Source organism: Temnothorax nylanderi, unplaced genomic scaffold (assembly GCF_030848795.1).
Source record: "Temnothorax nylanderi isolate EJ_2023f unplaced genomic scaffold, tnyl_v1.0 TNYL_tig0014_pilon, whole genome shotgun sequence".
In the NCBI taxonomy this organism is placed as follows: domain Eukaryota; kingdom Metazoa; phylum Arthropoda; class Insecta; order Hymenoptera; family Formicidae; genus Temnothorax; species Temnothorax nylanderi.
In genome coordinates this window covers 96986-385343 of record NW_027249076.1, presented here as the reverse complement: position 1 = coordinate 385343, position 288358 = coordinate 96986, and the positions used below count along the sequence as shown (strand labels likewise).

General features: G+C 41.3%; 9 protein-coding genes and 1 long non-coding RNA gene across 21 annotated transcripts; 5 read left to right on the top strand and 5 right to left on the bottom strand.

The window, feature by feature from the left end:
• Positions 1 to 63306: 63306 nt before the first annotated feature.
• Positions 63307 to 70341, bottom strand: LOC139768076 (homeobox protein engrailed-2-A). Its single transcript, XM_071697908.1, has 2 exons — positions 69167 to 70341; positions 63307 to 65522 (listed from the first exon to the last, which is right to left on the bottom strand). The coding sequence occupies exons 1-2, from the start codon at positions 69783 to 69785 to the stop codon at positions 65176 to 65178; spliced, it is 966 nt and encodes a 321-aa protein (XP_071554009.1). The 5' UTR covers positions 69786 to 70341; the 3' UTR covers positions 63307 to 65175.
• A 44591-nt stretch (positions 70342 to 114932) lies between these two features.
• LOC139768104 (uncharacterized) lies at positions 114933 to 117004 on the top strand. The gene is made up of 3 exons (XR_011717277.1): positions 114933 to 115246; positions 115657 to 115754; positions 116374 to 117004. It is a non-coding gene; the product is annotated as an uncharacterized lncRNA (long non-coding RNA).
• A 2790-nt stretch (positions 117005 to 119794) lies between these two features.
• LOC139768102 (agrin-like) lies at positions 119795 to 161275 on the top strand. 2 transcript variants are annotated; one of them, XM_071697945.1, is made up of 23 exons: positions 119795 to 120077; positions 127914 to 128129; positions 128579 to 128820; positions 130145 to 130331; positions 134740 to 134837; positions 139246 to 139375; positions 139846 to 140079; positions 140711 to 141007; positions 141221 to 141370; positions 141644 to 141904; positions 142435 to 142581; positions 142951 to 143187; positions 148781 to 148975; positions 149652 to 149825; positions 150152 to 150491; positions 150783 to 151010; positions 151289 to 151896; positions 152102 to 152513; positions 152755 to 153008; positions 153309 to 153405; positions 153602 to 153709; positions 154236 to 154413; positions 154779 to 161275. In XM_071697945.1, the coding sequence occupies exons 1-23, from the start codon at positions 119825 to 119827 to the stop codon at positions 155034 to 155036; spliced, it is 5304 nt and encodes a 1767-aa protein (XP_071554046.1). In that variant the 5' UTR covers positions 119795 to 119824; the 3' UTR covers positions 155037 to 161275. The 2 variants fall into 2 exon arrangements, with proteins under 2 accessions (XP_071554046.1, XP_071554047.1); XM_071697946.1 differs by lacking the exon at positions 153602 to 153709.
• Positions 161276 to 161635: 360 nt separating this feature from the next.
• On the bottom strand, positions 161636 to 170136 carry LOC139768103 (actin-binding Rho-activating protein). 3 transcript variants are annotated; one of them, XM_071697947.1, is made up of 4 exons: positions 169970 to 170136; positions 162651 to 162781; positions 162267 to 162516; positions 161636 to 162104 (listed from the first exon to the last, which is right to left on the bottom strand). In XM_071697947.1, exons 1-4 carry the CDS (start codon positions 169994 to 169996, stop codon positions 161997 to 161999), a joined length of 516 nt encoding a protein of 171 aa, XP_071554048.1. In that variant the 5' UTR covers positions 169997 to 170136; the 3' UTR covers positions 161636 to 161996. The 3 variants fall into 3 exon arrangements, with proteins under 3 accessions (XP_071554048.1, XP_071554049.1, XP_071554050.1); XM_071697948.1 differs by lacking the exon at positions 169970 to 170136 and adding an exon at positions 164082 to 164275; XM_071697949.1 differs by lacking the exon at positions 169970 to 170136 and adding an exon at positions 163024 to 163250.
• Positions 170137 to 171762: 1626 nt separating this feature from the next.
• Ef-1a-f1 (translation elongation factor eEF-1 alpha chain) lies at positions 171763 to 178760 on the top strand. 5 transcript variants are annotated; one of them, XM_071697938.1, is made up of 4 exons: positions 171763 to 171921; positions 175089 to 175931; positions 176261 to 176754; positions 177688 to 178760. In XM_071697938.1, the coding sequence occupies exons 2-4, from the start codon at positions 175109 to 175111 to the stop codon at positions 177754 to 177756; spliced, it is 1386 nt and encodes a 461-aa protein (XP_071554039.1). In that variant the 5' UTR covers positions 171763 to 171921; positions 175089 to 175108; the 3' UTR covers positions 177757 to 178760. The 5 variants fall into 5 exon arrangements, with proteins under 5 accessions (XP_071554039.1, XP_071554042.1, XP_071554038.1 ...); XM_071697941.1 differs by having other exon boundaries at positions 171772 to 171921; positions 175093 to 175931; XM_071697937.1 differs by lacking the exon at positions 171763 to 171921 and adding an exon at positions 171952 to 172431.
• Positions 178761 to 178974: 214 nt separating this feature from the next.
• On the bottom strand, positions 178975 to 221102 carry Cwo (hairy/enhancer-of-split related with YRPW motif protein 2). 3 transcript variants are annotated; one of them, XM_071697943.1, is made up of 5 exons: positions 220495 to 221102; positions 201250 to 201379; positions 182354 to 182537; positions 181863 to 182099; positions 178975 to 181404 (listed from the first exon to the last, which is right to left on the bottom strand). In XM_071697943.1, exons 1-5 carry the CDS (start codon positions 220557 to 220559, stop codon positions 180797 to 180799), a joined length of 1224 nt encoding a protein of 407 aa, XP_071554044.1. In that variant the 5' UTR covers positions 220560 to 221102; the 3' UTR covers positions 178975 to 180796. The 3 variants fall into 3 exon arrangements, with proteins under 3 accessions (XP_071554044.1, XP_071554043.1, XP_071554045.1); XM_071697942.1 differs by lacking the exon at positions 220495 to 221102 and adding an exon at positions 205670 to 205764; XM_071697944.1 differs by lacking the exons at positions 201250 to 201379; positions 220495 to 221102 and adding an exon at positions 184521 to 185455.
• A 17471-nt stretch (positions 221103 to 238573) lies between these two features.
• Positions 238574 to 244565, bottom strand: Scaf6 (SR-related CTD associated factor 6). Of its 2 annotated transcripts, none has more exons than XM_071697935.1 (8): positions 244322 to 244565; positions 243228 to 243398; positions 241970 to 242630; positions 241812 to 241883; positions 241145 to 241547; positions 240669 to 241072; positions 240165 to 240530; positions 238574 to 239866 (listed from the first exon to the last, which is right to left on the bottom strand). In XM_071697935.1, exons 1-8 carry the CDS (start codon positions 244338 to 244340, stop codon positions 239572 to 239574), a joined length of 2391 nt encoding a protein of 796 aa, XP_071554036.1. In that variant the 5' UTR covers positions 244341 to 244565; the 3' UTR covers positions 238574 to 239571. The 2 variants fall into 2 exon arrangements, with proteins under 2 accessions (XP_071554036.1, XP_071554037.1); XM_071697936.1 differs by lacking the exon at positions 244322 to 244565 and adding an exon at positions 244030 to 244287.
• Positions 244566 to 245340: 775 nt separating this feature from the next.
• Positions 245341 to 248417, top strand: Eif3g1 (eukaryotic translation initiation factor 3 subunit g1). Of its 2 annotated transcripts, XM_071697931.1 has the most exons (4): positions 245341 to 245498; positions 246024 to 246098; positions 246624 to 247076; positions 247377 to 248417. In XM_071697931.1, exons 2-4 carry the CDS (start codon positions 246077 to 246079, stop codon positions 247787 to 247789), a joined length of 888 nt encoding a protein of 295 aa, XP_071554032.1. In that variant the 5' UTR covers positions 245341 to 245498; positions 246024 to 246076; the 3' UTR covers positions 247790 to 248417. The 2 variants fall into 2 exon arrangements, with proteins under 2 accessions (XP_071554032.1, XP_071554034.1); XM_071697933.1 differs by lacking the exon at positions 246024 to 246098 and having other exon boundaries at positions 245349 to 245498.
• Positions 248418 to 248572: 155 nt separating this feature from the next.
• On the bottom strand, positions 248573 to 286708 carry Dbx (homeobox protein Dbx). The gene is made up of 4 exons (XM_071697927.1): positions 285004 to 286708; positions 278340 to 278549; positions 275956 to 276236; positions 248573 to 249690 (listed from the first exon to the last, which is right to left on the bottom strand). Exons 1-4 carry the CDS (start codon positions 285896 to 285898, stop codon positions 249448 to 249450), a joined length of 1629 nt encoding a protein of 542 aa, XP_071554028.1. The 5' UTR covers positions 285899 to 286708; the 3' UTR covers positions 248573 to 249447.
• LOC139768090 (leukotriene A-4 hydrolase-like) lies at positions 256150 to 261154 on the top strand. Its single transcript, XM_071697926.1, has 11 exons — positions 256150 to 256719; positions 257137 to 257249; positions 257328 to 257476; positions 257563 to 257674; positions 257747 to 257815; positions 258068 to 258356; positions 258888 to 259189; positions 259368 to 259634; positions 259723 to 260012; positions 260085 to 260349; positions 260488 to 261154. The coding sequence occupies exons 1-10, from the start codon at positions 256671 to 256673 to the stop codon at positions 260320 to 260322; spliced, it is 1878 nt and encodes a 625-aa protein (XP_071554027.1). The 5' UTR covers positions 256150 to 256670; the 3' UTR covers positions 260323 to 260349; positions 260488 to 261154.
• Positions 286709 to 288358: the final 1650 nt, after the last annotated feature.

Below are 288358 nucleotides of genomic sequence, written 5' to 3'. Positions count from 1 at the left end.
CTTGAGCAACGTGCGTCTCGAGTGTCTGCCTATTAACGAGACGCCTTCACGGGCGTCTTTCATTATCCGCCAACACTATATATGTACCGCATACGTACATGATGCATACGTCGCGCAGCATACCGTTAAATAGCTTTCATAGGACTTAATGAAAAATCCCGAAAATAGCTTGCAGCGGGAGCGAGAGCTTAGGATCGAGAATGAAAAATTGGCGTCGCCAACGGAGATGTAAAGTGCGAAACGGTAAGAATAGTTTCGCGTGCGTAGGCAGATGATGAAGAGAAACGCACGCGTGAAGAAAGGAAGAGAGAGGGCACACAGAAGGGAAAGAAACGAACGAAAGAGAGAGAAAGAGAGAGCCTGGTGGGCCGGGTTTTATTAATACGCTTGAGGACAAATTAGCCAGTTGATTGCACGATTTAATTATAACCGTCTCCCCCTCTTCCAGACCCCGCAGCCCATCTCGTTCCATCTTGCGCAAGAAAGAGAGAGAGAAAGAAGAAGAGAGAGAAAGAGACCACAATCGCCGAGACCCTGTCGTGCTGCGGTATTAAAACGTCGACTGCTTTATTAACGAAGCCTCGGACACGCTCTTTCCTCTTTCTACGTGAGCGGGTGCGTGAACGCATAGTGTTGTCCTGCCACAAAGTGACAAAGCAGTCGGCGACGCTGGCTGCTCGGACCTCCGGAGTAGATCGCCTAATTTTTAGAAGCGAACGCGCATCACGTAGCAGAGAGACAGAGAGAGAGAACAAATTACTTCGAATTGGAGCATGAAGACTCGTATTACTTTCTTTTGAAGGATATATTTTGAACGTTATGCGATTATTCTCGGGCTTGCATGATTTCAACTGCAATTTCTCTCCCTGAGTATTCAAACAATTCAGTAAATTTGACAGACTGTTGAGAATTAAACACATAGGACGTCGTTTTGGATTAATTGAGATTAAAAGCTTGCAAGAAATGTCTTAATTTCAAGTCGCAATCGAAATTACTTTCAAGCACGAGGATTTTATTTTTAACTAACCGTGTCCGTATGTTATTAATTTTGTGAAGGTGTGAAAGTTGTAATAACTTCAATGTAAGTTTAGAAACATTTGAGATTTAAATTCTAAATAGCCCTGCTAAAAAAATACAGACTTAATGCCACTACGCATGTAACGCATAAATATTGCCTTTACACATAAATACTCATATTTATGTGCAAAAGCAATATTAATAATTATTACTGTTTTATCAAACCATGAAAGTTATATAATCATTTAAGAATCTTCACAGAGATTATTCTTACCTTGAAGAACAGTCTCTGTTGAGTCGATAATCATGTTCAGGCCTGGCCACACAAGCGTGATTTCTAATACTCGATCCCCGGGCTCGATGTAATATTTACTTTAAAAGGGATACGAATTTATTTATCCCAAAGGTGACGAGTAAACCGTGTTGGAGTCGCTGTCCGCACCTCTCCGCCGTTCGTCGCGTACTTCGCGCCCGGTCCGAAATAGAATCCGTGTGTTCGGTCGTGTTTGGTCAGCCGAGAAAACATCGTGGAGGGCACTCGATGCACGAAAAGGTCCCACACAGAAATCTCTCGCGGGGAACGAGTCCGTCCGCCCTCGTCTTCATCCTTTTTCGAGACTATACATAGTCACTATTCATCGTTCGTATAACCCAGCCGACCTACCCGATGGGAAGCCGGAGCCTCCTCGGTAATGAAGACGTTTCTCTAGGTTAGGGGAAGTTTGACGTTTTTATGGGTCAGCCTTGACTCCTCTTTTTTTTCGACTCTCCTTTCTCCTCCACGGATCTCAGCCTTCCATCCGCTACGTCTTTTTCGTCTCCATTTCGCCTCTCCATTCTCGTATTCCCCGAAGGACCGGCTAAGTCGACGCGACCCGTTATTGACGGGTCTATCATCTCACTAATTCCATAATAGAAGATTTTCGGTTTTACGGCGGATGTTAACGACCGTGCGAGAGCATCGTAAGTGCGACGACCTTTCGCAGCGAATGTTCGTGAAACGCAACAGGAGCATTTGACTCTTTAATTGCTCAAACGCCATTCAGACTAATGTTAATTCATTAATAGATATAATCATCCGAGAAAAAGTTATTATACACTATATGTATAATATCACTACGAAAACCATTTTTACATTATAATTATGACGAAGAAATTTGATGTCAATCAAAAACTCATCTTCCTAATAAAGTATTTTAATGGATTTAATATAATAAAATTTAAAGTAAAATGTTAAACCATAATATAATTCAAATTTGTCAAAAATATGGAAACCCTTTGTTTATATCGGAAATTTTTGTCTTTTACTTTTAGAATACCCTTGAGATACCCACCTCTTGTGTATCTACAAGAAAAAGAGACGGTTGATACCGTTTGTTGATGGCTCTTTATGGCGATCTACAAAAAAAGAACGGCGTGTCGATCTAATGTTTCTGTGTAAGGACATCGTAACCGCGAAAATCGAGACGGCCTTCGCCCTCGAACGAAACGATCCACTTGGGTCGCTCGATGACGGTGGTCCTCGAGATACAAAGCCTCGTCGCTTAAGCGACGTGTATTTTATTGACGTGGTGGTCCCTGAAATACTTCACCTTTCGTAGACAGGAGTTCGACGTTCTTCCGCTCGCTAACGCGAATCTCATAAAGTCAAGCGAGCGAACTATTAGCCCGCGTACGAGCTTAAGTAAGCTCACGCTCTTCATATATTCGTGTAAATTATGTTTAACATAGAAAATTAACGATAAAGATGCCTGTGTTGTATATTTATCCAGTGAAGAAAAGAGGATATTCAATAAAGACATAAAATTTATGTAAACGCGTGTCATACGTAACGTAACGTTCCATGAAAAATTTATGATACGTTATAAAATTTCTCCTTATTTCATGGTTAATCTTCAGCAAGAATCTTATTTGGATGGCCTCTCAGAAGTCTGAGTTTCATTATGTGCTGTTACATTCATCTAGAACTTGAATATTTATTAACACTAATTTCTACACGGTCATCAAATCCACGAATCCGAGTAGACGTACTCACTTTCGGGCTTCCAGAAAGAAAGAAAGAGAGGGAAAAAAAGAAGGAGATAGAAATATGCTCTACGCATTCACGATCCAAGGTCCGTCGAATAGTTGCGAGCAATTAACGAGAAACAGGCGCGTTCTCCTCTGCCACGTTCGAACGGAAATCACATTTCTCGTCGCACCGCGATTACCGCGAGCCCTCGGATTGAACCGCCGCGGCCGCGGCCGCGCCGACCGAACAAAACGTTTTTTCGCGTTTGCTGGCTCGATCGTCATAAAGTCAAACGAGCGCGACCAGCAGCGCAGGGTTATCGTGCACACTCGGCAAGTATGTACACGTACGTGCTCGAGCATGAAGGCCGAAGAGGAAAGATAAATAGACAGAGGTGGGAGGACTTAACTCAAATTTTGCAAAGCCGGTTGCATACTTCGCAGCGGAAGCAGTTTTATGGAGATTGCACCGGCATTCCTCCCCGGTGGGGAGGATATTATTGAGAGGTACCGTGGACTCCTCTGAGAAAGTGCGTAGAGGTGCCTCACCTCCACCTCGTCGCGGATCGGTATTCAAGCGAGCGTCCGGGAGACGGGGAAGAAGATCCCGGGGGCCTCGCACTTCGGAGTCCCTGAACGATCCCGAAGAGTTATCCGTCTGGTGCCGCGGAGCTCACTGACCCGTCGTACTCTTTCTCTTCGACGACAGCCCGCGCTTTCGGGCTGACTTCATCCCGTCCCGCACCCGTCTCTCGTGCATTACGAGGTACTTTGGGCGTCGAAGCTTCCCTCCTCCGCGGGCAGGATCTACGGGGGCCCCCGCGACCCCAACGTGTTCAGGTCACTGTTGGACTCGCGCGTGGGGAAAAATTTATTTCGACGAGGTCACCGAAGCCTGTCGTGCAATGACCCCGAGACGTCTTAACTTCGACACATTTGCGAACAACGTCGTCCACGTATCGTTGTATCGTTCGTTCTCTTGCTTTCTCTCTCTCTCTCTCTCTCTCTCTCTCTCTCTCTCTCTTTCCTTCTTCGTTGCACGGTATATCACGATATACCACGAAACCCACTTTGAAACGAGCCCGTTAACACTTGAAAGACGGTCTAAGTCAAAATGTCTCTTTTAAAATTTATTTCAGTTGGGTCGACGAAGCCTGTCGTCTCGTGACCCCGTAATGTCTTAACCATCGTCATTTTCAAGTTACATGATATCGTTTAACTCAACTTACCACAATATGTTACTATTGAAAGAATTATATATCGATGTATAAAATGTTCTAGATACAATCATCTTTTTAAATAAAAAAATGTGCAGAAATAGAAAAATAAAAGATAAAATATGGTATCAATATGAAAAATAGCGACAGAGAAGAATAATTTCTTTGATAATGCAAGTTTAGCGATAATCAGGCATTTTAATATCTCAATGATGATAAATTCTGTAGTGAGATTTAGCTAACGAGTCGAAGAATTCTTGAGAATTATATGAACCAAATCACGAAGCTTCTAATGACTCGGCTGAGTCCCGCGATGTACCCATAAAAGTCTCGGATGCTTCACTGTAGCAAATTCTTCGAGGCGCCCTGTGCCGGCAGGAACCGTAGACCCTGAAATTCCACGAGAATTCCAAGCACGACTGGTCACATGATACTTCGCTAATCCACCTCGTATCATAGTGTCATCGATGAAAAGAGATTACAGCCGCATGATTACAGCCATCCTCTTTCGGCCCCTCGCTCTCTGTGTAAATTATTCGTCGTGCGAATCGCACGATAAAAATGAGAAGTTAATATTATCGAATATTACACGGAGAAAGAATTTTTACAACCTCTGTTAGAAGTCAAAAATACTCAAAGTGGTAATTAATACTGAATTCAATACTTTTCTAAATTGCTATTTATAGAAGCTATTATCACCTCATTATCTGAATTATCACGTATTAAACATGAAATTTTTCATGTTATATAGTATTTATTTTTTCCATTGTTAATTATTGTAAAAGTAATTTAATCGAAGTTATGGCAATCTTTTAAAGTTCAGAGAAAACGTAGCATACATGCATTTTTTATTTTTACTTAAATATAAAGGAAAAAGTGGCAGTTAAAACTAATTATAGAGAAATTTTATCAAGAAAATAAATTTAATCTCATAGGTATAAATTCTTTTGGATCGATTTAATCATTCAATTAACAATTGCAGTCATTGACGCGGTTTTCTGTAGATCTTACCGAGTAAAGATCTAGCTAATGCGGGTTTGAGAAGCCGCGAAAAGAATCGCGTTTGCCAACTAGCATGTGTGTGGCACCAAGCGACGTGTGGCGTCGCGCATTTGTGCGTTCATGCGTATCTCTGCGTAACCGAGGCTGTTTCAATTTGAGCGTTGTGCCGCATATAGTCCGGTTCCGTTGACATGTAATGCTATTTTATCGAGTAGGCAAAGTTACCGTGTCGGAAATTACCGCGTATTCTCGTATCCTTGTGTTTGCTTAATTCATTTCTCTCTCGATAGAACATGCAATTATGTCCTTTTTTTTCTTTCAGTCTATCATTACTATGTCGCGTATAGGTATATTTATTTCTATTTGCAACAAGCTGTCAGTAAGCTTTTTATGCGCATTCGACGTGATACGAGTGTACTTAGATTCGCCGCACGTCAACCACCACGACCATTTAATATTAATGTTCGTTTGTCGAACGACGGTATCCGTCACGCTTCTATCATACTACAAATACTTTAGAAATATTTGAGCGTCAGGAATTCCTCCTTTCGTATATATCGTGCCGGAACGACGGACGTTTCCCTGAACGTAAGAATTTCGCTGATATCCGCACGTTCGACGAGCGCATCCACAGCGCGCCGACAGTAAATTTGCGCGCACGCCGCATATCTGTCTTCATCCGACTTTGAACGTCCCCTGACGTTTCTCCCTAGCTGGCTTTCGTCACGTTGTTCTCTTTCTCCGTCTCCGTTTCCCTCGTCATTATCGTCAACCCGCCCGTGCGGGTTTCTACGTCGCGGAGATCCGCGTATATTAAATTCACCGTGGTCTCATATGAGCCACGAAATTAAGCGATTTCGTGAGACCACACGGGGAGGTTTCACCGTCCTGCGCGCGCGCGCGCGCGGTGTAACGTGCTTCAATTAAACGAACGCCCTGTCAGAGTTATTAATCCCGAATTAATCCAGCGCGACAATGTGGAACATTTCTGTTTGATCAGTTGGATTTGCGTCGGCAACAAATAAATCGGCCCTCGTGGCAATCTATCCCGTATGGTTCGTTGATCCGGCGACGACCTTTCTCAGATTACACTCTTGATTATCAACGCAGCAGTTGGCCGGAATAAGTGGTATTGATCATAACTTCATCGCGTCGAGTGAAGTTTAGAATCAAGCTACTTTATCATTCGTACTTTCTTTCACAGTTACATTTTAAAAAGAAATTGTTATACAGCAATCGTATTATATCAGTATATTATATCAAATAAGATGTATTGTTCTTATTTTATTTCCAATATGATATCTTGTGTAATATGACCACTGACTTTATTTAATGATGGATGGCCGAGTTGCCGTTCAGTTTTACAAGGCACTGTCAATCTAGACTTTCGATTTACGCCCGTTTTATTCGTCAGGAAACAATCTTGACGCGAGGCAGCCCAATAAAGGAAGTCGAGATGATGTAGAGGCTACCGTTTGGTTGGCTTCTTCTTATTCGGATAGCCCACAGTAGCCGGACTGTCAGATGTTGTTGTGGGCTTCGTTGCAGGGGACATCGTTTGATAGCGGTGGACCGGGCGCGGGGAAGGAAACGAGCGCTGGAACGGTGTTGGTGGTCCACAGTGGCGACTCGAAACAATGAATTTACTTCATAAATCTCAATTCAGCCGGGACCACCGCCCAATTAAACTTAATCTCACGACCACCGCAGTAGGGCCATTTGCCTAAGATGTATCTGAGTCGATGCCACAAGGACCCACATTTCGATGTGTTCATTAGAAACCTCCAGTTAAATTTAATAACCTTAGGTATGTGCCGTCAATACATCACGAGTCGTAATCGCGCGGATTTATCTTTAAACATGATATACATAAGTTTACTGTATTTTTAAATTTGTCGCAAAAACTAGAAGAATTACTGCAATAAAAAAATAATAAATTAACTAAAGTAGAAGACAATAAACTCGTCAGTAACTTTTTTACGTCAAAACGGAAGGCAAATGATGATCAAAAGTGTAATAATTGATAATCAACTCTAGTAACAGATATTTGGAAGAAGACACTAGTCTCAAAAGTTTGGTCATTTATACAAATACGACCACTCGGAAAGGAGATCGTTCCTGGAAACGAAATTCCCGGAGATGGCCTTGCGAATGCCGCCCATGTATTCACGAATCGTGGGATTTAAGTCTTGCGCACCCGTCGTCTTTTATTTGGTCCGTAAATGAGAAACATACCGATAACACATGTTCGTATATTCGCCCATCGGAACAAATTGCGATGTCTGGTCTCTCGACAAACGCGTGCCAACATCGGCGAGAATTATGCATAGATTTTGGCTCCGCGTTATTCAGAAACACATAACTTTCGCGGACAGAAAAACAAAATAAAGAAGAAAAAATTTAGAATGGAAGAATCTCTTCTTTGATGATAAATTTAAAATGTTCCCATGAATTTGTATAAAAATATTTCGATTATTTCAAGATTATTTCGATATATTGTGATATTGAAAAATATATAATGTTAAGAATGTTGCGAATTAAGAAAATTAATCGTTGTGTCCAATACGCGAATTTATGGCCGGTATTCATGGCATTCCGTATTCAGTCGGACCTTATATTTAAGACTGTCTTAAGTACGATCTTAAGATGTTATGAACCAATCACAGAGCCGTATTAGCATTTTAAGACATTACTTAAGACAGTCTTAAAATAAGATCCAACTATGAATACGGGCCATATAGTCTCACAAAATGACTATCAGTGAGACAATATTTAATTATTCTCCTTGATTCCATTTTATAATAACCTTTTATCACGAAAATAAGTTATATAAAGCTTTCATAGTCTTTCGGTTGTAAATGTCATTTACTCATGCGTGCGCGGAGCTGTCCTCGATTTCATTGAAATTAATCTACTTCCAAGAAGGACATGGCAATGTGTTCACTGCAAACTCTTGGCTTTATAAAGTGGATTATACGTAAATGAAAAACTTGACAGTAGCCCGAGGCGGATAATTAATAAATAGCTTAATTTCCATCTATCAGAAAGTCATTTCTCAAACGTTCTCCAACAACGTGTATCTTGTTAATGGCAATATAATATGCGATTCTCGATTCAAAGATAACAGAGAAAGAGAATTAACTTTAAAAATTCCTTAAAGAAACACGATAATTAGATTTTCTGGGATAAGAGCAAGAACACTTTCTCTATCAGATTCTAAAACCTTTTAAAGTCTATACATCTCACTTTATATTAGTTACACATTAATAGCAAATAGTCTGTTTAATGAAATTCTTTTATAGATCAAAGTTCGCAATTAATTGGTGTAACTTATTTTTTATTTTTACGAGAAGCTTTATTTACTTCATTACTTCCTATAATTTTTAATACTTTTTTTACTTCACGAAGAGTAAATTAATTATTAACGAGCAGCTAAAAAATTTAGTGGTTTTATTTAATCAATATGCAATATTTACTATATTTGATATCATATAAATTCAATTTCTGATGGTTAAACAATTATGTCGTACTTTTTTGCGCAATTCCTTCCTGTTAACGCGCCGAAATCTTTCGTAAATCTGGCGCTTGGCACGAGCCGGTACTTTTGGCAGGCCAGGAAATTAAGATGTATCGTCGAAATCTGGTGTGGCCAATTTGCATCCGCCGTAACGCCTACGCGCCTTTCCGCCTCCGCATCGGGGCCCGCCCGTCTGGGACCAAGCACACCCATTCGAAGTCCATTCGATTGTTCAACAAGTCCTTAAAAATCCGGACACCATCTAACGAGTCTTATAAATACCGATACATGTGTGCGTACGGTGCAAGAGAAATCACATCTTGACATCGACGAGATGTCAGCATTGTAACGATATCATCAAATTACATCGATTATTTTTATTATTCCCACAATATCCAATTTGCACATAAATTACACTTATACATTATTGCAATATTTTATTCGTAGTTTTTATTAAAGAATTCCTTGTCTCGAAAGAATTCATTGTCTCGAAATCGTTCTTTAAAATAGATTGATATATCAATTCCGAGTTGTATTTTCCTTCGACAAATTTTATTTTATTTCTTGAATAAACGCGACTCTATCGTCCTCGGACTTCGAGGATTTTATTACGTAGCAAAGAAAATCACATCTCGAGTTCGTGCCAGTTGAAAATTTCGATTCTCCTGTCTGTTTCAATATATGATCAACGCACGGCCAATTTGGAGCCATAGCTTTTTTCTTTACGTCACATCGATACAAACACGTGCGACCGGGTCGCGCGCACCAGGCCCGCCAGGCCGACGTACGCGCGTGAATATCGCGATTAATAGGACGATCAACGCGATGCGTCGTGATGGATTTAAGAGCGTCCCACGTAATAGCACGACGGGAGGGCACGATTTTATTCTCGTTCTTGCCTTCGCATCCCGTGACCGATTGTCGCGTGACCACGCGTATCGTTATTCGAGCGCGCCCAAAAAAAAATTTCACCGTACATAATGGCCGTCGATGATCGTAAAATCGGATCGTGAAAACGGATGTCACGGGACTCCATCCGCGCCAGGATAGATGCTGACGATTCATGAAACGGATATTAAGATTAAGTATGAGACAAACGGGTTTGCAAATGGCGTTTGCAAATTAGGAGTAACAGCTAAAAATGCTCACTTTCAATCAACAAATAACTGTATTATCTCCAAGTATAACAGTGTATACAACCAAGCGACATTCACTTAGAATTATTTAACTTTTGTTCACGTATGTAATGCTCACAATTAAACAGATTATTTATTTATGTTAATATAAAAATTACGATTAATAAATGATCGATATTATACCAACGTTGTTACTAGTTTTGCAATTTTTATTTTTCCGTCCCACCGTTTAATTTATCTCAAGAGATCATTAGCCAGAAACACGGCGATAATAGAACGGTACGGACGCGGACGGTGTGGAGCGAACGGACGAACGCGTCGCCACAATTACCGCGAGACGAGAGCGGCGATTAACCTTCATGAATACAATCTGGCGCAATTCGACGACGGCAGAATGGTGCCGGCGACGATCGAGTGGGTCGATTTTATGGCGCGGGCCATGCTCGCCGTGCGTACGCGTGCACGCGTGTACATGCGTGTCCTTATGTGGGCGCTGATACGCGCCGGCGAGCCCCCCCATACGTTATATTAACACATTAGCTCCGCTCGCGTGCCAAAACCCTGTAAGCTGTAAGTAATAATAAGTAAGGGTCGTGTCTCCCTTTCGACATTCGCGAAATGAGGCTCGCGCGCGCACAAGAGAAAGAGAGAGGAAGGGTTGGTACGTAGGTGGTCGAAATGGGCGGCGGGGACAACAAACAGCGACGTGTGCTTCGCCCTCTCGGTTTCATGTATTTGCCGTTCCGCGTCCTCTCATTTCAAGGAAACGACACACGTCGACGTGACGCAGCCCTTCCAGAACTATAGAAGTTCAGTTTCTCGCCCCTCTCGCCGCCGATATACGTTCACCGTCGGGCACATGTGGCGAATCGCATCGATGACTCGTTCAACGATTTCTCAAGGCTCACTTTCAGAATTCCTCGTACGCCCCAACGTCGAGAGGAGAGACGGAATCCGCGCGCACCAGACAGAATCGTTTCATCTCCCGTCATTCAATATCGCTGACGCGTGTGCAGCATGTTTCGAATCGTAGCGAAGAACTCTCGCCCGATAATCTCAAGGTTTACTCGGAAAGACGAGATCGTTTTAGAGTCGCGAAGGTGATAGAAAGGCATCGCCTATTACTGGCGAAACGGCGTGTTTCGAATTGTAGAGGCAGACCGCGGTGATATCACCGCTTATTAGGAGAACCGAACGTTCACGATTTATGCATAAATTCATCTCGTCTTTCATCGTAACTCGTCGCTCGTTGCAAACGTTTTGAATCGAAGCGAAGGCGCTTCTCGGAACTTCCTCCAAAAGTTACTCCGACAGAATCTCGCAGTGCGAAGAACGGTCGCTCGCACTTCGTCGCGCATTCGTCTCGTCTGTTGCGACTTGGTTCGTCTCTCGACGTTACTAACGACGGTGTTGTTCTTGCCGCAATCGGGACGCAAATAACAAGTATCGCGGCCACGATTATACAAAAACACTTGGATGAAACGCGTCCCTGACGTTCATCCGGGAAGGAGAGGCCAGAAATCATCAGACGGAGAGTCGAAACGCTCACAATGTTTGCACGGAACACCCGGCACCGGCACCTGCTGCGAACCTGCTCGCGAACCATCTTCTCGCTACTTTCTCGCCAGCGTTGGTACTCAAATTTTCGACCGCGATCTCTTTACAAATCGTTCTCGCGATTACGATGGGAAACGCATTCGAATCCGGGTGCGAAATCTGCACCGACGACCTAACGGGATTACCGGTGTTCTGAGATAAAGTTATCATCACGTCAAATATCAAATCATTTATTCTATAAATGGATTAAGTGTTGTAAATTAGAAATTGTATGTAAAAAAGGAACAACACATACCTATATATAGATTTATAGCTACATAAAAAATAAGAAAGATATGACATAAAACAATTTGCAAATAAAATCAATGTTATCACAGCATATTTTTTTATTAAAATAAATTTTATATATAAAACCGCGTTTTATTTATTATTTTATTGTATTAATTTGATTCACGTAGCTCAGGTGTTCTTTCAGAGAATAATCGCACGTAGCTTATCCTCCGGACATACGATTAAATATCGAAAATCGCGTTGGCTATTATCAAACGTGTCCAAAAGACTGACGTAAGACTCGCAATGTAGCGAGTTGAGAACCGCTTAGGCCACACGCACACTCTTCGGTGGCTCCAATTAAGCGGGCAACATTAATTTCAACCACCCGGTCCGACCCCGCGGTTATCTCCTTCTCTCCCGCTCCCGCCGTTTCGTCAGTCCTTTCCTTGTCCCTTCGTTCCTGTCCCTGTACTCCTCCTCTTCGTAACCCCTTCCCTTCGTCCCTTACGTCCCGACCCTTCTTCGCGTACCCTCCTCGCGTCGTATGCGTTTCCACTCGCTCTTCCGCGCGCACACGCACACGCCTTTCCGTTTCTTCGCGTTGCGCTTGCCCTTCGGTATACGTGAATTGCGCGTGTCGCGATGCGTGTGCCGCGTATATAGGTACGTAAATTACCGTTCGAGTTTGCACGCCCACACGCGCGTGTCGTCGCCGATGCACGTACAAAGCGAGCATGCAGTCGCGCGAGTTACTTATCGGCGCGGATCGCTCGCGAATCGATTTTACGCGAGCGTACAGATCGCCATGCGCGAGTAGTTTACACTCGCACACGCAGCTAAAGTCATTGACATTTTGCTTATTGTTCAGACTTGGATGTCACCCGAAAACGCGTTCGTGGATCGACATTCAACGATTTTATATTTATCTTTTAGTTGGTATTCGCTAAATTTGCCAAACATCTCTACTTGTTTTGGAACACGAGTTCATTATTATCTTATTTTAGTATTCACTCTGATAATGTTAACCGAATAGCAAGCTGAAAGGTTGCATGTAAACAGACGTGTTACGTTTTCATTTAATGCACGGCATCCCGGCGATGTTATTGGCGAATAAACATTTATTACGAAAATATACATAGCCGACACGCGGAATAGCGTGCGTTAAAATTTCGTCGGAATATATCTCTTTTAGAGCTCTCGCCCGCGCGCGCCTTCTATCTATTGATGACCGGTGAAAAGAACTGCCGCTGCAAGGTCCCATCAGCAGCAACAGTTATAAGTACATAAATATGTAAATACGCGCGGCATATCTTATATGCAGCATCATCAAGTTCCATATATATGCTAATTACTACAAATCGCCTTTCTTCCATAATTATCCTTCACCGCGCTTACGCATTCGCGGTTCCGACCGTTTGCCTCGTTCTCGCAACGTTGTTTTAAAGCTGTTCAGCCTTCACGGAATAATGGAAATGCATTTCGCTCGCGCCCGATCCTGCAACACGCGTCTCTACTTACACGCCCGTTTAACCGCGCGCTAATGCGCGGTCATCATTTATTATTCGAGTGCGTCTCCTATATTTAACCGGCCGCGAAACGGAGGCTCCGCTGTTTGTTTCCGCTCGTTCGCGTATCGTCTCGTTCCGTTCCGGTTTCCCGCTTTTTTTCCACCATCCTGCCCGCTTCCTCCACCCGCCGCGCCGTTCCCGTCGCTTCTCCATCGCGCTGATATTCCGTCATGTCTTCTCCGCGCGTCTACCTAATCATATCTCATATCAACTCTTTTACACAATGTCGAGTGCACTTGTGGCCTTGTTTCGTTCGCTCGGGCCGCTTTAGCAAATGCGATAGTTTACATCGGCGAACGGCAACTTCCTGGACACGTGGCTCGCGAAGAAGAGAGTCGGAACAGAGAGAAGACATTGATAAAGAGCCATGCCTATTCTCCGACCTCCCTCGTAGCAATCGCGCTATAAGCCTCACTAATTTTATATCAAAGAACCGTTAAGTTGCATATATCGCAGTGAAGAGATTTTTTTATAACCTACAATGGAAATTCGAGATCAATAAAATTGTTGCGTAAATTATCAGCGAATTAAATTAATCTAAAATTAATATTCTCATCACGAAAGATCGCGCATTTAATTATAATGACAATATAATTAAATTTCTATAGGAAGCTTTTCTCCTTTTCCTATTAAAGGGTTGTATATTAAAGGATTGCAGAATGCAGCCTCTTTTCGATAACGTTTTGGAACGGTAAACGGATAACCGTTTCGAGTCGACACCGACTCGGCTCGCGTCAATCACCATGTAAGAGAGGTAGAGTGGTGGTAGTTTACTTTGGTGCGTACCAAGTTCCTTGCCACATGCTTGGAGAAGCCGAGGGAACGTAATAGAGCGGAAGGGTGAGCCAGCAAGAGAAGCCGAAGAGCGGCACGAGGGAACGTCACGTTACGTTCCACGTCGGAGTGACGTTTCTAATGCGAAACTAAGGAATTAGAACAGTCGCGCTGTCTAATGAGATACTAATTGCGCCGCATTCTCGTTGTATTGACTCGACCGGGAATCAGATAAACATAACTCCCGACCGAGGGAAAGTGAAACACGCGTCCGTGAGATTTAATCAAATTGCTAAATTCACGAACCAGGAAGCAGTCTGGGTAGAGAGGAGTTTAAAGAGCTTGTTAAAATGTCTGTTAAAGTATCCGTTGAGAAGAGATCTACGAGCGATCCGGAATGGGAGCGGCAATATGATAGTCGCAGATTACTTCAAAAAGAGGAAATAATTGACATGATTTAAGTTTAGATCCAGAAAAACTACGATCATAATACTCATCGTCTGTACAATAATTTAAAGTAATTAAGTGATGGCAAACGTGCATGAGAGTAAAAGATAGTTTCTCTTTGGCAAAATACTTGAGCAGCTTACGATAATCGTGAGAAGTAAAGAGGTGTGTTACGATAGCGAAGAGTGCGGCGCGAAGATAAGGGAAGGAGAGCCGTCTTTCGGTTTAATCGTTTTCCATAAATCAATCAGCGGTGTTAATATTACCTATTTTAGAACGAATCTCGCCGGTTAAATATCAAATGTGCATTCGACGAAATCGCTAGAAGGAACGTAATCTATGGTAGCGCGAGTAATCACGGTGTTCCTTCACGCGCGCTTATCCCGTCGCGCTCAACGAGGCGAGATAATGTCGTGCATTTGAAAATAAGGTGGAACAAACGTGCAACGCGCGCGCGGATAAATAACACGGTGGAGGGTATACGCGAGAAAACGCACGGAAACGCGCGTCGCGTGTTAAACGCGCGCGACCTTTCGCGCGTCAGAAGGAAACCACGTGCGAAACGGATTACGTCTTTACTTCACCGTCCCTTTAACATCTTATCTTTGTTCTAACACGAACGTACAACAAGATAATACGCGTACGACGAAACAGCAACTCCAATAAGTTTGTGCATATCTGTCACAAAGCAATGACCTTTTAACATCCGAAATGGGCGTGATTTCGAAGCTGAGATCCTGAAAGAATAGTACCGATTATCGTGAAGTGGATCAAAGCTTAAAGTGTCTCGAAAGTACCTCGTATTATAAATTCGCTAGAGCACGTCGGCTTCTCGTCGGCTTGAGATGGGCGCCGCTGGGCTTACGTGATCGCGAGTGATCGCGAACGTTAACGCTGTATCCGATTACGAGATGTGTATCTACGGGGTGCGCGGTGGGAACCGTCCGGGGTCGTTAAATCGGAGTACGAGCGATTCTACGCGCCGGTACACGCGCTTGCGTCCGTACGTCGATGTGCAACACGTGCGTAGAGCGGGCAGTCGCGTGAAAACGTTTTAGCCCCGTCGTGGGAAAGATGTTCGAACGCCGACGTATAATAAGACGGGACAATCACACGTCGTTTTGCGGGGCGCCATAATTGCCATCCGCGATTGGTTCGGTCGAAATAGACTCCTCTCGCTTGACGCCGCGAATTCACTGATTAATGGTATTTAAGCGGCATCGATGTGCATCGGCATCGTAATTCACTCGCGTGTTGCGCCAGTCGCGAATCACTCGTGAACGAGCTCAAATCCGTGCGAATTCATGCGTCTCGCTTTTAATTCAATTAATCGCCATTACGTCAACGTCCAGAATATCTAGGAATAGAACGGCGTTATTCAGCATAAAGTTACGATATCTCGTTTATAACTCGGATGAAAACGTTAATAATTTTCTTGTAAGATGATAGCCTCATAAATCGATAATCATAAGGTGGCCTCAAACGTAAATCATGCGTATCGAAATAAATCTAGTTACTTGTCATGTTTAATAAATTCTACACGATCTTCTCTTTTCCCTCTTACTCGATTCCCCGTTTGCGTTTGCTCCGTATTTCTCAAGGATCTCGAGCGCATATCGATATAGATTCGCATTCGCTGCAACCATCAAACTTAAGAAAAATGTGATTTATATATACAAAAAAGAGAAAATTTGTTAAGATATATTATTTTAACTTCATTGTAGCGATTCTGCGATCGAGATGCAATCTTCTCTGGCAAGCATCCTCTTTATCAAATCCCAACACATTTTGCAATGAATCAAAAGTATTTATTACATATGACTGCTTGTTGACGCGAGCCAGCTACCGGAGTCTCTAATTTTCCTCCGCGATATTTTCGCCGAAAGCCAAGATAGACGCGGAACGATACGATCGATGATCCGCGCGATAACTCGGTACGCGCAACGTAATAATTAATAATGGCGCACAAACGCGCATCATGTTCTGCTACGACGCGAGAGAACAATGTATATCGCGTCGTCGTGATGGTTTGTTTCGCCGGCAACCAGCTCGTGGAGTCGTATGTCTCGCACGCTTATCCGCGCGTTAACTCGCGCCTCGATGTATATCCATCCCCCCCTTCCTAATCGGGGGGACCGATGTAATCCCGATATGTAACGTAATAATAATGACGAACCGATAAAGATCTTAACAGTGCCGGTCACGCCTACAACACATAAGACACGACGTCGATATGTAGCAATACGGCGGTCGTGACTGCGCGTTGGAGCGCAATGATCCCTGCGAAGTGACTTTCCTCCTCGAGATAACATCGAGGCTACATCGAAAACTAAATGGTAAAAGACGGGAGATTATAGTTCCTGCTTTGCGCCACATTGGCGATTGGGATCCAGCACACGGAGATCGCCGCTTTCTAAACCCTTTCATCCGCGAGCCGAAGTGTAGAGACATATCCTCTTTGCACGAAGCTAACTAATACGAATCGAGAAATTGTACAATTACACGAATGTAACGACAAAGTATACATTTTGACGTAATTTTTTTTAATATTGATACAACTAATTATAAGTTGTTTGTGAAAAGTAATGAGTAGTCGCAACTGACGACAAGCATTAAGGACTGTTTGAAAGTAAATACAAGAGAGAGAGAAAGGGATGAGAAAGGGGCGGTCTTTCGTTGGTAGAACCGGTACTTCTCTGCATCGACGACGTAGGATGCAATGAAGCTATTAATCGTCTCTTCGAGCTACGCATTACTCGCAAATGTCTTCTGCTCGTAATTTTTGATGTTTATTATCGTGAGCTGCACAGCCCTCGCGAGGGGATTAATATCTGAAAGATAAATCCATCTGTACTCAAATACTGAAGACCTGATACTTTCACAGTCCCGTGTAAAATTTAAACTTTTTAAAAATCTGTAATAAATCTTTTAAAATATACATTTTAAAAGTCGAATTTTTTAATAATTGTTTCATGATATACGATCTTGCATAAAAATCTCAATTTTTTTTAAATCTAGAATAAATATTTTAAAATGTATATTTAAAAACCGGACTTTTGAGAATAACTGCTTAATTCGTGACATTAAATTCAGCGTGAAAGAAGTACGTGATTACTAATTTACTGGACTCGTGTAACAATAACGCCAGATTGCGCCAGAAAATATTTCTTACGCATATGGAAGTTCAAATACATGACGTATTGGTGTTTTGTACTGAAGAATCGTTTAAGAAATACCGGTCGCGTTCAGAACGGCGCTTAATCGCCGTAATGTAAAGATACACATGCCGCGCGTCTAAAATCGGATGATAGTTAAGAGGTGAAGGAACGTGTGCGAGGAAAAGGGACGGAAAGAAATGGCGATAAAGGAAAAGAAGCAGACAAGACCGCGCCTTAATGGAAACGAGTTAACGACCCGTGGAAACGTAAACGCAGTCACGTACACTCGAGTAACGATCGACCAATAACGAGTGACCAATCAGTGATCATTATTTATGGTTATGGATATAGCCACGGATCCAATGGTTACTTTTCGTACAATTCTATGGGCTAACTCGGGAACACCTTAACGAAGACCTCATAAGAGAAGCTCAGCCAACCACGATGGGAAACCGCGCGTAATAAGCGATATTTATATAATAAAATCCCAAGCAAATAAAAATCCTAACGTTATAAGTACCGTTTGTCGTGCCGGTTTAACAAGATAAAAACTGAAACTTCAGTAATGACGATTTACTCCGCAATTATTTCGATCAGTAATCATTATTTATGGTTATGGAATCTTGGAGCTCGCTTAGTTGTAACAATACCAACGTCTGTGAAATCTATATTTGCGTTAATGATGTCTATCTATAAGATGTATTAATAACGGACGACATTATGTGCACAAAAATTCAAATGAATAAATGTAAAAATGTGCATTTGATGACGTTGTTCGGAAGGACACGAGTTTTAATCGGTATGTTTTTTCTTTTTTGTTCTCAGGACGAAGTAAGTAACGACCCACGGCGGTTACGAGCCGTACTCGGGCTAGACGAGACTAATGACGAAATGGCATCGGGGAACGTGAGCTTTTGTGAACGAAGCCGTTAATACGCTTATTATGTAAGCTCGATCACTGGCATGTCTGCGTTAAATCGATATCTCAATGACGCGTATGGATGTCCAGTGATTTGCAATCAGATTGATCCATCGAAATGTAAGACGACTTTCACCTCTTTGTGATTCGCACTAATTACGTAAATGAATTAATATGGATTAATTTACAGCTTTGAGAATACATTGGTAAATACCGTGATTACTTGAAGGGACTATTTTTTCTTATAAATATTTAAAGAACATCTATTGTTTGCGTATTAATTGACTTTTCAAGATTTGTTCTCTTTTTCAATATATTTTCTTTGTACGTGCGTGGAATTTTGCTCGATGTACAACTTTTTCAGTTTGAAAGAGAGAATTAGTACCCTCCGTAGAACATATTGTCATAAACTACCTTTTTCGTCGCGCTTCGCTCTATACCCCGGCCATTTATGCTTCTGAAATACCATCGGCATTGACGCAGACAGCGGAGACAGCCACAGATCGCAAAAACCTTGCGACATAAATAATTCGAAAATGTGGGTTACAGGGTATCGCTATGCCGCTCGCGATATCGTATATCTGCTCGCGGTGAGCGCGTAGGAAATACATAAAGCGCGCCTATGCGGAATCCGCGTCCTGGATAACGAGTACCGACGCGGAGTCAACGTCGGGTCTTAAAACTGTCAATCGAACGCTGCGAGCGCGCTGAAGGCTCTCGCGATTCGAGAGAGAGAGAGAGAGAGAGAGAGAGAGAGAGAGAGAGAGAGAGAGAGAGAGAGAGAGAGAGAGAGAGAGAGAGAGAGAGAGAGAGAGAGAGAGGGAGAGAGAGAGCGCACTCGTAATTCTCGAGAGTTGAGAATGACTTGGGAGAATCGAGGAGACCTGCCCGCTCTCGGCTCCGTGTCGACACGCTTAGCCTCGTTTGTCCCAAGTAATGGCCGTAGTCATAACTCAAGCGGCTCCGCTCGCGACTCGTTCCTACATATCCCGACGCACATACCCGGACAAGGACGGACCACGATCAGATTCACGGAAAGGACAGGTCGATCGGCTCTCGCAACTGTCCGCGCGCGCCGCGCAGTCGATCGTTTGATCGTTCCATTCCGATTCGCGTATGAGAAGAACGCGACGGCTTGATCGGCGCTAATCCTTGTGTTTATTTCGATGCTTCTGCCGTCATTATCCGATATGCTTCACGTTTACTACGTTGTACGCTCTCGAAGTCGCTTGCTATTACCTATAAATTATTGTGCCTTATCAGATTAAAGGACGCTTAGAAGTATTTTTAGGATGTCGTAATGGATGAACGTAAAGATAAACTGTGGATTGTAGACACGAGAAGAAGAGATTAAAATTAAAAAGTCTCTCTTGTGAAATTATTGTTCTGGAGTTAATATCACTACACAGTACACAGTCGTATTAGAGAACATTGCATTTTTATTTACATGGCCATAGGACTGTCATTGAGCTTGCGCGGCTAATTGGTGAAAATTGAATGGAGTGCGTCTCCGCCAACTGCATCGAGGCAATGGCCTTAACGACTTAACGACGGCGTCCTCTTCCTTCGTATCATTCTATTAACGTATCAACTCGCTGCCTTTTCACGAGGACATCATAATTATCGGTGATAAATTTCGCAACGCTGATTTAACGCAATGCATTCGTTACCGGACAACCTAGTAATGTGTTTGTAACGAAGGTGAATAAGATAGATTTTTTTCTTCTCTTAATTAAAACGCGTGTCTTTACATCTGCGACATTGCATGCTTCAAAACGATCAATAAATTGTCTTATTTAACATCCTGTCTACAATAATAACGAGCTGGAAATTGTCGAAAATTACATTCGCAATTGCGGGACCGCAAAAAAATCGCTTCTTCTAACAAATCTCGATTAAGCATGCTTCGTTAAAATGTAATAATCACTTATTGCTCGTCTTTTGCGCGACGGAAGCTTATCATTAAGTTGTCAATGCTAGTCTACCGGCGTAATCATCGGATGACATCGGTCGACGGAAGAAGGAAGAGGAAGGAGAAGAGAGGACCGCCTTTAGTCATGAATACCTAATACCCGAACCAACACGCGAGTTCTTATCCGGGCAACTTTGTACATCAAACGCGCCTGTGTCACTCGCATGTGTGTCTTTCGCGCGGACCGCTCCGATAAATTGCGCGGGGACAACTTTAACACACTCTCAACTTTGTTCTCGCTGTTTCCCTTCCGGCGATGTTCCGTATCTGTCGATGATGTTGGCGTAACTAGAAGAGACGCGACGATCGAGCCGGGCGGCACTTTAGCAAGCGAGGTAGATTGCTTTACGTATCGGGAACGATGCAATTCGTGGCTGTACGACTTACCTTGCCTACGGCCATTTAATCGCACATGGCCTATCTGAAAGCGAGACCGAAGCGCAACTAACCAGCACCGAGAGCCTTTCCTCTTAGCCGTCTAGGTGCATCATCCAGGATGATTGCCGACTCTCATTGTGTCGTTGACACGCTCTGTACGGGGAGCTTCGTTCATAAACGCTGTAATTATCGCGTCACGAGAGGCGTTTGAAACGTAAAGATCCACGGTAAAGGAAGAAAGGCGCGAGACTCGAGCGAAAGCTGCGCCGTTTACGATTATTATTAGTTTACGACTGAATTCTGAAATATTCCTGCCGTATTGTTTTTCGTACTTTCTAATTCTGTCAAATGAAATTGCAGTTCAGCTTTCTACATTCTCGCCTCGGGTATAATGTTCTACGAACCGGTTGAAAGATAGATGAGATCATTTATATTTATACAAAGTGTTTTGTTATTAATTTCGTAACACATTTTGTCACGTTTCGATCGTATCATTTGTTACACCAGAACCATTTTCGTTAAAATATCACTTTAAACTTAACGTGCAACATAAACTTAACGCAATTCGCTCTCCGAACACGATCGTCGGTCATTTGCTCCGCGCGGAATCCTACTAATTTACAGATCATTTTTAACGAATTCTAGACACCATTCTCCCTTTTTATTCTCCGTTGCGCCTCCTTCGCGTTTCTGCCGATACGGATGTAATTAAAAGCAACGTGACGGGCAAGTCGAGCAGCAGGCTGAAAGGGCGATTGCTAGAATAACGGCTGCTATTTGTTACGCGAGAATCGCTCGAAGGAGAAACTAGAGGCCAGTAGCTGACATCTATCTCAGGAATAGAACGAGAAAATTAGTAGTGCGGTCGATCGCCGATGGACAAGCGACCTTATAACTTTATCCCCTTGTATATCGATGTGCAGCGTGAATTTTAACGATACACTTTTTCACACTCGCGACGTCGAGAGATCCAGTCTTGCCTCATATTTTACAATAAAATTATTCATATGCAAATGACTAATCAGTAATGTTTGTTTAAATCACTCAGCGTGTTTCTCGTGTAACAACCGGACTGATTAGCAATGTAAATGTCATGTCGCTACGCAGTCGCGTCCGCTCGCGCGCGTGCACGATTGTGCAGCGAAAATAAAAATGCAATTAAACTGACAGACCGAGCTACGAGCTGACGTCTATCTCTAAGAGCGGGACAAGGAAATTAGTGTTTCTCCGAGGCCGCACGTCGCCGGATATTCCACCGACGTACTTTTGGGGTTGTGCTTAGCTGGGAGAAGGGCACCTTAGCATTATTGGTTTTACCCTCGAGTCTTTGGAGAGGGATTACCGTAAGTGGGAAGGGCGAGAATGAGAGAGAGAGAGAGAGAGAGAGAGAGAGGAGTCTGAGGATCGCGAGAAGCTCTTCTCTCGGCGAGCGCGTTCCTCGCGCTTGACTGCAAGACTGCCTCGCTTAAGTAATTAGACTGCCGACTGTTCGTTACCTTAGTCATTCCTGAGGAGGAGAAAACTGCCAAGGATGGTATACGTACGTTTAGCGCAACTAGCCAACACCTCGATATCCCGCGAGCGAGCTTATCGTTTTACTGGGGATGGCTCCGAAAAATTGTTTTTCATGTATCTTTCTTTTTTCTCTCTTTCTCTTTATACGCCAAGAATTTCATTTTTACTCTAAAAGTATAATTCAGGAATTTGGTGACCTTTCCTATAAATCTTGTTGATTAGGTAAACTCGCAAAAGAAATAATAACGTTCAACAAATAACACGCGTAACACGTGGTATCGTTATACATATCTTGATAATTATTTCTCTTTCTAAATATTGGCACGTCTGGCGAAACGCAAAAACAGCAGTGCGTCGCGAGCAGTCGCAGCCTTGTAAGACATTTTACGGGCGCCATCGGGCTCGACGAAGATGAATTTCTTAAGAGATTTTTTTATGACCACACACGTGTAGAAATCAATCGCGTCGCCAGCTGTAAGAGCCAATCGGAGACGGGAAACTAACGACTTAAGTCTCGGCGACGTGCGCCGATGCTTGATCGTGCGGAACAAACTGCTTTTCCGATAATATTACTTAAAGCATTTACTATGATCTTCGCTTTGAATGATTACGCGTTGTAAAACGATTTTCACTGCGAAAATTCATACGTGCTGGACGGCCCTCGTCGTCGACAGTAATTTACTATCGCGCAGCAACATTCGATAATTATCAATGCGACTTATATTCCACAAGCCTATAATTTCTGATCTCTCTCGAATGATCGTTAAAGCCCGGTCACAGACAAATTGTTTGACGTTTTACATAGATCACAATCAAGAAGTTTCCCTTCGGATATTATTTGTTACTCTATAACAGCACGATGTCTCCTCCCCTAAAAGTTAATATCTAATAAGACATATTACTGTTGAAAAATTCATTGCAAAAAATACGAAATATTTTAGCAATTTTCGAATACAAACTTCTATAAAGAAAAAAAACAAACTTCTTTCAAGGAAAAAAAAGAATCATTATCAAGTATAACGAATAAGTTAAATATAGTAGACATGTGTCAAGAAACGTGGCATTGAAAAAATATCTATCTTAAGAATATTTATCTTTATCCGCAATGTGTGCAAAACATCCTCGCAATCATTTTTTTGCTTTCGAGATATTCAGTTTTATTAACTTCAATAGACATCGCGCAACATGATCGATGATTCAAAGTCGCGTAATGACATCCGCGAGATTCGCGCAAAAAGCCGTCGATCTATGCGCCTTTTCCACGCGAGAAGGTATATATGATTTCTCGCTTTGGAAGCGACTGGGCGACGTGTATGGCGCAAGCCGATTATCGCGAGGCGGTCTCGAAATTTCCACGGAATATTCAGCAGATCAGACCGACCGATAACGCTGGTGTTGATCGTTATGATTTGATTTATACGCAATTATAACTGCCGGTGCTGCGCGCGTATAAACGCGGTACGTTCGTGCCGCGCCGGGCGGCGCACAGTGTTTATCCCTTGAATTATTAGCTGGAAATTACATGCGGGAATCACACGAGAGGAAGTAGTCACGCGGGGAAAAGTGAGTTGCGTCTAGGATCGCGTAATGCGGCCCTTATTTGGCGAAGCGACGTGTCTCTTACGTGCGATAAAGCGCATGAAAGCTCGATTTAAACAACAAGGTTTCACTTTTCACCAAGTAAATGTCACCGAATTCGGAATATTTCCTCATATTGAGACATTCAGATTATTTTCCGCATAAAAATAACCGAATATACTATTGCTGCATTAAATTTATATATCTTATCCCTTCTTTCTGTTAATTATCTCTTTCTCGGGAAGACTCATCTTGGGATTTCTTTGTCGAAATCTCGTGCGAAGCTGATTGGATCTCAGGCGTCTACGCTGACGCAACGTAAAGGCGCGAATAGTGACGTTGTGGCCGCGGCGGCATGAGATGCGCAACGTGGCGGCAATAATAATGCGTTTGATTTACGATAAAGCCGCCGCTTGCCAAGTCCATCCGACGGCACGGCGATTTCGCGCGAAACGCATCCGCAAGCACGATAAGACAGGTAAGATCGAGACGGAAGGATTTACTTCGTCGGCAGGACGATCCTTTCAGCCGGACGTTTATTCCGTCGACGAACTTTCCGACCTCGCGCGCGGCTCCTCCCAAGTAACTGGCTTGTTATAGAAAACACACGCGCACGTAACCGGACTTGGACTTGGCGCGCCAGAGAGAAAAACACTTGAGACAGGCCTAGACAATAAAAGTTGCCGTAAAACTTATCGACCGGTGGTTCGTTAATTTCTCAAATTTATCGGCGTGTAAACTTGCTGAATCAATGTCTACCCGTGGAGCGGTTGCAATTGCAAAGCATTGTTTAAAACCTGACATCTTGCGTATCGTCAACTATGAAATGCTCCTTCTTTACGCGATAAAAACAGCAATTGAGAAACACGCGTTGAAGAAACGAAATCTTGGATTTGTGAAAGAGAAGAATACTTTTTTTAAATCTCGTTTAATCTGGACGAAGATATTATAGTTGCTTATCTATAATAAATGTATCTCTATAATAGAAAAAAGTATTGAGTGCTTTACATATTTTTATTAAGTAAATAAGTTCATCTAAGGAATTTCAATTCTTTTATTATATTTCAATATGATGTTCTTGCAAGTATTGCAAGTATTGCAGAGATATCTTTGGACGAACTTATTGACAGATACGAGTTAACGCTAGAACCATCCCGTGTTCCAGGTCCACGCACGAGAAGAGTGAAGAGGACAGACGGACGCGGCGGCGGCACCCCCGAAGAGAAACGTCCCAGGACTGCGTTCAGTGGTGAACAGTTAGCGAGACTGAAGAGAGAATTCGCGGAGAATCGATACCTGACGGAAAGACGGAGGCAGCAGCTCTCGAGGGATTTAGGTCTGAACGAGGCACAGATCAAGATCTGGTTCCAGAACAAGCGGGCGAAAATCAAGAAGGCCAGCGGCCAGAAAAATCCCCTGGCGCTTCAACTGATGGCACAGGGGCTTTACAATCACTCGACGGTGCCGCTTACTAAAGAGGAAGAGGAACAGGCCGCGGAGCTTCAAGCGAAATGACGATTGCAAACTTAAATGAACGCTCGGCAGAATTTAGCTTGCAACTTTGATCCTTGAATTTCATATCTCTAACTCCAAAGAATATAAAAGCGAAGATCGACTCATCCTCTACTCGGTTTTTATTCTTTGCGTCAGAATTTTTCAGAAAAATTGTAAAGGATAAATAGAATCTGGAAATACCAGATTACTTAGTGTGACAAAATTTTCCAATACGATTAGAAAACATTCGATATTAGAATTCCATGAAATAGCCTTTTTTGGAATCAATAATTTTTCTTCTATAAAAAAAATAATGCGAAAATACTCGTCGAAGAATATTTTCACTCTATTTTTCTGACTTTGCAGTTTTTTGAAATCAAATTGTAAACCAACCAAAGTACGGTGTAAATTTTTATATTATATATTATTTTAAAAAAAGATAAATATATAGTATATTACTTTGAAGAGAGTCACATCATCAGGTCAAAAAGCTAGTAAAGAAAACTAGTAGACGGACCAGAGTCAACGGTCTGTCATTTCTCTTCCTTAAAATGAAAGACTGGAATATTTATTTCGCTAGACATATTAGTACAACTCGTTAGACAGAGTCAACTCGAGGAATTCTTGTCTTGTAATTAGAGCTTCCGATAGAACAACAGTTTGGCGAATGTCGTTTGCCCTTGTTCGAAATAATCGTGAACGGGAAGTTAGTTTTACCGAGATGGCTACGCGAATAAGTTACGATCGTTGTTCCTTGCCATCGCTTTGAGAAGAGACGATAAACGCTACGGCACAGGTTCCTAGACCGCAGCACACGTACAGTTGAATCAGATTTTGTAGGAGGAAAGCAATCAATAATATAAGGCATCTTAACAATTTCCTGAGATGCTTTGTATAAAGTATTGCCGTGCAAAAAAAAGAAAAATAGCTAATAATATTTCATATCGTTGGAAGAAGAGAAATAAATTTTCTTAACAAAAGGATACTGATATTATTGAATAATCTTCTCTCACAAAATTGATCGAGTTTGTCGAAGAAATAAAATATATCGTTATATATTAGCGTATCGTGCGATGGCATGCAGCGGTTAGATTGTTACGAAGGAGATTAACAAGTGCCATTTTTTGCAATTTTTCCGGCAAGATTGTTTATGCGAAAACAGGACCGTCTGATAACGAAGAAAAATCGAAATCGGGCGAGTACAGGGAGTAATCAGATTTTTCGTTAATTTATTGTAAAAATGTAAGATATTATATATCGCGAAAAACTGGAGTGTGATTGCGACGTGCAATAGAAGATTATACATAATAAAAAGAGAAATAAATAGAGACGACCTATGTATAGGTGTGTTGTATATGTAATTACGGAGCGACGTGTACATAATTTACCATTTAGCGACGGCGTTGTCCCGATAGACTGTTTAAAATGTAACTTAGCTATTTATTTACGTATGGTATATGAAGAGTAGCGAGCGCATACGAACGATCACGCGACAACTGATACTTGTAAGATTATTTAAATTCGAATTAAATATTCCCATTATCAAACCAACGAGCATGATTTATTTTGTCAACACCTATCCTCTCTCCCAGTCACGTGAATGTTTGCTCGGGTGAAGCATTATTTGTGATAGACATCGACAGCTGGGCGGTAATCGAAAATCCGATTAATGAATTACGACATGGCGACATGTCATCCGCGAGACGTGTCACGATCGACGACTATAACAGGCAAATAAGTCGTAGCGTCACTGAAGCGAAAAACAAATTACATTTGAATAATACTGAACTTAACACTTAACAAGTACCTCTCTTGAATTTTTTGAAATTCTAAAAGCTATTTGGGACATCTATAATTTAGACTCATGCAAAAAAGTGATTATTACAGGTATATAATTTAGAGTTGCAATATTAATTTCTATTGTATCTTATTTGTCCTATGAATAATTCATCGCGACATAAATAAAATAAAAGTGTCAAGCGGTTCTTTTTAAATGTTTTCAGCGCGTTGCAACGAAAAGCGAGAACGATGGTCGAGACGATCTCTATACGGATGAAAGTGGCGGGGCGGGTCGGGTCGATTCGCATTCAACATTTGGCGCATGCTTCCACCCCCGGCTCGTTTCAGGCATCGTGCAAGCCCTATGAAAAGCCCCTCCTGCAGGCGAGATATCGATTGATTTACAGTCGAAAGGTGGCCATCGTTGATATCAAGCCAGCCACGCCTACGTTATACCGTAAACGCGTTTCGTTGCGTGTGTTGCGTTACGCTGATCGCGAGTGGTGTCGGTTAACGCGCGTCATACTTCATTTAACCCCACTATCACTGTTCTATCACGTATCTCTTTATTACATCGCTTACGAGAAATATTGGATTTTTTTCGAAAACCCGTGTAATTCTTACGTAACAAGTCTTTTCCGGGACAATTTTGGAATACAAAATATGTAGTTTAAAAACAATTTTTCACCCTTTGGATGAATGTTATATATTATTTAATCGTCCCACATACAAATTGTCAAATAATAATCTGTGATAATCTCTTTAATGTACTATTACCACTATTACGATAGACACGTTTTCTAATTTTAAAACGCGAAGGAAGAGAAATTATTTTACGCAAGAAAATAAATAAATTCGAACGAACTTTAAAATTTCTCGCGGAATTGTAATTGGGTGCAAAACGTTTTTTGTCATCAAAATTCAAAGGTCGAAAACCGAAGACATCCGAGGCAACATCGAAACTCGCTGCTGTCAAAAGGGGTGCCTGGTAAGTAATAGGTAACATTAACGTACAAGCTACGGCAGAGTGGAAGGACTGACATGACGAATAATCGACGATAGTCACTTTCGACTAGACTTACGTTATACCCTCGTCCACGAGAAGAAATGGCTCTCTTTAACGCTATGACGATTAGGTGTAACGATACCGTCTTGACCCAGTAAAGTTTCCTCAACATGTAGGATACAAATGCTCAGCCATTATTAACTTCGAAATGAAGAAAATCGCAAAAACTTGTAAGTTAGTTGACTGATGATTCGCGTAGCTCCGCGCGAGCGCGAAATTGCTAAATCATAATCTTGAAAAATACATGGTAACATATACTTTTTATCATATTCAACTACGTGTGGCAGTATACCATTAATTTTGTTCATTCGCTCATGTTTGCATTAATGAAGAAAAGTGTTTCGTGCCAAGGGGTTTCCTTTTCCCTACGAGCGGTTCCATCGTTCGAGAGCTTTATAATATCGGAGAAAGACATGCATAATTTAGTCATCGCCGAATATATCATCGCATCTGATTTTCTTCGAGCAGATCTCCGACGTATATGTTCGGGATTTCATGATAAAATGCCGAAATCGACCGCGTTTCGATGCTCTGGAATGTATGGAAATCTATGCCGGTCGCGTCGGTTAGGACTAATAATAGCCGAGGTATATACGACGACCGATCGGGCCGACACGTCGGGCCCCGCCAGTGGTCAGCGGGGCCCAATACGTCCCTGTCAGATTAGAATCGCGGTACTTGACAGACTCGCGCTTCTGTCTGTCCGTACGTCCGGAGATGCCTCTTTGGGCGTCGGGGGGTCAAACGCCACGCCAGATCCATAAAGACGATCGTTCCTGCTCCTTTGTCCCGGAATCTTTATAAATGAGATACAACCAAGAGAAAAGCAGATGCATGTGAGGGGGTACGCAGACATTAACCCCGGTCGACCCGTTCGGCATTCTCGAAGAACCGCGTATATTCCACGTGAACGAGAAAGAGGAGCTCAAGTTCGTATTATGCATCCGTCTCGTTGGTCTTCGCTTCGTGATTCGTTTGACGATCTCTCGTTACTTCTCGAATACTTGATGAGGCGATATTAGTCGGAGATAAGCGTCCGTATCCACATTTACCACAATGTCGTCTCGGACTAAGAATTAGGTCATTTATCGATGAGCGATCAAAGATTTCCTTTATCAAAGAATTTCTTGAATTCGTAACAGTTTATTTGTTAAGGATTTGTTATTAACTAAAATTTATTAGATCGTGTATCGTTGCACACGGAGAATCATTGAGTTTGTTTTGCTCACTGACTATAATTTATATATTCAGTTGCATCTATGAGATGATAAACCAGTGGAATCGTTTCCGGCGAAGCCGCAGCAACGGTAGCATTTTTTAACCCGGTTGCTCGATTGATAAGAAAACGCTCATTATCTAAATACCAACGTACTTCCTGCCGCTTGTGTACGAAAGTATCTGGCCTTCTTAGAATTGATGAACGGGAAATTGAAGGCGTTAACGGGTTTATTTCTCTTACGAGAGTAGTAAACGAGTTTCATTGCTTCCCTGTTACTCAATAAGGCAACTGTGTGGAAGGTGCGATATCTTCGAGATGATGATTAAAGATTACTTAATTAATGAATTTAGCTACTTAATAGCTGGTTATCTCAAAAGAATATGACTCCGAAAATTTACGTTCACACGCGAATTTAAACGGTAGAGAGGTAAAACGATAGGGTAGTCCCTCATATTAATTATCGTAATAGCCGTTAACCCCGGTATCTATTACGCGTATATCTACTGATACGCCAATAATCGTTAACTGAACGATGGGAGCTGTATCGTAGGACGGACCGTGGCAAAATCTATGGCGGATCGACCGACCTCCGCGTACGAGCTAATGCGTAATGGTAGATACGCCGATAAGAGCGTCGCGTTATCAATCGACACGCCGCGCGCTCGCGCTCGCGCTCGCACTCGCATTTCTCTCGACGCGTTCTTAGCGCACAGCGCCGATATATCCGCGCGTCGACCGGTCACGGCAAGTCTCGAAACCGATCGTATCTCCGCGGCACGGTTCTTTTTCCCGGCGTTATGCCTCACCCGGTCGGCTTGGCGCGGCTTGGCGCGGCGCAGCGCAGCGCGGCGTTCACGCTCGGCGATGCCGGGATTAAGAGGAGGATAATAATTCGTGGCGGCCGTGAGAGATCGGAGCGACCGGAGAGATCTCTGAGGATGATTGTCGTTGGCGAACGAGGCATTAGTCGTACGGTAGCCGATGCCGATGGATACGCACTTCGCCGTCGGTGGGTGGGAAGGGAGCGGGATGAGTGAACGTGAAAAGCAACGTCGGAGGATCTGATGCTGACGGGTATTAAAATTAATGGTCAGTCGTGTACGCTGACGTGTCACCTTATACCTCCATGCGTCATTTTGATTGACCAATAAATTATCTCTCTAAAAGGGGGAGGGGGGCGGGTTTCGCGCGCGATGGCCGCCGATCTTCTCGCGCCGCTCTTTCCCTTCTACGGAAAAAATACGTCTCTCGCGATCTCTTAGTATTGATGCTCGATTGTGTAGGAAGATACAAAGTGACTATGTCAGTGATGATTATCGATACGTCCGATGTGACGAGACGAGAGGAAATTATATGACTTTATTTTTAGCAGTGCCATTATAATAACGATTACATTTCTAGATATTATTTTTAAAAAATTGGTATTATAAATAATGTAGATTACATAAAAGTGGAATAATAATTACAGAGTGCAATTTAATATAGTTAAAATTACAAAAAGCTGAAAGCATATATGTAAGATTGCGAGTATTCTTGTTATAAGAAAAAGATCGACGATGTTATATTACTATATTATAGCGTTATAAAGAACGCGTTCCCGTCATTTTAGAAATATTCCTACGATTCTTCAGCCTCGATATTTCAGTCTAGACCGTTTAACGCGCGATTCCAGACGCGCCGCGGCGATAATAACGAACTCTCTGTCTCGCGAATTTCCCCGAAAGAGGCCTCAACCAGGCTTTTATGGCTCAATCCGCATGTTCCGACAACACGATGTGTGGGCCAACGGTCTCGCGCGCGGTCCCCCTTCCGAAATTTTCTTCTGGCCCGAGTTCCCATGGAAGGCGCGTTACCCCGGCATCGACGGGGACAAAACTTGCGCGTTTGCCGTGTTTTTAGACGCACGAGTGGCCAAATGACTGGGACGCGCGGCTCTCATGCATGAATGCAACGTCAGCTGCCATCCCGGGACACGGCGAACTCTTCATTAACCGTGCAGAACATTACGGAGAACGCGCGCGCAAGGGGTGCGCGGGATATGATTCGCAAAACCGTCGACGTAAGATCCATATTTTACGTCTTTGAAGCGACGACACTCGACTCTGTGCAAGGAGGTAACGCGAGAAAACATCTTTTGAATAATTAAAAATAATAAAATTTTTTTTAAGGACATTTAATTGAAACGAGAAGCGTTTACACAGTCATTTTCGTTCGATTTGTAACAAAAATATTAGTACATATTCGAATATGTCGAATCTGTGGATAATTTCTGATAAAACCGTTATCACATTAGTACTTATACGAATCAACAGCCTGCATATTTGTGATACTGATAAGACAATACCAATTTGTGAACTATTCAATCAGCAATATTATTCGACGCTTACATATCAGATGTATTAATATTGACTTTCATTGAAGTTAATAAAAGTTTGGTAAAAGACCTATTATTTTCATCATCGCCAGGGATGGTAACACTAAGATTTTCTTATCACTTATTTACTGCAATTCATCTAGCTACAATACTATTTTGTATTTTAATGAATTGTATTTTAATGATTTTAATGAATAATTACAATTATCAATTAGGATTTTTATCATAATTCAATATTTGATTTATTTGTTACAAGAAGAACAAAAGAACTATGTATGGTGCTCCTTTTATTTGTTCCATTTTTACGTAGAAACCAATAGAAACCTACCTTATCGTGATTTAATTGCAACCTAATATGGTGTGGATAGAAAAGAAAGTAAGGTGATATTGTCTTGCTATTGATCCGACCCGTAAGATCGATCTTAACGAAAATTAAGTGAGAAGGTTCCATAACATAGGATAGTTTGTGACACTTTTCGAATCGCGGAGAATCTCGACGGGCCCGACGATCCATATTTAGTTTCATAGTGTCATGTCCAGCTTAACGCATCCGTGCATCCGGACATATCCAAACTCCAAACACACTCTCCTTGTAGACTCCTTTACACGTCACAGCTCTATCTAACGGTGGAGTCAGGTAATACCCACTTCGACGAGTCCCATAAAAAAATACTATTTTCGAATTAAAGATAAACATAATGATATATCTCTATTAACAGCAGTGATATTCTACAGCAAGGTAATGTACTTTCATGAATGTGGAAATACATTTCAGTTTATATTAGAACGTACTACGAGCTTTCAGCATTGTTCTCTTTATAAGGAGAACACGGCGAAGAATTATGAAATAACCGCGTTTTACATTAGAAAGGTAACTGTTATAAAACTTCTCTTTTGTTCGTTAAACTAAAAGTATAAATAAGTAACTTGTATCACACACCGTTCCGTTCAACGGCTCAATACTAACCATAACGTGTTGCTGCGTTTCCATCGACAAGTTCTATCGCCACTTTACTTTCAACGAGAGAGCGACTTCGTAAAGAATTTTTTTATCAAAGTTTGATGCGACGCATCGTTCTCTCTGGAAATTCAGTTATGACAGTCAAGAACGATCAAACGACGCGGAATTTCCGAACGATCGTAGTAGCCAATAGGTGGATGAGTCACCATCTTCGGGTCGAGCGTAGAACGTAAAGAGTCGCGGTGAGCAGGGTGAGCAAAGAGGAAAGAGAGCAAAAAGGAGGAAACGAGCAGCCGAAGAGAACCTCTAAGTGGTGGGGACACCGCCACGGAGTGGTGGTACTACAGTGGAAAGAGTGGAAAGAGAGAGGTGGGACCGGAGCCCTGGGACCACACACGACGCTCCACGCGTCTGCGACTCGGTTACATTGCTTAATTGTAAACGACCCAGTGGCTCTCATCCGGCGGTTGTTTGCTCTCGCCCCGATTATCCGCCTGCCACATAATACCTCCCACACGAATTGCTCAGATCAAAAAGAAAACTCTCACGGTGCGTTTAACTTAACGAAAAAATGCAATCCTTATTTTCCAAAATATACGTTATTTACGCATTGCCAATTCCATAATTAAGATTATTCGCATTAGAATAATTAACAATTAAAATATTTTGTATCGTAATGTTATTTTTAGTAAATGTACGCGATCCAAAGTATGACTGAAAATGTTTGCAGCAAAAAGTTGAATTTTTTTTATAATCGATAATTATATGCTATACATGGTTCCATTCTATGAACATACAATGTAGACATACATATTCATATACTGCAAATGGTTATTGCATATGAAGACATGATATAAGCTGACAAGGGTATTTGGAAGCAAACGAAGTTGCAGGAGAGAGGAGCACGTTCATATCTGTAACATCATCAATTCTGTCGATAGTTCGGCATGTCGGTTTCAACTAATTAAAACCAGGGTCTCATCGAGCTTCTGGCTTCCCTTCTTTGCTGTTTAGCCTCCGCCGCTGGTTGACCTCCCTGTTCTCCTCGCTTTCGGCATTCCTCAAACGTCGTACCCCTTTCACGAATATCTCGTGTCCTCCTAATAGGCTTACATAATGCCACCGAGAGAAAGAGAGAGAAGTAATAAATCTATTACTGAACTTTACTGGCGTGTGACGTTGTGCGCTTTATCATTCTTTTAAAATTTCTACATGTGAATTTTATGTTACAAATAGTAAAATTACAACGTATAGTAAAGCTTATAAGTTGCATACTTTATGACCAGTTACCAGTAAAAAATATGTTTAAAAAAAATCAAAATTTTCTAAATCCATTTGTATTGTATTAGCAGTATTAGCTACAGATAGTGCCAATTGAATGCTACGGACAGCATACACACGCAGCAACGAAGTTAAAGCGATGCGAATCTAATGGATCCTTTTCGTCAGACAAATCCCGACTCATATAAAATAAGATAAATGCCCGAATCAATCGCAGCTACACAATATTCTCCCTAATAATCTGTACTTAATAGATCGGCGTAATCGAGCGCATCGCGGTCGAACGATCTGAAAGCGAAATAGTAGGAAAGGCCAGAGTCACTCGGAAATCGTTAGCGGGTCCGTCGACTGTCGTATATAGTTCGGCGATGTCGGTCACGATAATGATGCGACAAAATCACGCCGCGGGCAGTCGGGGGAGAAGATTCCTCGATACGCGTCCTTGCTCGCCCTTCGTCCTTCTGTATCACCTCAATTCGCGGGTGGCCCGCGTGCCCCACACGTGGAACGAAACAGACAGAGTCGACGTCGGCCGGCATAAGAAAACGATCAATTACGTACATTCTATTATACGAATACATATTCTATAGAATAGATACGTCAAAAATTGCAATAGCAATTGCAATAAAATTGCGACTGTACGATGTAAATGATCCCGATGCATTAAATATGAAGTGACCGTGTCACAACCGCCGTTGTACACTTTCGAAGCACATATGTAACGTAAACGTGATAATTATACGCATCTTGTGTTTCCGGAGGCCAGTTCAGTGATTAAATGGCAATCCACGTTGCGAGAGGGGAGAAAAAGATATAACGATCGCGTGAGTGATATCGCGTAACGTTGTCGAATCGATGTTTTCACATTACGCACAAATTACTTTACCGAGGAGAACGTTCTCTTAAAAACGTACGTGACTTGTTGTTTTGCTACTGTCTCATTAACTGTACTCAATATTTACTTCAATCTGAGAAATGAGGACGGATGGGTGAGTACTGGATGATTGACAAGCAGTGAGCAGTAAATGAGGCAGTGATAATTTAAGGATGACCAGGATAAGACGTACAACCTAATATTTAAGAAAATTATTTTAAGTAGATAAAAGGTTCCGTATTAAATAGAATGGTTATTTGTAATACAAAATCTGAGAAACATTTCCTGCATTGTACGTGATTGGTTCCTATTTCTTGTTTGTTTGAGAAATAATTAATTTATCATACTATTAAAAATGTAAAAGCATCTTCATGCACGAAAAGATTTGTACGTATCGAAAGCCGATTATGCTTGCTATAATACTAATAATTTTCATACATACAATGTCTATTTAAATATACATATATGTATATTGTCATGTGAAATTCTGCGAGAATAATGAGAAGCCAAGAAAAGCGGTAGTGTGACGAAACGACAGTTTATAAATTCGTTGAAGCACGCCGCGGATGCGCGCGTGATCTTTCTCCGGTTTACAATTTTCTCCGCGGCGCACGGGGTTAAGTGTCTTCTCAAAGGAGCAATAAACGAGAGACGGTAATCGTAAACATAGCGGCTGCAGACATTTTCACGCGTTTCAAGTGCAGTTAGCGCGATACTTCGCTTTTGTGGCCGCCTCGCGAAACGTGGTCATGGTGTTTAAGGAATACCCATGGTCCCGCCGCGAATGCCGTTCTCGGATTCCCGGTATAACTGGCGGTTTTCGACCCATTAAATTTCACGCTTGGTCCCCGCGTCAACCTTGTTTTCGCTTAAACATAACAAAGATCCCTTAACGGAATTAGAAAGCCGCGAGGAAAATCACGGAGATCAGCAACTCGTTTGCGCGCGACCGCCGTTATCTCAAGACTCTTTTAAGTCAGTTTACATTGGAGAGATTTGTCGATACCTCCCGGATGTTACGTAACGTCGTGAGGCGAGGCGCCGGCGCCTTCGCGAGTGTCGAAGACAATAATCGCGATCGTCCCGACCGTTCGCCATATCGAATATAAGCGCGGCGCGCGATTTGGTATCACAGCCGCGGCGAATGTCTTCGGGGTGGCTAGTACGCCGCGTGTGACGGTGCAGGCCACCCATGTAGCCGTTGTTCGTTCGCATCTATCATGGAGCCACCTTCTTTTCCCGGCAGCTTAAGCCCCAATAAAAGCCCCCGGTTCGGCCTGTGTCTCCGGATCGAGCAAAAAAGCGGCCATTACCTCGCGAGAGCGGGCCAGAGCTCGATGAATCTAACTTCGTAACTCGAGGACCGACGAGCGTTTTCGCCCAACAGATTGTCGCCGCCGTGAAGATCTTACGATCCCCCTCCTTTGCTTCCTTTTTTCTCCCCCCCCCCCTTCCTACCCGATTACCGTTTCAATCTCAACCCCCTCGAGATCGGCCGTTGATACTTATAAGTTACTCGGTGTGTAATATCAGACACTTGATCTTCTTTCTCCAAAAAGCGTCTGTTATTGAAAGTAATTTAAAGATCGCGTTAATTCCGCCACGAATAATTACATATTAGTGGTTGCACTTAAATAACCGTAAACTGCATAGGTATAACTATGACTGAGTGCTCGTAACGTTGTGTAAAAAAAGTCGACAGAGGATTACAAATTATAAAAATACATATTTTCTAGGTTCTAGAGAGAGAGTCTATCCATTTCGAGGCAATAGATTATAGTACAATATATTAGTTTCTTTGTAATATATTTTTATATTCTTAATCTTTAATGTTTCAATTTTTTCCGTAATAATCGTAGGAATAATATATTCATAATAAAGATATTTCAATAAAGAGATTAACAAAAAGTAATACAGAATACAGTAATACAGTAACACACTTTACCGCTACATTAATTATTATTTTAAAAATTTTGATATAATGGCTGCGTTCGGAGAGCGCGCTATTAGCGCTATTGCATCATTCTATATCTTTATCACTCATCAGGTGTAAAACAAGGATAGAATAAGCAAATAGCGCTAATAGCGCGCTCCTCGAATCCAGCCTATGTCTACACAGAAAAAGAGAATGTTCTTGATTTGAAAATATCTTTAGTTTTAACGTGGAAATCTTGAAGTGAGATTATATTGCGTTAAACTTGCTTGAAGAAAACGTGCTTGAATGAAGTCATTATATAGTGCGACCAAGAAAAAAAAGTTGAAAAAAAAAGTTGAAATTCTTATAAGAAGATTATAGTGATCTTGCTTATATATAAAACAATCTATATCTTCTTATAAGAATTTTAACTTTTTATTTCAACTTTTTTTTCTCGGTTGCACCATATAATGACTTCATTCAAGCAAATTCTCTTCAAGCAAGGTTAACGCAATATAATCTCATTTCAAGATTTCCACTTTGAAACTAAAGATATTTTCAAATCAAGAATATTCTTCTTCTCTGTGTAATAATTGTCAGAAAAAGACTATTCGTGATTTTTTTATAATATCTCGCATACATTTCGCATACATACATTTTATTCGCGGTTGTAATATAATATTACAAATCTATTGCCTCGACATTTAAATAAAAAAATCACTCACCGACCGATGCGCAGCAGCGGAGTTGTAATACTGCGTTCATCTGAAACATATAAATATTTTTGTATTAAAACAATGTCCAAGATAATCAATATACTTTAAGTAAATAATTATATCGCGCCGTAAATTTTTAAAACGTAATTTTAACAAATATCTCATTTTAAAATGCAAGAAGCAATCGCGGCCGCCGCAAGCGGCTGTATATTTCCGCGTTGACTTCGCATAATTAATCCGCGAAAATCGTGCAAATAATATTACAACCGTGCGAATAAGAGAGACGTGACATTCGCGACGGAATTCTCTTCTCGCGTATGCCGGAGATCGAACTCCGAAATTCCGAAATTGCGCCGGAGTTAAACCTCGAACGAATACTGGCGAACGATTACTTTACGTAACGTACACTATAGATTTTCGATACTGACAGTGAATATCGGAACGCAGCCTGAGTATCCACGTATATGGGCGAATCAAGTGGCACTTGAGAAAGTCCGTCACAGGACAGCGAAATAACAAACAAGTAATAATTACTCACCCTACGGTTGCTCCGCGATCGCCCGATGCCTCCCAGGGCCTCCTCCTCCTCTCCTCGGCCCTCCTCCGTTGTCGCATCTCCGTTGGCGCGCTCACTCACGACGTTCACACTGAGAAAAAAAAATCGTAGATTCAAAGAAATATTATTTGATTCAACTAAATGCAGCGGTCACGGGCTGTCAAGCAAACATTTGTTAATTCAACAAATATTATATAAAATAAAATAAAATATTTCTTGATATTACTCACGTATATTTGATTTAAATATATTAATATTTACATTAAACAAATCACACCAACTAAACGAGTTTAGTCAAATTAACAACATTTTTTTCTCAGTGCACGAGCGAAAATATCGTCACTTATGATCGCGCCGATCGCGCGACACTTTCGACACTTTGCACGGCACTCCCGGGATTAATCTCGCGACGCGGCGCATACTTTTGTTACACGGCGACGAAAGAATTACGGCGGAGAAGTTACGAACGAAGCTACACGATCCGATCGACACCTGTAATGTCCCGCAGGTAGACGCTAAGATGGCGGAGAGAATTTCGTAAATTGCACAGCCAACTTTACTCGGAGCAACCGTCGCGAGGACGCTACACTTGCTGCTTGTCAGGCGATTTTGGGGTTAACTACAATTAAATCATCGATTTATGAACACTGTGTCTATCACCCACGATCGCCAGATATCGAGACACGATCAAATACGAAGTTAAACGTACGACGTTAATAGAGACTGCGATCGTTAATTAAACACGTCGCGGCGTTAATTAAACACTCGATTTAGGGTCCGCTCGTATTCTTTATCCGTGTTCCGAAAACTTCATTCCGAAGCCGCGCGACACGACGCGAGACGCGAGTCAAGATGACGGTTATGAGAAAAGCGAGACCGAAAGAATGTAATCGAAAGTTAGTATTATCAAATGCGATATACCTCGGTAGCACGGTACCCGTATAAATTCCGAACATTCGATATTATCACAGTTTTCCGTAATCTGAATCGCCGGACCCAGCGATATTTGTTACTTGTATCTTGTATTACTCCGCGATGTGCGATGTGCTCCGAGAGCAACGACGTCAGAGGGGGAGAGGGGCGCGAGTCGCGAGCCGCGAGCGCCGCGGTATGTATACATGAGTAGCGGGGATAGAGCGAGGACAAGGTGACTAGGCACGTTGCGCGCTCGGTCTGTTCCGTGTGCTTACGTCAGCCTACCCCCACTCTACCCCCGCTACTGTTGTTTACCGCGGCGCCCGCGACGCTTTAACGTCGTTGCTCGCGCCGCTCACGAATCGCATCGCGGAGTGTCGCGGAGTAATAAGGCTGATATTTCATGTGTCGTACCGTACGACTTTTTTAAGCATGTTACTTGGCTGCAGGATAGAGAAGTTCTCGAGTTTCTAGAAATCCTCTATCTTAAGCCCGGTCTACATAATTCGCAGTTCGCGAAACGCAAGACACGCACAGTCTACATGTCAATCTAACCTCTCTGTGTATAGAGGTTCTATTGACATGTAGATTGTGCGTGTATCTTGCGTTTCGCGAACTGCGAATTATGTAGACCGGGCTTTATAGCCAATCGGTACGCCTGACAGAGCTTATCGACAAATGAAATATCAGCTTTATACATCACGAATCGCCGGGTCCGACTATTCAGATTAACGAAAAACTGTGATATATATATATATATATATCGAATGTTCATTTAATATATGTGCTTCGCGGAATTTATACGGATATCGAGGTATATCGCATTCGATAATACTGACTTTCGATTACATTCTTTCGGCTAATCTCGCTTTTTTCAACCGTCATCTTGACTCGCGTCTCGCGTCGTGTCGCGCGGCTTCGGAATAAAGTTTTCGGAACACACGGATAAAGGATATTACGAGCGGACCCAAAATCGAGTGACGCCGCGATGTGGCCAATATATGTTTAATTAGCGATCACAGTCTCTATTAAGGCCATCGCACACAAAATGCATTGCTTAGCATAAGCGTAGCATAAGACCGCCAAACCAATGAGCATCCAGCATAAATTTGTTATATCGATTTACATAAGATATTCATTAAGGCCATCGCACACAAAATTGCATAGGCTACATAAGCGTAGCATAAGACCGCTGGACCAATGAGCATCTTATGTAAATTAATATACCGACTTTATGCTGGATGCTCATTGGTTTAGCGGTTTTATGTTACGCTTATGCTAAGCTATGCATTTTGTTGTGCGATGGCCTTTCGTCCAGCGGTCTTATGCTATGCTTATGCAGTCTATGCAATTTTGTGTGCGATAGCCCTTAACGTTGTACGTTTAACTTTGTATTTAGTTGTGTTTTAATATTTGGCGATATTTATTGGTGATCGTGGGGAACGTAGACACGAATGTGAATGTTCATAAATCGTCGATGATTTAATTGCTCTCACAAGCAGCAAGGCCGGTATTCATAGTCGGTTCTTATATTTAAGACCGTCTTAAGTACGATCTTAAGATGTCATTAACCAATCACAGAGCCGACGGTCTTGAAATAAGATCTGACTTATGAATACCGGTCCACAAGTGTAGCGTCCTCGCGACGGTTGCTCCTGGCGAGAGTGGCGAGTGAAGTTGGCTGCGCGATTTACGAAATTCTCTCCGCCATGTTAGCCTCTACCTGCAGGACGTTATGGGTGTCGATCGGATCGTATAGCTTTGTTCGTAGCTTCTCCGCCATAATTCTTCCGTCGCCGTGTAACAAAGTACGCGCCGCGTCGCGAGATTAATACCGGGAGTGCCGTGCAAAATGTCGCGCGATCGTAAAGTGACGATATTTTCACGCATGAACGTCGCGAGCGAGTGCGTCGACGGAGATGTGACAATGGAGAGGAGGAGGAGGTCTGGGACTCATCTGGGAGGCATCGGGCGACGGCGGAGCAACCGTGGGGTGAGTAATTCTTATTTGTTTAATATATTTTGCTGTTCTGTGCAGTGGCGGATTCCGTCATTTTCTCAAGCGCCACTTGATTCGCCTATTACGTTACGTGATACTCATTACTCGTTCGAGGTTTAACTCCGGCGCAATTGCACAATTTCGGAGTTCGATCTCCAGCATGTGCGGGAAGAAATTACGTCGTGAACATCGCGTCTCTCCTATTCGCACGGTCGTAATATTGGGAGCTTTCCAGCAAGCGACACAAGTCGATACAAGTATCGTTTTGTCTTTGTTACTCATTGCCAAAAAAGAAAGATAGGACGACGTTTGTGTCGACATGTGTCACTTGCTGGAAAGCTCCCATTACTTAGACGATTTTTCGCGGATTAATTATGTGAACGAGATAATACGGAAATATGCAGCGGCTTTACGGTGGCCGCGATTGTTTCTTAGCATTTCAAAATCAAATATATCTGTTAAAATAACATTTTAAAAATTTAACGGGCGCGATAATTATTTACTTTAAGTATTAATTATATTATCTTGGACCTTGTTTTAATGTAAAAATATTTCTATGTTACAGATCAACGCAGGGTTACAACTTACAACTCCGCTGTTGCGCATCGGCCGGTGAGTAATTTTTTTTATTTAAATGTCGAGGCAATGGATTTATAAAAATTATACCTACTACAAACATAAATGAAATGTATGTATGAGAAATGAGAAATTATAAAAGAGTTCGAACAGTCTTCTTCTAACAACTATTAGACATTATATCAAAATTTTTCTCATGATATATCTTTATTGAATATATTATTTATTCCTACGATTATTACAAAAAAAATTAAAACATTAAAGCTTAAGAATATAAAAATATATTACAAAGAAACTAATATATTATAATGTATTATAATCTATTGCCTTTGAAATGGATACATATATTTTTGATTTAAAAATATCTTTAGTTTCAATGTGGAAATCTTGAAGTGAGATTATATTGCGTTAAACGAACAACACTTGCTTGAATGAGTCATTTATATAATTCAACCGAGAAAAAAATGTAGAAATAAAAAGTTGAAATACTTATAAGATTATATATTGTTTCATAAGATCACTATAATCTTCTTATAAGAATTTCAACTTTTTATTTTAACTTTTTTTCTTGGTTGAACTATATAAATAACTTCATTCAATCAAGTTTTCTGCGTTTAACGCAATATAATCTCATTTCAAGATTTCTACGTTAAAACTAAAAATATTTTCAAATCAAGAGAACCTTCTTTTTTTCTATGTATGAGCATTCAGTGACAGTGATACCTACTGATAGTGATATACCTAAATGGGACCGCGGCTTCTCCGGTATCCTGATTGATTACTATAAAATCATAGTTTGATGTGTCCAGTCAGTCTACACAGAAAAATAATCATTTTACAGCCAAGAAAAGCACTTACTTATTTTATTTTATTTCTTTTAAGTAAGTTTTCTTACAAGATTATTTTCTTACTAATAGTTTTCAAATATCTTGACACAAGTCAAGAATATTGTTTTGAGTAAATGTAATTCTTACAATGACTTTATGGTAGATTTGCGAATGTATAAGCATACCAAATACTTAATCCGCAAATCTACCATAAAGCCATTATAAGCATTACATTTACTCAAAACAATATTCTGTTTTTCAAAGACTTGTGTCAAGATATTTGAAAACTGTTAGTAAGAAAATATTCTTTGTTGTAAGAAAATTTACTTAAAAGAAGAAAAATAAAATAAGTAAGTACTTTTCTTGGCTGTAGACTTCATCCTCACCACTCCACTCATGTTGCCGCGGCCCATTCTGACATCAGTGGTTGACGATCGATCGATGTTCAGCGAACAGCGCGCAGTAATCAGGTAGCCAATCTTCTGTTCATCGCTTAATTATTATGAGCGTACGTAGTACACGCAACGATACCATAACCGCTGATTTACAGCGACGAAATTTATCACGCCGGTAGTCGCTGATTGTTTACGCGGTGCAGTCAATCGCCCAATCCCGTGTCTAATTGTTAATTCGAGCGTCATTTACATTTTCAATTGCACCTATCCAGACGCATAATGAACGTATCACGCAAACGCGCAACACTTTCCCCGCCGCTACGTCGGTATAAGAACGGTAGAAAAAGTGAAATTCCGTGATGCAGATAGTTTTCAGACCGTGCGGCTTAAAAAAGCCTTCGTCATTACGTTCCTCGTACAATATTCTTGCATAAATTTGACGATAACTTCGTCTGATCTAGCGCAGTGCTTCTCAATTCGCGATTTTTTCTCGAAAAGCTAATTTAACCTGAATAATTCTATCAAGAGACACGGTAGTGTCTCGCGCCAAGTACACGCGGAGCGAGATCGACCGTGACTCTTTTACGCGACGCGACGATTTGCGATCGAGATGTTGAGATCTCATATAACGAGTTAATTATTACCTGATATAAATTCCATCACACATTACAATTATTATACAGCAATTATAAAATCAATATTTCTAATAATAAATGTAAAATAGGCGGTATCGTGCAACAAATATTGATCAGAAGATATGTCTTTGTGTCACAGTAAAAAAAACTTGGAACTTCGTTAAATACTGCACTATAATTATCTTTTTTCGGAAACTTTGCCACGATGATCTCTGTATCTCTGATCTCTGTTTGTGTGAAAATCTTATGAATAGATTCAACGTAATACCATTTGCGATAATCTGATTTACTTGAATCAGCGCAAAACTCTCTTTTGATCATTTAAATTTGCTAACTACAAAATAATAGCAATCAATTTCGAGTTTTGACTTAAATTATATATACATCTAATTTCGCAAATAACACTTTCTGCGCACAGTCAGTCAGGCTCGACGTTCTAGTTCGACACGTTTCCTGGAATAAAACTGCCGCCGCGGAGACGCAGGTATCCAAGTTATATATATATATATACATATATATATGTAAGTAATTTGTGGAAAAGATCACCGGGAGCGGGATAATTCATGCGCGCGATAAAAATTTAATCGCGCACACGGTTTAAAGAGTATCACCGAGAAAGAAAGTGCATCCCTCTTCCCACGGTGCATTTTACGACGGCGGATCTGACCGGCCGGCGTTCATGAGAATTTATTAACGTTTATTTTCTGTTTAATTACCGGCATGTGGCATGCGCTGCCGAGAGACGTTCCTGAGAGACCGACACGTTCCGCTCGGGGACTTTGGCATCGTTAAAGTTATCGGTCTAAAACCGCCGCGGACAGAATTCGTCTTCGACACGGTAATGTCTTACTCCGTCGCACTATCGATCCTTAATTGCGAGCGGGTGAAAGCATAACTGTACGGCGGATTTAGATTTTCAAATTCGATCGCCGCACGGCCGTAATTTTACGGGACAACCTGTTACGGGGAGAAAGAGATGAAGAGAGAAAACCGGATACCACGCGTTCTTTTAAAAGCTGCAACATGAGATGCTTAGGATAACCCGATAGATTATATATACGTGAAACTTTTACGATGTTCTATATACGCAGTGTACCGCAAGTTACGTTAAAATCGTTAGAATAAAGTGGCCGAAACGTGTAAATTGTGTTTCTATAAAAAAAGAAAGCGGAGAATGTTCGACATTTACAGGGTAATTCTCGACATTCTGAAACGAAGTTCGAAAACTTGCAAGTACTAAATTCTTTCGCCGAAATTCAAGACGGTTATTTTCTATCGTATCTCATGTCGTAACTGACTTAATACTCCTTTGTAATAAAGCTCTCGAGACATAGAATTGTTTGATAATGCAACGCATAACATTCGCATTATAAATATTCATCGATGGCTCATCGCTTATTTATCCAATAAATTAGTTGCTACGCAGTGATCACACTTCTCACGTCTAATCGCCGCGCTGCAGAGATTAAGATTGAATAAATGCATTTGCAAGTCAAATAAAGATGTCCACTTGCATTTTGCGACGCATTTATAATCATCCGCGTTAACGACCGCTATAAATGTTCCCGAAGTGGCATGTAAACGGCGAAAGCGAGCTCTCTCCAGCTCCTGTAAAATTCAATCTATCAAATTGCACGATACGAGTTAATGATCGCGCTTTAACTTACGCGGCATCAAAATACTACAAATACCTACTAATTCTTGATGTACAATATTTATATTATAGTAAGTAGTAAAATCTAAGGATTTAAATTTGTTAAAACAAGAATTTGTATGTGCACGATTGCAAATAATGGAATTTTTAATGCTTATCTACAATTATGATCGTGGTGACTACTACAATTACGGCTGTTAATAAAAGAAATAATACTAAAAAGGATGAATGCGACGAAGAACATAATGCTTCTCGCTGCGCAAATAAATTTTGGCTCATGCTCGAATTCTATATTTACCAGCAATATTTAAATTTTCCACGTTGCGCCACACGAGAGCTTCACGTTGACGCGGTTCCCGGTGCGAGCGCCGTGTAAGTTTTGCTCTACAAAACGAACGAAGGCAGAAAAAGAGAACGAAGATGGACACCTCGATAAGTCCCTTTCCGCTCAAGCCGCCCGACATTCCGGGGCCCGTAGTCAGACGCTTTCTTAATCGCTGCCCCTTTCGTTTGCATGGAAACAATTCGGCTACCGACTTAGGTGACTTCAGTGACATTCCCCAGAGCGAGGATTAGATGAAAGAGGAGGGAAAAGAGAGAGAAAGGGAGAGGGAGAGCTGGAGGACGCGAAGTGATCCATGGGACCCCATGGGTTCCACGGGTTACCGCCGACCGCGCGTGTGTACGTACGCGCACGCGTGTATGCGGGGCCTCTGGCACGGGGTCCAGTTGGGTGGTCCCATTCCGCTGACGCGTTCACAACACCCATCTCTCGCTATTATACCCCTCGGTGGCTTCCTCGCTAAGGACCTTATTAAATATTGCTACACGCGAAATCTCATTCCGTTACGTACCCGCCTCCCCCCTCCCGTATATATATCCCTCCCTCCCCCTATGCACCCACCCCTCCTGATCCCCGTTTGCCCGCCCGTCGTGCGGGATGCACCGGACGCAGGAATGCGCGATCCGTCGCGCCACCCGTTAGATCTTCGTGAGAACGCGTGGCATCCCGCACCCCCCTTTCCTCCCCCACGAAAAGCTGCCTGCGACGATATTTGTCGAGAGCGTAAGTCCTTTATCTGCGAGAAGTATCCTATGGATTGTGTGTGAGTGGACATGGGAGATGTTTCTCTTCGAGCCTCGTGGAGAGATAATAATTTGAAACAAATAAATATATAATATGTATAACAATATAAAAACTATCCTCTGTCTTTATTCTTTCAAAGATTATAGAAAGTTTCGCGCTATATATCTGGCTTCGGCCAAAAACTGCTGTCTAAAAAATATAACATAACTAACTGTTCATCAAAAAACATCAGATCAAAATCTATATAGCTCCGAAATAAAATTCAACGAGTATGTACTAAATAAATTAGTATTTTTATAATATATTGATTTTCTTGTTAACAATCGTTATCGTGCGACGACGTCATCGCGCAGCATCGCGCGGGATTAATGGTCGATGTAAGGAATGCGTCGCGGCCAGAGCGGTCGTGCTTTCCTCGCGGACACAGGCATGAATTAAGGGGGGGAGGGAGGGTTGGCATTTCTTTCAAGGCGCCGCGCGTTATCGCGCAAGTGAACGAGCCTTAAGTACTGCCGATTACGGGTAATAAAAGCGTTCGGCTGTCATCTGGGGAACGTACGGCGAATTCCGCGAGCAAGAAGCGTCCGCGAAAACCGGAGCAGGCAGCCACGAACAGGGTCTTGCGCTTCGATCGCCGGCCTGTGTGTGCGTCGCGCGTATACCGGGAGCATTATGTCCTCGTCCCCCCATCTTTTTCGGGCCCCGCGAATCGAAAGAAGCCCGTGTGCTCCGCGGTGGCCTCAATTGTTCTTCCCCGAAGCCATTTTCATGTTGGCACGGTTAACGACTTTTCGTTACTTTAAAACAAACGAGCATGACGAGATTGTTCTTCAGTACCCGGTATGTTCGATTGACGATGCGCCATTTACATTCCGCTCGAAATAACAGAACCATAGAAAGATCGTACCTTTCTTAAATTAGGAAAAAAAGTGATATGTGTATTAAACAATAATTTCTTTAAAATCTCTCTTTCCTTAACCGCTTATGATATAGTTATAAGAAAACTTCCTGTTCTTCCTGTACGTGTCTACTCTACGTCTTTTATTTTTAGCCCAAATGAACGAGGTAATACAAAAGATCGGTATGACAATTTCCAGTTGTATTTACTTCGTAAACGTAGCGTCGCGTATCTGAACATCAGCAATTTACCGATATGATTCCGTTAGTGAAATGCCTTTTGTAGAAGCGTAAAGTGCGTATACGCCCGCGTCTTACATCAAGTCTTCGTCGACGGTAGAAAGCGCGATATTCCTGCTGATTAATGACAAGGTTCCCGGTGTGTACGACTGTTCTTCCCCTGATAAGAAGCAGCCCTCGGGAGTGTGTATTTGAGATCGTGTCCCGGCATCGGTGACTCTGTAATGGGGTTAAGCGCGGCGGGTCGCGGCGGTTACGTTTTGCGCCGGGCGCGCTATCGTGGCCCGGCAACCATCGCGATAGATCATCTCGGTCGCACCCATAAACAATAACTTACACTTCGCCGACTCGTAAAGTTAGACCTCTCCTCCCTTCATCCGCTCTGCGATTTCTCAACAGCGATGCACACCACCTAACTCCTCTTTCTCTTATTCTCTCTTTTTCTCTCTCTTTCTCTCTTAGGTTCGACCGCTGCAACTTCCTCGCAATCCTATTTTTCTCTGAAAGGAAAATTCTTGTCTTCGTCTGCCTTGCTCGAGGCAAGTCGACAGCTTCCGCGGTAATTTGTCCGCGTGGAAGTACGTGCGTATTTTTTAGTAGGAACGAACGCTTTGTTGCGTAACGCTATACCTTTCTTTCGTTGAGTAATTATCTACAATTTCTCACGACACGAGCCGCGTAGTACGCAGCGTGTCTCGGGTTTCTTTCGAACTTCGTCTTCTGAGACTTCCCAATGCCTTACTCTTGATCGTAAAGCTCAATGCAGGATTTCGAGAAATACAACGAACAATTATTGATTACTTTAGTTGTTACTTTATTAATAACAAAATGATTTGTGTATATTACCCTTTGCGTATACACATATCCTTTTTCAGTGGAACAAAAGTGAAAACAAGGATTAATTTACCAGCTCAGAGAATGACAAGAATTCAAAGATCATTTCCGATAACCAACAATGAATAATTTACGTTATCTGTAATATGTATACATGTAAAGTATTGTATGATACATGCTGGACGTCACGTGCAACTAGTAATACTAGACTTACCCTTTCTTAATCTTCCAACAAGACTTCGCTCTTACCTGCGGCTACATACTTCTCGACTTCGATTTCCCACGGAAGTACCTCTCTCTCGAAAAAATAAATTCTACTAAATTTCTGCACAAGATAAAGTTCTGCATCTCTTATCCATTTCTGCTAAAAAGGCATGTCTAATTTCTGGATTCTAAAAATGTTTTCCTCGCATGTAGTAGATACTACATTATAATCGCGAAAGTGAAATATTCGGATGCATCACCGCTGGAACTATTATATTCTCTCGTAGGAATCGATGATGACATTTAAAAATGCCAAAAAAGTATGTAATTACAGAGGAAAGTACATTCTATTCTTCTCTATATAAAATTAGAAAATTGTCGAATATTTTTAATATTTTTAAAATATTTTGATTATTCTGCACAATCACTTGGGAGGGAATGAAGCTTTATTTCATCAGAGATGTCACTGGGATGTATACGTTTCTGTTCGCGTACGTCGTGCACACGAAGGGCCATGCTCACAAACGCGCGATCCGTTACTAATTATAAGCACGACAGTCAGCAATCAAGAACAAAGGGGTTCCTTGCCTCCGCCGCGGATTCTCTGTCGTCGTTTCTCCGCGGTAAAGACGCGCGCGCACACATGTACACGACATGTTCGCGTACGGTACGTCGGCATGACTTACGAGCCTCAGACTCGGTTCCTATATACTACCTTATAACTCAGAAACCGGCGATAAATCTGATTCACCCGAGGTCCTCCTCCACCCCCGCGCCGAACCATCGCGCGCGCGCGAGAGCGCATGAAAATAATAATCGCCATAAATTATCGATGGAAATCGCACTGGTTTTGCACGACCTCGTGGTACTTACGGGAATCTCGTCGCTGACCCGCGCCGAGGGCTCGCCGATGGCTTTCGACGTATACAAAGCCGAGCGGACACTGGCGCGGCGCGCTTTAATTTTGCCGCGACGTGCCCATTGAAAATGCGTCGATTATATTACACGCGACTTCGTTCGACCCTGAATATCCCCAAGTCTGCCTTAGAAGTTCTTGAAGCCGGGACTCGCGATCCGTCTTGCGATCGTGCCGACGCGCTCGTCTATTTTATCCCAAAGCCATTAATCCTTGCTCATTGTGGCTAAACGTGGCTAACGTGTGGTTACCACGTTAAACTCAATTTAATCTGAGTAAACGTGTGACGTCGTACTTTATGTTAATTATTGGAAATTTTATCGCAATCATCCTGTTATTTCGTAATAAAATGGTGGAGATACCATGTCACACTGTTCTAAGTGAGATAGGTACAAAATTTTATATATGTCTAAATCATTTTATTGATCCTGATCACATGATACATTTACTCGCAAACGGCATCCGTTCTACGAGCCTTTTACGTCTAACATACTCGAGTATTGAACGTTTCACAGCTAACAGAATCATTATCCGCGCATTGATCTTATTAAGCCGGTAATCGTTATAATTCCGGCCCGCGAGAACGAGAGCGCACGATTAATGCGATCGCTGATCACTGCAGTCCGATATTTATGTCCCGATCCGCTATGAGAAATGATCGCGCTGCTGACGGCGTCTTCTTATTGATGCCTATATACATTTATGAGCATAGCTAATGACTGGTAACGAACGATTCGACAAGTGAGGCCGACTTCCTGGTGGATTCTGACGCGAGTGCCAAGGTGGTCCGTGATCGTTAAAAGACGGCGCGAAGCACCGCGCGATCCACCTTCAAAGGCCCGTTGACAGGTACACATTAAACTCTCACCTCCGAGACACGACGCATTCCTCTGCCCGCGTTTCAAGCACGTCCGTTTCTCGCATTTGTCATATCACGACGGCGATGCGAGAGGAAACCTGCCGAAATGTCGTTATAGACGAGCTGACGTCTCGCGACTCGAGAAAATATACCACGCCGTAAAAATATACCGAGGAAACTGCGCGCGAATACGTTCCGGGATTTAAAAATAGAACGCGAGTACTTTACGAACCAGTAAAACGCGTATTTCATTGCAGCCGTTTGTTTTCAGAGATAAAATATTTAAACAATTAAAAAAAACGAATCTTAAATTCTGAAGATTTAAATTGCAAAATTGTATCTTTTTATTTCCTTACGAGTCTTAGGTTTCTAATGGTTGTTAAAAATAGAGATTGTATAACAAAGAGAATATTTATAATGAAAATAGATAACAATTAAATCTATAGGTCAAATGAAACGATTAAACTTTTATAGTTTTATGTGTAAAGAGTTATTTTTCTGGTTGACTCTTCGATTATCGTAATCCCGGTAGTCGCGGTAATGGATGCGTAAGCTGCTTTGTCATTTCGTGCGAAGAGATCGTCAGTCGAACGAGGGTTTTCACTTTGCGGCGTTGCGACGATTACAAACGATGAATACAAACAGAAGAAACAAGAGGGGACCCTCTTGCGAGTCGATTGACGGCATATTGTCTTGTGGCGTCGAGATGAATACGCGCGCGAAGCTATACCGGGAGCCCCCCCTGGAGCAAATCCCGACAAATGGTCGGAAAAGTAAGTGTTGTATCGTGATCCGACGTTATCGGGCCGTTTTACCGGGGGCCATTCTACTCGTGACGACGCGCGGGGGTGCGAAATGCCGATAGCACGAAGGTCGGATTCTGCGGACGAAATGGTTTTCGTCCCCGGCTTCGTCTCGCAGCCGCGCCGCGCCGCTCGAAAAGGGTCGCACCCTCCGACGTTTAGCACCAGCGCCGGGAGAGATGTTTGATTAAATAACCGCACCGATGAATTGAAACGGGCGATGAAGTGCATGACTTGTGTTTCGGCCGACCGGGGGTGCATCACAATGAGAAACGTCGTGAAAACATGAGATACCGGACACCCGCTTCTTTGGAATGTGATTCTCCCGGCTGGATATTTTATTGGCTCCGAATCGGATAAAGTGCGAATCGCCATATGTCAGTAAAATAATGAAATTCGGAGAGATGTACAAAAGTTTAATTTTCTTAATGACTAAATTATCAATTTACATCAAACTGAGCATCAAGATATAAAATAAAGTAATTATTACAATGTAAAATAAAGAAATTTGTAGAAAATTAATTTATTTATTTTTGAAGCTGAATTTTTGTACCAGTTATCTAATCAGGAAATTGAAACGCTTAGCTTTTATAGATAATGGGTCTTTTTACCAAAACCGTAATATAAACTTCTAATATTGCTTCGGTAATTAATGGAATTGAATTCTGCAAAGAGTCGTTTCACTCCAAGAAAATACTTCGAGCGATGATTAGTCACAATGAAGATTTTCGTATCATGCCCTTGATTACATACGAAGTTCTACCATTCCCCCGTGTGAAACTTTTCCCACTTGCTTTCGTCTCGAGGAAAATAATTCGACTTCGTTGCTTTTTAATTAACTGCTTGCGAACGTCGACCCTCGAGACGAGGCGCTCGAGGGTAGCTTATCTCCGTGTTCTCGCGAAAGACCTCTCTCTCTCTCTCTCTCTCTCTCTCTCTCTCTCTCTCTCTCTCTCTCTCTCTCTCTCTCTTTCTTTCCGCCGCCCCCACCCGTAAATTCTTATTCTCCGGTAGACTTTCACCTTTATGAGGATGACGTAGCGTATTCTCTAAACTTCATTTCAAGAAAACGTCTTCGAGAACGCGAAAGTAATTTTTCGTGTGCGTTGACTGTAAGTCATTTACACGATTCGTACGTCATTTACGAAATTACCAAGCGAGCTGGTTACTCTAAGGGAGAAAGTTTAAAGAAGCACTGCTCTCCGTAATTTTGCCACGTAATAATAGTGAGTCTGTCAGTCTAAGTTTATAGTGTTAAAAGAAGATACAGGAACGTTTACCACACCATATTAGTAAAGAAATATCTCCCCTTCCCGCCCTCTTTTCTTCAGTACACTTAGGTATGTGTACCTTTAGATGAAGCTTCACGCTTTCCATCCATGGGCTTCCTCGCATTTAACTTTACGGACTTGAGAGAGCGCTTTTTACGACTTGTACGTGTCTATTAGCCTCATTGCCGGCCGTCCTCAAAGGGGTTAGACAACACGAATATCCTTCTTGGGGTGGAGAACGACAACAGTCGGTTATATTGCCCGATGTTACGCTCCACCCTCGACACCGACAGCACGAATAAGAGCGTCGGCGAAGAAACGCAGTCTCTCTCGTCGCCCGTTTTTTCTTCCTCGCCTCTCCTTTTTCTTCGTTTCTCGTGATACCGCGAACCTGGGCAGGAACTTTATTCTCGCAGGCCATTAGCCTTTGCGATTAATTAAAGGATCCGAAGGCGCGATTGTGCCGCCCCCGAAATTTAGCTCGTGCGAGACGGCGCCTCGCTTCAAATTCTGTCCGCCTTCCGATGGCTGTTGGGCATATCTCCTTCTTGGACACCTACGAAACAATAGCATTATAAAGTACACTCGTAAGTATACAAGACATGACTACAGAAAACATTTTCTACATACACTATACATACTTATACATATGTTTTGTACAAAATACAATTTATTTGTTAAAAATTTACATTATATTATTTATACAATTGCTTTTGGCATATAAAACTAGAGGTAATAATTATTCAAAGTAGTAATTCAAGTAAAATATTATTTAATAGAATGTTAGAATATCGTGGACCCAGCGAATAAAAAATTCTTAATAGCGCAGTAAATAGTCACTCGACGTCATGCAAATTAACCACTATCGCACAATTGCGCGATGTCAAAGGAGAGATTTGTCAGACATTATCCAAAACGAACGAACGAACGCGTGGAATTCGCGCGCAAGGGAGTTGGCCATCCGCCCCTTTTCGACTTCGAAGGGAGAGATGAGAGCTAACCCGCGCCGCACGGCTGGATGTTTATTTAACTCGAAGTAATTTGATCAAAAATTTAATCAAGTCGGATTTTTGAGCGGCGCCTGAAAGCGTGCCGAATCAGCCACGCCGGGGCAATAAAACTCAGAAAGAACCTTCCGTCTCTGTTTCTCGGGCCCTCGTTTCACCGTCCCATCGTCGCGCCGTTTATAGCACCCCTCCGACATAAACGTGTCTCGCGTTTCGAATCTCACGGCTGATTTTTTTCCGATACTTGTTTGCTTGCGCGCCGCGCCGGGAAGGCCGATTTGAAATTGTAATGCGAACAACAGCGGATCGCGCGCGGCCTGCGCGCCGATGCTTAAATGACTCGTCGTCGGTTATTATACGCCTCTCGCGTGTCGGGAGTCCTATTAAAGTATTGCAATAAAGATACATTCAACGCTATAACAGAGCGCGCCTGAATCTAAAAGTTAGGCAAATCTCTCGAAGGCGCGCCGCTTCGGATTATCCCGGCGGCCTTCCGTTGTCCCTCTCTCTTCCCAAGCTGAATTTCTTCTCGCGAATGAATATCGTTATCTAGAAAAAGCCACTCTCTTATCCATAAACTCACTCGGAGAGCTCGATCAATAAAACCGAAAACCTGAAAAATTTACGACGCGCAGATCGACTCGTCGGCGTGAAAAATATTATCGGGGCTCGGCCGATCGCGCGGGAATGCGATCCTTTTTTCCACGCTCGTGCAAGAAAATGCGATCTTACACGCGGACAATGACTTTTTCTCTCGCGCCATTGGTCAGACGGAGGGGACAGGGGAGCCGCTGTGCGACGTTTGATAAGGGTGTAACGCGGACGTGGATGGGGTCGTTCCCGCGTGATAATTGCCCGGAACTATTTCAATCGGAGGGGGTGATACCAGCGCGGCGGCTGCTCATAAAAACGTCACGCCTTTTAAAGCGAGGGTGGCCGGTTAAGGATGGGGTGAAAAAGAATATTAGCATGCCGGCCGACAGTCCGCCTACGCGATCCTCTTGAAGACGCGACTCCTCGCAGTTCAAGGAGCAGGACGGGGAAGACGGTAGAAGCAGGAAGAAAAGGAGCTAGGGTGAGAAAAAGGGGAGGAGAGAGGGGAAAGGGGGAAGAGAGAGGAGACGGAGAAGGAAGGAAAAAAAGCGGCGAAGGATTCGGGCTCGATTACCGGAGCCGTATTCTTTTAATTACCGGCGTCCTTTGGGGCCACGAAACGAAACGTTTCCCTTTTAATTGCGTGCCCCGGCCTGTACATTCCGCGATCGTTCTCTCAAAGAATTTAATTACCGGCGCGTATGGCAGGTATCCCGCGTCGCTACCGACAATACCTCCCGCCATTGGCGCTGCAATTACGCACGAAATGGATACGACATAAAGCTTTATTAGGACCCGACACTAGACACGTTACTATTTTTGAGCTCTGCCACCCCTTCTCGTGTCAATTCGACTTTTTATTGTCGTTAAACTGACGTAAGTGATACGCTGTCTACAATTCTAGTCTTCGTTTAAATTTCGATACATTTCGAATAATTGACGACATTATTTTATTTATGCAACTATTATTAGTAAACACGTACATCTTTTGATTCTTCCCGAATCTTATATACGTGAATGCGTATCGTATTGTATATCATCTTATTGTTAGCTATAATGACAGAGCAATCGTCTTTCATTTCGTTAATGAACATGAACCGAAATTGTCTTTCCTATACTTGTGACAATCATCTTTTCAGCTTCTTTTAACGTAACCAGAAGTTCCAACACAACGTTTATTCCGCCATGCCAAAAAACGATTGATTTAGTCACGCGAAGACGTCCGACGGCTCTATGCTCCTTTCAACTCACGTTACAATTATCCTCGTTCTCAGAATTCATATCCACGCGTTCATCCGCTTTTGCGCGGCTCTCGCTCTCGATCCGATAAAAGTTAGCCGATCTTTTATTAGCAGGCGCGTACCGGAACGAACATCACCACCGGCATCAAACGAACTTTGTAGCCCGGGAGCATCCCGATATCATGGATACACCGACAGACCCAGCGATCCAGCCGCGGTCCACTTTGCAGTTCCGTAGGGGGGAACGGAAAGGGGGAAAGAGGAAGAGGAGGGAGAGGGACACAAGGGGGTGAGGGCAATCGGTCACTGATTTGGTCAGATCCATAAGGAGCGTGCATAGCAAGGCGCATTAATGACCCGACAAGCATTCCTTGCCCAGATGCCCGTTTCTCCTCCTCCTTCCACGGCGCTCTGTCTCTCCCGTTTCGTCCCCCGGCAATCACTCTTTCTCTCTTTCTCTCTTCCCCTTCGTTGTATTCGCTCCTGCTTCTCTCCCTTTCTCGTTCCCTTCGCTCTGGTCCTCTCTCTCGACCCTCTTACCAGAAGTCTCGCGCGATCGCGTTGGGTGGTCTCTCTACTCTTACCGACTCCTCCGGTCCCATATAGCCGAGAGACGTGTACACGTTCTACCGTGTTCGGGGCCCTCACGACGTCGACGGGCGAACCGAGAGCAAACCTTTATGCCCTTATACACCGCGCTCGCGCACGGGAAAACGCGCGCACGTGGGAGGCCGTCGGGAAACGCCGTGAGCCGTACGCGTGCTTCGCGAACCGGAAAAGGAACGAGGAAGCCAGACGGGGCCTTGCCTAGCGCTACCTTCGATTTGCTCTGTCAGGTAGCTTCGATATCGAGAGGCGCTCGGTATTGAAACGTCGTGGTAACGAGCGATACATACCTTTTGCGAACTCCAAATGGATCGACTCGCGTCATCATCAGACTTCGTCGGATAATCCGTACATGATTACATGGCAAATCGAAAAATACACCATGAATCTTTTATGCAACGTTCTGTTATGTTATCGTTGACAGATCAACTAAAGCTGATGTGCCGTAGACAAGCTCGCGATGTTGAGATATCATTTACAAACTGGCAGCGCAAATAAAGAATAATATCAAAATATCCTATCGATTAAGAATGACTCATTAAGTAATTAAATAAATTTGAGAAGATGAAAATGATGATATAATTTTGATTATATTATATTATATTTATTTGTTCATATTTCTATCACATTGCCGGTCTTCTTTATGCTCATCTGATCTTGCACTTGACGAGGCTCTGATCTAAAAGGCTCTTTCGGCACTCTGCAGTAGCTTTCTGTGTTGCCGTAATAAAGGCGCATCTACCTATCCATTGTTACCGATCTGATAACGCTCAATCATTGTAAATCTTCACGTTTCGCACGCTTTGCCCCTTTTGCATCCTTTCGATTCGCCTTCACTTCCTATGATTATCCACATACCGAATCGAATCGTTTCGACTTGCTGATCTTGAACGATACATTACGACCATTCTCGCGTACTTTCGTGCACGGCCTGCTGGTGGTCTTTTTGAGCCACGTACCTTAGGCTGCGAAGTTAAAAGATTTTTTTACTATCGAAGGTAATCGTTTGTTGCTAGAACCATTTTCATTATGATTTCAACTCTTCTTATGAAGAACTTCTTTTATTTAATCAGATATAATGAATAAAGATTACCCTTTAACGAATCGCAGTGCAAAGCTATAAAGGCTTCGATATAAGATTGTTCTGTTAACATAAAAAAATATATTATAGCCAGGGCATTTGGGACAGTTTCTATCTTCTTCACTATTATCATCATTATTATCATCATTGCCTCTTCAACACATTCATAACAATTTGTTGATGAATAGTTCGCTCTCCACGGATGGGTTCGTGGCGCGCTAACACAGTCCGCGATAAATCCAATCTCCCTAACAAATTACCCTCGAATATTTCAAAGTTGTGAAAACGTGCGCTCGTGTCGCGTTCTCGCGAAAATAGAGCAACGCACGCGTCGCATCCTTCAGGCGCTGCCTTCCCCGGAGTCACTCCGCACGAGCCACGCACGGGATTTTCATCCGATCTTTCCTCTCCGCAATCGCGCGCTCGGCGCGCTCGCTATTTCAGCTCGTTAGGATAACGAGGATCTAATGTCGCATTCGCGGCCCGGCCAATTACGCGGTTACGGGCCGAGGCACACATCTTTCGACGCGTCCGCGGTTGCGATTCGAGGGTTGCGCTTAAAAGGGCCCGCTTATTAGCCGGAATTTATATTTCGCCGAGATTTTTCTATTTTCGGCGTTTCCCGATAGCCCGAGTCGTAGTGTCCGACGTGAACATCTGTTGTCGCTCCGTTCCGAACGATTTACATCGATCAGGAAAATTGGCTAAACGCAAGCTTGGTTTTCGTCAAATCTGTATTCGTGACGTTTATAACATTTAACATATTTAATATAGAAATCTCTTGGCGGTATAGCTTAGAAAATAATCGCACGTATAAATATACTTAACGTTTTTTAACGATATGTGATCGTTGAAGAGTGTCTATTTTTTAATACAGGCACAATATAAAGATTAATACAAATTAAATTTAAATTAGTATCGACTCTACTTTCAAAATTTCTGACGAAAGATATAAATTTTATTATAAAAGAGCGATTTTATTTAAAGCATGTTTTTTTCTTCACGCATTGACTCGTGAATTAAATCGCGAGAACGAGACGTCTGCGACCGGCAAAGTGCATTTCGTCGCGCGACTAGCAAGTAGTCTCGAATTTCTTGTGGCGTCTCGAGACGCGGTCCTTTAAGACGCGCGGCTCGCTCTTCCTCGCGAGAAGTGATCTATTGGCCAACCATCTGGCCGCGCGTCGTCATAGGGACGACGCATTTACGGGCAGCTAAGTGGCCTTTACCCGACTTTGGTTCCCGAAAGCGCGACAATAAATTTCAGTTCGCCGCTCGTGCCGCGCCATCCGCCTTTAATTTGACAGGCTGGAACCTCGTTACACTCGTTAGCGACAAACGGAGAGGGAGGAACGAAAACGGCGGGGAAAAGCACGACCGATCCGCGAGTTTTTTTTTTCGTGATACCGAGAAAAGGCTTTTAAGACAGAACGATTGTTCTTAATCATGATGCGTTGCAAGAATCGACATCTAATTGTAAGCGTAATTATTGTCAGCATGTAAGCATGTGTGCGTTGAAAGAAAATTATTTTTAATATAGCAGCCTGTTTTGGTAATGTATTAATAACACCAAATGGTAATCTCTTCTTCGCAAAACAGTTCATAAAATTTTATTCCTCGATTTAAACTTCGATCAGCTTCATATTCATCTCATATTGAACTGTTAACCTATGGCCACTACCCGATTGATGGAATTATTTGATACCTTGTTGAGGGCTTGCTATTGGAACCTTCAATGATGCTTTTTGTGCAAAGAAAAACTTCCGATTTTTTAGTGCTCCGAAAAATGCTGGTGCAAAAATATATCAGTGGCTAGAAATGGGTTAAAGCGGTACAAGTCGTACGTATTATAATTGAAAATTTGGGTCACGCGATCACTATGGTGGCGTCAATTTATCTCCAATAAATAAACAAACCGTGTGTTCTGACGTTTCATAAAATATCAGCACCGTGGTTGAATTGAGCCTCCATCGTAGGAGACCGGGATCATAAACTCCGTATATTTCTGAGCATGCAATTAACGACGGACGTTTCCGGCCGTAACCGAAAACTAGTTCGTCGCGCGTTGCGTGAGTTCACGCGAAACTCGGCTTCGCCGCAGCGGCTGATATTGTAATAAACGGTGCGCGCGAAGCACCGCAGCCATTAATTCACGTGGATCGCGCAAGGCGGTGGTGGTCCGCGGGGGTATAAGAAGGCGAAATTTAGTGAGCCACTAGCGGGAACGTACAGACCTCTAATGGCCATTCCGATGACTATGGTTCTCGACCACAGTGGCAATCCCCTTTCGGCCCGTTCCCCCGAGTCCCTCTTGGCGAGCATAGCCCCTCGCACTGCGTCCCTTCTACGTTCTAACTCGTTCTCCGTCCCACCGGGACACCCCTTCACTCCTTCTCACTTCCTATCGGATCTCTCCTCCCCCCCCGCCCCGTGACCCCTCTTTCTATACCCCACCCGCGTATGCAACGGCGTTCCAGCAATTACGCATCGCCGCAGTTAAATACAATGGCCAGGACAACGACTCTGTAATTTATCCCCGGTTTGGGCCACCGCCCGTGCGTTTGTTTCCAACAACGGTGGAGGTCGTCGTTGCCCTCTCCGTGCGCGTTCCGCGACCATTCGACCCCATCCAGTGTTCGCCACGTTTAAATTAATGATAAGTAATAATGCTGGTGGCACGACGGACGTCGTTGCCTGGCCCGTGAAATACGGGTCGAGTGATTATCAGCGGATTATACAAAATTATATTATACATGACCATCAAAATGTCTCTTGTTTGAAAAGTTAACGTAGATGTACGTGTCTGATAACACGCGAATAATTATTGCCTAAAGATTAAAACGCATGCTGTGCACAGGGTGCATTTAGCAATATAAACGCGTTCAGTCAACGCGTATACCAATTGTCAATTGTGAATCGCCACCATATTACAGGCGATCATCAACGATTCCGTGAATTATTCCGTCATGGCGCGCACATGAATCTTTAATGACAAAGACCGTTGTTATTATTCATTCCTGTTTCTTCGGCATTCAAATTTATGATAATTAATATATGATACGCATAGACGACACACGTACATAGACGTGCATATATTTAAAGCACGCGTCGATAAAAGTCGAACAACGCGAATTTGCAAGTCTTACGAGCTCGCGCGAAACACATGCTTATTTCTCACTCGCCGTAATTAATTGCCGTATGGGTCGTTAAGGGATGTCGATTAGCGAATAAACGATCGATGCTCAAGGCATTAAAGTCTAAATTGCTTTAATGATAACAGAACGCGATAACAAGGCTTTGCGCAAAATAAAAATTTGTGGTACGATCTGCGGTGTTCTCAAGATCATCACAGTATAGTCACAGTACTCGGCTTTTATTGCTCGGCTAATAACAGTTTGAGTGCCTTTACGCGGGCAATTATTATCTTACGATCCAATTACTTCTATTACGCGCGCGCGACATTACGCTTACATTTTTAACGTATATTTAATACGTCACAATCTTATAACTCTAATCATGCAAAAAGTAGATATAATATAAATGTATATGAAGAGTACAGAGGAAAAACGATCAAAGTCCACTTTTTGTCGAAATTGATCTGATTATGCTATTTTGTGGCATTTTCAAAGAACTTTCACAATTCTTATCTGTCGAGAACAGTTTACAATTCATTGAAATGAGGCCGAAAGATGTACCGTGCTGGGGAAGAACGATCATAGTCCACGCTTGTGGGGAAGAACAATCAGAGTCCAACATGGACATTGATCGTTTTTCCCTTGTACTCTTCATATATAATAGCTCGAGAACAATTTCAAAAGTTTCGAAAATTTCCTACATATCTCTTTAATATACTATAAAGATTTTTTTAATCATATTTTTGCACGAATCAAATACATAATAATACAAATATTACGCTTGCGACTAAGAAGATATGGTCTTTCCGCATCATACGACATTTTTCTTTAGACCTCAAAATTGCTTTAAGTCTACATATTAAGTCTATATCCCTACGCAACAACGACTGTTACTTTCATCTGTAAAAAATACTATTGCGACCACAAATCCATTTTGATTGACAATACATATATATGGGAGTATATTATATATATTGTCATATACGTATATTTACGTTTTATTCTTAATACAACGAAATTAAGCAACGCATGTGTGCGATATTCTCTCGCATTTTTTACGATCATAATCCTTTCGCGACTAGCGACAGCTTTGCTATACACGATGCCGGAAAAAAACGCGCTCGTAAATCCGATCTCTGTGAGCACGTAAACGCATACGTGTGCACGCAATATCGTCTAACAGGTGCGCACCTATATCGCTTATCTCGCGTCGATCGCGACAAGTCCGCGTGTGAACAGGCTCGAATATTGACGTACCTATTGTCATCCTCGATCGAATTCCGTTAGTAACACTTCAAAGCCGATGTTTCCCGATTCACTGTTCTTTTAGAAAAACCAAACTAATAGAAAAAGAAATCTTTTCTAGTCAAAAGAAAAAGAAATACATGACGTAAGGTAATACGCTAACAAATAATCTATATAAAACTTTATATTATCGATTTGTTAAATATATCAAATATTAAATAGTATTATTTTATAAATTGTACCTACTAAAATTTTCCCCATATATGTACATGAAGGGTACAGAGGAAAAACGATCAAAGTCCACTTTTTGTCGAAATGATCTGATCATGCTATTTTGTGACATTTTCAAAGAACTTTCATAATTCTTATCTGTTTCGATCGAGATCAGTTACAATTCATTGAAAATAAGACCGAAAGATGTACTGTGTTCGGAGATATCTAATATCTTGGAAAACTTGAAATTGCATTTTTCTCGAAATTAGTCTTGATAGACATTGATCGTTTTTCTCCTGTACCTTTCATATGTAGGTATATTGAATTTATCATTAAAAGGCGCGCTCAATATCTGGATTTACAAATCTGGATGTATTGGGTTGATTTATAAATAAGTTTTACTATGCATAGTTACTGAATCACATCTCTTCTGAGAAATCAGTATTGCTCACGGTATTTAATTATTTTATCTGCTGTAAGTAGTTAAGAGTGTATTATTTACAAATCAGCACTTATACCGTTATAACATTTTTAAATATAAAATTAATTGATTAAGTAAAACGAAACTCACTCATCAACCCAATAAATAGCATGCCAATAAATTTCAACGCGTTACAGTAGAATAAAACTAATAGCAGTAAGGGGATCACATGTCACATTGGCCAGACTTCCACTTGAGTATCTCCACCGGCCGCGCTCGAGATACCGGACGGCTCGTTAGTTCGGGATCAATTAGTGCGTCGTGAGGCGTTACCGAAAACGGGAACTCTGAGAGTTTTCCCGGTGAAACAGAACGCCTTTCCAAAAACACGACTTTGTCGCGTTCGCGCTCACGCACGCGCGCGCGCGCGCGCACGTGAAGAGCGTGGAGAACGCCGGTATGGTAACGATGCTAATTAACGCGGGGATAATTTTAGTTGAGTGCTTATACCGCAGCAGCATGGCGGCATTTCTAAGCGCCTCTCGGCGGTGTAATTGCTACATGTTTAATTGGTGATTGAAACATTATATCGTTATTGCATTTATTTCTGTTACTTTCGCGTAAATGCAGTATTAGAGCAATAAGTTGCTTTAGAATGACCGTGCTGCATCAATTATTAACCTTATTTTTATAACTTATTACATTATTTGTAAATGTTATGCAGCTATTTTTTCTAATCTTACAATTTTTAATTTATTACTGCTTGAAACATTCTTTGCATATTAATTGATAATCACTGGTTTAATTGATAATCGTGTCATTATATTATTATATGTAAATTGATATAAATGTGAGGAATTTCACAAAGTAATATAAGTTTATATCTTATTATTTTTGCGATTGATTTTCGAATGTATTTTTGGAATGTATTTTTTATACTTATTTTTATACGTGTTTTTTATTAACTTTTCACATAAATCTATTAGGCCAAAACACAAGATGTTTGTCAGTCATCTTCATTAACTATTACTTCATTGCTGTTACTTTCAACTTTGCAGATTTATTAATATAGTTGCGTGTGCGAAATATTTTCGATCAATATTGATTAATACTTACTTCATTGGCACTTAATATTAATACGAATAAGTTCTGAGGGTCGATCATATATCTTGAAAAGAGATGAAAATTACAAAAGTGAGGAAATTCACTAGAGTATATATCTATGATTACATTGATCGAAATCTAGTAAATCTGTTCACTTTTGTAATTTTCACCTTTTTTTCAAGATACATGATACATGATACTGAACATGAACGTAGGAATATCTGGACTAAGCATGGTTTTGAGAGATGAGGAAAAGATGGAAAAGAATGCGCATGTCAAGATAAAAGATTCTTTTTATTTCGATTTAATCGGCGACAATTAAAAATCGTAAGCTGATTACATGGAATATTATGATCATTTATTGAATACAGTGGGATATATACGTTATACGTACTTTCCATCTAAGATGTACAGCTTCAATCAAAATTATTACGCACCCTAAATTAAAATAACGTTCTTTCAAAATAACAATTATTTAAAAAAAAAATGAAAAAAATATATAAATTCGTTTATAATAGATAATAGGTAATAAATACTCTAGTAAATAACTTTAAAACCATAGACATTTTTCTTGGTATTGGATTTAATACAGTGATGATTACGTGCCTAATAATTTTGGCCAAGGCTGTATAACATATGTAATAGCCGCGTGTGCTCCTACCAAGTCGGCAGCTCGGCACCACATTAACCAGCCGCACGCGGACGAACACGTTTTCTTGCAAGCGTCGTCCGGCCGCAACGACTAGGTTTATAAACAATTCCATCAACTTACTCAATCAGTTTGTCAATCAACGCTCATCAAGAGTCGAATTGGGCACATACTAGCGGAGTCACCATCCAAGTCATTGAGAGTTGTGAATGGTATTTTTGGGGATATAAACAATTCCACCAAATTACTCCTTTGTCAATCGATGCTTTCACCAAGAGTCGAATTGGGTACATACTAGTGGAATCGCTATCCAAGTCACTCAGAGTCGTGAATGGTATTTTTGGGAGTATAAACAATTCCATCAAATTGTTCATTTGTCAATCGATGCTCTCACCAAGAGTCGAATTGGGCACATACTAGTGCAGTCACCATCCAAATCACTGAGAGTCGCGAATGGTATTTTTGGGGAGAAGACGTCCAACCATACATTACACGCCACACACGCAACAACGTCAACCCCAAGCATATGTATCTAGATTTGTATACAAGAATGAGGAATATACAACGTGAGATCGTTTCATGCAGTGGTATGATAATCGCCATCTAATCCCTAGTTTATATCTTACATGTAGACAAGATCACAAGCTATCGTTATATATACATATTATGTACAAATAAATAATTTATACTTAATTTAATAGGAAACTCGTATTGCAAGCTAACTGAATTCTATTTATATCTATTTATATCTATAGCCGACAGATATAAGTCACAAACTTAGCTCGCTAAATATAATCTAAATTTCTGATTTTCATATTTCACTTTCACGCTAAGAGTAATTTTCTTTGTACGACTAAAGCAATCCCTTGATTTATGTTTAAAAATATTAAAATGTGTCATACAAATGCCTTTTCCACTCGCAATAGATGAAAACTATCATGAAACTTACTATAAAAATAAAACATATTGAGTGTTTACAAAAAATAAACACTGGTGAACTATCTTTTCTCTAAAACCTAGTTATTCACTCATTTCCTTTGAATCAGCATATATACTTTTACAAAGTACATATAATTGTATTTATTCAAAATTATTTGAACTCTGTAAATACTTATCTAGTTTAAGCACGAAAATGTTGAAGCCAAATAATTTTCTACCATACGCTATAAAAATCTCTTTGTTAAATATATCAATTTACTTATCAATAATGTATTTAATCCTCGATTGCACTAATGATAAGATTGTTAAGCGGATTCCATTCCTCGTTACGATAGTGTAACTTATTATGTGTTTCATCCTCAGTCTTTACTCACAGTCATTATGATTATTATGTACTCGGAATTTCTTCCTAAATAATATTTTAACGACTTTCTCTTTGTAGACTTTTGTAGACAGCGCTCAATGTTGATGATAACTTCTAAGCGCGCCTACAGTCACACGTCATTCTAGTCTCTAACTCTTCGTTTCGTCGCTGCCATTTGAATTTATGCGAGTCTCAATGATTTCTTCCGGTTACGATCTCTTCGCCGTCCTCGTCCACCGGCACGGTGGAATGATTATAAAGACCTTGCGCCATTAGCTGTATGGCCAACGGATTTTTCTGTCCGCTCGCCTTCTTTATTTTCGCCCGCTTGTTCTGAAACCAAATCTTGATCTGCGCCTCATTCAGGTTCAACTCCCGTGAGAGCTGCTGCCTCCTTCTCTCCGTCAAATATCGATTCTCTGTGAATTCCCGCTTCAGCCTGGCCAGTTGGTCGGCGCTGAAGGCCGTTCTGGGCCTCTTCTCTTCCGGCGTGCTGTTCTTCTCGTTCTGCGAACGTTTGACTCGTCTCGTGCGCGGTCCTGAAACGACAAAAGAAAGCCCGCATTAATCTTCACGCGCCGACTTTTGTGACTGAAGTTCGAGGCAGCGAGGCGGGCGGCATTATCGTGGGGAAAGTGGGCGTTCTCATCAATTTGTCCACACACCGCCGTGATTCAGCGTATTTCGCGACGACGAGAGATCGCGCTCGCTCGCCTCGTAGACTCGTAGAGGAAGGACACTCGGGGAATAACTATATTCTGAGCAACCGCTTTGGAATTTAGCGAAGGCGGAAATAGCTCGTCTAGCCACGGCGCGGCGTATCTGAAATTACAGTTGCGCTCTCGTATGCGAATTGCAATTTTACGCGACTGCTAATGTCTATACCGTTTATATTCTCGTAACGACTTAACGTGATACGATTACGTTATTGAAAAGTCAAGGATCGAGTCACGTGTGCGTTCTTTCTCACGTTCACGATCGGAATTTTGCGAGGCATGCTTTTAAGCGCGATAACGAGTACTCCGATCGCCCTGCGCTGCGTATCGTCGAAGGTAACGCTCATATAGCCGAGAATCCTGAGCATTAGCGTTACACGCTTTTGATTTTTATTTAACATAGATAACACAACCGTGTAGAGTTGGGATACATCCGCGTGCTTCTGCGCACGCCTGTAGTTATCGCCGATGTTATTATTATCTTCGGCGAAACCGTTAACCGATCGTTTCAGCTGTTTGTAGTTTAAAATATATATCTCCACGACGAGAGAGAGAGAGAGAGAGAGAGAGAGAGAGAGAGAGAGAGAGAGAGAGAGAGAGAGAGAGAGAGAAAGAGAAAGAGAAACGTAATCATTACCGATAGTACATAAAATACATATAATTATCCGCATTATTGTTACTTCTGAAAGAAGTCATGTATTCCGACACTTAGTAATTTAAAAAGATATCTGATCGTTTCACATACCGATCGTTAACGTTACTGCTTGGACATTATCATCGCTTTAAAAATGCGAAATATTAATTCGATTTCATCACCGCAAGAAAATATGATGTTTTTGTCACAATCATCGCTTCAGTTTTATCATAAATAATGTCTTACCGTTCAAAACGACTATATATATGATAATTTCTAATCTATCAGGTTTCAGTCTTTCGTCTCTTTGTTATATACCTAATGCCATTGCACATATTTCCAAGAAATTTTTTTCTTCAAACGAACTCCCGCTGTTCGCACCACAATGGAAGCGCAGCGGGAGATGCGAAAAGAGTCTGAGATTAAACGAACTCACCGAATTACGTGAAATAAAATATACTTACAATCTGTACAAAGTAAATTATTATAAGTACGTTCGAGAGTACGTTAAATACAAATGTGGTTTTGAATGTAAAATGCGATTGCACCGAGACAAAACAAGCAACTTTGTTAATGTTTCGAATATACTGTACAGAAAGAAAGAATATATTCTTGATTTAAAAATATCTTTAGTTTTAATGGAAATCTTGGAATTAGATTATATTGCGTTAAATGAAGAAAACTTGTTTGAATGAAGTCATTTTATGTAGTTCAACCAAGAAAAAAAGTTGAAATTCTCAACAGAGGATTATATTATAGATTGTTTTACGTATATACGAGTATATAAGTTTTGATTTGACACTTTTTTCTGTGTAGTATATATAAAATCTTTTCTAGTTAAACGAATTTGCAGAAATAATATATACATAATTGATACGTAAATTTTCTCTCTCTCTCTCTCTCTCTCTCTCTCTCTCTCTTTCTACATATCACTAAATGGTACAAAATGTTACACGAAATCCCACTTAGGGGTTAACGCTCGACGATGAAGAGGCTCGCGTAAGATAAGTGGGCGATACTCGACAATTAGTAACGAGATTATCGGGTCGAGACTCACGGACCACCCCGAGTATAAGACAGGCCGATGGGCATTCACCTGATAAAGAAAGAAAGATAAAGGTAGAGGCGTACGGAAAAAGAGAAGCCACAAAGAAGACGGAAGAATGGCAGTGTCGTATGTGGGGCAGTGATTACAGATGGTAGCTCGTAGAATGTAGGTTCTACACAATTAAGTTCTGCGAACGAGCGCAGGTGGCATTGGGTCGTACGTTAACTTCGCCTAGCTATACTTGCAATTAAATGTAGCAGTCCTTTCGAAGTTCCGTGATTCTCTGCGCGGAGTGTAATAACTTATTGCGGTAATATCGAGCGACGGGATAACATTAGGTTCGTATGTTGGCCATCACATAATTTATTTGTGGGGCGAACTGTTATCTAACGCGAACGTGTAATTAGATACTCTCGAGGCAGAGATCGCCGCAATTTGTCGACGAGGCGTCGCGGGTAATCACGACTCGCGTCCGCACGTGTTGGACGCCATTAACGTGGAGTTCGCGCGAGTGATTAATCATTTAAATAAGTTCATCGATGCGCGATCGCGACGGTTTATGATAGCGTAGAACGACGCTCTAACCAAGAGTCGAATTGGGCACATACTAGTTCAAATTACATATAAACCGGATTGTTAAAACGCGCGTCTTATCTCAAACATTAAATAATCCGATACGTATTACTAGCGTATTTCGAGAATAGTTCGGACTTTCCATATCTATATTGGATCTTCTGTTGTCATCAGAGTGATAACCCGCTGTGACACGTTACATCCACATATTTGGTGAATGTAATTATATTTATCGATACCATGCAATGTAGCATAATACCGTTAAAACACATAAGAAAACTTATTGGCAGTATCCGAGTTACTGCCCGGTAAGATGTTTAATGTGAACTAACCAAAAAAATTACTAATTAACTAATGAACTCGAACACAAAAGCAGAGGTCTTCCTATTTGCTACATAAGTCTTCCTTCTCTCGACCCTACATTGCGCCCGATTATCTCGTATATTCGGTATTTTATACCATTAGACATCGCGTTCTCCATGTGCCACGTGCACTTCTATTTTGTCTTTTCTTTCTTTTTTTCGTAAAAACGAATAGAGTCGCTAAACCGAGAAAGTATAATTCATGCGAAGGAGGGACCGCGATTATATATGTAAAAAGTAGCGATTATATACACTTAAGCTCCCGTTAATCGCGCAGTAACGCGGAGCGACTTTTTCCTCGATCCGTGACTTCGAGGTACAAAGCTCGCGATAAGCTCGGACGAAAGCCACGTGTTTTGCTCGCGAAAGGATTTTTACTTACCTTCATGCCGCACAATTTTTCAAATGCTTTGGTAGGGATTTTAATTAGCGGACAATCGTGATTTTGTAACTGGAGCGCATTATGGGACGCATAAGTGAACAAAACATCTTGATAGACATTTCCGACGTTGCGACCACGCAAGTTCTTCTTGCATGTGCAAAGCTAAACGCAAGTCACGTACCACGCGCACGGGAAATCTGATGAATTTCTAACTTGTTTGCTTTTTAACGTGCATCATTAGACGTACCAGTTCAATAACCAAGCGCGAAGTTGATACTCGCGACGAGGTAACGAGAACGTTACGAAAAATCAAAAAGTACAAGTTTTTCAACGATACGACATTTCTAATATTACTGAAATAAGATACAAGTTTGATGCATCGATTACTTACTCCGTGACAATTGCATATTAGCTTTTTATGAGCTATATATTAATATACGAGGTGAAATAAATGTCTATCGAATTTACCGGAGGACGGCCGGTCCGAGTATCTGGTGCAGTACACCCACGCGGGCCACAACTGGTTTTGGCCATTAGTGCCATTTTGCTGACTTGTCGACGTGCTACCGGAACTGCCGCCGGATGTGGCGTCGCCGTTTAGAGAATCGCCGACAATGGATGACGTAGAGCATAAGGAGGATGGACCGGTGACCGTATTACTGGCGATCGAGCTCCTGCTGGACGCGAGACTTTCGAGACTGCCGCTTCTGCTTAGTCCGTTCTGCTTAGACGGTGGTGGCGTGAGTCCATTGTGAGACGGGAAATTGTCCTTTTCTTTGTGGACCGACTGCGGTGACAGTCGGCTAGACGATAGGCTGAGATCCCTCGGAAGCAGAAGCGATGGTCTATGTAACGATACAGGTTGTTTCGTGCGAAGGGCTTTGCTACCGAAATCTGGCTTGAGAATGTTAACAACGCTGAAGCGCAACGGTGACACGTTTCGCTGGCGATCCGGCGAACGAACCACTTGATGCGGCATCACATAGCTTTCCGGCGACAACACGTGGCGATGAGGATAATGATGCTGCCTGGCGATCCCTAGTTGCAGAGCATACGTGGAATCCCTAGTCGCGAGTGCAACGCTCATTTTAAATATCAAAATACTTCATATATCAAAATACCTTTGTCCGATACAATGAAATGGAAAGTTAATAATGAAACTATATTGAGAAAGGAACACGTTTTCACTGTCCACTGCTGTCAATGGATCGCTCCGTCGCAAATCCGCCGTTGTCACGTAGTTGCAAATCTCTGGATCGTTAATTCCAACGACAGTCTCTCATGTACACTAGTCACGTGTCACCAACATCGCGCCAACCATGTCCATGCACCGCATTCCTCGAAGGCTACCGCGAATCCCTTCGTTATTGCACGTCCTTGTGATTCACTATTTAATCCTTTAAAATTGTGTCGAATCCATTATAATATTTTCGAAAGTGTCGTATTTCAAAAGAAGCCACTTCTTCTTAGAGAAGCTTTAATAGAAGCTTTTAGAAATATTCATGGGTCCGATACGGTCTAGTGAGCAGCTCGTGTTAATTATCGTCTCGTCTTTAAAGCCGGTCCAAGCCAAAGACTCCAGCTATCGGCTTTTCCCGAGGTTTCCGAGTACTCTAGCGAGTGCTGTGACGGGTCTGACTGGCTGTCCATCCGTCGCTCAGTGATGTCTAAACTAGGGGACCCGAGGTCCCTACTTACCGCCTGTCCCTCCTCGTCCCTGTCCCTCCACTCCTCCTACGCCGCAGCCCGGAGTGCAGTGCACTAGACACTCTCGATTGCATCTCTATTAACTCTTCGGCTAAAAGCTCCGCCCACTGGCATAAGGTGTATCGTACCCCCTTCCGCCCGTCGTCATCCCCACCGCCAGTGGTACAGGTAGTAGGGGGCGCTCACGAATTTCCTGCGGATCAATGTTACCGACGCCTTTCCCCAAACTCCCAGTTTCGTGACGAGATTCGTCTCTCTTTAATTCTACACTTTTGTCATAATCATTCAATTAATAGGCGAGGAATTTAGACTCGTTTATTGACACAATTCAAAAATTTCATTTATTATATCTTCGTAATATCTAATCTACATTTAAACACACAAGTCAATTATTGCGTGGCTGATCCGCATCACTTATATGATGTACTATACAGTCTAATTTTGACACTACAAAAATATATGTGTTAAAAAAAAGCGAAGGGAAAAGTACTTTGCTTTTAAAATGATACTGAAAGATATCGTTAATTTTACCATAAAGGACTTTGCCATCAACTTTGTGTTGTTACGTTGGATCGAAGCTTAATTAAGATATACCATAAATCTCATCTGTATATAAAAATATAAATATTTTAAATAAAATTATTTTTAGATTTATATCAACTTCTGTTTAAGAAACTGTTACAAAAACAGATAGCTGCTACAGTGAAATACTCTGTGCGAAATTTTGTTTACAGAGATTTACAGTCCATTTAACTTTATGCACATTTGGAATATACGAATATCCGCGCCACTGCGAACAATAACGAGAATACTCACATCTCTCCGCCCCATTGGAGGAGTTCTTCCCTCACCACGAGTCCAATTCCCAGGTCTCGCCCACGTTTTCGCCTCTCCCCTACTATACCACGCCTACCACCCCTCCCACTGTGTTCTACCCACTACTCCATACTTTTGTTCCTCCCCACCGTGGCGGTGTTGTCGACCCGTTCAGGTTGAAGTCGACTAATTCGTTTCTTCAAGCCGAAGAGAGCGCTCTCCTTCTTTCTCCCTCAACTCTTTCCTTTTCACCCCAGTAAGACATGGATTTTATCGTCACCCGTCGGAATCGCTTCATACAAAAATTTGCACAAACACCATCAGCGCCATGACCCGCTATTATTCTCCTTTTTTTCTGGCTCCGATGGCTGTGCGACGGTTAACGAACAAATGTATTACTTACCCTATGACAGATGCTGATCTTCTCTTTGTTCCTTTTCCCCCCAATGTTCTTTATCTTTCCCTTTTACTTCATATCTATGTGTACGTTGTACAGTTTTTTCATCTTTATATATATATATATATTACAGCGCGTAACTTATTCCTAGATCGCTTAATCTTACTGACGCTTCAGAGAGACAATTGGAAAGAGAGGAGCAGCGTAGTCGAGTCTTTTGTTTGGCACTTTACGTGACTTCACAATGCAGCTACCGTGTAATATACCTTCCGCAATCAGTTCTGCTTCGTAAACCTTAGCACACATCACATTTGAATATGTAAAAATTCAAAGAGCACCTTCAGAATACTTTATCAGAATGCGTGTGAGATCTTGAAGTATCTACTTGAAGTATTTGTGTAAAAGTCGGAAACCAACTGTAATACGATAAATGTAAAACAAGTGGCATTATTTACTATCTGGCACGTTTTCAAAGATCGTTGTAATTCTATTCTCTTATACATGTTCTGCGATTTATCAGAAACCAGACTAAATTAGGAAATTAAAAAACAGACTAAATCGTCAGTGTCGGTGATTTTTTGTTCGTCGGATCGTGTGTTTTTTGCTCGCAGCGCGATTATCACGTGAAACAACGATGACGATACTCTTGTCTGTTAATCAACGGAACAAAATTACGGTCATTAACTCTTTAACGTCTAATCGCGTATAGGATGCTCTTCGTTCGTTCGAAGCGTTATTCGGTCCTGACATGAAAGCAGTGAGGCTACGCATTAGAAACACGCGAGATGTATAAGGACTCGTCGTCGTTAAAACGGTTGCAATTAAAGCCCATAACGAAATCCGCCTCACGATGTAAAGGTCGCACGCGATAAGTCCGATGTTTCGCGCGGTAATTGGTGGAGACACTCGACCTGCCGTTCACACGCCTAGAAGAACACGCCTGATTGATGCGACGACGCAAAAATGAGACTTGTGCAAGCATCTAGGAGTCGCGGTTGATTTGCAAATTTAAAACCGTACATACGTTATCCAAAAAAAGGACCAATAAACGATAAACTTAGAAATATTTAGTCGCCAGAAAAATGTAGAGAAAATATAAAAATTACTTATTTTTATTAAATTAGATATAAAATAACATTTTAATTGAAAATGTTTTTGTTCGATATTATACAAGCGACGTACTGCAGCATATCAGATAAAAACTGAAAAATGTTTCCTTTTCATAGAATGCCATATCAGATGCATATTTTTACAGCTCCTTCTATTTAAAGATCGCCATCCTATGCGATCCGTGCGATGATTTATCGAATTATGCATCATTTAAGAAATTCAAGACACCTGCGAAGTAATGAACTTTAACTAACTGTTTTGCCAAGTGTGCCGAGTTAATAAGCTCATTAACGCTATTTGATATAATAATATACAGCATGGAGTAAGCGTGTAATTAACGTGATGCACTGAAGTAAGCCTTCAAATGGAAGTTATAAGTGTACTCGCATTCGACAAATCAACATTTTTATCAGCGATCAATTTTACCATCACTCGCCTGGGCTTCGCCTTACGAAGCCTTACATCATAAATTACAGAAACATCATTTTTTACGCCAATTATTGTCCATATATCGATTGTCTTCGAATAATATACCACAATTTATCAGCCACTGGTTCCACTGGTGTTAACGATGTGTTATTTATATCTTTTTCCATTAACATATCGCCCATCTCATTTACTCTTGCACATGCTACTGATCGTCCGATAGTTTTACAATAATTAGCCAGCCAACGTAACATAGCAGTAGATCATGCGACATTGTCTTAAAATAAATGTAAAATGTTATTTATCAACAGAGGAAATACAATCGCGTTTATATTTTTTGATTACGCGAACATAAAAATAGTGTTTGTTGTTGAAATAAAGTGCAAAATTAAGATACGATACATATATATTTTTTACGTATCTTTACATATTTTTCTTTTTACTTACATGCTTATTACGTCCTTACATATTTATTACTTAATTTTCTTTACATTACTTTCATGTACCCAAACTCGAATATACTCGATCATTTCCATCATATCAGACTCATTACATTACGGTACGCTTAAAGCTGAGAGAAAATTATAAATTTCTTTTTACGCAATGAACAGGATAAGAGGGAAGGTACCGCAATTCTCTGTGATTATCGTCCGTGCCGCTATAACAACTGACGTGGCTACCCCGAGGTGTACCTTTTATACCGTCTCGAGAACCGACGTCCTCAGTCGCCACAATGTAGACTATAATGTCGGTGAATTGTGCGTCCGTCCGTTTTACGTCTCTCGCCCTTTCGCGTTAAGACCCAAAATTCCAAGAAAGAAAATATACAATTCCCTGTGACGAACGCGCGACCGACTTCGGATGGCCGATACCTTTTTGACGCGCGAGCGCACGCTCCGATCCTCGTGGATGACTGTCGTAGCTCGGTTTCTGTCGGCTCGATTTCTTCAACCCGACAGGAGGCAATTTCCTTTGTTTCCCCTTGTTGCAAAGTTCACGAATACTGTAAGATCGTCGTTACGGCCGACGGGTTTATTAATAGCCACACCTATAGGGACACCAGCTGCCACGTGAGCCGCAGGGCGATCATTAACCGCAAGATCGTCTCATGTAGAGACAATAATAGAGATAGCAACCATAAATAACTACAACGTGTCCATCTATCAATAGCGTCTAGCCAAGCCAAGAAACGTTTCAAGAATTTCCATATGGAATTGATGTCGGGTTAAAATTTAAAATGAGGATCGACTGTATGTACTAGCTTACCGACGCCATTAAATTAGCTTCTCTTTCACTTTAGAGTATATCATCATTGCGTTAATTAATTAAGAAAATTCTAATGGAGTCATTAATTCAATAAATAATAAAAGAAACTTATTATTTCTTGATTTGATTAATAATATTATACTGAAAATTTCGATTTCTAAAAAAAATACAACAGAATACAATCATGTAACAATCTTTTATGATATTTTGTGTATTTAAAACTCTTTCATGATTTGATGAAAGAATTTTAAAATTATTTATATCTCATACTTTATTAAATAAATCTTAAAAATGAATATAAATGTAGCGTATATGTTGACTACTAGGAAATCTTCCAATTATCGCTATACCATATATCATTCAATCACAAGTTACAATTCACAAGACTGGTTAGCTGCGTTGTGAACGATTCAGATGTAGATTATTACAAACGGTCCTATTCGGGCTGCCGGCCCATCTCTTGTTATACACATTGAGGCAGAAGCAAATCACCGAAATGCAAACCTTAATCCCCTCGTTAGAACGCGCGAGCGGTGCCGCGAACGGGTCCGCGAAGTCTCTCGAGAGAGAAAACGCCTACGGCGAGACCAATCGCCGCTCTGGGACGTCAGGGATTGATTGGGTTTTTCGTCTCGCGAATCCTCTCTCCCCAAAAGCGAGCAACGAGACGACGCGCAGGCCTAGCGCGCGGCGATCATTATTCCCCGAGCGCGATTTGTAAACGGGTTCTATTTATGGCACTGCAAACTCTATAATCAGCCGCCGCAGGGGCGACGACTTATTTAGAATAATTAATGCGGGTACGACCTCGTGAACCGGTCCGAGGCCAATAGGCGCAACGGCTGCCCTACCACTCGTCCATTAGAGGGGAAGCGGTGGGCGGGACAGACGCCAGCACCCGCCTACAGGAGAGAGTCCCGCATGCAACTTTGCGTGCAACCGCAGCCAAGGGACTCTAGCTCTCCTCTGCAGCTCCCCTCTTCTCTTTCCGTCTTCCGACTTCGTCCACCGTGTTTTTTTCGGAGCAAACGATATTTTCTGGAGCAACGCAGAATCCTACGTGTAATCATGCGCGCGCGAGACAGAATATTGCGCAAAACTGTTTTTCATCCCTTCATCTGTGGTTCGTGAAGTTTTAGAACAATCGCTGTGGCCAACTTGAGTTGAAATATACACGTGTACTTTCTGTTGTGAAACGCTGAATAAAAATCATTTGGCTGTTAAATTTTGGTGAATTTGATAGCAAAAACCTATTTTAGTTAGTCGTGTGCTTTGTATATTGAAAAATATACACATAAGAAGCTTGTGAAATTCTATTATCTACTCTAAATTCTCTAGTGTCTAATCCAGTGCTAATAAATAACTGAAAAATGGCACACTTGTTATAAAAACCTCATACTTATTAAATACAAATCGTTGAATGTGAGAACCTAATTTTACTGATCTATGTTGTTCAATAAATGTGATGACTACTCAACAAGAACAAAATTGAGTCAAAATGATTCTAACATTTCTAACGATATCTTTCTAGCATGCACCGATTGCCCATCCCTCTCTTATACATTCTCATAGCAAACCAACACGCACAGTCTTCAATAATAGGTCCACACGCAAGTGGTATACGTTCGAGCTAAATACGCGATCAATCGGAATGATCGGCGAACGAACGAGCATCCGACGGCCAGGGTGGCGGACGAGCGTCAGTGCTGAATAAATGGCACGGCGGAACGGAACGTCGAGTTGTTGATTCCCCTTAATCCAGTTTATAAACACACCAGGACCACACCCACTCTCGCTCGTTCAACCCTCGATAATGGTTCAACGGCGTTTCGCCGGGACGGGGCGCGCTATTTGATACGACAGACGCGCGAGAGGGCCGGTTGAGATAATGTACACCCGGTACATGCGAAGATAACCGCACCCCAGGGAAGCCCCGCTGCTTATGAACCGTTCTAACACGATGGGGAACCGCAAAGCATTCCGCGCGTACTGATTTATCGGCGGGGAGGTGATAAACGAGGCGAGTTCATCTTGCCGGGCCACTCGCGCTCAGCCCGCCGCGGAAACTGTCTCGCCAACTGTTCCGTGAAAGCGTGCCCCGCAGCCTCCGGTCTGTGCTCTATCATCCTCGGATTGCGCGAGTGCCCGTTCGAGAGAGCGACGATACCCGCGATTACCAAATGCTTCTATCATTGCACGGCGAAATTAGGGGACTAGTGAAGGATTTCGCAGGCCGTTTACTCTTACTCCACGCTGTATATCATGTATCAATAAGCGAATCGCGGACGTTTCTTTACTCAATAACGTCGTACGCAAAAAAAGAAGTGTCAAAACTGTCAAATCAAAACTTATATACTCAAATTAACGCGTCATTATTTCATATATACGCAACAATCTATAATCTTCTTATAAGAACTTTTTATTTCAACTTTTTTCTCTTGGTTGAACTATATAAATGACTTCATTCAAGCAAGTTTTTTTCGTTTAATGCAATATAATTTCAATTCAAGATTTCCATGTTGAAAGATATTTTCAAATCAAGAATATTCTTTTTTTCTGTGTAGTTGATATAACTTAAATGACACAATCGTGTCATTTCTTTCACGATTCGATATACGAAAGAAATTTCGCCGAATAATAATTTGTCTCGACAGTAGTCGCTGATTTCTGCAACGAGGGAAGGGACGCATTGAAAAATTAACGTCCCATTTAATACTCGTGTACTTCTGCACGAGAGGCTTACGAATTCATTTGCTACAAGCAAATCTCACGTGTGCCGTAAACTTTCGTTTGTCCCATACACGACGAACGTTCGCGGAAAATAGATGTAAGCCGTATATCCCGACTCGCACACACGCGCGCTTCTCGCACATACATACGCGAAACAGGCTGATCGCCCCGCGTTGCCCGCCGCTCTCTCGATGGTTTTTGCCACGAACGAGAGACGCGAGCGCGGTCATCTCCTCTACTTAACTCGTTGCCAGCTTACGTGGTCGAACGATGGTCGTTACCTTCAGGTCTCGGACATTGTTCATGACCACCGGACCGGAGAAGATCCAACGTATAGCGCCATATTCGGCCACTCGGTGATGCTGAGCTTACAGAACGTCTAATGATACTGTATCGGCGTCTGATGGAGGCTTTTCAATGGCGGACCTTCCGATACACAGTAAAAAATAAAATGTTAATTGTAACATTTTTCAAATGTCCCAGAAAGTCCACTCTAAATTTTATGTTAAAATAACTCATTCATCGTGTGTTACTTGTTGACAAATTAGAAATGTTAATTTATTGACACTATATTTTACATTTATATGTGTTCTTTTAACTTTAAGTATAATGTAAAAATAACTTGTACAAAATGTCGATATAACATTTTGCTCCGTCTGATTTAATGTAACTCTTACGAAATGTATATTATACATTTTATTTTGAGTTATATTAACACATATTTTAGTAAATTTGATTATTTTATATGTCAAAGTTTACGATTATTTGAAGATTTACTTTAACTTTTGTTTATGTTAAAATAACTTTAAGACGTGTTGATTTTTTGAAATAATTATGTTAAAAGAACTCAAAATAATATTCAATTTCTAAATGACATACATAAAGTGTTAGTTATCACGTTGACATAAATATAACACATGAAAATGTTACGAAAATAATAACATAGCTGTTGTATGTTGATTTTACATTGAAATAATAGTCAAATCTTGGTAACACAAGAAAATTTTAACATTTGGACGCACGATTTTTTACTGTGTAAACCTTCTAAACGGTCATTTAGGATCCCGACTGCTAAAAGGAATCCACAACTATCTATTGAAATTTACAACATTGTATCTTACTTATGTTTCTATTATATTGCTGTAGCCTTTTGTCATTCTTGTCACACAAAGTGAAACTAGAAAAAAACTCTCTCACAGTGCCTAATTAGAGGAGCGTCATTTTAATATTATAAAATTTTTAAGAGCTATTCTACCTGACATTTCTGATGCTCTATATTTATCACTAAAGTTTTCTAGTGTATTCTCTTATGACTTTAAGTACTTCACTTATCTACGCGCTCACACATATGTCGTCAATAGCAGAAAAGACGCGTAAATTCAATTCCGTTGGACTCTGGTTCTATATATTGATTGTCTCAGCCGAGCGACGCGACCATAAATTCAATGAGGTTCTAGTATACCGCCATTAATCATGCTTTATCGTTTTATACGCCGAAGGGTAGTAATTTATAAAGGAGGTACAACATACTCTAGTCAGGCATGCGTGTTTTCAACATGCTGTTCTGCCACGCAGAAAAAAGTGCAATGCATCTTGATTGAATCTCTATGAAAATCTGTTTTAAACTAACAATTACGAATAATGCCATAAATCTTTGAAAAGAAAGTTAGTTTGATCAACACTTGGTTATATCAGAAAATATCATGAATAATTTATTACTTCTTTTAATATATTTATTATTGCAGTGCAGTACTGAAATATTATCTCTCTCTTTCTTCCTTTTCTTTTCTACCTATTTAAAAATAATTCTTCTATAAACATATTTTATATTTTTCATTATTATCTCAAATATAAGTATTTTGTAACTGCACATAATTTACATATGTAAATACTGATTTTCTGTAAGAAGTTTATTATTTATAATATAAACGTAAATAGAATTACAAGTGAATTAATTTCGGTCGATTGCGTTAAAATTTGTAAAAGAACCAAGTAGTTTTACATTATAAAATTTAGACGATTAACGTGAAAAAATCAAATTAGTTCTGAAGAAGAATAAGCAAATACCGAATTTGTCTCATAACATTATCCGTGCGATCCTGAAAAGACGTGCTTCAAAAATTCGTTTCACTTAAATTCTTTTGTCTACTTCTTCTATCACTAGAAGAATGCAAATAGGGGGTAATAGCCAGAGATTTTCAATTTTACGGCGATTCGTAAGTCAAGTAGTTGTTTTGGGACAATTCTCTGAATAGGTATCTTTTTTTCCGCGCCTCTCAGCGTATATCTTTCTCCTGCAGAGTATATTATATCTTTCACGACTTCGCACAATAAGGAAATTTTGCTACAAGAAACGCCTGTTTGTGTGTATAAAAAGAGATTTTTCTTACTTGAAGATATCCTTTTCTATAAGTATGAACATGGTCGCGAACTTCCTTATCACATATAGTTCGTCGTAATTATGCATGTACGACATGCATATACGCGACAATAAATTATACTTGCCATCAACGTGATATTACGCTGGCGGATAATGCACTTTCCCAATTAACTTTTTCTCTTCGCATGAATAAGTTATTTCCTGTCACGTCTTGACAAGGTTCCTCCAAAGTCAGTTAAAGCGTGAAACGGTGCGATAGTTCAAAAGCTGACAATGAGCGGAACATCCCTTTCGGCCTTAAGAAATATTTAGATCAGACAAAAGAGATCATAATATATATTGCAGTCATAGTTAATTTGAATTGAAGGACTTAAGAAAAATACATAAAATAATTAAAGTGCGAAGGACAGCGACGAAAGGTCACATTATTCGCTGTGTCTAATTGCGTGTCAGCAACTCTTTTCCTTAGGAAATGCATTTTTTTGTTTAAAAACTTGAATAAAGTTGCGTTATTTTACGAAAAAGCGTTAGATTCTGTCTATTCTCAAAATTACTTACTTATTATGAACCACAAACAGTTCTATTTATATGGTATGTCATTCTAATTTAATCCATTTAAAGTGTGCACGAAGTGCATTAAAAAAGACAATTAATTCTACTTTTAACTCATATTGCAGAAGAATATGCGTGTACAATAATAATTATTTTATTTTATTATAATAAAAGTCTTCAATCTGTCCTTTTCTTTTTCTTAAAATTTAACAAATGTGTAGAAAAAGATATTGTCGTATATACATATAAGTATATCGCATCCTTTTCATTTACATTTCCTATCATCATGTCTTATTCCAATAACTCATTTATTACAAAATTGCAGGGTATAAAAATTTCTTTCTGTTAATTTGATATTGACTTTCTACGTACAGAAAAGACTATTTCTCGTCCTGATGAAAAGTAACGCATTTCGTCTGAAAAGAAATACTTCCAGTGGACAAACGTCCAACACTATGCGGAATTTTGTCACTTTCTGCGAAGATAATCGGATTTTCCACATTGAATCAACTGAGACATCAAAACTGACATGCTTGACAATCCAATTTGGCAGGTACAATTTCTTCTAGCAGAAAAATGACACGATTGTTCTCATTGTCAGAATAAGAGATATTTCTTATTGTTACTCTTAAAATGAAAAGTAAATGTTATTTTTTATAAACTTTCACTATAATATGTGTTAAATTTTACACCTGCGAACAATGGATAAGTCTTGTCTGGAACTGGCATTTAGAGACCTCGAAGTGTTTTATTGTGTATGAACTTAATCCCCTCAAAAATAACAAATAATATTTTTCGTCCCAAAAAACCGATTGTAATAATGCGACAAAATTCATAGCAACATTGCTTTATAACAAAATTTATTCTTTCTGCAAAATATATTTAATAATTTATTTATAGTTGTACGAGAAATTTATAATAACAATTACAAATTAATTTGACTTCTTCAGACAGAATTTTCAAAATCAGAAAAAAGTGATTTAATTCTCTGTCTAGTTGTATTTTATTCAATTTAAATCTGTAGCAATTATAATATGTATAGATAGATATAGATAATAGACAAAAAAGGAAAGAATTTTTAAAAATTAAGAATACTGTAGTGAATATTGTTCGTTTTGCTTTTATCATCAATATTACAATTTAAAAAAAATATACTTAACTTACATTGTCCCTGAAGCAGTTAAAAATGTTTAACGCCTAGCTAAATAAATGTGTTAGAACAAAATAAAATTAAATAAAGGAAATTATTATTTGTTTAGAAGACCCGATAATAGAGCTTCAGATTTAGACAGAAAAGTTCTGCGATGTATAACAAAATTGTTTTTTTAATCTTTACAAAATCCTAAATTCTACAAAAGTTCCATTCACCTGGTCACATTTGCTGTAAGAATATCCTGTCAACCTGTTTTGACATTCGACATTTAGAAGGGTGACAGGGCGTGAAGTGAAAGACGCAAACACACGTTTATACCTGCTTGGCGAGCGCATCGAAAGCGGGCTAGCTCAACAAATAGGATTTAGAATAGCGATTAACTCGTAGGTAGGCGAATTTCGTGATCCTTTCATTTTTAAAATCGACTTGTACGATTGTAAGTCAGACAACGAATATCTTTTAATCTTTGTGTTAGATTTTAAGATTTGCATTCAAATCAGAACAAACTTTATAAAAACATTTCTAAGAATTTCTACATGAATGAGTTTCTTTTACTTTCTTGAATCGAATTCGCATGACTTTATATTCGCGTGTTTTGCTTAATTAAAAGAAATTTTACAACTAAAATGATAAAACTTTAGTTTATTGCCAAAAGTTATCTTCCGTATTTACTGAGAATTTCTCACGATACGTAGTGATGTGACTAATAACATATAAGCAACACCAACAGATTACAGAAATGTACTACGTTGTAGAACGGGATTCCTCGATGGAATGCTTTTTACTAAAATTTATCGTTTGGTATTAAACTTCGGTATTAAAATTAACTATGTTATATACTCAATTTGTTATTAAGACTCACATACTATATACATATATATATGACGAATAATGTAATGAGAATCGGGAACACCAGTTTCTCCAGGCACAAAAAATCGGTAGGGTTCGACATTATCGCTACCAGGTGAGGCTCTCCAGATTTCCATTTTCGCCGGTACCACGAGCGTGGCGAATCTGCTGGAAACGACACGCTCGAAAATCGCGATCAAACGCGCCCGTGAAGCGTTTTTGCCGCTAACACGGAATGTATTAGCGTGCGGCCGTTTTATCGAAGTATGGTGTAAAAAAGACGAAAAGAGCGAAGCCACGAACGGAAAAAATTGAAAAGGCAGAATGAAAAGTCCTCGTAACAGATGGAAGTGAGAAAAAACGATTAAAGAAAAAGAAAATGGAAAGAACTGAAGACTTATACGTCGTATTATATTCGCTATTAAGTATATAAGCTGTAGTTGAGCCGTTCTTACGTATGGCGAATTTAAATAAATATAAAATTTAATTGAAGCTCCGAAGTACCACGTGAACGCGGACAAAATATTTTGCAATATTCTCGATTTAATTAAAATATTGTAGATACGTGTAACGCGCAAGAGAAAATCAATGAGTTGCATAAAAAGACTGAAAGTTTGGGATGATAACTTGTCAATTCGCCGGGCCTTCGTCGTCCACGATTTGCAGAATATTTTTTGGTCATATCCATAATTAATCAGATTCGACTTAAGTACAAGGTTATAATTAAGGTGAGGTGTAAATCGTGTTCCGCAGTGTCCATATTGCCGAGACGAAAGTCAAAATTTCCGTTCCCAATCGAAACCAGCTTCCTTTATTGCATCGACGCGATCAAATATTTGAGAACGTTACCACTCAATGGTGATTTGCATGTGAATGTGGCAGCCAGCGCGTCGTCGACGATACTCTCAGCCTCTCGGCGTGGCTCGCGGCTGTGAAAGGGTCAAAGAAGTCGGCGGGCATTCGTTCGAAATTCGTACGCATAAAAGGAATCGGGGACCACGTTCTGGAGATCGTGCGATTGACGAAGAATCGAGAGGCCGTAAGAAACTCGAAGGTCGCAATTCGCAAAATGAGCCTCTCGCCATTCAAGGTGTTAATATTGCCGCGTCGTAGCGTGGTATTTTTTTTTCAGATGATCGTTTTGCTCGAAAATAATCAGTATATCAGTTCGGATGAACGAGCGCGGGACACTCGCGCTAATTAGCACAAGAGGAACCTCGAATTATCGTGCAAATTGTGAATATTGCACAAAATAAAATCGATACGACATACATTTCGGTAAGGATTTAAATTCTCGCATGGCACACGATGTCGTCACTGTGAGAACGATGAAAGATGCCCGAAGAAAGACGGGTAATTCGACGACATCTGTTAGATTGACCGAGATCGATGGCCATTGGCACGATTGTGCGTGTCCTCCGTGCATGCCGCTCAGCGCATACCGATGACCGCATCGGGAGAGCCGGTAATTGCGGGGATGACATTTCTCTCCGTTTTAATCAACCGGAGAAACTTTTTATATCATTGTGTTGTCGTCAGTGCAAAATCATCCACGGACTGCAGCGAGACGCACGGCGAATCGGCCGCTCGTTGAGATTTCACCCGTCATGCCACGCTTTAACGTCGTTATTCCTCGGCTCGGGTTATAATTCGCGGGCGTGCCGCTCCTAACGTACATCTCATCTCATTATTATAAAGCTCCGCGCGACACGACGTCCGCAATACTGTTTTGCTGCTTCGCAACCAACGTGCACATTTAATTGGAAATTTTAATGCGCTACGCGCGCATCGCTGCGCCGCGCCGGTGTAAACAGTGGCTGGAAATTCGTACGTTAGCGCGAAATCGAATCGATTAATATCGATGGTCACCGCGATGCGTATTACGCGTATTACGCGCTATTGATGCACGCCGGTATTCGCCTCTCCGTACCCGTGAGAAATAATTTTCGCGCCCGATTTCGCGCGCATTATCCAGATTCCGAATGCAGCCGCACAGCCCGAGGGATAGTTATTGCCTATGCAACTTTGTAATTCCGTCCGTGAGCGATCTCATCCGCACAGGCAGGGCCCCGCGAAATTGCCGTGCCAAAGCCGAGGCCGAATATCCCTTCCCGCGGAAGTAGAGCGAGAACCGCTTGTCGTGATTTCACCTGTCACGCCATCGGGATATCGCTTTCTTCTCGCAACAAGGGCCACGCAGGAACATCCTTCATATACGAAGTAACGTATCATTCTTGATACGACGGCGCGATAGCGGCTTCAAGTTCCCACGCTCAAATACGCGATTCCTCGAAGTTCGCGGTATCGGATTAATCGAGAGGCTTTTTTCAGTTTTTACGAAGTGAACCCTTAAAAGCAAACTTTCGTAATATCACGTAACATTTCTGAATGAACGAAAATCGTACCAGCTCGTTTATATTACAGTTACAAGTATATTTTTATAATAATAAATGTTATTTGATATGTAACTAGCGCCTTTATTTTATTGTAAATTATAAGCGACGTTTACTTTTAAGACTGATTTACTTTTTAACACTTGTCGATTTTCTATCCCACGTGGGAAAAGATAGAGATGAAGGGATAGAGATAACGACAGGTAAATGTGTAAGAAAAATAATCCCAAATCCCGACGAAAATCATAAATCCGGCAACCCTTTCGGACTTGCAATCCGAAGCGGATATCCTTAAGTTGAGAGCCACTCGACGACGTGTGTGGTCCGTTCTGGCGGCGAGGTGCCGACACTCGAAGCTTCCCCCTCTTCTTTAGTCGTCGTCTTCTTCTTCTTCTTCTTCTTCTTCTCCGGCTTCTTCCTCTTCTTTCTTCCTCGTCGCATCTTTTTTTCTCATTTTCTCCTCTCCTTCATTGTTAACCTCGCTCTTCCACCCTTTCTGTCCTCATCGCGTCTCGCTTCACCCCGCGGCGCGAACGACATGAGGTCCTTTTCCCTCCTTTGTACCCTGTCTTCCTATTTTTCTCCGTCGCTTCGTCTCGCGTGCGCGCGCGCGCGCGCGCGAGCAAGCGAGTGCGAGCGCGTCATTATACACCGCCGCTCGGCACGAATCTACTTTAGGAGGCCTCGCCGTGTCCTCTTCCGATTCCTCGCGGAGGACATGCTACCCTCTCTGGCCCTCCCATTGGCTCGGCTTATTACCGGCTCGTCTAATACCGTCCTCCTTCCTCTCGTTAGCCTCGCTTCGTTTGTACGCTCAGGTGCTCTCGCGTCGTCTCGTATCTGCGCCGCGCCGCCGCGCGCGTTCCGGACGAGGGAGAGACCGGCTTCTGGATCGCTAATCCAACGCACAAGCCGGCACCGATGAGCGTTTTCTGGATACTGAAATGGTGCCGAAGAAAATAATTAGCCGCTGCCCGAGCGATCGTTGCCGGCGGTGCGCCGCGTATCTCGTTTCGCCTTCTCGGAATGTTCGCTGTAAACGCGCGTCCAACTAGCATCGCGCCGATTTTATCACGTTATTACAAATCGTACGATCCAGATCGGAGAAAGACGCGTTGCAGTTTCCACGAAGGAAGTAGATATTAGGACATTGTGATGTCGCGGTACTTTTGTGAACGTGTGCTGGAATATCTGAATATATAAACAATAAAATGTGTTAACTTTTTGTGGTGCTATATTACAAAGATATATTGTATTTAGACAACGGATGTTGCGACAACAAAATATATCGGAATATTGAATATTTTTGGAATATCCGAAACACCGATAATAATCGAATAACAATAATATGCGAAAGTATTAAAGGTACCGCAATAGTAAAGCATCGGAATACTCCAATTCACTATCCTTTCCCTTTCTAACTTCTTACGAATTCCCTTGTTTGTCAACGAAGAAATCGCCCGAGCGAGATACTACGAATGCGGATAGGATCAGCGTCTCCTTTCTCTCCCTATACGAATTCGTTCGCCCGTCGTTACGTCGCGCTACCGTAACAAGGTGCAGTTTTTACGGGCTCGCAACATAATTAGCCGCTCGTTTGCATAGATCCACAACGGCGGGTACGAACGTCAAACTACGAGTGTATATCCGCTCGTTAGAGCGAATGCGCGCTCTCGCTTCTGTTATTTCTCACTTTTAAGAGACTTTTAACCTGTAAGCGCTGCACTTATATATATGTATTTTCTATCTACATAACTTAATTATTCTGCTACCTGTATGTATCAAAAAATTGAATAATTAATTATCAATAATGATCGTGTAAATAAGCGTCACAAGGTAACATTCGTGAAAATAATTTATCGCATATTTTTCCTCTTTTTCCAAAAACAACACCCGTATTATGTAAAAAATGCAACCTTGATATTTTCACGAAGAACGAAATCGAATAAATCGAACGACCGGATGACGGGGAATAACAAACAATGCGAATTGGCGGGCACGTCGATACCGGGACGTGAAATCGTGGTCGGAGCATTCGCAATCACCAGCACGAGGTGCGGATCGAGTTAATATTTTCCCGGACAGTTGCAGCGAGGGGACCGGTCGTTGTGGAAAGGGAAAACAAATCACGGCGCGTGTCTGGCATACCAGACCCTTCGTAGGTCGCACCCTTATGTAAAACGTCTGTAAGTGGCTCTCTCGTAGCGCGCCAAAACGACGAAAATATTTGTCATCGCATCACCCCAGAATCAAATTGAATTCGTGTCCCCGTGCGAATGTTCTCATCGCGTTAAAGTCATAATTAAACGGGATACATTTTATTTCTCGCGATAAATAAAGATGCGAAATACAAATTGCGTATCCTAATCGACAATGACAATTTGGATTCCTTTTTATCGCGACGTTAACGTTATTTTGCGTGACTTCTGTGTTTTAATTTAAGTACCAAGCTAATGAGTGCAACGAAATGTTAAATAAAACTCACACAAACGTATATTTTCGTGTTATTTTAGAATTCTAAAAATTTTATAAATCTGATATACTCTATAAATTATCATTTTATAATCAGTGCAACGCCAAGCTTCGCGAATTCCATTGCGGTGCTTTTCCATCGATCTTTCACCCTCAATCCTCCGAACTTATCCATCAAGCAAATTGCCAGGAGTACGCGGTTCATAAGTTCATTTCAAAATGAAAAATTCGGGGCCGCGTATCGATCGGGTTTGGCCCGGTCTGGAAGCCCGAAAAAAATGGTACCTGTCAGAGCGGGGATTTTTCGAAACTTCAGGTGGTCCCGCTCACCCTTCGCAGGGAGCAAGCTCAGGTGCTCCGTGGCTCATTATATTCGTAATAAACGCGCGGCAGGCGGCGGTGCCCGGAGCAACGGCAATTATCCGGATTGCTGTAATGTCAGTGATTAAAAGAACCTAATGAGATACCATTAGAATAGGCGGCCAGTCTTTCGCGTCTTCTTGCGCGGTTTGAAATTCCGGTAGCGAGCGCCGCTTAAAACGAAGTATGCGAACCGGAGTTCGCCCGCATAATTATGGTGGGGCACGGGGTCCGTGCGGCAGTTATACTCAACGCTGACATCGCGGAATATTTCAGAACGCGAAAGCAATGGCATCCGCGTATATCCTCCCGGACTTGCGAGAACGGCACGAGCACGCGACTCGAATTAACCAATTTCGAGTTCTCTTTTCCTCTACGACTTCTAGCCATTCTCGGCTACGGTAAGTGGATTAATATTACCCTAAATTATTTCCTTACTTTTCATGTAAGGGATTTCTATAATAGATATACCGAAAAAATATTCTGAAGATGATTCTCTCTCTTTCATTTTCAATATAAACTATAAACAGAAATTTCTGCGAATATTTGTTGCGCAAAATGAGAGATGTAAATAGGAATATATATTATTAGGCACAAAAAGATTCAGCCTGACCGTATAACACGGTTATAATATTTCTATCTATTTATGTTATTCACATATTGGTCAAATTTACTTATAAAGAATATACATATGAATAGATACTTTGAGACGAGCAAACAGCTTCAATAGTATTCCGCGCCTCCGATATCTGGGCGACGATACGATCCCGATTCGCAGTAGGCGTTTATTTATGTAAGAGGGGTTGGAAATTTGTTAGGGTGTCGCGTGACATAAGCCAGGAGACAGCTTACCGAGATAAGCCATGTCGCCGGGCCGATTATGGTTTTCATAGAGCGACCCCTTGTCGACAGCATCGCCTCGGGTTGGCAGTTCCTTAAGTACACGTGTCATGTCGGGTGCCTTACGTATATGATACAGTTATATATGATTAATATACAAGCGAACACAGGCAGCCATTGATACACTTAACAAACTGTGCGTACGCGCCTCAACTAAATAACCTAACCTGCCATTGAGCATCGGAGCGGTACGTTAATTTTTCTTTTGCAAATTTCAACAATAATTTGTTGTCAATCTTCTGATAATGTAAAAGCTATTTCAAAAATTGCAATTTTGACTTTAACGACTGCTTTAACGAGTGTTCTTTGAGCATTAAATTATCTTGTTTTGTATTTCTCTTATTTTGTAAAATTTTATTTAATAGTATAATTTTTTACAATTCCTTCTGTCTCTCTCTTTCTCTCTCACTCATTCGATCTACATATTAATATTTTTTAAAGATCCTTTTCAAATTGACACACTTGATCAGAAAGCAAAATAGTTGTGTCTGTTTCAGCTCGTATAACGTTTCTACTCACACGCACAGGTTTTCGAACGAGCCGCTTTTCGACGGCTATAATATTGAAATTTCGTTCTTCTTTCAGATAGAAAATCGCGGATTCACTGCGATATAGAAAATGCCATAAAATTATCACCCGGTTCCTTAAGCAAAACACTGGTCTCGGTTTGACAACTCGCCGGCATATGTGCTCGTCAATAATATGAATAATTAAGAGACTATGGGGCACGAAAATAGTTATTTACAAGCGTTAAAATAGGCCGCCTAATAATAAGATATTCGTGACGAGAGGCATCGAACAGATGGAGATTTTCTAACACCACACGCTTCTTTCGATTATCAAAATACTCGCAGGACGACTCGCAAAATGTCTTGTAGGTAACTTGGACAGGAGAAATTTCGCATGGAATTTAAGTAATTACATAAAGGGCAGAATTTAATCTGTTTCGTGGCGTGAAATTTTATTTTGTTCACGCCTTTGTCGTTCGCCTGGATTAGCGATTTTACCCATCGCGCGGTGGTGAGAAACAAACGCGATGGGAAGCCCTCGCTGGCACGCTCTCCTATACGCGCATGCACGCCCACACCGCGTGTGCGTGCACAAGGCCACGGGCGCCCCAGAATTCAATTTTCAGCTTGATTTGTCAGGCCGTCACTGCCAAGAAGAACTCTCGGAGCCTATTTCGCGCCGCTCGGGCTCGCACCGGCAGCTCTCGCCAACCAAGCAGATTCTTTCGTTTCGCTTTTTACGACCAACCCGTGAAAGCCCGAGGAGAGGAGAGGAGGAGATGGGACCACTGCTAAGAATGAGAAAAATCGATTGGCTCGTGAAAAATTACGACGCGACTTTTTGATATAGAATTAGAGATTTTTGAACGAATATCTTTTGTACTGTAATAAACACCTTTCATGTGAAAAGCTACGTTGCTTGCTAGCCAATAGAGTATTAAAGTAAAAATCCGTGATTTAACCTGCCACAACTTTTTAGGAAAAAACACTAAAAATAAATTGTCAGTTTGGCATTACGTCAAAAATAATTACTTACTGTGTAACCTCATAGATTTTCGCTCCCTGATAAATAATTATTTGCAAATCGTGTTAAATATTTTTTCGAAGTAATACGTTAGATGTATATTATTTTGTATGTCAAACTTCTCATTCCTAGATACTTTTTATTATTTTGTTCTACATTATATGTAGCTTTTACAGCGTCATTCGACATAATGGAACTGGAGAGATAGATGTGTATCATATACTTATTATGCATATAACGGTATCATAAATTAACAAAAAAAAATGTAGCGGTAAAGGAAGCGAAAGAATATCCGCATCGTGTGTGTCAACCACAGTGCTGGCACATATATCTCTCGCGAATTGCAAATAATGTGCGTCACACAAGGAAACAGCAGTGCTCTCTTTACGTATACAAACATGCTGCCGCGCGATAAGAAATAATTTACCGTATGGGGAATATAGTCGTTTAATACGCGCGTTGATTAAACGCGCGAGTTTCTCGAGATGTTCTTTTAATTACAATCGTAATTGAAAGCGGCATGCTATATACTTATAGATTTCCGTGACACTATTTCTGCGGGTTAATTTGCGCGATTGCGAGCACGCCGTAAATAATATCAGTTATAAGTGTAATAGTGCGTATATCCGTTCACGTGTGTGCGTAATTGCAGACCTAAACCAGTTTGCGCATAGATCCATGTAAATTCCTCACAATTACGATTCATTAGCACGTTATCTGAGAAAATACCTTTCCCATAACGACAGAAACATCTTGCCTGACAATAAGTGTCGCTAACTGATTACTGAAATAGTTGAACCGATTGATTCTTGTACCTAATTTTCATCTAAGTACTTCAATTCATTAAGATAAAATTATTGATTCACTTTAAAATAAAATAAGAGGAAAGATACGATAATGTTATTGATTTAAATTCCTTTGTGTTTCCTTTTCTAAACTGCATTTTCGTCCGTCAAAGACGCATCGTTAAATGTATCAAGAAATATATCAATCAACTGTCGCGCGTTTAATTTGCCAAATTTATCTCCAATTCTTTTAATGGAATTTTTTCTCGGAATAGATAAAATCGGATAAGAATACGTCTCTGGCTGACAATACGTTCGATAACGAGAGTGCAGAGTTTTCTGTCATAAAGACGCGTATTCTCGACGGCGTTAATACGGCTCGTCGGACGAGCGTTGCGCCTCGATCGACCGGCGTAAGTGCAGGTTCGCGCAAAGGCCAGCCGTAATACGCAATTAATTCCGCCATGTTTCCCCACCGGCGTATTTGCGCGCATTTTCGTGACGGCGTTTCCACAGTCACGGCTACGCGATCGGATACGTTACCGCGCACTTGACTACGGGGTTACGATCGGCGCGGTCGTTCGCTCGTTATTTCGATCGGCGGCGCGGGCGAACGGCGAGCGACGGAGGCAGAGGGCAATAATGAGGGTGGTAGGGCGCGAGGAAGACTGAGGAGTCACGCGAGCGATCGCACACACACGTGAGGTGAGGCGTGCAGAAAAGCGCTCGCGGAGAACTCGCGCCGCGTTAGGATGCGGCTCCGTAGGAGGGAATCGCGAGACGATCGCGTCGTTGCATCGTCGCGCTGATGCAACGATTCGGCTTGCCACACGGCAGCCGGTGAAACGAAATCCCGCGATATGATCGTACGCGAAGATTTTATCGCGATATTTTATTGCCCGCCGCGCGACGTCTCCGTAAACCGCGACAATCTCGCGAGTGGTGAACAGAACAATTTGACAATTTCCGACGTATATGTCAGAAGTCAGATATCTGGTACATGTGATTTATGAAATGATTTATTATTTTATTATTATAATTTCTTATAAGTATATTAATTTTATCAAAGATCTGTAAGCAGCATCATTGCTGAAGCCTCTCTTGAGATGCCGCTGTGTAAAATTTCCCCACTACTATATATAAAATTATTATTATATACAATATAATATAATTATTTTATTTTAATTTTATACTTATATCATATCGCATAAATTAAATCTTTAACATGCACCTTTCCGTGTCTATTCAACTTCCAACAGAGTTTCATTCGCGTCCCTGCGAGCGTAACGCACAGCTGTCGGATCCCCCAAAAAATCGTCGTAATCTCTACATCTCACGCTAGATTCACCGCGCGAATCCAAAAGACGACGTCGTCCTGACAAGACGAAGCGATAAAATATTATTCGACAATCGGAGGTGAAAATGCTGAGCGACACTCGCCTCGCACGAGTGCCGCGATGAAATCGCGTGCGCGTGCATCTGGCGGAGAGATCTCGCGCGGCGCGATTAAGAGACGTTTGGCTCTATAAACTGCGAACTTCTCTTTTCCCTCCATCTCCAAGCAAGAGAGACTCAGAGCCGCGCACTCTCGCGTCCTTTTTCTTCCGCGTCTCTCGCCCGGCGTCGCCGACGCCATTTAATTAACTTATTCATTCCAGCACGTTGCTCCTAATTAAACGTGAACCGTAACACCTCGGCGCGGCCGGGCGAAAGCGCCTTCATCGCGTTAAGAAAGATCCGATAAGCGCCGCCGCGCCTTAATGAATGGAGAACCCGGCTCGCCCCCGGCCCGGGGAATCGAGAATCGAGAACCAAACGAAAACACATTCCGCCGTATCGATTTATCCGATCGGTCTGCATCAGTGAACGTTTGCTCGATGCTTTTTCGACGAAACCCCGACGGCAGGAGAGGAAGAATAAACTCCCGCGCTTTCGCGAGAATTGAACGATCCTCGCATCGCGCTGCACCGTTGCCTCATTATGAAGGGAGAGATGAACGATAGGTTTGATCGCGTCGATCTTACTGGAACTTTGCTGTTGTGCGGAATCTTCGCGTTTTGCTTCTGCCGGCTTATCTCGCTACTCATGCTTTTGTAAATATTTAAACGTTTAACGTAGCGAGAAAGCAAGACTTTGATAAGGAACGAGATTCCTAGTGAATAAGTAAATTAAATATATAGATAAATATATCGTCAAATTGTATACCCTTTTCCTTAAAAACTGAATTGATCGATATCCTTTTTTAAGCGATTAATTTCAGAAAATAGTTTTAAAAAATAATTATTTTCTTTTTAATATTGAGACTAGAACTTTAAGGAACAATTAGAAAATAAAACAAAATTTGATTTATTTCGGCAGCCGCTCGCTCGCCGTGGACGTATCGAATCCGCAACGCGAATTCCGTCAGCGTTGCGGAATTCCTTGGGAATCGTTTTCACGGATACGCTCTTCTGTTCCCCTTCTCAAAAGTATCCGGAAAGCCGCTGTCAGCCATGGAAGTGTCGAAGGGTCGCGATGCGGATTCGCGAGGGGGTGAGAAGGGACGGGAGGGAGGGAGAAACTGATTCGACTATCGTGGGGGCGATGGGGCGGAAGGACGGCCGGGGAAAGAGGAAACGACTTGGTTTGTGAAAAGGCGCGGAAAGATGGGCGCCGCGCGTGGAGGCGCGGGGGCGACTAAGAGGGGTTAAAGGGAGGGTCAAACGGGGAGAGAGGAACCCCGAAGGGCCGAGGAGGGCGGGCGCGAGAGAGCATAGGCTTATTGATTCCGCGGGGTTAGTGTGGCCGTGGCTTACAACACGGCTCTTCCGGTTCTCTCCATGCACCCGCGCGCGCGCGCGCGCAAGGGCGCGCACCATACGTACACGTACATATACTCGTACAGCCCGAGCGTCTGCATTCGACGAACACGTGTCAGAGGTTACGTAAACAGAATGATTGATACATTAGCCTAGTGCCTGCCCTCTCACCCTTATCTTTTATTCCGAGCGTTGAATTGATTTCCTTGGAGGCGAGGCACACGAGCCGAAGGGTGCTCCACGGAAACGTAATGAATCGCGCTTTCCACCCCCTTTTATGACGATGAAATTCAAGCGTCCGGAAGGGTGGGAGCGGGGCGAAATTGTCCGCATCGCCGATGGACGTACGATCCGTCGCTGTTATCAGTGGAGCTTGCCGGTTAATTTGACGATCGTAAATTAAGGAGCTCGCCGGTAATTGGTTCGCCACGGTGCGCGCGATAACATCGCGCTACTTCACTCTCTCCCACTTTATTTGATTTGAGTATACAATTGCAGGAAGAGAGCGCAAGAGCCGCTATATACTGCCCGACACGGCTTCCTCGCTTAAATTATAACTGACATATTGCACTTCAGAAATTACACACTTGCACCTGATATCGCGTCCTACGATTCGCACGCAACCGACCACTTCGTAGCTAATCAATTGAACGTTAAATAAACAACACTCGATTGCCGATCGCGAATTACAAAATACGTAGCGACATCAAAGTCGATCAATTTTACGGACGGAAGTTTCTGCTTCGAGAATCTGCTTTATCTCGGCTCGGGGGAAAAAAATGTTCAGTACGAGTACACGTCAGCGCGTAATTGGATCGGAGTGACGTTCGGCGGATTGAATTACTTGATATTGCTGTTTTAAAGAGAGATTGAAAAATAAAAAAAAGGAAACGCGATTTCGCACCGTTCGCATTTATCGGCGCCGTTTGCCCCTCTCGACAATCGATATCGGTTCCCATGGTGATGCCCCGCTCTTCACTACTTGTTACCCACATTCACCTTAAATCACTTCCAACCACTTTGTACTGTTCAACACCCTAGACTTGTATTTGACAATGCACATTTAGCAAACAGTTTGCTTCTGCGAACGCAGATTTAAATTGACAATTAATCGTAAAATTAAAATTAAGATCCATAACGGCACTTTGTTAGCAATCTGAGAAACAGTAGATCTATTATAAATTATTCTGAATATAAATAATTCAGCAAGAAAATTAATGCTCCATTTTAGAGAATCGGTTGTCAGATATAATAATTAAAGCCTGGTTATAAAATTATGTAATTGTGTGGTATTTTTAAAAAATATACGCGCGACAGAATTTGGATTTTAGTAATTATTGCAGAAATTATTTAAAAAATAATTATATTGAAAATTATTAAAACTAAGACGTATGAATCGGCCTAACTGGCAATAATTTATCATCGTGACGATTCGACCATTGGTTTTGGTCCGATTAATCGTCAAGACGTTAATATAATCTTTGATACTTATATATATAAGCATCTCATTTTTAAATAATTTAAATTAAATTAAATTATTAAATTTATTGCGAAAAATATTACCTCAGCCAGGGTTCGAACCTGGAACCTCCCTCATTGCGTGACACCCGTGTCGTACCAATTCGACCACTGAGGTGGTGGCTTAAAATTATTAATCATTATGTTAAGAAATTATTAAGAAGATACAATCACTTAACAATTATATTATCATTTTCTTATTTTACCAGCATTGGATTGGATTCGATACGCATTCTTTCCCGGTCATGACAATAGGGGGTGCGCCTTTAAGCCTTCTGCTATAACTCCTGAGTGTAACGTTATTTTAAGCTTTAAAAAGAGTAAAATAAACTCTTAAAAAAAATTAATAAACATTTGCTAGTCAATTCGCTTAGGCCGGTTCTACAATCAGTCGTATGTCGGAGTCGGATGTCGGAACGCAGCCGATGGTCCAATGAGGAAAATTCGTTTTCGAAAAAGAAATTCTCTTTTGGACCATCGGCTGCGTTCCGACATACGACTGATTGCAGAACCGGCCTTAAGCTTAAGAGTACGGCTTAAGACACCAAAAATGCCTTTGAGCAAAAATAAATACTGCATGCAGTTTTAAGTTTAAAAGGAGCGAGAGACCAAAAACCTTGTATTATTTGTGTTTAGGCCTTTACACCTATTGTAGAGACCAAATCTGTTGCACGGTAGAATTTACATTTTTTCTTACTGTAAAACCTCAATAGACTTTCCTCCTAGCGGAAGGATCGTTTCTACGTTAACGCGTCGCATACCTCTTTCTCGAGATACGTGACAGCCGCAACGACGTGTAGCGTTTTGTTATTCAAATCAGACCAGAGCGGACCGCGCGTGATATCTTTTCCGATATCAGTTCGACCCATCTGGCGCGGCTATTTTTGCCGTGACGCGACAGTGCACGGTGTACCGGATCGAAGCGAGCCGCCGATCTTTGTAACTTGGCATTATACGTATACCTATAACGTCCGATCGATAGATCCTATCGACGTGAAATGGAAAGGAAGCCGCGATAGAGGGACAACCGGTCATTTGTTGCACATTCGCACTCGACGTTGCAGGACAATCGTTTCGCAAAGCGTGGAATAAACTGTGAATTTTCTTTATTCCTTTTTTGTTATAGTTTCTATTTTATTTTGTTAAAGCTTAAATTATTTTGAAAAGCTATCAGTTTCTTTCATGCTTATATCAACAGCTTTTTTACCTGCCCGTACAGAGAAACTTACAAACGAGATTTTGGATTGTAAAATCTGTCGTTCTCGCTATCGTTCTTGATATTATTCCAGTATCGTTTGGCACAGGTGCCAATTAACGCGTCCGTCCAACTTACTGCCCTTTCTCGAACCGCGCACCGCGATATTCGATTCACGTCGGTGCGCACGTGCGCTCGCGTTTACCTCTGTAAACACCGGGCGGGACAAGGCCGCGGAATGCGAGGCGCATCGTCTCGCGGTACCGTCTCTCGCGCCGCCTCCTCCGGTCGAGTCCTCTCGCCGTCCTCTCCTTTCTTCTTCGTCGTTTGCGGGATTTTTCTCGTCGGCGAGGGCGCGCACTGCGTGTCGTCCCGGTCGTATCCGACGACAGTGATGAACGCCCTTGCGGTTTGCTTCTCTATCACCGGCGCGGAGGGACGACGCGATGGCGGCCGAGGACGACGAGGAAGAAGAAGAAGAAGATCACGACGGCGACAGGCAGGAGACGAGGCGAGACGTGCGAGACGTGGGAGACGTTGTACCATGAGAACCAGATCGTGTGCGCGAGACATATACGTTGGACGTACTAACGACTGGCCCTTTGGCCAGCGTGGAGACGAGGAAAAAGGGGGAGAGGAGGCGACCAGAAGCATTACCGAGTGATGTTTTATTTAGTACTCGAATTCTCAAAAATACCAACGCGTCCTTCCCCTCCTTCCCCTCGGAGGATCTTCCTCGAGCCGCTCGATTCTTTCTCTCGAGCGAGACTTTCGTGGAAGAGCACGTCCGCGTCGAGCTACATTTCTTGTGCAGTACCGCGTACGTAATGGCACGCCGTTTAATTAAGTTAAATGTTGACGAATAAAAGTTTGTTAGTCGGCCGTGACGTCCGCGCGAAATTTATCGTCGCCGCGACGACGTGATCTTCGTCGGAGAACGCGACTGTATTCAGCGATTAGGGATCATTCAGCCAACAATAAGTTAAACAACAAGACTCTTGAACTGTGATATATATCGTCGTAGTGTCATATCGGAAAGATACAACAAATTATTCATGCTTGATTATACGGCTAATTACTCGTGCGATTGCGCGCACATGTCTTAGATAAATAAAGGTGTAGCGTATCTACCCTCGAGCTTAACTTCCTACCGCGGCGGTAGGTCCTTGGCACAATGTTATTCGGTAATAGAGCTCGGCGATCATCTTGGGGCTCGGAAATGCAAATTTCCAAGTCGGAGTCGCCGGTCGTGTCGCACACCGCGTCGACGAGTAGACGCCGGCGCGGCGCGGCGTGAGGCGTCGGTTGATCGAACGTGCCACGGCATTTGTTGCCCTCGCTTAAAGACGGGATAAAATCTCTTCGCCAACCCCTCCGCAACGCGGTGTCCCATAATCTCCCATAAACGATTCCCGGCGCTGCTGTGACAGGCACCCTTTACGCCCTCCTTCGTCTCCCTCCGTCTTGCGACCGGCATAAAATCGTAATGAACGCGCGCGCGCGGCAAGGGGGAGGCGGGGGAAGACCTCGCTCTCGCTCACGCGAACGACGAAGGGGTTCGAGGGGTCCCGCGGAGAAGGCTGAGACCACCCATGCCACGGTGGGTTCGGCAAAAAACGCCGATGGAAATGCCGGTCGGTGTCGATTTGTCAGCGGTGGAAAGCCGTATATGCGTCGCCGCGTGAAGTCGCGCGCACGGGACCAAAAAGGAAAAAGGGAAAAAATTTACGACGATCCCGCGACTTTACGCCGGGCGCGGCGCCATTCGCGGTGGAGGCACAGCGTGGTGCCGATTAGCGCGAGGAAAAGTAAGCCGGAAACACCGCTGAGATGATCCCACGAGCTTATGAGCTTTGCGCGAGACGCCTCGCAGATGACTCCTTTGACCTGACGGTCTTGTTGGTATCGAAGGTTTAACATGATAGGCTGGGCATTCAATTACACTGATGATAAGTAATTTGCATCATCCTTTGTATGATGATTTATTTTATCCTTTATAATATCATCCTTGAATGATATTATAACGCCAATTCTATTTAAAAGAATGATATCACGTGTTTGTAATTATATGCTTTCATAATAAACAGTCTCTTTTTTTAATTGTACCATGTTTTTAAATCAAAACGAAGAGTAATTAAACTAACGATATTAACTACTACAAATGAAACATATCCAGGAGTTTATATCCAGCATGGAAACTGCTATAATTTAAATGCCATTACGGAGAGAAGTTTATCCAAAAATAATATTAAAACGGCTGAAAAGGATGACAGTATATAAATTTTAATTAAACTCCGAAAAAATAATTTGACAAAGTTACACTTTAATTACTAAGAAGCTTGTTATCGAAACACACAGCCTTGAAATATGTCCTTCGTTCAAGAGTTGTCGCGACAATGCCCAAGGCAGAATCTTCCAATTAGCAACTCCTGCAACTTTTCCGCTTTGAATCCTGTCTCCAGGAATGTATCCGCGCATCAGCACATATGCAGGAGCGGATTTTTTGCAGTGTGAAGATAACGTCCCTCACAAATCGTTCTGGTCCATCAACAGCTCAACTTGAATTCTTGCGATACGCATAGCGTATATGGACTAAAACTTTTAATTTGAGATTTCTATCTTTATTTATAGTAACACATTTTAACAGTCTTCATAGACATTTTTATAATATTTTATTAATATTAAATTGTAATATTTTATTAATAAAAATTGTTAATAATAATTGACAGACATTAATCTTTATTTCTAAGATTAATATCTATAAATTTCTAAGATTATTTTATTAATAATAAATTATATAACGGCACGAAACATGGTTCTCTAAATTCTATTGACTGTCATTGACACAGAATTCGTACCAATCGCAATAACTTTGCCTTTCAATTTTTCTATATGGAAATATATTTTATTAATTTCCGTCTCGTCCCTATATGAATGTGCCTTCATGAAGATACCCATGACTTCGTACGGACGAGTTTTCGCTCGCGCTACCCGTTTCATCTTGTTTTTAACATGGTTGTTTAATCGCGAACGACTTCTTCCATCGTCGCGCATCCAGCCGAACGAATTACCTCGTTAATTCAGCATTCGACCGAACATCGTCGGTTTAGTTTTAACGCGTAAATTACGTAATCATTATTGCCGGTACCGTTACCGAAGCGTTTCCGCCGCGTACCGGTCCTTTTTACTTCCCCGTCGACCGAATTCTCGCCAACTGTCTCTCGTCGTCGGTAACGCGAGGTATCTCGTGTCATTTCGCGAAGTATCGCCGCTCTTAACGACAGGAAATTAGCGTCGTTCTTTTGGCCGGTCCGTTTCTTTGACGCTAATGGAATTGAATTCGCGACGCGGCAAATACGTAAGGATCTACATTATACGCATTCACAATTTCGAGCGTCATTCCGCGGATCCCCGAGACTCTGACGGGCCTCGGGGGAAAAAAGGGCAAGGAGTCGCCGATCCTTGCGTGACACCTGCCACGTTAGATTTAATCGTGCTGCGCTTAATGAGATTTCTCCTCGCCGAACCGTCGGATAAAAAGTCGTGCGGCGATGCGTTTAAAAAAAAAATTGGCACGAAAAATTGCACTTGTACAGTAGCGGCGTGTCAACGAGTTTTTGTCGTGTTTGTTACATACTTCATACGCAGATGTACCAACCGGACGGACGCTTCTCCCACGAAAGAAAACGTCTCCGTCGTCGAGGAGCACCGTCGCGGCGAACGCTACCGGCGATGAAGCCGAATTAATTAATACGCTCGTATATTAATGTCCGAATGAATGATTATGACTGGACGAAGCGCGCAGACATCGGCGTCGGCCCGATCCTGTCGTAAATGGGATAGCAACTCGGACGGATAGCAAGCACGGGCTTGCGTCTTTATTAATAACCCACGACGACGTTGACCGATTAGAAGAGCTCGAGTAATTACCATACACATTCGTACGCCCGATGGATGAGATGCATCACGCGTGAGCACCTCGCGATTTCTCCCATCACGTCATATTCTTCCTGATTCTTCGCGGAACGAGGATCTGAAATCTTAAGTGGAGCAACTCGTGATCAAGTACGCGTATGGATTTTCTTAACTATTTACAACCTGGTTATAGAAATATAGTCTTAACTGTCTGATACTTGCAATTAGAATTAGAAGATAGTGATTTTTAGAATAGTAGAATGTTTTTGTAAACCCGTATATATACAGTTCTCTTTTAAAGATATCGACTTACTTCATCTGAGAAAGGAGAAAGAGCAAACTAGTTGCGATAAAATTCCTTCCTTGAATCTTTTAAACGCCGAGCTTTGAAATGTCTTCCTTACAGCGCGAGCGTCTTGGAAGACAGTCGTGAAATGTATTGACTAACGAACCTCGCGATCGCGTAGGCGTTTTCCCTCGCGGCTCCACGCGTACACGATCATATCCTGCTAAAGCACGATGAGAAACACGAGAGCGAGTATTACGCGGCGAAAAAGTGACTGGAAATGTTTACCGTGAAAATTGCCCGCGTCTACGCACTTGGCGTAACGACGTTCCCCCTCGAGGACACGACGTGGAAACGATGTACGCGCGTGTATCTCAGAAGCGACAATTAAGTTGATAGTGCGCGCTAAGTGGAAACTATCAGTCGCGGTATTCCCGCGCGTGGATGAGTACACGTGCTATACTGCGGGTACCCTACACAGGATGCATCAGATTTCATTAATAATAGAGCCTCCGCTTAAATTAAACTTCACTTTTGCTTAAGAAAATATTGTATGTACGATTTTTTAATTAATCATAGGAATGTTTAGAATATCAAGGTAATTGCTATATGGTGAAAAGTAAAACTGAAATATTGAAATACACAGTTAAATTCGTAGTGTCAAATTACACTCAATTTGAGTCATTTTTAACCATTCTTATAGGTCATCAGTGCTCCTACTCCTCAATATGTCGTTAATTTAACTAAACCAATGAAGTTAAAATAATACTGTTTTGTATTAAAATAATAAATTTTGACACACATGGTAGTTAAAAATAACAAAATGTTATTTAACTCAAGGTATTGGTTTAAATATCATCTTTTAATATTTAACAGTGTATTTTTCGAACTTTATAAGAGCTACAAAATCGTTGAGAATTATGGTTTAAAAATATCACAATTATTCGAAAAAAAAAAAAGAATGACTTGTATAATTCATCATTAAAAAGAACCGTAATATTGATACAAACAATCAAGGTAAAAATTTTTTAAGAACAAAGAGTAACTTTCAACTAGCCAAAAAAGATCTGTGGTTATTTCCTACCTTCTTTCTAGAATACCCTGTGTAATTGTCAGTGTGCGTGATGATTTAAGTGTACGTGGCATGAGGATCCGGCGCGAACCTGTAGCGAACGAAACGATCGGCGTGTCGGCAGCGACCGACACGAACGGTAGCTTCTAATCATCGATTAGAGGCGGTCGTTACGCGATGTGCATAGTTGGACGACCGCTGCGCCCGTCGTTCGTAAATCGCTCGGCGGTTCTCTACCATACAAACCTCGCTCGCAGCAACGAGCGCCCACGGACGGCCCGCAGATCTCGCGCGATTTCTCATTTACTCGCCACACGAAATAATCGAGCCATCTGTGTTTGCGTTAGCACAACGGGAGCCAATAACGAGTCGGTCCGGCGGCGTGGTGTTGCTCGAGTAAGTTACTCGAGTGAACGTCTGCGTTCGTCGCGGACGCGATTCGATCATTCTGCGTCATCCTGAAGTGCCATTTTTGAAGATTATTTTTTATAATGATGAAAACAATGTTTCAAAGCGAAACGATCACATCATGATTGTTTGCGTTTAATTAATGAAAAGATAACCGAAAAAATTGCGTGCGAACGTGAAATCAATAAGCGTGATTATTTATCGCACGTTGTATGCGGTAGAACGACAACAACAACGGCAGTAACAACGTGAAAATACGTAGGCGGAAAGAGCGGGGGGGGGGAGGTCCAATATTTGAAAATCCACCGGAGATAGCCGTGTACAACAACGCGCGTCGATTACACGCCTCGTCGGGAATTCAAAATTCACAACCACGAGCCGTGACGACCGTTGCGGCAATAATTATGCGGGCGATGGGGGAGATACGTACGATTTGGGATGAGCTGTGCAAATACTGCGTGGGAGATAACAGGCGCGTCGGGATACTCGCCTAAATTAACCCTCTATTAATCCGACAAGTGGGGGATCGCGCGCGGGGCATCGTAAATTATCACCTACGACCCCTCGTTTGTGACGCGTATACGCGGCCGTGTGACTGGCCGACTTCCATTTTTATGCCGTTTAATTGAATCCTATTGTTCGTAGGCCCTCGGTAATCTAATTCCCCCGCAACGCTTTATTACTGAATCATTTGACTAGCGCAAATAAATCTTAGCTGCTTTCTCTCTGTCAGTATATAAAATGCAAACGATTGAAATATATCTTGTATTTCATAGAAGAAAGATTATGTTTTTAAGGCAAACAAAAATGCAGTATCTCGTTAAGTTTTACCTTACATTAGGCAATGAAATATCAAAAACAAAAAATTAGTCGCTTCATTTATCACGCGGATAAGCTGAAATTAACAATCATAGTTATAATTATTTTCGTGCGTAAACAAAATTGAATAATAAATAAACCCGCTGGATGGTTCTGTTATTATGTGTAATAAACGCTGTAAAGGATGCGCAACGTACACTTAACTTATTCGTCATTTAGATTGGTAGTTATTAGCACTTGGCGTTTTTACCGACGCGGAACCACCGTCTGATGTAAGTTAAACGATTGTATAATTTACCCAAAATTATTAATCAACTTAAATTTTCGCCAACGTAAGTATAGCGTCGATTTTCTCTACCTCGTAATGTAAAATAAAAACACGTACCCCCCCCCCCCCCCAAATCGACCCCAAGCTATCGATCAAGCCTATTTAGAACTTGATCCGTTCACTCGTTATATGAGATCTCAACATCTCGAGTACTCGCAACCCGTCGCGTCGCGTAAAAGAGTCACGATCGGTCTCGCTCCGCGTGTACTTGGCGCGAGACCCTACCGTGTCTCTTGATGTTTCATCAATCCTACGCATAAAAAATGTAAGATGCAAAAGGGCAAAGTGAACGAACCTCGAAAAACATGAATTGGATGCATACAGTTATATGTAATAAAGAATCAAACGCCATTTTGTGATTTTTAATTCTGTATTGCAAAGTGATACTTCACGTGGGCAGGAAAGTTTCTAAAAACATATATAACACACGGAATTGTATTTGAGGAGGATTATAGTTTGGTCATTATATTTGAGATGTATTGGCGCAGACTTTTATTTCTAATGTTTCGCAAAATTTTGCTCTAATGGAAAAAGTAAGTTGAAATTGGTTCCGCATTGCAGAACTGCGCCCAATTAATATAACAAACTTGATGTTGCTAATTATTAAATATCCAGAGCAAAAGGGTATAAATACGTAAAGATCACTCGAATGAAAGACGACTTTAAAGTTATTTTCTATCCTGCCTTCGTATATGGCGTTTCGCGAGAATTCGTTGTTTGTAACAGCTGTATATTTCGGCAGGCTCGCGATGAGGGAACGGCAATCGTGCGACGGATTATCTCTTTCGGTCCGCAGGAAGATCGACGAGACCGAGAGGTTTCGGCTCGACGTGCCTCCACGGAGGGGACCGGCGTTCTTCGTGGCTGGAAATAATAACACTCGCGCGCGGGGATCGTATTAGGGGGTGGCTATCTAATTACAGACATACAAATGAGCACGGCGGGCCGTCTCTCGTCCCGAGCCGCGTTCCACTCGCGGCTGGTAGCGGCTGCGATATAGCTTCAGGCCTGGCCTTTCGCCTCGCGTAGTGCCGCCGTCGTGTAGTGGGGTATACAGGATAAGGAGGACGGGGGCCCGTCGTTCGCCCGTCGGTGGTTGCAGAGGGGCCCGGGAGGAGCCCCCTCATCCGACGAGGTGGCTTGCGCGGCGCGGGGACGCGACAGGGTCCCGCTGCCGATCCTGGACCACCCAAGACGAAATTCACTATAGTTTCTTCGCAGCGCTTACGATACTCGTTTCAGACTCTCCCACTCTCCCTCTTGGTTCTCTCTCTTTCTCTTTCTCCTCGCCCTTTGCGCAGCCCTCTCATCAGCGCGCTCGTTGTCCCTGTTCCTCCCGCGTTTCTCTGATCCCGCAGTCGCGAAATTGAATACGTAGCATAGTTTCTCGAGAATTCGATCAATCAGTTTACGCTCGACCGCAGTAATTGTTTAATATAAATGTATTTGTGTATCGTACAGATCGTTTAAAATCCTAGAATGATGTTATCTTTTCGTTCAATAATCTCTTTCTCTCGTCAATCCCGTTATTTTTTATAATAAATCGGAGAAACTTATGGTGATTTAACTAAATACTGAAAATATACTTTATAGAACATCCAGCCTCGTTAGATCCAGCTTCGTTATAATGGCCAAAGCTTTGTGCAATCCTTGAACAAAAATGCACTCGAATCTATTTACCTTTTTGTTTTACAAATTGATCGAACAAAAAAAATGATAAGGCCAACGAGATCTGTCCTGACGATATGATTCGTGATGCTTGTCACGGGAGTTAGTAATCTCGAGCAACGCCTCTTAGAGGGTACTAGTCTTAAAGCAGACAGTACTCGGGGCGGGGGGGGGGGAGGGAATATGCATTAAATTAAGGTGTATTAGGATGCAATGCGTACACGGGAGACGACAATTCAACAAAAATTCGCGCACAGAAGTAATCGCCGGGACAAAAATCCCTCGAGACAGAAAGAGAGGAAGAAAGAGAGAGAAGCGGTCGCACGAAGCGCGGCTGCTAAAGCCCGACTTGAGTAAGCGACCGAGCTGAAATACGGTTATGGACGAATCGCGTGATTAATACGTACCGGCCGTCCGCGAACACAGTCGCGGACGCGCGCGTCACGCACGCTGGCACGCGCGTGTGTTACCCGACGAAACGAGAATCTTCTTCTCCTACCGGTGGGCAGCAAGAGAGATATTTCATTCCACGGTGTCTCCCTTTCGCCTGCCGTTCGCGGACCCGCTTATCGGGTCGTCGTCTCCCGAGGGTTGCCGGGCCTCCGGGGTAAAAGGGGGGAGGGAGGGTAAGGACGAGCGCCGCGGCAATCACGCAAACAGCTCTCGCGCTGGCTTTATACGAGCCAGCCCGAGCCGTGATCTGCAATTCTATGATTAAAATTTATGGGTCGAAGATTCGTCGGGAGTCGGAATCTCGGTCGGTCACCTTTGCCGAAGAAGAAACTGGTAACTGGGGATAAATTCGTACGGCTTCCTCTTGAGTTACGTAGATTTTAAATTGAAATTGGATTGAGAATTTAATGAGAGTGAATAATAACGTCAATTTCGAGTTTCTGCTAAATATAATGATGCAATCTTATATCTACAACTCACGTCTGCAACTATGTTAAGTGAGAACATGCGAAAAGTATATCAATTAAAGATCAAATCAAATCGCTATTATGAAGAAGATCAGTAGAGTTTAATTTTTCCTCGCTCATTACCTCTTACTTTTGAATATCCTCTCTTTCTCTCTGTCTCTCTGTCTCTCTGACGATCCTCATTACGAGTAATCGCGATATCAAGACACGCGTCGCTGCGAAACGGCGCGACGTTCCTCGCCGAAGGATATCGATATTCCGGCTCGATCCACAGCCCCGGGATCTCTCAGCCTAACAAGGACAAACGGGTGCGGGCAAAGCCCATAACTTTATTCGACGACCATCGAAGACGATGTCGACAACAACGCCAACAACAACAACACAGCTGCCTTTGTCCGAGGTCTGTATAGCAGGATCTCTTGATATTCCTGTCGTGAGTCGCCGCGCAGGCTGCCGGTGGTTGGCCGTTTTCATCCACTTGCCCCCTTCGTCGGCCCTTCCACTTCCCCTCCTTCCCCTTGCTCCTCTTCCATCAATGGACGGCCGAGGGGTGAGACGCGCGAGGAGGGAAAGCGGTCCGAACGAACGAGAGGAAGGAAAGGGACCGACGGGATCTAAGGTCCGGCCTCGGCGCGCCCGGTCTCAGGCTTAGATCGGACCCCGGCACATCCAAGGCGCCGCCCATTTTTTTATTCCACCCATCAAAAGAACCCGGGAGACCCCGATTCCAGTTTGCCGTTCCGCGGTCGAACGGCGGCCGCAGAATTCGCGGGCTCTCAAGAGACGCGTCCAGATTTTGTCGTCGATGCTCACTCGTAGGAATGTCAGGAAGGTCCACCGTACGAGATTCATCGTGCCTGGGATCCCAGAATCTAAACGAGATTTCGGGTGCCGAATGCGTAAAGAACTCGATTGCCGCGAATCCTTCTTTTCGACCTGCTCCTCTTCTTCTATGATAATGGAACCTTCATCGGAGCTAGAACAGTACAAGACATCCAAATTGCGCATAATAGATTAACGTAGCACATCGATTCGATCCATATCCATTGCTCTGAATTAATAATTTCGATATTTTTCTGATTTTAATATCTGCATTAACTTGTCATGAACATAATGCAATTGATATTCATAATGACATGTAATAATATTGAATTTTATAATATATGCTGTCTTTATTCGTGTTATATATTTAAAAGACTGCTTCATTGTACCAGATTAATACCGCTAGAAAATGGGATTCGCCAATATTTAATCATTAAGACAAAGTTATGACAATTCAATTTTCTATAAGTATACATCATATTAACATACAAATATACTCTATCACGTAAATCCTTATTAAATTACGTTTTGTGCAAATTTGATAATAAAATTTAGATTAATTGTTGCTATGATCAGTAAAAGTTACCTTCTACATAGTAAAATAATAAAATTAATGTAAAAAAAATCTGAAATATATTCTTTCAACATAGTAATACGTATTAAAAACTTTAGAATATCCTAGAAGCGATGATTTGATCTCGACCCTAAGATTGTTTCATCAAGGTGGATCGATTAACGTTCTTTTCGTATACCTGAGTGAACCGGTGCGCATCCTGCTGGCTAGTAATAATCTTTACCTACAAAAACGTATCTATATACACCCGCCTATCTATTCACATCGACGGGAGAGATAATTATTTTCCTTTGTACCTGTCTCTCGTAGGATAGGTATCTAACGCCATGCGGCGAGAGACCGGGCCGTTTTCATGTTCCCAAATTAGGCAAAGCAAAATGGTGTCGGGCTTTTAGCGTCAGAGCAGAAAATTTCCATTGTTCCAATTACCATTCTTTGAATTAGAACGGAAACCATTCGTTCTAAATGTTTTAGATATAAAAACGTCTCAGTTGAATGCTTTGCAAATAATCACTTTGAATTTTATATACACGTAATACTTTTTCATATTTTTTAATATTTATTTTTATGTTTTCTGTTTAAATAAAATTTTGCGTAAAAATTGGATTATATACTTTCCAATCGCGTTGCGATGAACGGGATGGACGACGCAATTTTTGCGTCGATTCTTCCGACGCCATTCAATAACGACGCGGCATTTGCGGAGACGAGCAGGCTGAGTATCGGTAATTCACCAGTGATTTATGCGATAACATGCTCCTTTATTACCGGCGATTGCCTCGCGTATTTATTGCCGGTAAAGTTTTCGGGCAATGGTAGCATTAGAAAGCCGTGGCGTAGTCGCTAAATGTCGCTTAGGTATTCGCCGATGCTTATGGCCTTATGGTAAATATACGGGACCCGAGGTCTCGGGGGCGACGAGTCCATAAAATAGAGAAAGAGTATACGCCTAACCGCGAGGGAAGGGCGGCGGACGAAGGGTCAGAGGGGAATCGGGGAGGCAAGAAAAGGGAGGAGATAGGGACGGGAACACGGGTGCACATCTGCCGCTCGCCATAAGGTGATACCAGAAAACGCTCTCGGCTCTCTCTCCCTCGTCTCGATGGCGGCCCCGTAGATCGATCCTGCCCCATACGAAACGAGAACGCCTTCCGTGGTGTATGGTGCGCCGCAATTCGTGCCAAGGAACGGCCACTGACGTACGAGGATTTTGTCCCCGCGGAGATACGTCGATATGTCGGTGCTGTCCCTCGTTAAAACGACTTCGCAAACGAAGCTTCCTTAAATTCCTGCGCCTTCATTTGACGCCTCAATACGTTCAGAAGCGCGGGAAGAATATTTCTAACACACACTCTTCGTTCGCAATATGAATTAAAAGTTCGTAAAAATACAGACTTTATAGGTAAAAGAGGCAATTGGGATTACCACTTTGGATATTCCGGCATTGATGAAGTAGATAATGTCAAGATCTCCCAACGTCCCATAACTCCTATACACATACTTTTCAGAGATGTCTCCCGAAGGATTCACCGCTCCGTTAAGTTTCGAGGTCGTCATGAGTGTCCATCGGATGATTAAAAAAAATGTTGGTCCACACAGACGATCGTTTTTAAGACGCGTCCTCTCAATCCGTGAAACGAGAAGCCTGTTTCTTCACCGGTGATCGTGAGCTCGGAATATCCACGCTACTCTCGATCCTCTCGTCTCTCGTAAACAAACCGTTTAAACGACTAACCAGGCAATTAGGGAAATGACCTGTCGGTGGTACGTGCGCGGAAACTCGAACTCGTCCCGATATTTCGCAGGTGAATAAATTACCTGTCATACGTTCTCAGACTCGACACATCGCGCCTTCGCGGCCGTAGATTGCGCGCGAGAAGCCGCGAGCGATAAATTGCGAAGTGTGCCTTCATGTATGTGCGCACGATGTGGATGTCCCAGAAGTCGGTATTATCTCGAGTTGTAAATATCAGCTGTGCTAATTGCAGGAAAAATGGAAATCTTTCCGTGTTTTAAGCACAATTTTACTTAGATCGTAAAATGGAAAGTTAAATGGTAAATTGAGAAGCTTTAAAGACACGAATAATCTTCACGATTAGAATTTTCCTAAGCAAAGTCGTTAAAAGTTAAAAGTGACGTTTCGTTGAGTCCTCGCCGAACAAAAGAAGGTAGAGGTAAACAGTACAGTTGTTGGCCACTATAGAGTGATTGACCACAATCTAAAAAATTAAAGATTATAAAGAAATACTATTAAAATGTTTAAAAGTGTTTCTTTTAAAAGTGTATTAAATATTTTTGTATAGAATAATGTTTAGAATTAAAAACATTTTAATAGTATTTCTTTATAATCTTTAATTTTTTAAGATGTGTGTAATCATTGTAGAGTGGCCAACAACTGCACTGTTTACCCCTATCGTATCCCAAATCCATTTCAAATGAATTTACAACGGAAAGCAAATGATTTTTTTAGACACGCTGTATTTGTATGTGTGCGTGCATAGGCGTACACCCGTCACCGGGATTGTGCAATCCCGGAGTGTCAGCGGGTTCGTCGAGGTTCGTTAACTCTCAATTTTGCGGCAGGCCGCACGAGTCGACCCGATCGTTTCGTTCGACTTCGCTCGTCGTTACGTACATACGAGCGGCGATATTTGCAAGCGTCTTGGCCTCGAAAAAAAAATCTACTCTCTGCACAGACGCGCCGTTAATGCCTCAGCGATAAATTACAACCACGGTTATTCCAGCGATGTTCCCTGAGCGGAAATTGATGTCAGGTTTATCGTTTGTACATTTATGTATAATCTCGTTATTAGCGAGAATCAGCTCAGGAAGTCAGGTGTGTGGAAAGAATTCACATTTTGATTGTCCAAGCATGACTTTTGGATGCTTAAAACTGCGAGATGTATTTATTTATAGAGAATATTATTCCGAAAGTATATATGTATATTTTTTTGTTTGATAGACTAACAAGATATTTAAATTAATCCATGATTTGGATAGTTTTATTTTAATATATACAGATGATATATCGATATACATAGATAAGCGAATAAAAAAATATTTATACCGAAGGGGGAATAAAGATATATAACATGCTATTAAAATATAATTATTGTCTAAAATGGCACAAATAGAATTTTAGGTAGCGAGACAATCATGACGTATGTACATATCCGTTTCCTAGCATTTCTGCATAAAAGAGTTATATTTATATATACCGTTCATAGAATGTGATATACTTGCGTGAATAATCGATGATGAAATCAGTGATATTAATGAATTTCTGGATTTATTAATATAATGTCACATACTCACACACACGCGCGGAAAGATTATTAGAATTCTCGTGGAACTTAATGAAAGCGGAAATTCAAGCAAATAGAAATTTAAAAAATTCTCGGATACGAATAATATTATCTTCCATTACTGCGAACCTTTGTCGACATTAAAACCTGTCGCTTTGCGATATTTTTTCGTTCGTGCAATATGTATGTTGTCGGCGGGCAATAAATTCCGCAGATAATGATGTCGTGTGTCACCGCGTGATAATTGTATGTCGCGAACGAATTTAGCAGTGTAACGTTTACACTTTGTGGAGTGCCTGCGGACATAAAAAGAGCTTGCATTTTAATCGAACGGCGGAGATAAAAAAAAACTGGGTCGGAAATGAAAAATCTCTGTGAAAGAAACGGCAAGCAAGTCGAACGCGCAAGCCGAATCGCGACGAGCATTCGCGGCGAGCGAAAGAGAACGAGGAAAGAAACGAAGGGCGAACGATTGGAAAGAGAGGCAAGAAGATCGTAACACGACTCGCGTGCCAAGGTCCGCCATGTTTCGCCAGGAGTCCACTACCGGCGAAATTAACCGTACGCGTTCACTCGGGGACAAAAACTAATGGCTTTCACGCTAGCCACTCAGGATTAATTAACGAAACAACTAAAAATGGCGGCCTTCGTGCACCGGCGAAAGGCGTGCGCGACCATATAGGACGAGATTCTGCGCATTCTTTCCCTGGACCGCAGAAGATATATGCGCATAAAATTTGAATGAGAAATAGGAAGGAGCACATAAAAATATATAATTAATAGAAGTGTGCAGTATACACCAAACAATAAAAATAGAAAAGAACAGAATATAGCGAGGACATTTTTAGGATAACTCAATTTTTGCATGATTATTCGTTAACCCTGTTTTTTGCATCTTTTATATAAAGATCAAGCAATGCTGGAAAATATTTCAAGTCCCGAAAATTGTATCAAAGGAAAAAAGATAAAATATGAAAATAAGTACAAGCAAAAATGTGACACAATATTTTAAATTAGAATTCATAATATCTGATAAGATTGAAAATTATTAGACTATTATTATGCCTAAGAGACATTCAATACTAAATGGCTTTATATTCAATAATCTTCAAAAAGCAAGCTGTCCGTTTGTCCCGACGCGACGTCTCGAAGTAGCGATCGTACGCGCGGATGATCCAGACAGGCCAGGTTTCGACTTTCGGAGGAAGACGTAGGCGAGTCACGCGACAGCTTGACAGACAGACATTAACGATCTACGATGGATCCGCGTGATTGCCATCGCCCGATCACGCACACCGTCGTATCGGCTTCTCGGAGTCGCGCGGGGAAAATCGAGATTCGAAACGATTCTCTCGTCATCATTTCGCGCGCTTGCGTTTTGTGGTTGTATGCAAACAAATGGGGAACATGAGGAAGGGAGAAAACTACATATATCTGAAACGGGAGAAAGCTCGTTTGTTCTCTTTCTCTTTCCGTCAAACAAGATACAAGCGAACGGAATCAGAATCAGTGAAAAAAATACGCAAAATAAAAATATTCCAGTATTTACGTCAAATTAAATTTAGTAGACATGCGGAAAGGAGGAAAGGAGAAACGTCTAAAACGATCTTTTTCTTATTGTTAGACTGTGATTCGAATCGAGTACATTACGGAGCATCGCACGTCATTATAATGAACCAGCTTTAAATGCCGATTGCCGGAATAACGCTAATACATGCGATTACGCAATGTATAATTATACACGAAGAGAATGACGCCGACAAAGAGGATATCACCTCACGTAATTGCTATTGCTATAAATTACACATATTACAATTTCAGGCTCCATTATACCTCCCATTACATACCGCAATTTTAGTCGGTTATAACTGTGCGCCGGCGTCATTAAGTATCCAAACTCATTATACTTTTATTCCGGTGAACGCTCCAAATCGCATAACCGATTTCCTTACATTGAGACTTTAAATCCATGTATCCCCATACCGACTTTTCAAATGTTTCCGGAATTCGCTTTCAAAACTGGCAGCTATTCGCGAAAATTATGAATTACGTAGAATTACTTTATTTATTTCTCCATAATTGACGCGACATTAATCAGCATTATGAGACGCATTTACGCGACATTCCCACGAAATAACGTAGCGCGCATTCGACGCATTAGTCGTGCGAATCACGGTCGCATTAACGCGCGCGGTAAGGCCCAGCTGTCAAATTATCGAAGCGCCGAGCATCCTTCTTCAAGAAATTCATCTCCATCATCCTCCCTCTTAGCGGCGCGATCCCGCGGGATAAGAACGGAACGCGCGCTCGCGATCCTCTTCGCGGGACGCGCTCGTTGTTCCGGTGTGTACCCTCCGGTGTACGTACACGCGTCTCTCGCACGCACCTACACACTCGCGCGCACAAGTGTCTCGAATGGCGCGCACCTTCGCATGGTGGTTTCCACACGCGTAATCACCTGTCTCGTCCATCATAAGGCCCCGTACCTGGCCAGATGTAATATGCCGTGGCCCACGCAAAACCCGTCCGACATCCCAACGTTTCAACACACGCCCACGAGCGGTCGGCTCGCTTTCAAAATGTCGTAAGTCAAATTGCCCCGGAGTGCACCGTTTCATCATCTGGACGCGGGGCACCGGCGCGGCGCGCGGATTGCGCGCGTTGCTTTAACGTTGCGCTGCGTTGCATTGCGCTGCACTGTGCGCGCATCGCGTTGAGGGCCCGATTCGCGCGTCCGAGCGCGTGGGCGTGCGGCGCACGTATATACGCGTGACCGACGGACAGGCATATCCGCGATCAAATGCCCGAGATCGCTGATTAGCCGCCGCGAATACCAACCGCGGTGGAACTCGCGAGCGGATATGTGTATGTATTTCTACGCGCGTATTGCAATCAGACGGCGCGTCGTCTAATTGTAAGGAGGAATCACTTGGTCTGGCGATTTTATGAAGATTTCGGATGATCGACCCCATCACGAATCAGTTAATTTATGATTGCGGTAGAATCGTTAGTTACGAATGTGTTGCAAGAAAATGCGTACACTCTTAACCATGTACCGCGTAGTACCTCCAAATTCGAGGTACTAATTTCTAAATGGAAATGACATTTCGAGTTACATGCTGCTAGGAGATACTTTTCCCGGTACAGTAGCACGAGGTACGGAATACACGAGGTACTGATAAAGGAGGAGGTACCGATTGGAGGTACCGCACTTATAAATTCACGGTACAATTTTTTAGGAGGTACAGTTTTAGGAGGTACAGTTTTTTAGGGGGCTTCCCGTATGTACCCCGTACATACGTACCTCGTACGTACATATGTACCTCGTACATACATACCTCGTACAAATGTACCTCCTACATACGTACCTCGTATACGTAGCCAACCATGATCGCGACATCTGTTGAACAAAAGACATTCGCGAATAGTAGTGGCATCGACGCGGACGTGTCTGGACGTGTCATATCGTTGCTCGAGCAAAGGATTCTTAGACCGTTTTATACGACTGTTATATTATTTACGCAACTAACATGAATATGAATATATTCACAAGCAGTGACATTCGCGGAATATTTCGCGGTGCGTACCGGGAGTTACAGTGCGAAAATTTTTGAATATTTTGGCATTTTATAATCAATTATTTTATGTTTTAAAAACATAAATAATGTGTTAAACTTTCTGTGATTTTTCAAGAAATATCAAAGCAAGGTAAAAGAAATAATCATTACTTTAATTTCGAAGTAAATGTTTGGGGAAAGATAAGATCGGATTGGAAGGAAAAAAGATATCTCCAATCATCTAGTACATTTGTACATTTTGCTTTGATATTTCTTGAAAAATCACAGAAAGTTTAACACACCATTTATGTTTTTAAAACATAATATAATTGATTATAAAATGCCAAAATATTCAAAAATTTTCGTACTGTGACTCCCGGCACGCACCGCGAAATATTCTGCGAATGTCACTGCTTGTGAATATATTCATATTCATGTTAGTTGCGTAAATAATATAACAGTCGTATAAAACGGTCTAAGAATCCTTTGCTCGAGCAACGATATGACACGTCCAGACACGTCCGCGTCGATACCGCATAACGTACTTCCTAACTTCGAGGTACCATCTTCCCTTCTATTTTTGAGGGTACTTATGTCCCTCGTAATTACGTAGGGACTTTTTTTCAACATGTACCTCCAATTTTGGCGACACATGCTTAAGAGTGTATATTTCGTATCTCTTTAAGAATGTATCTCGAAAAAAAAGTGTGATTCATCAGCGAGTCCCGGGTCTGACATTCGATCTCGGAAACGTAACTTGCCCAATTAACATAGATTAGACCATATCACAGTAGCACGGAATTGCAGGGGAGACCCGAGATGGCTCCACGCCAGAAATATGATACGTATCGTATATCTAAAAAGACACCAGCGGCGTTTCATTAAGCATACTTATAGCGCGGTACTTCAGTGGAAAAAACTAACGGCGAACACAACGTATATAACTCACGTCACGTCTATGAATTGTAACCTGACATTGTACGATCGCGTTGCACCTGGGTTGCACCCGTGGCTTATTCTATAAAAAAAATAGACACAGAAATCAAAGATAAATATATGATAATACGAAAACTATACACCGAAAAAAATTATATTCTCAAGAATCATTCTTAATAAATCTTCTTAATAAATAATCTTAATAAATAAGAATATTTTCCTCTTAACGTAAGGTTGTTTAGAATATCCTCTTACATTAAGAATATATTCTTAATCGGAGCGTGCGTTACCGACGCGAGTGGCATCGGGGCGCGCGTTACTGTTGCGCGTTACCGTCGCGCGCAGCCGGCGCAGCGGTTATGTAGCAAATTGACGATCTACCTGGTGACACGTGACACGAAGACATGATCGATCGCCATTGCGTGTGATTGCGTGCGGGCTAGGCTAAGGACTCATCAGCATTTTGTTGGTGTAAACATCCATTTTACTGTGCGGTTGTGTGCTTCGAGTAAAAATTTGATTCGCGTGTATTGGATCGTGCATTGTGTAAAGCATATCGAAGAGAGCATATTTTGAGAACGAGCACGTACAAGAACAGGTAAGCTGATACACGGATGTATGGCATTAATGCTGTAATATACTTATTGTTAATCGGTCTCCTACAAGATATTTCTTGCAATGCTTGCTTCGAAAGTATGATTTTGTATTGCCGTTTAGCGTGAAAAAAGTGGCTTATATCTTTTGATCGATGTGACAAAATTCACAAAAAACAAATTAGTTACCCATAATTCAAAAATTTACTTAATTTTTTAGTCTCAAATCGTACTTTCGCGGATCAAGCTTTGAAAAAAATATCGTGTGATAAATAGCCTCTTTAGACTCGCGTGATTGTCGCCCGAGCTAAAGGCGAGGACGACAAATTTCGCACTTTGAAGAACACTTTCTCTCTTTGTTGTACAATATATTGTTACATATTATATTTTAATATTTATTAATATAATTTTACAGAATTGTTGCAACGTCCAGTTACATCATGGAATTGGAGGAGGAACTAGTTACATGGTTGGAAGAAGAAGATCTCTTTGAGTTAAAGGACATATTTAAAAGTAAGATAAAACTTTATACTATTTTTTACTAAATATTTCTTCATTTCTTCGTTATCGCAATTCTAATAACTCCAAAAAATACTTTTGTTTGAATCAAATAGATTATTATAAATACTTGCAACTCTTTAAATATCTTGGAGTGAGAGTACTGCCACTCGTAACAAATAAAGTGAAAATTCACTCTATTTAGATTGACTTGAAGTGAAAAATCAATCTAAATACAGTGAATTTTAACTCTATTTGTAACGAGTGGCAGTATTCTCACTCTAAGATATTTAGAGATAGTATTTTATGAAGAGCACAAATAGTTGTAAATTAAATATTTGTATAACAATTTTATTATTTTTATTAAACAATATTAGGATTGCAACATACGAAATACTTTTTGTATCTTTTTTTTTTTTTTAATGTATCTTTATTATTTCATACATTTTTTAACAATGTTTTTTGTGTCAGACTTTTTAATAATATTTATAGAGTTCTTCACAAATATTAAGTCTGTTAATTTAAAACAATTCTATTTATATTACATATCTTATTTTTTATGTTTAATATTTTTATTTATAATAACATGTCCAATATTTCCAATATTAAAATTTGTCATTTTTCTATCATTTAGTTATATGATCCATTATCCAAGAATCATGAATTTAATCGGACCCCTCATTCATGTATGGTCAATGCGTATGGAAGGAAAGCATCGACCAGTAATAAAGCAAGTAGCTAAGGCTACAACTTGTCGGAAGAACCTGCCGCTAACAGTGGCTAAGACATATTCACTAAGTCTCTCAGCTCGCTTTTTGTCCAAACAAGGCTTTAAACAAGATTTAATTTTTCATTTTAACGAAATTCCTATACGTCAATGTTATAATTATAATGATTTTCAACATATTTTACCTCCTGGACTTGAGGACTCTGTAGTGGTCAAAGAAGCAACTATCTGCAATATTAAGTATAAAAAAAATATGGTACTTGTGATAAACAATGAAAATGAGATGCCTATCTTTGGATTGTTACATTGGATTGTACAGGTAAACAATCATAGAGTAGGTTTAATTCTTTCAGTTTTCGATACTGTTGGGTTTAATAGTCATTTGCATTGTTATGAAGTAACACCAACTTTGCAATGGATTTATACAGAATATGAAGATCTCATTTCATATTTTCCAACTGCGTGTAGAACAGGAGCCGATGGATATATATATCTTTTAAACATATTTTATAAGATAAATAATTATATTTAAGGCAATTTATTTCATTGTTTCTCACAAGCATATTTTTCTTATAATTTATTTTATAAGATAAATAATTATATCTTTATAAATTGTTCAAAACGATTATTTTGGTCTACATACACTTAGAAATATTAAATACGATATATGTAACGTTGAAAAACTCGTTTTATATTCCATGTAATAAATAAAATTGTAATTAATTATAATTATATATGTGTCAAATTCTTTCAAATAACCCCAATAACCTCAATAATACCACACACACACACATTCACACACCTACAAACCGTTTTAGAATATATATTCTTATTATTAAGAATATTTTTTAGAGTATATTCTATAGAGTATTTTTTAGAGGATTTCCCTCTTAAGATAAGAGGAATCCTCTCAGCGCTTATTTTAGAGTAAAATACTCTTAAAATAAGTGGGATACTCTTAAAATAAGAGTACAATTTTTTCGGTGGAATGCGCGACAAACGATCGCCCTAACGGGTCTTCGAGGTCAGCCGTTCAGTATCTTCCATTACGTTTCGATGTAAAAGGATTAAATTTGTTCTATGAAAACACGTAACATCCCGGGACACACTACAAAAGTTCTCGCGTATCCGTGTCGCGCCGTGCCAATGATTCATGCAGTATAACCGAGTGTAAACCATCACGTCCACTTTCCTCGAGAAATATATCTCGCCGGTTACGACGCCCATCTACGGAAATATTCAGTTGGGGGCCGCAAATTTCTCTCATGCACACGCGATAAAATTTTAACGGAGCACAAACAACCCTCCTTCTGTCTCTACCACATATACACACATACACACACATATACGCATACATACAGCTCTTTTCGAGTCGGCCCTTAGGGATTAATGATCCGGCACGCTGAGCCGCGTGATGCTGCTCGTCCGGGACACGCGCCCGCTTCTTTTTTCCTGCCGCACCGCCAAAAACGTGGCGCGTAAATTTCGTCGCGAATGAATCCCAGCGGGCGATAGTTTATTCATCGCGAATCGCGCGGATTTAATTTTACGGTGCGTTACAGCCCGTAACGTATGGTACGTACACGCGCGACCGGCGTGTTTACGGTCCGCAATTACATTTCGGCGGCGGCAGCGGCGGTGGTGCGGGCTCGCGATACGGAAAAAATATCATTGATTAAGCTCCGCGGGAACACATCGAATTTTTCATCGTGTGTAACACGCCGCCGCTGGAAAACGGATCGTCGCATTTGTATCGTGCATTTTAAATGGAAAAGCCAACACATCGTGCCAACACACCTGATTATCATATATAAGAGGCGGGTTGTAAATAAACGATTAAAAATAATTGGAGATCAGGTGCGAAGCACAGGACAAGTGACATAGGACACGATATATGTTGCACCACTTTTCACGTACCGCTGCAGAGAATTACGTCGGGATTATAATGTACTATAAAGCCCTCTTTTTAAGTGATCTATATAATTCGTATCTCAAAATTTAGCATAGAATTATATTTAGAATTTTATGCATCGTGAATACAAAGAAGATTCGAAGAATCAGAATACATGCATATATAAAATTCATATATATTAAAATATGTATATGCAGATGACCCTCGAATAATACAGTACTTGAATTGCACGGAGTAGAAAATTCTGACAACTCTACTTTTTAAAAGTTTTTTTTTTATAACCCCTTGGAATCAAATGCCCAATTTTAATGGATCTGGAGTCTTCAATTGCACGGTTTTCGATAGCACGGAATGTGATCTCCAAAATTGTATGAATTCTCGAATAACACGGTTTTCAATAACACGCAACCAATTAATCGCGTTACTCGAGGGTTACCTGTATATCAAAACATTCGGAAAATAAAATTATAGATAGAACTCGGTAGATAGAATTATATCCTAAAATCTGACGTGCGTGAATTATAGATCGCTTAAAGCGAACGGTAGAATGTACCAGATTCTCAAAGTAATGTATAAATAAGTAAGTGTTTTAAAGTAGAATTCGAGGATTGAAACATTTACAAGCTGCTCTGGTATGTTTTAAACTGAATCAAATTTCGAAGAGAGACACACGCAGTTTACGGATAGACATGACGCGAAACGTTCGCGCAACTCCACGAGATGCGGCATTCCGGCGGGAAGTATCGCGGGATGAAGGATTACATGCCGCTTGGCATTTCCGTCGTAAACTGGATGCGCCAATTCCAATCCGCAAATACGAGAACATTGAATTCTATACGTATCGTCGTGCGATTGTTCTTGGCAAGCATACGCCGCTCGATGACATCGATAACATCGCCGTTGATTCTACCGTCCGTCATTATAGCCTTCATCTCGTTACTTCGAAATCGAAGCTTGTTCAGCGGCAGCTTCCGTTGACCGTAACATCGAACTGCTCTCGTCAACGGATTATCACGTCATTACCAATTTGTTTCCGGTATACGCGCATTATCAAGTAGACCAGAAGAGATATACGTCTTGCACAATGCAGATCTTGCATCCGGTCCATTTTCACTTCGATGAAATGTGCAATAACTGATAATCACTGTCTGAGAGACCATTTAATGCACAGATTTATTTTTAAGAAATTGAGAAGGATATTGTAAATAATATCAGTTTTTGAGAGAAATTATATATCACGATTACAAATCATTTTAAAACTGAAAAAATATTATATGTGACATTACTTATATAAGTAATTGTATATACATTTTTAATAATAGATTATACCTTGAAATTAATTGAATTATTGATTAAGTCATTTAAAGAAAAGTTATCAGAAAATAACTGTCTTCACACGTTATTAAATAACGTAATCATGGCGACGTTAACTAATGCCAAATCTCGATGTTTTCTTTTACAGAAATCAAGGATCCCTGTGAGAAGCTGAATTGCTCGCAAGGCTCGCAATGTGTGCGAAGCAGGGACGGCAAGGAGGCGACCTGCCAATGCTTGGAATTCTGCCCAAATTTGGGGGATCACGAGGGATCGGGGCCTGTCTGCGGCACGGACGGGATCGACTATCCGACGCTGTGCGACCTAAATCGAGCCGCTTGTACGAAAGGTGCTAACATCACCGTGGCATTTCGTGGCAAATGCGGTAAGTGCTTCTATAGCGAATGTAACGAAACGAATGTTTCGAATAAGCGGTTTTGGTATTTTAAGAAATAATACAATATATAACAAAATTTATTTACATACATAAATCTTATTATTATCGCACACAATCCAATTTAAATAAAAACAGATTATTTAAATAGAGCATCTCTTTTCAAAGGTAATTTTATGAAGCGTAAATTGTTAATATATTGGTTTTATGAATTATGTACAGCTTAAAATATTAGACAGACAAATTGGCATTAAGTATGTATAAATTAAAATAAATTAATAAATTAATATGCATAATTATAGATAGCGCATACCTTGATTTAAATTGATTAGGATTAATGATTAATCGTTGTTGAACCAATTAAGCAAATTAAGATTAATGTACAATTCCATTTACAATTATCTTTTTATGACTTTTATGATATACGGCATAAAATCTTTTTTTTATGTACATAATAAAAGTTAGATATCGATGCAATTCTACTTTATTTTGTGGTAAAATTAATTTTGGATACATATATTAGAATTATGCACTGTTTCCATATTGCATTACAAACTTTGGATTCTTTTAAATGAGTTATCGTTTCCCATTCATCCGTATTTTATTATTCATTGTCAACAAGTTATCACGTCCCACAATTCGCTAGTGTGAGCCGATCTGCTTAAAACGCCGTTATTTCTACTTTCCTCCAAACAATATTTCGTTACAATTATTTGCGTTCCGGCTAAAGCGATTTGTCAAGCCGCAAAGAGACACCCTTCCGACCAACCATCCCTAACTGTTTCTTAACTACATCTACATCACTCCAGCTAACCCTCATGGGATCAGGATTTCCTATACAGGATGTCTCACGAATTCTCTGCTCTCTTATAGAATTATTTGCCAAAACCAGAATCGATCTTCTCTAATAATTTTAATAAATTTAATATTGAGTAAAAATTGAAAAGGAGAAGTTATTTTTATCTTTTTAATACTTGGCATTACGTCGATCAAGTAAAATTTCCTCATTGATAAGAAACAAAAAATTTTACTACATTAAATCACACTTACTTGAAATTTATTCCACCATGATATCAAATGTTAAGTTCTTAAATAGACGAGACTACATCGATAAGACTATCGGTGTTTCTCTTCGGAAGGGAATGGTAGTCTAACAATAAGACGTCCCATACATGTATTCACCCTTTAACGCGCTATATTCCACACAGCTGTCACCGTTCGTGTCCACAGGTAGTCGTACACATACCCACGAATGTGAGAGCTCTCCCCCTTGTCTAACCCCTCGCTCTCGAGTTTCCCTTCTCCCTACCACAGAAGCAGTACAAACTTGGCAGGCGTTTAATCAACCGAGTAGTAAAGACAAATGTTTGATCAGACAGGTAGCTACCGGGAGTAGGCCGTGTTTGCTTAGGATTAGGTAAGTCCATCCTTGCCGTTCCCCCTTCGCTCTTTCACACCGGCTCTTCTTCGTAGCACTGTGCAATTCAGCGCGCGGTAGACAGTAACGGTTACGGTAGTCGCAGCCGCCGATTAACGAGCTAGTTAAATATGTCGCCGAACGATTCTAATCTGCACTCCTTAGGAATAATCGTCGAGGACATGAGAACGTAAAGAGCTATACAAATAGCGAATTTTGGACGATTTGATAATAATGGAGATAGAAATTCAGGACAAAGCTCTAATGTGAGTTCATAACGTATAAGCTTCACTTTAAAGATAAAGTCGATTTTACAGCGGACCTCAAAAGATATAAACTTTTTTTATATATTTGTTCTAAGTATGTATCGATGTGCAATTGATCCAAACGACTCAATTTTGTCTAGGAGATCAAAAAGTAAGTCCAAATAATGGAAATAAATGGCTAGTGTAATTATTTTCTGCTTTTTTAATGTCATTAAATATATTTTTGTACAGCGTAAAATACTTTTATAATATTACTAAGTAATCTAGCTACGCTGTTTTTAAATTTTCTGATGTATGAAATAAAATCTTGGTTTTGTACAACAGTTTTTTTCGCGCGAACTTGGCTTGTTTACTCTCTTTTACGTTTTTCTAAAAGGTAATTTTTTTAAAGCTCCACATAACGGAAATAAGTGGCTACTGTAATTAACGGTTCAGCACTGCACAAGTATAAACTGCAATTTTAACGAGTGAAAATTACGGATAAACTTTGAAAGGACTCATAAAATGTATGGGGTTTTATGACGGGGGCATGAGAGCGTACAGTTGAAAGTGCATCTATCTCATGTCGAGAATCGCACGCAGTAGAGCGTCGTAAATTCTACGAGCGTGTAAAGCGAGCGATACTTGAAAATAATAATCTTCGTCTAGTCGTACGCCAGGATAAATCCGCGACGTTCGTCGTGGAGCTTAATAACGGCGCGCGTACACAGTGAAAGGAAGTGTAATAGAGACGTAAAGGCGACGAGCGATGGAGAGAAATCGAAAGGGAGCTCGGGCTGAGCGCCGGAAGTTTACAAAGATGAACGTCCTCTCCCTTCATTCCACTGTTTCTCTGCCGTTGTATTATACCAGGAACAATGAAACGCAATATCCGGCTAGGAATGGTCGAAGGCGAATGACGAGGTGGTTGGGAAAGGGGGCGAGGTAGGGAGGGAGGAGAAAACTCGGAGTTCCCTCAGTCGGTTCTCTCGTTGGGCGGAAAGCCTAGTACAACAATGGGGTTGCCCTTTTATCAATCGGCGCCAGTTGCGGCCCTTTTAAACGCCGGAATCAATAATAAATTCTCGTAAAGTATACCACCTCGCCTCGCGGAATCCCCATTCGCGAATTTCTCGCGACTCCATCTCTATCTCTCTTTCTCCTCTCGCTATCTCATCGCCCGAGATGAGGGGGTGGCTCGAGGCATGAATCTGAAGTGACGGTGTACGACGGTACGATAAATCAAATTAACTCCCAAAAGTTTCGGAAGACTTTTCGGCTTCCCTTCCTCGTTCGCCGGCGCAGCTACTATTTCGCGGTCGTGATTGGATGGTGAAACGGAACATGGAAAAAGAGTAGGCGAAGTCGAGCCGCCGCGTTTGAAACCCTGTGCGGAAGGGTGAAAATCTGCTTCAAAAGCAGCGACGTCGAGCCGGTCATAATTATCGATTCCTTATATATAAGCTACTTTTATTAGCGTCGTAAATATATTATAAGGAGAACAGCATACGGCGTTGAAGCATTTCTTGAAAGTTTTAATTTAAAAAAGAAAATAGAAAAAGGTAAAATATTAATTCTGAAAAAGAAAATTCCAGATCTGTCAGATCAGCAGCTGCGAATAAATCAAAGGTTCTTTTTACACGAGCAAAATCTACAGTTCTATTATTTCTACTATTTTCTGGTTTATTTCGATTACTCGTTTTTTTATCACCATTGGACGTACAATAACGTTTCAGTACCGTGTCTCGTATATCATATTTCCGTCATCGATAATGGTAACGTATTGATTAAATTTTTATTTCGCTTTCTCCTGGAAATATTTTCCCAACTCGCTTGTGCGCCTCCGTTCGTCTTCCGGGCGAGTTTTCCTTCAGCATATATCGCAGAAGGGAGGGGTCGCCTCTATCATCTCTATCCAGCTCGCTACGCTCTTTTCTTCCGCTTTCGTGAGACACCGCCCGCAAGTCGCTCCCGTCACGCATATCCCGCCCCGAGAAAAAGAAAAGCGCGCGCGCGCTCGCGCTATTTTCTTCACGCTCGAACGTGCCGAAATAAGGGTCGACCGGGAAAAGGTAGAGCCGGCCATGAAGGAACATCGGATTCCCGAGGCGTGGCACCTCGGAAATGGATTCAACTAAATTCTCACACTCGCCGAGCCGGGCTGAGCCGCGCCGAGGATGCGCTCGCCCTTGTACGGAGGGCGAAAAGACGACGGGAGGGAGGGAGGGAAGAGACGCGTGGTGTAAACCCGAGACAAACCAACAAGCAAATGTGTTTATCCACGGGACCTCTCGCAAACGGAAACCTAACGAGCCGGAAATTCCGGCGGTGTCAGGTTCGAGGAAACGATTCCCCAGCTGAGAAAACGGACGCGCTTATATACGTCGAGCTTTTGAGATCGGCGAAAAAAAGCAGGAGCGACCCATCTCTCGCCGGAAACGATCTCCCCGCGTCGAAGGCGAGCGCTAGTTGGCAAGAAACGAACGGACATAAGTAACGGGTGCGATCGGTTATCGATGATCGTGTAAGTGTCGATAGCGGCGAGATTGCCGCGACTGGATAGTGGCAAGAACGGACGTTACCGTCGTTAAAAAGTGGCGGTGACAAACAGACTGGTACTCGACAGGACTCGCGCGAGTTCGATTACAGGGAACGGGAGAGGAAGTGAGTATTGCGCTCATTATTCACCCGCTAACGAGCTCCGGTTACCATGCTCATCGATCTCGCAAATATCATCGCTGCGAATTAGATATTAATCATGTTGTCACATCATCGCTATCGGAGTCGTTGGAAAGCAATTCTGAAGGAATCTGCTAAGAACTATAATTTTCAATGCGAAAGCAGCTGGTTAGAAGAAACGAGAACACGATAAAAGTTATTTTACAAAATAGTTGTTTAATTCGATCTAACTGGCCAAATTAAACAACTATTTTGTTAGTTATTACTGGCGAAGCAAACGATTATTTTCTGTCAAAAGTTATTTTGATTAAAAACTTACCAATTTGATCAGTTAAGTCGAATTAAGTAACTATTTTATTAATTATTACTGGCGAAGCAAACGATTATTTTCTTTTAAAAGTTATTTTGATTAAAATCCGACGCACACTTGTAGCCGACGAAACATTAGGAAGATTGCATAAGAGGATTCAATATTCAGTGCGGATTGCAACATCATTTGAATTAATGTTATCTTCGACGACCAGTTACCATCGACTATCAATCGCAACATCATCTCGTGGACCAGGTATCGAGGCAGTCACCACTTTCTGGCCGCCTCTTGACGCGCTCGTAAAAAACTTATCTTTACACAAGCAGACAGCAATTTGTCCGGCTTGCTCCGCCGCTCGAATTCAGTCGAAATTTTACGTCGTCTGCAACCCCGTAAATTGCGTCTTGTGCTCTTACGCGCTCACATGTTTACGCGTCCGGGGCCTAAGTGGCGCGAGGAGGAAGAGAGAGAGAGAAACATTCACGGATAGGCTTACGCGAAGACGAGGAACGAACGTGGATAGGTCGAACGGAGGCAGCTGCGCGAAAGACGGAGCGTACATCAAGCCGGAAGTACCGCGGAGGAGCCGTTAACATAAACCCAGTCATTGCTCCCCAGACATAATACCCTTATACCTTGCGCCCGCGTAATGTCAATCCGCGTCTCGTCTCGTATAGCTTCCCATAGTTTCCGGATGTCGCGGGCGAAAAGAAAGACTTCCGGATGTTTTCTTCGCGGTTGAGACGCGCGCGAGAAAAACGAGAAGCGGGATTTTAGCTCCAGGGAGGTTTATAGCTTGTACGTTATAACTTACGCGCCGTTTAACATGCGTTTCATCCTGCAGGATTTTTCCCCTCTCATTTATTTAATACGTATTAAGGTTCAAGGATATAAATATAAAGGATATTTTTCTCTTGAAACCTCATCGCGACACGTCGACGTTTCCAAAGGGAAGGCAGACTTGCAAACTGGCAAAATCGTAAAGCTACAGACGAAATGGATGATGCTGACTTGCCTCTGTCCGCGGATGAAGGCGACGGGGCAATTTACAAGGCTTTTACCGAACGCCGAGCGATTTTGAGATATTCCCGCTTTGCAGTACTTGTAGAATGCCGGAGGAGAGGTATGCGCACGGTATCTGCACATGAAAGGAAGGCGTCTAAAAAGGATCGATATTTGCAGTTGCTTTAGCGGAAGTAACTAGGATGCACTCTCGCTGTGTGTACGTAAGTCGGTTGGCCCGCGAGCGTCTCTCCTATCCGAAAATCACCCCGCAGGCTGGTCCTCGATTCATCAAGAATCGATGAATCAAGGATCCTTTAAGAAGCTTGTGTTTTCTTACCGGAATAAAATTGTCTTTAAGATAAATGTGCCAATGCTTGGACACGTACCTATGTCTAGACATTTTTATCATTTTAGTCCTTAAATAAGTTACAACGCGAATTAAAATCAAAGAATCAAAGATAAAAATATTTTTCTTGTATTATATTTTTATCTTTGATTTTAATTCGCGTTTTACTTATTTAAAAACTAAAATGATAAAGGTGTCCAGACATAGGTCTTATAAATGTCCCGGCATTGGCACATTTACTTTAAACTATAATTCGCTGCACAACAACAATTATACGTGATATACATCGTTGAAATTATTTGTCCGTAAATAAATTGATATCCCGTGCATGTCGCGTCTCTTTTTTTCCATTGAATTAAATGATAATTCGCCAATAATATAAGGAATGTGCGAACAGCTCATCAGTCACCCGCGTCGCGATATACCCGCATCGCTCGTCTTTGCACACGTTCCACGGGAGATTCCAGCCGTCGAACGCAAGTCCGTCGTCCATACTGAAAAGATCTTCCGACGGCTTTCACGTCGTGACCCCGGCCCGATAATACAAAGAAATCCACATCAGGGTAATGTCGCGTGAAGTTAACGCGCCGACGTAACCTCATACTCTCTCGCTCTCCCTCTCCCCCGAGGGGAGGTCGGATCGTGGCCGGTGTTTCGATGAAGGCCGCTGCTGCAGGCGGACGGCGGGAAAGAAGCAGGGTGAGAAATCCCATTAAGGCGCGGAGATCTTGAAAGGACGCCGATGACATCGTTCTATCTCATCCGGTGCAAGCGCGATGGAAGCGATATAAGGACCTCTCCCCATCGCACGGAGATGGAATTACGAAGCGATGAAAAGGGTGGCGAGGAGTATCCCCAGTCGTCCATTAATCTCTAATCATCTCGAGGTGTCTGAATCAGACGAGATGATACGGATGAACGGCAGAGAGATGAGAATACGGGAGGTTTGCCTTAATTTTTCGGAATATCGTTTTTCGAATAGCGCGATCATATATAACGACAATATGTCGGTCGTCGTCTCGCAACTGGACGGTGCATAACGATGATACTTTTCCCGAGATCGATTAGTACCGAACTCGAAACTTAACTGATGCACCAAGCACCGATTAAGGAGGTTTTGGAAGGTTTTGAGTTACGGAAGGGTCGAGTTTAGTCGCTCCACTGGACTATAACTCGAGCTAACACCACGAGAAACACCACCGCCGCCGCCGCCGGGGGAGAACTTGCCTCGTCAGCCGCTTCGGCGTAAGGCCGAAACCTAGTCTACCCGCCTGTAGACAGGAAACGGAATCCAACTTCCTCTTCCTTCCTTGGTCGAGGGCGAAGATTAATCTCGGTGCGGCCGTATCTCCTCCAACTGGACCCGCTCGGTTCCCCGCGATCTTCCATCATTATCCGTCCACCTCGCGTTACGCGAGATTCTCCCGACTCTCGTATGCAAATGATGACTCATAAAAAGGAATCGCGAGAAGGTTATTTAAATTCATTCGATTTCGCCGGGATTAATAGTAATTCCAGAAATGAGATGGAAGAAAGCCGATCGAATGCAAATGAAACTTTTAACACGCAGGTCATTTGATCAACTCACTTACCATTACTCGAGATGAATCCTGTAATTGAGAGATAATTAAGGATCCTTTTTGCCGTGAGTAAATATAAGTATAGCAGAGCTGGGAAAGAATAATTTTCTTCTTTGAGGATAATTAAACGCTTTTTCCAATTTTTCAGGAAGCTAAGAAGAATCTTTTCACACGATTATCACATTTCTCGCACATATGATTAAATTCATGTTATTCCCGCTGTTAATTGCGAATTCATTTTCCAGACCCATGCGGAAGCATTGAGTGCGTAGAACCGGAAGTCTGTCAACTGGACGATTTGAGACAACCAGTCTGTCGCTGCGGGGAACAATGTGGCCTCGAATATTTGCCGGTTTGCGGAAGCGATGGCAAGACGTATTCGAATGAGTGCTACCTTCGACAGGAAGCTTGTCGATCGAAATTACCGCTTAAGAAAATCTACAATGGCGGCTGCAGCTCCGGTAATACAAAAAACTTTTATTTATTTTTATTTTATTTTATTTTATTTTTTTCAAGTATAAAATCGTCGTAATATAGTAATGGAATATTCGGAAAATCGTATAAATTATGTTACTACATGCGATTGTTGCATAGTAACGAATAATTTCTAACGCAAAAGCTTGCGAATTTACCCTCCTGTGCGTATTAATGTAATAAAATAATGAGGAACGAATATTTTTTATTTAAAATTAATGATTATCAAAATATGGAAGGTATTAATACAATAATAGTGATTTTATGAAAGTGGCGAATATTGCGAAATGCAATCAATATAGCTCTTTGTTGAATTAATTTTTGTGGTTTTTTTATATCTCACTAGTCGTATATTGAAAAAATACACAATTTCTCAGATATCTTATGAAAGTAAGAATAATCGTGACGGATGTTACACGGTCGTTCGATTTTCCAGGACACAATCCCTGCGAAACGGCGAAATGCAACTTGTACGAGCAGTGCGCGATCAATCGGCAGGGGATCGCTAACTGCGAATGTCGTCCCGAGTGCGAGCCGGTAATGAGGCCCGTGTGCGCCCGCGGCGGAACAACCTACACGTCTATGTGCGAGCTGAAGAGGCAGGCGTGTCTGACGAGGAGCAACATCGAGATCGCCTACGTCGGCACATGCGGCTCCAGAGGACCCTGTTCCGAGAAGGTCAGTCTCAGCTAGCAGGCTCTCACACACGGAAACGCGAGGCACGCTCGCGGTTTCCGCTTCCGGTTTCCGCGCTCGGTGCGACGCGAGCAAGATTTCTTGTCGCATCCTCGCGAGTTTCGACGACGTGAATTATCGCTCTCTTCGGGAAAGACGAGCCGCATTTCGAGTATTTTCATTAAATTCGACAAATTGATTAAATACGACATGTAGAGCGCAACCAACGTAACTGACATGTAAAATTTATAACAGGATATATATTCGTATAAAACATATCCTTGTTTATTTTTTTTCCGTTGGATACCGAGCACAGAAAAATCCGAAATAAATTCTGCAAAAGGTGGAAATGATTTTTGATGGTTAAAGATTTAGATTATCATAAATCGCGTCTGTGATTTGATGTTGACAGGAATATTATTTTCAGTTTTATGAGAAATAACGTGTCACACACATTCCAAGTGTCATAACAACTTAGCTAAATTTAAGTTATACGAACATCCAGCAATTGGTCTACAAAACTAGATTCGTAATCGACGGCGAGCTCGCTCGCGAAATGGAAATTGCTGGATGTATTCGCCGCAGAAATTGGAAGGGATCAAGAGTCCGATGGAGTGCGGAGGGAATTTCCTCTCTTCCACTATTTCTCTCTCTCGATACTTTCTCGATTCCCCGCAAAATTCGAAAGCCCCGAGGTGAGATCCTCACCATTTCGACGAGCTCCTTCGCCAAAAGCAATTGTCGCTAATTGGATGACGTTGTGCCGGATATTTCTGTGAGAAAGCTAGTAGTAGGTACTAACACAAGAAGAAACGAGGAGAGACCGAGGCTCTCGATGAATTTCAGGAAAACATTCGCGTTGAGTTTCTCGTCCATGTATTTCTCATGAACGATTTTGGACCACGATATTCTCGATATAGCCGATAGACTTTCCGCCATCTAATTCGTTCTTTATTTACATTTCCAATACATTTTCGTTTGCCTTAATTTAACCTCTAGAGGACGGGGGGCTAGTTTTTTCATGACTTTTTATGATTTTTATTTATAACTTCCATATATATGTTAAAGTGTTATACTACGAAAAATAAGCTTCCCGTATTCTACAAGTTAAGGCAGTTTGAACACGTTACTTTATAATACCAGCATTTAATCTAAGATCTATAGACAAATATAACATCCAATAGTCAGTTTATCATCGGCAAATTGGCCAAAAATCGTGATGCTTAATTGAAACGAGCAAACAAAACGAACAGTGGACAGACGTAGCTTTTCCTGCTGTGCAACGTTACCTCGTACACAACCCTATATGTGATTATTCGGTTCGCAGGTGTGTCAATGGGGCGCAATTTGCGCGGAGATCGGCGGCAGCGCTGTGTGCGAATGTCCGACTTGTCCGGCGGAATTTCAACCCGTATGCGGCGATGATGGCATCAGCTACGGCAACGAGTGCAAGCTTCGCTTGGAGGCATGTCAGCATCGACGGGAGATACGCGTTCTATATGAAGGACTGTGCAGTGAGTACCACCGAAAACAAATTTAAACAGGAGCAGATATCGTCGTATCTGCAAATATGCCGTCGTCGGTAATTACTGTAAAATAATAATGCGCATGCAGAAAATAATGGATACCGTTTTATAATCAATGTTATTCTCGAGAACGTGAATGAATAATTTCCATAAAATATAAATGGAAATCTTTTTCTTCGCTTTAAAGGGAAAGTTTCCGGCATCTTTTAATATAATATAAAGAGGCGATCTAATAACGTAAAGACAAAGCGACTGTGAAAGCGTTAAGATTGCAATGTAGCTCGTAGACTAAAAAGTCTGAACTCGGGTAATGTTAACTTTCGAGCAATTAAATTTTTCTCGTTTACCCCGAGTATATTCAAATCCCAATTTTCATTTCCTAACAGCTTCTTTTGTTTCGCTTAATAATTTCGTGTCCATTCAGTCGTTCGTCTTTTTTGTCACGGGGAAAATATATCGCTGGCAAGTTAATCTCTTAAATAGGTCCCCCCCCCCCTCCAACAGAGTCCTTGGATGGGCGTTCCAATTAATCGCATAAAATTCTGAATTTCCAATCTGTCCCGCATTAAGCGCTCTTATCGGCACTAATATCGAGCGCTGGAAAATAATTTCCAGCTCACGGCGGGGCGTTAAGAGAACAAATCTGCGATTTTAATATGCCGGAGTGGTCGGACAGCAGGGGTTAATATACGGTCGCGTAACCGCCCCGGCAGCGCGGCGGTAACTTAAAACTTGCTACGACTAATTTGAATATCCGGCCCGGGTAAATTGAATTTATAACGGATTTCTGAACGATCTTAAGTAGCGCGGCGGCATGAAACTTGATTAACGTCGATGGCCTCGCGTGTTTCCCCAGAATTAAACATCGATCGGCCGGTCCGCCCGTATACTTTTGCTTCCTCATGTTCGATACGACGCGATAAAGCGCTGCGACCGTAAAAAATCGACACTGATTTGAGAAAGGGGAATCATAATTAGCAAATTGCATTTAAAAAATTTCCTTAATATGACAATGCTTTTATAATCCATAAATAAGGTCGATTTAATTGTTTTCCAAACACTGAAATATTGTATCGTTTTATTAACGCGTCAGCGTTTCTTCCGTAGATATGTATGACATGTGCCGCGCCTGATAAAGCTGTGCTTTACGTCAGATATTTCCAACGATACCACTCGTGCAGCAGAGCGTTTCTTTTCTTCCCGTTTCCTCCCTCGCAATAGGAATTCCGGGCGATATCGTAAACAACTTCATGCATACTGCACTTGACGATGCATCATCGCGGCTGCACGCGAGCTCGCGCTATTAATCTTCATTTTATTATTTTCTACGATGCCTTTAATAACGACGCCGTGTGCCCTCCGTCGATCCCGGGAGGACGAGGGAGCGGGGAAAAAGGGGTGAGCGAGATTTCATCGACCGTGTACTTTACGACGTTGGCCCTTACCCTGCAATTTCATTCTTATTAATCCACCCCTACCCCCTCCGTCTCCCACTCTTTCCCTCTGCCCCTCTTACCACCGTCGTTATTCCAGAACGAGACCACTACCGGGACCGTGGTCTCAAAAGGACGCGAATTCCTGGGCGATTTTTCGTTCTGCGCGTCTTTTCGTAGCATTCGATGAATATCGCGCTTCAATCGCTTTTCGATCTGCGCCTTTCGTTCAGTAAATTTCGTCATAAAACATAATTCTGATTACAATCGTAACGTGATTGAACCTAGCAAGCTTACAAGACACATATAAAATATATAACTTCTTTTTCTATATCGTGGACCAAAGAACTGATATACAATTACAATTAAATTATTATAATTAGTACGCGGTAGTTAAATATTATACTGTTAAATATTTACAATTGCGTTATACGTTCTCGAGAGTATTTTGTCAACGGTCATTTTTCTTCCTGTAAAAATAGGGATATCGCCGCAATTAAACGAACGAAAAAAAAAATCATTCGTCCCACTTCATCTCCCCGGTTTCATCCCCTTCGCTTCTCTTTATGGAAATCACTCGCGAATGAAACGCTTTTCAGCGCGAAACAAACGCATGACTCGGTGTTGAAACTCAAGGAACGGTTGCACGATGTCACTCGGCGCTATTCATTTCCAACGCAAATCATCCCATACTCACACAAACGTTCCTTGATAGCCCTACGTAATCACGGACAGAACTGTGTAGAGTATTCTAAAATTACTAGCAAATATTTCAAAGATAGGCGCAAATGTTAAATATTGAATAAACTTGTAAAATTTATATATGTAAAAGTAACTTGGCTATATAATCTTCGTTTATCCATATATATTATCTTACAATTAGTATAAAATATGTATATATATGTCTGAATATGTATATAGGGAGAAGGAAAAAAAAGACCATAAGATAAATAAACGTTGTCATCATAAAGTATGCACAAAATTAACGGAGCTTGATAAGATCAATTTTTTCAAACTTTCGGACGTATTTCCTACTCGTGTTTGCGTCTTGCGGCCCGACGTAGGAATAAACCGTAACATTTCTGATTTGCATCTTTATTAAAAAGTTCCACTTGTTAACATACAACGCGGACAAGCGTATTCCGTTATCAGACGGCAGATTTATCAAAAGCCTTCGCCGGCATGGATGCGTTCAAACAGCGCGCAGCGATCCCATCAAACCGGTGAACCCTCCCGTCAGCCCCGTCGATTGACGGTTCTAAGGCTCGGAGAATATAAAATCGCGTACTCGCGAGAGTTAGTCTAAACACAAACAGTAATTTCCATCACAAAAATCTGATGAAATGGGATACCGGAACGACGGTGGGTGAAAGTGATCCTCTCTAGGAAGGAATACCTACGACGCGATGAAACCTATGCCAAGGTTTACCGAACTTTCTTCATAACACACGTGCCTTCGGCGAGTGCGCCGGAAAAGGTTACTTTGCTTTTAATATTAGGCGAACACGGCAGCATATACGTATCTAAAAACGTAGAGGAGGACGCAGGAGTAGAAAACTGTTAGAACTAATGAAGAATAATAATGAAATTTTATAAAAGTTTGCAGTATTAACATTTTATACGTATACAATATTATGGATCATATGAAGTTTCTAAGTAAACTCAATCCATGATTCTAAGAACATGAACACGTAGTGGAATTGATTATAATATGCCAAAAAGTTTAGTATAATAATATTCGGATTTTGAAAAGAATATATGTGTAAATGTGTATGTATATATGTCTTATATTTATATATATATGTACTTTTATTATATAGTATATTCACACTTCAATATATGTTATATCTATATATTTATTATTTTATATGCAATATTTATATATTTTGTATTATATTATCTTATCTTTTTTTTTTAGGATTCGAATACTGCTATACTAAACTTCTTGACTCTCTATAATCCTTTCCATCGTTTCCATATTCATAGAATATTGGATATATATAAAGATTTCACACATATAACATTCTATAATATTTATCTATGACAAATTTGCAGTGATAATAGAATTACATCCGAGGTGGCAAAAGTTTCGAGATATGCGCGATCTCCCGTGAATCGCGGGGAGCAAGAGGGCGGGACGATTTCCATTACCAATTTCGGGCTCGCATTAGGAATCGAGCCGGGAACGTGCCGTAGAATTCGGTCTCGTGCATCGCGCGCGGCCCGGTGATTTTGCAACGTCTGGTTGGCTGTTCCACGGCTGGAATCATATGAGTTGTTACCCCGCGGCATGCACGTTGCATATGCATGCGCTTCCTCGCGCGTTGCTTTCCTCCCCGTCCCCTCTCGCCGTATTTCTAGTCACGCTTCGCGCGACGATTCCGCGCCCGCGGTGTCCCGTTTTCAAGCCCATTTTCAAGAAAGCCAGAGAGAAGTCACCCTCCAAGCCGCGAGAGTATCATCGACACGTCTCGACGGGGGGTGAATCCCTCTCGTATTCTCCCCCTTGCTCGCTTCTCCTTGCCAGCCGTCCTCCCTCGCATCCGCCGTGGATTTCAATGAATTCTAAAGATAATTTCGCGACTGGCAAGCCACCGCGCCGTCGTTCTCTCTCTCTCTCTCTCTCTCCACTCTTTCCACCCACCCTCGACTTCTGTCGGCTCGCATTTCGGTACCACCCTTTGTCTCGACTACTCTTCTCTCCTCCCGGCCGCCGCCGCTGAAAATTCCATTCGAAACGGATGCCGTTATGCAAATACGCGCGAGAATCTTTATTAATGTTATCCTGAGGCGGTCAGAGGCCGGCCCGCTTCCGTCGGGATGGTCAAGGGGTGGCGCGTGATTAGTGGCCCCAGCGAGTGTCACGAAACCGAAGGAAGTGTTAGTCGAATCTGCATTTGAACCCACACAGACAACCGCCGCAGAACAACGTAGAGTTTCAATCGTCACCGATCTGTTCACAGATGGCTGCGAGAACAAGAAGTGCGAATTCTACAGCCAGTGCGAAAGCGACAAGGGCGGAGAAGCCAAATGCGTCTGTCCTTCAAAGTGCGAACCTTTGGTGAGTCTAAAGCTACATTATATTAATTTTAAAAAATCATAAAATTTTTAATACCGATAATTTAAATTTCCTCGCACGTTGTCTCCTAGATATTTCAGAATTGTCGAACATGTTACAAAGATATCTGCATTGTTATTTTTCCAAATTTCTACATAATGTTATATATTAATAACGTCATCAAACGCATTACAAATGCTCTAATGAATAACGCGACCAGAGGTAAATATATCAGGAGAGCACGTGACGCGCATTATAGAATATTAAATCAAACGTTCGGGTTGTTTGGATCATTCAGAATTGTCATTTGCATTCGCGCCATTTCAATCACTGAAATTTTATAAATGTCGCGCCTGTCTTGTTTGTGTTCCTGCGAAAATATAACGTCGAGAGAAATGGCTCTCAATCCGAGATTGACAGTCCCCTTGCAAAATTCCAAATTCACTAAATTCGCCACATACAATATATTATTATTAGCGCGTATTCGTCATACCAATATGTTGATAATTCTTTTAAATAAATATTTAGGAATTAATTCTCACAACTGCGAGAAAAAAAATCTTTTTCACAAAATATATCTGTAGTATTTTATGTTAGTATTTTATTTTAAAATCAATTAATGCAAAATTAACGAAATTTTAACAAATATGTTGTGCTCCGAAAATATTCTGCATTTGTCCGATAAAAGACAATATAAATCGTATTATCGAAAAAAATAAATACCTACATCAACAGATATATGTGTGTACGTGTGAATATTTTTAGTAACATAAAACAATATTTAAATTTACCAACGAAAAAAATATTTGTCCCCTCCTAAAATGACTTTTCATACGATTTCTCTTTTTTTTTCTCCACTGCTCGATACGATAAATAAATTAATTTTGCGATATTGATACAATTAGCCAAGGATCGGCATCAATTTTTCCTGCTGAGAAAAAATGGATACGGAATACGGTCACACGCTACAATCTCGTTGTTTCGAGATACTTGTGGCGATTCGCCACGCCGAGGCTCGCTTGTTAGCGTAACCGACGTAAAATATTCGTTCGCGATGATGAATGTCCCGCTCGCGGCACTTGCACTCGTATATATGCATTCTCGGCCAGCAGCGATATTCCGCGTTTTCCCAAGACCGTTCGATGTTACGCGCCGCAACAGAGCAGAAAGCCGCTTCGTTAAGTGGCGACGCGACGGGCGAGAGGGAGAAAAGGGGAGAAAAGAAGGGGATCGAGTGCATTTGCATGCGCTATTTTCAGGACTTTCCATTAACGGCGTTTCACGACGCCGACCGGTTTATTATAGCCTTCTCCCGCGGCATGAATGGCGTTTTCATGTTTCATTAGTCAATAGTTGATGGGTCTTTTTCGCAAAGCGTCGAAAATTTCAGCGGTGCTTCAAAGCGCCGCAACGCGACGAAGAAACAGGCGTGTGAAGAAAGAAATTTAATTAACATTTTGTCCCCATTCATCCACACAGCCTCGCCGGGTGTGGTCCGATGCATTTTCTCTCTCGACGCGCATGTGAGTTTAGCAAAGAAATTCTAAATGAATTATGACCAATTTCCATTGTTCTGACAATTATTTCCGTGACATGTATAAGACACTGATCACAACTTCTACAAAAATTTATACGATCCGTATGAAAAAAAATTCTCGCGTCCAAAGCAAAATGTATAATAAAAGATAAGCGAACTTCTCCAACAAATTGGTTTATTTTCTCGCGATTTTTGAGATGATTCTCTCTGATGCTTATATTATTTCCGCTAATAACCGCTTGATAGTAACGATTTGATGCGCGCCGATATATTAAAATCCGGTTCGTTTCCATGGGACTTCAATCTCTGCGGATTTATTTGCCTATCCCGGATCGATTTCCGATAAATAATTTTTCGTATACGGTTGCACGCGCGGATATTACAGTTTCTCTCTCCCTGTGTGTCTCTCTCTCTCTCGCGCGCGTTTTCCCGCCTGCCTCGTCATGGTGATCGTGCATTCAGAATGGAAAGCATGTTGGTTCATCAAGATAGCGACCCGCTCCGCGGAAAATTCAGCCGATCACGACGGTGATAGGTGAAGTGGCTCGGATTTCACGGATTCGCGGAGCGTCCTGCTGACGAGACGGCGAACAATTCCGAATTCCTTCGATGTCGTTCCGTGACCGTCCGTGAGGAGACGGCCCGGGAAAAGGAATAAGGGATGCATTCAACGTCGGAGGGGGAGGAAAAAGAGTTGAGAAAAGGATTAGATTGGCAGGCTTCGTGCCGAGAACCGCCGAGCCCTGCGACTCTCCCGCAAGATACTCTTCCGGGACAGAAAGTCCACTCGCCGGTCGGTCACGGATGCTTATTGGGAAGTATCAGGGAGTCGACGACGCGATTTCTCTCTCTCTCTCTCTCTCTCTCTCTCTCTGCCCGCAAGCACGAGAATCCCGAAACGTGCTTCCGTGGAAAATAACGCGAGGTCGATTACGCGACCGACTGCAAGTCGCTCAAATTACCTGAATTACGATATTAAGTCTCTACGTGATTTTCAAATCTTTTTGCGCAAAGTACAGATCTGTATCTTAAAAATAAAAGATTGCATCTCCAGTTTTTGTCAAAACGGAGTTAATGTATTAATACATTTTTTAATATAACAAAGCTTAAATTGTATAATGATAAAGCATCTTAGGTCTATTATTACTAGTTTCTAAGATACAATGTTCAGAAAAAAATCGTATTGAAAATTTGTATAGTGTCTAATTTTTAAACCAGGTACAGCATTTCATTGGCAGTTGCACTATTAAACATATCAGTTAAATTACTTTATTGAAAACTTAATAAATCAAGTTGCTACTTTTATTTTATATCTAAAAAATTATCATTTTCCTATTTAAAACTTTAAACCTTGTTTTCCCGAAATGTTCAAAAATGGATATATGATCCTTTATCTCTAAGATACAGAGATATAGTCTGATAGAGAGTAAACGAGAAATCTTAACAAGAGTCAGTATCTTCGCGATTGTATCGTATAATTGGCCAAGTTATCGCGATGCCCTTTCAGAATTAAGAGGAGGTGACGACATCCGCATGATTGATTTAAGCAAGATGGTTTTACTCCTAATTCGAAGGTAGAATAATTGTTAGAGAACAACGCGTCGGGCGCGCACAATAATCCTCTTAATGAAACACGAGCCACGGGCCCGCGTATGCACGCGGATTAACCTCAGAAAATGAGCTGACTGACGTCAATTAAACTTAACAGAGAACCAACTAAATCGCGCGGACGTTCTCTCTTTCCCCTCTCTGTCTATCTCTTTCTCTCCCTCTCGCGCGGCGGAAACTTTGCCGCAGCCCGCATACCGGATGTGGCTGTATTTTGAACAGCCGTAATAATAACCGTCGTCTTTCTCGCGAAAACGGCCAAAGCCATCCACGCGGATACTTTTCTTCCGAATTTCAATTAGATGAAATGAATACTCCTTCCCTATTTGCGCAATTATATTACTAAATATTCCAGACGAAAGACTCAAATTGCTTTATATATAAATAAATTACCAATTACTTCTGTGACAGTTACTGTCTAGTAATTAATTGCCAATTCATTGCAATTAATTATGCTTTAAATATTATTTATCATCATCCAGTTTAATAATCAATAATTAGCAATTATGTTTACATTTTATAAATAATCAGGATTGAGATTGATTACGCGCGTTAATCGCAGCAATATGCATTGTAATCATACGTTGAACTTTCGTAAAAAGAATTGAGTTTATATTTGTCAAGGAATAAATTGTTGCTGACCGAACGGTTTTCACTGGGACACCCTGTACATGCGCAACTGACCAATATAACTGTGGCAGCCGGCGAAGGGTGGCAAGTGCATGAAACGCGCGTGTATTAAGCAAACAAGAGGAGCCGCGAATATGACGGCCAGGCTAATTAAGTTTCGCTCTTTCCTGTGCTATTGCAATGCGCGACCCTTATTCCTCCCTGCCGATCTCCCGGCCTCGCCCTACTGTCCGTCAAACGCACCCCTGCATCCCTGTATCGCGCAACAAGTGAGACACGCACTCCATCTTCCTCTTTCAACTTCTGTTTTTAAATTTCCTTTGCTTTTTTTTTATTTTGTTCTCCATATTACCCTTTGCTGCTTCTTCGCCGTGCTCGCGGTCCTATTTTATCGTTTTGGACGAAAATCCCCGTTCCACGTGCAAGAAAGGAGGACACAAAGTAAATAGCATATTCCTATTACAAAGCTATATAAATATTTCTTTTTTAACGTCCATGTCGCATTTTGCGACAAATATTATAAAGCGAAGATTCTATTTTGAGATCAAATTTTTTTAATTTCACACAAATACATTTATTGCCATGAACGATCACGTTTATTATTGCAATTAAAATCAAATTTGTAATTTTGTACAGGTGAAGGAACCGCCGGGGGCGGAAAAAGTTTGCGGATCCGATGGAGTGACATACGATAATGAATGCAGCTTGAAAAAGGCGTCGTGCACGAACCAGACCCTCGTCAACATTAGCTACGTGGGTGCCTGCGGTAAGCAGCATATGTTATATACCTTGCAAATACGAGCTAATGCAATGAGTTCAGATGCATTAATACCGCGATCAAATAGAAATAGAAGAATCTTTTTTTATTTTTCCTTTTCCACTGCGAGAGATAGCTACAAAAATACTGTATACAATGTAGTAATTATGATATTATAGTAGCGTATAATGCATATAATACTACATAAATAGTGGAAATATTATTTTACGTTAATAATATTAACGAAAATTTTTGATAAAAGTAAAACACAATAATAAAATTCATTAATTTACACATTTTTTAGACAGTATTTTTTGATATCTTAAAAATTAGATTTTACTGAATATATATATACACACATAATACCTATATATGCTTTTATGAAAGCTATCCGTCCACTTGTTTTGGAAACTCAGAATTTATAGCCGTGACTCATCTACTACGAGCTAGCTAAGAAGAGAAAACTTCATGTTTTCCAGAACTGTGCGCGAGGGTGAAATGCGATCACGGGGCGCATTGCGTGGCGGGGGTGTGCGTGTGCCCGAAGGTCTGTCCGGAGAGCAGCGGCGAGCTTGTTTGCGGTAGCGACGCGAAAACTTACCAGTCCGAGTGCGAGCTGCAGCAGGCGGCCTGCGGCAGGGATCCCAAGTTGCCGGCGTTGCACGTCATATTTTATGGTGACTGCGCCGAGAGATTGGCCGCAGCGGCGTTGAGTACGTTATCGAAATTATCTACCCGTTTCTTACGTCGCGCGAATTCCACTCGCAAAGATCCCTTCGCAATTAATCCACGCGCCTGTTACCAGCGCGAACGTGATGTAAGCAAAACATGCCTAAAATTTTAATAGCAAAAATACAGCCGTAAAACTCGCGATCAAGCGTATATTTTACTTGCGTATCAACTTGAAGATACGAGATCAGGCCGCGGGGAAGCTATCACGTATAATGTTTAACACTTGGAGATACTTGGTGCGCTGAGTATCTCAGGCAATGTTGATGAAAAGTCGTTGTGGCTTGACAACGAGTTTGGGCGTCTGACGTAACATGATCCGCAACTCCTTTGAGCATAACGCTCGAGGCGCGAGACGCTTATGAACTTCCAAAGACGTTTAGACATCTCGCACATGTCTCCCCTGTAATCTTTAGAGAAGTTGCCGTTTCCCGTATACAAGGCGTCGTAATTGAAAATAGCTCGGGACGGTTCGCGATCGAGCAGCGAGACGGTTGTTTAGCTCTCTAATGCCGATCCGGGTCGCGTTAACCGCATGTCATTAACGATTCCGCCTCGCCTAACGCTCTAACGATAAATTGCTCTAACCGCCCGCTTTCTAACCGCTTCTAACAGCGACCAAGTCGACGCCCGCGGTGACACGCGTGGTCACCACCATCGCCGACATAACTAGCACGCAGGAGCGCGAGGCGTGCAAGGACATTCACTGCGACTTCGAGGCGACCTGCGAGCTCGGCCCGGACAAGTTTCCCAGGTGCAGCTGCAGGTTCGACTGCGCCTCCATCTCGCCGGAGAACATGCGGCCCGTCTGCGGCAGCGACCTCAGAATCTACTCTTCCCTCTGCGCCATGAAGATGGAGGCCTGCCAGAGGCAGCAGGAGCTCAGGCTGCGGCCCCTCGATCTCTGTCAAGGTTCGGAACTTTCAGAGAAGATCACAGTTGATCGAGACGACAGACGGACGGAGAGCTGTCTTTTAGCAATCAACTTCCTCCTACGCTTTTCTTGCGCTTCTTACTAACGAATTTCAAGTTAAATTTGGTTAATGTATAGTAGTTGCTTTGACTTTGTAAATCAATATCGCGATTCTAAAAAAGCTTTCCGCTCATACGATGACGTTCGCGCAGGCATGGAAGTCAAGCCTTGCAACGGCGATCCCCCACTGGTGGACTCCGAGGGTAAAGAGTACGACTGCGGTAGTGGACCAGAACGCAAAGACTGCCCTAGCAATACTTATTGCCATCAGACAACGCGATTCGCACGTTGCTGCAAGAAAGGTCAGCGAGAAAATGACTTTCGGTCCGATAACTACTTAATATCTGATGTGTCTAGATAGATGCCAATTCTTTATCCCCACGTATCAAAATGTATTATATATTAAAGTTTATAAAAATTACCTTCGAGAGATATATTACGGTTTGATATCTTCTAGAATATCACAAGAACGTTTCCTGACAAGACGCGACTCCCTCGGCCGCAAGAAAGTTGCGCCGCAGGATCAACGTGTCCTATAAGTTTCCGCGACGCTCACTGTTGCGTGTCTTTTTCAGTTCACGGTATCCAGGTGGTAAAGTGCGCGGACTCGTGGCATGGCTGTTGCCCAGATGGGAAAACCGCCGCGCTCGGCCCGGACGGCGCGGGCTGCCCGAGTTTATGCGGTTGCAACCGGCTCGGCAGCGTGTCCGACACCTGCAACCCGGAAACCGGTCAATGCGAGTGCAAACCGGGCGTGGGTGGTCTCAAGTGTGATAGGTGCATGCCGGGTTACTGGGGGCTGCCGAAGATAAGCGAAGGCCATCAGGGATGCATACGTAAGATTGAGATCAGTACTTCGCGTAATCGTTTGACGCGGACGTACATGATGTAATATTGACGTACAGAGAATGTCACCACAAGCGTTTGCGTAAAATATGTTATAGAATATATTCTCGCACAGATTGAAGCCTGATAAATTTATTTCTAGGCTACAGGGTTCTTTTTCATTATTGTTGATATTGATATTGTTAAATATTAAGGGACAAAATTTAAACCAATACTTTGAGTTAAATAACATTTTGCTATTTTTAACTGTCATGTGTGTCGAAATTTATTATTTCAACACAAAACAGTATTATTTTAACTCTATTAGTTTTGTTATTAAATTAACGACATATTGAGTAGGAGCAGAGGCGACCTATAGGGATAGTTGAAAAAGACTCAAATTGAGTATAATTTGACACTACGAATTTAATGGTGTATGCGTAATTAACCGATTAATGTATTTATTCCTTATACATATCACAGAAGCGTTAATTGTTTGTGGAAAATTAATGCGTGTCAATTTTTTTCTTTTTGAACGTAGCGTGCGGCTGCTCGTTATTCGGTTCCGTCAGAGAGGACTGCGAGCAAATGACAGGACGTTGCGTCTGCAAGCCTGATATCCAGGGACAGAAGTGCACAATCTGCAACGACCACAACAAGATACTCACGCGTACCGGCTGTTATTCAGGTATCACATGTGTAATAATAATGGTTTGAATTTATCATAATATAGAAAAAGCGCAGATCAACGGCTAAGATTTAAATATGTCAACACACCCTTATAAAAGTTAAAGCAGAAAATCAAAGGAAGATTTATTTTTCTAACTCGTTTCAAACTTGAATTAAGTCGAATCGCCTACTCGCGCGTCGCACTAACTTGCCTCGCGTCAAACGTTATTTCTCTCTCGACCGCCCAACGCCAAGATACATTTCAAGATCTGCGCTCGAGGTAGATCTGACGGTATCTTCCGGGTCCGACGCGGTCGTGCTCGACCGCCGTCTCGCGACGACGCCATGATTTTACTAACATCGCGCTATAATCCGCTTTGCTCCGCAGTGGACATGACACCGCCGATACCGACGAGCTGCAACGAGCTGGAGTGCTACTCGGGCGGCCACTGCACGGAGATCGGCGGCGTGCATTGCGTCTGTCCGTCCGCCTGCCCGGCGGACGTGCCGTCCGTACCGGTGTGCGGCAGCGACGGGCAGACCTACGACAACGAGTGCGAGCTACGGCTCTACGCGTGCGGCCACCAGGCCGACGTGGTCACGCAGGCCTTCGGCCACTGCAGAGGTGGGTTGACTGAACGTACTCCGCCGAACAGGTCGCATTCCGTTCTGCGCTACTGAGAGAGAAACACACATGCACACAACCCCCGAACAAGCACGTTCGAAAATCGCTAATAGCCGCGGCTTCTAACGAGATCATATATCCCTTAGAAAGGAAACTGCAAATAACGCGGTTGCTCGTAGTTAGATAGGCGAAAGCCCCGGTGCTCGTAATTCGTAGTCGAGAAGAGTATGCCTAATCGTGTGTGTTAACAGAGAAAAAACGCGTCGGTGGTAGGACAAGACTAAATTTGAAACGATAAACGTACGAGAAGAGAAGAATAGTCTAACGAATAAAACTAGTAAGACTAGTCTCCAAAGATACGAAATTGCAGCGTATTGTTGAGTTGCTCCAATCGTTCTGTAAATTAATCAGGAGAATTTAGATAACCAGAGTTAGAACCGACAGATACAATCATCGCTCAGGAGCTGTCAGAAAATGTAAAATTTGTACAATAGGGAAGAATTTAAGTATACACATGAGAATAATTGTTACTCACATTGTCAGGGAACAGAGATCCTTCGAGAACGACTTGGTAGAATCGTGGCCTAACAAAACTGTCGGACCGCCGCGCACAACTCTATGATATCGGTTTATAACAATTTAGATTGTTCAAATAGAGGACGTTGTTAATTACGAGGGAAATCGAGAGTAAAGTATAGATAAACAACGGCGTCAGTAAATTCTCTCTTCGCGGAGAAGCACGATTAAAGAAACTCCCAGCTTGCCCTACAAGAACTAACCAGTAGCCCACTTTGTATATCCAAACGTTATAATAAACTCATCAAGTTTTTACTAACATGTATATATATGTTTGTAATACCCCCGCACCCGCAACCGCACCGGAACGACCGCAGCTACTACTTTGCTTGCTTTCTTAATCAATCGCACGTGTCCTCGTCGTTTTCGTGAATAACACCTGTGATTAATCGCGACGGATACCAACGGCCAGGTTGAAAGTGAATCGAAGAAGAAAGGAAGCAAAGTAAGCAAATGGACTTGCGTTGCAAAACACTTGCAATATAATACCATATAATTACTGCAATCGCCACTCGACTCGCCGACACCAATTTTCGACTGAAAGTCCGATATGCAAAAAGGTACAAAAGTGAAATGAAGAATCTGAGAACAATGAAATTAACGGAGGAAATCGTGTACCAAATTAATTATTTTATTTAATTTCTAATTATTGTTTCAATTGATTAATTTTTTTTTAATTACACATGCATTTAAACAGCTATACGTTTATACATTTGGCTCGCGTTTTTCAAGATCTTGTCACTAGCTTCGCGCGGTGATTCATCGCGATCACTTGAAAGTGATACGGCATAGCGAGACTGTAGGTGTGCAGTTAGGGAGTCGTGTTAAAACATCCCCCGGAGGTGTACGACCACCGCGTTCGCACATAAAGAAAGTTGGCGAACGTTAACTCGCGAAACTGAGCGAGCGCCGAAGGTGGTTTTAACTAAATCACCGCGGACTTCCAGCGTGATCTCGTCTTAAGGCGCCCGTGGGACGTGTTTCCAGAAGAGAAGAACCCCAACATCCAGAAGGGTAACTGGCGGCGGTCCGACGGTCCAGCCGCGAGCATTAAACCCGCGTGACTCGCATAACTCTCTTACCTCCCCTCTCCCCCAAGCCGCAAAGAGATACGGCCGACAAAGTTTCATCCGAAATTGTTAGTCGTGAGAGTTTTACTCGATTCTCAGCATTATTTTCTTCATAGAAGTAAATTAAAAAGTCTCGGTGACAGGTATCATATCGTAGAAAAGATTCTTTTGTAATTATTAAAAGAAATGACGAGGAATGATTACATGTCTGTCGTCGGTTAGCGAGATTTATAGCAAACTGTAGCCTGCTAGATCGCAGTGGCGAGACCTTTTTCTATTTATTTGAACCTCTTTGTTCCCCGAACTGGTAGAATTATGTTGTCTCAAAACTGGAAGCTTTCCCGCGTGATTGCTTTGGGTACCACGGTAATCGATCGTCTCTTCCCACAGACTCTCAACGATAGATGTAACGAGCGTTACGCATCATTAGCGAGAGTTCCTCAACTAATTACAAACAACCCGGGAGAGGGGGGACGCTCCCCCCCCCCCCGCGATCGCGATCTAATTTCGCAGACCGTTGATTATTCCGGCATTAAATTTGGAGCCCGACTCAATCAGACCGGCGAATCTAGCCCCGCGCTCGCGATAAACCGCGCAAAAAGTACGGAAGAAAGAGAAGACCCGTCTCTTCCTCCATCGCTCTTTCGCTCTCTCTCCTCCTCCCCCTCCTCCCTCGCGCTTCTCAAGATATTCCGAACCCCTGACGAAGTTCGCGGAGCGAAACGTCGGAATCTATTAAAGTACTCTCGCTCGCCCCCGCGAACCCCGATCCCTTATTTTCGATTGCTCAGCCTCACTCTCTCCCGTCCTTCCTTCGCCCACCACCGTTTCCCCCCCCCCACCCCTTCTCACTTTCAACCGGTCTGGGTTCTCTCGCTGAAAGTCAATCTCTTAAAAAGTTCTTCTTCAGGGCTCGTCCTCCGGAGTCAAACATAAATCAGATTACGCCGTCTTCGCGGATTCCCTCTACCTTTCCTCTCTTTCACTCCCACTCCTCTATCTTCCTCTCTCAACTTCGCTCTAGCAGTTTCATCGAGTGTACGTCGACTTCGCGTGGTCACGGGGTTCCTGGTACCGTTCGATGTACTCTTCTTGTTCGTCTCACCCCGTCGACGCGCAAGATCGAAGTTGACGACGATGGCAGGTGGGGAGGGGGAGGGGGGGGAGTGAATGACAGAATGATGTGGATCCTGGACGCCAGCACTTTGGATCCTGGTAAATAATGCATGCCGTAATTTCTCGTGACGGCGAGCTCTTTTTTTTTCCTGAAAGAAGATCCACGCCGTGCCGTGGGATATCCCTCCGGAGGATCCCGTAGACGGCGGACGACGGTCGCCGGATATCCTGCGAATGTGCGATATGCTTGACGCAAGCGCGAGTTACGTTACTATCGAGGTCGCGAGGTTCAACCGAAAGGATGAAGGCGGGCAGATCACGGATGTGATCGACATTTACTTTTTCATGTGAAAATATTTATGACGTCAGAGGAACATCCTAGAATAAATTGCTACCGCGGGAGAGAAGTAATAAATCAATATAACAATATACGGGTTATTACAATCTCTCTACGTGGAAACTCGAGGTAGTCCGTGTTCAATAAATTGCATAATCAAACAATTGTAATACTGAGTATAACTTTTAATATTAAAAGTTCCGTCTGATGAGGCAATTAAAATGTACCATTCGTTTCGCGAGAGAAAATTTAGATCTAGAAAAAGTTTGCAAATTCGTGAGAAAATATTAATTCGCTGTTACATGTTTAATTAAAGAAAAAATGGAAAACCCATTAATTGAATCTTTCGGCAATCGATCGATTCCCTAGCCCTAGTGTGTAGAGCTTTAATAAAGCAACATCGATAGACACATTCTAAATTTGATAAAAATACCCATCAGCGGGAAACGGAAGAGACTCGCCGATCGTAAAACGTCGGATCATATTTCGGTGTCGTATCCTGCAGCTCTCGTAACCCGTCGGGGTTCTTGTCCCTTAAATGGACCGGAGCGATTCCAAGGAAAGAGAAAACGCAGGAATGTTTGCGCGAGAACGAGAAAAGCTCGTTCTCGTAGCGGAAGTAAATAAACGAATCGATTATACAGAGACAAATAAGCGGATTGTTGGATACGCGAGAGGGTGAGTTCGGGAAAGGGAAAATTTAGAACTCAAAGAGAGAGAGAGAGAGAAAGAGAGAAGAGGATATAACGGGCGATTGTTGAGAAAAAAATAGCGGAAGTCCTCGAGCAATAACAGGAAGCGACGCGGCAATTGGAAAGTAATTAAAATCCCATTAAGGTCGCTGCGACTCCTGTTAACAGTTTCGCGTTACGCCGTGCCGATAGAATTAGCTTTTCGATTTTCATTATTTAGAGGAACGCTACCATCGTCGTCGTCGTCGTCACGCTCATCTTCGAGCGTTCGGAATAACACGAATCCTTTCCACGCAAATAGAAACGAGATATAATGAAAACAAAATAATTTAATAGTAAATAATAAGCAGATAATTTTATAGAACGCGCTGTGAAATTCTATAAATGCCCTGTGGACATTGACGTGCTATGAAGCTATCGCGGTTGTATAACTTGATTCTAATCTAAAGATAAAGTTAATCGAAAACACAAAGTAAAAACGCGGCATTTGTTTATGGAGATGTAAACAATACGATATTCTATACTTCAGCATTAATTGAAATAGGACACTTTCATCAATCCTCCGACTAATTCGATTTATAATTTCCACGAAGTTTCGTATAACATTTCTTCCATTTCCTGTAAGAAGAAGAAAAGCGAAGACCTGCCGGATTAACGCTGGAAAATAAGGGATTGCATTTATTCGTACTTATCTTGATATAAAGAACGGTATTTTTAAAGCAAGTTATTCACGGAAATGAATAAATGAAAGAAGGAGGAAAAGAAAGAGGAGGTAGAAATACTGAGCGGTGTGTGAGTAGCGAGATTAGGATGCAGCTCCTGAAACGATTCTCAAGTTCTTAAAGCTTTCGGATGTAGGTTTCAGGATCGCAACTTAAATCATTATAGGAAACTCAACGGGCGACTCCAACAACTTCTTCCACGGAGATTTCGTTCTTTTTTTACTCTTTGTTACTACTTGTTTACTCTTTTTTAGATATTATTTTGTCTGGCCTCTATATCGCCTTTATATAGCCTCTTTTGTAATAAAACGGATGCTACAATTCTGTATCGTATACTTTCGTTTATTCACGAGAGTAAAATGAAGAAGTCAATTATTTTTGCAAATTTCTCCCTCTAAAAAAAAATCAGGGTTTTACCTCGAAATTAATTAAGAGAGATACAAACAGAAGGGAAAACTTTTCTCTGTTACAGTTTGATAATTATATATATTATATATTCATAAATGTCATCATCGTTATAACTTTTAATGAGAAAAATCGATTATTTCTTTCTTTTTTATGTCATAGAATTTCATACATCATACACAGACACACGCACATAGAACATAGCGACGAAATGCGAATCCTGTTTGATGAATAATATTGCCATGTATTATGCTGATCAAAACCAACTTTTATAAGAACATAACTGATTAGATATAACTATTATCAGGGCTTATGACTGATTTTTTTACTAATATATTCTTTATTTCATCGTATTATTTTGTATAATATCTTACATTTATAGTCTCTCAAATATTTTTTAATTTAATTTTTCTCTTCAAGTTATAATATATATACATGATGAATAAAATAATGAAAACATATATATCTAAATATATTATCTAATAATCTAAATAAGTCTTTTTTTTATTTTTAATTTATTTTCTTTATTGTAAATAAAGAAATTGCGCTTGATGAAAAGAGAACTTTATAATAAATATATTTCTGGTTACAAGCCTTGAGATGAACGAAACTTCTCGATGACAAAACGTGAGAAGAGAAAATAATGGTAGACTCGGAATTCACGAACATTTTCAGACGATCCTATGGTTAATACGGACTTCCCCGTTAAGAGATACACGGCCGTACAGTATACCCAACCAGCGGCCGCCATTTCTCCATTGTCCAAATCCACGCGGCACCTCTTGGTACCGGAACCGGACCCACGATATTATTACACCCACCGAGCTCATCAAGAAACCATCACCATCGACAGAGATAACTTAAAACATGGTAAAGAGGAAACGTCCCTTTCTAAGACCCTTTCTAAAACTCTTTATAGCTAGACCTTTTTTTCAGGAAAATAAGAAACAAGCAAAACATTTTAATTTATCTTCAAGAAAATACTGTTAACTTCCTGAGTCTATAATTTTTATCGAAATTCTAAAACATTTCAACGTATGAAATTGATCATTGAATCATTGTACTAGGACAATTGATAATTAACTGGATAAATTTATGATGTAATGTCGCGTACTACTTCATTAACCGTATTATTGATTTATTGTTAATTGTGGATTAACACGATCAAAACGTTAATGCTTCAAAATTGCTTGCAATGCTTGAAATGTGGCACGATAATACTTGACAATGCGAAAATTGCAGAAATTTATTTAATTGTACATCGACATTAAATAATTTCAAACCCACTACGCATCTGCTCGTAGAATTCAGTAAATTAGTTCAATAAACTAGCATTAGTTCAATGAACTAATACATACATTAGCTCTATTTATTGATAAAATTATATCAAAGCTATATTTACCTTTCCCAAATAATCTCAAAAAATAATTTTGTTTCAAAAAGTCTGACAATTTTAAAATTTATTTTCTCCTAAGGAAAACTCGAAATATTGTTGACTTTTAAGTATCTTAGTAATGTGAGGGTAATGAATATTTAACTTTTGCAGGAGTGGCCGCAGTATATCGACCGACCCCGGCGACGATTCGAGTGGTCACCGCTCTCCTGGGTGATCTGTGCACCGACGACAAGGATTGCACTATACCGAACAGTGAATGCTCAAACGGCGGCTGCATCTGTTCCGAGGGCTACGCGGAAACCAGCGATCGGCAGGAGTGCTTCGGTAAGACGGAAAGTCTCAATTAACCACGCCTAATTATATCTCACAACTCTTATGAATTTTTCACGTAAAATATCCTACCGACTAAATCTTTCATTAGCGATTTTTTTTATTTATTCGGTGACACATCTGTTTAAGATTAATCAAAACGAATAAATAATAATAACGAATAAAATTAATATTGAGATATTTAATTTATAAAGTTTACAATCCTGACTTTTAATTCGTCCAAACCCTTTGATGTTCAATCGCTCACAAGCTCAGCCATCCGATGATATCAACGTCGTCGTAATTAGATGAAGATTAATTTTCGCTTAATCATTCGCCAGCTAATTACGTGCCGGTGACACCGACTCAGGAATTTCGCGCGTGTCTCTCTTATCCCTGCCACATGACCTCGACCTGCATCGACTTGCCCAGCGCAACTTTCGTCTGTATCTGCCGGCCAAATTACACCGGGCTGCTATGCGACGAGGAGATCAACAAGCGGGATTACGAGATACCTTCCTTTGACGGTAAAAGCTACGTCAGGATGAGCCGGCTGAAAGCGTATCACAAATTCAGCATCGAGGTCGAGTTCAAAACATATGCGGACAATGGAATCATACTGTACAATCAGCAGAAAAACGACGGCACCGGCGACTTTGTCTCGCTGGCCATTGTCGACGGGTTGGTACCTTTTGTCACGGTTATTTCAGAAATATGTTTTCTCAAAGCAACAGACAAACATATACAATGATTTAATTCTTTTACCGTGTGTTCTAATTTCGAAATAATTTTATAACATACTTTACATACACCAAGATGATTAAGTTAGCTGTATAGAACCGGTTTTACGTAATCGTTCGTCAACGACAAAGAATAAAAAAGCGAAAAGAAAGATGTAATAACTTCGCTGTTGATCAAATTAATGACCGGTGTATCTAATTTGTAGAACTCATGACTGATTTTGTGCTTCAGATACGTGCAGTTCAGATATAACTTGGGAAACGGACCCGTAGTGCTCGCGTCACCGGAAAGGGTGACCATGAAGACCTTTCATAGAGTGGCGGCTAAAAGATATCATAAGGACGGAGTACTGATTTTCAACGACGGCGAAGACGTGGCTGGGCAAAGTCAGGGAATGCTGAAGTCTTTGGACTTGAATCAAGACACTTTCATCGGGAACATGCCGACTAATTATACCAAGTAATAATTGCAAACTATTGAATCGAAAAAGGAATTTAAGGGATTTTCTCGTGTAAAATTTCTAATTTTTCCAAATTTACACAAAAAAAACAAGAAATTTGAGAAAAATGTCTTTTTAATTTAGATTAAATTTATTAAAGCATTATAGCTCATTGGCAAAATAACGTTTCTCTCGAAATCAACTTTTCGTTCTCTTAATATATGATTTAACGCGTTAAAAATAAAAATTTAAATACTAAAAATAGAACACCTGAACAAGATCATGAATTTTTATATAGGGTTTATGACAACATCGGCACCAACCATGGACTTCTCGGCTGCATACGCAAGCTGAAAATCAATCGAAACAACATAGATCTCCACGTGGGTCGCGACAGGGACGTTCTCGAGAGTTATCGTGTGAAGGAATGTGGCGACAACGCGTGCGCCAATCTGCCCTGTCAGAACGGTGCGACGTGCCAGCCGATCTTCGAAGAGGATCTGTGTAACGGCCGGGATTGCAGGAGATTACAGAAGAGGGGTAAAAACAGGAACAACAGAGGCGGCAACGGCAAGAGTGTCGGGGTGAACATAGTCAGATGCAGGGGTTCCCACTGCACGTCGATCGACCAGAGGAGGACCAAGAAGAATGCGAGGAAAGGCGATTACGAGTCCGAGCTGCAGTACGACAAAAATTACGACCACGACAATTACGCGGTGGAGAAGTACGAGCCGCCGGACTACAGGTGCATATGCCCGCCGCAGTTCACCGGCAGAAACTGCGAGGAATCGCTGGACCCGTGCATCGGCGAGCCCTGCCAGAACGGTGCCACTTGCGACATCCTGCCGCAGGGAGGATACGTGTGCAAGTGTCCGCCCGGTAGAACCGGCGAGCACTGCGAGATCCGTAAGTACAACAGCATTTGAAAGATTTTTGGAAGAAGAGACCCTTCGTTGGCCAATCTTGTTTCTTCTTCTTGTTGAAGTAGAAACGATATTAATTTTCTAATAAACTAATAGATATTAATTTTCTAATATAGTTTTACATTTTAAAAATTAATATCTGATCTATTGATTTTCTAAGTTACTTTAAATCATGTTTATTTTTTCAGTGGACGCCGAACTGACGGAACTGTTGATTCCCGAGATGAACGGGAACGGATATCTGGAACTGCCCTGCCTAGAAGGCGTCTCGAAAGCGTTCTCCATCGAGTTGTGGTTTCTCACACACGCGAACGACGGTCTCCTACTCTACAACGGTCAGCTGAACAACGGCAGGGGCGACTTTATCAGTCTGAACCTGGTTCACGGCAGGCTGGAGTTCAGATTCAACCTCGGTAGCGGTATCGCGAACATCACGTCGCCGGATCCGGTCACTCGGGATATGTGGCACTGCGTGAGGATCAACAGACTCGGCAGAGAGGGTGTTCTTCAGCTCGACGACGGAACCGTCGCAAGGGGATTGTCCGGGAGTCCTCTCACGGAATTGAATCTGGAGATGCCGCTTTACGTTGGTGGCGTTAAGTGAGTTATTTTCATTGAATTACTATATTTACTTTTTATTATTTCATTTATTGTCTCGTAGTTTTTGCTTGTGGCTCTAAATTTTTCATATTTTTGCCATTATATTGTTGCAGTTATTACAATAAAATTACGTATAATAAAATATATATATTATAACGTCCACTCGATTGTATAAAAAATTAATTTACGTCTCCGATATACTGCCTGAACAACAAACAATCACGATTGTTTGCTTCCATAGACACTGGCGAGAAGTTCATCGTCTGTCCGGAGCTTGGACCGGATTAGTAGGTGCAGTGCAGAGGCTAATGGTAAATGGCAAAACATATCAGAACCTCGCCGTGAATGTTACTCAACACAACACGGAGATTTACGACGGTCTGCCCTGTCCCAGCAACGAAAACCCTTGCCACAACGGCGGGGTCTGCCTCCCGCTCTTGAACAGTTATCTCTGCAAATGCGCTAGTGGTTACAACGGCTTGCATTGCGAATTCTGTAAGTATTTTTCTCACAATTTCATTATTTCTTAATACATAAATTTTTCTTGGATTTCTCTGTGTTTCCCCTTACTTCTTTTTATTTATAAAATTTTTTTAATCCGTTTATGATTTAAAATCATTTAACTCCATTTATAATATTATCGGTCGTAGAAATATATAACGTAAAATAAATTTTTTAATAATCTCATGTACTTAAATATTACCTTCCTACCTTTGAAAAGTTTAAATTTATTTTACCTTGTTAATAATTAATTACATTATAGAAAAAATTGTTTTTCACAAATATTTCTTTCAGTTATGGGCTACGACGTATCAGGCACCGAGATATCGGAGCGACCTGTGCGTTTCGAGGGCGATAACTTCCTGCAGTTCAAGCATCGCTACGGAAGAAGGTGAGTAACACTCAGCTAGAATTCCGAAGAATTGACGATCGAAACTTTAGAAACTTTTCGCATCGGCACATCCTCTAGGATGTTCGATTAGGTGCACTTGAGATTAGTAACCTCGGTCGCTCGACGACTAGACTAATTAACGTTCCCGACTAACGACTACTGTCACTAACCTTCTGATTATGTAACTACCAATTAGTACTAACTCGACTAACACTACCCTCGGCGAGTACTTTGAGGAGTCCTACTCCGACTACGACTTGGAGGAGGACGTCGACTACGAGTACGACAGTTACGATTACACGGAGTAAGTTTTCTAGAGAATGGAAAATGGCTGTGGGGTGTACTCGTTTGAGGGATAGATTGTTTTTCCTGCTCGTGCATTGTAGTGTCGTATAACAGTCTTCGATATCCCTGACAATTACCGTAGACTCTGAAGCCAATTATTTTATTGCGTAGTAGGGAATGTAATCGATGTAACTATGGATACAATTAGATGAGCAGCTTCTTATAGTAGTTCTTATCAATGATATGGTTGTGTACATAATTAACAATTGGTGTTGTTTTAATAATATTGCAATCTTATTGCTTTCTTACTTTGATATATAAAATTTTAAAAGAGCCAGTGAAGAGCTGGATAAAAAACTTTAAAAGAACTTCCCTTTTATAATTTTTTTATTTTTACCGATTTTTTTTCAACTTCTCACCTAAGCGTAGAACCTTAGTGTAGAAAAGTATATTGATTCGTAGTGTGAATTATTGGCATGTGCTTAGCTTTGAAATTGAAACCTTCTCTTTAATGAATCCCTGTTATTATAAACACGTTCTTACAGGCGCAGAGGACAGCAATCAAACAAGTTTGAGCTACGGCTAAGGACGATACATCCTGAAGGTCTTATCGCGTGGATAGGAAGAGGAAAGATGGAGCACCTCTTTTTGTCCCTGCACGACGGTCACGTGGTACTCACTTATAAAAGCAAGATTGATGAAGAGATTTCCGTAAAGAGCAAAGTAAGCGCAAAATTGATTCAATAGATATCACACTCTTTATTTTTATTTTTATTTTTTCGCAGACATATATATTATACAATATTTCTTTGTCTGCTTTGTATTTAGAATTATATTTGTCAAATATATTGATAAATATGAAATAATAAAATTGGCATTTCCCACGAAATACCAATGTCTGACTATCTGTCTGATCAAACTGTCTGTTTCTACTAATATCAAACAAAGCTTGATGTTTTTCAAATTAATAATGAACTGTTAATTGTATCTTTTTACGATGCAATAAAAATCTCTAAAAAATACTTTTTTTTAATTGATATGCTTATCTAAAATTTTCACGATTCTCATTATTATTGGTGTAATTGCAGGAGAGAGTGGACGACGGAGTCTTCCATCACATCCGAGCGTCCCGACGGCGAAAGGCGTGTACGATCCAGATCGACGAGAACGTGCCCGTTAAGATCTCGCTGGAGACAACGTTGCTGACGACTAACGGCAAGATTTTCGTCGGCGGCAAGCCCGGCCATCGCGGCATCAAGGGCTGCGTGACGGACTTCATCGTCGACAAACGGCGGCTGCAGCTCGCCAGACGGAAGATCGACTTCTGCCACGACAACGATGTATGATAACGAACCCCGAGTCCGACGATCGTCAACGCGACGTCGATATCAGAAAACCTCGTCGACCCGATGACGCCGCCGTCGTCGACGACGAGTTGATCGCGCGATACGAACGCGAATCTGCACGCGATAAATCGCACGCGGCGGACCAAGATCGACGATCGCCTAAGTATCGACAGCGACAAGATACGATAACGTATTCTGATGATCGTCAACCCCACCCCCACGCCGTCGGAGAGTCGGCAGGCATCTCTGGTGTTCCTAGCAAATTAACAAACAAACTGAACGTGAAGTGCAACGAAGATCGCCGTCGAGACGAAGTGTGGAAGAATCGTGTTCAATCCGGTCGAGCGACGGTGTTGATTCCTGCCAAAAGTTGTGCGAAGAGAGATGGTCCTCGTTCACGCGAATCGCACTGGGTCCTTGACGTAGCGCGCGTCTCAGGGAGAAGCAAAGCCACTACCGACGATATCACACATTCCCGAAAAGAATAAAATTCTCGCAGGACTACAAGTGGAATCGGAAATTAAAGAGAAAAGACTTGATATCGTATTTCTTATAAGATGATTGTCTCAACAGGACCAGAGTCTCGTAGGACTGTCTGAAACTTCCATTCTCAAGGATCACTCGCGGTATTTTTGGGAGAACGGGAATTCAAACCCGATAGAGGACCAGAACCTTCGGTTTTAGACAGCGCACCCATGAAACAATAAAAATAATAAATTCACGATACTAATGGGTAATGGCGTTGTTCGTTTAAAGCTTAAACGTCCGAGTGAAGCCGGAGCCAGAACGAGAACCAAGATACTTCCACTTTAGAATGCAGGGTCGTCCGCTGAAGAAGACGGTTCCGCTGCTAAGGTCAGAACCGTGAGACTCTACCGTTATCGCGTGTGAAAGGTGCGGACACTATACACTAGGGGTTTACCGGCGCGGCGTACTGTAGAAACTTCGCGAGAGTACTGCTTTCTCATAGGGCCATCCAATAAATAAGTAATAAGGGATAAGGAGAGAAGTATTCATAGTAGCAGCATTCGATCACTCACCATTCACAAAACGACCACAGTATCGAGGTTCCAGTGTAGAAAAAGAGCTGCAACGGTCGATCGCCTCACGTTTACATTGTTCAGATACCAGAGTCCGTCATCGAGATCACCACAGCGTGGAACGGACGAAGGTGGAGGAAGAGGAGAAGCAGGAGCGAATTAAGTGCTACGTTTTCATCGAAAGACAATAATATATTTTTAAGGTGACGAGATTAATATACATATATGTACGTATGAATCTATCTGTATACGCATGCGCGCACGAGCGGCGCGGATTTAGAGAAAGAGAGCGGGGTCTGTTCGAAGCGCACCTCGTTGTAGAACCTGTATTTATAATTATATTGTACTGAAGCACCTAAACGTTTTACGATGCCAAGACTGACTAAAGCGACAGGCGCACGCGGGCGACGAGAAGCGACGACGACGACGACGACGACGACGACGACACGAAGGAGCGAGGGGGGAGAGAAAGAAAAAAAGGAAAGAAACGATAAATCGGTGTTATGTTTGAGTGTTCGGTAGAGAGATTTTAATGGATTTCCCGAAATAGAGGAAATATGTATTTTAAAGGACTTGTTGATTTATCGCCAGTATAGTAGACAAATTCACGCGACACGACACGTTGTTTTTAGGTAGGGGAGGCTTTTTACAAATGCGCAAGAGAATAAATATATATAAATATATATATTATACGTACCACTTATATACAGAAGATTCTACATTCCATTCGATGGACCGAAATCGAGGTCAAGTTTTACGTACATAGACAGCTGTCGACGATGACCGAACGTGAACGTAGTCCGTGACCATTCAGATCTCGCGAATTGTAGATCTGAAAATTTCTTTTCGTATTCGCGAAAACCCGTTTCTTACTTTATAAAAAATAAGCAGTCGTTTAAATTTGTAAAGACTGGACGCTTATTTATTTCTTTAACAACCCGCGGCTTCAGTTTTCATTATTAAACGTCTAGTATTTACATAATTATTTACATCAAGTAGTTATTATATAATATTCGAAAATATTCGACTTTAATTATCACGATTTATATATTTCCTAGTTTACGTAATTATAATTAGTCGCATATAACGACCCAATCAATTGAGCTGATAAATCAAGTATTAGTTCCAAATATAATTTCAGGATTTTATTTTAAGAAATATAAAACGCTATTTTAAGGGATTGGTCTTATCACACTAATTATTAATTTGAACGCGAACGGTCTTCTCGCGAAAGTTACGCCTATGCATGTCTGCATTACGACGGGATGCAAGAGCTAGATTTTTCCGCATAGCGGCAACAATCTGCAAGCGAGCCCGATTTAATTCGCATACGGAAATGCAACGGCGATGCGTGCACGAGCGGCGAAAGAGAACGCGACGCGCGGGAGAGTGTTTGCGCGAGTGACCTGTAAATAATTTCCGCACGCGCAGCTGAATAACGAATTTAATTATTCGTTTTAGAAGTGTACCATACTATAACCGGACCTAAAGATTATCGTAACGACCTAATTATCGTAACCAATTCACGGATTAGCCTTCGAACGATGCTCGCGATGCGCATCATTTATTTTTCGCGTGACTCAAGAGAGCGCATTATATGCACGCATATACATAAATAAATAAATATATATATATATATATATATGCATATACAATGTATGGACAACCACACGCACGCATGTCGAGCTAATGTGAACGTGTTTTTCCCTTCGGACGGAATAGCTAAGCGCCTAAGTTAATCGACGTGAATTTATTCCCCTCTCTTGTACCCGCAACCGTTGTTGATAATTTGAAGACCGTCAGACGTTTCCATCCTTATCTCTTTCCGCGAACGAAGCACTAAGATGCGCCAAACCCTATTATACAAACAATAAATTATAAAAAAAGAAGTTATAGTTAAGATAGTTGAAGAACCGCTTGAAAAAAGATGTTAATTTCGTTTCGTTCCTCGAAAAATTCATAGAAGTGTTGGTAGAATCGCGGAGCGCTCCGTTTTCCAGCGAAATCATTGATTCTCGATCTCACGAGTCTCGCGGCAACGAGGCCACGCGAACAACGGGACGGGAATCGGCTAAAGTGATGGGACAGGACGGGCTGGAAACGTTCGGCGGATGTTTACATGATTACCACCGGCGGTACGCGAGCGGCGGAAACACTTCCTTCCGGTCACGTAAACGTCGTGAAATGAGATCGTAGCAGGGCCCCTTCGAGAAAATCCCGTTGTACACCGGCACGTTTGACGACGCGCGTCTCTAAACCCCCCCGATAACGCGTGACGTTGAGAGACACCGTCGAATTTCGCCGTTTTCCTACCACCGAGAGAGACCGTAATCCACTTTAGTTGCTGCGAGCGTCGTGACGTTATTCGCTCGCCAATATTGTGCTAATCCCGCAGAAAAGACAGGTCGATTAGTACAAAGAAAGACACAGTGTTTTCCCGTGTAAAAAAAGAAAAATATACACAGCGAATTTGTTCCGATATCAAAAACGCGTTTGTCGAAAAGAATGACGTATCGATCGCGCGAGTTTGAAGTAGAAAATACAGCGTGTGATCAGACACGAACTGTATATATCTGCGAAATCAAACGTAACGCTGCGCGTTAAAAAAAGACTTTTTAAAAATAATATATAATACGTTTTGAAAAAAAAAAAACTTCGCTAAATCGCGAAGTAATCGGGACAAAATCGCACTGTTGGCAATCGAACTTAATGCAACTCGATCTAAGAAACGCTATGTAATAGTGATCGCAATGTAATTCGCGAGTACTGCTGCAATAGTTACACAGAAGGAGACAACGATTGCTCGCTTCTGTAAGGAGCAATATCACAGGGACGATCGATAAAAAACTACGCAACGTCCATGATCGCGACATATCGATCGTCGTCGTAAATCGTTCGTTGTTAACATCTCCGGAGACGATGTAAAGGCTTGATTCAAACTACGGGCTCAGTGACGCTTCGCAATAGCGCAGAATTAAGAAATTAATGGATGTCCAATTCGCAATCTCGAAAACCCAATCTGGAAGATATGACAATTTAAACATATGATTTAGATAGGAAAAAGAGATACTTTGCGTAGATAATTCGACTTTTTTATGTGTAATGTATAAAATAAGATTGATATCATAATGTAAGACTGCGTTTTTTTTTCTCAATTTTATAAGATAATTATATAGTTAAACTTATGTTTATTAAATTACACTTTACAGCATAATCATAAAATTCTGAATTTGCGTAAAAATATAAATTTTTATATACGTTGGATAATTATTGTTCATAAAATAGATAATTAATGCGTTGCTTGATTTAGAGATATTATAGAATTAATTATAATTGAGTATAAATAATATAACAATATGAGAAAGTACATATGTAATAATATATAGGATTATATATAAGTTAGCGTAAAATTATTTTTTTATGAGTATATTGAACGAAAGTAGCCTTACTTTCCGAAACTCTTTTCCACATCTCAATTCAATTAAATCCGTCCCCGATAGTGTGAATCAAGCCCCATTAATTTCGGCCCGTATTGACATCCGACGATAATTACCGCTAAACGTGTCTATCTGTTTGTAATAAGGCCGACGACAGGCCATCCCCCGTCGTAATAATATAATAGCGAGAATGAAAAACAAGATAAAACAGCGCCGTATTCGGCGCTAAATGTAGAGAGGATCGATGTGCGGCCTGGAAAATACGCTTACATGTGAAATTGCGGCGAACATCGTCGGGTTCCCTTGACCCGTATTCGAACCATTCTTTATACGTATATGTTGTAGTACTTCACGAAAGTTCTAATTGCTTCGCCGAAGAGCCGAGAATTCAACGTAAAATGCAAGAAATGTATTAAAGGATTCCTAAATATCGCCGCAAGTAAAAAGATAGTGAGGTACATCTTCGCAAAGGTGCTAAGAATTTTTCAATTACGTCACGGCTCACCGCGATGTAATTAAACTCGTGGAATATGACGCTCTTACGGCATACCGATCGATCGCGATCGCTGTCCAATTGAACCATATCCGCAAAAGCAACGCGAATATCAATCGCGCGCAATATCTCCGTACACATATCTCCCTCCCTTTTCGACACGCGACTTTTTGTCTTTTGGAAGATTTTTTACCCTCTCTCTCTCTCTCTCTCTCCGTTTATCTTATCGTCGACATATCGAACTGCACCAGCGAACGTGCCCCCGCGAACGAGAACCGAGAGAGACTCAACGGAGAAAAGCAATTGAAAAAACATCTTTATCCTATCGCAATTTTTGCTCATATTTGTAATCGGGGACGAGATGGAGAAGAGAACGAAGGAAGACTGTATGTGCGCTTCTCGAGACTCTATGCACACTTGTTGCGAATTACATATCCAGATATTTTTGATATTCTCGAGGACATTTCTCCGTTTACTTTGTATGTACTTTTTTTTTTTAGCGGATATTGATTGAGTTTTCCAAATTACGAGGAAGCGCTGAAATTATACGTGACAAATATCTACGACTGAGACTTATTTCAGTGAACGAAATTGCCGCTTCGCGAGTCGAAGAAAGGCGCGGAGAACGGGAAGAAAGAAAAGATACGTTGGCTTCCGTTGCAATATACGACTAACGCTACTGCCAATATAGAGATAGAGACCCTAACGATCGATGTTTTTTTTTCCTCGGAAGGTGTGTACATTTTGATGATCGAAGTATTCGCGCATCATCGAGCGCTGTGTCGAACTTGCTGCCTTCGAAAATGCGAGAGATTCTCGGCCTCCTATTCTCACCGCGCTCGTTTGGCGCCGAAGACGACAATTTGCCAGTATACATTGAAATATAAATGTTCGCGATTCGGCGAGCTTCGTCAGCCCGATATGAAAATCTGCGGCGAAATTCGATCAATCGTAATAGCGCTGAACACGCGGTGAAGATACGAGGCCCCCGGTCTGTCCTGCAAACACGTTGAAGAAGCTTATCGAAAGCTTCCGCTTGGACGGACATTAAATATCCCATTCAGCGTCGTCGCCCATCTTTTTCGCGCGAGAGATATACGCGGCGGGACGCCCCCTCTTATTAATTAGTTTTTCTTTTTTACTTTGATATCGTCTTTACCGAGATCACCTGGCGTTCGCTGAACCTAAAAGTAATCGAGCTACACTGTGTAACAAAGTGCGCGTTGTAAAGTGACTGTATATACAAATATAAATTATGCGATTACCTTCCTCGCGCACGTTTTTTCTTCCCCCCTCTAAAATCTGCTCTTATTTAAAGATCGAACTCCTCGAAATGACCAGGAAAGTACAGGTGACCCTCGAATAACTCGATTAATTGGTTTCGTGTTGCTAAAAACTGTGCAATTCAAAACTCCAGATCCATATAAAATCGGACATTTAGTTCCAAAAGGTTATTTAAAAAAAAATTTCTAAAAAGTAGGGTTGTCACAAAGTAGGGTTGTTACCCTGTTATTCGAGGGCCACCTGTGTGTACCAGAATATACATATAATGTTATTTAAGTATCTTACATTTAGATAAAGATGTACAGGATTATTGCAATATAAATCGCAAAATATCTTTAAACGGCATAAATTATTACTAATTATTTATTTACATAGCTGACGGACATTTACATAGGTGACAGCCTCAACGAAATATTCTATAAAAATTATGTTAATTGCCCAAATTATTTTACTGTATCGCATTAACGTATCTCACTCGCGCAACTCGCGAAAATATTTACACCGATCCGCGCTCATTCATTCTCAGTGTACAAAACCGTCGAGAGTCGAATACAATATTATATACTACACTGGTCATTCTCGTATCACTGTGAAATTATAAACGAATAAATACAGGCCGAACTGGATTGTGTGGTAACCCCGATTGTGGTAACAGCGAATGTCGTTTGATGATCGATAACATTAATAGAAACAGTGGTAATTTACATTAACTATCCAGGGCGTTGTTTTGGGTTTCCTCAAGTCGTTGATTATACTCCTTACGAATTTCTTCGATGGGTTTGAGTAAAAATATCGGTACATCATCGTCTCTTCTCTGTGGGAAAAATCAAATTGATGTCACATAACACAGAATAATAACGATATTAAAAGTAAATTCGTTATCAATTTTTGCCAAATTTAATCTCTGCTAAAATCATTTGTAACTAATTAAATAAGAAAAGCATTTAAATATTGAAAATGTTATTCGTCCAATTACCTGGAAAAGACATTCGCCTTCGAATTCTACATATTTCTGCTTTCTCGCTCTCAATAGCAGTCCTACGCATTTGTCGTTGATATTAGTATAAATATTAAAGAGATCGCCGAACGTGATGGCGATTACGTCAGGTTGATCCCGACAGGGGCTGCCTTCTTGAGCAATAATTTCGCAGAGCTCCAGGATCCCCTTCAAGACATGGGCGTTCGCTTTGCGACCGCGTAGATCAGACAAGGAGCCTGCTTCTGGTCTGAAAGAAGCGGGTTAATAGTTACCACGTTAATTACTCAATTATATATATTTACATAAAGCAGTTATATCGTTTTAAATTTGTTATAAATGTCGTTAAAGATATAAAACTTACAAACTACAAATTTCACGTACCTGCCATATTCCTCTTTCGAGAATTTCGGCTTTTCGATGTTCAAACCAGAAGTGAACGGGTTTTTGCTCTGCTTATCTTTATGTTTGTTGGCATACTGGTTGAACATGGCAACCTTGGCTCCCAAGGATTCCTTCAAAAGAGAGCAAGCACGTTAATTATTAATTCATTATTCACAGTCGATTAAGACATATAATAGGTCAAGAATTTCATTTCGTAGAATACAATTTGCTTGCACAAAGGATTCTGTAGAGTTTTATATGCAAGGAACTAATAAAGAGATAAAATACTTTTTTTTTTTTTTTTTTGAAAATTTTATATTCAAGATGTTTCGACGGAGATTGCAAGGAGTGCGAGTTGGGAGTTATTCAGTACCTAATAAGACAGGCATTTCTGGGAATCTGCCAAACTGACATAAGCCTAAGGATTGACCCTGACCATAAATGACGTTTCAATGGCACCTTGACAAATTTTCACAGTTACATGTATAGTTACATTCATATTCGTGCATTCATATTCGTGCAGCCATTCGTTTCAGAAGATAAAAGGTTTTATTTGAAAAAGAAGCTGTAAATCTGTAATTTTTTCTAAGAAAAATGTCCATTTAATAAAAAAACATAAATTAAAATATATTAACAGATTTATATTTGTTAAAAATGTCTACACTCTTGTCAAATGTTAATATTGCAAATACTATGTTTTAAATATTAAATACTTATAAATTATGTGATGTTTTACAATCATACAGAGAGATGGTTTAGTAAAAATGTCTTAAAGTATCCATGATATTCTTCTATCATCTTTAACATATCTTATCTTAATTTTCCATTATTTTCTATTATTTATAAAAAGTATATTTATATAATTAACACCGTCCAGAAATTTCTCATCAAGAAAACTTAACTAACTTTAAATAAATTCTTTACAGTGATTCAATGCTTATTAGCATCAAATTTAAATCGATTATCGATTTAAGTAAGTGGATTTAATTTCCAACAAAGAGCTATATTTTAAAGACCGATAAAAAATCGACGCGCAGTTTACTAAGTTTAGAAGAAGTATGAAAAATTCACACATTATTATTAGTCTACCAAGATTCAGTCTGGACCATAAGATAAATGTACCAATACCTAGACACGGTATGTCTGGACATTTTCATCATTTTAGTCTTTAAATAAGTTATAACGCGATCTAAAATCAAAGAATCAAAGATAAAAATATTTTTCTTGTATTATATTTTTATCTTTGATTTTAAATCGCGTTATACTTATTTAAAAACTAAAGTAATAAAGGTATCCAGACATAGGTCTCAAGTGCCTCAGCATTGGTACATTTACCTTAAATGGCATTTTCCTCTCTAGTTGGTTATTTCAAAGTGCCATCGCTAATCCATTTCCCAATGATATAATCGAAGAAGATATCTCGATACTCACATACATCGCCGAAGACATTATAGTGTCGTGATTATTTCAACAGAGTCGCAAGAGAATAATGCTCGACGTGTAATAAGGGAAGCTGGGCTTTCAAGTAGTTAGAAACTATCTTGACTATCGACTCCCACTTCCGGTACTCCGGTACTGCCAAGTTCACTCGACACTGCCGACGCGAATACGACGTCGTCGCGACGCCGCGCGTCTCTTTTTATAAGAAACCGACGGTGTTCCAAGGGGGCTCCCACCCTGCCGCGGTATTTCGGCGCTGTCCGAAATATTTGCCACGTTTCCGAGCCGATTCCCAGACTTGATTGGTTGCCAGACGGCCTTCTGCCCGCTCCGGAAATGATAATTCATCAATCGCGAGAGCATGGAATCATTCACGTTTCATTCCGCGCCTTCGGGAATCAGTTTCGCAAAACGGAACGGATCTCACCCCGCGTTTGTTTACCGGACGAACGTATCACCGGCGATATTTCGCGGGAAACAGTACACTAACATTTCCGGGAATGTCACTCTGTATTCGCCGCCATAAATTTTACTTGCTATAATAATCATAATTGGGAATCGTGATTTCAAAGTTCAATATTAAGCTGCAAGAAAAATCTATCAAATATATATCTAATTTTTTTCCTTTATAAAATAAATTCTTCTACATAAGATGCATTTTGTTTCTCTTAATATTTCATTTGAATGCTCAAATCTTTTCCGATCAAAATGACATAGTACAAAGATAGTTAATAATATAAATCTTTAACATTGAAATGTTTATTTCTAATTTCGAAAAAAAGAGATTCTGAGATTGGCCTAGCCTTTTATAAGCACAAACCTAAAATTACGATCGCGGGTAAATAATTTCACGAAAGCGTCGGCGTCGGTGTCGCAAAAGAGGCCGGGCCATAAATCGATTGGCGATGCAATTATATCGGATCGCGTGCACGTTCCCCAAAATTACCGGCCCTCACATGACGATCGCGTGGCCATTCAGGAAACCTGAGTACACATGCCTCTAGCAGTAGGCGACCGAGTACAACGTGTACTCAGCAGAGCACGACTCGAATTTAATCTCCCAAATTAATTTTTGACCGACGACAATTTGTCACTGACAGGCGGACGATGTACGAGCTGAATCGCGCGAGCTCGAAAGCTCGTAAATCGCGAAGGCACGAGGGTAGTCCGCATTAATAAAACACCTTATAAATATCCCACGTGCCCTTAATTTATCGCCTAGGAATCGGATAGATTTGTGAATAGATTCTCCGGCGTGCGTGACTGCTTTATCCATCAGTCACAAAGTTACCTCGTTATCGTGGTGAATTGTGTTTCCATTTAGCACTCAGCAATACGCATTGCAATAAAACTTTTCAATTATTTTGTTAATTAATATCAAATAGTAGAGAGAGACAGACCAGAGTTTTAAAACTGTAATTGAGTAAAACTATAATTAAACAGAATAAAACTATAAATCAAAACTGTGATTAATTTATAGTTTGAAAGCTGTAATATAAAAATGAAAATTTATGATAGCGCTATTAATGAAATATTATTACTTATATTTATTACTTTCGCGAGAATTTAACTTAGAACGCAGATCTATCTTGAATGAATATTCATTTCGCGAGAAATACCACGAAAACATCCGCACTGATGACCATCCGTAAAAGGAGCTTCAAGAAGCTGACGCTTGTGACGTCGGATTTTCATCACTCCTGAAATCGCTCCGGAATTAGATCCGTTTCTGCTCTCATAAACAAACGTACGTGCGCAAATACGTCATGATACCCTCGTTAGTTGCGATACATACAAGCCCAAGAATGCGGATACGTACGCGTAATTCACATTTATTTCTTAAGAAACATATTCTGATTTAAAAACCGCTCCCTTAAGAAAAGATTTCGGGAAAGATTTATTTTAAATAAGGATTTTTTTAATAAGGATTTTTATACGAGTATATTTTAAAGCAATTATTCTAGAATCTCATATATCTTTCCTCATGTTTGAAAAAGACACTTGTTTTTAGATTCTTGCTTTCTGTTTCGATTTTAATCTTCTTAATATCCAATAATAATATCAAACAATCTTTTTACTCAAACTGCTCGATTCTCGATTGAAACGCTTATAACTCTGTCAATTTTGTAAATATCATTTAAAAAATATTGCAGAAACATATTTTTAATATCCAAAGTTTAAAGCAAAAAGTTTTTTAATTTTAAAGTTCCTTAAACCTTCTTTTTATTCGTTTACTCGTGAATCGAGGAAAAACTCAATTGGACGGAATCAAGGAATTCAATTTTAGTACAATATCCGTAACTAAAATCTTCGGAACAAATTTAGAGATCCGGAGTTATAAATATATACTATTTAAAATCCAGAAGTCGTATAACGATCGTCGCATATGTGCGTGATGGAGGATTCTATAAATTATCTCTACCGGTGACCCTCCACGTGGCAACGACCCGTCCGTGAATTCTATCGTTCTCCTTGCCACTCGGGATGAAAAAAGCTCGCGTCAGGAATGCAATAAATCACAATCAGCAGAAGTATAGCCTAACCTAGGGCAACACACGAGATCAGAGACCCGCCATATGCGTGCTATAAATAATTCATAAAGAAATGAGGGGTCATTCATCTTCCCAAAAATTGAAGCTTATGACGAAATAAAACGGCGAAGCAAATCGTATACTTCATAAACACATGAAAGAAATAAACTTCGAAAGAATTTTCCCTGACGTTAATAAACTAGGTCTTCCTGTTTGCCGCGAGATTCTAAAAGATACTTATCTACAATTTATTGCTTCTTCTATCTATATTAACAGTGGCGTTTTACGGAGCTATTTTCTCTTGGAGATCATGGTGGAGATATCCAAAGTTGGACACGATTTTATAGGACATAATCGATATGCGGAACTTTCGGTATAAAAGCGATATTCCTCCGATTGATGATATACACGTTCGTTTTTGGCACGCTACATCAGATTTCGAAGTAATTAGGCGAATCTGTGTTGACAGACTTATATAACTAAAGCCAAATTAAAGTCGTAAAACCGTTGGAATGACATTCCAAGCTCATTTCCTGCGTTACCTAGCCTAATCTAGTGCAGAAACGCAGTAATCCGAAATGAATCAATGAAGTCTCTCGCGCAATCGTATCTACGGAATAATATGAGAATAGGCAATTAAAATCTAATAATTAATTTAACAAAATTTATGTTAAAATCAGAACACGTATACGTATATTTAACACCATGAATATCTAGCACATAAGTATCTAACACATTTATCTATACTTTGAGCAAAATGTAATCTTTAAAAAAAACGCAATAAACTATTATTATAATTCTCAATCTTGACAAATAATTATTATGTGCAGCTTATCGCAATAACGCGAACGAAGCTTAAAGAGATAAAAATAATGGAGAGAAATCGATGATTTAAGTATTCGTTTTTTCATTATTAGATATTATGTCAAAATCTAAAGTTTTATCTATGTTAACTAATTTAACATTGTATAATTTTTTATTTATTTTTTATTCTCTTGTTTAATCTATCACATCATCGAGAATTTATATGTGTCGAATTACAACTCTGAGAATAGTATACGAATGTAATTTAAATACGATAAGTACGTTTGAAGTCGATTCAATTTTATATGTTAAAGTACTCATGACGTCGAGAGATCACGCATAACACTTTCGCACGTGCGTCAACGTGAATGCACGCGCCACTGACCGATGTCAACGATATGTGGGCGTCAAATAAGACGTTGGTATTCGAATCTTTTCTCCGTCACACAATCTTCAAGTGTTTGGCACTCGAGTCTGTCTCTTGTATTAGTCACAGCCGGTGTTCACGCGACTAATGATTTGTCTACCTCTATAAATCCACGTCCGCTTCTGCTTTCATCCCATTTTTTTTTAATTTGACATCTCCAACTCTTCTCCAAAAGAATGTGAAATTTTTAATATATCACAAAGAGAAGTTTTATTATATAATATACAAAAGATAAAAATAAGATAGACCAATTGTCCATAAAAGTAAAAATATACATTGGTTATTTTGTGTTCTTTCATGCCACCCGTCTTTAAAGAAAAACTGATATTTAAAAAAAAAACTTTAATAATGTTATCTTATCGCATTAAAAATTTTCAAGCTTTCTATATCTATAAAAAACAATGCATAGTATTCTTTATTTATTGATATAATAAAGAAAACGGATGTATTTTTCTTAGACCGTTTATCGATAAAAATACCTATATTTCAAGAATCCATGGAACATTATAACCATCAAATTTGCATCCGTTGTAAAAAAAAAAAAAGATGTAGATCGGGTTATCGGACACAGGAAACGTCATAATTTATTTGTCTGTAGCCTTGTCGGACGCCAAACATGACCTCGTTCGGCACGATACCTTTCTTTCCTGTTTGACAGTTCAAAGTACGTTTGGCGTTTATCGCGAGACTTTCAGAAACGCTCTTCGAAATAATTCCAAATAATTCCTCTTCAAATTAATTTAGTCTTACTAATAACTTACAATAAATAAAATCTAACATAAAAGACTGGCCTCCCTCTCGTTGTATCCGGCAAATTTATAAATTATTTATGAGACGCGGAGAACCTCTTCATTATATACTTAAGAACATGGAAGATATAATCATTTAATAATAAATAAAAATAACTATACATATGTGTAAGACTCGCAAGTCAGTACACAAAGGACTAAGAAAGTGGGTTACCTTAACGATCGATCTGGATAAAATAGAACATGCCATTAACATACACGCTCTCGGAACTAAAAGCGGAATACCAATAGAACTGGAAATATCCGCGACTTATTAAACCGCGCTAATGGAAAGTATGTTTACATTCCTAAGTTGTTGGCAATCCCAACTCCAAATACATATTTCGCCGTATTACACGTCGACTGTCCCGTTTCGGGATTTCGCCCCGCGATTATCTGTTTTCGATCTCCGCGGCCAACTGAAATATCGGCAATGTATCAAAGTATGTTAGAATAACGAATGAGTAGCGAGCAAATCATGCCGGGACATACGCGGAAATCGCGGCGTAAATATCATCTTCTCTCTCTTTCCCAGTTTTTCAGCTATTTTTGGTTAACGATCGTTATTTTCAGCGGCGTTCGTCACGAGTCCGGAACTCTCGGAGCGGAACTGAATCGCCATTTAAATCCATTTCATGGACATTAATCTTTGACGATCGTCCGCAAATTGCCCGCAGTTAAATAGAAGGGAATCAATTAAACCACACTTTCTCGGAAATGAGCACATGATAAATGAGATGTAAGAAGTAGAAACATTTAATTACTTTAAACCGTTTACTATGAACTTTGTTCTTTTTGTCAATATAAAAATTTTAAGTTAAACAAAAGAAAGAGGAGAAAGAAATTTTACTAGAAGATTCAATAGATAAACGCGACGTATACATTTGCATAAACAAAATAGTGAAAAAGTCATTAAAAAAGTGATAAAGGCGAAATATGGTCAGACAGTAGTTATTCCTTCAGTAGCCAGACGATTATTAGTTTAATAAGAAAAATCTTGAACCAGATCTTTATATAAAAAGCACTTGATTAAAATGTATGTGTATGTATATATTTTGCATATATTAAATGTTAAGAAAATAAAAAGTCGGGAATGCGTATAGGTATATGTATATAGTTATGTGTATAGTTATGTGTATAGTTATGTGTATAGTACTTATGTTAATGAAAATAATGGAAAAGGGAAAATAAAGGAGAAATGCTCAAGGCGCGATCAGATCAACGAAACAGCTTTATTAATAAGTATAAGCTTTAGCACAAGTTTAATTGCGCGACGTGACCGGAATATTAAGTAAAACGTTGCAGTAGACGACCTTGCCACACACTGACCTCCTCTGAATCACTAGAATGCTCCATCTCCGAGATGCAAAGCGACACCTTTAGACGTCAATATTCATCGAAACTTATGGTTATATAACTCGATTAGCTGCACAGGATCTGAAATTACATTACTACGCACGCGAATTTAATTTTCTCCGCGATCTTTGGAGGCAGCACTGACCCTCTCGCACGACGAGATGACTGTTCGGTTCTATTTATGATCGTAGCGAGCACGTGATGTCAGCCGACATCTTCTTCGAGAATTTGAACTGAAAATTTTCCATTAGAACGACAGTAGTGCATACTCACGATATTTCCTAAACAAAAAGCAAAATAAAAGTCATGTATATAATTCGGTTATTTATTATGTCCGTTGTGACAATTTATTGTATGTATTTTGTATTTTAATATGTCTATAGAATTTAAGGGTATTTCTTTACAGATAAAGAACTTTGAAAATCGCGTGTTTAAAACGGTATACATATACGAGAAAGTTACAGGATTAGTTAAAAGTAAGAAAAATTTAATGCAAAAAAGCTTGACGCGCTACTGTGTAACAATTTTTGCGTATAATATTTTAATAAGTAACAATCTTAATTAAAATACCATAAAATACTACTGATACCATATCTGCCAAATAATAATTTTATTACAGTCAAGGTATTATATCTTCTATTGGCATGTACAGAACGACCTGTATAATCTACAATAATTTTCACGCGCAGATTGTATCTTAATTGATTTATTAATCAATTTGGTTATTAATTGTAATTGTGGGGATGCGCTCGTCTCCGCGCATTCTCACGTTTAGCTGGATCACTTGGATGTATAGTGACCACGCAATGGCTTGTTATTCAATTAAATACGTTACATACATGGAAAGAAAATGATATTGTATCAATCATTAGTCTAATTGGAAATAATCTTGTTAATTCAAAACGTCAATGCTTTTGTTCTAATAAAATAAATATTTGTTTCATTAATACTGTTATTTAATACACTATCATTGTTTTTTCTGTGTATAATACAGTATATACAGTTATTGCTTTTATTTTTCACACAACATATAAAATATCAATTTTTAACATCTCTCCACTTTTATGATATATATATAGATACTTTTCTGTACAGAACGCGGAAAATACTAAAAAATAAGCTTCTATATTGATATTATCTTATCCAATAAAAAAATCAGAGAAGAAAACGTGCAGATTTCTCAAAAACACGCGCGACGCGCGAGAATTACTCTTGAATTATCCCACCATCTCGCTTTTCTTCCCGCTGCCGCGCTGCATAGTCAAGCGCGCGCGGCAGAAAAACAGCGCGAGCGGAAGATCAATAAAACCGGCGGTAACGCGCAAGATATATGTCGCCGATGGCCCTTATCAGTATCCAATTCGCCCGATTATGCTCGGACAACGAGCTTTCTTCGCGGGATAGTCGCGCGCTAGGAAAAAAAGCACGTCTTCGGACAAGCAAGAACGGCGCGCGCCGACGCGGGGGTGGCGCGGCGCGGCGCGGCGCGGCGCGGGCGCAGGCGTATCGGAGCGGAATGCAGCCGCGGAGCGAGCGAGCGGCCGGCGCGACGATGATGTCGTTCTTTTGTCCTCGTCGAGGAGGAAAATAGACGCTCGCCGGCCGGTCGGGAACCAATCGAGCAGGGTCGCGGTCGCGCAGACCCGTGCAAGCGCAAGCGCCGCGGGCACGTTTCAGATGGCATCGCGATCGTTTGTTCACGACCCCCTCTGACCCCCCTCAACCCCCTTTTTCCACCCGCCGGCCCCGCCGCCTGCGCCGGAGCCGGAGTAGAGTAGAGCTTTCCGTCTCGTCCTCCCTCGCCCTACGTTCCACCACCCTCTTCCTCGCTCCACGAGCTTGCGTGCGCGCGGCAAGACGGGAGGCAGGGTCCCGGCGGTGATTTTTCGGAGCGGAGTATATATCCGTCGACGTCGAATCCTCGGGTAAGTAAATAGTCCCGTGTCGCAAGAACGACCGATCGTCGCCTGGAACCTCGAAGAAACGTGCCGAGCTTGCGGCGGACAGAACTTCGATCGGTCCTCGCTGCCTGCAAGCTCGGAGCCGGCTTCGTTCGCCAGCCAGCCAGCCAGCGGGAGTATCGATTCGAGCCGGCGCGCCGCTTCTCTCTCTCTCTCTTTCTCTTTCTCTCTCTCTCTCTCTCTCTCTGTCGGGCGAATCCGCCCTCGACTCGTCCGCGAGCCGCCGTTCTCCGAGTCGGGGGTGCCTGGTCGCGAGGTAAAAGGGTTTCTCCGCGCGAGCCGCAAGCTCCGGCAGTGAGTTTCCGACGACGAGAGAGCCGGCCATTAACGTTGGCGACCGGTCGCCTTGCGTTTTCGACCGAGCGTGCCGCGAGCTTCCTGGGTGCCGTGAATCAATCCCCCCGCGGCTTGAAGCTTTTTGCTGCAAGTCGGGGTACGTCGTCGCGATCGATTGATCGGGGCAACAGTCGATCGGTAAGTGGTACCAATTCGAAGGGGTAACCTCGTTGCGCGATATGTCGTAATCGCGTCGTTTTAATATCTCGTTGGATCAGCGTTGTGTCTTTTTTCCCCCCCCCCCCCCGCCTCCCAAAATGTGTTCCCCCCAGTGAAAAATCGCACGGTCCGGTTACGCGATCGTTCGTACGAGCGAAGGATGGGTGGCGAAAGGGCAGCTCGCAGGAATATTGGTAATTTCGCGGATGGAATGATGGAAATCTCTGATAGTGACATCGCGAGGACACGACGTTTCGAAGCGAATAGTCGCCGCTGAGAAATGGCCGCCTTCGTGGGGCTGTGACTATTATTAGAAAAGGCAGGCCGGTACGCGTTACGTTAAGACGCGAGCCGCAAGCGAGCGAAGTGAGAATCGGTGCAACCAATTGCACCGATTACTGAATTTCTGTGAAAACCTTTTCGGCCGGCACCGATCAATTCGGCTGGTCAGTCTGGCTTTCTCTCTTCAATTATATGCTGTGCATTTCCCGGGATAAACAATGATCTATCTAACACGGATTTCAGATAAATAATCTTTAATAAGTGTAGCTAAAACTGCTTCCCATTTTTCGAAACTATAATCTTTGTTCCTTTTGGGTGAGAAAAGAAAATTTAATTATGTGATCAACGTTAACACACATTTCGATCTAATTGATAACTTGCTACGTAATTTAATTCAGTTAAATTCTGAACTCTATAATGAATCACATGATGATAAATAGAAATTTAAATCCCTCTTGAAAAAATTTCTGCTGCGTCGATTTCTAAAATGTATATTTTTTTTTTATTAAAATTGAAAATTCTCCGAGATTTTAATTACAAATTATTTTCGAGAGACTGTCAAATAACTATGTCTAATTAATTTCAGAATTCTGAGAAGTAACCAATCCGAGAAATAATTATCTTCAACGATTGAAATAATTTTCTGAGAAATAATCATCTTCAAATACTTGTCGCGGAAACTATAAGTGGAAATTTCTCCCATCAGGCACACTAATCTGATATTCATCTGCTTAATTCGGTCTTTAATGTCTGTCATTCAGGCAAAGAAAACACGCAACTTTTAATACATCCTGCCCACCGCACCCCACACGTAGATCGAGAGACAGCGTACACCCTTTATTGATCTAAAAGACAGACTCGCGGGACGGGAATTACCTGAGCCCCCGCGCTATATCACGATCCGATTCGAATCCGTCGGAATGCGGTCGGCCCTAATCCTAATTAGGTCCCCCCCCTCAGATTGGTGTAATCGAGCCGAAATTGTTTTTCCGCGGCACGGATTACGATCGCCTCGGCGGAGATCCTCGGGGAATAACCGCGCATGCTCGATTCGATACCACTCATATTTATACACGTACGTCAAGAGAGAGAGAGAGAGAGGCGAGGGGGAGGGGGAGAGGGAGAGAAAGAGTGAGTTCACGAGCCCTGCGTAGGTCTCTCCTTGAAACGAATCAATACCCTTTGTAGCTTGTGAGAGGTCCTCCGTCCTCGCGCCGTCAATATTTATCGTCTCTTTAATGTCCGATCAACGCACCGCGCGTGAAACCGCTCCGACGCCTTATTAAAAGCGAGGATAAAAATTATCTGTTACAATTATAATCTTTATTGACAGTGCTTTATGTTAGGTATCGATCTAGAAAATCGCGGAGGAAATTGTATATTTAGAAATTAAAGGAAGAGATATTTTTGACACATTATATCTAAATATTACAATATTAGGTCGTTTGACAATGTCGCATTTTTTAAAAGACTTTGAAGAACGAAATTTACATTCATTAATTTAATATAATGCAAATTGTAATCGCCACTTTGTTTCCACTACCTGTCTACTACCTTGAAATCAATTATTCAATTCCATTTCGACAAACATGTCAGAACATGGAAAAAAAGAAGTGTCAAATCAAAACTTATATACTCGTATATACTTACTTTTTAAAACGATCTATAAGAATTTAAACTTTTTTTTCTTGGTTGGACTATATAAAACGACTTTATTCAAGCAAGTTTTCATCCTATCCTATGCAATATAATCTTATTTCAAGATTTCCACGTTGAAACTAAAGGTATTTTTAAATCAAGAATATTCTTTTTTTCCGCGTAATATAAGCAAAATAAATACGACATCACTTATTGAACAATCTAATAATAATATATACAGATACAAATTACGAATATCATATGATAGATTAGAATTTATCCCTCTAATTACTTATGAAGCTACTAATTATTGTGTATGTTACACGTTGTTGTCGCTTGCCCAAAACTAATGCTTAAATTATTACTTCCTACACGCTAAACTCAAACGGATAGATAAAAGTTCCCGCTTAGTGCATATATTTACACATGTGGATTACTTACATAAGAAAAGACTCACCCGACAGCTTTAGAACATTCTATAGCTGAATTGTGCGTGGGGGTTCAACACTGGCTTAAAAAGCTTCCCCTTGAATCTACAATGTACGACCGATCAGTCTATAGACAGATATTGCACCACAGAGTCTATTCTATAGAGGGCAACATTTCATATTAGAGAACACAATCATTAAAGCAAACTAAAGTCGGCACGCTATTCGATCGTGTGCCGTTCGATCGACAGCTCACTTATGAATTCTCGAACAACTTTGTGTCGGTAGGTAGCTAGAGCCTCGACATCATGGGTAAGGAGAAGATCCACATAAACATCGTCGTGATCGGCCACGTCGATTCGGGCAAGTCCACGACGACCGGCCATCTGATCTACAAATGCGGCGGTATCGACAAGCGGACGATCGAGAAGTTCGAGAAGGAGGCGCAGGAGATGGGCAAGGGCTCGTTCAAGTACGCCTGGGTGTTGGACAAGCTCAAGGCGGAGCGCGAACGCGGCATCACCATCGACATCGCCCTGTGGAAATTCGAGACGGCCAAGTACTATGTCACCATCATCGACGCGCCCGGTCACCGTGACTTTATCAAGAACATGATCACCGGCACCAGCCAGGCCGACTGCGCGGTGCTGATCGTCGCGGCCGGTATCGGCGAGTTCGAGGCCGGTATCTCGAAAAACGGACAGACCCGCGAGCACGCCCTGCTCGCCTTCACCCTGGGCGTGAAGCAGCTGATAGTCGGCGTCAACAAGATGGACATGACCGATCCGCCGTACTCGGAAACGCGCTTCGAGGAGATTAAGAAGGAGGTGTCCTCTTATATCAAGAAGATCGGCTACAACACCGCCTCGGTCGCCTTCGTGCCGATCTCCGGCTGGCACGGCGACAACATGCTCGAGCCGTCCCCGAAGACACCCTGGTACAAGGGCTGGAAGGTGGAGCGCAAGGACGGCAATGCCGACGGCAAGACGCTCATCGAGGCGCTCGACGCCATCCTGCCGCCATCCAGGCCCACCGACAAGGCCCTGCGGCTGCCGCTGCAGGATGTCTACAAGATTGGCGGTATTGGAACGGTGCCTGTCGGCCGCGTGGAGACTGGTATCTTAAAGCCAGGTGACTGCAACATGAATTCTGGAAAAGTAATTAGAGTTACTTCGGTCGCGAGAATCGGATTCGGAAAATAGTTGAAATATGGGTTACCAAATTATTTATTTTTACTCATAAATCGCCTTTTATAAAATCAGATATAAAAAGATTTATACATGGTCGAGATTTATTGATTATAAGTCAATCGCTCTCACAAAGCCATGCATTATCCTAACAAATCACTTCTACTTATTTTTAAACACAACGATCATTATTGTCCATTTAATTATCTTTACTGTGACACTTTAGACGAATTAATGTAGATTCTTATAAATCTAAAAATTTACAATTTTAAGGTATGTTGGTGACTTTCGCGCCGGCGGCTCTCACCACCGAGGTGAAATCCGTCGAGATGCATCACGAGGCACTGACGGAAGCCCTGCCTGGCGACAACGTTGGCTTCAACGTGAAAAACATCTCGGTGAAGGAGCTGAGGCGCGGTTACGTCGCCGGCGACTCCAAGAATCAGCCGCCGCGCGGCGCCGCCGACTTCACCGCCCAGGTTATCGTTCTGAATCACCCGGGACAGATCAGCAACGGCTACACGCCGGTGCTCGACTGCCACACCGCTCACATCGCCTGCAAGTTCGCTGAGATCAAGGAGAAATGCGACCGCCGTACCGGCAAGACCACCGAGGAGAACCCGAAGAGCATAAAGAGCGGCGACGCCGCCATCGTGATGCTGCAGCCGACCAAGCCGATGTGCGTCGAGGCCTTCCAGGAGTTCCCGCCCCTGGGCCGCTTCGCCGTCCGCGACATGCGTCAAACCGTCGCCGTGGGTGTTATCAAGGTACGAGAAATTATCTCGAAAAATTCAGGATAAAAGCAGACTGAGAGCGAGTGAAACATAAGAACGCATGAAGTGTCTTCTTGTTATTACCATTTGGCTTTTTGTTCCCCAAAAGACGCAGTATTGTAATTTATTATTTGGTTATTCTTGGAATTTGTTTTTGTCATAATGGAATATTTTTCCACTCCTACGCGAGATCAGAGAACCGACAGTCGATCTTGGTTCTTTCGCTTGACAATTTAAAAAAAAGCTAACACGATATTTTAGAATCTATTAATCAGTTATGCATTCTTGATATTTCATGACAAATTATTTCCTTGTGGCAGAGCAATAAAAAAATTTTTGATAAATGCAGGCTATCTTACCAATTTTTTTGGAACTCACGTATTTAGACATTAAGAATTATTATATAAGTGCTAAAATAATAATAATCTGCATATCCTTCGAAAATAAAGCGAAGAGTTTGTTTACCGAATATTATTATAGTATAATCATTGCTACTAAATATTATTATATAAAAAACAGAAAGAGAACAACAATTTTTTGCGAGCTGACTCAGTTTTCTACGTCAAAATATGTATATAAAATGTGTGAGTTCCAAAAAATCATTGAGACGGCGCCGATACTGAATATTTATCAAATTCTCTCACTGTCTATCTACATTTTAAATATTTTTTTCCCATAACTTTAATATTTGTATTTTTCTTCATCAAATAAAAAACACCTATGCTTTTTTTATGTCTGTATTCTGTATACTTCGAAATAATTTAAATACTCTAAAAATATAATATTATTTTAACAATGTATCATTTGTAAAGATAAAATATTCTTATTCTCGAATTTGATCTTTAGCCTACAATACTGATTGCTCCAAAATAAATCATTAATATGTATTATAAATCTCACTTATAACAATTCGTAACGCTTCCGCAGAGTGTCACCTTCAAAGACACCCAGGGCAAGGTAACAAAGGCCGCGGAGAAAGCCCAGAAGAAAAAGTAACCATCAAGCTTCCTCGGAAGCTCGCAGTCCGCCGGCAGGTGCCATGTGGAAGCAGGCGTCCCCGTGCAGCAGCCGCAGCCGCAGCCGCAGCCGCAGCAGCAGCAGCAGCAGGGACCCACCGTCAGGATGCAGCATGCCACCGCGGTGGCTGCCCCGCTCGACTCGTACTCGTCGACTAATACCAAAAGTCATAAGATGTTGTGCTTACCCCCGTTACATTATCCGGTAGTGTTGAACCCGCGCATCTATCCGAACCTGCACATTCAGTTCACCCATGCCCCGCGCACGCCTCACATATGCTAGGGGGAGCGTTGCCCCGCGTCTTACCGCGTTTATCATTAATTAACTCGATATTGACGATATGTGTCCGGTATTTTACCAGGTACTCAGTTCCCTTGGACTCTGTGTAGTTAGGTTTTTCAATTGAATACAACACCGAGCATCAGCAAAACAACCAAATCGGGGGGGTGTCGCGGAGACAGCCGCGCTCGGGACCCTCCCCCTCGCTCTCGCGAGAGGAGCTGAGCGAGACAGCGGGTGCATTGCCTTTTCCCACGTCGGAGCAGCGACGGGGGAGTGCTTTAAGCCGCGTCGTCGTGATCGGCGACGTCGAGGCGAGCGCACCGCTGGCTCGCATACCCAGCAAGACTTCTCTCGATTCTTTTCGAAGGGTTCATTAAGGCTGATTTGTTCCGAGACTTGGTTGCCTCGCTCTCTGTGCTATTAGTTTTTATTATACTTATAAGATATTTATCTACCTAGTTATATAGGGATCATTAGACTATGCTCCCTCTCTCTCTTGTCGTCGGCAAGTCGCCGGCTGCCTCTCCCCTCTCGAGGAGGGAGAACGAAATCGTCTCCTTAAAGAGGATGAGACATCCGTCGCGAGTCGCTCATGTTGATCTCGGCGCTGTCCCTCCCGCTGACCATAGACGCGTTCTATGACATTGTTTTGACCCTTAGCCAGTATTACGTTGATGTAATAAAAAAAATCTTTAATTGCACTTCCGGGTCTCTTTACTTTCTCCCTGTATCCTCTCTCATAATTCCGCGCGGCAAATGAAAAATACATAGACTGCCCGCAATTGTGCAGTTAAAATTAGACTATATTTTCTTTCCCATATCCCCGACCGATGCAAATGTTGAATGCAGGTGAAGAGATCGCGTAGGTGGACGTGACGTAGGACGGATGGTTGACACAGAAGAAGAGAGGCCAGGTTTCTAAGGTAAATATAATTTATTCCGCATAAATTCTTCTCCTCTCTTTGTTAAAGTTACAGCTAAACGTGGTATGTACAAATATATTTAATGCAGTGATCTTACAAGAGTTTTTTTTTTTTAGTGTAATGCAGGTCTTGGTCAGTCTTTAATTGCTGAGGCCCGTTTTTGGCCGGGCGTCGAGCAGACTCAATCCTCTCGTGATCGAACGTGACACAGAATTATATTCGCAGAAAAAAAAACGAAACACTTTCTTCACACATAATCGGGAAATCACATAAGTGGAATTCATGAATCGATATATACGTACACACACACACATACATATATGTATATATTATATATATATATATATATATATGTATAATTTATAATATATATATATATATATATTTATATAATATAATTTTATTATTGTACATACATATATATAGTTTTACATATACGTGTGTGGATGTGTGTATGTATACGTAGGCACTTTTATTCTAACTTACATCGCAAATACGGAAAATCATCGGCTTATACGGACCAATTCGTTAGGATCTCGAAGCAAGATCATCACTCCTGCGTGAATCAATTCTGTTAGGTTGATAATGTTTGTCTATTGTCATGCGTTTGCTGTGTTATACTAACAGAAATAAATCTTTTCCTCGACACAGTGTGGTATTCATAGTCAGATCTTATATTTAAGATCGTCTCAAGTTTATCTTGAGAAGCTGTACGACTCGTTTTATTGGCTACGGAATATCTGAAGATGAACTTAAGACGATCTTATATATGAGATCTGACTATGAATACCGACCATAGTCAATGAAATAAATTTTATTTCCATAGACATATGGAAATACGATCTTTTATTCTTTTCATATTATGTCAATGATCTTATCACATGACACATAAGAAATGAGGTTGTTTCCAGATCCCTGATTTGTATTGAGACGCAACCTGCTCCTCCGCTGAATACTCAATGTATTCAACATATAATTGATATCCGATATCCGCGGACTCATCGATATTCATATTGATTTTTTTTACCAAGGAAACATAGTGGCGCGAAAAGTTCGTCGGGTAGATGGAAAGTAAGCGTCGAGGAAGGAGAACAGACGGAGTGAAAACGGGAACGAGAGATGAAGTATCCGGGGAAAAGGAAGAAGGAGCAAAACGGGTGTCCGAATTTATATAGATTAACGACGAAGAAAGACACACCGAAGCCAGAACGACTTGGAGCTTCCTATCCTTAATACTCTACCTATGTACAACCCTTAACACACATTCTCTCAAACCTCGTAAATGCTAAAGCGACCCACAGCCTCAGTAAATGTACAAATATCCTCGATTTCGGCGTCTCCTGTACGCAATATACACCCGAAAAGCGGCCCATACACGACGCAATTAATTATCGTCCCAAATATATTTCAGGACATGAATAATAATGAATAATAAGTGAGTTTTATAACATGATTAGAATTTATATTATGAGATTAACGATGATATTAATTATGCCAATGAATTGTATCGTATATAGGCCACTTTAGTCCGTCCACCGCGTATTGCGGTTAATAAAATAGAAGAACTACAAGCTGTTCTTGATTCTCGCTAGCGTCATGTGGACGGCCTCATCACTCCCGATTCCATCGCAATGCCTGACAGATTATTCAAGAATGCGCAGATTTCTTACAATCATATATTAGGGCGTTGATCCAAAGATCCAGTCTACCGATGACAATCGGAAAAATGATGGATCAGAGTACATCTCCTTCGTTCGCACAAGCGAGCGGATGACAGACCTTTCCTCTTAACCCTTCTCGCCTCTCCCTTATGTCTAATTCTGGTGCGTGGGACTATGGTGTTGCGACCACGCTGGCGGCGACGAGTGATTAAAGTTAACAGATATCGTGACCGGATGTAAAACGGTGTCGGGTCCGGTATCCGGAATGAAGCTCAGATGCGGTCTGATCAGGGACGCCTCGACCGTCAGCGGCACGTAGAAGGATCCAACGTCGTGCAGGGCGAAGATTGGCACCCCGTGGGACGACGAGGACGGTGGCTTGTCCAACCCGGCGCCGTTCGACACTGGCGGCGAACACGATTTCACCCTCTCCGCCGAGAACCTCTGCTTGATCGAGCTCTTGAACTTGTAGTTGGTCGGCCGGTCCCGACAGGAGACGGTCCCGGTTCCGGGCGGTGTGCTGTGCGAGTGGGTGCTGTGATTGCTGTCGTCACTCACGATCATCGGCGGCGGCACGATCGCCGGTCGCAGCAGCGGACGTTCCGGGTCGCCGAACGAGCTCACGCCCGAGCTCGAGCCGTGGTCCGAGTGGCCGCCGTTGGGCTGACATATCGTCGGAATACTTGTGTGCGAGTAGCCGGCGCCGTTCATCGTACCGTTCATCACTGGCAGCTCGGTGTGCGGGAAGCCTAATCGGTCACCTGCAGCAAATTCGAGCGATTAATTACCGAAACTCCTCTCGAAGCATATCGGGAACTCTCGATCTCTTTGGGGAATAACCCGGACTTTATCAAATTGTATCGAAATTCTAAAACTTGACCGAATACCGGATGTAAGAATAAATCCGTAATCTTCGTGATAACATAGAACTAACATTAACTAGCCAAAAGAGAACAGAAAGTCAAAATATCAATTTAACGTCATATTGATCAAACTTACGTCATTTTTTCGTCAATACGACATTATTTTGACTTTTCTGTTTTCTTGGGAAGTTGTACTATGAAAGTTAAATATTACTTCCTCTTTTCAAGACATTGAAGTGAACTGATATCTATCGTCGTTTATCGTTATGAACAGATCGAGATGATTAAAGTACACTGTTATCGAAACAAAAGGGCTTTAAGCTGCTTATCTCTTTCGAAAGTTGAACAATACGTACTGGTGGCTACGATTTTGTCGCAGTGCTGCTGCAAATGATTGATGAGCTGTACGCAGAGGGCATCCCTCGCGAAAAAGCCCTCGACCTCGATGAGGAAGTGTATGGTCTCGCTCAGACACTCCTGAAATCCCAGCTTGTAATGCTCCGCCGCGGTGGAGGCCGCAGTCGAATGTGACACGCTGTCCACGCTGTCCTCGGGATGCGTGTGCACCGGCGTCACAGGCGAGTGCTTGGTATCTGAGTAAAAAACATCGCCAATTCTGATAATGATCGATGCCGCGAGTATAACTTGTGTGCGCTTGTCATTTTCAGGGAGCATCGCCGAGAGAACGCGTCTCTCTCTTATTCGCGGCCAGCAAACGAAGCGCAAAACTGCTGTTATTGCCAACTCGCGGAAATACAATGCGCGATGTTGCATAAAATTTATTCCCGAAATAATTCTGTTTGGGAGAATCGCGAGAAAGGGTCGATTAAACCGCTCGAGCTCTCACCTTGCCGGAGGCCTTGAAGATGCTTCATGTGGCGGATCGCCATCTCGATGATCTCCGTCTTTTCGACTCTGCCTCGACCCTTCTTCAAGTAATCCGCCGGTATGAGCCTGCTGAGGTCGGCCAGGCAATTGTTCATACGATCTCTTCTCCGCTTCTCGATGATCCTGTGTGACATCGGATCTTGCTGCAACAGAAACGAATACGATCCAATTACCTACCGAACCTTAACAATAACACCTTAGAGCCGAAGCTTTAAAATATTTTAGAGCTTTGTCATGTACAATTATACAATATAATCTGTCGTTATTATATCATTATTATTTCAAGGAAGGATCTTATTAATATGTAGACGAAAGAATATTATGCCGATATTTTTTGTAATTTAAATAGTTTAAAACAATATAAATACTCCACGAAGTTGTGAAAAAATGGTAATATATATGCCAAGGACTTTCTTAAAAAAAAAAACTAACGCAAGTCGATATATTTGATTTTTTGCTTATCTCGCAGTAGTAATGGTCGAGATATGGTCAGACATCGGTATGCGCTTTATTCCCAATTACTTAATCTCTTATTAATTAAAATGAAAGACATTTAAAATATCGACCTTCAACTTTTGCGAAGGTTTTTTTTATCCCATTAGAGTTACAACACGAAAATAAAATGTGATCTCACGTTGAGCAATCTTTTACCGGGTCCACCCATGGGTATCTTGAAACAACGGAAAGAGAGAGAAATCGTAATTACGCTATCGCTCGCGAATTAAAACACGTTATCGTCTTTAAAGGTCACGTCGCAATCCGCCGCTGGAGCTGATTATCTGTACGTGCCGCGTGTCACGATCTCGAGGCACGTATCGCGGTTAGTTAGGTAACCGCTTAATTCGCCGAAATGTTCATCTACCGCGCGAATATGCGGAAAGATAACGTCGGACGGAGCAGTCACGAAGCAAACGTGATGTAATGGAAAAATCTCGCGCGTTCGACGACAAAATTGCGCGCGACACGCGTGAGAACGCGTCCCCTGCCTAATCTTAATTTTCAAGATCGAGCTCCCTAATTGAATTAAATGAATTAAAACGCGCGCATACAACTGAATGCCACGAGTGAATGAACAGCGGCCATCACAAAACCGGATCTTTCAAAGCGATCGAAAATATTAAGTAATTTGCAATTCATTTTGTCTTACGACGTTTCAACCAAATCTCCATATTTGCGCTATTTATTTCGAAAATAGTATATTTTAAAATCTTTCAAAAGTTTATATTTTTAAATTATTATCTAAAGTGCCAAGTCACGGATCTTATATAACTAAAATCTCGCTTCAAAAGCTCGGACCTCCACTTGGAACATAAACAACATGTTTTACTCTTTCAGATAATCACAATTTTGCTCTCTTAAAGATAATCGACGCAAACCACACTTCGAATACTTTTATCTGTACAAAACGCCCGTTGGATTCGTTTCAAAACAAATTTTTTACAAAAGAATGGAACGAGCGGTCCCGTATCTAATTATGCGTTTAAAATAGCGAACGGACAAAGGCGACGTCACAATGACGCCCCGAGATTTGCGCTCATTTACGAGCGCGTATAGCATTCCAATCACCGCGGTAACGTAACGCTCGTTCCTGGCACGCGCCCAACACGGCGTTTTCCATGAAACTCATTCATGCGAAATTACGCAAGCGATCGGCGCAATAAATCGGCGCATCCCGTCGTCGGCAACGGGAGCGGAATAGCAGAGGAAGAGCAGAACGACCTGAAAGGCCGTAAATCAAGATGAAAGGATGAAATAGCAGCTTCTCCAAGGATCGCATGTGGGGTAACCTTGGCCAACTTAGATCAAGCTTCTAAGGAAGAATTAGAAGTTTTTGGTCAAAACTGGAGCAACCCTAGAAAACACGGCGATAGGACCAACCCTGTCCCAAGCTCTTTAAAAAAAAGCAAACTTTCTTTTGAACGAAATGTAACCAGACACTATCCTTCTCAAACTCGCACAGTTAATTAAATGTTACCGATAAAAGAGTCGGCTCTAAATTAAACGGAAGAATGCGTTCCGATATAGCGTTCTAATTCCTCATCCCGCTGCGTATTCGTCTTTCTCGAGAGAGGGAAGGAACGGGATATATCGATTTCGCTCAGTCAGATTGGCGGAAGCGTATTCACCTCTTTATTCAAGCAACGTCTCTTCCTCGGCGGCGGCGAATGCACCGATGCATCGACGTGACTGTTCGTCGGGTAGTATTGCATGTTCAGGATGTTATCCATACTATGCGTGACCATCCTGCCTTGAGTGGTAAAACACAGGAGAGAAGGGATACCTTCTTATTAAATCTTCTTCCAGGAAATTTTCAGAAGCGACAATATCGATCCGCTTGAAGGTCTATATTGCCCTTGCCCTTTAAATATCTGCGATGGGCGTGATGCACGTGTGTACCATTCGAAAGTGAACTTCTACATCGGTGAATGTCGAAATCTATCACGCTGGCTACAATTCACTTTCGAAAAACCGCGAGGAAAACTCGACTCCGAATTATCTCTTTACGGTCAGTTCCCACAAATGATTTGCACTGTATCAGGCAATTGCGCCGGAACACTTTTACAGCTTGTAGCAACAGCTGTTCCACGTACAAGATAAATTTCACCACGAAAAATGTTCGATTTTATAGTTTGTATCTTATAACTTGCATCGTTCGACACAATCATGTATCATTGTTGACAGCGTGTTTATTTAAGAGTATTATTACTCAAATTATTAAATTTATATTAAAGAGTATAGTCCGACACGTTCGACAATATGGCAATTTATTGTCTCTTTCATTTAAAGATATATGTAGTTTACATATAATTATACTTTGCATATAATTATATTTTTGAGAATTAAAAGCGCTGCGCGATTATTAGAACTCATTGAGGACGAGAGATTAGCCGGCCACTTAACACACTCGGGACGGGCGATGGCACTCGCTCTCGTTATCGAACAACAATATGCTGTGCGTGCTCGCGAATCGCAGGCGCGCCGACGACTACGAGCTACGAGCCGCGAGCGACGACACTCGCGTTTCTTCAGCCATGCCATCGGGAGGGAGACGTCACGTCGCATCGCATCGCATCGCGCCGCGCTGCGCCGCGCCGCGCCGCGCCGCGTCGACAACGGCGTTGAGGAAGCATCACGTGTCGGAAACGCGATGCATTACGCCCAACACGTGAGGCAACACGCGTCTCTGCCGCGTCACGCCGCGCCGTACGTCGGATCGAGTCGGGGGTCTTGCTGTTTCTGGCTTTGACACTACTGGGAGTCCCCCCCCCGCGGAACCCCCTCCCCCCCCCCCGTATCTGGATGGTGCCGTTTGACCACCCCGAATTTTCCTCCTGATGCCGCGCGGACTTTCATGTAAAACCTTATCTTTCTCTGTCATAAGCTGACGCTTACGAATAATTTACGAATATTTACAAACGACATTTCTAGGAAAGACTTTAACTTATTTAACATTTTACGAGTTCTGCGTAGTTCTGCGTGAATGGATGCGTCAAAGAAATGTTATTCTTCTTGGAAAAAATTTAACTAATTATTATTAGTTATTATTAATTATATTTAGTAATTAATTAACGGGACGTCTTAGAAAAGAATTAACTAGAATAATTTCGTCCAGACGTTATACTTGTAAATATTATACATATGTGAAATTGTAATTTCGCTCATATTAATTATTTATTATATTAATATATAATTATTTGTTATACTTTATTATAGCTTATTTGTATATTATAAAGGAGGGTAATTTTCAAATTTATTGGAGCAGGAGGTGATTATGGTTAATCAGTCAAAGAAATCATCATATGCATTTCGATGTAATTTATATTGCAAATTAGATTCTTACACATATACATATCCTATTACGCAAATCTGCGTAAACACGTTAATGGAATTAATTAATCTTAATATCCGTTTGTATTCACGTCTCTGTGATTGTATATTTAATTGTTACCTTTTCCCAGCATATCGACACATAATATAGTTCATTTAACAAAAACCGATAATTAATATTAATAAAATAAACCAGATAAGATGTGATTAATATATAATTAATATTTTCAAACAATTACTTACAAAGTTATGCAAAATTTATGCAGAAACAATCATCAAAGTGAAACCATTAGGGTGAATTCCCTTTTTCTAGTAAATCAAATAAAAAAAATTAATTGACTCTCACAGATCAAAACTGTGATAAAAAAAAGCAAGATATAAAAATGTAAGTGTACAATTTATAAAATGAGTATAAAGTGAGTATAAAGTGAGTATAAAATGAGTAGCAATGTAAAAGAATAAAATATCAATCTGCATAATTAATTAAGGGCTATAAGTCCTAACAACATACTTAATTTTGATTGCAACTTGATTAAATTTCTCCAACACGTCATATATCGTAGTTATAATACGTCAAAATACACTAAATAGCCTTTTTGGCAACTTTAATTGCAAATTTCTCAAAATTGTGACGTGATAGAGCATTTAGCAAACGGTATCGTATTCAGCATCCAAAAACCTATAAGAAATTATTCTATAAGATTATTCTCGTTCTTGTACTCGAAAGAAAGTAATTTTTTGTTGAATTGTGTAATAATTATTAGTTTTGTATATTAATATATATACATATATGCCTTATGTATAATATATTCATTACACATATACATATTATATCATTATAAGAATTACCTGTATAATAATATTTAGCGATAATACTCGATAGTGTTATTAATATTTCACCATTTGTATTATGCGTAATTGAGAACGAGCGTGGCCTAGTAGACAGCGCACTGGTCTATTGAGCCAAAGGTCCCGGGTTCGAGCCTCGGTAGAGCTATATAGTGTATAATAAAAACTTGTTCACATATCGGTCTACGAGCATTGCTTTCTGATCTTCTACAGTTAAATCCTCTTCAGTTGCATTACTTTTATTTCGCTACATTGTAAAAAGCTATTTGGATATAAATTTGAAATTAGAATATCAAGCTTGTAACACTCAAGTACGATACGATTTAATGCACAAAGAAAACTTCTCAAATTAATAGCTCCAGATTATTAATTTTCTCTAGCTTGTGTCTTTTGTATTATTATCGTACCACAAAGTAACGAGGAAACTTATTCTATTTTCTTTTCTCCTTTTTTATATTACTAGACACTACAGACGCGCGCTTCGCGCGCGCTATTTAGCTTTAACATTATGCTATTACTATTACACTATTAACTCCTTGATACACACAACTGTCAAAATATACAATGACAGCTGCAAATGAAGTAAGCGCAGCAAGAGAACCAATCGGCATCGCGGAAAAGCGACAACAATAAACTTCACATCTCCTTTTTAGAAGAGGAGAATATATGAATTATTCTACCAACGCTTGTTTTGTGCTAATTTAAAAAAAACTGTACAATATATGTATCTTCTTAAAAATCGAGTGAACTGTGCAGTTCATACTTTGATATACAAATCAACACAAGATATTGTTAACTGATTTCACTTGAATTTGGAAAATCAAACAGATTAGAAGAACAACTTGTTGTATAATGTCTCATTAGTCATTACCTTGTGTCTTTTACCGTGCCTGCAAAAAGAAACAGCAGATTTCCTATCGATCGTCAATTTAGAATGTTACGTCTTGGGTCTTCGACGTGAAAGTTGGCGAACCAAAGATAGCGAACCTTGACATTACTGTCGTGCGACTTCGTTGCTGTTTATTGTTTCGTACATCGACATTGGCGGAATCAAATCTGAGACGGTGTTAAGGGGTCAACATTCTAAACTGAAAATTATTACCCGAGATACATGATATAATAACGCGGTATATTATACTATTTTTCTGACCATTTTTATTGTTTTATCGCGATTTACATATCAGCGGAATTGTTAATTGGCTAAACATAATGGACGTAAATAACGCCAAAAATGAAAAGCGACTCCGTTGAAGTTTCCATTTCAAATAAAATAGGCATATACGTATGTACATGCTCTGGAGGAAGCGAGAGGAAGGAAGAAAAACACTGAGCTAAACTAAATATTTTGTAAAATTAAACTGTTACTTTAATCAACAAAAATTTACGAAATTTACGCCTTTCTAAGATTGGCGCGAAATCGAGCTAGACGTCTCTTATTAACTCAATATATAACTTCGTTAAATATTTCTCTGATTAAACATTAACAATATCGGTAACATTAACCGAGATGATGTCATTATACGCCTTTGCAAGCACGAGATCATTAAAATTTATTAGAAAATTGTAAACGACGTGACGGGACAGATTTAATTGCATTACTTTATGATTTATTTACTGTCTTACGTTGTAAAAACGTTATTACATTCCCCATGAATCAGTCCTACCACTTGCTTTCGACTGTCGTGTGTCATGTGACACGTTTCTCACGTTTGCTATCTATCGGACGTCCGAAGTCCACCGAGATAGATCGTAGGATTTCCCGGTAAAAAGTTCCAACAACCTTTATCTAATTTTATAAAAATTGTGGTTTACTTAGACATTCTTATCTCCGTCGCTCAATTTATCGATCGAGAGCTAAATTAGACATCTGCTAAAATAAGATGCACACGAAATTAATGAAGAAACGCGCTATCATTATCTAAATTTCTAAATAAAGAGAATCTGCGATGTCATTTAATTTAGAACACGCCTGTATATATTTCAGTTAAAAATTATCGAAGAACTGAGGTCGATACGATGAGCGCATATGTATAACCGGTAAACAGAAGATGCTTGTTCCTTAATTAATTAATAAAACATAGTCTCCGCGGCATGAGTTTGCTTTCTCCAAATCTGACATAAATTCCCGCAATCCTTCCGCGAAATAAACGAATTCGTTCTATCCTTATCACATGTGCGAAAGCACACAAAACAACGTAGCGAAATGTTATTCAGTTATCTTTCCTGCTAATCTCCACCAACGCCAGTTATCGTCATTTCAGTTACAAAGTCTGATGTGATATAATAAATGTGGATAAACACATAACACATTTGCGATTATGATTTTAATAATCGAGTACGTGATATGAATTCAGAATTATCGCAATGTCTCTCTAGAATTAACCGCTGTAAAATATCGTCAACACGCTCCGCTGTCATTATTCACTCTCATTTGTATTACAATTAGAGATTAAAAAGATAAAAAAAGAATAAAGATAAACAACAAACTCGAATGTAATTCAACGGGCCGTGGAAAAATACGAATAATTAAAAAGCTGTAAATATTTACAACCAGTTTTTCGTTTCGATCATATCGCATCGAATTATCACATCTTGATTAATATAATCATCGTACAAATCGCACGTTACGTAAAAATTGTAAGATATACTCTAAGATACAATTCAAATAAATTGTAATTTAACAATATCGCCAATTATCGAGTTCTCTCATTAAATTATAAATCTGCAAACGCAAACAACCGCGAAGCCAAGATAAGCCGAGTGATACAGAACGCTGAGGCGTGTTGGGAGAACGGCGGGCAGTTATTTGCACATTGACCGGCGTTCGCCTCGAAACAGTGAGAAGAAGTCGACAGAAGAAATCCGACGACGACGACGACGACGATGACGGAGGAAAAAAAGCGGCGCGAGAACCGCTTTAACGGGGTCGAGTTATCGACATGCCGGATATAACCGGTACTCGGTGATCTCTGGGCGCTCTCGGCATGAAAGCTCGCATTATGACCGAGGGTTTATCGTGCGCGCTGACCGCGGTGGTCCAGCCAGTGTTTTTCAAACGATAACCGGGCATCACCGGATCCCAGCATCTCGGCGACAACAACCGCGGCCGAAGCCTCTTATCGCATCAGCCCGCCTCGTGCGCAAATCTACTTTTGTTTCGACGATCGCCGATACGTCGTTATCCATCTTCGAACGTAATTCAAACGTTGGGGAGTGCGAGATAGTGTTTTACTTATTGTAATCTTATGTGTAATACGAAAAACACTTGAATCAGAATACACGCATATGTAAAGTATATATTAAATACACATCAAAATACATTACGTAAGTAATTACAGGTAAAAACAAAATTATAAATCTTCTGAAGTGGGTCTTAAGACAGAATTTAATTTATGATTTTACGTGCCGTGTAATAATGAAAAACAATCGGAGGATTAGAATACATATATGAAACATATACAATATATACGTATATATGAAACAATATAATATATCAAACTACATGTTTCAAAATATAAAACGTGTAAAATTATAAATAGAATGTTTCCCTGAACTCTGACACGAATTATAAATCATCTAACGTCTTTAACCCAGCATTATTAAAATGAAATACGACAAATAAAAACGAAACTTAATTTAAAATATTCTAGGAATTTCAATTATGATTTAAGTTCTCAAATTAAGATTTGATATACCTTAGAAATTGTGTGTGCTACATATTTCAACTTTAATAACGACGGGATAAATGCTGTTGTAATACCTCAACATTCTAGAATCTCAAAATGAGTGTCACGCATAGAATTGTGCCGTATAAAATCTAACTTGGTCCTAAAAGAGCTGCCAAGTTTTCGAGAGATTGAATTATAACACGCACATCAAATGTACAGAAAACGTACTCTTAGACGTGTTTAGAGAGCAATTTCACTCATTTTTTTTCGAAATAGATTGCTGAAAATTCAACAAGCAGCTTATTACGTTATTAAATAAAATACTATCAGCATGACGCACACAAGTGAACGATGTAAATATCATCCGAAGAAAATCCAACCCTCTTATGCAAATCGACACATGGCGCTGGCGCGGCGTCTATATTTAGACGCAAAAAATGAATTCCTCGACGCATCGTGCCGAAGCAAGTGCAGATCGACGACACGCGAAGTTGGCAAAAAAAAAACGTGAGCAGTTACCTTCGTAACTTCGCGCCCGGTGATGCGGATATGCGGTTACCGCGGCACTCGCCTGTTACTTCCATCCGCTATTTACCCTCTCGCAAAAACTCCGCGCATTCCTTTCTCATCGAAATTATTACGAGGAACGCGCGCGGATTTACGATCTCGTCGTGGATATAATTTGTGTCGCGCCCCAGATAAGCGGATGGCGTTTCCCGTTTCCTTCGGCCGTCGGGTATTTTTGCCCGTCTGTTGCGAGTGCCATGCAACCTTGAGGCCGCAAACGTCGACCGGCGTTCAAAAATGGTATCTCCATAAATTAAGATTCATTCGGCGAGCAGAGAGCAATGTCGAAACCTCGGCGATCGAGAACCTCTCGGAACCTTGAACGGCGCTGCAAGATGTATCGTGTACTTCGCTCGCGCAACATTCACACTCGCGTAATATGACAACCTTTTTTATTAAAATTCATGTAAAATGCATATACGTTGTGTATCTCGAAAGAAATGGGCAAGCGTCGGTATATCTCTCCGTATTTTTCAAGCCGACCCAACGTTTTTGCCTTCGCGATGACTTTCAAATAAGATATTAATAAAAATAACAAGCGTTATAATTGAAGCATGAAACGCGATTCAATTAGCGTTTTAATTTAATTTGAGCGACACGTGTGATATTCTTGTCGCTCAAAATCGATCACTGGTGTTACTAACGATAGCTGCACATAATTCTTTCTATAATTACGTTTTAACATTGGAATTTTTCATTAGACATTTTCCGCTAACGTCTCCTCTCAATTTCGACCGATCGATTAAGCAGCGATAACGAACGTCTCGTTGATATCACTTGTTTATCGAGAAATCCCTCTCGGGCGAAAAGAACGATGGCTCATCGGATTTAAGCCTCGGCACGTTCGGCTGACGTCGCGCTCCCCGGCTGAGTAACACCGCTCACGAGATCGCGTAGGAGACATTAGCGAGAAAGGAACGTACGACCACGCTAATCGCGGATGAAGCACACGCGTCGGCGGGTAAACACGTCCTGTTTTCACCAAACGGTGACGCATTCGGAAACACGCTATTTTTGTCGCGCCGTCGCGTGTCCGAGCCGAATCACGCTCCCGTGCGAGTATAAATGTAGACGAGGGAGAGAAGAATTTTTTTGTTGAAGTTTCCATCACGGCGAGTGTTTCCCGGCAGGCTCCCTCGAGGGAGGCCCGACCCTCTCGAGCAACTTAAAGGATCGTAGGAGTATAGCGAACTGAAAAAGAATACTTTTCGACATCATATAAAATTGATCAGATAAACTGATAAACCGTGCTTGAGTCATCGTGGCCACCGATTTAAAAAATTATATTTTGAAAAAAAACACGTTTTTTTATAGGATTTAAAGTCTTGGAATAAATTTTGTAATTTATAATTACTTACAACTATTAACTTTCAAACTTGTAGAAAATGAAAAAAAATTCAATTTTTTGAAGTTCCTAAAATCCTATAACCCTTTAATACTCGAGATGATCAAATCGCGTGACACTCCGTAGACAAATGCGAGATATATAATAATATTCAATAATATAATTTCAACGAAAATAATAATCGTACATATTTGGCTTATCGGGGAGAGGGAGGGAGGAGATCGCGTTCGATACACTTTCTCCAAAAGTCTAAAAGCAAACGAAAGAAGCGTACCTCCGCACATTTCCCGCAAATCTTTCTCGTAAATTTGCATAAAAACCGTATGATAGGGAAACCGATAAGCCACGTGCCGGTCGTATTTTAATTTGCAATGAAAATGGCTGTCTGTGCCATTTAAACGCGGCCGCGCGCCGCGGGGCGTTCTCTCATTGTCAGTGTGCAAATCGCTTTATGTGACATTTGACAAGTGTTATTTGGATACGCGAGTCGGCTATTATTGGGACCGTTTCACGTGATGTTTTCATGAAGTTTTAAACAACGTAAGAGACGAGTAAACTTCCCGCTGCATTCCACCGTTGCAAGAAAACATTTCCGCTGGCAAAAGTCCGAGCTGGCAGTAACACGCTAATCACAATTAATTAATTCAATTAATGATAATCAGACCGAACCGATTGTAATCTGTAAGCGCGATTAATTAAACAGCCAAGTTGTTCAAGTGCGACTAATTATGCAAGTGCAGCTGAATCTATTTCAATGCAAAAGTTGAATTTGATGTACGGAATGACTAAAACATAAGGCACTTGATCTTGGTGCAAAAACATTTGAATTAATTTGATATGCAGTTTATTAACAGAAAAATAAATTTAATTCAATACTCTATTTATATAAATATTATTATTAATTAGTAAATCTGTAAAAAAGTAATAATAAAATACAAATTTCTTCAGCCTGAAACATATAACACAGATCAGTCAAAAATTGTCTAATCGGTGTCCAAACTCTTGCCTGAGGAACTCCACGTACCGCGTGTAACGTATGCTCTACACCACTTGTTTACGCATATATATTTAACGCTATCATCACGTCGGTTCATAGTACGATTGTAACCCCCGATCGGCTATCGAGAGAGCTCCGTTATCGACGCCGTTAATAGCCATCGCGCGAAGTCCACTGCGCGATATTCAGCGACGCCGGGTTATCCGATTCGCGGAAATCTCGGAATAATCGCGGGGTTGGGCTCTATACGTCAAAAGCCCGACGATATCGCCGCTCCGTCACCCGGGGCCCTAACGAGCCTCACGTCACGTGGCACGTGACGTAGGATTGTCGTGACCCTCGAATCGCACTACTGCGAATGTTTGATCACCGGATCATTAAAGCCACCCCCATGCGTACGTAAGAAAAAAATCGGATAATCGAACAAATATTCATAAGGGTAACTTTAACGAGGCTGGCAAAAGATTTTCGGGCATGCGCTTTAAATCACTATATATTGAAATTTGTGGCATAAAATGGCATGTAACACAATTGAAGAAAAAAAATTAAATTCAAGAGATGCAGGACTAATTTCTCACATAGATTGCGACTTCGAACAAACTCCGATTAGCTTAACCAACGACTCGTTGAGAAAAACCTACGGTATTTTCATAGACGTACCTATATATAATAGACTGAGCATTCCCATTGAAGAGTTTTCGGCAAGCATATCTTCTGTTCGGACAGAAGATGTATAAGCTTGCAGTGACACTTTTCCTTTTCTAACATTTAGGACACAATTAGAAAAGGAAGCGCCGCTGCAATTGATAATTAATTGATAATAATACTAACAAAAAATCTTCAAAATATAAGAGACATACGATGGAAAATATAGGAAGTGCGATAAATACATATAAAGTACGCTGCGAAAGTCAGTTGCCTCACTGCACTGGTCGAATTGATAGGGACGCCCGTCCCGGATAGTAGGGAAGTCCAGGTTCTAACCCTGGCTGAGGTGTTATTTTTCGCAACATACCTTCCTATATATTTTGTATCCTACCACATCTCCCATATTTTTCATCGTGTACCTCCTACATTTTAAAGATTTATGTTAGTATTATTAAATTAATTATCAATTTAACTATTTGAGAAATATCTGTGTGCGTCAGCTATATGGGATTTACAATTTAACGCCGATTTCGAACATAGAAAGGTTCTCTCTAGCAAGATACTCTCGGTGGGTGGCCATTACCTTCCAAGAGGGCGATCGAATAAAAACCAACGATTTTTGGTCGGATTTGAACTCGGATCTTCTTCGGCTCTTTAAAGCAGCGCACTTCTCTCTGCGCCACGATCGCCACAGTTTGTTCATAGACAAGTAACTTATTTTCTATTTGATATTGTTTTAGTCGAAATCGAACTCCCTGAGCCGATGAATACGGAGCGCGGAGCTGTAATTCTCTAAAGCCGCGTTTAATCACGATAAACATTCGTCCGAACCTGGCCATTGTTCATCAAATTAATGAATTGTTCGTTAACATGTTTGTTTACTGCAGAAATATATCTTTCATCACGTTCAATTCTTCTACATAAATAAGTAAAATCTGTCTGTAAAATTAACGCATCTAATTAACGCGCAGAGTTCAGTGGATCTATAGCCAGATGGAGTCACTGGGAAGGTAGATAGATAGAAGGTAGATATAGAAATAAGAGGCATCTGATCAATCCGAGACATGATTTACATGCATCAATTTCATTATAACACTGATGTAAAATCGGTTCTCAAGTCGAAGAATCTTTTACATGTTTATTTCCATAATTCTAATTACTTTTACATTAAGATCCTACGTCAAGATGTATTTTTTATTCGCACAACGATAATTTCCCGTGTCGTCCCAGAAAAATCTAAAATTTCACCTAATGTTACATCTGGCTTTCAGCGACCGACATAAATGGTGATAGTTGCATTAATACTGTTGAGTAAAAACAGCTGATTGGTCAGACGTGAGTCCCCGCAGGCGAAAGTCAAACAGCACGTAACACGTGCACGAGCATGGAGAAATAAGAGAGGAAAAGAGACAGAGAGAAAGAGAGATACGAAGACCGGAAAAAAAAACGGAACGTGATAAATGCGTATCGCGACACGCGTTGAGTCACGCGGTAATTCCGCTCGCGCGGTGCCCGATGGCGATGACACGAGAAACTCGGCCTGTATTCGAGGGCTTATTACGGGCAATATCAGGCCGAAATCGGAGGCCGTCGCGCTTCCGGCGCGGCCGGAATGTCGCGCGGAAAGTTTCGAAAACACATTGCGAAACAAAGCGGGTCGCAAAATTCACGAGTCTAATGCTTTAAAAGCGCCGTTCCTGGCGATCGGCTACGTCACATCTGTTCGCTTATCTCGCCCCGCGAAGTATTTTTCCGTTCGCCGTCAGATATACGTTCGGCTTTCGCCGAATCTGTAGCTCCTAGGTATTAATATGCATATGCTTTCGTCCCCTCGCGAGCTACACTTGACTTTACCTCACGCGACGTTTGGATGTTATGTAATATACGGTTGCTGTGATTACTTATCGCCATCGCGTGTAATATCACGAGATTAGAAATCGAGCGAAGCGAAAAAAATTATCGCTAACTTCACGTGAACCGTCTCATATCACTTTTAATTAAATCAATGAAGAGGAAAAATCGTTTCGCTTTTATAATTGACTCCGCAGATGTAAATATATTGCAATATATCGTCCGCGCGCGCGAGGCTGATTCTGCCAACGGATCTCTCTCGATATAGCTCGAGATTAAATGCGGCCCGCGACAAATTTAACTTGGAAGACCTAACTGTTACGATAAACGTGTACACACGTACTCTAATTTTGGCACGTTTGCCATTTGGATCAACGACTTCTCATTTTCAACGTTCGCCGCGACACTGACTGCTATGAGAAAAGATATTCGCGATTAGAAACGACATATTTATTGCCTGTTTGCACGAGTATACATCTTCAAGTTCTAAGGTCGAACATCTCGGAAAATATTAGGAATGTATTAAGAGGACAGACAGAAAAAGAAAGAAGAATACGATAGAAAGCGTTCGCTTTTGGGAAAAATATTAACCACGATTTTCCAAAATACTCTACCATCTGCTATCGTTTTTAAGAATTATGAAATATTTTCATGACTTAAAACTTATTTAAAAACAAAGTCAGCTATGTATAAAAATTTCGAGATTATCAGAAATGGTGCAGACATTTAAAAAAAACTTGATATTTTTGAAAAATCTGTGAATATAACAATATATAAACCTTAAAACTTTTATTTCAAGCTTTTTTTCTTATCGTTCCTACAATATGTTAACTAGAAATATAAAATTCGATTTCTTTTTCAGAGGAATGTTTTAACTTTTAACATGCGCAAGAGCACTTATAAAAAAGTAAATGTTTTCTTGTAATTAATATATGTACTCCAACACAACACGTTCAAAGCTCATCAAAATCGGGAGGAGAAACACTTACGTATGTTTCCTTATTAGATATCTTCATATAACAATCTTTATAAAATCTAAACAAAATCAGTTCATGCTTGTCGAATTTGCTGCATAATTTTTCATATCAATTTTTTATTGCATGATTTATTATAGCATGATATTTCTCACTTAATGTTCGTCGTGTCCGGTTGACAATTTTCCGCGGTATCTAAAAAAAGGATCTCGGAAATCGAGGCACATGCCGTGCCCATTAAACGAGATGCTCCCAGGCTATTCCTTGCACGTGACGTCGTTGCGAGCATTATTTGGGTCGCGTGCGATCGTCGTCACGGCCCGATCACTTTTCCACGAGTATTTTTCTGGTCACGTCATCCGTTTCCAAGAGCGTCGCCGCCACATGATGCCGACTTGGATATTTTATGGAAATAAGCGAAGGCGGAGAACGCGCGCATAAACTCTCCTCGGGCGCTTCAAACGAATCAGAACCAACGGAAGCGGAAACTCGTCTCGGCCTTATACCAAGCCTTATACGCGCGGGAAAGTGTCCCCTTTTTATTAAACTTGAAATATTCTGCGTGTTGCGTTAAAATAAGAGATATGTAGTTTTACATAATAGAATGCGCTCCAGAAACTACTTTCTAATTATTTATCTCGATAACCATATAGATTAAAATCAATTATCATATTTCTTCTTGCATTTCCTAAAAGTTTATAAACACGAACATTTTTCTATTACTTATTGTTATATTAGAGATTACAATTATAACCACAAGTAATGTTTTCTCTCAAAATAATATATTTTTCACAATGTCCTGATGACTAAAAAAATTTTCAATAGACTTATATTTTCAATGATAATAATTGGTGAATTAATAACATGAAGCTTTAGTATTATATAGTAATACAAGTTTTAATTTTTTAATGTAATAATATATGGAAATGTTCACATTTATTTCTAATTTTTAAAGAGAAAAGTCTATCTTTCAACTAGTTATCCTAGCTTAATCCCTTAAATCGTTTCACGTTATCAACCTTGTAATTTTAACATGGTACTTTATTAGAGTATAATTTGTGCGGTTGTTTATCGTTAAGAAATATATTCCTTAACGTTTTCCCGGATATCCCGCGAAGTCTATATCAGCTCATGACGCGTTTCTGGACGCATAGTGGGCGATATCAGGCAGCCGCCTTTCGAAACTCATCACCGTGCGAAGCGACGCGCGCTCGACGCGACGGTTCCAGAAAGCGACGAGGAGAAGCGCGTGACTCGAATTATCTCGTTCGCCACGTGCAGCTCACGAGGGAAAGAGCGACAAAGATAGAGAAACCTGAGGCAGAACAGCTCGCGGAAGCTTCACGGAGGTAGCTCACAGCTTCCTATAACACTGACGCCAAGAAGTACATTTTCAAACGGTAGAATGCACTCATAATAATTTTTATTAAAATGTAAAACGCGTAAAGTTCTTAAAAAATAATACAACTAATTAATCGAATGCGTGTAAATGTGTATGTGCCCTAATAATTAAAATTTAACAGATTTATATCTATTATTATAACAATTAATAATTGTTTAAGAATTAATCGCTGACTATATGCGCTGAAAGAAAAGTCGGAAGCACGTATTTTTTAATTTGGCTTGAGAGCCATTTTCTCCGTTTCTGACGAGGCAGCGAAATTTCTTCCGGCTGCCGTCGAGCAAGTGTAATCGTGCACGGGGTCCTGATTCACAGCCATGACCAAGAAACGAATCGGGTATTCCCGCGAATGAATCGGCCGAGGATGGCGAAGGAATCCGCTTTGGTATCGCAAGAAGCACCATACGTTTTTATTTCGTGCGTGCCGTCACGTGCGTGCACGCGAAAGCCCCGATCTCTCTCCTCTCTTTCGTCACGTAAGGAAGAAAAAATTTAAGGCCGCAAATCAACGCAAGGACATCTTTGATTCTCGGATGTCCATTCGTGAGGACGACGTGGGTAATTCAACGCAGACCGACATTACTAGACAGACGCTGCTTTACATAATTTGCCGACCCATAGCGGATTAGGCACGCTTAACCAGCGACGCGATTCATCTTTTATAATCCCGATGCGTGATAAATGAGAAGAAGAGAGAGAATTATGCAATTCGAGGATTCACTCGACGTTGCGCAAGGGTGGATAAAAGCGCGAAAGATTTCCTGCTCGTCTTTCTTTCGCATAATGCGATTACATCGGCGGTCATCGTGGCGAACGCGAGAGCTCTTTGAATATCACAGTCATTCGCGCAAATACGATTTTGGAAATCAATAATGTGCATTCAATTAAAATAAATCACTAATCGTTTCGAATTATTCTTGAAATAAATATAGGCTTTTAGAGAGAATGATTTACGAGTTGGGTAGAATAATAACGTAAATCACTTCTCAGACGAACTCCATTACCATTGCTTTCTCCTAACTGTTGGAATTATATGTCACCATAGGAGAGAGAGAGAGAGAGAGAGAGAGAGAGCCCGAACAAACGGTCTTTCTAATTGAGACCCGTATAATCATCGCAACATCTCGAGAAGACATCTAGTCACGGTTCCGAGCTACTTCCTGACTACGAAGTCCCTCGGTTTAGTAAGAGCTTGGCGATTGCACCACGAGAGAAAGAGGAGAAATTTGCCGAACAGATCCCCGGCTGGATAAACCCACGGAAGATCGTATGGTCACTTGGAGAACACTGCTCGATCATCAGCATCGCCTTGCAATGCGGCAAAGCGCAACGAGACGTCTCAGATTTGTCGAAACAAAAATATAATATATTGTATACATACCTATATATATTATGTTTTTTTAAATAATGGAAATTAAATTACGATAAGTTTACGTAGCACGTAACTACCACTAAACGCAACATGATGAATTGTCGACCATTGTTACTCGGAACCTTGGCACGAAAACGGCATTTAACGGAAAGTGGCCTATATAAATATATTGGAAACACGTGTGTCACAAGCGGCAGAAACATCGCGTCAACTAGCAGTCCTCAGCCTCGCTTATCGCTACTACTATAAAAAGCGTGGACTATAAATACTACGCTGATAATACAAATACTAGTTCCTAGAAATAATTACAATACATATCGAATATTATCAGAACTTAAGTATATGTTTTATACTCATAGTTGTAGATAAAATATTAAAAAGTTTTAAAGACACGTTTTTTTCCAATGGTTAAAAATATTGGCGTTGACGTGTCGACAATTTCTGATAAGAATTTAGCGTGCTCGACATCTCCGATGTCCGATTTCGCGCGATCGCTGTGTCACAATCGTCGTTTTCGGGACGTGACGTGACTAACGCACGCCCGTCGCGGCACGTCGTTGCGTCATCGCTGATTCGACAACACGGAAAACCTTTCTCCACGTCGCGATGGCCTGAATACCTCGCGATTTCTTATATACTTCGATTTCGGAGTCATCTTCCAGCCAAGAAAACCGATAAAAAAAAAGCGAACCCAGCAGCGAAAACGCGAAAAGTGAGAATTGAAACGAAAGAGCAACCCTTTCTCCGTCGATTTGAATTAAATTCTTATAGAATGCTTCCTGAAATATATTGTTCGTCTCAGAAAAACTAAGCATCCGCTATCGCTATATAATTTTCATAATTGTAGCAAAAATTAAACATTATAGAAAAAGATATAAACAATGAAAATAGCAAAGATGGTAAAAGATAGAGATTTTTTAAAATTAAAACACGGTTTTTAAAATGTTAATAGACGGGATATATTTATAATTTCCTATATTTTTTTCCGAATTTATATATATAGGTAATCAAAAAATAAGATTTTTTTATTTTCTCAGCGGATTATTTATTATTAGCCGAGCAAATACAACGAGATTATAATTGGTCTTTCTTTACTCGCGCGTAATATTTGCCTATGACTAACGCGTTGCATCTCTGCATATAATTTTCTCCACTCCGAAGTATTCGCACGCTTTCATTTAAGCAAATGTTGTGAAACACGATAAAAATAGTCGATGGATATCTGACGAGAGTGACAGACACAAAAGAAACGAAACGCGAAGCGGCGGCACCGCGTTGCTTAATATTTCGTTTCGGTTGGCACGAAATTACTTGTTATAAAGCCGATCGTGATACAAATGAGCTCATGACTCACCCTGGAGACCTTCTTCTTGGTGTAAACCTCGTCATCCTCCGAGGCCGTCGCGAAGTTCAGGTTGCCCTCGCAATATCCAGCTCCGATACCCATTCTGTATATCTCGTCCTTGCAGGATCTACCATCCAGACTGAAAAAAGAACAGAAAATACATACGATTAATCATCTACAATATTATTGACCCAAAAACGTAAGGTAAGGTAAGTTATCGTTCAAATGATAAAGTCGATGTTTCCACCGTTTTTATTCTTACGTTATACATATATACGTAAACATGAAAAATAATTGTACACAAGTTATACATTTATATATATAAAATTTCTTTGAATTTTACTCGGAGATAAACTATTTTCAATTCTCTCGTTTGATCTAATAACTATTATTTCCCATAAGTTAAATTCTACGCTAATTATGGAGTTCGATCCTTTTATATCATATTAATGAAAACAAAAATTATTTATTATCTCAAAGGGAAAATGCACCGCGTCACGTGCGTCATGATCCTATCAAGAAGCTAAATGGATCCGCTTTGCGCGATGCTTACGCAACCGCTCGACACGAATGTTTCAGTCAATAACCCTGTGCACGTCCCTTGCCCCGTTATAGATTTTCCGCTGTAAATAGAGTGAACGGGAAAAGCACGAGGCTCCGGCGCATTATTGATAAGCCCGGCAATGTCGTCGCTTATGAAACTTGCAGGCGACACCGTTTCCCTAGTCCGTCGTAGTAGTCGTACGCTACGACGACGGTACGTCGAGGGAGCCTCTCGGCATTCTCGCAGCCCCCCCCCCCCCCTTGTACGACGTGAATTTTTAACGGATTAAAGAGTTCTCCGCCGCAGCATGTTCTTCGCATGCATGTGACACAGATACGTAATTTCGCTGAGGCAGTCAGAAGGCCGTCGGCAGCGGTAATCCGCTAATAAGCCATCAGAAATCGGGTCTCATCCGACGCTTAATAATTTATGCGTCACGAGGACAGAGCCATGTGACCAACATCCTTTTGAGAAAAAAATCGGTCAAACCCCCGTTTCTATCGCATTATCGTATACGTGTACTAGAATAGAGATTCTTCAATTCGTCCCAATTGTGACGAATTACAGACTTGCATTTTTAACGTGTCAATAATAAACGCTTGCGTCAGCGATAGGTTCCACTAATTAGTTATTTTGAGAAACAGTGTGGAAGTGTGATGGCATCATTTCTCTCTACCTATTTCCATTGACTTAACTATGGTATTAATATATTACTCCACGAATGTTTAATGCAGTTAAGTAAAAAATTATTGATCAATTCGGAAATGACAAATGATAAAATCTTTCTTGAAAGGCAACTATTTCTGAGAAATAAGACCTATTTTTACATTCTTAAAGATCATATTCTTTAATTAATTAAACACGTTACGTCTTATATTGAAAGACAAACAATCGAAAAAACGTTCATAAAAAAAAGATTTAAATTTTTATATCGCCAATTTGCTATTTTCTAGCGCAATTCTCAAAAGTAATCACATTTCGCAAGAGTCGTATAATTTTACAACAATAACGATGATTAGCTTTATGTTTATCGCGTTCGCTCGTATGAGAGTTCAAGGCCGGAGTTGCCGATATCGTCGATATCCGACACGAGAATGGATAGCCCTCTATCGCGAAGAACAACGCAAGGTCGGACTTCTTGCGAAATTTTTACGGCTCGCGGAGCTGAAAGCTAAAAATTTCTTAGAAAAAGAGGAGAAAAGAGTTGCGCAAGTAAGTGGTGCGGAGTTAAAAATTTCGAGGAAAACGATCGCGCGCTCGTAAACGCGAATAAAACTGCGCGAGATCGGCACGAGCTTCTCGAAATCTGGACCTGGGTCAACGAAACGTCCGGCAACGAGCGACGAGCGGAGGCGCAGCAAAAAAAGAGATATGAAAAAAGAGGAGCACAGGCGAAAGAAACGTGGGCTTGCATGCAGTTTCCCGCGGTGCCACGTGAACCGCACGGCCGCGGTTCACAGCCGGGGGCATTCTTTTTATCACGCGTGCTCCTCTTACGACGACGGCGGCGCGCTTACTTATAAGTACGTCGCGCGCGTCGGGCGGATTATAGGCGAGCAAGCGCCTCGTGCATCCGCACGTGGTTGACATTTTCCGGCATGTGACTAGGGCCGCCTGCCCCTCCGTCCCGCCATTCCCGTTGCCCCTTTCCCGCGCGCGTCGCGAACCGTGCCGCGTTCTTTCACACGCGTCGCCGACATCGGTTAGACACCACCTGTGTGCACCTGCGGCTGCAGCGTACTACGCATCCTCGTGAAACGCTCGCTATATAGCGAGCGCGCCCATTGCACATAACTACCACGTGTGCCCCGAATAGGATCGCACTATGCAAACGCTGCGAGATCAATCGCGACATTCGATATCGAGGCTTAGTATGGATGCCACACCAGTGCGATTCTGTAACTCGTTATGCTGTCGTTATGTATTTATAACGAGGTATACTATATAATAAAAAAGCTGCGCAACTGTCGTTATGAGCACATAACGACGCATAACAAGTTACAGAATCGCACTACTGGCGTCGCAAGAGAAGTGTATACAATTTTAACTACAGACCGCGGGTAACCTTCGAATAACATGATTAATTGGTTCCGTGTTATTGAAAACCATGTTATTCGAGACTTAGGATTCATACAATTTCGGAGATCACGTTCCGTGCTATTGAAAACCGTACAATTCAAGACTCCAGATCCATTTAAGATTGGTTCCAGGGATTATTTTTAAAAAACTTAAAAAAAAATTGTCAATTTTTTACCGTGCTATTCGAGACTCCGTGCAATTCAAATATCATGTGATTCGATGGTCATCTGTATCTTAATTCTGATGATTTCTTTTGATGAAAATTCTTAGAATTTTAACATAATAAAATAAAAAAAGTAATGGCTCTGGAATACATTAATATTTAACATTTGTATGTAAAATTATCATAAAAAATTCGTACTAGTTTTTAAAATAAGTATGAAAGTAAAATAAAAGAAAGTAAAGTTGATAATTCGATAATAATAATGAATTATTCAATAAAGAATTTAAAATGATTATCGTTTCCTATAATATTGACAATGTTAATTATTCAAACTTTCAAGAAGCGAGACAGCGCGTCATTATCTACAATACCTCATAATAATGCAATCAATATCAACGGACATCAATAACTTCGGAATATCAAACAAAAGTCCAACAGTAACAGTCACAATATCGAAACATCGAGGAGAAAGTATCGGTATGTCGTTATTGTCAATACTTTCTTAGGTATGACACGCTTGTATACGCGCGTGGACGTTACGTGCGTGCATCCTACGCGGTGGAAGAATAAAACGTGTGATTTCGTAACGTGATTCCGTGTTGCACCATTAATAGCGGCGGGGCAATTATACGAGGCCGCCCGCGTCGGCCGTCGGACAATATCCGGACATTTTCTGACCGTGCGCGGCGACGATCGACGTCGACGATGACGCAACAAAATGTGATGCACGTAGAGATGACTTCGATCCGGGCTGCTTTTCCCGGAGCCCTTGCAATCCCCCAATGGATCGCGTGCATAACATCCCTCATACGTAACGTGAGGATAGTATAAAGATTTCCCTTGCCTCTCACTCCTTCTTTCGTCGGGGGCCTCTTCCAAATTGAATTGAAGCGAAATTGATTCTTGAATACGAACTATAAAAAGCTTATATGATTAATCTTGGCACGTTTCACGTTCTCTGGCATACATTCTATCACCTGGGAATTTATAGCGGTTTTGCGAAAAACCACAGTCTGTGTCGTTGGTCTTCAATCAATCTTGAGCGAAGGCAATCGATAAACCGCAAGGTGTTGACTCTTAACGTGCGGTCCGTGGAACCGCACATATTTTTTTTTCGTTTTCATCTTCAGTATTGTCGCGTGTTATTTATGACTGCTTGGCTGGTTTCGAAATCAATTTTAAGGTGTCTCATGATCGACAATGTTATGAATGTTTCGCATGTCGTGTGCGAAGAATACGCATCGAATATAGACGGCGATGACATCACGAGTAAAAGTTACACCGAACAGCAACGTCCCATATGGTTTATTGCCTCGCAAATTTCAATCGAGCAAATCGTTCGATAGTAAGTTTATTTGTCGATCCTAAAGATTTTATTTCCAAAATAAAATTATCCATCGTAAAGATCTAAGGGTCTCTTTACTTATGACCGGCTATTAAGCATCTTTCCAAAAAAATCCACGTAACGAACGTGTCTCTTAAAGTTTCAAAAATATTCAGCAAAGATTAAAGCAGAAATTGCACGAACAAGTATAAAAATGGCATAATTTTGTGAATGCATACGTTTCCCTTGTAAATCATGCGCATTTTACAATTGTTCATGTGATTTCACACACTTTTATCTTCTGCCTATAATTTCTTACGGTGTAAGATCCGCGCACAGCGTAGCTGCGGTGCTCGAGATCCACGCAAGGCGTCCTTCATCGACCTTACTGCCCACCATGTTACCCGCTCGCGCGTGCGTTCACTTTCACGTTCGGACGCGCGAGCGCACGTGCGTGAGGCGATTCACTTGACTGCGGCGATCTCATCTCGCGACTCGCGAACAGAGCCGCGCTGCGCTCGCGTCAAAAATCTCCGGTGAGATTTTGCGCGAGACACAACAAATAGCTAAGCGCCTGATTCACTGGCCACTGACGCTCGAAAATCTGTAGCTGCACAAAACCGCGTTTTTCCTCCTCGAATAAGATATTTAAAAAAATGGAGAATTCAAATATTTACGAGATTTAGTTGATCTTCTTGGGAATTCACATTTATTCGTTTCCACGAATACAGAGATCCGCGAGTGTTGAAGCAACAAAGTTTCGGTGACTCACGTCAGGCACCTGACGTCATCGACCTTTGACGTCAGACGACTCCTGCATGCGCGGACTTGAATTCACAGAAGTCATAATACCGTGCCTGCGGGATCTCGTTTCGATTCGATTTAAAATTGGAACGCAGATGCGGAGGAGATGCGTGGTACAAAGTCCGCTGGGACGGCTGGGTCTAGGTCTCTCGAAGAGGTGAACCAGATCCCAGACGGAGCCGAACAAAGATCGAGTGTCCTTCGACGACCTTTTTGCATGCCACAACTGTACGCATCGATGCGTTGCCATTCACTTTCACGCCGTTGCGGTGCACGAAACACGTGCGCTCACGAGTGCGTAGGCACGCAAGTGGATAATATGCCATCTCTTCTCTCTCTCACACACACACACACGTACTCTCGCCCTCGCACACTCGCTCTCGCGTTCTCTCTTCCCGCATACGTATAAACAATCTACGTATAAACAAACGTCGACGGCAGTAAAACGCAGGGAATGGCATTCGCCACGCCACTGCCGATTAATCGCCGCTGCTAACGTGCGTTTATCATCTTAAATAACGCACTTTTTTCTGCGCTGCCATGTAATAGTTTATCATTGCGACTCGTTAGCTGTACATTTATATTCGGCTTATGTCGCGTTACTTGTATTGCATTTGACGAATGCAAGATAATCCATGCTGGACTTGCAAGGATTATCTTGCATAATGGATAATTTAGGATTTCATGAGAAATTGCTTTTTTTTAATGCTGTGTATTCACGTATGAAGAAAACAATCTTTCAGCAAAAAATTTGGAACAAAAAGTGTAAAGTAAATGCTTTTTTTCATCGATAACATTTTTCATACAATCTTCACAATGTTCTGGCCAACGTTCGTAACGTAGTCGTTAAAAAATTGATTGATTTACTCACGAATCATGAAAAATTATTATCGAATTAATGGATCCGAAAGTTTGAAATGCAAAAGACTGGAGTCAGCCTAGACTGGTGTCTTCTGTCGTTAACCGATTCGCGCGGTCCGTCATCCTTGACGGAGCTGTTTTTATTCAGGAAATGATGGACAATAGTGTATGTGCAGCGGTGAGAAGCGCAGATGGCCGGCGACGACCGCGGTGGTGTCGCGGCACATGAATAACGAGAACGTGCACGCACGCACGTCATCACGGTAGTTACGTACTGAGAATAGTCTCGAAACGCCGGGCATCTCCTTATCGGAGGTTCGCTATCACGTGTACACGAAACACAAATCCGATTGATCGGCCGGTCGATCGATCGATCGTAACTGGCGGCACGTTTCTCGCAAACGGAAAGTGACGATGCGTAAATACGGGCCGCCGCGTGCACGCGCACGTGCGCGTAACGAGCGGATGGCAAACGGAAAAGACGCACTTGTCGCTTGTCACACTTTATTCGTGATTAAGTATAGTGACAGGCTCGAGACGTTTCGAATCATTTTGAGTATGTGACGAAAATCTCTTCGTTCGAAGCGAGAAAAGCCTTTTTAAGTCTTAAAAATCTTAAATAATTCGAAAATATATTTTTCTTCTACATGTAACACTTGCATTATTTCAATCGTGATGACGTAGTGATGAGTTCATAATATTTCGAATCATTTCAAATATATGAAAAAAAGCTCTTTATTTAAAAGGAAAACAGTTTTGAAAGTCTTGAACGTTTTAAAAAAATATTTTTCTTTTATACTTTATATTTTTTATAATAATTTACAGTATGATTTTAATCTACTCTTAAGACACGAAGAATAAGTTTATTTCAAATATTTCGAAAAAAAGATTCAAGACTTTCAAAAGTTTCCAAGTTAAAAAATTTTTGATTCTTTAGATTAAATCGTTTAAAGATTTTCAACAGAAAAATTTAAACAGTAAAATTCGATAACTAATTAAGTCACTCGCGACTACCTTATTAAACATTCAGAGTAAATTTCTCAAATGTGCTCCAAAAATTGTAAGAGCCCGTATAATTGCTTGGAGTAGTTTTTTTTTAAATTTCCAATATTAGATATCTTACAATTAGCAGTTAAGATCTGGATTCAAGATTTTCTTGAAGTTCGCCTGAGACAAGTCGACTTACGGAACTTCTATTATCCGATAAAAGCGCTTAATGCGAAAATCACTTTGTTTTGAACCACTTATAATGTAGGGGAGACCGGGGCTATAGCGTTATTTATCCGCGTTTTCTCACAAGGTTCAGTCCGTCTAGACGTATCTTGTATATATATCCAGCGAGCAGACTAAACTGCCATGAATACAATTTAGCGATTGACGGCCTGCCTGATAGGTATATAACGCTTCATCTCCGATGACGCAAGAATGTAGATGATGATTTATACCTCGCACCTCGAAACGGCGGGGTTCCGGCGGGATCCCCGCGACCCGCGAGTGCCTCGTCCTCGACGAGGCGAATGGCGAACGACAACATCGCGACGTAGCTTCTGCTCCATCGTGTTTTGCAATCGGTAACGGCGACGCGTACACCTCCCCGTCCTCGATGCTCAATTGACACGGTTGACAGCTGCGGAACAGATGCGCCAATGCATTCGGATAACCTTCTCCCGTCGACGACGTCTCTCTCTCTTCGGCTTCCAAGTCTTCCGAGTAAAATAGAGCGATTCGGCCTAAGTTATTTTCGGCCCGGCCGCCGAAGGTCGTCGCCTTGAATGGCCACTACCTCGAATCGGCATAATCCGCGAAATCGTGGCCTATGGCCATCATCGGCGAGGCAGCCGTCTCGCGAGACGAGGGTAATCTCTCGAGCTGTCACGTTGACGTGAAACGACACGTCACATGCGTCCTTTGTAATTATGCAAATAATTTCCGCGAAACAAAAATATATATTTTTTTTCAGCTTGTCTAGTTTCTCCACGGCATTCTATTTCGAATGTTCCGCGAATTAAAAGCGATCTGATTCACTTAGCGGACGGCACAATAGTTTGCAACCTGTTGCTAATCCATAACCGAACGCCGTATTAGCGCGTAATATAATCTTTCATTTTGAACATCGTTGTGTAGATTGATTATTTAAATCGAGCAGTATATCGTGATAATAATAATTCAACGTGCCGCTCAAATTAGAACGGGATAAAAATATTAAACTCCGATATCAATCAGCAATTGCGATAATGAACAAATTGTTATTAAATCTAATTAAATCTCGTTCACTGATGGCTTATAAATAAAGGTATCAGAAATTTTTCTGAAACGAGAACGCGCGAGGAATGGAAAAGTGAAATTTTATCCGCTCGTATCCACCAAGTATCGCGAAGGGACTTTCATCTCTCGTCGCGATATCATCACATCGATGCTCGGGGAACATTATTAAAGAATTAAAATCCATTAAAAAATCCATCCTTTCTTCGACTTTCTAACAGAAACGTTCGTTGCGTGCGCGGCAATCTTTCGGGCGTATTCTCGTTGCAAAACGCCGAACCATTACGTCCGTCAGCCGAGCAGGCCAGGTAGGCAGCGGGCAGACAGGTATTTCGAGAGCCGAGAAAAGGCAACTATTCGCACCGGCATGGCATCGATTAACGTGGCGACGCGTGTTCTCGCATAACTCTCTTGCGTCTCTTGCGTTACGCAATCCTACACAATGCCGAAAGTTCTCGCGAAATCCCATGCACTTATACCCGACCACGCAGACGCGCGTGGAGTTGGGAAAGGTCAAGGATACCCGGTGACACAATAGTACGTGTACATCCTTTACGAAGTACTAAAAAATTCTCGCTTCTCGCCGATATGCGCGGTGCGACACTGCGTGTCTTTGATATAAAGCACGTACAGCTTTCCGCGTGTAATTGTAGCATAAAATACATGGAGAGAATATTATAGTGAAAAATATATAATGAAGTTTCTGTTATACTGGATTATACTAGCGTTGTATGACAGAGATCACGCTCTGTTATTCAAAGATATTTATAGATTTTACATTTCGTAAAAAGATGATCGTGATGAATCTTTATACAATTGATGTACAGTTTAAAATAATATTAAAATGAGACAGCAGATTTATAGTCCGAGTTTAACTGCTTTTACATAAGTTTTATATAAGCTAGTCGTACGTTTTACGTTCGACTGAAAATCATAATATCATAGTAAGTTTTTTGACGTAGTAAAGAAATTGATTGATTATATATACTGTAAGCACTTTTACATATATTATAAGTTTTTATACATTCACAGCTCAGTTTAAAATATTTATATAACACAGTGCATCACAATTTTTATTGATGTAATTGCTAAAAATATACATATAATTTATTTTCGATTTTCATAGTAATAATAATAAATACTATAGCATCGTTCTACTCCAGCTTTACAACAAAGTGTAAAAGAAGTTTTGTAAAAAATATAATTTTTTATGTACTTCACAGTGTAGAAATTATTTTTCGGGCTCGGTACGAGTTTTGCGTCTTTCTTCCTTTTTCTTAATACGGATATCCGTCTCTATTAAGACAAAAGACAGAATTTAACGTACTACGATACACGTAATATGCATCCATGCATAGGACGGTTATGGAGCTATCAGAAAGACGAATCAATCGCAGCCGTTCTCGCCTCGCATTTGATAACATAAATTCTGTTCGGAGTGCGGCCGCACTCTCGCGGAGAGTGTGCCGTATATACTCGTGTATACCGGGTCGTCGTGCAAAAATACTAACCCATATCCAGGCCGATGTCATGAGCGCGTGTCATGCAACGTGACTTCTGGCTCGCCGCGCCGCGCCGCTTCGTGCAAGCAATCGTATACGCTCCCCACACGCCGGCGCGCGGCGGCGGTCGCTCGATTCGCGGATCAAAAACGATTGAGAACGTGGCATTATATAGAAATATATATACATATATAAATTAATAATATATTCAGATAATAAGTCAATTATGCAAATATACATATATGTATAGTAATCGATTTATAATTATTCTATATATAATTAGAATTATTATATATATAACAATTATTGATCGATATATAATTCTATAATTTTATATCTGTGTATGTAAAACCTACAGATGTAATCTATATTATATTTTTAGCCACAAATATTAAATGCTCGAAGAAATTATAAATCTCCCGGGACTCTCTCCAAATATTTTTCCGAACTATACCCTTTCGCTGATATCCAATCCTGATATTCTAGCGCGGGCGCGGTACATATTGGTTTCTGCAGTCCCGCGAGAGACGGTCTCATGTATTTTATAATTTTAGAAATAGTACGATCGCGGAGCGGCACACAGCTGAATCCACCAGCACCGTCCCCGGTTTCACGATTTCGTCGAAAGGAACCTTGACTTCGTCATTGAAAAAAAAAAAATCGAAAACGCCAAAGCGGCGAAGACGCCCGCAAGGTTGCGACTTAATTAATACTGAATCTACCATGGGCTATATATAGACGGGCAGTTACGAACTTTCTACTATTTATTTTACTGAAACTGATTTTATGTTTTATTTCAAGAATAATGATTCGATTCCCCAGAAATATACGGCGAAATAAACTTTTTTCCGTAAGAGATTGGAATCAACGACGCTGATTGCGAGACGTTAGATGACAGAATAAATGATCGTGATGAGCAAAGAATAATCTCGAGAATGAAAGGAGACGGTTCGGAGTTTTTCGCAATGAATCATCTGCCTCCAGTAATAAGATCGCCGTACTATTTTCCACGACCACTCGGCGCGTGCGTTCATCACTCATGCAGCACACATACGTACAGACGCAAAACACACACACACACACGCATACAAAATGTACGTATAACGAGGACAGCGAAGCGCCAAGGTGACTGTCACTTTTTTCTCGAACGACACTGAATCTCTGTTATAACGATAGGATTATCGACCTCCAATATCAGCACTAGAGGAATTGCAGATGAATTTTACGAAATTTTACGAAAGAGAAAGGAGATTCAAGCGGAAACACGAGAAAAAATATGCAGTCAATTTCTCAGACACTTTGGATTATAAAACCACGCATAGAATGATGAACATTGATAGTTATTGTAAAAATGTTTAGATTATAATTATTAAATTTCTCATCAAGAATATTACAGCTTGTACATCTACTAGCATAGACATATTTACTGCTTTTCCTCTTAATAAAAAGAAAGAATAATCTTTTTATTTATAAATGCTCCGAATTAAAAGGCATAAATTAAAAAAAAATGTAAAGCTTGAAACTCAAAATATTTAAGTTAAGCCTCAAATAAATAAAGGATAAATCTTATTTGTTCATCGTGCCATTATATTCCATTCGAGCGTCTTTGTTTAACTCCGGTTTGTGTCAGAAATGCCACACGCAGCAATCAACGCGATACGATACAAACGATGAGACGCGTTTTGTTGCGCCAGTACTTTGTCTCGTCTTATCGCGCAACACGGTTTTATCGTCGAAATTTTCCACCAGGCGTACGAGGCAATCGAGAAGGCCCTCCCCGTATCGCGCCACGGCGACGACGAGCGGGCTTTCGCGTTACCGTGCCGAAAGGTGCGCGCACACGCGAATTTTCGGTCTGCATTTACCCGCGTCATATTTGATAAACATGAAAGGAGAGAGAGCGCGATCGATTAACCTCGGCCGCGCCGAAAATCAGTTTATGCGCGAACGCATCGCGGCGAGAGAAAGAGAGAGACGGAAAGAGAGAAAGGTGCAGCCATAGGCGGCGATAATAAATACACTGAGAGAAAAATCCAGGTTTAAATGATCGTTCGAAAATTAACAAACGGACAATCCGACACTTTCAATCGGAATAATTAAAAAGCCGATCAATTAACAATGATATCTGGCTATATCCGACTATCATTGATTGGACATTATTCTAATCTTGATCGGCTTTTCATAATTCCGATTAAAAATATCGGATTATCCATTTGTTAATTTTTGAACGAATTGTCTTACTATTTCTCTGAGTGTAGTCGATGACAGGCAGCCCCGACGGAATATGTATAAATATCGCGGCCACCACCGCGAGTTATTGGTCCTCATATCGAATTCCATTGATGTCACCGCCGGACTTCTATTTCGGAAGGCCTCGTGTCGTTAGGCTACAATTGTGCACGCACCAGACCCCGCGGTATATATATATATATATATATATAGCACGTATACATTGCATGATGATTGCGCACGAGCCTAAGGCCTGTGTGTACTGTGTACTTCGTACGACAATCCCCACGTTGTTGATTCGCGTTTGTATTTACAGAAAATTGAAACCCCGTTATGTTACGGCTGATAAGAGCCGACGATGATGACGCAGCTATTTTTCTTTTTCTCTCGGCGTAACAGGTAATTTCCATGTATTCCCCCGAGTAGACAAAAAAATCAGGAGGTGTAAGCGATATTTCAAGAAGTGAGAAGTGCATAAAGAAATATACAGGGCGTCCACTTGTAATGAATTTTCCCTAATTAAAATAATATTCTTGACTTGTGCGGGTTAAATGGAAAAAATATATATAACAAAATTATTTTTCTCGTTAGTATGGTAGATTTAATAGATTTATTTCCCTAATCGCTTTTCGAATCGTTCCTAAAAGATCCACGGAACAAAAAACAAAGGAAAGTAATAGTTCCGATTGATCTTATATTAACCCTCCGTCTGTATACGTTTTTTTTCTGCACGTTGGAATGCATACGTGGGTCTGTTACGTTTGACGCTATTTTTCCTTACCTTAAGGTATTTAGAAAAATCTGAAAAAAATTCACAAAATATAGATGTCTACATTGTAATTGACGATTTTATAGTCATTTTGATAATCATCGTTTATTTAACATTTTCTGGGCAGGCTCGCAAGTTTCACAATTATACGAGCGGATATCATTTTGGCTCGAACGCCGTAGACCCACGTATACAAACGGAGGTTTAACCCTTTGTAACTCATGTTATCAAAAATAAAAAATATGACAACTATTTTAAATTGATTTACAACAGATAAATTCATGGTTTAGAATGTTAATGGACACTTTGCCGGTTTGTAACAGTATTGTTACCAGGAGTTAAAAAGGGTTAAAACGAATATCGCGTTGCAATTTTTCACGACCTGGCGAGCGCTCTTTGCGAAACTGCATGTCCCGAATGCGAAAACGGAAAATTTCGACTCTCCCCCAGCCCCCTTCCCCGCGGAAGTTATCGACAAATATACAGAATCGTAAAGGAAAAATACGGAGGCCGAAAGTGCAGCTCGTAACGTTCGTTTGGATGCGCGCTACGCATCGCCACGCATATATATGCTCCATCAAGGACGAGGAGAAAAGTGGCTGCCGAAGGAGGTCAGAGATTCGAGGGGGCATTGCTTTCAATTTGTATCGCGCAATTTAAAAGCGCTTAGGACAGCCGTGATTTATGTATCTCAGACAGATACGAGGGGGGTCTCGTCTCGTCTCGTCTCGTCTCGCCTCGTCTCGCCGTCATTACCATCCTACGATCGCGAAGTGATCGTGGGTCGAGAAAAATATTTTCTAGGGGCGTGTATGAAGATAGAGAAAGGAACAAATCGGTCAGAAAATAATCACGATAAATTATTGTATCGCGATATTTTCCAGCGATTATATATAATCTACGTCGGTCTAACGATCTTGCAGCGACTATTATAAACGACCGTCTCAACGAATTACTTATTTATCAGTGATTTTGTTGCGTTTTGATTTATCGTTCGTTACTTTATTGCGCCTTTCTTTATTTCTCGCTTCTCGCTTTTACTATTTCAATGTCAATATTCTCATTGCCAGACGGTAGGATCGTCGCCCCGCGTTCCATTCGTCACGATTATACCGATTGACCCTTGGAGTCGCGACAGCTACTGAAGACGGCGTTTCAATTCCAGAAAAGATAACGCACGTTACACACGTGCCAAGATACAACTACGTCAAACCGCGAAACACAATACTGTCGCAAGAAACGGAATTTACATTCTAAGCAAAAAGTGCCCGCAAGGCGCGCAAACGCGCCGGCGTCCGCGACAACAGTTGCGGTAATTATCGCAATTTGCCGCGCTCGTATGGAAAATGAGTCCGGGGATATATGTCTCCCGCGATGGAAGTAACTAAGAGATTTTACCGTCGCCGCGTCGCGTCGCACGTGGAGCTCTTCACGCGAGCGCGCACTTCTAATTATGCACGCTTCTTGAATATGCATAATTGAAACGCTCGCAGCAGCGGGCACGTTTGCGCGTGACGTACGTTTCACCATGTGTCATTATATCCCCTTGAGCTCCCACACACAAGTGTCATTAATTTGCGCGGATTAATTCTTCTGGCAAATGGTTTGTTTATCGGTTTCTTGGATCGCTACGATCGGCGAAAGAAACGTGAAGGAAGCTGATAGATTGAGACGTGACAAGTATTTCACGTGACATTATCCTTTCTTAATAATCCGGCCTGCTGAATTTTATTTTAAGAAACTCAAGCGAACTCAAGAGAACGTTATTTTTTTCTGATATACATATTTATTACTTCTAAATGAAAGATCACGCTTGCTAGAAATAAACTATAACTGATAGAGACGTGATAAGTATTTCACGTGACATTATCCTTTCTTAATAATCCAGCCTGCTGAATTTTATTTATTTATATATGAATTTTATTTCTAGTAACGCGAACTCTCAAGAGAACACGTTATCTTTTTTCGATACATATTTATTACTTCTAAATGAGGGAGCTCGCACATATCTCCTAGAAATAGATTAAAATATATATTGATAGCTTCTTAGCTAATGCAGGTGGACCATAAAGATAGTATAAGTCACTAATTTATCGCGTAACATTTAATTCAGGGACACGGCGAATTATTCATATTTGCGAGTTTTTCTCCCTAAAAAAAATCGAGAAATGTTCCACAGGAAACGCGGTCACCGGTGGCGCGTGCTTTCGAAGGTCGCTGACGTCGTGGAAAACAACATGTATAATATTTCCTATTGACGGTATATCGCCGGCATAGATAATGCCGCCGAAATACCTAGAGCATCCGCCACGATCTTTAATCGTCCCACGATCCCGTTCAGGTCGCGGTTGGTTTCCATGACGCAGGCACTCCGTCCCGTTTGCGTCATCCACCGCGCACTTCGTCGCGACGACGTACGTCGCGTGCAAGTACGACGACCGTTGGCGTGTAGGTGTTGTTAGCCGATATCGCGATGATCAGATGAACTTGAGCCCGAAAATCCGACGCTTTATCTAACCGCCCCCCGGGCGCCACCCCCGCGAACCGCCAGCTCGAAGGTGAGACGAGATTGCGACACGACGAGATATATTTTCGTCAAGATATATTTTCGGACTTGAGAGCTCGAGTCTTCGACAGCGTCAAAATAAAAAATTGACAGCGAGAGATAGGAATCTACAAGATTGAAGTACGATTGCGCGACGTTAAGTGACCCTAGTCGATTCACGATCTTCAACACGCGTTTTGATCGTTGAATTTCGAATTGAAATCCCATTAAAGTATAACAGTCGGTCGTATTTGAAATTCAGATGAGAAACATAAATATATTTATATGTCTGTTCTTAATTCCTCACTGTTCTTAATTCCGTATGTTTTGTTAATTTGCACAGCTTACAGCTCGGAAGATATTAATTATCCTCGCAACAAATATACGCGTTCTTCTCATTGTCGGCTCGAGCTCTGACACCTGTATGCAACGTTCGCGCTACTTTGTATTGCCCCAAGTGTGCACTAACCAGTGCAGGTGGTCGAACGTGCGCACAACCGTGTGTTCACACGAATACCGTACGCGAATCGAAGTCGATTTGATGCGTCGATGAATGGTCGATGTCGAATACTAATTGACATTTTTGTCATCTTCGACCTCGTCGTAGTTATTTATGTTAATTGTGCAATTAGAAATATTTCTCTCTCTATATAAGATTTCTATTTCCACTTCTTGGTATAAGGTGAAATTAATAAATTATTATTATTATGAGATTTCTATTGCAAGGCCAGTTCTATATAAAATTGACGCAAAATTGAAAACCACAGTATATACTGTATATTCGATATAGAATTAAGGGGAGGGAGCTAATAGAAATATTCAGAATTGTTCGATTAACATAACTTGTGATGAGGCCAAAGATTAGAAAAATAAAAAATTCACCGAAAAACGCATCGATATCAAAACGAAGTCGAGTCGACTAATTATTTCTGGCTGAGGGGAGAACGTATAAGATGACGCGCGAATAAATCCGTGCAGATCGATCGGCAGAGTGTCAACGACCGACGCGAGAGCTCGTAAGATGTGCATTGTATAGAATTGTTGAAAGAAACGGCCGACTTACCTCGCTCGACATGCACAAGTTGCACGTAAAAAAGAAATTAAATTAACTTGTAAAAACTGACTCGTGAGAAGGTAATTATTTCCCAAATTAGTTCTTTATCACGTCCAGACTTCGCACGATCCCGATAACGCGCATAAATTATACTAATAAATCCACAAAACGTGCAGAACTAAAAATAATATGTAGACAATATAAGTAATTATGTACCTAACGTGCAATTAACACGCAGGTGACGATGCTTGTTCGACGTCGCTCCTAAAAAAGAGCGACTATCACCCCACTGCCTAAACTCGAATGAAACCCGCGCGATACCGCGGGGCACGCAACACATCAATGGTTTCCTCTCGTACGCCGATCGAACACGTGTGTGTTTAATTAACGTCCGATATATAGAACGAGCAACGAGCCCCTAGTTTCTATCGTATCTCGGGCGCGGCCACGAGTCATTCGATGGTGCGTCTTCAAGGGGAAATACAAAACACATCTACACGAGTCTAATTAGCGGGAGGAGATCACTTCGGTGAGGGAGAGGGCAGAGGGGGAGAGAGGAAAGAGAGCGAGCTCGCGCGAGCGTGGGAGAAGGGAGGGGACACGCGAATTAAGCCGGAGGCCACCTGTGTGTGTACTTCGTGATAACACGCTATCGTAGCTTTCCGTAACCACGCGATGTCCCGCGATAACATTCCCGACGCGACGCGACGTCGCGAATTTCCAAGCTTTCCGAGACATGAATGAAACTCGCTGCGCCTTCACTTATCTGACGGAATGACCGAAACGTGGTCGGCGTCTTCGGCATCGCGACGACTGTGATATAGAAACTTTCCGGGAGATTATATCTTCCGTTATCCTAAGATTACGTCGTCGCCGCCGGAAGCTACGACAATACACCATTTGCGTTTAAATTGTAATGTAAAATCATTCATGAGGATTGCCAAACGGAGAGACGTTGTACTGAATGCTAACGCAACATTGTGATCTAGATTTCGCGCACGCACAAATCGCGTAAGCGAAATATATCGGGTCGAAAATATAGAAGAAACGCGGCCCAATCGATGACCCCTCCCGATAAAATTTTCAGGAAGTTATCCGTGTGTGCGTGCGTGCGTGCGTGCGTGCGAATTATTTGGACGAGCTGCAAAATAAAGGCATGATAACTGGAGGCGCCGTGTATTTCAGTGTCCGCGAACGTGTTATGCAACGAGCGCGCGTGAATAAGCACGGTAATATGCAAATATATTTTTTTTATATAATAATCCACTCGAGTGCATCAGAAGCAGACGCGTGGCGAGAGAGAAAAAGGAAAACAAGTGAGAGAGAACCGCCCCGCATTGAATTCAAGAAGAACCACCTCGGCGCGACTCCGATTAAATATTATAATTTAATTCTCCCTGGCGATAACGAATCTAGGACAAAACAGCGCGAATTCCAGAAAAATCTGCCCACTTACGTCTCACGCCACCGCACCGGCCTGACGTAAAACCGACCGACACGCGCATCTTGTTTTTTTTTTTTTTTTCTTCGCCTCGTCATTATGCGCCGTACTGCGTTTCCACGCGTCGGATTTTTTCCCCGTATTTTGTAAAGGAGAGAACTCTCTCGTCTCTCGCGCGCGACTTTGCTCGCGAGATCCTCGTCTATTATGCTATGTGTGAATACGCGGATTGCGAAACGAGCAACGACACCGTCGGCGTCTCTCGTCTTTCGCGCGCGTGCGACGCCGTGTAAAAAAAAGGTGTAGGATGACTTGCGCATCAGTCCGCTGATTTCCGTGCACGAGATGAACCGCATCGCGACAAAACGCGTTCGGCGACTCTGCCGTTTATCGCGAGAGAGGGAATATTTTTCCCGATCTTTTAATTTATATTACATTCATCCTTGTAAACAACGCGCGCGCCGAATGCGACCGTCGGCCTTTAAATCGTACGCAAAATACGATTTAGTGGAACACGTTCCCGCGCGCGCGCGCGCGCGCACGTTATTAATATTTATTCCGCCGCCGCCGCGTTATTTATTCGCGCTTATTCGCAATATATCGGCGTGCACATTTGCGTGATTATTTATTCGCCAAAGTACACACAGACCGTCACCGTCAGACGTATGGAAACGGTTCGTCGCTCCGGATAAACATTTTTAATCCATCTGACTGAAATTCGAGAAAACGTGTGCAGTCGCACCTTCTCACGTGTACATGAATTATTCTTCTTTTATTTCGCAACAAATAATATTGAATCGATCGCACGTAATAATTAGAATTATTAGTGCCTATAATATTCAGCTACACTGTTAAATTCGTACACAGAAAAAAAAAGAAGTGTTAAATCTTAAATCAAGACTCATATTCTTGTATATAAGCGAGAATCCATAATCTTCTTATAAGAATTTCAACTTTTTATTTTAACTCTTTTTTCTTAATTAAACTATATAAATAGATACCTTCGTTCAAGCAAGCTTCCTTCGTTTAACGTTATTTATATCTCATTTCAAGATTATAGATTCCTGCTTATATATACAAGAATATGAATCTTGATTTAACACTTCTTCCCAAGTAGCAAAGTGACGTCAAATGACGTCTTAATAACGTCTTAATGACGTCTATGACGTCAATAAGACGTCTTCTGACGTCACTTTGCTACTTGGGCTCTTTTTCTGCGTAGCTACACTATCAAATTATAACTTTAACTTATAAATTTAACCATTCTTATTAGGTTGCCACTGTTTCTATTCAATATGTCGTTAATTCAACTAAACTAATGAATGTTAGTTTATGATAGTTAAAAATAAAAAAATGTTATTTAATTCAAGGTACTCAAGATACTGGAGTTTAAATTTCACTCTTTCATATTTAATAGGTTTAAATATCAGTTAAATTTTCCACGTTCGATCTGGCTGGCCTGAACATGACGTAACGCAACGCATCAAATTTGGCGGGAAAACTTTACCGGTTTCCCCCTCCTTTCGTGTCTCTAAACGGAGTCCTTCGTGGACAAAAAAGGGATCGCCAAGTCGGAGTGTGCCCGATTCGGAGGAGGGAGGGGGGGGCAGTGGCCACGGTCCTTTATAAATACCTATACACGTCGCGCGCACGTGGGGGGGCAAAGCACCAACTCACCTCTCGTATTTCACCTGCATCGAGTGAGCGGAGGTGTCCTCCCAATAATTCTGCGTCTCCATCATCTTGCCGCATAGAACGGGCGGTGGTGAAACCGCGTTCGCGCGCGCTTCCCGCGACGATCCGCTTCCGTCCTCTTCGCTCCTCCGCTCCGTCCCTCGCCCTCGCCGCTCGCCGCTCGCCGGGCGTTATCGCTCTCGCCCCGCGAGAATCCGCCTCACGCGCGCGCGGTCACGTGACGCGTGAGAGAGAGAGAGAGAGAGAGGAAGACGCGGCAGGGTTCTCCGCTCTTCTCTTCCTCCGGTTACGGTTGCGGAAGCTCCGCTCCGAACTCGAGAGCTCGGCCGAATCGGCGCGGGGATCGTCCGGCACGACCGACCGAAGGCGCCGATGATGATGATGATGATGATGATGCGTAGAGAGAGAACCGGAAGTATGCACGCACGCACACACGGCACGACGGCACGGCACGGCGCGACACGGACGAGAGATACGACGTGGGATTAGGTTAGTTTCACGTCCGCGCGCTCACTGACACAACTCGCGCGCGACGTCGAGAGAGGCGGCCGGCGACGCACGGGAACTCGGGAACATTCGCCCACGACACGACACTCCGCTCCGCTGCTGCTCCGAGTCCTCAGTCCGGCCGCTCGCGTCGCGGCCGCTCGCGCGCGATATATCCGTGCTGGCGCCCTCTTTCTCCTGCCCCCCACCCGCCCGCCCGCTCTCGCTCTCGCTCTCGCTCTCGCTCTCGCTCTCTCGTCGCGCGAGGCGCGCGCGTGCACCGGTTCACGATTCGCACGATTCGCGCCTCGTTTTTGTCCCACGGGGCGATCGCGCCGATCGAAGATCAGCCTTCCAACCTCCACTTTCCTTGTTATCGCGGTAAATTCGATTCAGCTCTTCTCGGCTTTTCTTTTCTTCCTTTCCTTTCCTTTCCTCGCTTTCCTCCTTTTGCCGTCACTTATGCTCTCCCGACGAAGGTATGCGCCCCGATTCCCAGTTTTACGATCGCGCCGTTTGTCTACTCCGGCCGCTTCTTCTTCTCGTGTCGCTCGGGGATACACGGCGGGGAAGACAAGTCGTCTCTCTCTCTCTCGAGAAGGAAGGTGACGACGACGTGGTCTCGGGTCGTCCCCGTCGCGTGGACCGTCCGAAAGAAAAATTCCGCGCGCTCTCGAACGTGGCCGGTGGCGCTCGGGACGTGACGCTGATAAGGCCGTTGACTCGCGTCCGCGACCGCGAAATTCCGCGATACTCCGGCCAGGACCGTAATCCGACCGCCGCCGAATACTGGTGCGCGCGCGCGGACGTGCGGACGTGCGAAGGCTTCGTCCCAAGGTCCGAGAGGTTCAGAGGTGTAACCCTCTCCCCCACCTCTCCGCCACACCGAAAAAAGATCGCGCGATAGATTCGCGCTGAACTTTCGCGAGAACTTCCGGACGAGATGCTCGACGTCGATCGATTCGATTGAATGTAATGTGTCCTCGGTGTGTCTCCGATGTATCTCCGTTGCTCCAAGGCGGAGCAGATCTCGTTCTCGCGAGTGGTAAACTGATGAAATTCGCAACGCGCTGACGACGATACACGGCGCGGATACACGGCGTGTCGTCACCTCGGCGCGGTTACGTGTAATCGCGCGCGCGGCCCTGTCCGCGCGACGCTCTCGCGATGAATCGTGGGTTGGTGGGAGCAAATCCGGAGCCGCCTCAGGTGCGGCTGCACCGCTCGCGGAGTCGGGCGCTCGCCGCTCTCTGCTTCGTCTCGCGCGAGGTGGATGTTGAGCCCCTATCGAATTAGCAGCGATGTATCATCAAGGGAAAATTCGTCCGATAAAATTCGATTATAAGAGTAATATGAAATTTAAGTGTTGTTAATTTAAAATTAATCTGTTTCCATATGATTATAAAATTAATGAAACTTAAATGTTGTTAATCTAAAATTAATCTATGTTCTTATATAATTGAGATTAATGAAACTTGAATATTGTTAATCCAAGATTTATCTATGTTCTCACATGATTGTAAGATTTATGAAACTTAAATGTTGTTAATCTAAGATCAATCTATATTTCCACATAATTATAAGATTTATCAAACTTAAATGCTGTCAATCTAAGATTAATCTATATTCCCACATGATTATAAGATTAATGAAACTTAAATGTTGTTAATCTAAAAGTAATCTATGTTCTTATATAATTATGAGATTAATGAAACTTAAATATTGTTAATCTAAAATTAATCTATATTCCCACATCAGGATTAACGTCAAATATATTTGATATCTAAATGTGAAATGTTACATCTATTATTTAATCCTTGGCGTCAAGAACAACTTTGAGAAAAAAAGTTTCGATAAAATCTGCAATTAGTCATCCTGGGATTTCTCACATCCTTAGGTAACGGAGATAATGTTTATCGATACTAAAGAAATCTGACATTGATGAAATCTAGTAAAATGGATACCAGCAAAGTATATTTCTTCTTGGAGCATTAGTGAAATAATTTTTGTAACGACCACCGTCCGCGTCAACAGAATTCTAGAGTAATTTGTTTTTAAGAAATATGTTTATAATTTTTTTAAAATAATGTTTATTAACTGCATGATCTTTGAATAGGATAAGTACTCATAAAAAGTTCTCTTGAATGGAATCGGCTATTAACGAAAACTTTACAAATCACAAACATGAATCTGGATGAGCAAGAATAATATTTCTTCGCTACACTGAGAAAAAAATTTTCTACATTTTAGTAAATATTAGCTTGCATACAACTGTGACTCCATTTACTAAAATGAAGAAATATTTCCTTTTTATTAGTATATGTGTATTCACTGAGGAAAAAATATACTAATAAAAAGGAAAATTTTCTTCATTTTAATAAATGCAAGAGTCACAGTTGTATGCAAACTAATATTTACTAAAATGCAGAAAATTTCTTTTCTCAGTGTATCTTCACATTTGTAACCATATTATATTATTCGTTATTATTTCTTCATTTATTCGTTGTGAAATACAATAATTGGCGAAAGACAGATCTCGACTCTCTCTCCCTTTTTCTCGCGATTAAGGTAGTTCGATGATGAAACATCTTTTGCCAAAAGTGATAGGTTTTATTTTTTATATCGAAAGAAGGAACTCTCCTGAATCGATTAAGCCCAGAAAAAAGATAATTCACCGTCCCGTTCTCAAGATATTAAATTTCAAAATTAAGTGGTTTTAATGATTTTAACATTGGTCTAATAGGAAAAGAGGTATAGTTTCCTATGAATAACACGAGTTTGCGAAAAATCTTTTGCCAAAAATGTCCGAACAATATATATCGATGGAAAGAGGACACTGTGAGAAAGCCTATAGTTGAAGGTGAACACCATCCACCGTACAGTTTTTTTTAAATTAATAATTAAAGTTGAAAACTAGTCAAGCGACGCGTTAACACACACTTTATTTTAATCTATTTCAGGCAAAATATTATTCTACAACGTAAAAATTACTTACTAATGGTCTTTTTACGTCGTTACGAAGCTTTGCGATGCGTTATTCTATTTTTTTATAATCATATAAATAAAAAAATCATAAACATTGTTTTGACTTCGGCCATTCATCATCGAACTACCTTAATATACCGGATGACTGCAAACCGTTCTAGCGTCGCGCGTCGGGAAAAAAAAATCATATAACGTTACACGTTACGCGAAACGATATCGGGAAACTGTTAGATATACGAGCGATATTACTCATCGGCACATGAATATACGATGACGGCGCGTTCGTGGGATCGCGATAAGGTCGGCGCGTTCTCGACACATCACGTGTTTGCGATAATTGTACGATACGGTATCTGAAAATAGTTTCGACGAGATGCGCGCACACATGCGCGACCGCCAAAACAAAAACAAACATCGAGAGAAACACGCATGCTGCATCGCATACCGCATCGCGATAGCCATCATCGTCGAGATCGCAGCAGGAATCTTCGTGCGAATGCTCAACTACAGTTATCGCAATTGTCACTCGCACTTTTAACAGATATAATTCATTTACAAATCGTCAATTGGTGAAAATCGAAAAATTGAGACAAAAAGAATGAGTGGAAAAAAACAATTAATGACATTCTGAGATTCCGCGAACAAAAGCGCGTTAATTAATTCGATACCGTGAGATATATTATGTACATATGTAATCTAGGCGAGTGAAAATGATTCAGATCAAAGTATAAATGCTAATAACACAAGATGACATAATAATGATTGATAGGGAGGTCTGTTGAATTGCTGATTGGACAACTCGTTCTTTTGAAGTTCTGCGTTTGGAGATAATATCTTTTTCAGGGCACGTATTGTTTTCGTTTAATCTCCTGCAAATACGTTTCCATTGCTGATCGCTAATTGCCGGAGTATCACGATATCATTACTTACTCATCGCTGCAGCGTTTCGTTATTAAGCACACGCGTGCGAGGCGCGAGATTCGCATTAGATTTATCTTTCAAGTATATCTACGAAGTACACGGCAAGATACTCTTCTATTGCAAAGATTAATGATTACGCAAAATTTTTCACCGTTGTTATTTATGAAAAGAATCTCATTGCGCGCCGAAAAGTAAGCCGAAACATGCTACTAGCTTTTCAACACTTTTCAGCATAAATATTCATGTACTAAATTGTATTCACATACATATTATATCAATAATGTTATTAATTTATTATTTAATAAATCTCCGATCTCGCGTAACTTAAAGTGTAATGTTATATAATTTTGCTGGAGTAATTTAAGATCAAATTATAATATGCAAGAGAGAAAGTTGAAATCTTTCTTTCGTATATAAATTATTGCGTATATTCGATAAGAAATGATATAATTTCAAGTCTAGTGAAACTCCTAAACCTATCTTTTTCTATAATATGATACCGTATCGCTCAGAGATCGATGCAACGTGTTTCGTAATATCGGTGACTTTGAAAATCGATCCCCGATATCGATCGGTGCATCTCAAATCTCGTGATTCCATCCTCGAGAACGAGCATCGAGTAAATAACATTCAAAACAAATCTAATATCGGGATTATCAGGACGAATGTGATACAAAACATCGCAATTCCAGGGTATGTTTTCCTATAGAAGGAAAACAAAAATTTTATTAATTAAAAAAATTTTTGTTTCCCCAATTTCAAAAGATTTTATTAATTAAAAAAATTCAATTTTGCAGAATATGGGCGATAGTCAGATTCTTTACGAAAGTGTAAAGCCCATATCAGACTACGGATTGGGATTGAGATAGGATTAAAATTTAATCAATCAAGATAGAGAAAACTGACCTCAAGCTTAGTGAACTTTGCATTGATTGGTCAAATTTCAATCCAATCCAATCTCAATTCCAATCCGTAGTCTGATACGGGCTTAAGAGAGAACGATGGTCCTAAGATCGACAAAGTAGGTAAGAACGCGCCCCGCAATTCCGTCTCGAAGGGATACTTAATCCGCGAAAAGAAAAATCGCGTTGACCATTGACAGATATAAATAGCGAAAACATGTTACGTACCACTTCCAAGAGTTCCAAGTAACGTGCGAGCGCGGCTTTCAAATAGATTATCGAGCCTCGACTGCGAGGCACATCGTCGCGTCCCGTAACCGCTAACCCCGATGATGCAAATACACCGGGGCGACGCGACGTAAGGTGCAGCCCGCGTGCGAGGAAAAAAAAGAGACGGAGGGAAAAAGGAGAAAGAGAAAGAAAAATATCACAGCTTTCCAGGTGAAAGTCTCCGCCGTCGAGGGGGTGAAGCGGGGACTCGCGACGCTACTGACTACTGACCAAGACGTGCGGAGCGGAGCACTGGTTCTCGCGTCTCTCAGGGTAGCGGAGGGTGCGCGGGGCGCGGGAAAGGGCGCGAGGAAGGTGAGCTGGCCGGAGCGGAGCGGAGTGGGAAGCGTGCGGCGGTTACCACGCTATGCGACACGTGCGCGTGACGTCACGGGGCCGGTCACGCGAGCACCGTGTGCTCCCGATCACGTGTCCTGTCACGCGCTCGCCGCTCCATCCCTCCTTCTCTCCCTCTCCCTCTCTCTCTCTCTCTCTCCCTCTCTCTCCCTCTCTCTCTCTCTCTCTCTCTCTCTCTCTCTCTCTCTCTCTCTCTCTCTCTCTCTCTCTCTCTCTCTCTCTCTCTCCCCCCCCCTCTCCTCACCGCGGCCACTCCGCGTCTCCGCCGGCCGTTGGTTCGCCTTTCTCGTCTTACGGCTGCTCCTTTCGAGCGCGTATGCGTGTACGTACATGCGAAACTCGCTCTCTCTCGCGCGCGCGCGCGAACCCGATTACGCTCCAAATGCATGTCCCTTCCCACCCCTTCGCTCCTCCCGACGCCAATCATTCCGAGATGGCATGCATTCTGCGATTGTCTCGCGACTTCGGACGTCACGCCGCGCTTCGCGATGATCTCTCGACATCGACGGCTCCTCTAATCGAGTCTGTTTGTCTCTACGTCAGATAAAAAAAACCGAGCTTGAACTATTTAATTTTATAAATAAATAATTTATAGCTTTTCGACACATGACGTAAAAGTCTTCCGAGGTTTGTTTTGACCGTATGTAAATTCCGATTAACGCCGATAGTCCTGCAAGTTGTTTGTCGGCAATATATTTAGATTTTTGTTTTTCGCTTTTTAAATATACATTATTTAGACTTTGCACGTATCCGTCATCGTCAATGTCAATTTCGAGTTTCTATCTTGTTTGTTTGCTGAAATTTTCGGACGAGCTGGAGGCTGCAGGAAGGAATTGACGCTGACATTTAATCCACGCTCTGTTCGCTACGAGCGAGGGCGAGGAGCGTGACGTCGGACTTGCAAGCATCTTATAACGTAATGCGGCTCTGTGAAAGAACGATTGATCGCGGGCTCGGGGTATAAATATGACGAGCTCTAAGTTTGTGCGCGCAGCACGTGCACCGGCCCGCCCACGCGAGCACCACTATTTCTGGCGTGAGAAATTCTATTGGGGCGAATAAAGGGTCGGCGCTTACGTCCCGTCCGTCCCGACCGACCGGGGGAGGCAAGACTCGCGCTCGTGGGACTTTCAGGTTCAAGTATACCTGGGGGGGGGGGCAGGGGGTAAACCGGGAGGAATGCGTCTTGGGAACGCGAGGATCTATCGTCAGGGCGTTGCCGCTTCGCGCGCGGGGGAGTCGAAATTCCAGGACGAGAAGGGAACGTCGCCCCGTGACGAGTTATAAACTCTATAATTACGCGCCGTTGCGAGCGAATGTTCTAATTCGCCAAGGACAAACGAGCGGACGGTTTTGCGATGATCGACGGAAGGCTCGGCATCCCTAACACACTGTTCAGTATTAAAAGATGAAATTTCAATCAGTACCTTGAGCTAGATAACATCTTGTTTTTAACTACCATGTGTGTCAAAATTTATTAATTTCAACACAGAACAGTATTACTTTAACTCCATTATTTCAGTTAAATTAACGACATATTGAGTAGGAACAGTGGCGATCTGTAGGAATGATTAAAATTCAGCATAATTTGACTGCGAATTTAACAGGGCACGCGACGGATGTATGTATATCATTTGGCATTGTCATTTTCCGAATTGATAGTCGACTTTCGTTACGAAAACTTAAAATCGTATTAAATTCTTCGAATAAATGACATTTTTCAATTTATGGTGAAATGAATAGGTCTCCGTTGCTCGTTTAACTGCAACTTAATGCACGTCGCTTCGAACGCCATCACCTAATACGTTAACGTTGATATTCGAGGGAATCGTCAGGGGGAATGTCACCGTCCTGATTTAAAGGCACGTCGATATTTATTGCCGCGCGCACATTCCTGCCTGCTTTCAAGCTAAAAAGTCACGTAGCCTGGGACGAGCGGCGTGGCGTTTAAACGGTCGCCGTTTAAGCGGCGCATAATTTCATTCCGATCGGCGCGTAGAGGGCCTCCGTCGGGCGCCGACGCCGACGGAGGAATTTAAATTGGCTCGTCTCACAGGCAGGATCCGGTCCCGGAACTACAGGTTCAACAGCTGCTCGCGTACGTGTCAACGTCGAGGAAAGCGCGAGGCGAGAGAGGCCGAGGAGCGAAGCCTGATGATGGCGAGGATCGCTTCGCTTAAATACGAAAATAGTTGCGCAAAGTGCGCCACGCACAGACAAGAACGACGAGAAGAACCCTTGCAAGCAACGGTTAGCAAGATGTTTTAGAGATGCGTTTTTAGTGCGTGTTATATAATTTAATGTCTATTAGCAAATAATATATGCGGATTGTTTGTATTTATGTTAATTTAAGATTTCTTGAATTTTTAAAATAAAAGAAGTTTTTTTAGTAACGCTAAAAACTTTGAATGAAAAATTTAAAAAATTCTTAAATTGTCATATTTACACATTGTAAAATGATTAATTTTTATGTATAGAATATCTCTTTTCCGATTCTCTACACATGTTGCTAAAATAAAATATTAATTTCTAGAAATGTGATAATCTTCTATAAATCTTTAACTAAATGTGTGAATTTTTTTTCAGAACTTCTCGTACACTTAAACATTGTCAAAATCGGCTGGATTGACCCATTTAACGGTGCTAAAAATATACGTGCCATCTAAGGATTAATATGTAAGAGCAAATATTTGTGAGACACAAATGAAAATTCCTCGCGACGATTCCTCGAATTGCAGGAATATTAGAGAACGTTTATGAATTTTTCGCGTATCTCGCTTTTTCCCCGAACAAGCTCGTCTATAAGCGGACCGGAAGGGTTGGACTATTCGTCAGCGAATTGAATTTAAAGGTGGTCGCGTGTGCGTCGCGCGCGTAATAGACGAGGCCGGATCAAGAATAGCCCGTGGTTGCCACAGATCGCGTTTATTTTCACGTGCGCGTCGTGCGGAGGATAAGTCCAGCTATTTTCGCAGCCGGCGGCGCGCGGCGTCGTGCGCGCCTTACGTTCGTATTACGTTCGCATACGTCAAGTTCGTACCTACCTTACTTTGTCGCGGCTGCCGAGACTAAGAGAGATCGCCCCTTTCCACTTATATCAAATTCCCGCGCTAAATCCGTCGTCGGTTCTCGAATTCTCCGCTCCGCTCAGCGAGAGCGAGAAAAAGCGCGGAAGAGAAAGAGGGGGAGAAGAAGAAGGGAGCATACAATTCATTCGATCGCGCGTATAATCGATTCAACGCTCTAATTTTCGCGTGGCTATTTCTAGACGGAGGAGGAAAGGAATGAATCCGCAGCGCGTCGCGCTGAAGGTTCGCTGCATTCACAACGGGAGCCTTTTGCATCCGATCGCGAATATCTAGAGCGAACGCTTTACGTTAATGATTTAAATCAACTGACATAGAGACGTCAACGAATCCCTTTTTGTTCCTCAGTGTTATCGCAGTTTACTTTCACCTTATTATCGCTTTCCTAAAACTGTGATAATAATGACAGATACTTTGCCATACATAATACAAATCGATTATATCGTTATCAAGAGTGTTTGGTCTAAAATCTTACACTGTTAAATTCGTGGTGTTAAATTATACCAAATCTGAGTCATTTTTAACCATTTCTATATGAGTCACTGCTCCTACTCAATATGTAGCTAATTTAACTAAACTAATAAAGTTAAAATAATATTGTTTTGTGTTAACAAATTTCAACACACATGATAATTGAAAATGACAAAATGTTATCTAGCTCAAGGTATTGGTTTAAATTTCATCCTTTAATATTTAATAGTGTATCGACTTCTTAGGGCGAGGAAAAGTGACGCGGAGCGTGATGCTGGGCGGGCGAAGCTATTTATGCGGGATGGATGCGTGACATAACGGTGCCCGGCTGTTCCGCGAGCGATTATTCATCGCGTCACCTTTAAATGACCATCCTGCGACGGGTGCGCGGCGGCTTACTTAGGTTTACATAATCCCGGCAAAATGCCGGCGCTTTCTAGTCCGGCGCGTGTCGCCCCGCGGCCTTACGCGGCGCTTTCGAAACGAACGGAAACGAAAAAGCTGCACGTGCCGGCAGGCAGCCACGACCGCTGCTCTTTTTATCGGGTTTATTACTTTTAATTACCCGTCGAGCTTTAATCTCGCCAGCGCAGGCGGCCTGCTTAATCGCGTGGAACTTGACACGCGCCTACGAAAATTCTGCCGATCGACTTTCTCGGTGCGCATAACAAGTTCTCTCAGTTACTCAACGTGTGGCTGCATATTTTCTGAAAAACTTTTTCCACAAATACGATGTTTTTGCGTATTAAATATTTACAATTAAATTGAAGTTCACGAACAAGGAATAAATATTTATATAGGTACTCTTCGTAATAATAAAAAACGTCATATACGATTTGTATTTATAGTTAACACGCTTTTTATGTAGATAAAAAAATGCCATTTACAGTCCATCTAGTGATAATGAAACGCGTCTCTAACGATAATAAAAAGTGTCAATGTAATTATTAATAACGGTATCGAGTTATATATATGAGAAGATATATACATTTCGTAAGTCTCTCAGGAAGGAAAGGGTTGGATGAATCTTGCTCGAGGGCAAAAGCGTGCTGCTCGCCGCTAAATGCAGCGCGAACATGCATTCTTCCCCCTTCTCCGCCGCCGACAGCGGAATCCGTGTCGACCTCTTCGGTGGAACAAGGTGCGCTTTGCAATTCCGAGCGCTCGTTCGCGCTCGATGCGCGACAGGTACGGAACACCGCGCCGGGGCCGTTGCGTATCGTGTCCTCGTTAAATATACCTGCGTTGCATTCCGACGCGGAGACAGAAAGCGGGGAAAAAAAATGCGAAGGAAAGAGAAGCTGTCGGGAGGGAGGAAGGGAGGAATAAATATTATTGCGCACACGATCGAGGACGGTTTTTCACAGGCAATTGCTTCCAAGATAAGCCACGCGGACTTTCATTAACTCGCAATCATTCTTTATTACTTATCATCAATTTTTTATTATCATCAAGAGCTGGGTTTGAAAATAGTTATTCGAGAAAATAAGGAATCGTAGGAGCACAAAACTCTTCATGTCTAATCATCTTCTTGCGCAAACGACACCTAGTCAAATTTAATGAGTCACATGGACAAATAAATTTGTCGCGCCGCGAGCGTCTCGCGAGATCGAAAGGTCGAATATACCCGCGGATCGGAAATATTTAAGCGCGCTAGATTAGACGTCTACGACGGCCTCGCGATCGCGCGTGCGTCCGCGTCCGTCCGATGGAAAACGAACGAGGCCGCGTCGCGCGGTCCGGACTATTTTCCATCTACTTTCCCGTATTATGCAAGCCCGCGCGAGCACACGACGTGCTCGCGGGACGCGGCGACGGGACGGGCGGTCTCGGCGTGCCGCAATTTACGCAATAAATCGCACCGGCGACGATGTCATCGGGCACCGTTCCGCCGCGGCCGCCGCCGTGTATCGGTGTATCGGCGGACGTAGCCGCGCCGCGGCCGCGCCGAGTCGAGCCACATTGCGTGCACGTGTCGGGAAGGGTGAACGCGTGGTCGCGCGCGTGACTCCGCGCGGCCGAGGCGTGCCCTTCTCCCGATCACGTGGAATGTAACGCGGTCTGAACATTCTCCTCCCCCCCGGTCTCCCCCGGGCCCTCGCACCTTTCCCGCTCTTGTCCGCTCTGCACGAGAAGCGCTTCTCGCGCTGCACCGTCGCGAGTCCCGTGGAGGCTGTTTCCCTGCCGTCGCGCCGCGCCGTTTCCAACGACCTGCGGCGGTAAATCCGTGATGCGTGATTACGGAGGACGAGGCTGCGGAAAAGCTGTAACTTGGCGGGAAAAACTCCTTCCCAATGATTGCGAGCTTTCCTTTCGTCGCGCTTTTATTTCTATCTACGAGAGATGTACGTGGATGAAAGAAGTATTTGTACACCACGTCTTTTTATTTGGAATTTTTGGAAAGAAGAATATGTGATTCTATAATGCACTTTAAATATATTAATATTATAGTGAAAGCGATGTGTTCTGATGAAACACATTGCAGTAATATTTTTTCTACGTCGTATAAAATTATTCCAAGCAAGGTGAGGCGTGCAAGTACCTCTCTTTATCAATTGTGTATTTGAATTCCTGGAAAATATCACAAATTACTCGATCAGAATAATTTCTGATATCAGTGTTTCGGATCGCGCGATAAATGGCGAAAACATCTCTTACACACCCTCGGTAGTCTGTCTTCACCCATTGTTTGCGAACACCGTTATCGTTTCTATTATTTATACCAATAATATACTGTTTCAAGCAGCAACGCATTATGCGCGTCACGCTCGACCTTCTCTGTATATTTTAGAGAAATGAACGGTAATTATAATCTTTTTTCTCTGGTATTACTCTTTTCCTCCGGGCAGAAATCACAAGTTTCGCGAACGAACGACTTGAACTTCTTCCCAGAAAGATACTCGCGTTGCAACGAGCGGGTGCAACAAGCGCGTCGTAAAAGATCGTCGCACAATTAACGACGATTAACGCAATTAGCGACGATAATAGCTGCGATAACTCCTGACTAACGTAGCTACAATTAAGCGCAAGAAACGTGGCACACAACGAAGCAGCGTTAGTTAATAAACATGAGATGCAAATAAACGATACATATTTAACTGTCTAAAGACAATATCTTTTCACCTTCTGAGAGATTTATAAAAAAATTCTCCTCCCTCTCTTCTCATATCCATCTTTACCTTATTTTTTGTTTCATTAAAATAATTATATGATTTTTTATTGTCACGTATTTTCCATTTTCTTTTTAACTGAATGAAGTTATTATTATTATTATATTTTCGATTAAGTTTATAAAATCCTTAGAAGAGACTTTATGCGCTCCTCTTTATCTAAATGTTATAACAATCTTTTAACTTCTTTATTTAAAATATACTAGAATACGCATTCTAGTTCGCATTCGTATAATTTCAACTCTTTTGCCAAACGGAACACGTTTCCTCGAGGTTTAATAACGCTTAATATTTCGTTGAATTTAAAACGGATTAGCGTGTGATCGCGAAAATGAAAAATGAGCAAAGTGAAACGGTCGTTCCATTGATAGATTATCGCGCGCTCTCGGCATGGCCGAGTCCGTAAAAGGAATCGAGTGACAGAGAGCCGTGACCACCAGTTAAAACTGTCGCCAGACTTGCACTTCCGCCCTAAATACGCGTCTGAAGTACGAGATCCGGTTCTTACGTGACAGCCACGTACGAGGTCGCCCGTGGTAGAATGCGATTTAGTTTTCGAAAGTAGGTACGGTCGCCGCGAGTAGGTGATATCTACTGGCACGTGTTCACTTATCTGACAAACGACGGCAGCTGCCACTCAATGTCATTCTAAAAAAATACTTCTCTTAATTCCCGCAATAAACGGCGAATCGAAATTTTATGTCTCATCTTTACGCCGTAAAGTTTTTAAATGTTCTCCCATAATACTGAAATAAGAATAACATATCTGTACCTTAGAGGTAGAGAATCAGTTTTTATCAAAATTGGAGTTAATACTTTTTCCAATAGTTTGTCCAGGTGTAATTGTTTATCTAATAGTAACCAGGAGTTTAAATTGTACAATGGTAAAGGGTCTTATTACTGTCCATCATTACTATAGTTCCTAAGATACAATGTTTAGAAAAAGTCGTATTGGAAATTTTTATAGAGGTATTAAATCCTGTTTTCTCTAAATTTCTAATAATACTATTCTTTACCTCTAAAGTACATATATATTACCAAAATCATAAACACAAGTTTGTGATAAAGTGATCATCGGGAATAAATGATTGAAATTATTTAATGGGCGTTTTCGAGAGAGATGGTTTGAAAACATTTTTTGCGTCTCTATTTAAAAGAATGAATTAGAATTATTTTTAAAAATTAATTAAAATTTACTTAAAAAAATTTTTTTCCGTATCTATTTATTTAAGAAAAAAAAAGGAAATAATGCGTGTCAGCTGCATATAGACTAATATAGAGCTGTTGTTTATATGGCACTGTTATGCAGGCTACATTCGCCTTGGAGGTCGCAAAGATTAGCTCTCCGTGAGAGAAACTGTATTCTATGCGCGGCCATAAATAGCCGACGATATAAAACGGCACCATTGCTCGCCGTATCATAACACGCACCATAAAATTAGATATCTGCTTCATTAATGATGCGCGCCGAAAGGTCAGAGGGAGCAGTTTGAACCCCCTTCAGAAATGTCAATTTGCGTTGTACCGGTCGCTCTCCGGAGCTAATATCGTGTAACCGTGGACCTTCCTTTGCGAGGCCGTCACTTCTTCTTCTTTTAACTATATAATGATTCTAACGTGGCAGCATAAAAATTCTCGAATAAAAATACAACAGCGTGACGATGTTCTCCGACAAGCCGATAGGAAAAATTTGATAAAACGCGGACCGCGGGGGAAAAAAAAAGAAGTGCCGCTCCCTCAAAATTATCAGGATCGTCACTTCCGTTCCTCTATTTTTCTCAGGTATAGTGCTTCTCGGCAGGGCGTTTTTCTGACGCTGCGATTTTTATCCCGCGCTTCTATGAACGACAAGCTCGAGCTCGGCTCACGGAGCCGCGACGTTCCAGGAAATAACGCCTGGCCGTCCATCGGCGCGCCAATCCGTCCGTCCGCCAAACCGTCGCGTCGACGTAATCGGCTTCTTATCGGCGCCGCCGGGTATTTCTTTTCGTGCCCGGCGTCACGTTTGCCTTCCCCCGAACGTGCCGCAACGGTCGCACGGGCGCACGCACGTATCGCACGCACCGCGTCGGTCGCACGCACCGCGCGCCGCATCGCTCGCATCGCCCGTATCGCACGTTTCCCACGAAACGCGCGGAGCGCGGGCCCTCGCGCCGCGTGATAACGCGCGGCCGATAACGGATCGGGCGGAAACGTGAGAGTTTCCGATACGGATCGCTCACGTTTACCGGTCGCTCTCGTCTCGCTCCCGATTCCCGGCGGCGCGCGGCGCGGCGTTTCGGACTCCGGAATTCCAAGCGGCGCGGCGCGGCGGCCGGATCACGCACGAACGTGACCGTTCCCGCGACTGCGTTCTTCTTCCCTCGCGGATCGGTCAATTGTATCAATCACGTTGGGAACCGGCCGGCACGTACGTCGAGTACGTTGACATGTGCGCGGACGGGAGAGACGTTGATACGCCCAGCCGCCGACAGCACGTGCGATTCGGTTTCGTGAGACCGAAGTGTCCATCCGCGAATTCTTAAATCTGCGAATTACCGATCTCTGAGTCACAGCCTTGATGTCATGCATGATTAATCACACAAGAGCGATCACTCCCATATCACTATCTTAAAAACGAAATCTCTCACTTGATCAGAATAAGATCGTTATATTGTTATCAAAGTTATGTAAATATTAAATTATTAATATACCGATTTATTAAGCAACACACTAGCTCCTCTTTGGTTTTTTCCTTCCTGTTAACGTGGTTCCGTATTAACAATGTTTATTTTACAATGTGTCTAAAAGTGGTCGTTTAACTTAATTATTAATTAAAATAAGACGTATATGAAACGTCTCGAAGACGTCATAAATCGAGCCATAAAACGTCATAACGACGTCTCTTTCTCAGTTTGATTAGACGTCTTATAAAAGTCTATTTAAGACGTCATGTTCTCCGGGGTAGAACGAAATGTCATCCGCAAATCCTTAAATTACCGATTACTGAATAACACTCAGTCATGCATGATTAAGATCAAGAACGATCACTCTCATGTCATTGTCTTAAAAATCTCTCACGTGGTCAGAGAAGATCGTTAGATACGCTCTCTGCATATTATTGATATATATAAAATCGCTTCTTTATTCCTGTTACAAAAATTTTCAGCAATGTCAGCAATGAGAAAAGCGACACTGGAGATTAAGTTGTGAAATATGATAGATAGCGCATATCATTGCGTTTTAAAGCCCACTCGCCTTAACTGAACAGGCTATCTGTGGAGGAGATAAAAGACCACCCGATCTTGTATGACAGATCCGCGTATTCCGGTATTGCATGGATAATGGGTTAACGTATCAAAGTTTGCGTAATCTAAATATAAACAGATAAAATCTACTTTCAGTCAGTCTCGAGTAACCTTAACAGACTCTTAACAGTGTTTGGTGTCAAGATTGAAAAGTTGTAGCAGGTAAAATAATTTTCAATCAAATCCGATCTTCTTGTAAGAAAATCGACTTCGAATTGAAAATCGCGCAGTTACAATTCTCTTTTGTTATTATAAAAACTGACGCCCACCGTACGCCGGAAATGAGATAAAAGTTGTTTAGTTTAACCAGATCTATGACCCCTGACACTACAACCATACGTCTTACGACGTACTTGCGTAGTTTCCTCCACTTCTCTTCTCTCCTTACCGACTACTGTCTATTTCTGCCAATGTAAATTAACTTTAATCTCGGTTTAACTTGATTTTTATCTTTTTCTAATTCTTAGAACTAGGAGAGGATAAAAAGTGAATTAAATCGAGATTAAAGTTAATCTGCATTGGTAAAAATTGACATGTACATCATTTATACACATGAAAATTTATATATATGAAAATAAAAGTTTAAAAAATCCAAACCAGGCATTAAAATTATGTTAAAAATAAACAAAAAAAAGAACAATAATTATATCTTACGGTAAGTGATTCAATGACTTTTAAATCATTTTTTGATAATATACGTCTGGTAGACGGAACACGTGTTTCTCAATCATTAAAAATAAAAGTTATAGCGTCGGGGTTAAGTTTATCGCCACTTTCTAGGATTTCCTTGCATACAAGTATACAAAATGTATCAACAGTTAAATCCTATACCCAGACAATTTTACAGTAATATTGTAAAATTCTTGTAATATAACTGGACTGTTACAATATTACTCCAATATTAGAATATTCTGTGTTAGGTAGAATAGATATAAAGTAATTTTATATTTACATATATAAGCATAAATCATAAGCGTTTTAGCATTGTTAATTTAGGCGCCATGATACAACAATCTGAAAAGAAAAAGAATTAATAAAATATATTGTGATTGGCCTATAATAGAGTTTGATTTTTCATACAATCATGCGAGCGCACGCATACACAATTTTCATAAAAAAAAACTCGCACGTTTCTCCGATAAACTTATACATTCTTTTCAGCGTTACCATTTTTCCATGCGCTCGCGAAAATGTGATATATCATTCTCGTTCGACGCACGAAAGATTTATTTTTGCCTCGCGCGATAAGCCCCGCAGGCCAGGCGGGTTAAGAGATTCTGCGCAACTTTCGCACATATCTCGCACGACGGCGAAAAGAATTCGCGGGTGTTGTGACAGCGCGGCGCGGAATAGTCGGCCGATCATCCGGCTTTGTTTACGTCTCGCTCCCAACGTGACGGCCGGGGGATCGCCGCTATCATCACGAGAAAACCGGTTCGCCGTTGGATTGAATCGGTTTCGATATCAGCTGCCGCTGGGGGAGTTCAAGAAGGCGACTCGCGATTAACTTGTAGCCGGTCACTCGCCAAGCCGTTCGTAGCCAGTTAAACGAGGCTCCACCGAGCGTTTTTTCTTCCATTCTTTTAAGACTCTCGTGCGTGCACGTGACGCGCGATAAGAAGACGCCTCTGTTACGAGCGGTCGAAGAACGCTCCTATTACGCCGCGTGATATTCTCCTTTCAATTAGAACAGTTTTGTCTCGCGTCACCCTTATCTTCCTATTCTTTCTCGCGAGAGAGAATTCTCACATGGTTAAATTATCGCGATGTTTAAGATTGTACAGACATGAGAACGAAGTACGAGCTATTCTTGCGAATTTTAACAAAGCGGATTATAACAGCGTGAAGAAAAAGAACGAGTAATAAAATTAAGAATATAAAAGAAGGAATGAACTTCGCTTTGGACGATCTATAGTTTAGGTCAGAATTCAGGCTAGAATTCTATTTATAATTTTATATGCGCTATATAATACAACATTTAAAGAGAAATAATATATATATATTAAAATGCATATAGGTATAAATACATCCAAACGGATGGCATGTAAAATTATAGAGAACTCTATCATGAAATCTAAAGCGAATTATAAATTATATAAAGTGGGCTTAAGAATAACACAATGTGATTGTAAATATAAAGTTACTTTATGTGATGTGCATGTATCTAGTTTATCAAAAGTAAATAATGACGAGTGATGTGTCCCAATGGAATTTTGATTTTGGGATTAACCAATTTCAAACGTTCTCTCCTTTTCTTTCTCTCTTGATAATATATTTAATATTAGGAAGAGGAAACAGAGGAAACAGCAAACGATAGCGATGGTTCGCATTCGCTTTATAAATGTACAGTTTTTATTCTTGAGCTATCGTTCAATGTATCCAATATAATCATTTGTTAACTTACTAAATACAAGTATTTTTATTCCTCACGTGTTTCTTACGCCCATGCTATTTTACGGCACAAAACGAATTGTACTTCTGTACATACTGTGAGTTACATTATCATCTCAGTAATGGATGAAAGTGGAACGAAATTTGTTTAATCATTATGTATGGAATATAATTAATATATTAAATAGGACCGCGCGCTTCTCATTTTAAATTTCCAATATATGAAATTATATAATTACAAATCCGATTAATCTCTTTCATCAAACTTTTGCGTAACAAGATTCGGTATTTGTTTCAGCATCTTTTTGATCACACGTTAAACTTGAAACAAATCCTAATCACATTCATAATTTTATCTATGTTAAAAATTTACAATTTAATCCCACACAATACTCACTAATTGTCGCCGAATTGTAAGATTGTGATTAAGATAGCTCCCGATAAAAATAATCAGTGCAATTTCAATGTAAAACAATCAGCGCCCACCTGTGATGGCATAAAATTGGTGACATGTGCAATAAGGATTCAGAATTAATGAAAGACAACTGCTTTAGAGTCAAAAAAGTACGTCGATTTTTTAAATTAGCCCTCATAGGCGATAGCACAAAATCCTTTTGGAATTGCGAATGGATGTCCAATGCAAAACGAGAATGTTTTTAATATCTCGTGGCTGATACTTGCCCCATACACAAAGTATCGTGAACATTCGGAATTTTCGTTTTGTCAATGGCGTTCAGTCGCGATCCCCTCTCTCCTCAGCTCGTTCCTCCGCTCTAGCTTTCATCCTCGTGATGAACGCTTGACCTTTGTTCTTTCGGAAGGTCTCGTACGGATCGTTCAGATTGATACCGACTCCTTTGTATTGATCGTTCTTATCACGAATCTCGCCTCCAGAAATGGGCGCCTCGATGCCCTGCTCGTTCGCACCGAGACCAGCACCACTCCAGCCCATTTTCTTGAGTAATTGATGCCCTTTATTACTCTCGTCCAGACTAATCTCTTGTGGAGCTTTACTGTAAGTGGAGCCACTGAAATAATATAAAACAAAATTTTTTGTAATAACACAATTATTTATATTTTATAAAAAAATATATAAAAGTTAGTGAGAACGCGTAGCTTTGAATGAGAGCGATCGACTTGTAATCAGAATCCCAAATCCAATCCTTGACCTTCATCTCATATATACTTTAGTTTTGTAAGAGGTTGATTGGGGAGTTGAAAATTATGAGTAAAGGAATTACGAAATTAAATGATAATTCATTTTCGGAACATCATATTTCTATTCATATACCATATTTCTATATCTTTACAAATGTTAGTACTTACAGAAAACTAGGAGGAGTTGGACTTCTATCCTGTCTATCCAATCTTCTATCGGGACTGCGATCTTTATTACTATTCCTTCTCCTTCGGCTCCTATTAACGTGATTGCTGTTGCGACTATTGCGTCTGTGATTAGTCGCGGGCGATCTCGATCTACTTCTGCCTCGCGATCGCGATCGTGATCTGCTGCGCGATTTGCTCCGGTAGCGTTTCTTTGGCGGACTAGGGCTTTTAGATCTCGGCCGTAAAATCGGCGATGGAGATTTAGACCTCTGCCTAATACCAGCTGTTATATCCTCTTCTTTACGCTTGCGGGCGCCATTTTTCGCTTTGTAGTACTCATACAATCCTAATTTCTCCCATCCATCACTGCAAATATAATTGAAATTGTTGTTTATAGAACAAGTATGTTAAAAAAAAGTAATTTCTATATTTTTATATGTATCTTTTCAATATATTCTTTTTTATAACTTATATATGCATATTATATATAATTTCCATATTTACCTATCTCTAGGAGAATCATGATTTGGTGGTGCATAAAATGCTTCGACAGCTGCAACTAAACGATCACTCGGTGGGGCTGGTGGTGGAAGTCTTATCGCGTCTGGATCCAATGGCTTGTATTCACCATCTTCTAATTTTATTAGAGGTACCATCAAACCAGCTGGAAGCTCAAAATAAGGCATACTAGGCATCAAATCCTCCACAGAAGGTTCATGGATGACAGGCGGCGGTCCAAAACCCGGCGGTGGCTTTGAGAAGTCCGGTAAAGGAACATTGCTAAACGGCGGGGGTTCGTTTGAGGGAGGGACACTCCATCCTGGTGGTGGTTGACTGAAATTCACATCTGTACCCATTGTGCTCGGAGGACCAGAATGACTGGGCGGTATTGGCATACTTTGCTGACTCTGTACAGATAAAATTTTTCATAAATATCTAAAAAAATGAATATTCAGTTTAAAGAAAAAAAATGGCCCTACCAATTGAGGCGGTGGTGGCGGCGGCGGTGGAGCTTTCAATTGCTGATCTATCGCCATCTTTTGTTGTTCAATATTCTGGATCTGTCTCAGTGCATGAGTGACAAAAGCTTGGTGTTGCGCTTGATAATTATCGAATGTCTGTTTCGTCGACGCTGTAATAGGGGTAATCGCGGTGGCGTGCTGCGCTACTAAATTAGCTTGGTACTCTGACCAGGATGTGCTCGGTTGTTTCAACTTATCTATGATGCCTTCGTCAAAATAATTATTCTTTGATTCCCACAAACTTAACAGCTTATTTAGCTTATTAAGCTGTTCGTCGGATGCCGCTAGTGAAGTGTTACAGAACATGGGAACAACAACACTTTCCATTGCTTTGCGGAGATCCATAGACTTTTTTCTTGCACTAAGGAAGTATCCAATTATATATCTTGTGCATAGTTAGTGATATCGCATTTTAGTTTATGACATATCGTTGTTTATTATAAAATTGTAAATATAAAAAAATATAAATTGTATTATAAGAATCAAAAGAAACTTTAGCAGTCATAGAAATTATATTGGAATTATTTTGGGAGTCGATTACAATTACGAGAATAAAACATCCAAGAATAAAAATAATCCATTTTGATCACATTGATTTATGTCATATACATGTATTGATACTAACCAGTGATGTAAAACGTCATTCACCAGATAAATAATGTGCAACTTATGGCTGAAGGTTGTCCCCTGAATTACTCTGAAAAAGAAAATTTAAATGGAGATAAAAACGAATATATAATTTTCATACGTAAACATGAAACATATGTATATACTTAAACGTACCTCTTCAGTAAATGATCCGCGACAACTTGATTGCTCTGCGGTGTAAGTGAATTTTGAAGTATCCAGGCCTTTCCTGCGCTTATGCTATCCTTTGTGCAGCTATCGATGATCGGTTGTAGGACCGTGTCAAATGCAGCCAAGTCTGTGTTTGTGTTTTGCGCACTGTTCTGTAAACCCTGTTCCTGTGCCTGCCTCACAGCATCCTCTACTCTTCCCTGCTGTTGTGCCATCAACGCAGCATGCTGCGCAGCCAGGTTCTGTTCTGATTGTCTCACTTGTTCCTGCAACGTCGTCTGCTGCGACTGTAGATTCGCCAACTCATTCTGCAGCCACGCGGGCGGCCCCGCGATGTTAACCGCTTGCGCGACTCCGGCGATCGGCGGATTCACACCTCCTATGGCGCCGGAAACCGGTCCAATCGGCGGTCCTGCATTTCCCGGCCCTCCGATCTGTCCAGGCAAAACGGGACCGCCTTGGCTCCCGACCTGGGGTCCGATCCCGACCACCGGATTTATTCCATTGTTTTGCGTACTCAGACCGGACGCAAGATTGACGTTATTCAGTGGCTGCGAGACGGCGCTTGCGGCTGTTTGCTGCTGCTGCGAAACGTTTAAACGTGGGTCTGCATTTTGCATTGGATTTATTCCTTTTTGCTTTAAAACTGTAAACGAATGACGGTGGATTATTGTGAGATGCTGAGTCCTTGTCAATCGATATTTGAAAAATTTGTATACAAATAGTTCGATTGTTTTTTTTTTCTGCGAAGTCTTATCTTCTATATCGGTGCGTATAAGAAAATTCTTGGGCATTTACATGAGAGAAGTATAGTATCGGAAAACTCGGTAAATCTTTTGGGAGCACTATACTCTTTTTTTTTCTTTTTTTCTCTTTTTTTCTCGCATTTTTACTGTACTAAGATATATTACAGGGCACGCTATTTTGGACGGGTGGGCACGTATTTTCCCCACACAGATTGAAGCAATACATTGACAATGTACTTCACGTTAGACAAACTCCAGCAAGAATCTTAAAACTACATCTTCTCAAAATCGCCATTGCCAAGGAATGCAAGGTGTCTTTAGTGTAAAAGTGTTTCTGCTTAACAAATAGCAATCCCAAAATCTTGAGAGGATGATGGAGAATCAGACTCTGTATCGCTTTTCAAGGTCATTCCTTTGCTGGTTGAGTAAAGCATGGCCTGTTTTTTTTTTTATGCCTCTTAATCACAGTAGCTGTTAATGGGCTATGTCCCACTTACTGGCTTGCTCTGTAGTCACTTTGTACTGATAGTAGTTGAAGTGCTCCCCCCCAAACAGGAAACCGAACTTCGGGTTGTCCTTCTGCTTGTTTTTCGTCATCTGTTCGAATTCTGGCCCATTCCTTGCGACAAACTGCGCCAGTTTGTCTATGATGTTCCGTAATTCTGTGTCTGAATGTTATGAGCAAGAAAAAAGAACAAGAATCAGACCCAAACTAATATCTAACGAATTAAATTAGATATATGATCTATAATCTAATAACTATTCTAATTGGATCGTTACTTCATATTATTTTGTCGAAGAAGTCATTGGAAGACGCTTAAAGTTAAAACTGCGTAAAAAAAATAACAGAACATAAATAAAACAACGCAATACAATACATATTGTTAATAAATAAACAGTACTACCTATATGACGATTAGTAAAGTTTTCGAGAGGGACACAAATTGCAGTCAAAAGTGAAATATACAACTATCTACGCAATGAATATTCTTGAATGAACACTCATCTGTAAATAATGTGTGCGACCATTTACAACCTTAAATATAGAGCAATCAAAGCCAAAAAAAATGTCATAGGTAATATTGTTTATTCACCAACGATATACAATATTGTAATTACTGCAAAAACATAAGAGAAGAAACAAAGTCCACATAAATATATCCAAAATTGACAAGCAAACATCATTAACATGTATTAATTACTCGTAAAGCCTTTTTCAATTAACATTTTTATTTCCTACGTTTGAAATATATATATATATATATATATGTGATCTCGATATAAATTTTTGCAAGTAACCTAGCGAACGAATCCGGACACCAGCGATTTGAAAGTGTCACCGCACTACTCTGTTCTCGTAGGAATAGGAAGTCGCTCAACCAAACGAAACAGCGAGGTGGAAGCAAAAGGCACATTTTATGGTTAATGCGGGAGGATACGGATTAATTAATTAAAATACAAGCAAGAGAGAGGGAGGAAGAGAAAGAGAAGGGGAGAGAGAGAGAGAGAACGGGAGGTGCGACGGTGCGAGGGACGAAACGAGAAACGCGTGCGAGAGAGCGCGCCTGTGCGGCCGGATCGGCGTGCTCACCTGCGGGTGCCTGGTCCATCTCGGAGCGCGGGGACGCTCGATCGTCAACGGCTCCGTCAAAGTTGCGCCGTTAAAACGTTACGTGCACGTACCGTCCGCTCGCTCGATTGTCGCACCGTGCATGAAAACGGGGCACCGTCTCGTGGTGCATCATTCACTCACGTCACCGGACCGGACAACGCGCTAGACGCCGCCATTACAACCTCGCGGCGGCCGGCAGGGCCGCCAACCCGTTGGGCGTCGCGTCTGGGTCGCGTCACTCGCGTCCTCTGAGCGCCGGCACTTTGATGCCTCTCGCGCATGCGCGGACAGACATTTTTTAGGTCTGTTCTTTTTTTAGCTGAACCTCTTGCATGGTTCATCCTCTTCCTTCTTGTCACGTTTGATCACGTTGGAGAGAAAAAGAGAAAAGATGAACTGTGCAAGAAATTCAACTAAAAATAACAGGTATTATTTAATATTGGTATAAAATTGGTATTATTTAATATAAAAAATTAGAGCATTTAATATAAAATAAATATCTACTAATTTTTAATATAATCATTATTTAATATAAAAATTAATATTATTTAATATACTTTTTGGTAATTATTTAGTTTAGGGGCCTCATCTCAAATATCGATGTAATTATGCTCAATCGACGCGTTTTTGCACGAAACGAAAGAATCTGGCAGAAAAAAGTGTCGCTCTGCCTCGCGACGCGAGATATTAAACGTTAAAGTTGACAGGAATCAGGTTATGGCGAGATATTAAACGCGTCGATTGAGCATAATTACATCGATATTTGAGGTGAGGCCCCTAAACTAAATAATTACCATAATAAATATAATTATATTTATTATTACTATATTGAAGTAATTACTGCTATTTCGTCTACAACCGCTTTTGGACAACTGTGCTACGGTCCTATTGGCTGCTGGACTCATGTCGTATTCATACGAACCGACCCATCCCTTCATTCCGTCATATTTCATGGCGCCGATGTCTCCGCGTGCGAGGTTTCAGAACTCGATATCCAATATTCGAAGACGTCGCGGCATCGTGCTCCTCCATTTTGATTTTCCACATGGACGTGTAGACGTTTTATCGGCGGTTTGCGCTTTATTTCGCTGCATCTCGTTGTGACCTGTTTTACGATCTGGATCGTCTGTCTGCCGCAAGCTATCTAATTCCTACGGTAAGACATCCAACGACAAATTTACTCCTCCGACGCGGCGTTTTCTTTTCTCTCTCTCACTTTGATATTTCCCGAACATATATCGAGTTTAACATGCAGGGTTAGCTGTATCGACGATAGCGTGACATGTGATCTTTTATCTCGACTCTTTCGTAGATTTTACGGCCTTGTTTATCGAATATAATTACCTTATTAACAATTAAATGAAGCGTGAACGCGCAATTAGAAATCTTCGATCGCCCGTGCATTATAAAATAGGTTAGGTTAGGCGGTTCACATCTTACAACACAAGCAGCCCTGATCTGTTACTATTTTATTTTTTACATTTGCAACGTCAATGTAATAACTACATTTAAAAACTACTTTTAAAAAGTATTGTTAGCCGAGTTTTTTAATCGACTGATATTCAACTATAATTTAATAGACTTGGCCTGTAAAGAAACGTCTCCGAAATGTATCATCATACTTTTAACATGCTGGAAGGGGGATAGAGTACCGTATAATTTTGTATATAATTTGTTTCAGCGTTTCTGTACATTTTCTGGCTCTAATAGAGTTTCGTTTATTATAAAAATAAGATGACTGACAAATCTTTAACGGGTTAAGTATAATATTTAGGTGCTTATATCAATGCAAATAATGTGTAAAACATCAATTATATCTTGTAGAATGTTTCATTTCAAAGTACCGAAATTTTTAAGATAAGTGCATTTGGACATTACTTTCAAAACTACTTCGAATAATTCAAGTGATTCCTTGTCAAATTTCAGGATACAATTCTATTATATAATTTATTATTCTATAATTTTATATGCTGCGTACTTAATATATGTATATGTATTATATTCTCTGATTCTTCAAATGTTTTTTAAAATTACATAAAATGTAAACACAGAATTCTATCCTTTAGGAATTGTAGATCATTTTAAATTTAACGTAGATTTTAAGCTGCCTTTATAATTGCAGATAAATGAACACACGGAGCAGGATAAATTCAAATACAATATTTTTATGGAGAATTGCCTAAATATTTTAAAACCTGATGTTTGCACATATTGCACGTTTATATGCTTTAAAACTAGTACGCGTACATATTTAAATATTGTAATATTGTACAACTTGCAGAAATGCCGGTTGCGCAAAATGAAGTCAAGTCCAGCTGGGCTGATGAAGTTGAAGAGGAGGGAGGAGCGTTGCCCGCGCCGTCGGAAGTCTACGAGAATGGTTTCAAAATTCTCACCGAATACAAGTACAATCAAGACAACAAGAAGGTCAAGGTTGTACGCTATTATAAAATAGAGCGGCGTATAGTGTCGAAAACGATTGCGGCGCGTAAGAATTGGGCAAAGTTCGGCGATTCTGCTGACGACAGGCCGGGACCCAATCCAGCTACCACTGTCATCGGTGAAGATGTCTTCATGCAATTCATATCCAGCAAAGAGGAGGAGAACAAGGTCGAGGAGGACTCCCTGGATAAATTGAAAAGCATGGGCGACAAGGGAGTGGTCAAGTGCCGTAACTGCAACGGCGATCACTGGACGTCCAAGTGTCCGTACAAAGATACTGTTCTCGCTGGTGGTAAGTTATGTTGCGGAAGTCAATTGATATAAATACAAAATTTACATTTATGTACATGCTCAATTCGACTCTTGGTTAGAGCGTTGATTGGCCGATGAGGGCAATGAGTAGTATTTTTGTTGAATTTGTTTATAAACCCGGTCAGCGTGGCCAGACGCTCGCGAGAAAGTGCGTTTGCCCGCGCGCGGCTGGTTAGTGCGGTGCCGGGCTTACCGTCTTGACAGGGACACCACAATGTAAATTAATGATATGTTATTTATTTTGCAAAATATTATAACTTTGCTAAAATTCTCTCTTCAGGAAAAGTACCAGACGACAAGAAGCCTCTCGTTAATACGGGAGTACCCGGTGCAATAGCTGAACTTAAACCACAGGGTGGCAAGTACGTGCCGCCTGGTATGCGCGACGGCGGCAACAAACGCGGCGACTCGATGCAGATGCAGAGACGCGACGACACGACCGCCATACGTATTTCCAATCTCTCGCAGAGCACCACGGATGCGGATCTGGACGAGCTTGTGAAGCCGTTCGGTTCCGTAGTGAAGCAGTTCCTCGCCAAAGAGAAGCTCTCCAATCTCTGCAAGGGTTTCGCATATGTACACTTCAAGCACAGGGCCGATGCCGCGAGAGCGATCGCCACTCTGGATGGTTACGGTTACGATCATCTCATCCTGAGCGTCGAGTGGTCGAAACCACAAGTTCAAAATAATTGAAGCGATTCGAAGCATACAATAGGTGCGGATAGAAATGTGAAATTAGTTTGATTACAACTGAAGAGAATCCCTATGACAAACAATTTGTACGTAAATCTATGTACATTCTTATGATATCAGAAATAGAAAGACAATTAGTGGTCTATATTCGTCTCATTTAATTCTAAATGTGAAAGTCGGATTTTCATTCAGATATACATTTATTTAATGTAATAATAGTATCAATAGTGTTTAGTATCATGTAATCGTGACATGAAAATTTCTGTTTATTACATTTAGCGTTAAATGTATGGCGCGAATACAGACCACGAATCCTATCTTTATTTTATATTTTATGCACTTAAGTATGTAAGTATATAAATATGTAAATGTATAATGTACACATATATTTACTAATTAAATTCATAGTAAATATATAGCAAAAAAATATAGACATAGTAAACAGGGAAGCTTATTCTTTGTTATAATTTTATTATCTTTGTTTCTGATATTGCAATGTACTTCTAAATCTATTAATTCAAAGCTACTCTGTTTACTCGTGTGAAAAATGATTACATCAATAGTATCATACTTTGTATCCCGAAAATCTTAATCTCGATTGAAAAATATATTGTAAATTCTTACGTGACTCGCGAATTGATTTCCTTAACTCCCATGCTCTTAATCACGGACTTTTAAGAAAATGTAGAAAAATGGAAATCATTAATAAAATCCACCGAATCGGGATGAAACGATGATGAGTCGGATCTGAAACTTCATTCATACCTATTGACAATACAAAAATCGCTTAGCATAGACAGTTTTATTTCAATATATTACATAGATTATGTTGAATCACAATGAATGTAATTACATTTGGATTTGGCCGCGCGGCCGCATTATGAGTGGGCTTAGGTACATATTTCCAGAATCGAAATGTTACGTCTAATACAACCTTACACAATGGCTTATAGAAGACTCCTCAAAGGTACATCCATCGCGCTAATTACAATATAATACATCGGTCTTATTTTTCATTCTTATCCTTCATTTGTCGTTCGTATTTCCTGTTTGCTCGGGATCAGTTTGCGACGACACGTGTTGTTATCAAATAATAAAGCCACAACTCGTGTAACTCGGGGAGGAGGAAGGGGGAAGTATTGAGGACAAACCGATGACCGCTAGACAATTGAAGATTATCGTTGAAAATTGTGAACGAGACGAAACATCACAATGAATCTAGGACACCCTGTAACAGCCCGATTATCCGCGAATATACAATCGCCAATAAAGATCAGCCAGCTGAAAAAAAAATTATTCGATTAAAATTAGCGAAACTAAAATTAACAGTCGTCTCTCTTTCGGACTTGCTTAGCAATATTTATCTCGCACGCTTCTCGATGTAAAATAGATCGCGAGAAGAGATGCATTATTCTCCACAACGGTAGTAAAATTGATATTAGAATTGCAATGACGTACGAGTGAGAAACAAATTCAGTTAAAAATTCCGAATTAATTTCCGCGATTTTTCCAAGTGCCCGTCAAATCTGCGTTTCGCTTAAATCTGTTTTTTTTTCTTGGTCCGGCCGGTAGCCTACTTGGTTCGCGGATTAAGAAAATTGTCGTCACTTGTCGTCGGAGGACGAACGGGGGATGCTGTGTCCAAGCGGCGAGCTTTATCACGTGACATTGATCTCCTCGTCCTCCTCGTTCTCCGTTTGCTCCTCGGGCCTCTGCGGGCTCGTGAGTGGGCTCACGTCACTCAGGTCCATCCTCGGTCGATCCCCGTCGGCGTCGCTCAGATCCGGATTGGGGTTGTTCTTGTTCGGTAACGTCTGCTCGCGCGAGCCGCCGGTCGCCAGCAGCTCTCGCTCCTTGCTGTTCCGCCACTTCATGCGCCGATTTTGAAACCAGATCTTCACCTGCAAATGCAACCCCGATTACCAATTTGCAATGAAAATCGCAGACGTCTGAATTGTTTGAAAGAGAGAAACATATCTCATTTTTTTACAGAATTTTATTCCGCTTTTATTATCTTTGATCTATATTGTATGACTATCATTTGTACATGTCCGGTTAAATTATCAAATACTTTTCATTTACGTCCATTTGTGTCTAATGTCTTTATGTCTTCTTTCCGTCATCTAGCTGCCGTAAAATATATAATTCAAATTTTGACAAAATCCATTATATCTGTAATTCATATATAGAATTCCATTTATAATTTTAAGTCTCCACAAAGTCCGTTTTAAACTATAATTTAGTCTATAAAATCTATAATTTTGTCTTTAGATCTGTAATTCGTTTTAGAGTTTTATTTATAATTTTAGATGCGGCATTTTTTTAGATATGCGTGTAGGTACTTTGATATATACATACATATATTTTTCTTTTTTTTCTGATTCTTAAATGTTTTTCGTCTCTCTACACGTTTATAAAGTTAAAATTCTATCTTCAATTCTGACACGAATTATACCGAACGGACTTGATACGAAATATTTGAAGAATCAAAATACACAGCATGTAAAATTATAAATAGAAATTCTATCTGGACTTTAACACGAATTACAGATCGTTTAAAGCGGATTCTCACTTTAACCGATTTATAATTAGCGTTAGGTTTTACAGAATAAAATTCTATTTACAATTTTATACGTCTCATGTATTTTAATATATATATATATTCCGCGCTGAATTCCGACACGAATCATAGAAACAGGTTCAATAACTCAACTTCAACATTTTCATCAAACTAAATTCAACAATCGCCACAATATCATTCTTAAAATGTATAACGTCCCCATTTACGTTTAATCCACGAGATTTTTCCGGCACACTTACACCGCGTGAGCTCCAGAGAGGATTGCTTTTACGAAACGACACACGTATCTTGTACGGCACATCAGAGGGCCTGTGTATGTAATCGAGGAAGAGGGAAACGGTTACTTTCCCGCATTAAGGAACCGCTGAACGCAGGCCAACGTCAAACGCACACCGTGGCACCCCCGAAAGTCTCTCGCCCACCCTTGTTTCCCGTCCGCTACGCCGCCCCGTAGCCGCCCCATTAGCCACTTTATTATACGCGTTCTACCTTGAGCGAATCGTTGACCCCGGGTTGCGCGGATTGATCTACCTAAACTGCTTTCCGAATTTTCATTCGCCGCCACCGCCACCGCCGCCGCCGCCGCCGCGGTGATGGTGTGCACTTGACACCATCACGGACCCACCACCTTCGGGGGGTCCGCGCTCGCTCACACGAATATACAATACTTCGCGCTGCCCCTGATTGATGCCGCGGGACGTGGATGTTCGATAATTCGCAGACGGTTTTATTCGCCGAACGTCAGGTACGGAAGCCACTTCCGTTTAAAAGCTATTGCAAATCCGCTCGTTTTGGTTGTGCTTTTCGCGCTTCTTCGTTCTTCTCCCCGAAGCCAGAATACGGAATCATCAGAAGGGGCGATAATATTTCATGCCGGGGGTATATAGGTGAGGGTTGCCCAAATCTTATTACTTAGGGGAGAGTTGCCCCCAAATCGTACCACTTCAGATATTTCCTGTTATATTTCTCATTTGGTACTAATTTGTAAGTTAATATTGGAAATTGTAGCTTGACGTTTAAAACACCTTTATTACGTTTAATCTTTCGCTAAGAACAAATTAATTTATTAGAAGCCTTCTTATGACATAATGTGAAAGGTATTTAAGCAACCAGTTTAATTAAATAATTATGTTAGTCACAAAATTATAAATAATATGATAAACAAATGAGCGTGAATTGCCAAATTCTATTAGTACGATTTAAAATACATGATCTATTTTATAAAAATATTGATTTAATTTTTATAAAAGATTCAATATTTATTTCTATTTTAATTGCAATATATATATATATAAAATAAAGGTAAAACGTTTGACAATAAATATATTTTTATAAAAACACGAAAAAAATATTTTTTTATAGGAAATACAGGAAAACTGCATTGTTAAATTATCATCAGCTACAAAAGTTACATTAATCGTATCTGATTTTTATAAATGTTTGTGTAACGCACAAAATAAGATCTAAGAATAAGATAATCTGGGAATTTTTTGTCTATATTACTTGTTGCTCATTTATTTCACATTAAATACTATTTTATATTCAATATTCAGTAATGAGATGAAGCACAATTTATGTGATCAATACGCATTAGGCAATTCCCTTCTACGTTTTATAAAGAAAAAAAAAATATATATATATATATATATATATATATATATATATATAGAAAAGAGAAAAACTTCCAGAGTATATATGTATAAAGATTTATCGCGAGATTATATCCTGAAAAGTATATTAGCCACATCTTGTAAGTCCACTTTAGGCAATTTAGAATTCGCGTTGTTTCAGAATTCTATTGATAAATTTATATATTTTGATGTATGTGTTTTCATGTATTTTAATATATGTTCGTAATTCAATTCTTTAAAAAGATTTTTCGCGTTATACGGCGCGTAAAATAATAAATACAATTTTTCTGAGTTTTAACGCGAATTATGGATCGTTTAAAGTGGGCTCGAAATAAATTCATTACGTGGAAAATCGAGAGTAGCTGAATAACGCACTTAAAAATCAGATTGCGTCATGTGTTATAAGTAATTTTATTTAATATCATACGCATTTCCAATTATCTCTGCAAATTAATTAAAAATGTCATTTCTATAAATGGAGAACTGTGGAGAGCGCCCGAATGTCTCGTCCCGTAACATCGGGGGCACGATCTTCTACGATCGGGCGAGGGGATGGTGAGCGATTAGACGGGCGAGGGGATGAAGAGCGTATCGGTCGCTCTTTCGTCGCGCATAATTTATAACGTATAAAATAACGTGTTCTCGACATTCAAAAATATTATTTTTTTTTCCCCCGGAGTGTTTCACGCGCCGGCGGACGATGGGCCGCGGGATGAAACGCACGAATTAAAATTTTCGACACTTTGGCAACGTATATCTTATTCGGCGCACGCAACGCATTCGGCCGGGCGCGGTGCGTGCGTTTGACACCGCGCACCATCATTAATACCGACCCTCGACCTAGAGAGATTGAAATTTAATGTAATTTATTATTTTTTAATATATCCCATGAAAACGTTTTACGCGGATATTTTTGATGCACGCATCCCCGCCACCCCCGGCCGTCCTTCCCGGTCACTCTCGAGGGAGGAGGCAGGCGTGTGCGTTTGACACCGCGCGAGCTAAAACGGGTTTTGACGCGTTAATGTGTTTTTCCGCTTCATAGCGAGATCGGCCGGGGGGATCGGCCGCATTGAGAAAGGAGTCACGGCCATGGAGCGCGCTCGTCGAGCAGACTTGTTTACACGAAACGCCATTCAAAGCGCGGACGGCCGCGATCATAATCGCATCGTTAATCGCCAAGCTCTGTAATAAAGGCAGCTTTCATTCCGCCCGCTTGAAACAGCGCGATTCATCCGCGTTTAATTATCATTATTAATTAGGTATATACGTATATGTACGCGCGCCCGTTGACCGTTCAAGCGCTACCGCGCGATGTCGGATATAGAGAGCTTCTAATAAAGAGTAATTATTGTAATATCTGCAGTAATTACTCTTTATTAGACTCTTGTAACGTAACTGGGTGGAAAATATCAGAATCCCGACGTGACGATGAGTGAGAAATTTTATTGATATTGTTATAACAATAAAATTCTCATAATATTATTATTTTAACTGTAAAATCCTGCGGATCGTAAAATAAAGGTTTTAAGAAAAACATGGTTTATTATGTTAAAGTATTGTTAATTAAAAAAGCATGGTTTATTATTAAAACATTAAAAGAAAATAAAAGAAAACGGGTGTATGTGTAAAGCAATTGAGGGGGTTGCTTGTGAAATTACAAAGTTTTTACTACGATCGCGATATCTATTTCTTACGAATTAAGATCGTCATGTTGACCGCGAATCATTACGGGAGGACCGCTCGTTAAGTGCCAAAACACGTAATAAAATCATTAACATAAACGTATTCGTACCGCGCGATATACGTCCCGGCATCATTAGAGACCTCAACGCGACACTAATAATTCTATCAATTACATGATTCGTTTTATCGGTGTAACGCGCTGACTCGCCGCTCGCCCAATTGCGTGTCAATAATATTTGTAGCATTTATACCTAACGCTTGTAATATTGCAGAATACGCGTTTAACCAGAAGTCAATCACAGTTCACACGCACGTAGTGCCGAAATCAATTCATCGCGAATTACGGTGAATTTGATTGTAGTTGCTGATAGAAATCCGGCTGATAGAAATCCGACCGACGAAATTTCATAACAAATATTAAATTTCACAGTGGCAAGAGATAAAGAAATCTTATATATATGATACAAGTATTATACAACGTAGAGGATATATAAACAATTTATGCGCTGAATGAGTCGTTATTATTTCAATGTTTCCACTTTTTAATTACAAAATATCTTGATAATCCTCAAATTAAATTACCATTAAAATATAAAATTCATGTGAATCTGAATTCAACATCTCGTCATATTTTTCTGTATCTAAAATTTAATTTGCGAGAATTTTCAACCTCTACACAATCATAAATATTAATGATAAAATTATAACCAATTTAGCACGAGTCATTGAATTTGATAGTTGCTGACAGAAATTCAAGTACCGGTGAAATTTCGTAACAAATATTAAATGTCACATTAGCGGTAACAGATAGATCTTGTTATATGAATATTAATATAAAAAAATATACCTATATAAATTGTACTTACTATTCCGACGTTGCTAATTTTTTATTCTAAAAATGTTAGCTCTTGAGATTCTCAAATCAAATTGTTAAAAAATCAAGCCATTAATCAAAACTCAAATTTAAAATGCCTTAGAAATAAAAAAAAAATTAAAAGAAGTAAAGCCTTTTGAAAAGGTTAAAAATTTAAAAGGATAGAATCCTGTTTAATGTGAGTTCAATTTGCCAGACATCTGATCGTTTATGTTTATGTTTATGCAGTTTGGAACTTACAGCTGTTTTGTCTATTCTATACTTTAATTAACAGACCATGTTGTAAAACGTGTGAAAAATAAAGCAGGGGAAGAGAAGGGTCAAATTCAGCTTACGAAATATTGCGAAAGTTGCACCCGTATTTCTCAATATAAATATCAAAGAATAATCGGTAAAATTATTATAAAATTATTTTACAAAGTGTTAAAAAGTTTTCTTGACCGCTATACAGTTTATAGCTGACCTTGTGTTTGCAATCAGACGGACAGCGCTGCAGCGTGACTCCTGCCGGCAGGAAGCATGCTATAACATACCTTACTGTCGCCCAGGGGAGCACGGTCCATTTCAATGCATAAGTAATAATCCAATATTTATATTCAATTAATTGACTACTAATAGTAGACATACTACTAACATTCTTATTGAATTAATAGCATTTTTTAGAGAAACAATTTTTCAGAGTATCCTGTTTTATAAAACGGAAACTTTAACCAATTATAAATCGTTATGCGGAAATTGCACGCATCTATATAATACTTTATATAAAAACAATAAATTTTACAACATCTATCAACATATAATTTCAAATTGTGTGCACGTATTATGTGTATATATATGAATTGCAGGATTGAGTAATGTGCAGAGCAACGAAGAGTAACGTATCAACCTTTTGTTAGTAATTAATTAACTTGTGATGCATTTTGAATAAAATATTTGACATTTACTTTATTATGTTAAATATTTCATGTCCATTAATATATGTGTGCGCATATCTCGCCAAGTCCAGTGTTTATTTTTTTAAGCATCAATATGATATCACATGGCTCTTCGCCGACTGTAACTCCCACACGAGTAACGACACTGGCGCGGTGGTAGTGGCTCTTTACCCAAAGGATTGAAAACTTAACGGGGAAGTTAACTGTGTTCGTTGCATGTGGACGGACACGAGAAATATCTTTTTTATCGCCTATTCATTCGCTTTCTGTCATAGGCGCCCTTACAACTTTTTTTCGAGGGGGGGAGAGGGCAGAGTGCTAATATACTTAGGGGTACCATTTTTGTTCAAGTTGTGAAAGACTGAAAGTTAAGAAATAAGATATTTAATTTGGCATGAATTATAAAAATTTTACCAATTATAAGTATTTATTTGAAAAAAACGTTGAAATATAATTATTCGGAAAAGGCAAATTTCAAATTTCTTGAATTTCTTAACTTCCAGGGAGTTGATTAATCTTGAAACGGGGTAAAAATTACAAATAAAATCCTACATACGCTCTAGTAAATTTCATAATAACCCTCAGAAGATAAAATACCATTTATCGATCGAAGATGATCATTCAAAAAAGAAAACAGTTCTCAATGTTTCCATGCATATGGAATTTTTCGATTTATATAAAGCTCTGCCAGACAAAGGTATTTTTAAATAATATTTGTTAAAGAAATATTCATGCAGATTTTTACTCCTGTATAAATTAAAAAAAAAAGTTATCTGATTGTCAATCATAAAATTATTCTAAATCGAAAAAATTAAAATAAAGAGAGGGCATATGTCCCTCTTTGCTGCCACTCATACTATTTGCCTGTTTAGAATAAAGGAAATATGTATCTGAGTATTAAAAATAGAAAAAAAGACGAGCTAGAGAAAATATGATTAAAGTAAATAAGTTCCGAAGTATGTGACAGTTTTATTTACTAAATTTAACTAATTCGAATATGTTTATGTGAGAAAAGTCACACAGTCACTTTGACGTTCTAATAAACAGAATATATCGCTAGACAAAAGAAGGTGAGGGAAGTTAAGAGCAATACTGTGCCCTTGTGCGGCCAGTTTAGACATACAGTTCTATTATCGCAAGTCGATTGAAGAGGCTACAACGTGACTCTCCTAAAATGGATTTGTTCGACGCTGCAAGAGATCCACACTCATTTGCGATACCAGGTATTTTATTTGATTACTTAATTAGCTACGTAAAAATATTAAAAATACTTTAAACTTACTTATTTACTTTTTTCTTAAAGAAAATACAATAAAATAAGAAAGTGCGGAATTCATAGATGTTTGAAATCAAAATTGCTACATATATACTTGATTCTATAGTAACGTACAAGTTTTCAAAATTTTAGATTATTATCTCACAGTTTTTATTAACTGACAACATTCTGCGCATCTTCTTATAAATGCACGAAATATAATGTATCTACTATCTAGCATAAAGGTCTGAAAATTGTTTGCATTTTGCAAATAATATATCACACGCAATTACTATAATAATTCTTAGTCGTGTATTTACTCATTACATTTATATATCATTATTTATTACTTATATTTCTTTATTTTTATCTTCCTAATTATAAGAATTGGCACGTGTAACCGATATCCATTTAGAATTGACAGTGGATTTCGATCGAAAAGTTCTTACAGGAACAACGATTTTGACTATAACAAGGCAACCTTCAATTAATCAGATAGTAAGTAGACATTTCCTTTCATATCGAGTAAAAATTTTGACTATGGGTTTATTAATATGTAATATCGAATAATTATAGATTTTAGATAGCCTCGGACTTAAAATAATACGTGTCACAAACCGGTATGGAACAGATTTACATCATCATGTACAATATAATCCTGCTTTTGGAAGTTCATTGTGCGTAAATTTACCACTAGCTATTGGTTATACTACTAAGGCTACTAGGTAAATATAAGATATTTTTAAAGAAATATATTTACTAAAAGTTATTGATGTAAGAATTGAATATACCCATAATACGATATTTTCAGTTGTATAATTCGAATTGAATATGAAACAACTCCATACTCATCTGCATTATATTGGCTAACACCTAAGCAAACTGCCCATGGTAGATATCCCTTTCTACTGTCTAAGAACAAGGTAAGCAACAAAGCCAAACAAAGATTTTCTTTTAAATAAATATAGAGTATATAAATGTCTATATTCTTTCAGCTAATATACGCTAGAACATGGTTTCCTTGCCAGGACACCCCGGCCGTCAAATTTACGTACTCTGCTAAGGTATAAGAATTTAAACACAGGTGGTATTTCTATTCTTCTAGCATTTATTCATTTACATAAAATCGATGACATTCGATTAATTATTATTGACATTATTGATAAAAGTAATATTAACGAGGAAATGGACTGCATTAGTAAAAAAGAAATTAAATGTTTTAAAAAATAAATGCCTATATTTTCTTAGAAACTGCTTCAGTTAAACTAAAATAAAATATATATTTAATTTTTATATACGTATATTTTATTTTTTAGATTTGGGTACAAAAACCTTATACAGTTCTAATGTCCGCCCTTTCGCAACGTATAGAAAGAGGTTTTAAGGGGGCACGAGATGCACATGTATTCCGTCAAGAGAACCCGGTACCATCTTATGCGGTGGTTATTGCTGTGGGTTCATTATGGACAAGAAGATTTAATGAAAGAATAAGTATATTTTCCGAAGAAGAAAACATTTTTCAGAGTACTTATATCAAAAATTTACCTGTGATTGAAGAGATGTTGCGATATGCCGAACGTTATTTATGTGGACCTTATCTCTGGGGTAAAATATTGACTAGATTTTTTAATGTTATTTATTTAAATTCAATTAAATTTAAATTTCTTTAAATTTTTTAAAATCATTTTAATATGCTTATTTAAATTTATGCGTATAATGAATTTTTTGTGCATTATCACACTGCAAACCCAAGTGTGTTAATTTTAATTGAAGCTCTTCATACACATTTCTTGCCGTTTTAAATCATGCCATTTAACACGATGGAACATATTAACTTTTAATTTTATACGATTATGTGTGTTCAATGACGTAATTCAACACATAAAGCGTGTTAAAAGAGCTTCAGTCAAATGTGTCATTTTTACGGCCAGTTTCAACGTCGATTAACTGTAATCTTTAATTAAACTCACTCTTCATCTCTTTTTAAGGGGGACAGTTAGATTAGGTAGAAACAGATGAAAAGTGAGTTTAATCGAAGGTTACAGAAGATTAGACGTTTTCTGTGTAAAATAACGCACTTGGATTTGCAATCTTTCTTTTGTTCTTTTGTTATTATGTTTAAAATAATGTCTCTAGATAAATACGATATATGCCTGCTTCCACCAAGTATCGCCGATTTCGAAATAGAATGTCCATGCGTGACATTTATTTCACCGTTTCTAATTCGCGGAGATCGTTCTTATGTCTGTAATTCGCTAGCTCGGAACATCTCACAGAGCTGGGCAGGAAATTTAGTTACGTGTGAGAATTATAAGCATTTGTGGTTAAATAAGAGTTTTAGCCTTTTTATTTCCAGAAAAATTAAACGCCACGTTTTGTATCATGCAAGGATAGATGTTTATCTTCAAAAAGAAGGATTACAAAATATGAATAGTTTGGTAAGATTATAATATCTTAGTTATTACTTTGACTAGGTAAAGAAATAAAGTATAATAAATAATGTCACCAATTGATAATATATTACATTGTATGCAGTATGCACTATAAACACACACCCAATTTCTGAATTCTTACTAGATTATTTTCTCATATTGTATTGTGTAAATTGTATTGTAGTTTCAAAAACCCAAAAATGTCTGGGATACCCAAAAGTATCTAAGATGCTTATTACCCAATTTGGAATATTCGTCACCTGACACAGCCACTAAATATGTGCCTTACGAGAGGGGATATTTTCTCTTATGTCATCTAGAGAATATATTAGGAGGAGCCAGAATATTCCAACAATTTCTTCGATCTTATTTTAATGTTTTTGCGTTTAGAAGTATTAATACTGCTGTTTTTAAAACACACTTGTATCAACAATTTTCTAACAGTGTGGCGGTAACGTCCTTTTTATACATACAAACTACAGTTTCATCACTATTTATATGTTTAGCATTAAAAATCATGACTTCCATGTTGATTTCAGATATTAGATGGTGTTGAATGGGACTCGTGGTTCAGTAACATTTTTTCTATACCTATCATGCCGGAATTATCGGGAACGTCCGCGTGGGAAGACGGGTGTTTCACATTAGTTGAAAGATGGATCAATTGGGATAATTATAATGAACTTCCTGTGACAGCAGACGAGATCAACCTTTGTGACGTTCAGAAAATAATATTATTAAAATATCTATATTCTTTTCATAAGAGTCTGACCATAATAAAACTGAAGTCTTTCAACAATCGCTTCTTTACCCAAAATGTAGAAATAAGGTAAATATGCATATTTTCTCATTCAAATTGATTCACAATTCCTTATAATCGTAAAGCGCACGTATTTCGCAGGTTTCTTTGGATCCTATTGTGCATTAAAGTTCGATGGACTGACAAACTTCATCTAGCTTTGGACTTTGCTACTGAACATTGTTCGCCAAATTACGCATGTCCTATATTTCAACATTTGTACGAATGGGAAGAAAAGCGTCTAATAATGATTGAAGAGTATAATGGAAATCAGGAAAAGATGCTGTATAAAACCCAAAAAAAAATATTCAAAATTATATATCCAAATGTATTTTTGTAACAATTAGCCTGATTTTGTTTTTAATGGGTAAATCATTAATAACTGTAATATATAATTCTTTTACTATATGAAGAAGACTCTTAAAAAATGTAGAAATATTTATGAAACTAATTTGGTAGAGACAAATTTCTATACTTCGCGTTTGTTTCATTTTCTGAGTTGCAGAGCCAACGATAGGAAATAACTGGATTTGGACTTGGAACGATGATGCTTGATGACAATTCCTATTGAATCGTCGAATAATATTTAAATTTGTAAAAGTAAATATATCTCTTATATACAGAGTATCATGTAATTAATGTATGCACTGAGAGAAAAATCCAGGTCTAAATGATCGGACAATTCGTTCGAAAATTAACAAACGGACAATCCGACACTTTCAATCGGAATAATTAAAAGGTCGATCAATTATCAATAATATCCGGCTATCATTGATTGGACATTATTCTAATCTTGATCGGCTTTTTATAATTCCGATTAAAAGTATCGGATTATCCAGTTATCCAGTCCAATTTTTGAACGAATTGTCCGATTATTTATTTCTTTGAGTGTACAGAAATAACATGTAATTATATTAGTAGTGTAATTCATTGTATTAAACATAAATGTATCAGCATAAATCTTTAAACTCCATTTTTCTCACAATAGACTACGTATTACTTCAACTAAAATGTCAGATCTTGACAAAGAGATCGAATCCTATAGATATACGATATATAGATATATCCTATAGATATATCCTTGCATCATCTTTTTGCACACTTTAAATTTAATTCCAAAAAATGTTCAAACTCTATAATAATAAAATTATAGCGTTTTTTTCCGCCTCTCATATTTTTATCTTTTCTCGCACAGCTCCTTTTCCTCCAAAATCTCTGCGAGAGAAAAAAATCGATCTTTCGACAAAGCGTGTATCAGTGAAAAGTGGTGGTGGACGGTCCGTAGAGTTCAGGGTTCTTCTCTCTCTCTTCCGCTGCATCGTTAAACAACGCCGTAGATAAATTAACAAACGGCGGTACGGTACGACGGGTAATTATGCGTCGAACGCCAAAAGGTGAGAAAGTTATATTCGCCGCGACGAATTAATTCACCTATACTCGCCCTGCAAATTTTCATACGGCGGGATGTATGCGCTTGACACCATGTAGACCCTAACGATCTGACGCGCTAATACACTCTTTAGCTCTAGGGTGTTACCCACGAGAGAGACCGTGCCCCGTTTACTGACCATTTACTACCTCCAGAATCGTGCGAGAATGTGTGTGTGCACGTGCGCGCGCGCGCGCGCACGTGTGGGTGCGTGTGTTAGGTATATTAACGTAAGCGACGCGTGTAGAGTTTTAGAATATTTAACCCCTTCCTGTCTAAAGGTGGTAATTAATGTATTTGCCAAATAAGCTTTGAAACCTTCCCACGCTGCGATTGCACGTTAAATTATCCTTAAACGATGCAATGTACTTCGCTCCCGCGGTGGTAATTTTATATTAATAAAAAGGGAATTTAGAATCGTCCGATGTTTAAGAGAACCATGAGCAGGCAACTAATCTCTTGCAGATGTTGAAATTAAGGAGCGTAATTTTTTCCCTTAAATGTTAGTTCATCTCTGGAATCTCCTTTCTGTTATAACGCAAAGTTACCTCCGCAGCAGCGAGTAACTCTAATCTATTTTTAAGAATTACAGTAAAATCAACTGTATATATACTCATAACAGATAGTACCTAAATAAAATTATGAAATTGGCTCCTTCCTCGATGAGGATGGACGAAGGGTTCCTCTATCGAATTGACATAAGGGTGCGAAAATTTTAATCGCAACGTCCATGGGGTGCTGCTAAATTCGACAAGCAAAGGATGCGTGACGGAGCTTCGAAAAACTCGCCGCGGCCGCGAATTTTCCCTACCATCTCGCGCCGGTGTCGCGGGAAGCGAGATTAAGCACGCGGGGAGGATGAAATCGGACAGGGCGACGAAATCGGTAAAGCGGCGAGCAATTCAACTTCGCCGAAAAGTGCGGCAGCGGCAACGGCGGCGGCGGCGGCGGTGGCGGCAGTACTCTCAGGACGGAGGTGCTTTGTTACTTTTGTTAGTTCCCGGCCTGCCTGCCGCTGACGGGACAATCAATCACCGCCGTCTCTCGGTAAACGCAAAACGAAAAGAAAGAGAGAGAAAGAGGGACGCGGAACGGGAGGGCGGGAGGGCCGAGGGTGCGAGAGAAGATCGGAAGTGAAGCCCCGCGGTTTCCCCACCGGTGTGTATGCGAGTTGCCAGTTTATGCCGCTCGTCTGGAGAATCCGAACGAAATTGGTGATTGAAGTGGTTCCTCCGAGACACCCCTTCCTTCACATTGTTATTCGGAATATCGGCAAGAGACGTGAAAATTAAAATAAAACAATTAATATTAATTATTATTTCAGAAAATTCCATCTCCTGATATGATAGCAAGGTACTTTAAGACTGAAAGATTACCCCCTTCCCTCTAAAGAAAAAATTTTAATGAAACATGGAGATGCATCGAAATAAAAATTAATAAATATGTTAAAAAGATAGAGAGAATCTCAAAGCCTTCTCTTACACATTACTTCCGGCTACTTCTGTCAGCGAGTTTTATTCTAATCTTTTATTATGTTTGCGAATTACATTGAAAACTTGCATTTTTTCTTCGCGACGTTTATTATCTATAAAATATGCTAATGCATTTTTTAAATTTAATTCTCACGTAGAATAGATTTTTATATTGTTTTATTTTTTGTACGGAATTTTAAAACGCGATTCTCTCCTTCTCTCATAATTTCATTTTGTTCGTACAAGAGTTGAATTTGACATTTCTGTTCTACATAATAATGACTCGTTTGCAATGATTTGCGCTCAGCCTGCGACTTTGCTGAAAATTTATAAATTTCAATTTCTTTTCCGCTTATATCCTGTTCTTTCCAGACTCATCGACGTATAGCTGTCAAATTCATCGTTTATATGCGATTCTGAAAAGATCTTCCCACCCTTCAACTCGAGTTTCAAGCACGCTTCCTCAGAAAATCCAACTGCGAGCGAGCAGCGTGTCGATTTCAATATCTTCTCCGTCAGTTGTAAGAAGTGCGATATAGCTATAATCCGTAGTATAGTTGTACAAGACTCCGGCGCCAATGAATATTCTTAAACTGACAATAAAAAGAAGAGGCAGATAGATAATAAGCAAAAATAGATTTAAATAATAACAGTTAATTCGTTGTTGTAAAATGTAATAACAGATAATTACATTTTATATGTTTCATCAAGCGAATGTGCTATTTATTTAATAAATGTAACGAAATTATTAAAAAAGATGATCATCGACTATCGACAATAAAATATCAAAAAACAGTGTGATGTCACACATCTCATTTACCTCATTATCAAAATTTGCCCCTCTCAGGCGGTATGGAAATTAAAAGAGAAGCTCATTAAAATAGAGAGCGAACGAATCTTGATTATCCCACATCCTTAATTATATCCGTCGTGATAGTACAAAAATTTTAATTAGCGTATAAGATCTTGGAAAATTGGACGACGTTAGAGAGAATAGATCCTTCATCCCCCCCCCCCCCCGATTATTCCCTAAACTGCAGCCGATCGGTCCACCCTTAGGATCGTTCAAATATCGCTATAGTCGCGAGGATCAAGCATAACGACGATATCCGAAAGGCGTTATATAGAGTGCGCGAGTGGGTAATCGTTAAACGATTGGCTGCGGCCTCTCTCGCTCTCTCTTCCTGTCTTCCACCCTTTCTCCATCCCTCCTGGAGGAACCCCGGGCTGGAAATCCTCCTCCGTTTAACTCCCTGCCCCATTCCTCGCACCCACGCGCCCGCCCTTACTTCCGCCTACCCTCGTGCACTCCCTCGTGCTTGAACCCCCGGTCCCCCTACGTTCGTCCCACTCCCCCTCCCCCCCGGCCGCTCTTTCAACTCAACCCCCTTGTGCCATCCACGCTGTGCCTAGTGCGGTGGTGGCGCCATCTGGTGCAGTTTAATAAAAGACGATCGATTATGACGTCGGCCTCAGAACTACCCCTCAGCTCACTCACTCTTGCCGACTCCCTCTCCCCCCCTCCCCCTCCTCCTCCTTCTCCGCCCTTCGCCGGCGTGGTCACGAGTGCTCACCCCCTCAATCTCTCTCTCCCTCCCCTCCTCTCCCTCTCTCTCTCTCTCTTTCTCTCTCTCATTCACTTACTCACTCACTCATGTACCTGACTCTCTCTCTTCAGGACTCCCTCTCATGCGCTCGTCGATTCTATGTTCCGGAATAGCGCAGAAACAACAGAATAGAAAGAGAGGAGTCAGGATGGTCCAGAATTCGCGGAGGAGAAGAAGAGAGGGATCATACTTCATACGAGGGGGATACATGGAAAAGATTTTTTTCTTCACGCAATCTTTATACGTACATAACATAGCAGGGTTAATCGTTTCCGATTCCTGCATGTCCAAGTATTAAAAATAGTTTTTTTCTTAACTGTATCTTGATAATTCTTTATCAAATGATGCAATCCCGTCAGCGGGTTTATTACGTTTTGGCAAAGAAATTATTGATTACTGATTGATTTTTCCTTGAAAAAAATTCATCCGTAAAACTCACAGATTAAGGATTGTCATATATTTATCAATTTAACTATCATTCATTTGTTGATCGTTTGTTTTTCGAGGGAAAAAGTGGAGGCTATAAAAAAATCTCTCTCTCTCTCTTTAAATTTCCCCTTCGCACCCGCGTTAACTCTCGGCGCGGAAAGGACGAGGTAAGAGAGGAGTGAGGACCGGAGGGTCGAGAGTGCGGGTAGGAAGGGGAGGGGAGGAAGCGAAAGGGACGACAGAGAGTCGGGTAGGGGTTGCCATCCGTACAGCGGTACACTGTGAGGTGCAGAGGTCAGCCAGAGCGGAGGAGGGAGCGGGCAAACGGGGGTTGGATCAAACGTAAAAAGTACGGCACAAAGCTGCCGGCGTGGCGCGATCCTGCGGGCGAAGGGCAGACGGCTGTCTGATGTATGGAAAGGAAGTCGCGCGATAATAGAGGGGAAAAAGGGCCTTTGCGGATTTATCGGCGCGCCGCGCCGCCCCGGTGACGATTTAATCGATTGTTTTTCTCGGAGCGGATAAAGGCGTAATTGCGAACACCGGCGGATCTCGTTTAATTCTTTGAAGCCCGGTGATATGAAAAATCACCTATATACCGCACCCATCTCTTTGCTCATGAGTTGCCTGGCTATTCGATTATTTGACTGGACTCTTAAATGGCGGGATATTTGTGCTGCCTTATATAACATGAATTTTCACATTAATGAGGAAAATAAAACACGTCCGTTTGTATTATTTGTGCAGCACAAACGATGTCTATGTAACGTTGATTATTAATTCTAGAGATAAATATAAAATCTCTGATTCACGGAGATAGTTCAGTACGCCGGAAATATCTTTGCCGTGTGTTTGCGAGATTGAATTAAAGTTTTTAGATTAATGATCGTAGGATTGAATTTAATTTGATTAAGATAATGGAGAGACACGAGGACAAGTGTCTCTTTACAGTGGAATATCTTCCAATGTGAAAACTGTTTACTCCAACGTACAAAGTTTTTCGAAATCTCGATTAAAACGCGAGAAATGGCACTTGCCTTCATTGAATAATTACGTTAAAAAATCTTTAATTAAAACATTTTTATTTGATATCTCAGGGCATCTTTACGAAATTAATTACCGGTAATAAAAGCAGGCAGTTCGGCGTTATGAGAGGGGGAGCTTTTCGAATGTCTCCGTAAAAGAGTGCGGATATCAGTTAGGGTGGTACGAGATCGTAAAAGTAAAAAGAGCAGCGCAAGCTGCCGCGACGCGATTCAGCCGGAGATGAGCTGGCAATTGCTGATGTAGAGTGAAAAACGTCACGTGTTCTCGCGTCTGAGACGTCGTATATGAAATCACTTTTCCAGTTCGACGAAATATCACCGTCATCGTCAGACAAATGCCGTTCTAAAACCACAATAGTCCGAATCAACCGATTAAAGAAAAAAAGAAATTAAAACATGTCACTGCAAGTAAAATTAAGACCGTTCCCAGTACGATTTTTTAAACAAACCGTAAAGATTTATTCGCAATTGTTACCTGTTTTTTTTTTCATTTTAGGTTTCTGTTTTCCTTCTCATAGGATTTTTTCACAGAAATCGCGACATAAATTACTCTTCGCGTTATCGTATGATAAGAATTTTTTTTATGTATAAAGCTCGTAATAGAGGCACGCAGGACAGATCTCCACGGGTCGTCGTAGAGAAAAGGAGAATCCCATATTTATCGTTACACGCTCATCCGGTTTTATGAATACGATCTCACAAGCAAACGAGAGAGAGGAACACGTCGGAATCGACGTCAGCCTGCGATAAGAGGGCGGAGGGAAGGTTTACAATCGGGATATACAATTTGCAAATTTACAATCCGTCTGCGTGCAGGTCATATAACCGGGCTGCGAGGGTGGATACGATCCGGTACGAATCGGAAGTGATATTTCCGGGAGAAATGTCGCGAGAGCGGACAGCGAGAGGAACTCATCGTCGCGCAGCTCGTGTATCCGACTTTTTCGTTGCAAAATTATTTCTAAATGCCGAAAAGAGCACGTTTAAATCTATATTCAATCAATCAGTAAAATGGTCGCATTTCTTCAGGAAATTAAAGACAAAAATTTTAGTATCAAAATAAAATATCAAAGCGCCAAAATCTTTTATATTATAAGGATGCTTTTCCGCATGTTATATTAGCTTCGAAAGTTCAACTAATTAACAAAACGTTATTCATCAAATCTCGAGTCAATTCGCAAATAACATGAAATTCGGCAAGCCTGCATGCCTCCAAACTCATCGGATGAGTGAAACAGTTCCGGGACGGTCCAGTGTATTAAAATCGGTTTTCATTATAAATATCTACAACTTGCATTGAGCTCGCATATTTGCATCTTCGCAGGCGGAAAGACGGGGTTGAGAACGAAGCGCTTCGCTATCGCCGTCGGAGTCATCGATGCCGCTCGATCCCTCGGCTTTCGATTTTACCGGCGCGCTCGCCGTGAGTGATTAAAGTTGATTCTCAAAGGCGAGATCTATATGCATATACCGCGGTATTGTATATTCATGGTTTCTTAGCTCCCGCGTCCGCCTCCGGCGCGAGCGAGAGCGAGGGGGGGGGGGCAGAAAGGGGCGGCGGGGGGCAACGGCGCTCTCTCAAAGTAAAATCCATAATGCATGAAGGTCCACGGGCTAAGCCGAAGAGCTTAAAGCCCGTAAGATATTGCGCGGCGTTATATTCATGTTATGCTCTGCGAGAGGCAGGCCTTTGTTTTTAATATCCGCGGCAGATTGTAGCCGGAGCGATTAGGGTAACGTCATAGCCGTCGTCCTTCGCTAGACTTTGATCCACCCGCGATCAAGACGAATGGACTTCCGCCAGACTGACGTACTCGAGGAACAACTAGAAAAAATAGCTAGGCGAATAACAGAATAAGAAAAGCCGAGCTATTATCAGAGAAATAAACGTGAAACTCTCGCAGACGGGAAGAATCAACCGACTCAGAGGGAGAATTTTTGTGTCTCCCGGAAATATCGCAGAACAATTCTTAAGAATAATTCTTAAGCTGCTTTATTTAACAACGATATTGTTTTAAATCTTACAGTTTCATTTCCAATTTTTCCAGTTCCTTAAAAAAATATTAGGAATTAAATATTCAAAAACTTACCACAATATGCAAGGATAAAATTATATGTATATTAATTTTCTAAGAAGAAATTAATAGTTTGCGTGTCGCTTATGAAAAAATTCATTTAACACAAAGAATTTTAGTGTAACTATAGGCAGAGTAGGAAGTTTTTTAATGCCCTGATACGGCTACGTTACGTCTCTCGGCAAGAAGTTACATCGAAGGACTTGAATAGCCAAGAGCGACGCTATGAAGACAGATCGTCGATCCTGTAAGTTCGCGTTATCGCGTAGCCGGTGTGTATCTTGTAAGTGGATATACGAAGAACAGAGGTTCTTCGTGACGGACATCAAACGTACATATCTCTCCGTCTGCGAGCTTCGACGTTTGTGCAAATACAGGTCGGGCTAGCTCTCCTCGGGTCAGCTCCCGCCGACGGTGAGCCGCGACGGCGGTGAGATTGCTCTCTCGTAAAAGCTTGCCAAGGCAAACTCGAATCAACGGCGGACCTAATGGCTACAAATTGATTTGACCGACGGAATCCGGGAAACTCGATACCCTCCTCTTGAAACGCCAAACCTAATGGCCGATCTATCTAACGTGTCAACGTCAGTGCCGTGGGAAAGGACGATCTGCGAGACCGGCGGCGTGGAAATTGAATTGAAGAGAGCGTTTACCTCTCCCGCCTCCCGTCGCGATAATAATTAAGCGCTGCTCAAATTCATCGCGCTCGCAATTTCCCGATTCGTTTCCCGATTTGAGTTGATTCGCTGTGAAAGATCTTTCCGTGTCACTGAATGCATTTAACGTTATTTAATCTATTTCGCGCGTCTATTTGGCAAATAAATTAACTATCCTTATCGAAACGTTATGTGTATGTTCTGCGGACAAGGAAGGGATTATATTAGTCATTATGTATAGAGGAATGTGATACGACCAAGGATTAGTTTGTGGAATTAGTAGAAATAAAAGAGAAAAATCTAGAATAATCAACTGTTTAAAAGGGAAATTGTGGAGAGAGAGAGAAAGAGACTGTTTAGAGTAAGGAAGAATAGAGAGAGGTAGTATTAAGTACGATGCATGGACGGTACGAGTGTGTTAAGTAATTTTGTAACCCAAGTCCACCACTTCTCGGCATGTAAGCTGAAGTTAACAAATTATTATTATAACCATCCTTATCGGGCTCGACAGTTGCCTGCAATTTAGAATCGCCTCCCATTTTACACGCGAAAGAAAAGATTCCACTACACCGTCTTATACGCGGAATCCTTAGTATTTTCTTTCGCGGGTATTAAATAGGCTGCCAGTAGCATGAGGGTGGAATCGTTTTTCCCCTATTCTTTAATATAATTCGCGGATCTGAGCGGGACACTCGCCCTACGACAAGCAAGATGAAGAAATGAAAAGATCGGATAAGGATCTCGTCGGGATTTAATTTAGTGCTTGAGAATATCTCGGCGCAAAATCGCGGGCATTGTGCGTCCCTCGATTAGATAGGCCGTCTTCGAAGAAGGCGATCTAAAACTCGCAGAGTTCAAGAAGACGGCGACTTCAAATAAGACACAGATAGAACTTTGACGCGTTACTCTCTTTTTCCAAGATCGGGATATCGAGATGCGCGCGGAAAGAGACGCGTTAATTCTAATTTCTGCGGAACGTTACCACGTCAGTCGTATAATTCAGTCGTGCAAGCCGAGGGACGTAATATGACGTGGAAGCTTAAAAGAACTCGGCAATTTTTGCTATACACGAATAACGAGACTTGCCCGGAGTCGGGCGACGTCGGGCAAGTTCCGTGAAATCGGTGCCGGGCGCAACTAGGATCCGTGCTTTTATATCGCGAATTAAGCTCGCGGCGTGATTCTGACAGCTCTGGCAACTTGTAAGAAGAAGGGAAACCGCCGCCGCCGCCCCCGCGTGCCCGTCGGTTCTGATTATTAAAAAGATAACAAGCCCCGGGGGCTCTCTTTAATTTTTCCGTCGTTTCCGTCAGTAGATCCGACATAACGGAGACGTCCCGGGCATAAAAGTGGCCGGCCTCCTCATAATTCCAGATAATTTAAGGTCGACGGCGTTGATGAGTTCTACCTACGGGCGACGCGAGAGCGATTCTGACAAAACGCTGCGCGCCGCTGTCTCAATATTCCCCAAGGCGGAAATGAAAAGCTACATCTCTTAATTTTTCCCGGCATCGCGTACGTTTCTTAATTTCTTAAAATCTTCAAGCGTAGTCGAGCCTGTTCTTAGTTGCTAATATCTTCATTATAAAATATCACGGATTCTTCTAATTTATTCTCGTTCACTTCGTTAAATATTTAGAGAATTATAGATTTTTCAAGTATCTTAAATATCTCTTGAAAGCGAGATATATGAAGAATTCAGAGCGGAGTGGAGGTCTTTAAAATTTGCAAAGTCTACTGGAGATGCAAAATTGCATTTAAAGTAAATTTTACGAAATCTCTCTTATTCAGTGTACCATGGCCTTGCCATATGTCATTATGAAAAAATTATAGATACGCAAAAAATAATAAAACATATCATGTATACACAATGTACAAAAAATATGTGATATACAATATTAATCTTCTACATATAAAACAAAAATGAGCCTTCGTGGTTTCTGAAGAGCCAGGCTTCCGTGATAAATCAACATCTTCATCTCGTTAAAGGCGCTGAGAGGGATAAGGGTGTAGGCATAGCCAAGAAAGGGGTTGGCTCTCGCTCACCATCACTAATTACTTTAGTTATCCCCCTTTAACCCTCAACGTTCCTCTTAAACCCACCCTCGTCATAAACTGTAGTGAAGCCTCGAACCTGTGTGAAACGGCACCTCTCTCATCCATCCCTCCCCACCAGTTCCCTCCTCTCTACCCGCTGGTATCCTGCCCGCCCCTCAAAGTACCAGATTACCCTCGGAAAAGCTTTATTATTATCATCCACCCGTGGCACCGCAAGTCCTTAATTAAATTCGAAAAAAGATTCATGGATCCGGCGAAGAATTCGAGATACAATAATTCGAAGTAATTTTCGAAACTCACATCTGTGTTGAGAAACTACAGGAACGTCATGTTTAAGAAGAGACTATTTTGATAACAAAAAACCTAATTGCCAGAAAACGGAGGAAAATTTTATAGCGCCGTTAAGCGTCAACTAAAAATTGTTAAAGATATTCTTGTGGTCTTCGGAGCTTCGAAATGCTTTATAAATAATCCGAGTGTATTGCAAACGGCGCAGCTGTACACGTAACGACGCGATAATGGGCAAACGGTGGCGATAACAATGCCACTTCGACACGCATCCGACACGTCGATAGCTCGATAACTTAGATTGCAATACCGAGACGGAAGTTCCGATAGCAGTATTATCGCTCTCGCGCTCGGTACATTAAGGGAGACGTGAAATTCGGCATCTGCTACCAACACTTTGCCGCTATTAAGAGACATCGAGGAAAACGGAGAGAGAGAAAGAGAGAGGGATAGAGAGGGGGAGAGAAAGAGAGAGAGAAGAGAGAGAGAGGCAGAGGAAAACGGAGGTAGAGCGAAGGGCAGAGAGAAAGAACTATCATTGGACAATAATCGCTTTTATGGGTGTTCGTGTGGCGAACCGTGATATTAGATAGCCGGCCAACGAATGCGCAGAATCGCAGTTCTCAAATCGCAGGAACTCTCTCGAGCCCGGAAACACCCTCTAATAAAGTTGGGAAAAGTTTCCCCCTCGCTCGCGCGCGCGCGCGCGCGCGATAAAAAGTAATGTTAGAGATATTGCGGATGCGTTCAGTCGGAGTTCAATTGCTTTTAACGACGGGATCACGTTCGATATGTACTTACGAAGCTGAATCGCGTCGCGGCGCCGAAGTATCATTTCATTGGAATCGGGTAATCGAAATTGCCGTTTCGCTCGGTACACTTTTGACGAGATTATTTGTTCCGGAATCGGAAGACCGTAATCCCCCCCCCCCCCACTTTACGACGCTTCGCGTATTTGATAGAAGGATAGAATCCTTCGAATTTGATTGTTATGGAGTAGAAAAAGAGACAAAGGAAGGAAAAGAAAAATATTATGAATGTGCCGCAATGTGTTAATGTGCGAGCATCCTTTGAAGAAGAAATATTCAAAGATCAGAAGCGTATCGACATATATAGATATTTAATCGTAGATTTAAGAATCCGGGTGCAACAATTCGCCGCGTTTGCGAGACGCAGATTTCGCCGGGCGAGTATATTCACCGCGAATACCCGCTGGATTCTTATCACGTTGTTCGCGATCGCTCAACGACAGCGGCGGGAGGGGAGGCGCGGCCGGAAGAAGGGCGCAAAATCAGCTTTTGTATGCGGATTGCGGAACCGCAAGAAACGTCAATTCACTCTCTTCTTGGCCCCCCTTCCCCCCCGTGTACGCGCCCGGTCTCCGTGTGTATGTATGCGCGCTTGATCCTTAGATTTTCTCGTAAAACCAGCGACAGAGTGAGCCTCGACCAATGGCGGTGGAAGCATGGCGCTCGAGGTGTGAATTATACATGAGGATATATCCCTACACAGTCCTCGCCGCCCGTGTATCCCTTCCTCGCGCGCCGCGCCCCGTTGTCTCTTTCTTGCTCTCTCGTATATATTCACCGGCGACCACCATTCATCCGGCCAGAAGCCGCTTCTTGTTTGCCCGATATTCTCACGTCCGCCAGTAACATCTCGATCTCGAAACGGTATAATTATATTTAGGACTTAAAAAAGGAAGATTTTAATTTTTGAACGACGAATCAGTTTACCTGGGAAATTACTGTCTGGGTCTCTCCTTAAAATCCACTTCAGATGATTTATATATTGTACATGATAGATTTATAATCTACAATTTCTGTCGGGATTCAAAGCAGATATTCCATTTAATTTTATGAGCTGTATAATTGAAGTATGAAGAAAAATATTTGAAAAGCAACAGAATACACGCGTATATAAAATACAAACATACAAAGCAAATAATGTCTGTTAAAATTATATTTTTTTAAATCTTGGATAATATTTATAATATTCTTTTTTATGATAATAATTTTTTTACCGTTACTTTTTTCTCCCACATCACCGATTATCATTTATTCAACTAAATATCGCTTTTTGTTTATTCAATTTTGTCACGTCAACATTTCGATCTCATATAAAGCGATATATTATATAAAATTTTAAAAATTTGTACATTGAATCAATTTATTATTATCGTCCAGATTTCATTAGCTTTTTTAAAGCAAATATCTGTTAGATATATAATATAGTTTCTTAATCTTTAATAATATTTATGACAATTATTCAGACAATTAGTCAGGCATTATTTTTCGTTTACATAAAAGAATGAGAAGTACATAATTTATAAGATTCATTATCCTAAAAACACAATTTGCTGTTTAAAAAGTAACCTTTGCAGATTATTGATATACTTGATATATTTTGACACATATTTTTATCCTCAATCTTATTTCTTTCGTCATATCAAATCCTTCAATTATCTTTGGTACATCTTTCCATCTTTCTCTTCAAGAGCGCCAGTAACAATCTCAGGATTAAGCAACGATCTGTAATTCTCCGCTTAACGCGTGTTACAGAGCAAACTTAATTATCTCGGATAGAGAGCCGCGCACCTTCAAGTAATATCGACTTGCAGGCGTGCGTTTTACATATATGTGCATATCGCGGGCAGATCACGGGCGGTATCGACGTATCGCGTTGACGTACACGAAGAAAGAGCGAGCGCGGCTGTGTGCAACAGAGGAAGGGAGCCAGGCACATAATATCCCCCACGGTACGGGGTTAATCGGGCGATGCCAGTTCATTAGTCGCGCACGTAGGTGTATATGCAACGTATAGCGTAGCACGCCGCCGCTACATGTGAGACCGCTCGGCGTGACGCTAATGGAACTAAACGATATCCGGAAATGGCGCGCCGCTGAGTTAGTTTCATTCGATTTCATGAGCGCGGCTCGGTCGTTTTCAGGCGGGCGCGCGAATGTCCGCGATGCCACGGCAGCCAAACGCGGCCATCGAGGTTTTTATTCCGATTCCGCGCGTCGTTCCCAAATCGTCCGTATTTGAATAAACGAATGAGCGAACGTAAAGTGTTTATTGACGTTTCCGGGCAGGCTGCCCCGAAAAATAATATTCCAGGCAACAGAGACATAGAAATATCCTCCCGAACTTACATAGAATTAAATAGCATATGTTTTAATGTGAAATATAATAGCTGAGAAATAGAAAATAGAATGTCCGAGAAATTTCATTTTCTATATCTAATACAATTATAATTGTCATTCTCTAACAGCAACAGATACTTAATGCCTCCACAATGCTAAATATAATTAATGCTTTCATTTAATATTAATTTATATGCTTTAAATATTAGTTAAACATCTTATAAGTAAGTTAGACACACTTAGTTAGCAGCCGAAGACGGAAGTGACATCACGTTTGTCTCTCCTGACAGCTCTTTCACGATTAGAATAATTAATCGCGAAGCTAATTAAGCAGAGTTAATTACGCGAAGCGGCGAGGTACATAATTATTATTATACTGAGACTTAATGGGCTACGACTGCCCGATCGTTCTTGAAATCGGTGGTCGTGCAATTAGGCGAGCCCGGCACATCGCACACGTTTACACGTGGCCTCGCTCGTGCGGTACTCGCGCGGTAGGCGATTTTGCATTCGACAAAACCGAGCATTAGTCTCTATCAGCCTGTCCCGAATGGAATCGCGAGAAAGAGAAAGAGAGAGAGAGAGAGAGTACGGCGGCGGGGCTCGTACTTCGTTAGAGCGACAATTAGTGCCCTCATTAAGCACAATATATATATTCGCCGCGTACCACCTTCCCGCGTCTTGCACGCGCCTAACTGCCCGATTATGCCGGCCCGTTATCGGGAACCCGGTGTGATTATCTCTCGCGCCGGGAGTCATCCCGAGAATCACTATATTCCTTTCAAGAGACTCGACCTCGTCGACCTAATTACCCGGAAGTCGCGCGAAATCTGTATAATCGCCAATCGGATTTGAAACTCGACTCACGAAAGACGTGAAGGGCTCGTGAAAATTACAATGACGCAAGCGAGCAAATTAGAATAAATGCGATTGCGTCTATCGATTCTATCGAGAAATGAACAATCGCTGTTCCTACATCAAAATAATTCTTCGAAGGTCACTAAAAATGATATAATTAAATTTAGAACTGATCGCAAGAGGGAAAGCTAATAATAAACGGAGTTGCGCGGCAGTCCATCGACTATTAATGATAAAATCTTTTCTTTTGTTCGTTAGATCTGCGTTAGCGAATTTCCTGGTTTAATTACGGTTTGGATTAGCACGTTTGCGCGGATTAGCTTGAACTACTATTGCGCCGAGGAGATCATTAAGCACGGGATTAAACACCGTGTGCCGTCTCTAATGCTCACGGCGCAGCCTCTCGATTGTAATACAACGCGAGCACATCCGCCTATCATCGCGTATGCAAATCTGCCTGCATATGACATGCCTGATGCGATTATCGAGAGCGAGGATTCTGGATCACAAGGAATCGAATTATGCGCTTCGATGCGCGCTATAATTGATATGCCATTGATTTGCGCGCGCACGGAAAACCGCGTCGGCGCGAGAAGAAGGTAAATAATTGCGTCTCGCTGCAATTGTAAATCGCGTCGAAATTGCGAGTGTAAAAATGTTGCGAATTAAATCTACGTGATTAAATCGGTTTTGCGATTAAATTGCCGGTACTGGAATACTGCAAATATATAATACGGGATAACGGTGCAAGTCGGACAATGGTGTAACAATACATTTCAATTATTATTCTCGAGTACTCGAACGTCCGAATTATACTCGACGAATATTGAAAATGTTCCGCCTCTCGAGTATTCCAACCAAAAAAAAAAAAAAATAAAGAGAATTTCCTTGGATCACGATTATGCATACCTGCGAATCCTTGAGACCCAGTTTCTCAGCGAGCTTCTTGCGATCCGGCTTGCTGATGTACTTTTGTATCTGGAACCTCTTCTCGAGTCCGCGTCGCTGGAGATCCGAGAAAACGGCTCTCCTCATCATCCCCCGGCGTGGCTTTCCGCGCGCGTTCGTCGCCCATGGAAAGACCAGACCAGTCCCGGAAAAATCGCCGATGCTGCCCTGAATGGTCCCCGGAAACACGGCGCCTCCACCGGGCGTACCGGGATGATGGCTTCCGGTCCCGGAACCAGCGACTGTTAACAAGAAGAACATAACGCGTTGATGTACACATTTTGCTAAATTTATTATAGCATTTATTATAGCACTCCGATGTTACTTGTACTTTATGATCAGTTCGCTCGAGAAAGAAAAAGTGGCGTCAACATCGATAAAGAAAATTTAGAGGTACATAACGAAAAACACATGTACAATATAGTATATACTATATGGTTCAATAAAGAAAAGTTCAAAGAGAAAATAATCATTCGTTGTAGCACTTTTATGCTTTATAGGATCTCGTATAATCTTCAGAAATGTTCCATTACATTACAACTTCGAAAAATTTGAATTAAAAGTTGCAAACAAAAACTATTTTAACGTACTGTGATAGAAACATGAATATACTAGATAGATTTTATTTCGTTCATGCATATATCATTAATTCACTTTCAATTCTTCAAAAAACTTCTTAAAGATTAAAGTTGTGGCAACATTTTTATAATCAAATATTGAATCTATTATACCACAGGAAGATTTTAAATTAAACAATTAAAGATCATAGAACTATCGAATATCATTGTATGTATGTCATATCATATTCGACAATTTTAACATCGGAATTGTACTCAGCGTCCTGAGAGATCACTGTTGTACCATAAACTTTGGTAAAAATTCGTATTTTTCTTTCCGACATCTTGACTTTATCATTTTGAATTTTCATTGAGATTTGATTTGTATTTTAGTGATTGAAAGACTCCTAATAAGTTTAAATAAGAATTTCAGAAATGTTTAATAGATTGTTCGCGTGGTTCTCAGCGACTAATTTTGTCAACTTTTTGACTCAATAATTTAATTTTAATCTGCAATGTAGTATATCCAATATCCTCTTAACCACACAAATCTCATTAACTTGAATTTTCATAACAAATTCCTTTTGAAGATATGATTAAAAGTTTTAATCATATGCTTCATTTTAAGTGGAATAAAACTTTTCCAACACATCATATGCTGTAGCTGTAGCATGGCAAAATACATTAAAATAGCCGTGTCTTGCAATTTTAATCTAAAATTTTTTAAAATTTTGAAGTAATAGAACATCCTGAAGATCGATGATTTGTATTCAGCATAGAAAATTACGGATTATCGTAACGCTTGGATTAAAAAAATTGCTTTTATTAAATCATATAATCGAAAGAAAATCAAAGAAAAATACACAATGTTATCATGTAAACGGAGAAACCTATCCGACATTTACAAATTTTAGAGAAGACACTTAAATATTTTTCAAAACAAAGATCAAGTTTCTCTTTTCTATATACCTTGCTGCTTCTAACAATAAGAGTTTTTAGCTTATCGGGAAGTTTGGAAATCCGTTTCACGACAAGACGTAAAGAATATCGAGTAAGAAAATGTGCGAGGAGTGCGTGAAACGTTACGCGAAAAGAAAAAAAAAATCGTTCAAACATCGCATTACTTGCGCGCGGAGGAGCGGGCGCGCTTGATTCGCTCGATAGCGATTGTATCAAAGTCATCTAATAACAGATCGGGCAATTGAATCTCCAGATCGTGTCTGCGCGATATTGCCAAGCTGAGCATGATGGTATTATCTGCACCGATGATATTTGCACGCACTTGTTGCATGCGTGCATTTTGCCTTGTGGCGGAGCATGTACATAATATGGTAGTGCTTTCACTGCACTTCATATGCACTCCATGTCCCATACGAGCCTACCTATAACAAGATATTCGATAAACCCCGGCGTGTGTGCGCGGCCCCGCGCACGTGGCCGCGCGCGCGCTCGCAGCCTGGCGCCATATGCGGAAGTTTCGGTTTTAAACGTTTCGTCGGGCCCGTGTTTCCGCGTCTCTCGTCCGTCCGCGCGCGCTTGTTTATTAACTGCACGTGGAGTATCGCGGCTACAAAATAATGAATATACGCGAAACTTGTGAATATCAATATACAATATACATGATATTTATCTATGATATTTATCATACATATATATCGAGCTGTGTGGGGGTATCGATTAAAAAATATCTTAGTCGTTCCAAAACGCGAAAGGGGTAAGCTGAACTTGTGCCACTTCATACTGTCCCCGTCACGGTGTGTTGTTCGCGTAATTATGCAAGTTTCTTACCTGTCAAATATGGACCCCTGTAGAACAGTTGTTGCAGCGTGTGATGAGCGTTCGGTGGTAAGTGTCGTTGTGGTGGTTGATGACTCGGCCTGTGATAAGGGTGATAAGCCGCCGGCCTCGCGATCGGCTTGGCGATATTGTAGCCCGCCGAATTTTGCAGATTTTGCAGGAAGGCGGGTATCGCTTCCGGCGGAAGCCCTTGAAAATTATCTGCACAGACAGAATGTTCCATGCTTCAATATTAGATCAAACTCGAAAAGTTACTATTATCTCCCTTCGGCTTCATTCATTTTTCCGTATGGTATCGTCACAAGTTCGGCAATATTCTAATTTGTTTCTTACTGTAGCCAAAAGATGTGCGCAATTAGCGTTGGTGCATGTTATCGATTAGCGAAATAATTCAATAAATTATGTACGGCGTGACTTCATCGATGATACTCCGTAAAAATATTCATATTGACGCTAGGCTCGGTTTTCTGCGAAAGTTTCGATGCTTCCAGATACGGAGACGTAAATTAACCGCCGAGCGATTAAATATGGAACGCGCCCCGGCTGTATTTCACGGTGAAATGTGCCCGGGGGTGGCGGATTTACGTGCGAGCGAATACCTAAGTCGCCGTATTCCTTCGTGTTGCATAATTCGGGCCGACACCCCCGAGACTAAAACCCTCCTTAACTGCTCCAGGCTTAGCCCGATCTCTTGTCGGCGCACGCTTCAACACCTCCGGCCGGGGTAAATAGCCAGACATTCGTGCGACCGACTGCCTCGGATATCTCTCTTATACGTCGTAAAACGCAATGCAACCGTGTGGACGTTATCATTTGCTTATGTGCGTTACGTTTCTTTACACGAAATTTTGCTGACAATTCATATTTTTATAACAAAAATAATGGAATCAAGAGGGAAATTCTGCTATACATTGTTAGTATATGATTATAAGATTCCTATTAATATTTATATATCTGCTTTTAGAAATATACATGTATGCATCTATAGTATTATATGGAATCGTTACTACTGAAATTGTTTTTTAAAATAACTTTTATTTAATTAACGTAACCGCTATAGATGTTATATAACTTATTTCGTTTACATTATTACTAAATGCTAAAATTAAAAAGAATTTTGTTTGCTATCAAAGAAATGAACATTTTTATTTAAAAATAAAAATTTGAATTAATCCTCAGTCACTGAATAGCAAAATTTATTTTTTATTTAGTTTCAAGCAAACATTATTTCGGAAAAAACGTTAATTTCGTTAATTAACGTTAAAAAATTTTATTATTTTCGCCAAAAAATTGAATGATATTGTTTGACACAGAAAAAATATAGAAAGAAAACTTAAAAATTAAAAATAAAATAATAAAACTTTATATCATAATTATTAATATGTTAACATTAATTTAATAATTTTATAAATTTCCTCTCTTTTTCTTCTTCTCTCCATTTATGTACATGTACGCGTAATTTAATAAAATCTCTCCGGTTAAATTATAACAATTCCTCACTGTCGCACAACGATACCTTCGCGCATCCCCCGGCAAAAAATTCACTGATAACACAAAAGTTAACTATGTTCCCTGACGCGTACCATCTCGAGGACACAAAGTGCAAACATGAAAGAAAATTTGGTCGACTCTCCAGCCTTGCCCCCGATGAGATTTCACCCTCCACTAGGGCGAATTCTACCCACATTAATAATGCGCCTAAGAGGGCCAGTCTCGACTGTGCGATTTTGAACATGTTTTTTTGCAACATCGCCTCGCCACGCCCAGAAAGGGGGAGAGAGAGAGAGAGAGAGAGAGAGAGGGAGAGCAGTCGGGAGAAAAAGAGAGAAAGAGAGAGAGAGAACGATCTCGCTAAAAAAGTGACGTGTTTGAAAATAATGAAATAATGGAGGCTCTAGGCCGAAGTGGAAAGAAAGAGAAAGAGCGAGAAAAAGAGGGAGGAAAAGAGAGAAAAAGAAGAAAGAAAGAGAGAAAGAGAGAGCTCGCCTTGCGTTCGCAACCAGACAATGCCCTGACAATGGCCCATACACGGCGTCCCATTGTGCCATCGCGCTGTACCCCATAAAATACTCATCGCCTTTTATCGTTGTTTTCGTAGCCGGCCAATGAGAGAAGCGCGCTGCTTAGCCGCGACGGTCTAATAACCGGGCTTAGCCGCCAACGGAAACACTGAATGGGAATAGTTTTTTAAGCCGCCCCACCTACCCGACACGACAGTCAGTCCCTTCGGTCCCCCCCTTTCCCACCCCGCCGGCTCTTACCACTACCGTGCCCTTTCTCTCTCTCTCTCGCGTCACGTGAGATTAAACCTCCTGTCTGCGGTCTCGAGAAACTCCGGACGGCCCTCGCGTGTTGTTACAGTTGTGATGGGGCCCCCTCTCGCCCTGGTCCTTTTTTTGTGCGCTGGGCTTAAGCAGCCCCCTCACGGGCCTTAGGTTACGAGGTTACAACATATATTCGCTGGTTATTCTTTCGGATTACGGTCAGAGATGCATTATTAACTAGATATACCGCGCTGCAGGTCTCCGCCTCGTAAATAGGGGGGAGAAGACTGCTCGTTTACGGAGCGGCACACACGACGATGCACCGTTTCTTCCGCGGAGTAAGCGTGTTTGTCTTAGGATATGCTTGGCGAACCGATTTTTCACGAGGATCCGAAACATTTTTTTGGGATCCTGAGCGGTTGATCGACCGTGAAGGGAATAACGCAGAATTTGACGTGACGTGATTTGATAATAGAGAAACGTTTACTCTCTCCCAGTCTAATTTTCATGAGTCTTACGTATAATGTGAAACATTCATCCCGATTGATTTCCACGTTTACAACGACGTTTATGACATTGACGTACATCTGAAAATTGCTGCATCTCTACATTAAACAGCTACCTCATATTCATAATTACACGTCACTTCTCAATCTCCGCAGTCTCAATTCTCGATGACGCAACGCGATGACGCAAATAATGAATTCCGAATCTTTTTCTCCTCCCGTTACAAATGGTACAAGTGTTATTTAATCAGGATATATTTAGTAAAAATTGACAATGCCGACGTCGATGATTTTACCCCAACACTTCGTCGACTTTCGCTAAATATAACTCGATACAGGTAAACATTCACCACATCTGACTTTTAGTATTCTGAATCAGAATCATCCACGGTTGATTTTTCCTCCTTCGAACTTTCTGTCGCTCCTTTTTTAACTCCCTTATTTAACCGACGAATAAAATGTGACGTTTTTTCCACGGGAGATATGCGTATTAAAACCAAGTCCGTCGTGCTCGACACACAGTCGATATCGAAAAATATCAATAATCGTTGCGATACGCAACAAAAAACATGGGCCGCGAGTGGCGGCTCGCGTGGGAACGGGGGAGGCGGCGGGGGCGGGAGGGGGTGAACGCGAGAGAGGAGGAGGGGTAGGGAAGGGAGGGCGGTAAATCGCGGGACGATTGGTGAAAATGCTATTCAAAATTCAACGTCGCTCGCCCGTCAGACACCGTTCCCCCGCGCGCTGGATCATCCGTCGCAGTTTCAACCCGCCCTACTCCCTCGCTGCCCCCTCACCCAAATTCCCGTCCCGCCGCGAGCGGCCCTCGCGTCTCTCGTCGATGAATTTCGAGTTTGTTGCCAATCACTTTTTCGCGCAATTATTTCACAACATTTCGACATGACGTACAAGCCTGCGGGGGGGGGGGGGGGGGGGGGGTTACCACCGGGGTACGGTGGGGAGCAGGAGCAGAGGCGAGGATGTATACGCGAGGAGAAGGAGGAGGAGGAGGAGACGGGAGAGAGGGGAAGGACAGTGGGAGGACGGCGGTACCGCGTTCCCGGTGGATGCTGGAGGGTCTATTCGCGGTGAGAGGTCGGCAGGGGGGCGGGAGGGAGGGAGGGAGAAAGAGGGGTGCGGTCTCGGTCGGTACGCGCGGGGAACGAAGGGGGATGTAACACATGCACGTGGCACGGTCAATGCATCCGCTATCCGACAAACGCACGAAACTCCCTCTCCCTCCCTCCCTCCCTCCCTCCCTGCCGCGGCGTATCTCGAACGCACCGAATTTCCCCATTGCCACCCCTGCTCGGGCCCTCTCTCTCTCTCCCTTCTCCCGTCCGCGCGATGTCCCCTTTACCACCCCCGCGTATCCTTCTGCCGGCAGATGCGTGCAATTCGCCCGATGTTAAATGCAACATTCGACTCTCTCCACTTTCGTGGAGCCCCACACGCGATCTCTTCTCTCCTCTTCCGCCTGGCCCCTCGCTTTCCTCGCGCGAGGGCTCTCTCTCTCTCTCTCTCTCTCTCTCTCTTTTCTCTCTTGCGCACAGTTTATGCATCTAATACGTCTACGCGCGTTTATCGCGCGCGCACACGGTCTTTATCGACTCGTGTCAATCATGAACGTGGGAGAGACGGGGGTGAGTGGGGTGTTCGGAGGAAAGAGTGACAATGAGGACACGCCGGTCTTCGGCCGGCGTGTATGCGTATATGCGATGCGAGGGTCCGCCGGACCCTCGCGAAATGTTCGGGGATGCCCTGCGAATGACGGGACGGCATTGTAACCTTCGCGCGGAACGACCTGTAATCTGTAACAGTTTTTCTCGTAATCGAGGTGGCGGAGGAAAATCGACTCTTTCGGCTGAAAGAATCGGGAACTGTGAACTTTGGGATTGAGAAATAATGCGATAAACATGAATTTGCAGAGATAAAATTAACCGGAAAAGCATCACAGCTATATAGTGATAACGAGAATAACTTTCGTGGCATTATATTACTGTCACAATTATCCCGATTAATTCTAATTATCTACAGTAATATTTTAATAAGATGTTTTTAAATAAGTTACAAATCGAAATATAGAGAACAGTATTATTTCATTATGTTACTGTCAATACTTTTTGTTCTTGTTGTAAATTCTAAATTTTTGCATTATTACTGCTAAATATACAACATAATTGTACCATTAGGCATCTTGTTTTTTTCGTAACCTCTCGCATTAATTTGCAGCGACAAATATTCGGCGACGAATCACGGAAGGTCAGAACGGAGGAAAGGCGCGACAAGCGACGCGGCAATACATCATTGAATCCTGCCGCTTGTCTAATATTATAGGCACCAATCGTAAGGGCTTAATATTGGGGTGAAGGTAAGTGGCGGGCCAGCTGACGCCCTGTGCGCTCCAACCCCGCACGCACGCTGCGCGACTCGTCTTGAGGGTGTGCGGATGAGATTTAGGGACCGGCGACAGAAGTCTGCTCGCGACACTGATTTGTGGTGAGCTTTGTTTCAACACTCTCCGATCACCGCGTGAAACTCTTCCCGACAATGTCTTTCCGGCGATAAGAGCGAATCTGCGATTACAATCGCCGATTGTTGACCTTAAGACGTACATATACGTACATACTACTTGACATACTAACACATTCCATGTAATCTCTACTGTATTTCTTGCACGAAAAATAATATTTAAAAAATAAATACATTTATGTAGTCTCTTTTGGAACTATATTTCCTCGTACATTTAATATATTTATCCTTCGTTATTTGTAACAGCAGTAGCACGCGATCTAAAAATCATGTTCGAGTTAATGTATTGAAAGTCATAAAATGTCGGACAAAAAATTCGACTAGTTCGTCGGACAATATCGAAACAGTTGTCAGTATTTATTAATGAATTGCCGCGGAATCTTTTGTCTCGTAACCAATTTTTCCTTATTTCTTTTTAAAATACCTGCTATCGTGGCTTTTCATTTTTTTTCCTTCTCTTTCATAAAAGATAATGATTTTATGATGATTCCGAATATTGTGTTTATAGTGCTTAATGAACACATCAATTAATGCCATAGTTATTATACTCTGTCAAGATAAATAAATTCTGCATTTCTCACTGTATTTTAAAATTATTTATTTTTTAAATATATTTTTCCTCCTATTTTCTAAAGTATGTTTTATCATTTCTGTTTAATTTTTCTTTTCTTTCATAGATCATAAAAATTTGGTGGCTTCTGAGTTTATAATGCTTAATCAATTAACTAATACTATATTTTCCATTATTATCAATAAATTATCCCAATGCATCTCACAACACTTATTTGTATTTTTTAAAATATTTTTTAAATCCTATTGTTTACTTTTCTTTTCTACATTGCAAGAATCTCGCTAACCTCGAGGCTGTTTTGAAAACCTAAATCCGCCCCGATCAATCTCTCAGCAAACAGGATAACCATCAACTCGATTATGTCAGACAAATGTTTATCAATGAATCACCGTGAAATCTCTTTTGCCTCGTAATTAATTTTCCTCTCTTTTCCAAAGTTTCTTCTATTGTTTCTTTCTTTTATAGACCATAAAAATTCTTGTTTCTAATCTCCGAGCTTAAAATCGTTAATCGACGCATCGACTAATAACTAATATCAATCATTTATCGTCATTTATTTGTAAATCAATTATCCTAACATTTGTCGATACTTGACAATATTTTTCCCTTGTTCTTCAAAATCCTTTTCTTTCTCATCTTTTCCTTCTTTTTTAAAATACAAGAATCTCGCTAACTTGGAGAACGCCGCTTCAAAATAATTAAACCCTTCATCATCAGTTTCTCAGGAACTAATGCCAGGACAGCTATCGAATATGCCAGGTAAATGTTTATTAATGAATTACCGGGATGCGGCCTCCTGTCATGATTACCGCCGAGGATGGCGTTAACGCTGAACTTGAGCTGCGGCTTCTCCTTCTCCTGGATGGTCCTGCACGCCGGTCCGGAGCACTGCTCGTCGCCACAGGAACAGGCGGTGGTCCTCTCGCCTATTCTGTCGACGGCACGCTCGACCGCCGTCGCCGCCGCCGTCACCGCCGCCTCCCTCTCCCCCGATACGATCGTCATCTCATCGGACGTGTGCATGACGTTTCTGCATCCAAGGTCGTACCGTCTGTCTATCTCGATCGCGGAGACCCGCTCCCCCAGCACCATCTCGTCCCTGTCGGCCGGCTGAAGACCACCGTCCATCTCCGCGCTCGGGATCGGGTCCTCGTCCACGTTCGAGTTGCAGGACTCGACGCCGGAATTGGATCGATTGTCGATCCTCTCGTTGCAGAGCCTCTCCATCGCGCACAGCCGGTCCACCATCACCGGCCCGTCCATCCTCTCGTTCTCCATGTCGTACACGCCCTGGCTCCGGTCCAGGACCTCCTTCTCGCGCTGAAGGAACTGCATCCGGTCGTGCGGCCGCTCGCCGGACCTACCGCCGCCGCTGGATCTCTGCTGATCCCGGCAATCGATCATTATGCGATCGCGTCCGCCGATCGGGCCGGATCGTTGCTCCAGATGATCCTGGACGATGTCGTTAGGGGAGGATCGGTCCCGAACGAGCCGGAGATTCGCCTCGCATTCTCTCTCGCGCTGTCGCGCCACCAGACTCGCCGCCCAGTTCAAGGTCAAGCTAGTGAGGTCCGTCCCCGGCGATGCCTTGCTCTGGAGCAAGTTCTCCATCAGGAAGGGCGAGGTCATGGCACTCTGCTGCAGATTCTTCAGCATCGCCGCTGACGAGGGGAACATATCACGGCTGCTTGGCTCGCTGACTGTTACAATTGTCGCCTCGGGACGATTCTTTAGTCGATGAAAGGATTGAACGACCTTCGAGCTCGATACCGATCAGCGAAATTAGCAACTATTTTATTTCTTACGTTGCGGCTAAACGATTTTCCCTTCATGAGTCTCGGGCGATATTGAATCTACCACTGTTTTGGGTACTTACTGATTGACAAGTGATTGCCACGTTCATCTCGTTCAAGATTCACGCGTAGAACTCGACTGGAGATCACATCACATATCTGCGAGTGAATCGAGATCGTCGAAGATCGTCATACAGCTTCCAATTGAATTATCGATCTTCACTATTTCAAATCACTAATCACACTTTAGTGTATCTTCCTCGATTTTTTCGGACTCAACGCTCGGGAGATTGGCAGCAGTTTTCACACGTTGAATAATCGCGATAATTGTTTTAATGTCACCGTCGAACGCCCGCGCTGACATCGCATGATGCACGTTGACATTGCAACTCGAGTATGCACACAGTTAGAGTAATATTCGAAAATATTAAATTCCCGTCGTGTGTTTTTTTCAACAACGCGTACTCGACTCGGAGGGAAAAGAGCAGGACCCCCTTTTCCCGCGAGATCCTCGTCGCGGAAGATCCCACCGTGCGGGATCGCGCGTGTCACATGATCGCGCACGCAGCCTCACTTCACGTCCGACGACAAAGACGTGCGATTTCGGCAGCGGGATGTCAACTGGCGTGCCTGCGTGCGTGCCTTCCGAACGCACGGAAAGGGGGGTTAGTGGTGGCGGCGGCAACGTGAGAGCATGCAACCCTCGAATGAAGGCCCACAAAGGCATATAGGTGGCTCACTCGTTTCTCCCCCCCCCCCCAATTCCCCTCTCCTCGACCGCCCGGCGTCGCCGGCGTTCTCGAAACGCCACCCCGTACGTACGTGCAGGCAGTGGCCTTACCCCGAAGAAGGGTACGCGCGCCGAGGGGTGGGTGCTCCGTGTCCCTTCCCTCTCCCTCCTCCTCCGACCACGCCGTTGCCCGTTCCACCCTCCGTTTCTCCGTCACCCCTTCTTTCCCTCTTAGGTGAGATAATACGGACTATAAGCCGAGCAATTCGGGGTTTGGCTCGCTCGGTAATGCCGTAATAAAATCATACTCCCATCAAACGGCGCTGCGCGCACCCCCTTGAGGAGCAAAGGAAAAGAGAAAAGCGGGAGGGGACGGGAGGGGGAGCGGACGGAAGGCGCGCTACCTGGGCGAGGAAGGCAGGAGGGAGGGAGGGAAGCGATAGAAAGAGGAGGGTAAGCGGCTCGCCGCCTCGTAGTACCAAGGGTAGGAAAAAAGCTTGGAGATTCGCATTCCTTTGGTCTCAACGATTGGATTTTATTTGACGAAGCCGCCCCGCGGACCGTCCAATCGTCTGCCTCGCCGGCAAATGCCGGCCACGCCCATCTACCCCGCAGCACTCCCGACGGCACCGCTAGCCGCTCTCTCGCTCGCACCCCGTTTCTCGCGTACCGCCGCGCTCGCCTTTACTATACCACCCCTTCCTCCGGCGCTACCCCGTTTGCTCTCTTTCGGCGGGTAGGGATTGCGGAGCGACCCTCTACGCTCTTATCAACTTTATTATCTCGCACTACCACCGGCAAGCGCGCGCTCGCGTACATCGGCGTTCGTGTGCTGCATAGACTTTGCGGGGCAGCGCGAGAGGGTACGATGTAATTTTCTTGTCGGTGTAGGTAATTATATTATCGCCGACGAGAGAGAGCCTTCGCAGCTCCCCTCCAAACCCACAGGTATAGTAATAATGATAACAATAATGATGATAATAATAATAACCGGCGTCGCGGGAACGGGGGAGGCTTGGCGATCGTCCACGACTTCTCTGGATCGCGTAATAATCACGCGATAATGACGATATCGATATTATGAAGCCGCGGGCTTATTATACCTATCAGCATACAGCGGAAATGGGAATGATAATCGTAGTTTCTACGATGGCGATAAAGATTTCTTTCTCAAATGTTCGGCTTACTGAGATCATAAAACTTTCTTTTCTAGTATTGTACAGTAAATAATATAATATGTGACATATGACAATCTCTGGATAAAAGATGCACGAGAAAGCCCCAAAATTATCTTCTCTTATATTTTTGTAGATTCTTTAATTTTTTTCTGATATAACAAGATAATACTTTTAAGTTAAAGATTTTTTAATTTGTATTAATGTACACATACATATATTACATATTTTTTATTCTGTGTATATAAACATATAATAAAATATATATAATTTTATTTTTATTATACACAAATGTTTTTTTTTTCTAAAAAATATTGAGATTAGATAATCTACAGTCACGAGATAATGACTTATGTTTGTTTCAATTTATTGGTGGGGCAAGCATGCAAAGCCTCCCCCACATTTCCAAAAATAATGTAACACGCGTCAGAAATACGCC

What these genes read in the sequence shown, in the direction of transcription:
- LOC139768076 (XM_071697908.1), bottom strand. Translation starts at nt 69,785, where the DNA reads ATGAGCGTTGCACTCGCGACTAGGGATTCCACGTATGCTCTGCAACTA. An exon ending in CTCGGACCGGCCGTCCTCCG is followed by an intron (nt 65,523 to 69,166) that starts GTAAATTCGATA and finishes TTGTCGTTTCAG; the next exon opens with GACCGCGCACGAGACGAGTC.
- LOC139768102 (XM_071697945.1), top strand. Translation starts at nt 119,825, where the DNA reads ATGTTTTCTTTTACAGAAATCAAGGATCCCTGTGAGAAGCTGAATTGC. An exon ending in AGGCCATCAGGGATGCATAC is followed by an intron (nt 141,905 to 142,434) that starts GTAAGATTGAGA and finishes TTTTGAACGTAG; the next exon opens with CGTGCGGCTGCTCGTTATTC. An exon ending in CGGCGAGCACTGCGAGATCC is followed by an intron (nt 151,897 to 152,101) that starts GTAAGTACAACA and finishes TTATTTTTTCAG; the next exon opens with TGGACGCCGAACTGACGGAA.
- LOC139768103 (XM_071697947.1), bottom strand. Translation starts at nt 169,996, where the DNA reads ATGGAGCATTCTAGTGATTCAGAGGAG. An exon ending in ATTCTAGTGATTCAGAGGAG is followed by an intron (nt 162,782 to 169,969) that starts GTCAGTGTGTGG and finishes TCTCTTTTGAAG; the next exon opens with GAATCCTTGGGAGCCAAGGT. An exon ending in AAGGCGAATGTCTTTTCCAG is followed by an intron (nt 162,105 to 162,266) that starts GTAATTGGACGA and finishes TTTTTCCCACAG; the next exon opens with AGAAGAGACGATGATGTACC.
- Ef-1a-f1 (XM_071697938.1), top strand. Translation starts at nt 175,109, where the DNA reads ATGGGTAAGGAGAAGATCCACATAAACATCGTCGTGATCGGCCACGTC. An exon ending in GACTGGTATCTTAAAGCCAG is followed by an intron (nt 175,932 to 176,260) that starts GTGACTGCAACA and finishes TACAATTTTAAG; the next exon opens with GTATGTTGGTGACTTTCGCG. An exon ending in TCGCCGTGGGTGTTATCAAG is followed by an intron (nt 176,755 to 177,687) that starts GTACGAGAAATT and finishes ACGCTTCCGCAG; the next exon opens with AGTGTCACCTTCAAAGACAC.
- Cwo (XM_071697942.1), bottom strand. Translation starts at nt 205,749, where the DNA reads ATGGTGGGCAGTAAGGTCGATGAAGGACGCCTTGCGTGGATCTCGAGC. An exon ending in CTGTGCGCGGATCTTACACC is followed by an intron (nt 201,380 to 205,669) that starts GTAAGAAATTAT and finishes TTCTTTTTTCAG; the next exon opens with TCTGGATGGTAGATCCTGCA. An exon ending in CGACAAAATCGTAGCCACCA is followed by an intron (nt 181,405 to 181,862) that starts GTACGTATTGTT and finishes AATTTGCTGCAG; the next exon opens with GTGACCGATTAGGCTTCCCG.
- Scaf6 (XM_071697935.1), bottom strand. An exon ending in CATGATTCTCCTAGAGATAG is followed by an intron (nt 240,531 to 240,668) that starts GTAAATATGGAA and finishes TTATATTTGCAG; the next exon opens with TGATGGATGGGAGAAATTAG. An exon ending in CCAACTCCTCCTAGTTTTCT is followed by an intron (nt 239,867 to 240,164) that starts GTAAGTACTAAC and finishes ATATTATTTCAG; the next exon opens with TGGCTCCACTTACAGTAAAG.
- Eif3g1 (XM_071697931.1), top strand. Translation starts at nt 246,077, where the DNA reads ATGACTGACAAATCTTTAACGG. An exon ending in GACTGACAAATCTTTAACGG is followed by an intron (nt 246,099 to 246,623) that starts GTTAAGTATAAT and finishes TACAACTTGCAG; the next exon opens with AAATGCCGGTTGCGCAAAAT. An exon ending in AGATACTGTTCTCGCTGGTG is followed by an intron (nt 247,077 to 247,376) that starts GTAAGTTATGTT and finishes TTCTCTCTTCAG; the next exon opens with GAAAAGTACCAGACGACAAG.
- LOC139768090 (XM_071697926.1), top strand. Translation starts at nt 256,671, where the DNA reads ATGGATTTGTTCGACGCTGCAAGAGATCCACACTCATTTGCGATACCA. An exon ending in ACACTCATTTGCGATACCAG is followed by an intron (nt 256,720 to 257,136) that starts GTATTTTATTTG and finishes CCTAATTATAAG; the next exon opens with AATTGGCACGTGTAACCGAT. An exon ending in AATTTACGTACTCTGCTAAG is followed by an intron (nt 257,816 to 258,067) that starts GTATAAGAATTT and finishes TTTATTTTTTAG; the next exon opens with ATTTGGGTACAAAAACCTTA.
- Dbx (XM_071697927.1), bottom strand. Translation starts at nt 285,898, where the DNA reads ATGTTCCCCTCGTCAGCGGCGATGCTGAAGAATCTGCAGCAGAGTGCC. An exon ending in CAGGGGTCCATATTTGACAG is followed by an intron (nt 276,237 to 278,339) that starts GTAAGAAACTTG and finishes TCTTGTTAACAG; the next exon opens with TCGCTGGTTCCGGGACCGGA. An exon ending in TGGGTCTCAAGGATTCGCAG is followed by an intron (nt 249,691 to 275,955) that starts GTATGCATAATC and finishes TTGCATTTGCAG; the next exon opens with GTGAAGATCTGGTTTCAAAA.